This window comes from Ranitomeya variabilis, chromosome 5, assembly GCF_051348905.1.
Source record: "Ranitomeya variabilis isolate aRanVar5 chromosome 5, aRanVar5.hap1, whole genome shotgun sequence".
Taxonomy (NCBI): Eukaryota; Metazoa; Chordata; class Amphibia; order Anura; family Dendrobatidae; genus Ranitomeya; species Ranitomeya variabilis.
This window is the reverse complement of record NC_135236.1, coordinates 244273246-244561603: the sequence shown is the minus strand read 5'-3', so window position 1 is coordinate 244561603 and position 288358 is coordinate 244273246. Positions and strand designations below refer to the sequence as shown.

Genomic DNA, 288358 nt, shown 5'->3' with positions numbered 1-288358 from the left:
CCATAGCCACCTGTTAGGCATTCAAAGCTTCCTCTTTCAGATTCTGCAGCAAACATTTTAATAGATCAGTGGGATGGTTACGCTCATAATAGTGTCATCAGCGCTCACCATCTTGGTGCAGTACTCAAAGTTTTGAAGAACCTCACATAGGTCAGCGATCCACACCCACTTGACAGTTGTTATGCGCAGAAGCTGAGTGTTACCCTGACGAACATTGAAAAGCTGGAATTCAGAGACTACCCCCTACTGCTCACTAAGCTTTGCCAACATATGGAAGGTCGAATTCCTGCATTTGGGCATGTCACAAATCAGTTGGTGATGAGGCAAATTAAAGCACTGCTGCAGCGAAGTTAGACCAGCAAAAGCCTGAGATGACTTTCACAAATGTGCGCTGACACGGCGTACCTTGGCAAGTAGGTCAGGCAACTCAGGGTATGTTTTTAGAAACTGCTGTACAACAAAGTTCAGCATGTGGGTGATGCATGGTACTTGTACCAGCTTGCCAAACTTTAAAGCCACCATCAAGATATGCCCATTATCACATGCACCAGACCTGATTGGAGGTTCAGCGGGGAGAGCCACTGATCGGTCTATTGTCTTATCCCTTTCAACAGCTCAGCTGCATTGTGAGCTTTATCACCTAAACCAGGGGTGGGGAACCTCAGGCCCAAGGGCCATTTATGGCCCTCGATTACCTTTTTTTGAGGCCCCGAGCAGATTCACAGGGACCGCATTCTTGGGCACGAAGGTGTATTTTGATTACAACCAGCTCATTAATTTCTTCTTGCTGTTAGAACACACATGCCATGCAGTGTTCACTACTGAACACTGAAGGGCATGCAATGAAAAATTACGTCCTGAAACTAGTGCCACAGTCATGATGCACTTTTTGGGGGGAGTTTGTACAGCCCCCGAAGGATGGTATAAATATCCAAATGGCCCTTGGCAGAAAAAAGATTCCCCATCCCTGACCTAACCAGATGAGCTTCAGCAGAGCGTACTGCTATTTGCCAAGGCAGGGCTGCAGATTTCCCAGCTGATGAGGCAAATTCTGCTAAGAATGAGGAGGAAGGACAGAAAGTGGAATACAAGGAGTATGAAACCTTGATGGAAGTTGGGAACACTATTCTTGGTGTGGGTAACATGTCTGATGTCCAAGGTTCTATGTCCCAGACTCCACCAGGTTAACCCAGTGTGCCGTCAGGGAAATGTATTGTCTCTGTCCACAATAACTTGTCCATGTGTCTGTGGTTAGCTGGACCTTCCCTATGGTGGAGTTGGCCAGAACACAGCTGATATGGTGTAACGCTTGCTTATGTAACGCGGGGACGGCACACCAGGAAAAAGTATTGGCTGGGAATCGAGAACCGTAGGGCTGCCACTGCAAAGAGGTTGTGGAAAGACTCAGTTCCCACAAGTCGAAATGGCAACATTTCCAGGGCTGGCAATCTGGCAATGTGGATGTTTAGCATTTGGGCCTGTGGGTGGGTAGTTGGATATTTCTGCTTTCTACTAAATGTCTGGAGCAGGGACAAGTAAAGCTGCGCTGAGACAACAAAGTGTATGTGGCTGCCGACTGTTGTGCATATGCAGCCGTTGGTTGTGGGTAGGAGGCATCAGTGCCTGCTTCATGGCCAGCAGATAGGAAAGGCCGTAATACAGGGGAAGGGGCAGTGGTTTCACCCTCAGACACAGATTTGTTACCCAGGTGATCCTCCCACCTACAGGGGTGCTTGACTGCCACGTGCATTTGCATGCTGGTGGGGCTCTGGTTGGCAGTGTTCTTGCTTCTTTTTAGCTTGGTTTGGCAGATGCTGCAAATTACAGTTCTTGTATCTGAAGGACTTTCAGAAAACTGCCATACAGGGGGAACAACGCACCCTTGGCCTGTTATCTAGCCAAGTGGGTGGGGATCTGTGGAACAGTTAACCGAGTTCTACCTCTAGGAAAACCACTACCTCTTCTTGCCTGTTTTCTTGCTATGGATCCATTCCTCTCTGCACTGCTGTGCTCACTAGGCATGCCACCATGTTAGGTTGGATCAGTGGCCTCATCTTCAACCTCATTGGATTCCAATTCTTCAATCTGATCCTCCTTCTGAGATTTGAGGCTGACCTGATGGCAACTGTGCCTCATGATTATCCTCCACTTCTTCAGACATCGATTGACCTTCCCCAATGTGGCTTTCGCCTTTCCGTGGGTGCTCAAATGTTTGGGCATCACTGCACTCCACCTCCTCCTGACCCTCTTTAATGGTGCACGTTGAGAGTCCTGACAAATTACTAGGGAATGTAAACAGTTCCTCAGAGTGGCTAGCGTTGGAGTCATATACTGTACAGACCAAAAGTTTGGACACACCTTCTCATTTAAAGATTTTTCTGTATTTTCATGACTATAAAATTTGTAAATTCATACTGAAGGCATCAAAACTATGAATTAACACAGGTGGAATTATATTCTTAACAAAAAAGTGTGAAACAACTAAAAATATGTCTTATATTCTAGGTTCTTCAAAGTAGCCACCTTTTGCTTTGATGACTGCTTTGCACACTCTTGGCATTCTCTTGATGAGCTTCAAGAGGTAGTCACCGGAAATGGTTTTCACTTCACAGGTGCGCCCTGTCAGGTTTAATAAGTGGGATTTCTTGCCTTATAAATGGGGTTGGGACCATCAGTTGTGTTGAGCAGAAGTCATACTGAATAGACTGTTAGAATTTGTATTATGGCAAGAAAAAAACAGCTAAGTAAAGAAAAACGAGTGGCCATCATTACTTTAAGAAATGAAGGTCAGTCAGTCTGAAAAATTGGGAAAACTTTGAAAGTGTCCCCAAGTCCAGTTGCAAAAACCATCAAACGCTACAAAGAAACTGGCTCACATGAGGACCGCCCCAGGAAAGGAAGACCAGGAGTCACCTCTGCTTCTGAGGATAAGTTTATCCGAGTCACCAGTCTCAGAAATCACAGGTTAACAGCAGCTCAGATTAGAGACCAGGTCAATGCCACACAGAGTTCTAGCAGCAGACTCATCTCTACAACAACTGTTAAGAGGAGACTTTGTGCAGCAGGCCTTCGTGGTAAAATAGCTGCTAGGAAACCACTGCTAAAGACAGGCAACAAGCAGAAGAGACTTGTTTGGGCTAAAGAACACAAGGAATGGACATTAGACCAGTGGAAATCTGTGCTTTGGTCTGACGAGTCCAAATTTGAGATCTTTGGTACCTACCACCGTGTCTTTGTGCGACGCAGAAAAGGTGAACGGATGGACTCTACATGCCTGGTTCTCGCCGTGAAGCATGGAGGAGGAGGTGTGATGGTGTGGGGGTGCTTTGCTGGTGACACTGTTGGGGATTTATACAAAATTGAAGGCATACTAAACCAGCACCACAGCATCTTGCAGCAGCATGCTATTCCATCCGTTTTGCGTTTAGTTGGACCATTATTTATTTTTCAACAGGACAATGACCCCAAACACACCTGCAGGCTGTGTTAGGGCTATTTGACCAAGAACAAGAGTGATGGGGTGCTCAAACTATGCTCTCCCTAAGCTATTTCTGGCTGCAATGTGCATATGATGGTGCCGGCAGCCTTTAAAGGGAACCTGTCACCTGAATTTGGCAATATTGCCTTGCGCTGGCGTGTACTCCGGAGGACAGAGAATGAACTTCAATCTAATATTGCGGCCAGCATGCAGCCAGCGGGTAAGGAAAGGGTGAATCAAACACCCGAAAACGCCGCCCATATGACCCAAAACAGGTCCTGCCAAATTCAGGTGACAGGTTCCCTTTAAATAGTCCCTATGATGCAGGAAGGCCAGCCAATTACAGTAATGCCACACCAAAGATGATGCAGGCATTACTGTGATTAGCAAGCCAGCCCAGCATGTTAATTGGCTGCAAATAAAGCGCCAAACATGCAGGGCAGGTCACTCGAATATACCGAGGTGAAAACCAAATTACTCAACAAGAAACGAATAGCCCTAATACCATACTATTCGTGCGAGTAACAAATAGTGCCGAATGTATTCGGTCATCACTAATAAAAAAACGAATATAAATCTGGCATCGCTGTAATTGCACCGACCTGAAGAATAAAGTCACCTAATCACTTATACTACACGAGGAATGGCATAAAAAATAAATTAAGCAAATTCTTCACCTGCTATTGATTTTTCATTCTGCCTCCAAGAGATCACAGTAAGGCTCAGCGCACATTTATCTTGCACATTGCGCTGAGCGCTAACACCAGGATTTCCATGTATATCTCTGAAATGCATGATTCAGATGGAGCCTCTAGCGGAATAGTCCCTATAATGAGGCAGATCGAGGCACTGTAGACGCCATCTGACCGGTGATCCGGCGGTGATAGTCTTTTTAGGATTGCAAAAAAGTGCCATCGGCCACAGTTTTGTGCACTTCTGAAAAGCACAACACCGCTGAACAGAGGCCAGTTCAAAGTAACTCTGCTGCCTCATTATAGTAAAATGATCCCTTGGGGGTTTCATCTGAATCACATCACACAGAGATTTAGATGGAAACCCCAAAGAAAGTGGTCAGCGTAGAACGCCGGATATCTGTGGTCCAACACGTTATGTAAAATTTTCCCACTGAAAGCTTCAACTCAATTCACAAAAAAATCAAGTCCCCTCTCAGGTCTGTCATCTGTTAACAGAAATATAGGGGGCTTCCATGTTATTGGTAGTACAAAGGCTCTGGAAAAGCAAAATGGCTCCTCACCCGCCAAAAGAAGTTCAGCAATTTCTCCGCTCTCAAATACAAATGCCCCATCCCTTCAGTGTACCTAAAACATATATTGCATCCACATTTGGCATTTCTGAAGCAATGAGAATCTAACTTACGGGTGTCTCCAGAAGAACAGGCTTGGGCTAATGTACATCGTACTGGTCACTACAGCGTACTGGTCACTACAACTGCAGTTTGCAATTTTCACTCAGCAACATTCGTTGCTGCTTGTTTCTGGTAAATATCCATGGAGTCAAAATCGTCACTACACATGTAGATAAATTCCCCAAGGGGTACACTTTATAAAATGGGGTCACTTGAGGGGGGATTCTGCTCTTTTAGTAATTAGGGGCTCTGTATATGGAGTCTGCAAACTGTTCTAGGAAAATATGTGCTCCAGGAGGCAAGTAGCGCTCTATTCCTCCTGAGTCTCTTCATTTGGCTAGGTAGTACTATACAGCCACATATGGGGTATTGCCACATTCAGTAGAAATTATGGGACTCATTTTGGTGCCATTTTTACACACTTCTTGTGTGAAAATGTAAAAATCTGGGGCTGAAACAAATTTTGTTGGTAAAAATGTAGTTATTTTTTCTTCACTGCCCAATGGTGTACAACTCTGTGACACACCCGTGGTGTCAATATGATCACTGCACCCCTAAATGAATTCATTGAGAGCGGTGCTTTGTAAAATGGGGTCACTTATGGGGAGTTCTTCTGTTCTGGCTCCTCATGGGCTCGCTCAGTCGGCCATGGCACCTGCAAACCATAACAGTAAAATCTGGTGCTCCTTGCCTTCTGAGCTATCCTCTTTGCCTGAAAAATATTTCCCGATTACACCAAGCTGTATGGTGCCATTTATGAAAATACAAAATTTGGGGCCAAAACATTTTTGTAGGGAAAATGTGATTTTTTTATTTTGACGGTTCAACGTTACAAACCTCTGTGAAGCACTTGGGGGTTCAAAGTGCTCGCCACGCATCAAAATACATTCCTTGAGGGGTCTAAGTTTCAAAATGGGGTCAGTAGTTGGTGTTTCCACTGTTTAGGCACATAACAAGCTCTCCAAATGGGACATGATGTCTGCTAACGATTCCAGGACATTTTACATTCAAAAAATCAAATGACGTTCTTTCCTTTCTGAGCCCTGCCGTATGCCCAAACAGTAGTTTTCACCCTTATATTGGGTATCAGCGCACTCAGGAGAAATTGCACTACAAATTGTATGGTACAATTTCTCCTGTTACCCTTATGAAAATGCAATATTTTGTGCTAAAAACATATTTGTGGGGAAATTTTTTATTTTTATGGTTCAACGTTATAAATTTCTGTGAAGTACCTGAGGGCTCAAGGTGCTCACCACACATCCAGATCAGTTTCCTGAGTGGTCTAGTTTCCAAAATGGTGTCACTTGTGGGGGATTTTCACTGTTTAGACACATCAGATGCTCTCCAAATGCGACATGGCATCTGCCAATTGTTGCAGCAAACTTTGCATTCAAAAAGTCAAATGGCGCCCCTTCCCTTCTGAGCTCTGCCGTGTGCCCAAATAGTGGTTTTCTCCCTCACATTGTGTATCAGCATGCTCAAAATAAATTCTGAGGTCTATTTTTTCATGTTACCCTTGTCAAAATAAAAAGAAATGGATCTGAAGTAATTTTTTTGTGAAAAAAAAAGTTGAATGTTCATTTTGTTTTTCAGCTTCAAAAAATTCCTGTGAAGCACCTGAAGTGTTATCTTCTTGAATGTGGTTTTGAGCACCTTGAGTGGTGCAGTTTTTAGAATGATGTCACTTTTGGGTATCTTCAAATGTGATGTGGTCCCTAAAAAATGGTTTTGTACATTTTGTTGGAAAAATGAGAAATCGCTGGTCAACTTTTAACATTTTTTTCACAAATAAACGCAAGTCACAGCAAAGAAATTTTACCACTATCAGGAATCACACTATCTCACGAAATAACAACCTCTAAATTACCAGGATCCATTGAAGCGTTCCAGATTTATTACCTCATAAAGTGACAGTGGTCAGAATTGTAAAAATTGGCCCCGGTCATTAATGTGCAAACCACATTCGGGGGTTAAATGATAAAAAGGTGCTAAGAGCTTGAAAAAGTAGGAATTAGTCTTACCGGTAATGGTGTTTCCAGGAGTCCATCATGACAGCACCACCAGGAGGTTGTCCTTCTTATCCTTGATAGGGACAGGAACACAGAAGAGGTTAAATAGTCCTTCACCACCACCACCCTTCAGTGATTTTCCAAAGTAGCACACCAGGATGTATGCAACACTATTTTTATTGAACTTCCTCTCTACACATGTTCATATCACATATCAGACAGGAAATCCAAGGGAGGGTATATAAGGGGTGCTGTCATGATGGACTCCTGGAAACACCATTACCTGTAGGACTAATTCCTACTTTCTAGGACATTCCTCCTGACAGCACAAGGAGAATTACCAAATAAATCCTATTAGGGGGGATTATTGCTTGGAGGACTTTCCTCCCAAAGGCTGCCTGTTGATTTGACAGAATGTCCAACTCATAATGTCTGCAAAAGGTTTTTAAATTAGATGAAGTCACAGCCCTGCATATCTGGTCCATGGGTACCTCAGCACTCTCTGCCCACGAAGCCGTGATTTCTCTCAGCGAAGGAGCCTTGAGGTTTTCCGGTGGAGTCTTTCCTGCCGAGACATATGCTGCTCTAATGGTTGATTTTATCCATCTGGCTATAGTAGCTTTTGAAGCTTTCTTTCCCTTGTTCTTCCCGGCCATCTGGACTAAGAGATTTGAGTCCACTCTCCAGCCCTCTGTGAGCTTTAAATATTGCAGAACTGTCCTTTTTACATCCAAGGAGTGAAGAGAGAGTTCTTTCTCATTGTTGTAGTTTTGACAAAGTGGGTATCACGATCTCTTGAATTCTGTGAAAGTCAGTAACTACCTTGGGAAGAAATGCAGGATCCAATTTTAAGATGATACAGTCCTCCTGGATCTTTAAATATGAGTCTCTTATGGAAAGGCCTATACGCCTTGCCGAAGTTATTGCAACTAGGAAGACTGCTATGAATGTTACCGACCTTAGGTCTGACTGGTCTAGAGGCTCGTATGGATTCTTCCATAGTTCGTTTAGAACTAAGTCGAGGTCCCGGGGGGGGGGGGGGGGGCACTGAACTATGTATTGGGGGCCTAATACACTGAGTAGTAGCTTTAATGAATCTTACCACCCAGGGATGATCGGCCAGTGGATAGTCAAAAAAGGAACCCAGGCCTGAAATCTGTACCTTTAACATACTAGGCCTCAGACCCCTATCGAAGCCTGTCTGAAAGAAATCTAGGATCTGAGGAATATTTGGACCCTGAGTGATGGATACTGGACTCGTGCTTTGTGAGCAGAATTTCTTCCAGACCTTCAGATATATGGCTGAGGTCACCGCTTCCTGCTTTTTTGCATGGTAGAGATGACTGGTTCTGACAAACCCTTTGACCTCAGGATCTCCTTTTCAGGATCCAAGCTGACAGCTGTAAGATCTCTAGATTCTGATGAACCAGAGGTCCCTGCATAAGAAGATTCCATCTTGATGGTAGGAGAATTGGGTCTTCCAATGCCATCCACTTTAATAGGGAGAACTAGCTCCTTTTGGGTCAGTATGGGACTATCAGGATTACCGAAGAGTGACTCTCCTGGATCTCCCACAGAACTCTTGGTATTAGAGCGAGTGGTGGAAAAGTGTAAGCGAGCTATATATCCCAGGTCTGCGCCAAGGCGTCTACCCCAGTTGGATTGTCTCCTGGATTTAACGAGAATTCTTTTTTCTTTGTATTCCTCCTTGAAGCGAATAAGTCTATTTCTGGTGTTCCACAGTGCCGGGTTAGCTGAAAAAGCCTTCTTCGTTTAGAGACCATTCTGAGGGTTTCACCTTTTCCATGCTGAAAAGGTCTGCTACCTGATTTTTTGAGCCTTTCAGATGTACTGCTGTGATGGATCTTACCGTGAGTACTGCCCAGGAAAATATTGTCTCTGCTATGTCCTGCAAGTGACGGTGCCTCAGACCTCCCTGATGTAGTAGGAAGGATTCTGTGGTCGAGTTGTCGGAGAAGATCCTGACGTGACGCTCATGTTACTCCTCTTGGCATCTTCTCAGTGCTTCCCAAACTGCTCTGAGTACCCTGTGGTTTGAGGAACTGTTGCACAGAGATGTGGGCTATGTTCCCTGGAGGTAACGTCCTTCTATGTGAGCTCCCCAGCCCCTGAGGCTTGCATCCGTAGTGATGTTTACACATTGGAGCGCTCTCCAGGGTCTTCCTTCCTCGAGTTTTGCTATACTGGTCACCATGACATACACTGTTATACCTCTCCAGATAGTAACATCCTGTTGCCCAACAAAGCATCCTTGCTGTCCCATACCAAAAGGATCTCCCATTGTAGATTCCTTGAATGAAACTGACTCCATTGGATGCTGAGAATACACAAAGTCATTGGACCTAGAACCCTCATGGCTTTCCTGTTAGATATGTATTTTCGCTTTTGTAGCGCCTGTACCTCTTGCCTGATTGTTTGTTATTTTTGCACTGGAAGGAATGAGTACTCTTGTTCGGAATCTAGAAGTACCCCCAGAAAGGTTTTCTTTCTTTCTGGTCTGAAGCTTGATTTCTTTAAGTTTATTACCCATACCAGCCTCTGCAGGAGTGACATGGTTGCTGTTAAAGATTCCTCCATCTGTTGTGGTGAGTCTGACACTAGCAGAAGGTCATCCAGGTACGGGACGATGAGAATGTTCTTTTCTCTCAAGAAAGCCATAACTTCTGCCATAAGTTTTGTGAATATTCAGTGAGCGGAGGAGAGACCGAATGGCAGTCACCGGAACTGGAAATGATGTATCCTCCCTTGGTCTTTTATCACAAACCCAAGGTACTTTTGATGTGAGGCATGGATGGGTACATAGTAATAAGCACTTTTGAGATCTAGCATGCTCATTACTGAGTCATTCGTTATCAATGGTATGATTGATCTGAGAGACACCATTTTGAACAGCTTGTAAGTTACCAACCGGTTTAATGGTTTTAGGTTTATTATTGTTCGGTATTCCCCTCCATTTTTTATGGAAACAGACTGGAATAATGTCCATGGAGTTGTAGGGAATGGGGCACCTGAACTATGACCCACAATTCTGTAAGCTCCTGTATATCTTTTAAAAGCCTTTGATGGACCGCTGGAGACTGGGTATGTGTTAGGCAGTATTTCTTGAGCTCTATCCTGTATCCCTGAGCCACTGTCTGCAGGATCCACGGATTCTGGGTGATCTCCTGCCAACCTTTCAGGACGTACTGCAGTCTCCCCCCGATACCCCTGGCATCATTGTCTGCCGGGTCTTGACCCCTGGTCTCAAAAGGAGCCTCTACCCTTGCCACCCTTGGGGTAGCTCGATCTGCGGGAATTCCCCTTTCCTTTATAGTCCTGCCTAGGGTGGGAGCGAGTCCTCCGAAAAGATGGCATTTTCCTTAGTTTCTCTTTGGGAAAGCCATTCTTTTTATCCAATGCTTTCTCAAGCAACTCATCTACAACTGGTCCAAATACATTTAAGCCTGAGAATGGTATTAAGCTAAGTTTGTTCTTTGACTGAGTATACCCCGTCCATGATATTAGCCACAGAGCCCACCTTGCTGCGTTTGATAGCAAATTATTTGTCTGCAAAATGGACTGACTCTGCTGATACATTGGCCATAAAGTCAGTCGCCATTCTTAACAATAGTAGTGATTTTACGATTTCCTCCCCGGGAGTCTTTAATGTGGTTTACTAGCTCATCTACCCAAACACTCATGGATCTGGCCACCAAGGTGGCGGATATGTTCGCCAACATGATGGCAGCAGATGACTCCCAGGCTTTTTTAAGGAGGTCTTCCGATCTTTTGTCCATCGGATCTTTAAGGCCAGATGAGTCTTCAAAAGGGATGGCTGTTTTCTAGACTCTAGCCACCGGAATGTCGATCTTTGGTATGGTCCCCCAAACCTTAGTCTCTTCCGGATCGAAGGGAAGGCGGTATCCAAAATCCCTTAGGACTACTAGCTGCTTTCTTACGTCTTCTCATTCTTCCAGAATCATTGCCGCTATGTGGTTATTAACGGGGAATACTTTATTCCTACGAGCTTTCAGGCCGCCAAATATTTAATTTTGAATAGACAATGGTTCTGTGGAGTCCTTAACCTTCATGGTACTCCCAACAGTCTGCAGGAGCATGTCAGTGTTTTCGGGCAAAAATAGATATCTTTTCCGTTCTTCCGGAAGTAATACCGAGGAACGTTCGCCTTCACCAGTCCGGATCAGAATATCTCGATACTTCTCCTTCCTCTGAACTTGGATCCATGTCCCATCTGGGCCTTTTAGTACAGGAAGATTGGGATGGCACCAACGCTGAGACAGTAGCCTGAACCTCATCTCTGATCATGGTCTTTATATTGGTCAGTAAGGAGGTCTGCTCGTCCTTAATTTAGCAATCCATGCTTCGCATAGCTTTTTCTCATGTCCCTCTGGGAGTCTGGCAGTACATAATGGACATCTGCTAGCCTTCTTTTTGGCAGTTGAAGTGGACCGCTTAACAATCTCCTTGCCCTAAAAGACAATATAGAATAGAAGGTCCTGTAGCTATTGGATCTAAAGCCCAGCCAAGAGACCCTTACTACACTTTACTCACATGATCCAGGGATGGCTCTAAGGACTGGATGTCAGGATGGCTAGCATTCTCCATCTTACTAAGTCAGATATGCTGTAAGTTATCCATTATTAAGTAGTCTGCCTTTCCCGGCTTCAAGACATCTGATTCGTCCTCCTCCCAAAGCCCAGCTGCTGTCAGTCTTGGTGTTGCAGGTACTCAACCGAACTGCGCATGCCCCATGTGGAACGCACGCCGACAGCATAAAAGCAACTGCACCATGTTCTCCTATGGATCCCATAGACAAGCCCCCAGGTCCTGACCCATCACGCCCCTGCCAATATGGAGCACCAGAAGACGTGCTCCCTGACTAGACCTGGGATTCAGGTCACGCCCCTGGATGTCTCCGGAGCATCGGAAGTCCAGGAGACGCCGGCCGGTAATCCTGTCTCTCCGGCCCCGACCCGGTATCCTGAGGCAATGCCCCCGGAACTCGTCAAAGGCATGCCTCTTGACCCGGAAGTCCCAGCCTGAGAAGCCAGCAGCTTGGGACACCGCAACAGCAGCCACTACCCAGAGCCCCCTGGGGAGAGATGTGGCAGATACCGGGAGCACACAGCTCGACCAGACGCTGAGGGACCTCCACCGGTATAAGCGACGCTGTGGAGTTTACCAATCCGACCAAGACTCTACCAGCCTAGAGCCCCCTAGGGAGGGATATGGCTGCTCCCGGGAGCCTCCCGCTCGACCGGACCCCGATACCCATCAGCTCCATGTACTTTAGGTCTTCGCATCTTGCACTCCTCTCCTGGGTTTGTCCCTGATAGGGAGAAGAAAAACACTGAAGGGTGGTGGTGGGGAGGAGCTATTTAACCTCTTCTGTGTTCCTGTCCCTATCAAGGATAAAATGGATAACCTCCTGGTGGTGCTGGCAGGAGGGACGTCATGGAAACAAAATTTGGCAATTTACCACGTATTAAAAGCACATTCAGGAGGGATTTTTAATTCTATAGTTTACTGCTTGTCCCCTAGGTTACTGGCCAGCTCTGCAGTCTATTAGCAATGGCTCGTTTTCTAGGAGTGGAGCGCACCTGCAAGCAGCTGTTTGCTATACAGCACTGCAAGCACTACTCTGAAGATGGCTAATGGCGGGATCAACCATTTTAGTGCTCCTGTGCTACGCTGAAGTTGCAGAGGCAAAGCTACCTCTGCTACCAGCATCAAAAAGTGCACTGTTCAGACCAGCCGCACAACCACGCCATTGTTCTGAAATGTTGCTTTTGTGCCTCTAGGTTTCCTGTTTGTCAGGGGGTGGTGAGAGCCTATCCATTTTGGTATAAATATAATTTTTGCATTTTGGTTTAATTACACATTTTGCTCACTTGCTTTTACAGGCTCTTTGTTCCCCGGCACGTTTAGTTTCAAAGTAGTCTGTGGTTACAAATCAGCTGACGTAAGCTCAGAAAGACAAAAAGTTACAAACTTTCCTAGGCCATGTGCACACGCTCAGTATTTGGTGAGTTTTTTTTACCTCCGTATATGTATGCCGAAATCAGGAGTGAGTGAATAATGCAGAAATGGTGACGTGTTTCCATTATACTTTTTCTCTGACTGCTCTACTTATTTGGCTGACAAATACTGATGTAAGAAATTCACCAAATACTGAAGGTGTGCATGAGGCCTTAGACTGTCAGAGTGAGCTCACTGACAAACTCTCAGGCAAGGAGGTCGGCCACTTTATCTTGTTAGTAAAGCTTTCCTCACAAACTGACCAGCACTTCTGTCCATAAAACGGCTGCTGGTGGAGGATTATGTGACCAAGCCGGTCCATTAGTCTCCTCCAATAGAAAAGCAGCTTTCCCATGTGAGGCGTTCTATAACTGGAGGAGGCTGATGGACAGGTCTGGTCACTGCTCCTCCACCAGCAGCCATTGTATGATCAGAAGTGATGGTCAGTTTGTGAAGAAAGCTGCACTGACAAGAGACAAGTGGTTAATCTTCTTTAAAGGGAATCTGTCGCTTCATCTGAGAGAAGCATGATGTAGGGATAGAGGCCCTGATTCCACAATTGTATCACTAACTTTGCAGCTTGGTGCAATTTTGATAAAACTGATAAAAAAAAGTTTTATCTCCTGCAGCTCTACTAGTTCTCTGAACGCTGTAACACTACAGATCGACAGCTTTCTGTGTACACTGTGCATAGGCAGAAAACAATGTGCACAGGCAGAAAGCAAATGAACAAAGGATCAGCGGTTGTACAAAGAACAGTGCAAATGGTTAGAAGATGAATAAATCACTCTCAGACACTTCACTGCAAATCAATTTCATATCTAACCAAGCTTTATTGAAATTAAACTTTTAATAGGAATATTTCATTGAAAAATAATCCGTAATGACAGATAAAATACTTGCAAAAATGGAAAGAAAAGGTAATTTTTACATCATGACCCTTGTAAAAATTAAACTTGACTGAAACAAATGCGTTACAATAGAGTGGAGGTGTATTAGAAAGTACACACTGTATATGAAGCCGTAGAAATGGCGTTCAGCTTTGCAAAGACGAGAGGTTTTTCCAGGGCAAGCCGGCTCCAGCTCTGCTGAGATATCCTAGAGGCAGGAACATACAGTAGATCTTGGTACTCAACAGCAACTACACCTCTTATGTCTTACTATTCATAAATTCGCCTTGGTTCACCTAACACAATTCCACCCTCAGTCATAGCATTTCGAAATCTCTGCACCTATAAAACAAAAAAGGGTTAGTTTTTTGTTTTCTTTTTACAAAACAAATAGATAAATTAGGTCTTGATTGGGTACGTAAAATCATGGTGTATGTATTTCCAGTGATATGTGTGTAAAATATAAAGTCAATGTGTTTATCTGTACACCTTGGGTTACATGCACACATCCACGCCCTACTGCTGTTTTTTCTCAGACATCACACTGATCTATAGAGTTTCATTGAGCCATATGTACATCAATTTTAAAAATGGATGTGTGTCTGGCCCGGGAGACTCAGAGCATGTCCTATTCTGATCAGAAGTCAATGAGACAGGTGAAACTAAGAAGACAAGCTTTGTACAGTGGGTACAGAAAGTATTCAGACCTTTAAATTTTTCACTATTTGTTTCATGACAGCCATTTGGTAAATTCAAAAGGGTTCATTTTTTTTTCACATTAATGTACACTCTGCACCCCATCTTGACTGAAAAAAAACAGAAATGTAGACATTTTTGCATATTTATTTAAAAAGAAAAACTGAGTGATGTGCCACATGCACAGCTTGTTATTGTTGTTAAAAAACGTTTTGATTTTTCTTTCTTTTTGGAAAAATAAATACAAATCTATTGTAAAAAAAGAAAAAGAAAAAATGAAATATCACATGGTCATAAGTATTCAGACCCTTTGCTCAGACACTCATATTTACGGTAAGTCACTTGCTGTCCATTTCCTCGTGATCTTCCTTGAGATGGTTCTACTCCTTCATTGGAGGCCAGCTGTGTTAATTAAACTGATAGGACTTGAATTGGAAAGGCACACACCTGTCTATATAAGACCTCACAGTGCATGTCACACCAAATGAGAATCATGAGGTCAAAGGATCTGGCCAAAGAGCTCAGAGACAGAATTGTGTTAACGCACAGATCTGGCCAAGGTTACAAAATAATTTCTGCAGTACTCAAGGTTCCTAAGAGCACAGTGGCCTCTATAATCCTTAAATGGAAGACGTTTGGGACCACCAGAAGTCTTCCTAGACCTGGCCATCCAGCCAAACTGAGCAAACGCGGGAGAAGAGCCTTGGTGAGAGAGGTAAAGAAGAACCCCAAGATCATTGTGGCTGAGCTCCAGAGATGCAGTAGAGAGATGGGAAAAAGTTTCACAAAGTCAACCATCACTGCAGCCCTCCACCAGTCAGGCCTTTATGGCAGAGTGGCCCGACAGAAGCCTCTCCTCAGTGCAACATATGAAAGCCTGCATAGAGTTTGCTAAAAAACACATGAGCACCCAGACTATGAGAAAGAAGATTATTCTCTGATCTGATGAGACGAAGATAGACCTTTTTGGTGATAATTCTAAGCGGTATGTCTGCAGAAAACCAGGCACTGCTCATCACCTGCCCAATACAATCCCAACAGTGAAACATGGTGGTGGCAGCATCATGCTATGGGGGTGTTTTTCAACTGCAGGGACAGGACGACTGGTTCCCATTGAAGGATACATGAATGAGGCCAAGTACAGAGATATCCTGGATGAAAACCTCTTCCAGAGTGCTCTGGACCGCAGACTTGGCCAAAGGTTCACTTTCCAACAAGACAATGACCCTAAGCACACAACTAAAATGACAAAGGAGTGGCTTCAGAAAAACTTTGTGACCATTCTTGACTGGCTCAGCCAGAGCCCTGACCTAAACCCAACTGAGCATCTCTGGAGAGACCTAAAAATGGCGGTCCACCAACATTCACCATCCAACCTGACAGAACTGGAGAGGATCTGCAAGGAAGAATGGCAGAGGATCCCTAAATCCAGGTGTGAAAAACGTCATCATTCCCAAGAAGACTCATGGCTGTACTAGCTCAAAAGGGTGCTTCTACTCAATACTGAGCAAAGGGTCTGAGTACTTACGACCATGTGATATTTAAGCTTTACTTTTTTAATAAATTTGCAAACATTTCTACACTTCCGGTTTTTTTCAGTCAAGATGGGGTGCAGAGTATACATTAATGAGAAAAAAATAGTGTAGTTACTTACCGATAATGGTATTTCTCAGAGCCCATGACAGCACTACCAGAGAGAGGGAATCCGCCCTTCAGGGACAGGAAACCTACAGGATAAAAAGGGCGGTACCTCTCTCCTGCCTCAGTTTGGTTTACAGAGCATCAGAGGTCCTCCAGGTTAGTGACAACAAGAATATACATATTTTTAGCAAAATACTTATGAAGATTACACCGTGTCTAAATCAAACACACATTTCGTTTAATAAGGTGCTCACCGCACACGTGATAAGGGGGGGAATAAGCAGGTGCTGTCATGGGCTCTGAGAAATAACGTTATCGGTAAGTAACTACACTATTCTCAGTCGCCCATGACAGCACTACCAGAGAGAATTGCAGAGATTATTGCTTTAGGGAGGGACCACAGCCTGCAAGACCCTTCTTCCGAAGGTTAAGTCCGACGAAGAGGCCAAGTCTAAGCGATAGTGCCTAAAGAAGGTTGAAGGTGTTGACCAGGTGGCCGCTTTACAAATTTTATCTATTGGTACCTCCGACCTTTCGGCCCAGGAGGTCGCCATAGCCCTTGTAGAGTGTGCCTTGAGTCCTTCAGGCACTGCGTTTCCCGTGGACGAGTATGCCAGGGCTATCGCATCAGTAACCCAGCGAGCTATAGTGCTTTTGGAGGCTTTGAGTCCTTTCCTAGGTCCCTGAAAACAGACAAAAAGAGAGCCTTCCTTCCTACACTGTCGGGAGGATTCTAGGTAGTGTATTAGACACCTTCTCACATCTAAGGTGTGGAATTTTTCCTCTTTTTGATTTTTCGGCTTTGGACAGAAGTAAGGAAGGATTATTTCCTGGGATCTATGGAAATTGGAAGCAACTTTGGGTAGATAAGCAGGGTCTGTTCTCAAAACTACCCTATCCTCCATGATTTGTGTGAAGGGAGGGTTCGCAGATAGAGCCTGGAGGTCACTAATTCTACGGGCAGATGTTAGGGCTGTAAGAAGGGCCGTTTTGAGAGATAAGATTTTAAGTGGTATCGAATCTATGGGTTCAAACGGGGGTTCTGTCAGAGCTGAAAGTACTAAATTTAAGTCCCAAGATGGAGGACTTTTGATTTTTATTGGCCTAGAACGTACAGCGGCTTTAATGAATCTTGTTACCCATGGGTTAGTGGCAATACTATCATTGTATAACGGCCCTAAGGCCGCTACTTGAACCTTTAAGGTGCTCACCGATAGGCCCATATCCAAGCCTTTCCGTAGGAACTCTAATATTTTGACTACTGGAACCCCATCTTGTAGTTTTACCCCGGAGGTGCACAGAAACTTTTTCCAGGTTTTACCATAGATTTTAGTTGTTATTGTCTTCCTACTTTTTAATAGTGTGGACACTAAACTATCTGAGAAGCCCCTTGCCCTCAGCAGTGACCTCTCAAGTTCCACGCTGTCAAGTGTAGATTTGCCGACTGAGGGTGGAGCACCGGTCCCTGTGATAAGAGTGTGATAAGAGGTCCGGAAGATCCGGAAGGACCCAGGGATCGGTGACCGATAGAATTCTCAGCCAGGAAAACCAGGCCCTTTTGGGCCAGAAGGGGGCTATTAGGATGATTCTCGCCCTGTCCTGTCTTATCTTCCGTAGAACTGCCGGAATAAGTATATGAGGGGGAAAGGCATATGCCAGACCGTGAGTCCAGGGAATCGAGAATGCATCCAGTGCCCGGGGGTTCCCTCTGTGGTTCAGAAAGCAAAATTCCTTTACTTTTCTGTTTTCTATACTGGCAAATAGGTCTATTACTGGGACCCCCCCAGACTTTGGTGATCTGATCGAAGACTCTTTGGTTCAGAGCCCATTCCCCCTGTTTTAGCTGGGTACGACTTAGGAAGTCTGCTTTTTTGTTCACTACGCCCCTTATATGTAACGCCGAGAGGGATAGGAAGTGATGTTCGGCTAAGGCGAAGATTTGGGAAGTAGTTTTCATCAGGGCTTGGGATCTGGTCCCGCCCTGGTGGTTCAGGTAGGCTACTACTACCTGATTGTCCGAAAAAACCCGGACATGATGACCCCGTAGTTTGGGAAGAAAAATTGACAGGGCATGGCTCACTGCGCAAAGTTCCTTTTGATTTGAGGATACCTGGTATTCTTGATCTGTCCATACCCCCTGAGTAACACTGTTTCCCAGGTGAGCTCCCCACCCCATGGGACTGGCGTCCGTGGTAACTACTCGATGTGCATCTATCACCCACGGAACTCCCTTTGATAGATTGTTGGGATCTAGCCACCAGTCTAGGGAACGAATAGTGTCTGAACTTAGAGTCATGCGACCTTCTAGGTGTCCCCTCAGTGTAACCTGATTTTTCAGGACATCCCACTGGAGGTCTCTCGTGTGGATTTGAGCCCACTGTACTGCCGGGAGACAAGCAGAAAGGGACCCCAGCAGTGACATCACTCCTCTCAAGGTCATATGAGGGTCTGAGCGAGCTCCGGACACAATACTTAATATTTTTTGTTTCTTCTGGTCTGGAAGGCGACATTCCTGTAAAACCGAGTCCAGAGTTAGGCCCAGAAACTCTTGCACCATGGTCGGTTCCAGTTTTGACTTTTGGAGATTTAGGAGCCAACCTAATTCCATTAGAGTTTTTATTACTCTGCTGCATTGTTGATGGCAGTGTTGGGCTGAGTTGCTGACAATTAGGAAGTCGTCTAGATATGGTATTATAATAACGTCTTTTTCCCTTATGTAGGCCATCATTTCTGCTATCACCTTGGTAAAAACACGGGGCGCTACTGAAATGCAAATGGGAGGGCCTTGTACTGGTATTCTTTTACTACTCCCTCCATGACTACTGCTAGTCTGAGGTATTTCTGTGAGTTTTTGTGGATGGGGACGTGATAGTACGCGTCGCTGAGATCCAACACTACCATGAAACAATTTGGAAACAGGTTTTTTATTGTTGATTTTATCGATTCCATTTTGAAGGTTTGATTCTTTACATAACTGTTTAATTTCCGTAAATTTATTATTGTGCGGAAGGAACCGTCCGGCTTTGGAATCAGAAAAAGTGGGGAAAAGAATCCTTTCCCCCTTTCCATTAAGGGAACTTCTCGGATCACATCTTTGGCTATGAGTTTTGAGATCTCTAGTTCCAAGGCCTGTTGTTGCCGCCATGAGGGTTTCAATGGAGTGACCACATAGTGTTGGGGAGGAAGGGTGGTAAAGTTTATCTGAAGTCCCATCTTTATCAGGTTTAAAATCCAAGTACTGGAAGAGATTTTTTCCCAGGCCGGAAGGTATTGAGACAGTCTCTCTCCCACCCTGGGGGAGGTGTCACTTAGGGTTTTTTTTATTTCTTGGGGAATTGCCAAAGAGGAAGCCCCTATCCCTATTTCTCCCATCCTCCCACCTGTTCTGTTCTCTAGGGGGGCGTCTGCGGAAAAACTTCCTGTTCTGAAAGGGCCGCCTAACGTATGGCGTGGCCAGGTTAGGGAATCCCTTCTTTTTATCCCCTGCTTTTTGTAGAATGTCATCTAGGGTTTCTCCAAATAGAAATTTTCCCTCACATGGGATTGAACAGAGTTTTTGTTTTGTCTGTAGGTCGCCTGGCCAGTTTTTCAGCCATAGCGTTCTACAAGCTGCATTAGACAGGGCTGCCGATTTTGAAGTGAGTTTGATAGAATCCGCCGAAGAGTCGGCCAAGAAAGCTGCCGCCCCCCTAATCATGGGAATTGATTCCATTATTTTTTGTCTGGATACTCCATCTCTTAACTGTTTCTCTAAATTGTCTATCCAAATCATTAGAGATCTAGAAGTACAAGCGGCTGCTATTGTGGGCCTTAAACATCCCCCTGATGACTCCCAGGCCCCTTTTAGGAAGGTGTCGGCTCTTTTATCGAGGGGGTCTTTCAGTGTTCCCATGTCCTCAAAGGGCAGTGCAAACTTATTTGACGCTTTAGCTACTGCCACGTCAAGTTTAGGGGCTTTGTCCCATGCTGTAGAATCATCTTCCGCAAAAGGATATTTCCTTTTAAGAGAGGGTACAGATGAATTTTTTCTTTCTGGTTTCTCCCACTCCTTTTTAATTAAGGCCTGCACGTTTTCGTTAAGTGGAAAAACTCTACGTTTTTTCTGGCCCAGACCTCCAAACATAATATCCTGTACCGTTTTGTCAGGACGTGGGTCTAGGACACCCATTGTAGATCTTACGGTCTTTACAAGGGCATCTATTTCGTCTAAGGGGAAGCAGTGACGGCCTCCACTCTCAGAGTCTGAGGAGGAAGAGGAACCTTTCCTGTCTGATATATCCTCATCAGAACTAGAAGGATCGGAGTGAGAAAGGGGGACAGGTGTTCTCTCCTTAACCCCCTCCCCTTTAAGGGATTTGAACACTGTTTCTACCTCTGATGTTATTACTGAACGTAATTCAGAGGCAAAACTAGGGGTTTCTTCACAAAGGACTTGTCCTATACAGGAACCGCACAATTTCTTATCCCAGTTCTGTAACAGGGGTTCTCCACATAAGGGACAGTCTCTATGTTTAGTTTTCTCCATTTTTTTTCTTGCCTAAAAAATAAACGGAAAAGGGGACCCTAATTATTTGGTGAACTTTCACGAAGATCACTCACCCATCTTGCGCAACTACAGGTACCAGTTCTGGAGGAGGTACGGGATCTTGTATGAGACCCGAAGTAGAAGGTGTCGGCTGGCTGGACATATTGGAGGCTTTGCTCTGCGGCGTGGAATGGCTCCTGGAGCGGGTACTTCGGGTGCCTGCAGAGGTCCTTCTCTTTGTCTCGCCTGACTTGCGCTGGTGGTGTCGCTGCTGTTGCTGCGGCGATGGCTGTAAGGGCTGCGCCGGCTGGAGCTGCTGATCGCTGTCCGCCATATTGAGACTACATGCAGCAAAGGGCGCTCTCACAGCGGTCTTTTAAATAGTGCGCCGATCACCCCTCCTCCAGGGCTGCGTTGCAGGGAAGCGCTGGTCCTCAGTGCGCACGCGAGCTCCCCGGGACCCGGAAGTAGACAACGTCTATATCCGGTGCGGCGGCCATCTTGGTGCTCTCACACACCAAGCCGCCGCTCTGGACCAGGCCTCTGCTGCAAAGGCACGCCGGGTCCCTGAAGCCCCTACCCCAATCCGGGGAGGCAGCCGCGCTCCCCTCCGCACGCTCTGCAGCCCCATCGGACCCAGAAGCGGCGGCGTCGGACACCGTACCAGCGGTGACAGGGGCCTCCCCCCCGTCATACCCCCACTGGTCGGCTCCGGATCACAGGTACCGATCCTGAGGGTTCCCCTGTCAGGGACAGGAAACAAAACTGAGGCAGGAGAGAGGTACCGCCCTTTTTATCCTGTAGGTTTCCTGTCCCTGAAGGGCGGATTCCCTCTCTCTGGTAGTGCTGTCATGGGCGACTGAGAAAATGAACTTTTTTTAATTTACCAAATGTCTGCAATGAAACAAAGAGTGAAAAATTTAAAGGGGTCTGAATACTTTGCGTACCCACTGCACGTCTATAAGATTTCAGAAATCTCACACACACAGCTTGTTTTTTTCCTCATCAGTATTTTGGGCTTCGCGGTGTTTTTTGGACATAGAGCATGTCACTTCTTTCAGTGTTTTTCACCCATTGAATTGAAAAAATGCATGATAAAAAAAAAAAAAAAAATGCACCAAGACCGCACCAAAAGTGCTGCAAAAAAACTCAGCAAAACCTGCGTGATAGCAATACGAAAAGATAGGGATATCCAAAAAAAACGGCTGGATATCCCCATGTATGAGTAAACATGTAGGAAAAGCCCTCACATTTATTTTTTGTGTAGTACTGGGAATGTTCTGTCTTTATTCATCTCAATTATAAAAAGTTACCTTTTTTTTTTTTTTTTAATTAAAAAAGGCCAAACTAAACAGCAGGACCCATGTAAATGTAATGGAAAAGAAGTGTACAGAAAACTGATGGAGTAATGCAAAACGCGTAGTGTGTTGATGTTTTCATGGCACATGTTGAAGAGATCTGTAGATTTTAAATGGACATAATAAAGAAAAGTTTTATCATTGGATATCTGTTGCTAGATCTCTTTTTTGCACAAAAAAAGTTAGGACCATTCTCTGCATAGAGCAATTATTAGACAACTCTCTAAACAGTATAATATTTTTCCATTATAGTTTTATGTCACTATTGCAAAATGAATTGATACATGTATTTCATCTCAAATTGTGGATGTTTTTTAGTGAAAGCTGAGAGCTGCTATTCATATCCAGCACTCAATTACCTAATCAGAAGATAGGAACAAACACAGACCACGCCAGAGCCAAATGCACAGATGAGCTCTGAAAATGACCACACTATTTAGATATCCTTCATCAACAGCACAAGCTAAGCCCGAGCGACTGATGAATACATTTATGAACTGCTTCTCTACTTCCAAGATAAATAAGGATGCTTTTAAGCTCAAACAGAGCAAATAAAAAAGACAGAGAAATCAAGGAGAACCTGATAAAACAACGTGGGCACTCCTGAGTATATATTGACATGGTAATGTCCTTTACTTGTTTGTGCATCCAAAATAAATGTGAATCCAGAAAACCACGGGGTTTGCATGCAAATAACCAGGAGATTAAATAGATTAATCAACCACACTAAATACACAAGGAACACGGCTGCTTGACCTGTGCAACTAAAGGTACCGTCACATTAAGCGACGCTGCAGCGATAGCGACAACGATGCCGATCGCTGCAGCGTCGCTGTTTGATCGCTGGAGAGCTGTCATACAGACCGCTCTCCAGCGACCAACGATGCCGAGGTCCCCGGGTAACCAGGGTAAACATCGGGTTGCTAAGCGCAGGGCCGCGCTTAGTAACCCGATGTTTACCCTGGTTACCAGCGTAAAAGTAAAAAAAACAAACAGTACATACTCACCCAGCGTCCCCCAGCTTCTGCTTCCTGACACTGACTGAGCTCCGGTCCTAACAGCACAGCGGCTTTCACTTTCACTTTAGGGCCGGCGCTCAGTCAGTGTCAGGAAGCAGACGCTGGGGGAGGTATGACGCTGGGTGAGTATGTACTGTTTGTTTTTTTTACTTTTACGCTGGTAACCAGGGTAAACATCGGGTTACTAAGCGCGGCCCTGCGCTTGATAACCCGATGTTTACCCTGGTTACCAGTGTAAAACATCGCTGGTATCGTTGCTTTTGGTGTCAAACACAACGATACACGGCGATCGGACGACCAAATAAAGTTCTGGACTTTATTCAGCGACTAGCGACATCACAGCAGGATCCTGATCGCTGCTGCGTGTCAAACTAAACGATATCGCTAGCGAGGACGCTGCAACGTCACGGATCGCTAGCGATATCGTTTAGTGTGACGGTACCTTAATTCAGGCGATTTTAGGTTGTTCCTGAAGACATAAAGGTAGTCAACACTTTCAAGAGGTTTCCATCTCCACATTAATTAGAAAGCTTATTAGCACAAATCAGCAATGGCCAGGACACGCTGTAAAATACACTTGTCTGTAGGTACATATTAAATAAAGAGGTGACGAGTAGGTCTATTGGCAAAATGTACTTAGTTCGGTTTCTATTTGATATATCTATTAACTGTTCAACACACAGCGCAATAATGGGGCGCCTTGTAAAAATGTTATCAGAAAACTGTTGTAAAACTCTTTTTTGTTTGTGCAATAGGAAGTGGTGCACAAATGTTGCGACTTTGGCATTCTAGCGCCAGTTCAAGCAGATCTGCTACAATGGGTTGAGCAGGGGAAGGCCTGAAGCGGTACGGAGTGTGGCTATGTCAGCCTGTCAAATTCTACAAAAATGTTGGCGTCTCATTATCCAGAAAGGCTGCTCCAGTCCTTGACTGAACACAGTGTAAGGTCGGGGTCACACTTGCGAGTGTGATGAGAGTGGGAGATGTACATAATGGGAACAAATTTCTAACTTTTCAGGAGATCAGGACTAAGTTTGGCATTCCATCCTCTGAACTGATGTCTTTTTTCATGTTAAAAGAGAGCATTACCAAAATTATAAAAGGGAAGTTTCTAGATCTTGAAACTCTTTCTTCACTGCTGTGCAATCCTAAAAATAAAAATATCTGGAGCATGCGTCATTTGTGTGGGCTTGTGATCAGGGATCTTAACAATGTAAAAAACACCTATATGAGAAAATGGGAGTCAGATTTGGGGGTGACTATCCGGGTGGAACATTGGGACGATGCCATCAGAAGCACGTATAAATCTAACATATCAATGTCTCTTCACGAATGTTACTTCAAAGTTTTGTCGAGATGGTATTATACTCCGGTTCGACTGTCGCATATTAATTCGGAGCATTCTTCTTTGTGTTGGAGAGATTGTGGTCAACAGGGGAACCTTCTTCATTTGTTTTGGAGCTGCCCGAAAATTAAGAGACTATGGTCTCAGGTGTCGCAACATATTAATCATTTATCTAGTGATTTTCGGATCACTCCAGGGATAGCACTCTTATCACTGGACATGGAAACACTCGATAGTTCAGTTAGGTATGTCATTATACATGTCCTCCTGGTGGTTAAGGTGACTCTAGCTTATTGGTGGAAAAAAACTGATGTTCCCAAATTCTCGGATATCCTTGATAGGATAAGACAGCATAGTGACTTAGAGTGGAGATTCGCGGTGGCTAACAACAATATTCATAAATATACCAAAAAGTGGAAAATTTGGAATAATAAGTTTCACATTGAGTAGGTGTGTTGAGGTGCGTTGTGTTCGGTATCTCTCCATTGAGCTCCTTGCAATAGGTATGGCAAGTCTTTGCTGTGTACCTAAATTTTATGTTGAATTTTATTGTATTTTATTTATTTTTTTCCTCTTTATGTATTAAGTTTATTATCATTTTTCAGAAATTGTACAAGGGTTCTCTATTTTTACTGTTTCCCTTGTGTATCCCATACCTTCCCTTTCCTCCTTTCCTATGACCATTCCTATCCCTGTTTAAATGTAAAATTCAATAAAAACACTTAAAACACACTTGCGAGTGTGATGCGAGAAACTCGCACGAGTCTCTCCCATCAATACCGGCACTGCCGCTGGCACTCGGGACCGGAGTGTACGGCTGTATAGAAATACATGCAGCCGCACGCTCCGGTCACGAATGCCGGTGGCAGTGTCGGGGATTGATGCGAGAGACTCGTGCGAGTTTCTCATATCACACTGTCAAGCTTGACACCGGCCTAAGAGGAATAATACATTAAAATCCCCATTTCCACTAGTTCTCACAATGCCAATGAGGCAATGCAAGGACTTGTTTCCACCAGTTCTCAAAACTGAAGGTCCAATTTAATGGAGTTCTACTATCATATCTGACAGAGCCTCTTCTGCTGCACTTTCGTATGGTGGATTCTACCTTTGCCACACACCTCGCCCCAGCAGAAAGCATGGTGGAGGAGTTGGTTTTCTCCTGTCAGATAACTGCTCCTTCACCCTAATCCAATTACCACCCTCTATTACCCTCCCTTCCTTTGAGGTGCACTCTGTGCGCATCTACTCCCCCTCCAACTGGCTGTCATTTACCGCCCCCCAGGGCCAGCCACCACCTTCTTTGACCACCTCACAACCTGGCTACTTAATTTCCTCTCCGCTGACATCCCCACTATCATCATGGGTGACTTCAACGTCCCCATTGACACTTCCCTCTCAGCTGCCGCTAAGCTTCTATCGCTCACTTCCTCCTTCGGCCTCACTCGACGGTCTTCTACAGCCACTCACAAAGATGGCCACACACTGGATGTCATCTTCACCCGCCTCTGCTCCCTATCTAACCTAACTCACCTCTTCCTCTTTCTGACCACAACCTACTCACATGCTCTTCCCTCTCCACTCCTTGTCTACAATCCCCAACCCACAAACTTGCACACCCTCGCAGAAATCTTAAACACCTCAATCTACACTCATTCTCTGAATCCCTTCTCCCTCTTACAGAAATAAGTTCCCTTCACAGTGCGGATGATGCTCTATATAACACCACAATAGCTGTAGCTTTGGAATCTGTTGCCCCTCTCACACATACCAAAGCTCACAAAATCAACAGACAGCCCTGGCACACCAGCCTGACCAAAGAACTGAGGCTAGCCTCCAGGGCTGCTGGGCAGAGATGGAAAAGATTCCACTCCAACGAGCAATTCATCGCATTCAAACAGTCCCTCACTACTTTCAAGGCCACACTCGCCACAGCTAAACAAACCTACTTCTCATCTCTCATATCCTCCCTGTCTCACAACCCTAAACAGTTATTCAACACCTTCAATACTCTCCTCCGCCTCCCTGCACCTCCTCTCTCCCAACTCATCTCAGCTGAAGACTTACTGGGACCGGAGCGTCGCGAGGAGCGGGAAAGCTGCGCGGGACGCCGGAAGGTGAGAATATCAAGATTTTTTATTTTAATTCTTTTTTTTAACAATTGTATGGTACACAGGGCCTGGAGGAGAGTCTCCTCTCCTCCACCCTGGGTACCATCCGCACATGATCTGCCTACTTCCCGCATAGTGTGCACAGCCCCATGCGGGAAGTAAGCAGATCAATGCATTCCTATGTGTGCGGAATCCCCGCGATTCTGCACTTTAATGAACATGCTGCCTTTTTTTGGAATGCGATTCCGCCGCGGAAAAAACATGCAGCATGTGCACAAAAAATGCGGAATGCATTCTAAAAATAGGATGCTTAATGTATGCGTTTTTTTTCACAGTTTTATCGCATTTTTATAGTGAAAAAACGTGAAAATTCCTAAACGTGTGCACATAGCCTTAATCCGCAGCTTTTCCGTGCGGAATTTTCTGCACCATTAGCGCAGCAATTTTTTTTCCATTGATTTACAATGTACTGTAAATCACTTACGGATCTGCAGCGTTTCTGCACGGTACAAAACGCTGCGGATCCGCAGTAAATCCTCAACGTGTGCACATAGCCGAAGACCCACCAATTCCGACAAGCCTACAACCTGCAGTAACCAAAGATCAACCAAACCGCTGCACGACCAGCGCTGCCCTCACCTATTGTATCCTCACCCATCGCATGTAGATTGTGAGCCCTCGCGGGCAGGGTCCTCTCTCCTCCTGCACCAGTTGTGACTTGTATTGTCCAAGATTACTGTACTTGTTTTTATTATGTATACCCCTCCTCACATGTAAAGCGCCATGGAATAAATGGCGCTATAATAAATAATAATAATAATAATAATAATAAATCACTAGGAGAAATACAAAAACATAGTTTATCAGGCTCTTGTGCCTGTGTGAAAAAACCATAGTAGGAGACAAAAAAAACGCACAAAAACATTGGAGCTCCATTTGTGTCACCGCACTCAACGGCTCCGTCAGAGGTCTCATCTGAACCCCTGAAAACTGATGGCGGAGATGCAGATGTGCTACATAAACATGTGAACAGAGTCATCTGTAAATGAATTCGCCAGGAACCAATTACAATATGTTTTCCCAAGCTAAAAAAAATACAAAATAAAAATAGTGGGCTAGTAGGGAAAAGATGATAAATAAAAGAGGTGTTGCTTACTTGTCGAATCCCTGTGTCCTTGAAGCAGTACCCCTCATAAGTTGCCCACCAGTGTTTTCTTACTTGTTTCCTGTAGCAATGATGTGACCGCTGCAGCCAGTCTCTGTCCTTAGTGATATAAGGTACATGATTGTTGAGGTTGGATGCAGCGGTCACGGGTGGTATATGGCTCATTATCATTGCAGCCAACCACACAAAGACACACAGACACAGGAGGGGCAGTACTGAAAGGTCTGGGATTTAATAGGCAAGTAAAGCTTGCTTTTTACATAACATGGAAAATCCCAATTATCCCACATATAATCATGATGATCACGCTGCTATAGCAGTTCTTCATAACCAAGTCCATTCACAGAAAAAAAATACACCTGTACACCAGAAGAAAAAGGGGAAAATGTATCAATACTGAGGTTTTATATAACAGTTTAAAAAAATAGCACCAAATGGAAAACACTGGCCATAATCTATACATTCGAACGGTCCTGGTAAAGAAGAAGCTCATGGTAAAGTGCAGAATTCTATTTTCCTCATATTCAAGTTCTTTCCTACTTTAAGTCACATATTTAAATCAAAAGTTTGGCCATTAACACTTTAAATGAACATTACAACTCTGTTTGCACAGCATCATTACTCCAAACTAATAATTGATAAAGATCAACTTTTCTTCTTACCGATTCACTACGGAACACCCATGGAATCTCTCGAAAAACCGTGAAATGTATTCCAGCCTCTAAACAGCGCTGGGATAAAATGCGACCAATATTTTCACATGCCATGGCATCTTTTGTACTGTAAAGATGTTTCTTCACGGCCCATTCTCGGGTGGAGGCGGAGACTACGACATTGCCGCTACAATGTTCCACAGTTGCGGTCACGTGATGCGCAGTGCGTTCTAGACGTACCCTTGAAAAGAAAACGACTTGTGCTATTTAGATAGAACGTTATCTCTTGGAATAACTTTCTCATATCTCATAGTGGCCAAAATATGTTGGCTCAATTAACAAAATTTGTTTTAGCAAAAATATGGTTAACAAAACAGTTAAAGGGCCACTGTCACCCCCCCCCCCCAGCCGTTATAAACTAAAAGAGCCACCTTGTGCAGCAGTAATGCTGCAGTCTAACAAGGTGGCTCTTTTAGTTTTTGATTCATTTATTACCTCAATAAAGCGTTTTAAAAATTGGCCACAAATACCAGATATTGTATCTGGAGGCGGTCCGAATCGTCCTCTATCAATCTCCCAACTGCCGTCACTCTTCTCTTCAGGGGCGATGGTCGCCGCCCCCTGAGCGCTGTTGCTTCTTAAATCCGGCGCCTGCGCTGTGCGTGCCTGCCTGGGGCCCGCACTGTGTTATTCATTATGCACAGTGCGGGCCCCAGGCAGGCACGCACAGCGCAGGCGCCGGATTTAAGAAGCAACAGCGCTCAGGGGGCGGCGACCATCGCCCCTGAAGAGAAGAGTGACGGCAGTTGGGAGATTGATAGAGGACGATTCGGACCGCCTCCAGATACAATATCTGGTATTTGTGGCCAATTTTTAAAACGCTTTATTGAGGTAATAAATGAATCAAAAACTAAAAGAGCCACCTTGTTAGACTGCAGCATTACTGCTGCACAAGGTGGCTCTTTTAGTTTATAACGGCTGGGGGGGGGGGGGTGACAGTGGCCCTTTAAGGTCCTGTTGAAGACACTGTGGGATGTAGGTGCAACCAGAATATTAGGAAACTGTCAGCCAAAGCAACAGGCTCCAAACCATCTGATTGTCAGCAACAGTACATGGCGAAATGGTGGCAGTTTGTAGCCTTGTATGGCCGAAAAGCCGCCTTTCTATGCATCTGGAACATTAGTTGGAAATGAAACTTTGATGCTGCAATTAGAAGAGTGAAGTTCAGGGCCATGCCTTTTCTTTGACAATTGGTTCAAAAATAAAAGATATTGGGACTGATATGTAAAATGCTGACCAAATGTTGAATGCGTTGTTTATGTAAGTCTATGAGATCCTAGTTGTGAGTGTCATAGATTTCCATTGAGAAGTGAAATCCGTTCCGCCCAACACTGAAGCGATTAGAAGAAGGTCACAACTCCAGTCACGTGGTGTAGAAAACTGAAGCAGCGCTGGGGACAGCAGAAGACTGAGGCTACCAAGCACTTTACTACATAAAGGGAACATCAACATGCGATAGCGCTCTGATGGTGAAATAAAAAAATACCCTGAAGTGGTACTTGGCAAACATTTTGAGCCCGATTCATAATGTTCATTTCAATACATGGTGTGTATATAACCACATTCTCTCCTGCCATTTCTCACCTATGCCAATACTGCCGGGTTGGCCACACTGTGCCCCATCCTCGATCTTTAACAGCCAGTGCAAGTCGCTCCAGGTTTCGAGGATTCCTATTGGTGAAATCTGGGTTTACGATCTCATTCTCGTTGGTATCCACTTCACCCACCTCTGAGGTTTGGACTCTCGAAGATGTACTAGCTGGACGGATTGCTTATAAAAGGGAAGGAAATATATCAGTTAGGCATAAGACAATGACAAGAATATCATGATAAACTTACTAAAATGTGAAGAAGTAGCAAAAGATTTTACTAATCTATTCAAAGCTTAATTCTGTAAAGCGACATGAAAGTCAAAGGTATCCGAGTGGCCATCACTGTAGTCGGTGGATGACATGAAAAGGCTTTATAATTGCTTGCACCTAATGTAATTAATCTATTTCACACAGAAGTCAGACCTGGAAGTAGCTACAATGAATAAACTGTAGATTAACCTTTGGAGGGCATACATAACTCTTGGTTAAGTGTAAATGGTGACTTAAAACACCACTTCAGCAGTTTTCTTTTCTTCAGCGCTGGAGAGGCATTTTAAATGTAAGCCCCCTGCCCTGTTCTTATACTCATCTTCTGGCGGCTTCATCTTTTACCGACGCTGCTCCAGTCCTGTGGCACCATCTTGTGCCAGTAAGTTCTGACTGGCCTGAAATCATAAGTTATGTCACAAGAGCTCAATGCAAGTCTATGAGACGAGGACAAGGCACTCATAGACTTGTGTGGAAAAGTGACCTCTGGCACACTCCACAAAACACTGGAGACCAATGGAAGCAACCCTGGAAAAGTATGAAGGCAGCGGCAGGCGAGTATGAGACATGTGAATTACATGTAAAGCATCACGCCAGTGGTGCAATAAAAACAAAAAACACTGAAGTGGTGCTTTAACGTTGTGTATGAGAATCGTATACACAAAACAACTCCAATAGTCTCAACAGGCCTTACTACTATTACAAAATACCCAACCATGACTGGTGTCCCTCATTTACCCACTGATCTAAGAAAAGGGCATCATGTAGTGATTGTGGACATCGGCGGCCACGAGTGAGTTCATACAGTACATAGAAGAGAAGTAAGGACAGCCTGAAGCAAACACCTCCCTCTCTTGGGCAGTACAGTATTTGCATGAAATGGTCCATGTGCATATTTCAGAATCCGCAACATAGTACAGCAAAGTATATGTGGATAATGTGATACAAAGCCCAATTACATCATGGCAGGAGAAAAAAATGCATTGATGCTCTGGGATTATAACACTCTGGGAAGTGACGGGCTGGAGTAGAGTCCTAAATCAATTAGATACATGTATAAAGAGTCCCCATACGATTGCAAAAAGGGGCTAGGTTTTAGATTGCACCCATGCAATCCACAACATTCCTCACCTATCCACTGGTCATGTGATACATGTCCAATCTCTTGGGGTTCCACTGCTAAGACCCTCTTCAATTCCAAGAACTGGGGTCCTGTGAAGCCCATGTGAATGTAGTAGAACAGTGTCCATGTGTGAACTCATCTCCATTCACTGTTTATGGGAATGGTGGAACTCTACAGGTTCATTCACATGGGGGTACGGGAGCCCTGTTCTTGTGATCAGTGGAAGTAGTAGTCATATCCCCAAAAGATCATACATTATCCTGTGGATAGGAAATAAATGTTGCTTGTGAGATAACCCCTTTATATATCAGGTCACATTTTACAGCCCTTTATCACAGAAAAAAATTCCAAGTTCTGTCAATCTTTCCTCCCCTTCTTTCACGAGCCAAAAGTTTTCTATTTTTCTATCAATATAACTAAGACATTTTGTTTTCCTGCAGGAAGAGCTGTAATGTGGAATGTCACCATTCATTTCACCATATAATGTACTGAAGTATTGGAAAATAATTCAAAGTGGGACGAAATGGTGGAGAAAAAAAAAAAAACAATACAAAACACAATTCAGCTATTATCTTTTCATGTTCTGTTTTTACTGTGTTCAATGTGCAGTAAAAATTATCTGACAATAGTATTCTCCGGGTCAGTGGGTTTATGGCAATACCAAACTTAGAATATATTTTTATATTTCAGTGATTAAAAAAAATATGAACTTAGCAGAAAAAAAAATGGTTTGTGTCACCATTTTCTCAGATCTGAAACTTATTTATTTTTCTGTTGATAAAGATATATACGGACTTGTTTTCTTGCACACCAAGATGTAGTTTTCACAGATACCATTTTGGGGTACATACGGTGCTTTTTTTAATTTCATTATTTTGATAGAATTTGCAACTAAAACAGCAACTCGGGGTTTCAAGCTTTTTTTTTTCTTTTCTTTTCAGTGTTTACCATACTGATTAAATAATTTTTGTTTTTTGTAGATCAAACTTTCAAAGAGGGAAAAGGTGGGTGTTTTAAATATATTATCGTTACAGTTTTTTTATTTAATGTGACCCTGTAGTTGTTTGACTGCTCAAAACATATTCTCCCGTACCACAATATAATAGCCCAACGACTTCCCATGGTTGCATCACAAGGGGACAGATGGGAGCTGGTGCACTTACACCTGCTAATAGGCCATGTAAATGGTTCCGGCAGTGATTATCAGTTGCATTAAAATAGTTAAATGCAGTAACAGAAGGAAGCTTTGGTTGCTGCAGTTACGGTGAGTAGTGCCGCGGTAGCACACTTAGGGTATGTGTCCACGTTCAGGAAACGCTGCGTTTGACGCAGCGCTGAGCCGCAGCATCAAAAACGCAACGTCCAGATGTTACAGCATAGTGGAGGGGATTTAATGAAATCCCGTCTCCACTGTGCATTAAAAAACGCATGCGTTTTTCCTGCAAAAACGCACATGCGTTGCGTTTTTTCAGAACGCAGCATGTTGCTACAATGAGCAAAACACGCAGGTACACCGCAGGTGACCTGCCAGTGACCTCAGGTGCATTTTTGGTCAGGATTTTACCTACATAAAATCCTGACCAAAGCCTGAAGCAAACCTGAACGTGGACACATACCCTTAGGCAGTGAGGAAGCTGTGAACCAGTAAAGTTCCAACACAAAGTCTCTTTAATGAATTACTTCACAGCATTAATATCCAATTCACAGCACTATATAGTACCCGGTATCGTCCTGATCACTGCTGGGAACCATATCCTCTGGATTACAGTCACTAAACATGCCAGTCCTCCTTCGGGCACAGGACAGTCCACCTCCGAGACCGGTTGCCGTGGGCGACTGCACCACCGAGTTAATGTGTCTTTACCTACAGCTCTCCACACTACACGATATCCTTCAGTTTACAATCACTAAACACGCCAGTCCTCCTCTGACCAGTTACGTGGGTGACTGCACCGCTGTGTACGTTGTGGGTGCCAGGCGTCTCAGGTCCCCTGGCTATTTGGTTCCACTTGCCTGTGTTGCCTCAAACAGGAGCTCTGCTGAGCCCATTGCTCTGACCTCTAGCATACACCAGACTGATACTGACTCTTTCCCTGACACACATAACCCTTTACTGCAGAGCTTTTTACAACAATGAAATGGACTGCATGACTACCATCCTGCAGTCTGTTTCAAAATACAAAAAACCTAGAGCAGGTTTTCCCAACTCTGTCTTAGACACTAACATGCCCAAGACTAACACGTATTTTAGTCTGCATTGCAATCACAGCTATGCCTGTGACTGCAATGCACTCTCATGGCCTCCATACGCCTCCGTGCACATCCTGGGGAGAACAAACAGTAACCCCTACCTGTGACAACGGTTACTGCCTCACAATTGCAATCACAGCTAAGCCTGTGACTGCAATGCACCCACATGGCCTCAACACGCCTCCGTGCACATCCTGGGGAGGACATACAGCGACCCCTACGTGTGACACCGTTCTCTGCCTCACAGGTGCTTTCAAACTGCGTTCTGGCACCCATTCAGTGGCACCGTCTGGGCTTATGTCCGAATCCCACCCCCGTAAAACAAGATTCGTATGTATGCGCCAAGAGAGCCATAGTCTATAATGGTACCAAAAGAGTAAATGTGCGCTCTGACATGCGCCAGTTTTGGGTGTATACGAGAGTCTGCCTCCAATAGGTATACATGGCTGAAAATAATGAAGAACTGAGCACACAGTCACTCTGTCGGCACCATTATAGTATATGGCCTCGTTGGCGCATATGTCCGTATCCCATTTTTTCGGGTGGTTCGGACGTAAGCCCTGACGGGGCCACTGAACGAGTGCAAAGTGCAATGTGAAAGCACCTTAAAAGGCTGATGCTGGCTGTGTAACACAGCCGACATTTGCCAAGACCAGAGCAGGCTGAAATCCTCAACCCACTTCATAAATCCTGCACACGACCTATGATGAAAATATATGTCATAGATCATTAAGAGGTTAAAGGTAACGGGTCAGCTGGTTTATGCTGCCTGAACCACATTCAGCATGAATTAGGCACTGGCTATATTATTGCAGTATCCATTTATGTTTCAGGGTATGTGAAAAACACTTCAATACATGTCAGAAGTCTTATCCTGTAGTGTCTTTTTTACATCCTTTTTTTAATCATTTTTTGAGCACTTGGATCTTCATTTTTTATTGCCAAGCATTTTTCGTTCGTCTTTTCCACTGGAAATTTCCGATGCTTCTTTTCCCATTCAACAATGAAGAAATAGTGGTTTCTGAGGTGAAAACACTCAAAAAGATGATGTAGAGTACAGAGCGTCTTCCCTGTGGAAAATACTTAGAAGTAGAGTCACTTCTTAGCCACTTGGCGTCATTTGAAACATAACATAGCTAAAAAATGTTCAAAAGCCTGAACATGTGAACAGCAAATTTTTTTTTTTATTTTTTACATAAAATATACAGATGTTCATTATTTTTAACATTTTCTATGCACTTTTTCAGATGGGTGTCAGGATGAACCCTGAAACAGAGGTGCACATACCCCTTCTGTGAAACCCCGCAGTGTTTCAGAGAAAAAAATAGCTTTTAAAAAAACTGACCAGGCACTAGGCGTCCTAAATGACTGGGGCTACCCCAATCTCTACGACTGACCTATCTATCCTTGAGTGTGTATAGGAAAAAACAAAAAACCTCAGCCTGGTCTGCATGGCCTCCACATCCCCAGCCTGGTCTGCATGGCCTCCACATCCCCAGCCTGGTCTGCATGGCCTCCACATCCCCAGCCTGGTCTGCATGGCCTCCACATCCCCAGCCTGGTCTGCATGGCCTCCACATCCCCAGCCTGGTCTGCATGGCCTCCACATCAGGGCTGTGGAGTCGGTAAGCCAAACCTCGATCTCCTCAATTTCCAAGACACCGACTCCAAATCCACAGCCCTGCTCCACAGCCCTAACCTGGCATGCACGGCTTCTCATCCCCACCATGGTCTGCGTGACTCCTTATCGCTATACTGGTCTGCATGGCTCCCTCATCAGTACCTGGTCTGCATGGCTCCCTGATCACTATCCTTGTATGCATAGCTCCTCATCCTCATCGAGGTCTGCATGGCTCCTCATTCCCATCCTGGTCTGCATGGCCCCCTCATCTCCATCCTGGTCTGCATGGCCCCCTCATCTCCATCCTGGTCTGCATGGCCCCCTCATTCCCATCCTGGTCTGCATGCCCCCCCCCCCATCCTGGTATGCATGGCCCCTTTATCCCTATCCTGGTATACATGGCCCCCTCATCTCTATCCTGGTCTGCCTGGCCCCCTCATCCCTATCCTGGTATGCATGGCCCCCTCATCCCTATCCTGGTATGCATGGCCCCCTCATCCCTATCCTGGTATGCATGGCCCCCCATCCCTATCCTGGTATGCATGGCCCCCTCATCCCTATCCTGGTATGCATGGCCCCCTCATCCCTATCCTGGTCTGCATGGCCCCCTCATCCCTATCCTGGTCTGCATGGCCCCCTCATCCCTATCCTGGTCTGCATGGCCCCCTCATCCCTATCCTGGTCTGCATGGCCCCCTCATCCCTATCCTGGTCTGCATGGCCCCCTCATCCCTATCCTGGTATGCATGGCCCCCTCATCCCTATCCTGGTCTGCATGGCCCCTCATCCCTATCCTTGTCTGAATGGCTCTTCAGGCCCATCCTGGTGGTTTGCATGGCTCCTTATCCCTAGCCTTGTTTACATGGCCCCCATCAAAAAACATAAAAAAATATATATTAACCATTATACTTACGTTCCTGCGCTCCCTCGCAATGTCCTGTTCCGATGAAAACAGCTGATTTATGCTTGTAAGCAGTGCACAGCTGCCGTAATACTCACTGCTCTGCACTCCGGGACTGTGTGTGTGGAGGGCAGTGAGTATTCATTGCTATTAAAGCACGCACAGTGTCAGCTGCAGCCGCCGTGCGGTCATTTGTGCCCGCTTATTAAGAGAAATAACTATTCACTTCTCTTAAGTAGCAGGCACAGGTGACTGACCAGCTGCTGCAGGAAGTGGCTGCGACTACTGTACTCACTATTACAGAGAAATGAATATTCATTGCCAGCGCAGTGAATATTCATTTCTGTTTAGCAGCGGGCACAGGCTTTAGCCGCAGCAGCCGGCTCCTGCCTCCTGCAACCCGCTGCTCCCCCTCCATCTACTGGACCCTCACTCGAGTACAAGATGAGAGGGGCGTTTTCAGCAAGAAAAAAAATGTGCTGAAAAAAATCGGCTTATACTCGACTATATTTGGTATATTTGGTGTTTCTCAGAAACACTGCAGCAATACAAGGCTGCAATAAGACAGTGAGTATCTGATTCATGCAGTCCGTGGTTCAGGCAGCCTGAATCAGCCGACAGGCTCCCTTTAAGACACTAGTATGGTAGCAGTGGTGAAAAGAAACCCATGCAGATTTCAGGGCAAGTTACTGCCGGCATGACTACCGTACATGTGGAAAGTTTGCTCAAAATGTTTACATTGATTTCAGTATTCAGAGAGCAGAAATGTGGAAAGTCTATGTAGCTGTGCGCGCCACTGAAGGAGTTGTCCACCTCTGAGGACAGGTTGGTTGGTTTGTTCTTTTTTACTTGAAGCACCACTCCAGTGTTTTTTTATATTATTTCAGCACTGTAGCAGTACCAGTAATGTAAGTTCCCTGACCCTAGAATTATACTAGTAACATAGTTATTAAGGTTGAAGGAAGACTAAGTCCATCTTGTTCAACCCATAGCCTAACCTAACATGCCCTAACATGTTGATCCAGAGGAAGGCAAAAAAACCTGTGTGGCAAAGAGTAACTCCACCATGGGGAAAAAAATTCCTTCCCGACTCCACATACGGCAGTCAGACTAGTTCCCTGGATCAACGCCCTATCCAGGAATCTAATATATATACTTTTCAAGAAAGGCATCCAGTCCCCTCTTAAATTTAAGTAGGGAATCACTCATTACAACATCATACGGCAGAGAGTTCCATAGTCTCACTGCTCTTACAGTAAAGAATCCGCGTCTGTTATTATGCTTAAACCTTCTTTTCTCCAGACGTAGAGGATGCCCCCTTGTCCCTGTCTCAGGTCTATGATTAAAAAGATCATCAGAAAGGTCTTTGTACTGTACCCTCATATATTTATACATTAACATAAGATCACCCCTTAGTCTTCGTTTTTCCAAACTAAATAGCCCCAAGTGTAATAACCTATCTTGGTATTGCTGACCCCCCAGTCCTCTAATAACCTTGGTCGCTCTTCTCTGCACCCGCTCTAGTTCAGCTATGTCTTTCTTATACACCGGAGACCAGAACTGTGCACAGTATTCTAAGTGTGGTCGCACTAGTGACTAGTATAGAGGTAAAATTATGTTCTCCTCATGAGCATCTATGCCTCTTTTAATACATCCCATTATTTTATTTGCCTTTGTAGCAGCTGCCTGACACTGGCCACTGAATACGAGTTTGTCATCCGCCCATACACCCAGGTCATTTTCATTGACAGTTTTGCCCAGAGTTTTAGAATTAAGCACATAGTTATACATCTTATTACTTCTACCCAAGTGCATGACCTTACATTTATCCCCATTAAAGCTCATTTGCCATTTATCAGCCCAAGCTTCTAGTTTACATAAATCCTCCTGTAATATAAAATTGTCCTCCTCTGTATTGATTACCCTGCAGAGTTTAGTGTCATCTGCAAATATTGAAATTCTAATCTGAATGCCCCCTACAAGGTCATTAATATGTTAAAAAGAAGAGGGCCCAATACTGACCCCTGTGGTACCCCACTGCTAACCGCGACCCAGTCTGAGTGTGCTCCATTAATAACCACCCTTTGTTTCCTATCCCTGAGCCAACTCTCAACCCACTTACACATATTTTCCCCTATCCCCAATATTCTCATTTTATGTATCAACCTTTTGTGTGGCACCGTATCAAAAGTTTTGAAAAGTCCATATACAGTACGTCTACTGGGTTCCCTTGGTCCAGTCCGGAACTTACCTCTTCATAGAAGCTGATCAAATTAGTCTGACATGATCGGTCCCTAGTAAACCCGTGCTGATACTGGGTCATGAGGTTATTCCTCTTCAGATACTCCAGCATAGCATCCCTTAGAATGCCCTCCAGGATTTTACCCACAGTAGAGGTTAAGCTTTCTGGCCTATAATTACCGAGTTCAGTTTTTGTCCCCTTTTTGAATATTGGCACCACATTTGCTACACGCCAGTCCTGTGGTACAGACCCTGTTCTTATGGAGTCTTTAAAGATTAAAAATAATGGTCTATCAATGACTGTACTTAATTCCTGCAGTACTCGGGGGTGTATCCCATCCGGGCCCGGAGATTTGTCAATTTTAGTGATTTTTAGACGCCGCCGTACTTCCTGCTGGGTTAAGCATGGGACACTTAATGGGGAATTTTTGTTATCACTGATCATATTGTCTGCCATGGGATTTTTCTTGTGTAAATACTGATGAAAAAAAGTCATTTAGCAGATTGGCTTTTTCCTCATCCACCATTTCACCCAGACTATTTTCAAGTCGCCATCTTCAGCTCATCCTGGCACCGCTCTCGTCCCGTGCTGCCTCCTTCTAACTGACTGGAAGTCTGTGGTAATGGTCACAAGGTCTCGATGCAAGTCTATGAGAGCCTGGAGCAATCCGGCAAGTCACAACCTGCAGAAAATGACCAGAGCGGTGGCGAGAATAGAAGATGACGGCTGGTGAGTATAAGACTTGGGGCAGGAAAAATAGGTAGCTGCACCACTCCAGCGCTGAACTAAAAAACAGTAAAACACGGAGTGGTGTTTTAATCCATTACCGACATATGACATACTGGTACGTCATATGCCGGCTCCCTGACTTTTTTTGGACGCAGGCTCACACACTGAGCCTGCATCTTTCCCGGGCTCATGACGCTGTTGGCTGATTTAATCAACCATCATGTGCCTCTCTGACAGCAACATTTAACAAGAGCACTCAGGGAGGCGCGTTATTCCACCCTTCCATTGGTGTGCCCGTGACGTATTCACAGGGTGCCGATGGTTGTCACGACTGACAAAAGTCTACTGAAGATCCCCGTGCCTGTCATTACGATCCTTTTATGTATCAGACTATCGCAGCTTCAAGTCTCCTAAGGCTGCTTTCACACTAGTGTCGGTACGGGGCCGTCACGCTGCGTCGGGCCGACGTACCGACGCACACTGTAAAAAAAATGCCCGACGTGGGCAGCGGAAGCAGTCTTACGATGCTTCCGCTGCCCCATTGCAAGGTCCGGGGAGGAGGGGGCGGAGTTTCGGCCGCGCATGCGCGGTCGGAAATGGCGGACACGACGTGCAAAAAATGTTAAATGTAACTTTTTTGTGCCGACGGTCCGCCATAACACGACGGTTGCGACGTGTGGCAATGCGTCGCTAATAAAAGTCTATGGAGAAAAAACGCATCCTGCGGGCAACTTTGCAGGATGCGTTTTTTCTCCACAACGACGTATAGCGACGTACAGTGCCCGACGCTAGTGTGAAAGTAGCCTAAGGGAACTATAAAATACAGTAAGAAATAAAAATAGTTCAAATCACCCCCCTAAAACAATTTGAAAAAACTAAAAAAAAAATTTAAAAAAAAAAAAAAAGCACATATTTGGTATTGCTGCATTCGTAATATCAAAATATAAAATAAATTAATGCGATCGGTAAACGGCATAACAAGAAAAATAAATTGAAAAGTAAGTGATATTTTTGGGGCCGAAGCAACATTGCAATAAAAGTGGTCAAAACAACATAACATGGTATCGGTAAAACCATCAGCCCTCACACAGCCCCATATCACAAAAAATGAGAACGCTATGGGCCTCAGAAGATGACTGGTGACACAAGAAAAGTTTTTATTAAATTATTTTTTCATCACCACTCGTACTGACCTAGAGAATGATATTGCCCGGTCAGTGTTACAGTAAAGTGAACATGGTAGATAAAAAACCTAAAAAACTATTGTCGCGTTGCACTTTCTTTGGCAATTTCAACGCACTGGGAATTTAGTTCCCACTTTTCAGTGCATCGGATCATAAAATCAATAAAGTTATTGAAAAGTACAACTGATCCCGCAAAAAAACAAGCCCTTATATTCACAGAAATATGTTAAAAAAAAAGCCTTATGGCTCTTGGAAGAACGGAAGGGAGAAAAAAAACAAAAAGGAAATAACGGAAATGGCCATGGCGTGAAGAGGTAAGAGGTACCAGCCATGTCCCTCAACATTAACCTGTAGAGAGTTAATCGGAGGGTAATGCTGTCCAGGCGTGGGACTGAATGTGCAGCTGGCGGGAGGAAATGAACGTTCTTCCTCCCTCTCAGACACAGAGGTGATGCCGCGATGCCGGGAGCGCTCCAGGCTGGCTGGGATTCCTTGCTTTGTGTCGATGCGCTGCACAGCCAGCCGTCAGAGTGCTGGTGTGAGACTGTAGGCGCTCTGTGGTCAGAAATCCCATGTGAGGAGCGAAGGGAAGAGCCACGGTGCACCATCACAATGAGCTCGCCGGTCAACCCTCAGTTACCTCATTCTGCAGCCACCAATGCACAGTGCAATACAAAGGAGATTTAAGTCCAAAAAATATATATATATATATATATATATATATATATATATATATATATATATATATATATATATATATATATATATATATATATATATATATATTGCAAAAATGGCTTATCCAAAAAAATTATATTCAAGATAAGAAAAAAAAAAAAAAACTGTCATGAAAACTGATGATGCTGAAGTTAGTTTCTTATTCATCCAGTTTCTCATTTGGTAAATTTCTATTTTTATTTGTTTTTGTTTTTTTAAATGTTTAATGACAAAAATAAAACATTCCATTGTACTTTGCTTTGTTTTTTTTCTGTTGCGAAACCTGTAAAAAAAACCTGAAAAATAGAAATCGGTGACTTAGTAACCAACTTCAGCATTGTTGAAAGCTGGACAACCCCTGTAAGCCCCACACAGTCTATCTGCCACGATCGTATCTGTGAGAAATGGGGGCATGAGCCCGGTTTGTAGGTAGGCGGGCACCAGAACACTGCCATGAATACAGACCTATAGTATACACAGATCACAGCTGTACAGGGCAGGCGCAGGCAGTAAGAGCAGGCGCAGGCAGTAAGAGCAGGCGCAGGCAGTAAGAGCAGGCGCAGCCTCACCTTGCAGGAGACCTCTGCTCCCCCTGAGCACGGACATGGCGGCAGGAAGCTCAGGGTGACATGTGCGGTGCGGGCGCTGGATGCCAATAGTGTAGGTTCCAGGTCACAGGGACAGGGAAGAAGGTGCCAGATACTAGTGGCCTGAAGGGCCTTTAATGACGTCACGAGAAGGAGGAGCCAGGCTCTGTGACTGGAGGAAGAGTATAAGCAGAAAGTAGAGACAGGCTGACTCCTGCACGTGACTGATCACATGGCCGTGACATCATTAAAGGTCCTGAAGCCACCCACCAAGTGTCTGTCCAGTGTACATGCGTATAATAGGACGAGCTGCAGCGCTGTATCATGGCTTCTACCTACGCTGCAGTGTAAGAGCTGAGAATGGGAGAGTCTAGCTGCTGCAGAACCTCTTTCTGAAGAGGAAGTGAGACATCACTGATAATATCAATGAGTGATATGTGGGGTGTGAAGTAGCTTAGTCCAGGTTATAAGGTCTCTACTAGGGATGAGCGAACCCGAACTAGAACGTTGGAGGTTCGTACCGAACTTCTAGTGTCCGAACCCAACCAGAGCGCGGACTAGTTACTGTAGGTCTGGTTTTCTGTTCGGGTTTGTCATCCTATTAACATACCTCCCAACTTTAGGGGAAGGGAAAGAGGGACAAAGTCAGCGGCGCGCGTAGCGCGCCGCGGCAAATTTTAGGCCACACCCATTTCACAACTAGCCACGCCCCAACCACACCCATTTAGCACTTCTGATCACAATGTTTCGTTAACAATAATTATGAACAAAAAAATATGGCCACACACGACGCTCCATACTGTACAATGCAGCACAGCCCCATAGAATATAATGCAGCACAGCCCCATAGAATATAATGCCGCACAGCCCCATAGAATATAATGCAGCACAGCCCCATAGAATATAATGCAGCACAGGCCCATAGAATGGAATGCAGCACAGCCCCATAGAATATAATGCAGTACAGCCCCATAGAATATAATGCAGCACAGCCCCATAGAAAATCTCGCAGTACGGATGCCATACGGATTACATACGGAGGATGCCATGCGCAAAATACGCTGACACACCCTGACTACGGATCAATATTTTGGGGACATTTCTCCGTATTACGCCCGTAGTACGGCCGTATAATACGTGGCGTATTGTCTTACGCCGAGTGTGACGCCGGCCTTAGGCTGGTATAATTATTATAGGGGCCAAGTCCCTTTTGTATATATATGCAGCACTCATGTTACTTCGACAGCGCTGCAGCCAATCAGCGACTCATGCCGTCAACTCTGGGTGAGAAACTGAGTTAAGTGATTGGCTGCAGACAATAACAGACACTAGGAGCAGCGGCGGCAACTCAGAGGTGGACCTGGGGAGAGGGAGTAAGGCTACGTTCACATTTGCGGTGTGCGCCGCAGCGTCGCCGCCGCAACGCACAGCGCAAATGTGAACACATGCACAACGCTGCTTTTTGCGCCGCATGCGTCCTTTTTTCCATTGATTTTGGACGCAGCAAAAATGCAACTTGCTGCGTCCTCTGCGCCCCGACGCGGGCGCCGCAGGGACGCATGCGGCGCAAAAAGCAAGTGCACCGCATGTCCATGCGCCCCCATGTTAAATATAGGGGCGCATGATGCATGCGGCGCCGCTGCGGTGCCCGACGCTGCGGCGCTAGCCGCGAATGTGAACGTAGCCTAACACACACAGTGAGGCCGGGGGACGGGCGAGGGCCCCTTTTATCATAGTGGAGCGACAGCTCGTACACGGTCGGCTGCAGGTCTTTTCTACCGTCCAGACCTCCACTTGCTGTCAGTGAAGACTGATTTCCCTTTTAATCATCCAGAAGCTGAAAACAGCAGCGGTTCCGTTACAACTGCATCCAGTGCGATCATTTCCCCTGCACTGACACATTGTAGCAAACAGTCAGCCTGCTACAGCTGGAGGAGATTCAGGTCTCCAGTCACTGACAGCAAGCAGAGTGGTGAACAACACGTGCAGACATGATGCGGCAGCATCCCAGATCTCCGGGCCTGCTGGCACCTGTAGTCCCACCAGAGCCACGCATGCCCAGCCCTGAGCCTCACCTCCCGGCCGTTCTCCTGCCCCACCAGCCCGGCCGCCGCCTGCTTGGCCATCCCGCTCTCATCCAGGCCGAGGCCCTTGACATGGCTGTGGGTGGCGATGCGCTGAGTCTTCGTGGTGCTCTTCACCTCCTCGATCTTCATGGTGCCGGGAGCGGACGGCGGAGCTGGGGTCAGTGCGTGCGGCTCCTCACAGCGTGCGCGGGAATGTGCGCCCGCCCCGTACAGCGGGTTACCATGATGCGGTTACCAAGGCCGCAGCAAGAAACGCCCACCGAACCGACATGCTGCGTCCTGATTGGTTGCTATGGCTTGGATTCCGCACACTGAGATTGGACAATTAAAATGCCAATCTGTAATTTCAGTCAGCAACTTCCGCTTCCCGAGTGGGCGGGGCTGCTTCACCGGCGGCCGCAAATTCGGGATTTTAAATGCCCGAAGCGGGACAGCGGGACCCCGGTGCCAAAGCGGGACTGTCCCGCTGAAATCGGGACGGTTGGGAGGTATGTATTAAAGCTTGTTGTGCTGTGTGACTGTAAAATAAATAATAAAAAAAAGCAAAGTGCGGTCTCCGTCTTTTCTAAAACCAGCTAAGGGAAAACAGATAGCAGTGAGCTGGTGTTATTAATCTGGGAAATGGCCCACCTAGTTTACGGGGCGCGTGTCTCCGGAAGCATGAGCTGGCAGATTTTGCAATTTTCACTTAGCAACATGCACTGCTGCTTTTTATCTGAAAAACACCTATTATTATTATTTATTATTATAGCGCCATTTATTCCACGGCGCTTTACATGTGGGGACGGGTATACATAATAAAAAACAAGTACATTAATCTTAAACAATACGAGTCACGACTGGTACAGGAGGAGAGAGGACCCTGCCTGCGAGGGCTCACAATCTACAAGGGATGGAGTCAAAATCTTCACTACACCTGGAGATAAATTCCTAAAGGGGTATAATTTCCAAAATATGGTCACTAAAGGGGATTCTGCTGTTCTGGCGCTTAGTGGCTCTGTATATGGAGTCCGCAAACTATTCTATGAAATTTGTTCTCCAAGAGAAAAATGTCTCTCTTTGTCTTCCAAGCCGTCCTGTGCAGCCAAACATTAGTTTCCCCCCACATATTAGGTATCGGTGTACTTAGGAGAAATTGCACAACAGATTGTATGGTCCTTTTCTCCTGTTAGCCTTGTAAACATGAAAAAGATGGGGCTAAAGCAACATTTTGTGGGAAAAATGTTATTTTCTATTTTCACAGCTTATTGTTTTACAATTCTGTGAAGCATCTGTGAGTTCAAGGGGCTCAGTACTCATCTATATAAATTCCTCAATGGTACAGAGGTCACTTCTGAGGCGTTTACACTGTTTCGGGACATCAGGGGCTCTCCAAACGCGACATGGCATTAGCTATCGATTCCAGCCAATTTTGCATACCATAAGTCAAATAATGCTCCTTCCCTTCCGAGCTCTGCCGTACGCCCAAATAGTTGTTTTCTAACACGTTTGGAGTATCAGTGTACTCAGGAAAAATTGCACAACAAATTCGGGGTCCATTTTTTCTTGCTACCCTTGTGAAAATGAAAAAAATTGTGGCTAAAATATCATTTTTGTGGGAAAAAGTAAACCTTTCATTTTTTCCTTCAACATTGCTTTAGTTTCCTGTGAAGGACCTGAAGGGTTAATATACTTTTTGGATGTGGTTTTGATCTGTTTGAGGGGTGCAGTTTATTAGCATGGTGTCGCTTTTGAGTATTTTCTGTCATGTAGGCCTGTCAAAATCACTTAAAATGTGATGAGCTCTAGAGATGAGCGAGCATCATCAGATGAAGTGTTATCTGCGCATGCTCAAGTGTTAATCGAGCATTTTTGGTGTGCTCGAATATTATGCTCGAGTCACAGCAGCTGCATGTTACATGGCTGTTTGACAGCCGTTACATATGCAGGGATTGCCTAACAGCCGTGGCGACTCGAGCATAATGTTCTAGCACGCCGAAAATACTCGATTAACCCCTTTACCCCAAAGGGTGGTTTGCACGTTAATGACCAGGCCAATTTTTACAATTCTGACCACTGTCCCTTTATGAGGTTATAACTCTGGAACGCTTCAACGGATCCCGGTGATTCTGTCATTGTTTTCTCATGACATATTGTACTTCATGGTAGTGGTAAAATTTCTTTAATATTACCTGCGTTTATTTGTGAAAAAAACGGAAATTTGGTGAAAATTTTGCAATTTTCCAACTTTGAATTTTTATGCAATTAAATCACAGAGATTTCCCACATGTCTACTTTACATCAGCACAATTTTGGAACCAACATTTTTTTTGGTTAGGGAGTTATAAGGGTTAAAAGTTGACCAGCAATTTCTCATTTTTACAACACCATTTTTTTAGGGACCACATCACATTTGAAGTCATTTTGAGGGGTCTATATGATAGAAAATAACCAAGTGTGACACCATTCTAAAAACTGCACCCCTCAAGGTGCTCAAAACCACATTCAAGAAGTTTATTAACCCTTCAGGTGTTTCACAGGAATTTTTGGAATGTTTATATAAAAATGAACATTTAACTTTTTTTCACAAAAAAATTACTTCAACTCCAATTTGTTTTATTTTACCAATGGTAACAGGAGAAAATGGACCCCAAAATTTGTTGTACAATTTGTCCTGAGTACTCCGATACCCCATATGTGGGGGTAAACCACTGTTTGGGCGCATGGCAGAGCTCGGAAGCAAAGGAGCGCCATTTGACTTTTCAATGCAAAATTGACAGGAATTGAGATGGGACGCCATGTTGCGTTTGGAGAGCCACTGATGTGCCTAAACTGTTATGACCCCAATGGCAGAGGGTCTCAGAAATAAATACAAAGTCTGCAAACACAAAAAACCAGCTCATAGGGCAGTGGTAACTGGGCTGACCGTATATCTAATCCTAGCACCACAAATAGCAGCAGCCGGGAAACGTGCCTACGTTGGTTCTAGATGTCTCGCGCCAGCCGGAGAACTAACTAACCCTAGAAGGGAAAAGATAGACCTTTCTTACCTCCAGAGAAAAGACCCCAAAAGTTGGATACAAGTCCCCAACAAATAATAACGGTGAGGTAAGAAGAAAAGACAAACGTAAGAATGAACTAGGTATTTAGCAAAGAGAGGCCCACTGACTAATAGCAGAATATAGTAAGATGACTTATACGGTCAGCAAAAACCCTATCAAAATTTCCACGCTGGATATTCAAGAACCCCCGAACCGTCTAACGGCCCGGGGGGAGAATACCAGCCCCCTAGAGCTTCCAGCAAAATCAGGAATCACATTTAGTACAAGCTGGACAAAAAATAAGAGCAATGCAAATAACCAAAAAACAAGGAAGCAAGACTTAGCTTAATTTTGCTAGAACCAGGACCAGCAGACAGGAGCAAACAGAAAGGACTGATTACAACGATGCCAGGCACCAGACTGAGAATTCAGGAAGTTCATATAGCAACACCCCTGGACTAACGACCCAGGTGGGTGCCAAACTGAGGAAAGACAATCCCAGAGTCATATCACTAGTGACCACAAGAGGGAGCCAAAAAAGTCTAATTCACAACACTAAACATTGAAACCCCCCACAAGTGACACCATTTTGGAAAGTAGACCCCCTAAGGAACTTATCTAGATGTGTGGTGAGCACTTTGACCCATTAAATCATTCACAGAAGTTTATAATACAGAACCGTACAAATAAAAAATCAAATTTTTTAACAAAAATGATCTTTTCGCCCCAATTTTTTATTTTCCCAAGGGTAAGAGAAGAAATTGGACCCCAAAAGTTGTTGTACAATTTGTCCTGAGTACGCTGATACCCCATGTGTGGGGGTAAACCACTGGGTGCATGGGAGAGCTCGGAAGGGAAGGAGCGCCGTTTGACTTTTCAATGCAAAATTGACAGGAATTGAGATGGGATGCCATGTTGCGTTTGGAGAGCCACTGATGTGCCTAAACAGTAGAAACCCCCCACAAGTGACCCCATATTGGAAACTAGACCCCCCAAGGAACTTATCTAGATGTATTGTGAGAACTTTGAACCCCCAAGTGTTTCACTACAGTTTATAACGCAGAGCCGTGAAAATAAAAAATCCTTTTTTTTCCACAAAAATTATTTTTTAGCCCTCGCTTTTGTATTTTTTCAAGGGTAACAGGAGAAATTGGACCCCAAAAGTTGTTGTCCAATGTGTCCTGAGTACGCTGATACCCAATATGTTGGGGTAAACCCCTGTTTGGGCGCAAGGGAGAGCTCGGATGGGAAGGAGCACTGTTTTACTTTTCAATAGAGAATTGGCTGGAATTGAGATCGGACGCCATGTCGCGATTGGAGAGCCCCTGATGTGCCTAAACAGTGGAAACCCCCCAATTATAACTTCCCTAACCCTAATCCCAACAGTAACCCTAACCACACCCCTAACCCTGACACTCCCCTAATCCCAACCGTAAATGTAATCCAAACCCTAACTTTAGCCTCAACCCTAACCCTAACTTTAGCCCCAACCCTAACTGTAGCCTTAACCCTAGCCCCAACCCTAACCTTTGCCCTAACCCTAACCCTCGTCCTAACCCTAGCCCTAACCCTTGCCCTAACCCTAACCCTAATGGGAAAATGGAAATAAATACATTTTTTTAATTTTTCGCTAACTAAGGGGGTGATGAAGGGGGTTTGATTTACTTTTATAGCGGGTTTTTTTAGCGGATTTATATGATTGGCAGCCGTCACACACTGAAAGACGCTTTTTATTGCAAAAAATATTTTTTGCGTTACCACATTTTGAGAGCTATAATTTTTCCATATTTTGGTCCACAGAGTCATGTGAGGTCTTGTTTTTTGCGGGACGAGTTGACATTTTTATTGGTAACATTTTCGGGCACGTGACATTTTTTGATCGCTTTTTATTCCGATTTTTGTGAGGCAGAATGACCAAAAACCAGCTGTTCATGAAATTCTTTTGGGGAAGGTGTTTATACCGTTCCGTGTTTGGTAAAATGGATAAAGCAGTTTTATTCCTCAGGTCAGTACGATTACAGCGATACCTCATTTATATCATTTTTTATGTTTTGGCGCTTTTATACGATAAAAACTATTTTATAAAAAAAAGAATTATTTTTGCATCGCTTTATTCTGAGGACTATAACTTTTTTATTTTTTCTTTGATGGCGCTGTATGGCAGCTCGTTTTTTGCGGGACAAAATGACGTTTTCAGCGGTACCATGGTTATTGATACCCGTCTTTTTGATCGTGTGTTATTCCACTTTTTGTTTGGCGGTATGATAATAAAGCGTTTTTTGCCTCGATTTTTTTTTTTTTTTTTTTTTTTTTTTACGGTGTTCACTGAAGGGGTTAACTAGTGGGACAGTTTTATAGGTCGGGTAGTTACGGACGCGGCAATACTAAATATGTGTACTTTTATTGTTTTTTTATTTAGATAAAGAAATGTATTTATAGGAACAATATATTTTCTTTTTTTGAATTTTTTTGGGGATTTTTTTTATATTTTTTTTACGCATTTGAATATTTTTTTTTTACACTATAATATTGCCCCGGGGGAGGGGCATCATGTTATAGTGTAAGATCGCTGATCTGACAGTTTGCACAGCACTCTGTCAGATCGGCGATCTGACGTGCACAGCTCCTCCAGGCTTCCCGGCACCTGCTCTGAGCAGGCGCTGTGAAGCCACCTCCCTGCAGGACCCGGATGCCGTGGCCATTTTGGATCCGGGCCTGCTGCAGGGAGGAGGAGGTAAGAGACCCTCGGAGCAACGCGATCACATCGCGTTGCTCCGGGGGTCTCAGGGAAGCACGCAGGGAGCCCCCTCCCTGCGCAATGCTTCCCTATACTGCCGGAACACTGCGATCATGTTTGATCTTAATGTGTCGGGGGCGGTCCGTGACCGCTCCTGGCACATAGTGCCGGATGTCAGCTGCGATAGTCAGCTGACACCCGGCCGCGATCGGCCGCGCTCCCCCCGTGAGCGCGGCCGATCGCATATGACGTACTATCCCGTCGGTGGTCATACGGGCCCACCCCACCCCGACGGGATAGTACGTCTAATGTCAGAAAGGGGTTAAGCACTAATGAGCTCCCTAAAAAAATTGGTTTTCTAAATTTTGTAAAAAAAAAAAAAGAGAAATTGCTTATCAACTTTCACCCTTCTAACAAAAAAATAATAATTTTTCAAAATTTGTGCTCATGTAAAGTAGACATACGGAAGGAAATGTTATTTATTAACTATTTGTGTGATACCACTCTGGTTTAAGGGCATAAAAATGAAGAGTTAGGAAATTGCTAAATTCTTACCAAATTTTCGCCATTTTCAGCAATAAATGCAAGTTGTATCGAACAAAGTTTACCACAAACATGAAGTACAAAATGTCATGAAAAAAACAATCTCATAATCAGTGGGATCCATTGAAGTGTTCAAGCTTTATTACTTCATAAAGTGACAGTGGTCAGAACTGTATAAATTGACCTGGTCAGGAACGTAAAAACAGGCTCTGGCGCGAAAGGGGCTGAGAACTTGACTCGTGTGGGTGCTCTGGGGAACAGTTGCCTTCCTTCTCCCTCTGGCCACCCCACTGCCTCTTTCTAGCTGTTTTGATGCTGCAGATCCCTTCCTCTGTGCTCTACTGGCCTCGCTTTGCATGGCACCTTCCCAAGTTTGATCAGTAACTTCATCGTCCAACATTTTGACTTCCACTTCTGCACCCTGTTCCTCCTGACTTGTTGACTTAACAACATCACTTTTTGGCAACTGTGGGCTATAATCATTTACCTCTTGAGACAGTAATTGCTGTTCACCACTGTCATCTGCTGACCATGGCTGCTCAAATATTTGGGCATCAGTGCGCATGAGCTCTTCATGTCCCTCTTGAAATGTGCAGGGTGAGAGGCCAGAATCAATAAAAATGGAAATGTAAAGAGCTCCTTGCAATGTCTAAGTGTGGGATCACTCGTCTCCTAGGACTGACCATGGTGGGAACAAAGAGGATCAGGGTTAGGATTATGTTGTCCTGAATCTTGCCTAGTGAGATTGGACCATGTGGAAGACAGGGTGCTGCTCGGAAACATTCTGGAAGCATTGTCTGCTTTCCAACTTACCACCTGCTTGCACTGTTCTCGCTTCAAGAGTGGTGTCTCACGCCCCCCTGCAAAGTGGGACAGGGAGCTCATGATGAGAAACCCATTCAATATGTCATCGTCCTCTCATCTTTGGAGAATCCAACACTACGAAGAGCTGCTGTTCATCCTACTCTCCAGGGGATAGCCTATGTAAATTTGGCCAATATTGTCCAATAATTGTGTAGCTACCAGATTCTTAAGTAACCTACAATATGCTAAACGTACGATCGTTATCTTAGGATGTTGTTTCCACTGCATTTAAGTGGAACTATGCACCAGTGTGTTTTATTGACTAAACTGACTTACTTGGCTCGCTCATCATATTGAGAAATCACTTAGTACTTGTCACGGGAGACCTAGGTATGCAAGAGCTAATGACCCTGGCCCCTGCGATTTCCCTCAGACTAGGGAAACCCTGACTGACCCTCTCCCAGAGTTTTCACTGATGGTGTGCATGTCTGGGCCTCCATCCTCACCCTGTCTCCTGTTTCAACCCTAGGCTGAAACCACCACCCAGTGATGAGACCACACACCAATACCCACAGTTAGCACAGACAAGGATAACGGAAAAATATGCAACACGCCGCAGTCACTCAGGAATACACTATAAGTGCACAGGGAAAAATAAATACAAATATAGGAAGGAGAAAATAAGACAAAGGGAAATACACCACCAGCAACGATACTCCAACTCCTAGCTCACCACTCCAGACCGAGATAACCAAGCACAAGACAGAAGCTATAATCGGCGACGCCCAATGTTCAGAAGAACTATTTAAAGGCAGTGGGCGTGGCCCAGCTTCCAATCCGAGCACCAGCTAAATTAACCCCGGACCAGCTAGATAAAATCTAGCCGACGCCACTGAGCACGTAGTGGACAAAAGCGGAATTACCGCTGTCTGTCGAACGCCCTGGTATGAACAGCATCCGACATGACAGTAGCCCGCCTTCTACGAGGGACCCCAGGGCCCTCACGGCTTATAGGACCCGGCTTGTCCGGATGACGGCGGTGAAACATACTGACCAGCCGATCCGCATGAACATCCGAGGCTGGTACCCAGGACCTTTCCTCAGGCCCATAACCACGCCAGTGTACCAAGTACTGTAAAGTGCGGCGCACTACACGAGAGTCAACCACCTTGGAGACTTCGAATTCCAAATTACCATCCACCAAGACTGGAGAAGGCATTGGTGTCGCGTCCACAAGACCAACCACCTTTTTTAGCAACGATCTGTGGAACACATTGTGTATCTTATACACCGTAGGAAGCTCCAACCGGTATGCTACTGGGTTAATGATGGTGGCGACCCTAAATGGACCAATAAACCTTGGACCCAATTTAAGGGATGGTATTTTGAGTCTTATGTTTTTTGTGGATAACCACACCTAGTCATCCACACTCAGGTCCGGACCTGGCACACGCCTACTGTCAGCCACACGTTTGTACCTAGCACCCACACTCAACAGGCACTGTTTAACTCTCCTCCAGACTGATGATAATTGTGCTCCTAACTGGTCTTCCTCCGGGACGCCGGAAGAGCCCCCCTGACTCAAAGTACAAAATTGAGGATGTAGCCCGTAAACACAAAAAAACGGAGACTCCCCAGACGACTCCTGGCAGTGATTATTGATGGCAAACTCAGCCAAAGGAAGGAACGTCGACCAATCCTCCTGGTTATCAGAAACAAAGCAGCGTAAGTACTGTTCCAAATTTTGGTTCATACGCTCGGTCTGACCATTTGACTGAGGATGAAACGCCGAAGAATGAGACAACTTGATCCCCAGCTGTGAGCAAAATGCTTTCCAAAATTTTGCCACAAACTGAGACCCCTGAAACTGAGACTGAGATCAGAAACGATGTCAGACGGAACCCCATGAAGTCTGACCACCTCCTGCACAAATACCTGAGCGATAGTCTTAGCGTTAGGCAACGAAGGCAAAGACACAAAGTGTGACATTTTTGAGAACCAATCAACAATCACCAAGATGACCGTGTTCCCAGCTGAGGAGGGCAAGTCAGTGATAAAATCCATGGAGATTTCCGTCCATGGCTTACTAGGTACCTTGAGAGGAAGTAGTGTGCCAACAGGACGGGAGCGGGGCGTCTTAACCCTAGCGCACGTGGTGCAAGCTGACACGTATGAGACCACGTCCTGTCAGATCTTGGGCCACCAAAACCGATGTGACACCAACTCCAAGGTACCCCTAACCCCTGGGTGGCCAGCCAGGACAGCATCATGATGCTCCGCCAAAACCTTTAAGCGGAGATGAAGCGGTACAAATGTTTTGTTGATGGGAAGCTCAGATGGTACCTCCTCCTGGGCCTCGGCAATCTCAGCCTCAACCTCAGTAGTGAGAGCCGAAACCACAACACCCTTTTGGAGGATGGGTACTGGATCTTCCTGAGGTTCTCCCCCCGGAAAACACCTGGACAGAGCATCCGCCTTAGTGTTTTTAGACCCAGGTCTGTAAGTGACAACAAAGTTGAACCGCGTGAAAAACAATGCCCAGCGAGCCTGCCTGGGAGACAGACACTTGGTAGACTCCAAATAAAGCAAATTCTTATGGTCAGTAATAACAGTAACCTGATGAACTGACCCCTCCAAGAAGTGTCACCATTCCTCAAAGGCCAATTTGATTGCCAACAACTCCCTGTTGCCGATATCGTAGTTACGTTCGGCGGGCGACAGTTTCTTGGAAAAATATGTGCATGGTCGCAAACCGCTCAAGGATGAGCCTTGTGACAGCACCGCCCCCACACCAACCTCCGACTCATCGACGTCCACAACAAAAGGTTTCGATACGTCTGGCTGCACAAGAATGGGGGCCGAAACAAAACTGTTTTTAAGAAATTCAAATGCCGCAGCCTCAGGCCAAACGGAGAAATTGGTACCCTTTTTAGTCATGTCAGTTAGCGGTTTAGTAATGATGGAAAAATCTTTGATAAACTTCCTATAGTAGTTAGAAAACCCAAGGAACCGCTGAAGAGCTTTTAGGTTATCAGGCCGTTCCCAATGCAACAGCGCTTGCACCTTAGCGGCGTCCATTTTGAAACCAGAAGCAGACACAATATAACCCAAGAAAGGCAACTCCTGAACTGAAAAAACACATTTCTCAAGTTTTGCATATAGCTTATTCTCTCTGAGAAGCTGTAACACCTGCCTGACATTATCTAAATGAGTATCACGGTCGCAAGAATATATGAGAATGTCATCTAGGTACACAATAACGAATTTCCCCAAAACATGCAAGAACACATCATTTATGAAATGTTGAAACACTGCAGGTGCGTTTGTCAACCCAAATGGCATCACCAAATTTTCAAAATGACCCTCAGGGGTATTAAAAGCCATCTTCCACTCATCACCTTGTTGGACTCTTATAAGGTTGTACGCCCCCCTGAGGTCAAGCTTGGTAAACCACTTAGCACCTGCCACCTGGTTGAACAAATCCAGTATCAATGGCATAGGGTATGGATCACGAACCGTAATCTGGTTTAACTCCCTGAAATCCAGACAGGGGCGTAGTCCGCCATCTTTCTTCTTAACAAAGAAGAACCCTGCTGCCACTGGCGAGGATGAAGGCCTGATGTGCCTTTTGCTCAAACTTTCAGCAATGTAATCCTTTAGCGCTTGTTTCTCCGGACCGGAGATGTTAAACATCCTTGCTTTAGGCAATTTGGCCCCTGGTTTAAACCTGACAGTACAGTCACAGGGGCGATGTGGTGGCAGCTCTGAACAACCCTTCTCAGAGAACACATCCACAAAATCCAGAAGTGACTCAGGAACGCTTGAAGTCACAGCAGAAACACATGTGGCCAAGCAATTCTCCTGGCAGAATTCGCTCCACTGAATTATGTCCTGAGTTTTCCAGTCAATAACCGGGTTGTGCATAGACAACAATGGAAAGCCCAGAACCAATTATGCTGGAAGACTCTTGAGCACCTTACATGTAACCTGCTCGAAATGAAGAACCCCAATGTGGAGTTTCACCTCAGCCACAAACTTAGTAATCTCCCCCTGTGGGAGAGGAGCAGCATTGATGGTGACCACGTGGATAGGATGAGGCAGTTTTTCGACCCTAAAACCGGCTGTGCGAGCAAACTTCTCATGAATGAGATTTGTGGCAGAACCACTATCCACAAAAACCGTGATTGGCAGCTCTCTGCCAGCGACAATAACTTTGGCAGGGAGCATGCATTGAGAAACCACCATGGAGGATATACATAAGCTCAGATTGGACTCCTCCACACCCTCTGAGCTTAGAAGTTTTCCGCCGTTGCGTTTTTCTTTGACAGCAGAGGACAAATATTAACAAAATGACCAGTTTTACCGCAGCAAAAACAGGCTCCCTGTTTCCTGAGCACAGGGGCTCGATGCTTAACATGTGACACCCCTGCGATTTGCGTAGGTTCCGTGGGCTCACCAGCAGCAACCTCACGTGAACCTAAACCTTCACCCACAGGCGGCGTATCATGCTCCCCCTGACGCAAACGGCGATCAATGCGGACGACAAGACTCATAGCGGAATCTAGTGAAGCAGGAGTCTCGTACATCAGGAGGGCTTTTTTAACCCTTCCTGAAACCCCATGAATAAACTGACACCGCAGCGCGGGATCATTCCACTGAGTGTCGACCGCCCAGCGGCGAAATTCAGAACAGTAATCCTCTGCAACACGCTCCCCCTGGCGAATAGTGCATATCTTAGATTCTGCTAGAGTCATTCTGTCAGGATCATCATAAATGTGTTCAAGAACAGAAAAAAACTCTCCATAGAGTTAAATGCAGCAGAATCAGATGGCAAAGAAAACGCCCATGCTTGAGGATCCCCGTTTAATAATGACAACACCAGGCCCGCACGCTAAGTCTCATTACCTGAGGAGATCGGACGCATCCGAAAATACAGTTTGCAAGCTTCACGAAAAGTAACAAATTTACTGCGTTCCCCAGTAAACTTTTCAGGCAAAGGAAACAGGCTCAGCAACTCTACCTGTCACTCCGGCTTGCACATTAGATACTGCTAGTCCCTGTTACTGCACTGCCCCCCTCAACTCAGTGACCTGTGTTATGGACCTGGTGGTTAGGAGCACCCGGAATGACCTGATGAGTAAACTCAAAATCGGGACTAGCTCTGGGGAAGTGGGAACTCTGCTGACCGCAAACCCTACTCCTATCGCACACACTAGAAATAGCCGTGGAGCGTACCTAACTCTCCCTAGACGCCTCTTCACAGCCTAAGAGCTAACTACACCTAAAGATAGAAATAGAAGCCTTACCTTGCCTCAGAGAAATTCCCCAAAGGTAAAGGCAGACCCCCACATATATTGACTGTGAGTTAAGAGGAAAGTCACAAACACAGGAATGAAACAGGTTTTAGCAAAGGAGGCCAGATTTCACTAAATAGTCAGAGGATAGAAAAGGGAACTATGCGGTCAGCACAAAAGACTACAAAAAACCACGCAGAGTAAGCAAAAAGACTCCCCACACCGACTCACGGTGTGGAGGTGCCACTCTGCACCCCCAGAGCTTCCAGCTAGCAAGGGAATATCATGAAAGCAGGCTGGACTAGAAATTAGCAGTACTAAGAAATATATTCAGGAAGCAGTAACAACAAATGAACTAGCAAAGACTTAGCTTCTGCTGGAGTAGACAGGTCCTCAGAGAAGTCCAAGAGAGATCTGAACCAATACTGAGACATTGACAGCTGGCATGAAGTAACGATCTGAGTGGAGTTAAATAGGGAAGCCAGCATAACAATAAACGAGAGCAGCTGATAAAGCCAACCTCAGTGACCAGCAGTTCCGTTCGAAGCCACCAGAGGGAGTCTAAGAGCAGAACTAACCAAAGTACCATTCATGACCACAGGAGGGAGTCCGAGAACGGAATTCACAACAGTACCCCCCCCTTGAGGAGGGGTCACCGAACCCTCACCAGGGCCCCCAGGCCGATCAGGACGAGCCAAATGAAAGGCACAAACTAAATCGGCAGCATGGACATCGGAGGCAACAACCCAGGAATTATCCTCCTGACCATAGCCCTTCCACTTAACCAGGTACTGAAGCTTCCGTCTCGAAATACGAGAATCCAAAATTTTTTCCACCACATACTCCAACTCCCCCTCAACCAACACCGGAGCAGGAGGATCAACGGAGGGAACCATAGGCGCCACGTACCTCCGCAACAACGACCTACGGAACACATTATGGATGGCAAAAGAAGCTGGAAGGACCAAACGAAATGACACAGGGTTGAGAATTTCAGAAATCTTATAAGGACAAATGAAACGAGGCTTAAACTTAGGAGAAGAAACCTTCATAGGAACATAACGAGAAGACAACCAAACCAAATCCCCAACACGAAGTCGGGGACCAACACAACGACGGCGGTTAGCGAAACGTTGAGCCTTCTCCTGGGACAACGTCAGATTTTCCACTACGTGAGTCCAAATTTGCTGCAACCTGTCCACCACAGAATCCACACCAGGACAGTCAGAAGGCTCAACCTGCCCCGAAGAAAAACGAGGATGAAAACCAGAATTGCAAAAAAAAGGCGAAACCAAAGTAGCCGAACTAGCCCGATTATTATGGGCGAACTCAGCCAATGGCAAGAAGGTCACCCAATCATCCTGATCAGCAGAAACAAAGCATCTCAGATAGGTTTCCAAAGTCTGGTTGGTTCGTTCGGTTTGGCCATTTGTTTGAGGATGGAAAGCCGAAGAAAAAGACAAATCAATGCCCATCTTAGCACAAAAGGATCACCAAAACCTAGAGACAAACTGGGAACCTCTGTCCGACACAATGTTCTCCGGAATGCCATGAAAACGAACCACATGTTGAAAAAATAATGGCACCAAATCAGAGGAGGAAGGTAACTTAGGCAAGGGTACCAAATGGACCATCTTAGAAAAGCGATCACAAACCACCCAGATGACAGAAATCCTTTGAGAGACAGGAAGATCTGAAATAAAATCCATGGAAACATGCGTCCAAGGCCTTTTCGGGACTGGCAAGGGCAAAAGCAACCCACTGGCACGAGAACAGCAGGGCTTAGGCCGAGCACAAGTCCCACAGGACTGCACAAAAGAACGCACATCCCGTGACAGGGAAGGCCACCAAAAGGACCTAGCCACCAAATCTCTGGTACCAAAAATCCCAGGATGACCAGCCAACACCGAGCAATGAACCTCAGAAATAACTCTGCTAGTCCATCTATCAGGGACAAACAGTTTCTCCGCTGGACAATGGTCAGGTCTATCAGCCTGAAACTCCTGCAGCACCCGCCGCAAATTAGGGGAGATGGCAGACAGAATTACCCCCTCTTTGAGAATACCAGCCGGCTCAGGGACTCCTGGAGAATCAGGCACAAAACTCCTAGAAAGGGCATCCGCCTTCACATTCTTAGAACCTGGAAGGTATGAGACCACAAAATCAAAACGGGAGAAAAACAGCGACCATCGAGCCTGCCTAGGATTCAACCGCTTGGCAGACTCGAGATAAGTCAGATTTTTGTGATCCGTCAAAACCACCACGCGGTGCTTGGCTCCCTCAAGCCAATGTCGCCACTCCTCGAATGCCCACTTCATAGCTAGCAGCTCCCGATTGCCAACATCATAATTACGCTCAGCAGGCGAAAACTTTCTAGAAAAGAAGGCACATGGCTTCATCACAGAGCCATCAGAACTTCTTTGAGACAAAACAGCCCCTGCTCCAATCTCAGAAGCATCAACCTCGACCTGAAAAGGGAGGGAAACATCTGGCTGACGCAACACAGGGGCCGAAGAAAAATGACGTTTCAGCTCCTGAAAAGCTTCAACGGCCGCAGAGGAACAATTCACCACATCAGCACCTTTCTTTGTCACATCAGTCAAAGGTTTAACCACACTAGAAAAATTAGCGATGAAGCGACGGTAAAAATTAGCAAAGCCCAGGAATTTCTGGAGGCTCTTCACAGATGTAGGTTGAGTCCAATCATAAATGGCCTGAACTTTAACAGGATCCATCTCGATAGTAGAGGGGGAAAAAATGAAGCCCAAAAAGGAAACCTTCTGAACTCCGAAGAGACATTTAGACCCCTTCACAAACAAGGAATTAGCACGAAGGACCTGGAATACCATTCTGACCTGTTTCACATGAGACTCCCAATCATCCGAGAAGACCAAAATATCATCCAAATATACAATCATGAATCTATCCAGATACTTTCGGAAGATGTCATGCATAAAGGACTGAAACACAGATGGAGCATTTGAAAGCCCGAATGGCATTACCAGGTACTCAAAATGGCCCTCGGGCGTATTAAATGCTGTTTTCCATTCATCGCCCTGTTTAATACGCACAAGGTTATACGGCCCTCGAAGATCTATCTTGGTGAACCAACTAGCCCCCTTAATCCGAGCAAACAAATCAGACGGCAGAGGCAAAGGGTACTATAATTTGACCGTGATTTTATTGAGAAGGCGGTAATCTATACAGGGTCTCAGAGAACCATCCTTCTTAGCCACAAAAAAGAACCCTGCTCCCAACTGTGATGAAGACGGGCGAATATGCCCTTTCTCCAAGGACTCCTTTATATAACTCCGCATAGCGGCGTGCTCTGGCACAGATAAATTGAAAAGTCGGCCCTTAGGAAACTTACTACCAGGAATCAAATCTATAGCACAATCACAATCCCTATGAGGGGGTAGGACACTGGATTTGGGCTCATCAAATACATCCTGGTAATCCGACAGAAACTCAGGGACTTCAGAAGGAGTGGAAGCAGAAATTGACACCAACGGAACATCGCCATGTACCCCTTGACAACCCCAACTAGACACAGACATTGATTTCCAAGCCAATACTGGATTATGAACCTGTAGCCATGGCAAACCCAACACGACCACATCATGCAAATTATGCAACACCAAAAAGCGAATATCTTCCTGATGTGCAGGCGCCATGCACATGGTCAACTGAGTGCAGTACTGAGGTTTATTCTTGGCCAATGGCATGGCATCAATTCCCCTTAATGGAATAGGATACTGCAAAGGCTCCAAGAAAAAACCACAGCGCCTGGCAAACTCCAAATCCATCAAATTCAGGGCAGCGCCTGAATCCACAAATGCCATAACCGAGTAGGATGACAAAGAGCAAATCAGAGTAACAGACAAAAGAAATTTAGGCTGTACAGTACCAATGGTGACAGACCTAGCGAACCGCTTAGTACGCTTAGGACAATCAGCTCAGAGGACACCGCCAAATGGTGCACAATTTTGCGCTCGCGCAAACGCCGATCAATTTGCATGGCCAAGGACATTGATTCATTCAGACCAGCAGGCGTGGGGAATCCCACCATAACATCCTTAAGGGCTTCAGAAAGACCCTTTCTAAAAATTGCTGCCAGGGCACACTCATTCCATTGAGTAAGCACAGACCATTTTCTAAACTTCTGACAATATATCTCCGCTTCATCCTGACCCTGACACAAAGCCAGCAAGGTTTTCTCTGCCTGATCCACTGAATTCGGTTCGTCATAAAGCAATCCAAGCACCAGAAAAAACGCATGTACATTAAGCAATGCAGGATCTCCTGGCGCAAGGGAGAATGCCCAGTCTTGAGGGTCGCCACGCAACAAAGAAATAATAATTTTTACTTGCTGAATGGGGTCTCCAGAGGAGCGGGGTTTCAAAGCAAGAAACAGTTTACAATTATTTTTGAAATTCAGAAACTTAGATCTATCCCCAGAAAACAAATCAGGAATTGGAATTCTAGGCTCTAACATCGGATTCTGAACTACATAATTTTGAATGCTTTGTACCCTTGCAGTGAGATGATCCACACAAGAGGACAGATCTTGAATATCCATATCTACACCTGAGTCCTGAACCACCCAGAGGTTAAGGGGAAAAGAGAGACCAAACACACTGCAAAGAAAAAAAAAATGGGTTCAGAACTTCTCTTATCCCTCTTTTGAGATGCATTAACACTTTCTGGACAGCTGTACTGTTATGGACCATGGGGGTTAGGAGCACCTGGAATGACCTGATGAGTAAACTCAAAATCGGGACTAGCTCTGGGGAAGTGGGAACTCTGCTGACCGCAAACCTTACTCCTATCGCACACACTAGAAATAGCCATGGAGCGTACCTAACTCTCCCTAGACGCCTCTTCACAGCCTAAGAGCTAACTACACCTAAAGATAGAAATAGAAGCCTTACCTTGCCTCAGAGAAATTCCCCAAAGGTAAAGGCAGACCCCCACATATATTGACTGTGAGTTAAGAGGAAAGTCACAAACACAGGAATGAAACAGGTTTTAGCAAAGGAGGCCAGATTTCACTAAATAGTCAGAGGATAGAAAAGGGAACTATGCGGTCAGCACAAAAGACTACAAAAAACCACGCAGAGTAAGCAAAAAGACTCCCTACACCGACTTACGGTGTGGAGGTGCCACTCTGCACCCCCAGAGCTTCCAGCTAGCAAGGGAATATCATGATAGCAGGCTGGACTAGAAATTAGCAGTACTAAGAAATATATTCAGGAAGCAGTAACAACAAATGAACTAGCAAAGACTTAGCTTCTGCTGGAGTAGACAGGTCCTCAGAGAAGTCCAAGTGAGATCTGAACCAATACTGAGACATTGACAGCTGGCATGAAGTAACGATCTGAGTGGAGTTAAATAGGGAAGCCAGCATAACAATAAACGAGAGCAGCTGATAAAGCCAACCTCAGTGACCAGCAGTTCCGCTCGAAGCCACCAGAGGGAGTCCAAGAGCAGAACTAACCAAAGTACCATTCATGACCACAGGAGGGAGTCCGAGAACGTTTCACAACAGACCTGTAGGGACAGCACCTCCAACTGGCGGGTTATGGAATTCATGGGATCCATGGAATTTCAAATAATGTTGGCCGATTATAATGTCACGGGAGACCTAGGTATGCAAGAGCTAATGACCCAGGCCCCTGCGATTTCCCTCAGACTAGGGAAACCCTGACTGACCCTCTCCCAGAGTTTACACTGATGGTGTGCATGTCTGGGCCTCCATCCTCACCCTGTCTCCTGTTTCAACCCTAGGCTGAAACCACCACCCAATGATGAGACCACACACCAATACCCACAGTTAGCACAGACAAGGATAATAGAAAAATATGCAACACGCCACAGTCACTCAGGAATACACTATAAGTGCACAGGGCAAAATAAATACAAATATAGGAAGGAGAAAATAAGTCAAAGGGAAATACACCACCAGCAACGATACTCCAACTCCTAGCTCACCACTCCAGACCGAGATAACCAAGCACAAGACAGAAGCTCTAATCGGCGACGCCCAATGTTCAGAAGAACTATTTAAAGGCAGTGGGCGTGGCCCAGCTTCCAATCCGAGCACCAGCTAAATTAACCCCGGACCAGCTAGATAAAATCTAGCCAACGCCACTGAGCACATAGTGGACAAAAGCGGAATTACCGCTGTCTGTCGAACGCCCTGGTATGAACAGCATCCGACATGACAGTACTATAACTACAGCTCCTAGTACTAAAGCCACGGCTTCTGGTACATGTTCTTATCCCCCTTGTCTAATTGTGGAAGTGGACCATAGGGTAAATAAGCACATTAAACCTTTATTTTATAATTGAGACTACTGTGGTAGTGGTCCTATTTTGCAGCTGGTCCTTCCTCTCTATACCAGCGCCACTGTTTGAAAAAAGCTTGTACTACTTAACAACCACCTTAAAGTAGGCAGCGTTATAAGCTTGACAACTATGGGGGATCAGATAGATAGGAAAGACCTAACATTCATAAATATTTTAATTTGGCTCATAAACAAGCTCCGCCTCCTACCCATTCTAATACCAAAAATGTCAGCATGGTTAAAGAATCCTTGATAACACTAGAACAACTATTGTTGAAGGAAATGCGAGACCTTTGAGAAGTTGCCACCCTAGAACACTATTTAGCATACGATTGTTTTCCAAAAGGTCTAACTGTATGCAAACCCCTATCAGGCGACATAGGAGATGAAACCATTTTATCTGAATGGGACTCTATATTTAAGACCTTCTCAAAACAGGCTGTATCTTTTAGTATTGACCAAAGATAAAAAACAACCATTGGAAAGTAAAAACAAGATATCAACTATTTAATGAGGTGAAACCGTGTAAACATCATCCTGAAATTATGAACCTATCAAGTAGAATTAGAAGCAGGATACAGAGCAAAGAGAAAGATATAAGTAAAAGCGAAAAAAATTTGGACAAGTTGTCATACCGGAATGTGGGTTTCATAATATATCCAGTCCAGAACCAACGTTTGAGGTGATAAGACGAGACTGAAAGTAGTGCCCTAAAGACTACTCCTTCAGAGGACAGATTTTTCACATATTACACCCCAGAAATGGATAACCCCCACCTCGATACCAAGAATCTTGTAGATCTAAAAGCCACCGACTAGTAACACCTCATATTTTTTGTCTCCCGATACCGGTTCACATGGCCGAAAAAGTTCTTTAGCATCTCCACCTACCAATACTCAAAACCGTTTTGAAATATTGTAAACTATGAATGAACCACCTTTGAATAGCAATATGCCAGAAATACAGGATGTTCCAACACATGGAGAAGAGTCTCCATCTGAGGGTAATACCGTGAGTCACCAACAATCACACAAAAAGGTGACCAACACATCTTTTTTCCAATTAGGTCCAAAAAGACATAAAGAAGTGCAGCGCCCCAGAGTCCTGGTGGTTGCAGTACTGTGGCTCCGCCACTATGGGGAGCCATGGTGCGTTCGATGGCACTGAAGGAGTTCATCTGATCAGGTATCACAGACACCAATACATTTCACAGCCGGGCCTCCGGGGGGAGCTAAGGGTTCTATTCATTAGGCCACTCCCCACCATAGTGGGTAAACTGGGGGTCAGGCAGGAAGTTAGATCAGAAAGCTGACTGGATTGGACGAAGCAACACCTAGTGGCAGAGGGTGTTGTGGAGGAAGAGACAGTAGGGTCTCTGTCAGGGGTGGGATCCTGACAGAGGCTTGGCATTGAAAAGAACGTAACGGGTCCGCGCCAGCTCCGGGAAGCGGCGGGACCCAAGAAAGGACTAGAAGCGAGATAGATTGTGCTGAGTGAGAAACGAGATCAAGCAATAGGAGAATTCCAGTAGGGGTCGTGCTGTAAGACCGGAGCAACACCCTACTGAGGCGCACTACCGGTGGCCGGAACGCCGAGGGAGTATTATAACATTCAGCTTCAAGCAATACTCTAAACAGCGGCAGGACAGTCAGTTTAAGGCAGGCTGTCTAACACATATCACCTATGAAGTCTTGGGAGGCAATTGCGGGAGAGGGGCGTCTCTAGGGTCCCGGAAGAACTCCAGGCCTATCCGACAAACGGGTGCCGTTCTAACTGTAACATCAGGAAGGGACGGAAGATTAGAAGAACATCATTTAATCGAGTTGTGAGGGAACTTAAGAAACAGACACAACGGTTGTGGGGTACTTTCCGTAAGCACAGCAGGGAAGGACTACAACACATAGCGCTAAGAAGGAAGGCACCGATTTCCACCTGTGAAGTGAACTCTGGAGGTGCCATTGGACCGGCCGGACTTGCGCAGCCTGGTGAACCGTATTCTGGACTGAGGACTCAGAGATCTCCAGTAAAGAGGTAAAGAGACTGCAACCTGGTGTCCTCGTTATTTACCGCGACCTGCACCCCACAACTGCACCGTTACAACACCACTTATTGCACTGGACGTCCCCCACTGACAGACAGGGCCACGGACCGGGTCTAGCCACCGTGACAACTCCAGAGCAGAGACCCAGAGGCCCGGCTCCGGGTACCCCTCGGCCCTGCGGCGGTGTGGGGGCGCTCCAAACTTGGCGTCACGAACAGGATCTACTTAAGCCTGAAGAATCAGGTCATGTGTGCCTTGGAACTGTGATTTATTGTGCTTGGACTGTACTTTATTGCAAAGACTGTGGATTGTCACTTGCCGCCAAAAGTTCGCGCCAAAACCGCCGCCATTACAGCGCTAAGGAGAGCGCAGGAGAAGAAGAAGGGCGTGGAAGTGGGCGTGAACAAGCTGAAGAGCGCGAAAGACAATGGCCGCCCAGTCTAAATATCTCGGCCCCTTGAGGACGTGTCCGTCAGCAGCCGAGATCCGCCTCCTGATCCTCAATGGTGGGCAGAGACAGAGAAAACGAAACCGCCCACGAAGGAGAGAGCGGGAAAAGGATCAGGAAGAAGAATTCAGCGACATGGAGGACGCCATGGCGAGCCGCCCGGAGCCGGAGCGTGGGGTCGGAGCAGAGGACTTCCCCAGCCACCCGGAGGGGCACCGCAACCAGGCCTCCACCGCTGATGCTGAATTCCTGCAGGCCGGAGTGGACAAGCTCAGCGACCGACCCCGGCGGACGCAGCTGAGCACTGAGGCCGGGTGGAAGAAGGCCATCATCAGGAGCCTCACCGGACATCTGTCGGCAGCCTCATCTGGTCCGGAGCAGGGAAGAAGTCCCAGCGCCCCGAAGCTGGAAGGCAAGGCCCTGCCGGAAAGGGGTATGCTGCAAGCAGAGATGACAATGTCGCAGCACAAGGCCCTGCAACCAGCGTTCCAGACCCCAGCGGAGGCAGAGCAGACCGGCACCGGAGGGACCGCATCTGAAGCAGATATGAAAGACGACCCTGCCCTGACGACTGACACCCCTCCAGTGACTGCTAGTGCCACAGCTGCTGACTCCGTTCCAGTGACTGATCTTGTAGCGGCCGCTACCTCTGCTGCAGCAAATGCCCATACTCAAGCTGCGCAGACCTCCATCGCTGCGCATGATTTTACCGTACATGAAAGACGGATTAACGGCGTTTGTCCAGCACTGGGTGTAACCCTGGACCTCACTTTTCCCAGATCAAGAAGGGTTAAGTGCCAGGTGCAGCCCTGGAAGCCGTCCAACTAAGCCTCGGAAACCTGAAACTGTAAATAGTTAACTGTTTATTTCCTTGCTGTTTTGCTGCTAAAACCCGTCCTGGGTTAACTCTTAAAGGGATCCCTTTGTTTACCCGGGATCCCTATTGCTTTTTATTTTTGCTTTCACTTTCATTTTTGCTTTTTTTGTTCCACAATGTTATAAAAACTGCTGAATCATGAACAGTGCATGATACAAACTGCTTGTAAATAGTTTGCACCTTCTTAAAGGAGCTCCCTGCTGGTTATACTTAAAGAAGGACTCTTTGCAAAGATACCGCACCGGAGCCTTGCTGAGTACGGACCGGTAGCTTGAGAAGATACGCTACCTCATAAAGACTTGGTCCCCTCTTAAAGGGGATGTTCATTGATGGTACTTAGAGAATGATGATGCTCTAAAAGGAGAAGTAATAATGCTGCTATATGAAAGTTAACTGTGACAAGCTAGTTAAAAGAAAGAAATGTTTAATGATGTGTTTTGAAGGAAGATAACTATTGGAAAGGTGCAGTAGACCCGTAGGGGTAGACATGAAGTCCTGCACAAGTGAAAGTTAGAAGAAAGATGCAGCAGACCCGTAGGGGTAGACATAGCGTCCTGCATAGTTGCTAGTAAGAAAGTAATGATGGAAGTTAAGAAATGTTTTGATAATGCTGATAGATAGTTAGGATAGAAGGTAAACCCTGAGTCCTCATAGGAGTCAAGTAGAGATGACTCAGTGCTCTTAAACTGAAAGCAATGTTATGTTCTATACTGTGTATAGTAGTTGAAAAGGCAGTAGGCCCTGGCTGAACGGGGCGGTCCTGTAACAGAAAGGAGAGGCAGTAGGTCTGGTGCCGATAGGACAGGCGGTCCTGCAGATCCAAAGTAGGAGAATGAAAAAGTTAAAGTGCCTTATAATGTGATTATAGGAAGGTCTTTAGTGGATTTAGAGTGTGAGTCCTTAAAGGCAATGTTAAATTATTGTTCAACAATTTTGCACTTAAGTAGAATGCCCGGTTGGGTAACAGAAGTAAATTATAGCATGTAGCTATGATATTTTTGCCATGTTTGTAACGTTCAAGTGTCCTTACCTCCCATAAAGGGAAGCCTGTTCAAGTATACTTATTGTCATTGCACTCAACAAAATTGTATGTCTTTTTGCTAACTTGTATTGTTGTTTTCTTCCCAGTCCCGGAGTACTGTGTTTAACCAGGGGGGAGTGCAGCGCCCCAGAGGCCTGGTGGTTGCAGTACTGTGGCTCCGCCACTATGGGGAGCCATGGTGCGTCCGATGGCACTGAAGGAGTTCATCTGATCAGGTATCACAGACACCAATACATTTCACAGCCGGGCCTCCGGGGGGAGCTAAGGGTTCTATTCATTAGGCCACTCCCCACCATAGTGGGTAAACTGGGGGTCAGGCAGGAAGTTAGATCAGAAAGCTGACTGGATTGGACGAAGCAACACCTAGTGGCAGAGGGTGTTGTGGAGGAAGAGACAGTAGGGTCTCTGTCAGGGGTGGGATCCTGACAGAGGCTTGGCATTGAAAAGAACGTAACGGGTCCACGCCAGCTCCGGGAAGCGGCGGGACCCAAGAAAGGACTAGAAGCGAGATAGATTGTGCTGAGTGAGAAACGAGATCAAGCAATAGGAGAATTCCAGTAGGGGTCGTGCTGTAAGACCGGAGCAACACCCTACTGAGGCGCACTACCGGTGGCCGGAACGCCGAGGGAGTATTATAACATTCAGCTTCAAGCAATACTCTAAACAGCGGCAGGACAGTCAGTTTAAGGCGGGCTGTCTAACACATATCCCCTATGAAGTCTTGGGAGGCAATTGCGGGAGAGGGGCGTCTCTAGGGTCCCGGAAGAACTCCAGGCCTATCCGACAAACGGGTGCCGTTCTAACTGTAACATCAGGAAGGGACGGAAGATTAGAAGAACATCATTTAATCGAGTTGTGAGGGAACTTAAGAAACAGACACAACGGTTGTGGGGTACTTTCCGTAAGCACAGCAGGGAAGGACTACAACACATAGCGCTAAGAAGGAAGGCACCGATTTCCACCTGTGAAGTGAACTCTGGAGGTGCCATTGGACCGGCCGGACTTGCGCAGCCTGGTGAACCGTATTCTGGACTGAGGACTCAGAGATCTCCAGTAAAGAGGTAAAGAGACTGCAACCTGGTGTCCTCGTTATTTACCGCGACCTGCACCCCACAACTGCACCGTTACAACACCACTTATTGCACTGGACGTCCCCCACTGACAGACAGGGCCACGGACCGGGTCTAGCCACCGTGACAACTCCAGAGCAGAGACCCAGAGGCCCGGCTCCGGGTACCCCTCGGCCCTGCGGCGGTGTGGGGGCGCTCCAGAAGCAGCTGCAGAGTGAGGGGGAATCTCACCAAAAAGAAACCCCAAAAAGAATATTAATGACCAAACGATTGTCAACCCGAGTTGCCATTTTCTACAACAGAATGAAATTGCATTATTAAATAAAGGCCTTAAATATGCTCCTGCGGCTAAATGTGATACATTTTAAGCATCTATTAGGCTAACACAATTTATGAGAAAACTACCCATAAAAAAATTCTTAAAAAAAGAACCCAGTAATGCTAGCTCTGTCAAAAAATAAAATAAAGATCCTAAATTAGCATACACTCTTATGAAATAAATCAAACTTTAACCCTATAAGTGAGTACCACTGAGACTCCCAGCTTACCGCTGTGCTCTGCTTTCACTTTACGGCCGGCACTCAGTCAGTGCGGGAAGCAGACGGCTAGGGACCTGACGGACACCGGAATGTGAGTATGTACTGTTTTTTTTTTTTTACATTTACGATGGTAACCAGGGTAAACATCGGGTTACTAAGCGCGGCCCTGTGCTTAGTAACCCGATGTTTACCCTGGTTACCCGGGGACTTCGGCATCGTTGGTCGCTGGAGAGCTGTCTGTGTGACAGCTCTCCAGCGACCACACAACGACTTACCAACGATCACGGCCAGGTCGTATCGCTGGTCGTGATCGTTGGTAAATCGTTTTGTGTAACGGTACCCTAACACTGTTACTGCAGGGTTGTACTTACCTACTCAATGAGACTCACGTTGATTAGAATCAGTACCATAAAATGTAAATGAAGGTTGGGAGATGAACCAACGTACTTCAGTAATTAAAGTGTAACTGAACTGTCTTTTTAATGTTTATTTCATAAATCAATAGTACAAATGAAAATTAGAACCTTTTACATATGTTCTCAGAGGGATCTGCTTCTTTCTCTTCCAGAGCTGATTTTTTGTTTTCAAAATTCTCATTTCCTAGGTAAAATCTGTATTCAGTGAAGACAGAATGTCCCGTTACTGAGATAGAATCTTATCAGTAGCAACTACCATCTCCTATATAGATAGGTGAAAGGGAGATGGAGGAGCTCTAGCTCTGACCTTCTCTCCCCCTTCCCTCTCTTCTACAGCAAGCCTTATCAGCAGTAATGGAACATTCTATCTTCACTGAATACATATTTTACCTGTAAATTGAGAATTTTGAAAATGAATGATCGGTAATGGCGGAGAAAGAAGCAGATTGCTCTGATAAGATATATTATGAAGTTACCTATTTTCATGTGTACTATTGATTTATGAAATAAAAGTTTAAGTGGCGGTTATGCTTTAACCCCTTCGCTCCAAAGCCTGTTTTCACCTTCATGACCAGGTCAAATTTTACAATTCTGACCAGTGTCTGTTTATATGGTAATAAATCTGTAATTCTTCAATGGATCCCACTAATTCTGAGATATTTTTCTCGTGACATGTTGTACTTCATGAGAGTGTTAAAATTTGTCCCATATGACTTGCTTTTATTTGTGAAAAATTTGAAAATTTGGCAAAAATGTTGAAAATTTCGCAATTTGCAAACATTCAAATTTTATGCACTTGAAACAAGGGAAATATGTCACAGAATATAGTTATTAAATAACATTTCCCACATCTCTACTTTACGTCAGCACAATTTTTGAAACATAATTTGTTTTCTTAGGAAGTTAGAATGGTTAAAAGTTGACCTGCAATTTCTAATTTTTCCAACAAAATTTACTAAACAATTCTTTTGGGGACCACATCACGTTTGAAGTGACTTTTAGTGGTCTATATGACAGAAGATACCCCAAATTTCTGCTTTTCAAAAAAACTGCACCCCCCTCGTGCTCAAGACAACATTCAAGAAGTTTATTAACCCTTCATGTGCTTCACAGGAATTCAACAAATGTGGAAGGAAAAAATGAACATTTAACTTATTTTCCACAAAAATTTAACTTTAGACCAACATTTTATAATTTTCATAAGGGTAACATGAGAGAAAATGTGTTGTACATTTTCTCCTGAGTTCTCTGATACACCATATGCAGGGCTTAGAAGGGAAGGAACCCTGTATGACTTTTTGAACGCAAAATTGCCTGGAATCGAGAGCTGACACCATGTCATATTTGGAGAGTTACTGATGTACCTAAGCAATGGAAACTCCCCACAAGTTACTGCATTTTGGAAGCAAGACTCCTCAAGCAATTTAACTAGATGAGAGGAGAGCACCTTTATCCCACAGGTGCTTCACAGAATTTTCCAACGAACTGTGAAAATGAAATAATGAAAATTTTTTTTTACAAAAATTTAGTTTTGGCCCCATTTTTTTTAATTATACAAGGATAGCAGGGAAAAATGGACAACAAAGTTTGTTGTGAAATTTCTCCTGAGTACACCGATACCCCCATGTGTGGGGAAAAACTACTGTTTGGCTACATGGCAGGTCTTGAAAAGGAAGGAGTGACAGTTTGAGACGCAGACATTAATGGTCTAAGCGCGTCATATTGTGTTTGGAGAGGCCCTGATATGCCTCATCAGTCGAAACCCCCCCACAAGTGACCCTATATTGGAATTGATCTAGTGTTTTCCTGGTATGTGAATTCTATAATGTGGTGGCATACATAGTGTAGAGTGCACCAGGTTAGCATATGTGAATAGTGTAGAGTGCATCAGGATTGCATATGTGAGTTGTATAGCATGCATAAGTTTGGCATACGTGAGTTGTGTAGAGTGCATCAGGTTGTCATAAGTGAGTTGGGAGGTGTACGTCAGGTTGGCTTACTTGAGTTGTATAGGCCAGAAATTCATTTAGTAGTTCATAGATGTGTGGTATATTTTGACCTGTGGCAGGTGTCGCATTGCCAAATGGTGTCCTTTTTTTATTCCCCTTCTGTAACATACTCTGCACCTTTTTTACGACCATACTTTATTTGAGGTTTGAAGGACTTCACTTGACAAATGTTGTCTTGGTACGATACAAGCACCTTCAGTTCCAAAAGTACTGGGGCCTGCTCCTTCCTGACTGCCAAATATTAGAGCTTTGATCACAACCTCCTGGAACTGAAGGTACAATGTTTCGGTCTGGCCTGTATATCATGATATCACAAAAGCGTTGTACATTGTCATCTATATGATGTGCATGGCCAGCTTCTTGTACCACACCTTGGCTTTTCTTATGGCACTTTACGGCTGGAGGACTTGATCAGAGAGATCAACTCTCCCTATTTTCTTGTTATACCCCAGTACACAGTTTGTTTTTATACCTGTGTAGAGGTACCTCGTACAGTTGTGTGGTGCTGCCATCACCATGCATGGTGGTTAAGAAAAGGACATCCCTCTTGTATTTGACCACCAGAATTTTGTCGCTAGGGATGCCTTTCTGTTGTGAATCCGCTTTTTGGGCTCCCCTGGTGGTTGCTGGTGGTACTGGTGACTTGTGTGTGCTTTGCTGTCTCAGTTCACCTGCTCCCATCAGTGTTTGGGAATTTCCTATTTAGCCTTGCTCTCCAGTCATTTCCTTGCCGGTCATCATTGTAACTAGAGCCTTCGGTTGCATGTTCCTGCTACTAGTCTGCTGATCAGCTAAGTGGACTTTGTCCTTTTGTTTTGTATCTTTTGTCCAGTTTGCAGTTTTTGTTATTCTCTGTAGCTGGAAGCTCTTGCGGGCTGAAATTGCCACTCCTGTGTCATGAGTTGACACAGGAGTTTTAAAGTAATTTCAGGATGGTTTTTTGAAAGGGTTTTCAGTTGACCGTGAAGTCCTCTTTTGTATCCTTCTGCTATCTAGTAAGTGGACCTCTCTTTGCTAAATCTACTTTCATACTGTGTATGTCTTTTCCTCTTAACTCACCGTCATTACATGTGGGGGGCTGCTATCATCTTTTGGGGTATTTCCCTAGAGGTAAGCCAGGTCTGTTCCTTCCTCTACCAGGCGTAGTTAGTCCTCCGGCTGGCGCGTGGCATCTAGGAAGTCGTAGGTATGCTCCCTGGCTACTATCAGTTGTGTGGTAGATTTAGCTCACGGTCAGCTCGAGATTCCATCACCCAGAGCTCGTCCGTTATTTTTGTGTTCTGATGTTTCCCTGCCATTGGGAATCATGACAGTATGACCGGCCCATGTTAAAGTTATTGGCAGAAGAAAGGAGAGAAAAAAGAAGTCTGTAGATTTTTTTTTTTTTTTTGTTTCCCCCCTATGCTTGCTCCATAGTTGGATCAGTTGTATTTCAGCTCTAATTACAGCCTTTGCCTTTCTCTCCTTCTAATCCTTGAATGGCTCTTATCTCACCTGTTTAAAGATGGACCCTCAGAGTTTGGCTGTAGGTTTAAATAATCTTGCTACCAAGGTTCAAAATTTACAAGATTTTGTTATACATACTCCGATGTCTGAACCTAAAATTCCTACACCAGATGTGTTTTCCGGAGATAGATCTCGGTTCCTGAATTTCAAATATAATTGTAAATTGTTCCTTTCTCTCAGACCTCACTCCTCTGGAGATCCTGTCCAGCAGGTTAAGATTGTAATCTCTTTGCTGCGAGGTGACCCTCAAAATTGGGCATTTTCATTGACACCAGGGGATCCTGCGTTGCTCAATGTGGATGCGTTTTTTCTGGCTTTAGGGTTGCTTTATGAGGAACCTAATTTGGAGATTCAAGCTGAAAAAGCTTTGATAGCCCTATCTCAAGGGCAAGATGAAGCTGAGATATACTGCCAAAAATTTCGTAGATGGTCTGTGCTTACTCAGTGGAATGAGTGCGCCCTAGCGGCAAATTTCAGAGAGGGCCTTTCTGATGCCGTTAAAGATGTTATGGTTGGGTTCCCTGCGCCCACAGGTCTGAATGAGTCCATGACAATGGCTATTCAGATTGATCGGCGTTTGCGGGAGCGCAAACCCGTGCACCATTTGGCGGTATCTTCTGAAGAGACGCCAGAGAAAATGCAATGTGACAGAATTCTGTCCAGAAGCGAGTGGCAGAATTATAGGCGTAAAAATGGGTTATGCTTTTATTGTGGTGATTCTGCTCATGTTATATCAGCATGCTCTAAACGTACAAGGAAGGTTGACAAGTCTATTTCAATTGGCACTTTACAGTCTAAATTTATTCTGTCTGTAACCTTGATTTGTTCATTATCAGTTATTACCGTGGATGCCTATGTGGACTCTGGCGCCGCTCTGAGTCTTATGGATTGGTCCTTTGCCAGGCGCTGTGGGTTTGATTTAGAGCCTCTGGAAGTCCCTATACCTCTGAAGGGTATTGATTCTACGCCTTTGGCTTGTAATAAACCACAATTCTGGACGCAAGTGACTATGCGTATGACTCCAGACCATCAGGAGGTGATTCGCTTCCTTGTGTTGTACAATTTGCATGATGTTTTGGTGCTTGGATTACCATGGTTACAATCTCATAACCCAGTCCTTGACTGGAAAACAATGTCTGTGTTAAGCTGGGGATGTCGGGGGGCTCATGGGGACATACCTTTGGTTTCCATTTTGTCATCTATTCCCTCTGAGATTCCGGCATTTTTGTCTGATTATCGTGATATTTTTGAGGAGCCAAAAATTGGTTCACTCCCTCCCCACAGAGATTGTGATTGCGCCATAGATCTGATTCCTGGCAGTAAATTTCCAAAGGGTCGTTTGTTTAACTTATCTGTACCTGAACATGCTGCTATGCGAGAGTATATTAAGGAGTCCCTGGAAAATGGACATATTCGTCCTTCTTCATCTCCTTTAGGAGCTGTTTTTTTCTTTGTATCTAAGAAGGATGGCTCTCTGAGGCCTTGTATTGATTATCGACTCCTGAATAAAATTACAGTCAAATATCAGTATCCGTTGCCTTTGCTGACTGATTTGTTTGCTCGCATAAGGGGGGCTAAGTGGTTCTCTAAGATTGATCTTCGTGGGGCGTATAATTTGGTGCGAATTAAGCAGGAGGATGAGTGGAAAACCGCATTTAATATGCCTGAGGGCCATTTTGAGTATTTAGTAATGCCTTTCGTCCTTTCTAATGCACCTTCAGTCTTTCAGTCCTTAATGCATGATATTTTCCGTGAATATTTGGATAAATTTATGATTGTGTATTTGGATGATATTTTGATTTTTTCTGATGACTGGGAGTCTCATGTTCAACAGGTCAGGAGGGTTTTTCAGGTTTTGCGGGAGAATTCTTTGTGTGTAAAGGGTTCAAAGTGTGTTTTTGGGGTTCAAAAGATTTCCTTTTTGGGGTACATTTTTTCCCCTTCTTCTATTGAGATGGACCCTGTCAAGGTTCGGGCTATTTGTGACTGGACGCAGCCTACTTCTCTTAAGAGTCTTCAGAAATTCTTGGGCTTTGCTAATTTTTATCGTCGATTTATAACTGGTTTTTCTGGCGTTGCTAAACCTCTGACGGATTTGACCAAAAAGGGTGCTGATGTTGCCAATTGGTCCCCTGCTGCTGTGGAGGCCTTTCGGGAGCTTAAGCGCCGCTTTTTGTCTGCCCCTGTGTTGCGCCAGCCTGATGTTTCTCTTCCCTTTCAGGTTGAGGTCGATGCTTCCGAGATCGGAGCGGGGGCGGTTTTGTCGCAGAAAAGTTCCGACTGCTCAGTGATGAGACCTTGTGCGTTCTTTTCTCGAAAATTTTCGGCCGCCGAGCGAAACTATGATGTTGGTAATCGGGAGCTTTTGGCCATGAAGTGGGCATTTGAGGAGTGGCGTCATTGGCTTGAGGGTGCCAGACATCAGGTGGTAGTTTTGACTGATCACAAGAATCTGATTTATCTAGAGTCTGCCAGGCGCCTGAATCCTAGACAGGCACGATGGTCGTTGTTTTTTTCTCGGTTTAATTTTGTGGTTTCATACTTACCGGGTTCTAAAAATGTTAAGGCAGATGCTCTTTCTAGGAGTTTTGAGCCTGACTCTCCTGGGGATTCTGAACCTGCTGGTGTCCTTAAGGATGGGGTGGTTTTGTCTGCTGTCTCCCCAGATCTGCGACGTGCTTTGCAGGAGTTTCAGGCGGATAGACCTGATCGTTGTCCGCCTGGTAGACTGTTTGTTCCTGATGATTGGACCAGTAGAGTCATCTCGGAAGTTCATTCTTCTTCGCTGGCAGGTCATCCTGGAATTTTTGGTACCAGAGATTTGGTGGCTAGATCCTTCTGGTGGCCTTCCCTGTCTCGGGATGTGCGTGTTTTTGTGCAGTCTTGTGATGTGTGTGCTCGGGCCAAGCCTTGTTGTTCTAGGGCTAGTGGGTTATTGTTGCCCTTGCCTGTTCCGAAGAGGCCTTGGATGCACATCTCTATGGACTTTATTTCTGATCTCCCTGTTTCTCAGAAGATGTCTGTCATCTGGGTGGTGTGTGACCGTTTTTCTAAAATGGTTCATTTGGTACCATTGCCTAAGTTGCCTTCCTCATCTGAGTTGGTCCCTCTATTTTTTCAAAATGTGGTTCGCTTGCATGGTATTCCGGAAAACATCGTTTCTGACAGGGGAACCCAGTTCGTGTCTAGATTTTGGCGGGCATTCTGTGCCAGGTTGGGCATTGATTTGTCTTTTTCATCTGCATTCCATCCTCAGACTAATGGCCAGATGGAGCGAACTAATCAAACTTTGGAGACTTATTTGAGGTGTTTTGTGTCTGCGGATCAGGATGACTGGGTTGCCTTTTTGCCGTTGGCAGAATTTGCTCTTAATAATCGGGCTAGTTCTGCTACTTTGGTTTCTCCTTTCTTTTGCAATTCAGGGTTTCATCCTCGTTTTTCATCTGGTCAGGTGGAATCTTCGGATTGTCCTGGAGTGGATGCGGTGGTGGATCGGTTGCATCAGATTTGGGGACAAGTGGTGGACAATTTGAAGTTGTCCCAGGAGAGGACTCAGCAGTTTGCTAACCGCCGTCGTCGTGTTGGTCCTCGCCTTCGTGTTGGGGACTTGGTGTGGTTGTCTTCCCGTTTTGTCCCGTTTTGAGGGTTTCTTCTCCTAAGTTTAAGCCTCGGTTCATCGGTCCTTATAGGATTTTGGAGATACTCAACCCTGTGTCCTTTCGTTTGGACCTCCCGGCATCTTTCGCTATCCATAATGTATTCCATCGGTCGTTGTTGCGGAGATATGAGGTACCGGTGGTTCCTTCTACTGAACCTCCTGCTCCTGTGCTGGTGGAGGGTGAATTGGAGTACGTTGTAGAGAAGATCTTGGATTCCCGTATTTCCAGACGGAGACTTCAATATCTGGTTAAATGGAAGGGCTATGGTCAGGAAGATAATTCTTGGGTAACTGCCTCTGATGTTCATGCCTCGGATTTGGTCCGTGCCTTTCATAGGGCTCATCCAGATCGCCCTGGCGGTTCTCGTGAGGGTTCGGTGCCCCCTCCTTAAAGGGGGGGTACTGTTGTGAATCCGCTTTTTGGGCTCCCCTGGTGGTTGCTGGTGGTACTGGTGACTTGTGTGTGCTTTGCTGTCTCAGTTCACCTGCTCCCATCAGTGTTTGGGAGTTTCCTATTTAGCCTTGCTCTCCAGTCATTTCCTTGCCGGTCATCATTGTAACTAGAGCCTTCGGTTGCATGTTCCTGCTACTAGTCTGCTGATCAGCTAAGTGGACTTTGTCCTTTTGTTTTGTATCTTTTGTCCAGTTTGCAGTTTTTGTTATTCTCTGTAGCTGGAAGCTCTTGCGGGCTGAAATTGCCACTCCTGTGTCATGAGTTGACACTGGAGTTTTAAAGTAATTTCAGGATGGTTTTTTGAAAGGGTTTTCAGTTGACCGTGAAGTCCTCTTTTGTATCCTTCTGCTATCTAGTAAGTGGACCTCTCTTTGCTAAATCTACTTTCATACTGTGTATGTCTTTTCCTCTTAACTCACCGTTATTACATGTGGGGGGCTGCTATCATCTTTTGGGGTATTTCCCTAGAGGTAAGCCAGGTCTGTTCCTTCCTCTACCAGGCGTAGTTAGTCCTCCGGCTGGCGCGTGGCATCTAGGAAGTCGTAGGTATGCTCCCTGGCTACTATCAGTTGTGTGGTAGATTTAGCTCACGGTCAGCTCGAGATTCCATCACCCAGAGCTCGTCCGTTATTTTTGTGTTCTGATGTTTCCCTGCCATTGGGAATCATGACACCTTTCTGATTTTTACAGACAGTGCCGCAGGTTGTGGTGGCTCGTGCAGAGAGGGACTTGAAGAGTGGAATGCTGGTATAAAAGTTATGTACTGTGGTAGATTGGCTCACTTGGTTGCTCATTGCAGGAGTAACAGGAACATGTCTTTTTAAAATTTCCACAGGTTTTTTTTAGGTAAAGCATAGACCAGAGCTGGGGTTGCAACATAAACAAGTCCTTTCTGGCCTAATGGGAAAACAAAAAAAAAACATACAAATGACATAGTCTGTGTTGCTGTGGGGATCTGCCCACTCATAAATCAAACATAGGAAAAAAAGGTCCAACTTTCCTTTATATTCACAAACAGCTTTGGAGTTCACATCTTCAGGCACACCCAACACTGAATGACCCAGAAGGCTGACTATTTACCTCCTAAACCACACCCAGGAGTGGAAATATGGTGAACAGCCTCTCACCCACTCTTCAGATGTTTACTAAACCTAGCCCTTAACATGGACGATTAACCCCTTAGAATGCTAGAGCTTTATTCTAGGTTCATATCACTGAAGCTAACAACCTCAGTGATACATATCATCTGCCCTCCAGTAATTTGCCAGTGGCTTTGTCACGCTACATAGAGATGATAACCTTGATCCAGCAGTGGTTCATCAAGTTCCACACAATTTTCCCACTCACTCCCAGGAAAGGTAGGCATTCAGGATGTTGAATCCGGGGGTCTTTCCCTTCATAAACTCTAAACCTGTGAGTGTACCCAGAAATAATCTCGCACAGCTTGTAGAGTTTAATTCCATACCTAGCCATCTTACTGTGCAGGTATTGTCGAAATTTGAGCCTCCTCTTGAAATTTATTAGGGACTCATCCATGCAGATGTCCCTTTGGGGAACATACACCTCAGCAAACTTATTGCTGAAATGCTCAATGAATGGCCAAACTTTGAAAAGTCAGCCAAGGTTGGGGTCATGTCGTGGAGGCCACAATGCATTATCATTGTAATGCAAAAATTTGTGGATGGCCTCAAAACATTTACGGGTTCATAGCCATGTGGAACAGAGGAGTACTGTATTAAACATCAACATTCCAATATCGCCGAAGTTCTTGTTTATTCACTAACCCCATGCAAAGAACAAGGCCCCAAAATGTCTTCAATTCTTTTGCGTCTACAGGCGTCCAGTTTGAAAATGAAGTACTGGTGTTTTGAGGCAAAAATTCCTGGGCATACAAATTTGTCTTGGTCACGATGAGATTTACAAAATCCTCAGAGAAAAAGACTTTGAAAAAGTCATTTCTGTGAGGCCGGTGGTGTCATATTGGATTCCTGATTGCGCTACAAAATAAGGAATTTGTGTCTCATATTCTTTTGGGGGGTGAGGTCTATACGGGTTCACTAATGGTGAGTGCTGGTTCATTTTCTGTCCTGGAGTGTCTGCGTAGTGGTTCGGTATCACTTGAGGAAGAGGTGGAGGTGGTAAGGAAAGCATATGCCTCTTCTACAGTGATTGCGATGAGCGAGCTATTTTTTCACATGTGCGGTGTTTGTCTGTACCAAATTTATTCAGGTGTGTGTGTTGTAAACTTTTTATTATGATGAGAGAAAAAAAAGAAAAGAATCTAGTAAGAAAAAGATAAAAATAAAATAAAAAGAATATAAAAATTTGGTAAAATAAAAAACAAACTAACTAAAAGGACATTAGTAAAAACAAAATTACTGAGCGCGCGCAACTATCTGACACTAACCCTGACTACTGACTACATTCAGTAAAAAATGTTGTAGTAGTCACCGATTACTGCAGTATATTCTTACTGTCACTAATCTAGTCCTATGAACCATTCTAACTTTTTTAAATTCTTTTTTCACATACAAAAAAAAGCAAAAAATGGATTCTGATCAGTGATGTGTTGCTGATCAGCGTTTGACAGCATTAGGACACACTCTTTTTTCCCCTGTTGTATCTGACACTAACCCTGAATAAATTCAGTAAAAAATACTGTAGTATTCATAAATTACTACCGTATATTTTTACTGTCCCTAATCTAGTCCTATTAACTAATCTAAATTATTATTTTTTTATTCTTTTTTCACACACAAAAAAATAACAACCGGATGCAACTCAGTGTGCCGCTAATCATCACTCAACATCTGTATGATGCATGCACTGATGTGTTTCTTTTTTTCTGTGCTATCTGACACTAACCCTGAATAAATTCAGTAAAAAATACTGTAATATACTCTGATTACTATGGTATATCTTTACTGTCCCTTATCTAGTCCTATCATCAAATCTAAATTATTATTTTTTGCTTCTTTTTTCCGCTTTACTATCTGACAATAAAACTGACTAAATTCAGTAAAAAATACTGTATTAGAGACAGATTACAACAGTACATTTTTACTGTTCCTATTCTAATCCTATCAACTAATTTTAAATTATTTTTATTCAATTCTTTTTTCACACACACAAAAGAAGCAACCGGAAGCTGATCAGCGATGTTCACCACCAATCAACACTCGACAGCTGTAGGATGCACACATGGATGTGGTTCAAAAAGGGTATAAGAAAAAGACAAAAAAATAAGTCCTGGCCAAAAGCGAGTATGGATGCCAATCAGTGATGTGTGTCTGATCAACGGCTTGGCGGCTGTAGGACGCACGCATGGAGTGGTGCTAAGGGGGAATTTCTTAGGGAATAACAAGAGTTCTAGAAAACAGCGAGCACAAGTGCCAATCAGTGATTTATGTCACTGATCAGCGCTCAGTGGCAGTAGGACACATGCATGGAGGTGATGCAAAGTAGGGAACAGGGCAAAAATAGGGTAAAAAAATGTTCTGAAAAACAATGAGCATGGACCCTGATCAGTGATTTGTGTCACTGCTCTGTGTTCGGCAGCTGCAGGATGCATGCACAGAAGTGATGCCAAGGGGGATGAAATTGAGGCAAAAAAAAATCCTGGAAAACAGCAAGCATGAATGCCGATCAGTGATTTGTGTAACTGATCAGCACTTGGCAGCTGCAGGAAACACTAAAATTAAAAGAAACTGCCAAAAATCACTCGACAGCAGAAAGGGGTGTGGGGAGAGGAAGAAAGGTGGGAGATGGGGACTACGGTTGTTAGCAGCATTCCGGATCCCTGTTCTGACATGCAGGATCTCCGGCATGTCACTTCTCTCACCCGCGCTGACGTCGGTGCTTCCCTTCCCCATGCTCTGCATGCTTCCAGCAGAGCTTCCAGCCGGGCCTCCAGCCATGTCCTTAGAGAACGTGCGCACACACTCCCACCCTCTTAAAGGGTCAGCACGTACACTTGCTATGTCCTCCCCAGCCCAGTTGTAAGTTTCTGTGAAGCCTCTATGGGGGGATTAAAGGTGTTCTCCACAAAACTAGACACATTCCTTCAGGGGTCTAGTTTCCAAAATGTTGTCACTTTTGTTTTTTTTTACTGTTTAGGTATATCATAGGCTCTCCAAACTCGGCAAGACACCTGCACATCATTCCATCAAAGTCTGCATTCCAAAATGTCACTCCTTCTTATGTGAGCCCTGCCGTGCGCCCAAACATTTGTTTTCCCCTACCTAATGGGTATTTGTGTACTCAAGAGAAATTGCTCAACAAATTGTATAGGGAGTTTCCAATGTTTAGGCACATCAAGGGCTCTCAAAATGCAGCATTGTATCCTCTAATGATTCCAGACAATTTTGAGTTCGAACAGCCACACTGTGCTCCATTCATGCCAAGCCCTGCCGTGTGTCAAAGCAGTAGTGTTCCCCCACATATGGGGTATCTGCATGTTCAAGAGAAATTGCACAACAAATATTGTTGTCCATTTTCTCTTGTTACCTTTGTGAAAATTAAAAATAGGGTCTAAAATAAAATGTTTGTGAAAAAAAGTTATATGTTCTTTGATGGGATTGCTTCTTTGTTGTAAAGAAGAGTAGCCCCAAATTCTTCCCAAATGATGTGAGAGATTGACTATGTCATAAAGAAAACTATTACTTCAAATTGCTGCTACAAAAAATTCTACAAGGCATTGATGGGTGTACTTAATTTTTCACAGACAACATTTTTGTCTTATTTTCGTTAACTAATGACACAGTGTAATTGGCATGTGTTGTTGTGCATCTGGGGTTGTATTTACCTAATTATAAAACCACCTAAGGACCAGATGTTTTTAAAGTCCTAATACATAAAACCACAGAAATCAAAAGAAGGTTTACTTTGTTTTTGTCATGACTGTAATTTGTATAATCAGTTTTGTAGTCATGGATAATTATATGTTATATGAAGGAGAAAAATCCTTCTCGTGATTTCTATCATGTTTTGTTACAAAGTAGGCAACATTTCAGAATTAACAATATTGTGACTTATCCTTAATATAGATCATTGATATCAGATTGACAGTGGCCCAAATGTCATTCATTTGAACATGACTTTAACAGCTGCTGCTATTAGTGTTGCGCTCTGGAGTGCAGAACATTGTACAGTAAACAGAGTCTCAGTTCTCTAACAAGTGCTGTGGCTTGTTCCAACTGCTGATGGCTGTCAGGACAATTTACTATCTGTGTTCAAAAGGTAAAAGCCCATATTATGTCATAAATGTAAATCTGTCGGTTAATTAGTTTGGATACTGAAGCAATATTTAGAGGCAAAATGGTTTCCTGGATTGACTGGCTGTTTATTTATGTGTGTAAACAGCTTCTAGACTTCAGTGAGAAAGAGAAACCCTTGGGACATGGCCTCTCAACCTCTTAAAAGTGCAGACAATTTTTTATTTTTGCATATTAATTTTTTTCTTCTCCTCTTCCAAGAGCCATAACTTTTTATTGTTCCATCAACATAACCATGTAAGTTGAACAGTTTGAAATTCAAATTTGAAAATTTGCAAAGCCGCTGATTGAATTTATACTAGGTATCTCAGTCTCGGAGGTCTCATATGACAGTATTGAAGTCCAATCGAAGCGTCATCACACAGGAAGTAGGGAAACAAATAGAATAGATGTTAGATAGTATAGTTTGTGAATTTTAAATACAAGTATTTTAGAAAATATCTTAGATTTCTGTACTAAATAGATAGGGATTTAGAATGAAATTTTAGATTGGCTTCGAACCACCCCTTTAAAATAACCAAATGGACAGGATGACAAAAGGGTACAAGGTGATTTTGAAGAATTAACACTATTCATGCGAATTTATGGTCTGTAAATCCAGGATACTAGTCAGAGTTGCACAAAACAATCACTTTACAGAAAAAAATAATTCTAGTTATTTTTTTTTCTTCTATTATGCTACCATGGAGGAAAAGGGGATGGTTGGAGCCTACCACACTTGTAAAATTAGAGTCCATGAGAGACAAAACCGGTGGATGCCATGTCTCCATCTGGTGCAGCACAGCAACAATAGAAGGAAAAAAGAGGGAGAGTGGCACTTCCAGCAGCTCAAAAAATCAGGGATTTTATTTATCAAGTCATAAAAAAGACAAACAGGGTTAAAAAACTATGTGTTTCTGGCATCCAGGAGAATCTTAATCATCACGATGATTAAGGGCATCCATGATGCCAGAAATGCATCTGCCGCTCTCCCTCTTTTTTCCTTCTATGCTACCATAGACTTGTGTTAATGTGGAGTTGATTTTTATTTAGTTTTTGGCAGATGTAATCGAATACACATATGTTCATACACATGCACACTAACATCTGATTCACACATATATGAATTTACGCAACTAGAACACATGATACAAAACCTATAACATTTTCAAGTACAAGACATGCTGCAATGGTGGATGCCTACACCGGGAAGCCGCAACACTATACCCAATCATGGATTATGCTCATACGGTAACAGTATTGATGGGAAGGTGCATCATCTTACTCTACAGTCATAATTGAAAATGTATTGTAGACTTCTGTATGTGGTAAATGGCTCAGGTAACCTTCCCATCCTCTCGGTTTAGGTAATTATGAAACGCTGATTCGATGAGGTTTACTGATATTTTATTTCCATAAATGAAAACCCCAAAGTAAGTGCTCAGCATAGAGCACAGTTCAAATGTAATCCCAATTGTTATGTACAGTGGTGTGAAAGTGTTTGCCCCTTTCTAATTTACTATTCTTTTGCATGTTTTAGACAATTAAATGTTTCAGATCACTAAACAAATTTAAATACTAGACCAAGATAACACAAGTAAACACAAAATGCAGTTTGTAAAAGAAGGTCTTTATTATTAAAGGAAAAATAAATCCAAACTTACAGAGCCCTTTAAAACATAAATTAACTGAGGTTTATCACTTTTTTGAGAAGCTTTCAAATTCCCCAGCCACACCCAGACCTGATTCCTACCACATCTTTATCTCAATCAAGAAATCAGTTAAATGGGACCTGCCTGACAAAGTAAAGTAGACCAAATGATCCTCAAAAGCAAGTCATCATGCCGCGATCCAAATAAATTCTAGAGCAAATGAGAAGCAAAGTCATTGAGATCTTTCAGTCTGGAAAAGGTTATAAAGCCATTTCTAAAGCTTTTGGACTCCAGAAAACCACAGTGAGAGCCATTATCCACAAATCGTGAAAATATGGAACAGTGGTGAACCTTCTCAGGAGTGACCGGCCAACCAAAATTAACTTAAGAGCACAGCGACAACTCATCCAAGAGGTTGCAAAAGACCCAACAACAACAATCAAAGAACTGCATGCCTCTTTTGCCTCAGGTCAGTGTTCATGACTATACCATAAGAAAGAGACTGGACAAAAATTAGCTGCACTATACAGTTGTTTTAAGGCCACAGAATCCATGTACCTGCCTAGTGCGTTAATGAAGAGCTGGCAAACCACTGCACACAACAATGTCACCATCTGACCTTCGCTGATACGATAGTGAATATTATAGCCCTGGGAACCATGTGCTATATCCGGGTGAGGGAGACATCAGCAGTGTGATCAGGTCAACTGGGAAAGCAGTGGGAAGACACAGGAAGTAGGGAACAATGCTGATATATTTCTGTACTGATGATGGTTCTGGTGATGTATTTGTGTACTGATGGTGGTTCTGGTTATGTATTTCTGTACTAATGTTGGTTCGAATGAGGTATTTCTGCGCTGATGGTTCTGGTGAGGTATTTCTGTACTGATGGGAGTTTTAATGATATATTTATGTACTGTTTGTGGTTCTGGTGATGTATTCATATACTGACTGTGGTTCTGGTTATGTTCTTTTGTACTGATGGGGGTTGTGATGCTATATTTCTATACTGATAAGAGTTTTAATGATGTATTTCTGGTGTTCTGGTGATGTATTTCTGTACTGATGATGGTTCTGGTCATGAACTTCTGTGATTTTATTGGTTCTGATCCTGTGCACATATAACAATCCATAAATTGTAAAATTACAAGGCTATATTTATGTTGGGAGCATTAAAAGAGTTGTCCAGGTTTGTGATGAATGTCTGCAGTCATTCTATGTTACTGCAGACTTCTAAATGCTCACAGCACATTGTCAGGATAATTTGGAAAGTGGGAGGTCACATAACTGCAAGCAATTTGCACTCATGCGACCATCCGCCAACTAGATGTACTCTGCCTTGCTCAATTTACTTGTAATTTGAAAGGCCGACCATGTCTAGTCGTAATGTGCCTGGGAGTATGCAAATTGCATACTTGTGGTCACATGACTGCCCACTATGTCGACCAGCATCAGAGAATTGTGGCAGGATGTGGTGCGCACACTGTGAGGATTCAAAAGTTGGGAGCTAGATAGAGGAACTGTAGAATTTCATCCCAAGCCTGGACAACCCCTTTAATTATAAACATAAGTACTGTACCATACCCTATCTTAAACACCTGTATTATACTCACTGTCAGGATTCGGCTCTGCTTGTCAGTTCCAGCAATCATCATGTGACCACTCATTTGTGATTTTCATAAATAGTCACTAGCATCTCTTTCTGCTTCTCTCAATGGAGAAGGAGCTGTAATATTTTACTAATCAACTAATCATTGAGAGAATTATGGAGAGCAACTAGTCGGCATGTGACTATAAGTGTGCAAATCTATATATATAATTGTCTAAGGGGTACTTCCGTCTGTCTGTCTTTCTGTTTGTCCCTGAAATCCCGCGTCGCTGATTTGTCTCGCCAGCTGCGTGTCCTGGCTGCCGTGACCAATCAGCGACGGGCACAGCCCGGCCGAGAATTAGTCCCTCCCTACTCCCCTGCAGTCAGTGCCCAGCGCCCGCATACTCCCCCTCTAGTCAGCGCCCACACAGGGTTAATGCCAGTGTTAACGGACCGCGTTATGCCACGGGTAATGCACTCCGTTAATGCTGCTATTAACCCTGTGTGTCCCCAACTTTTTACTATTGATGCTGCCTATGCAGCATCAATAGTAAAAAAAAGTCATGTTAAAAATAATAAAAAAAACCAAAACCTGCTATTCTTGCATTCCGTAGTCCGCCGAGGCACGCGCGGCTGCCGCCATCTTCCGTTCCCAGAGATGCGCATTGGCACAGCTTCGCTGGATCCCCGCGGGTGAGTATATAACTATTTTTTATTTTAATTATTTTTTTTTAACAGGGATATGGTACCCACACTGCTATATACTACGTGGGCTGTGTTATATACCGCTTGGCTGCTATATACTACCTGGCCAGTGTTAGATACTATGTGGGCTGTGTTATATACTGCATGGCTGCTATATACTATGTGGCCAGTGTTAGATACAGCTTGGGCTGTGTTATATACTGCGTGAGCTGTGCTATATATTATGTGGCCAGTGTTATATACTGCGTGGGCTGTGTTATATACTATTTGGGCTATGTTATATACTGCGTGGCCAGTGTTATATACTGCGTTGCCTGTATTAACGCATCGGGTATTTTACAATATGTTTGTATGTATATAGCAGCCACATAGTATATAGCACAGGCCACGTAGTATTTGTCTGCTATATACTACATGGCTCCTATATACTACATGGCCTTTGCTATATACTATGTGGCTGCTATATACATACATACATACATATTCTAGAATACCTGATGCGTTAGAATCGTGCCACCATCTAGTAGCATATAATCGGTTACTTGACAACTAATCAAACTGCTTATGCTGTGTATAGGAGGGGAGCATCAAACTGAATTCCTGACTCGAGACTGGAGAATCTATATCCGCCTCTGGCTTAATAGTGCTAGAAGCCTGAGGAAAGTTCAGTAGCTGCTATATGAGATGGTGAATACTAGCATAAGGAAAATTTGTCTTTAGGAAATAGCAATGTAAGACTAGGTTCACATGTTGCGTTTTTCATGCTTTTTTCCCCACAGGTAAAACCTGCTCTATTGGTAGTAAGAAACTTGCTTCAAAAAAGCAGGTTTTGCTTAGTTTTTGGTGGTTTTTTTCTGCATTTTTGTCACGGTTCATTTGTCTCTTGTGCATGCTGATATAGTTCAGTGCATAAAACAAAATCTGATTCTATTTAATCAGGTTTTGGCACAAAAAATGCAGAAAAAACTGATACTTGCATTTTTTCAGCATTTTTTGCACCAGGCATTACTTTAAATTGGTGAAAAACACTGAAAAAACACTGAAAGAAGTGACATACTGCATTTTGCAAAAACCAACGTATTGCTCAAAATACTGAGAACAAAAAAAACAAGCTGTGCGCATGAGATTTTTGAAATCTGACACTTGATACTGTAAAACACAGCTGAAAAACTTCATGAAAAAAATGCATTAAAAATAGCTGAAAAAAAGGAAAGTATGAACACAGCCTTGCAGTAGAGTATGATTGACCTTGATTAAAATCCAAGTAGTGTAACCTCAAGTGTATTTTATGCTTTAGAATATTATCTCTGGGATTTCGTCATCATTCAATTCCAAATCTGTTTCCAAATTTTCTATATTATTCTTGTACTGAGGTTCTTCATTTTCTTTGTAACCTTCCGGTGTCTTTATTTTCTCCTGGATCAATTTCGGAGGCTTGTTTTGAGCTCCCACCATTTCTCGTAGGATGAATTTTCCCTCACTTTTTTTGTTATTTTCTTCTATTTTGATGAGTTCTTTTGATGTATCGGTAAGACCTTCTTTTGCAAAGATTGCTTTGTCTTCTGTGTCTTCCATTTTGTTGTTTTGATTTGTTAGTAGTAGATTTTTGTTTTTTGGTGGTAACATTGGCTTTTGAGCATCGACTTTTTTAATCTTAGTTTGGTTAAGATTAACAGATTCTGAAGCCTTTAGATCAGAACCGTTTTCACTACGTTTTGTTTCCTGTTCAGTGCTTAGTTCTGATGTGGTGGATTGAGTTTCTTTTATTGTTACACTTTTATGTTGGTCTTTCTCTTCAGATATTGATTTGGACATGTTTTCTGTTAAATACTGTATATTCTCCAAATTCATAATCCCATCTTCATTATCTTTTAGTTCTAAAAACATTTCTTGTAACTTCTGCATGGCCTTCAGCGTACTTAGTTTAGCATTATCTAGAAAAATACAAAAAACTAATTGTCATAACATAACAGTCTATGTATTGATTGCTATATGCAGATGATTTCTTCTTAGTGGCCTCTCTAAAATAATAGCTTAATCTATTGAATAAGAAACTGTCTGTTTCCCACTGTACTGCAGATTACTACTAACTCACTATTTATTCTTACTAACAACAAAAAACACCTTAGTCAATTACTTTATTGATGGCAGGTAAGAAGAATTTGAAGTACTGAAATTGAGAATTATTGCATGATACCAATGGGATGCATTAAACATTTTTGTAGGCTCCTCTTTTTGATTCTCCATCCATTTAACGTAAAAACTAATATTTCATTTAAATATTCCCTATCCTCCCCTTTCTACTTTAACTACCTATCTGTGTTTTTTTCTCACTTCCAAATACATTTCATTTGAGTCTCTCAGCATGCACTGGGGATTCTCAAGCAAGATGACATCAAGGAGCTGCTGTCACCATTTTGAAGTGGATCGTCATCAGGGACGATGCTTAAAGGGGATAGTTTATTTTCTGCTACACTGAGAATGTGCTTGCTGTCCATTAAAACATATGCTCAGTATGTTTTCCCTGCTCACAGCTATGTTACTTTAATTGTACACTGACAGTGCGCTCCCTCGCTGACTCTGAAGATAATTGAGCACTCTCTTGCCAGCTCATCACTGTTCTCTCCTGCCGGTTGTCACTTATTTTTGGAGCCGATGTGGGAACTCATTCTCAGTAACGGACCCGGCAAGAGAGTGCTCTCCTGCCAGTTTGTCACTTTTCTTTAGAATCTGTGAGGGAGTGCACTGTCAGTGATGAGCCGGCAAGAGAGCATTCTTCTACCAGCTTGTCACGTCTCTTTAGGGCTGACAAGGGAAAGCAGTGTCAGTGACGAACTGACAAGAGAGCACTCACGCTGACTAGACATTTCTCTTTAGCATGAGCAAGTGAGCCCACTGTCAGTGACAACATTACAAGAGAGAATTCTCCTGCCAGTTTGTCACTTCTCTTTAGAGTTAGAGAGAGAGTGCACTGTCAGTGCACAAAGAAATTATTCAGTGGGGAGCAGGGACAGGATAATTAGCATATGTCAATATTGTAACTGGAACATGTACAATAAAGCAAAGATCAACCCAGCACCTGAGATCATCGTTCTTGATTACAATCCATTTTAGGGTATGTGCACACGTTGCGGATTTCCTGTGGATCTGCAGCGTTTTTTTACGTGCAGAAACGCTGCAGATCCGCAAGTGATTTACAGTATAATGTAAATCAATGTGAAAAAAAAAACGCTGTGCTAATGGTGTGGAAAACTCCGTGCGGAAACGCTGCGGATTAAAAGAAGGAGCATGTCACTTCTTTTTTGCAGATCTGCAGCGTTTTTGTACCCGTTCCAATATAGAAATCCGCAGGGGTAAAAAACGCAAGAAATCCGCACAAAATTCACACAAAGAAAGCAACAAATTCGCACAAAGAAAGCAACAAATCCGCACCTGCGTTTTCTGCCAAGAGATGCAGAATCCGCACCAGAAATTCCTAAGCCTAATCTGCAACATGTGCACATAGCCTAAGGGTGGGGAAAAAAATCTTTGGCAGTGATCGTGACGTCATCCCCATGATGTTATCTTGTTTGAGAATCCCCAGTGCATGCTGGGAGATGCAAACAAAATGTCATCGCAAGTAAGAAAATAAAACACAGATAGGAAGTTAGAGTAGAGAGGGTAGGGATTTTTTAAATTAAATATGTTAGAAAATATGCTCCATTTTTCTTTACATTACATAGAAAAAGAATCTGATTAAATTTAGCTTGGTTTTGGACAACCTCTTTAACAAGAACAAACATCGCAATACGGTACTATTTTATATATATGCAGGGGCAATTTTAACTGGAAGTTTTATGCGCATTGACAGACATATGCATAATGAATCTACTAATGAATAGTAATTGAAATGACACACTGCCATCTAGAGGTAGATTACAGGATGGAAAAACACAAGACTATATTTCCACACAAAACATGCATACTCTGTACTTATCTTTAAGGTTTTTGCACGGTATTTTTAATAAAGTTATGTAGCTGTTTCCCTGCCCTCCCCTTATTGATTCTTCTTAGTGAATGTATTACCTTTTTTATGACAAGTACAGTTGTGTAAAGTAATAGTGTAAGTTGTTTAAATATGACATTTGTATTTTCTTTTGAGAGTAAAAGCAAATGGCAGCATAAAAATATTAAAAAAATTACAGTTGCAGTAACTTGGTGTGACAGTTGAGTCCATATGCTTGCGGATGTTGAAAATGTTAAGTACAGCAATATTCGTCATCCCCTGCTTCTGGTGACTTTTTACCAGCTGCAGCCGTGATATTTATTTATGTTATTTGCTTCTATATATTGTCATCAATTCCACAGTGATGTATACACATAATCACTATCCGCATTGTGTCTCACAATCTAAATTCCCTATCAGTATGTCATTGGAGTGTAGGAGGAAACCGGAGCAATCTTACGCAAGCCCAGAGAGAACTCCTTGCAGATGTTGTCCTTGGTGGGGTTTGAACCCAGGACCCCAGCATTGCAAGGCAACAGTGCTAACCACAAAAGCCACTGTGTTTTCCATGATGTCATTTCTTCACATGACACTTCACTTAATTTCCACTACACTTAATTACTTGTCTCAGAGGCTCACACCATCTATATCGGAAAGTCATTGCTCAAGACGGGGAGAGAGTATTACTATACGACCTGATTAAAGGTCTGTAGCCTTGCACTGCTTGGTTTCTAGGCTTATATACCACCAAGAACAATATCTGTAAGGAGTTTGTTTGTTCTCCCCGTGTTTGCTCCAGGTAGTCTGATTTTCTCTCACACCTCAAAGACATAAAAATAGGAAATATAGATCCTGAATCCCAGTGGTGATGATGTTGTCTGTAAAAGTGTTGTGGAAATTACACTAAGATCACTGAATAAGTGAGCAAAATGAATAAAACTGTCCAGGATGTAAAGCAATTTGTAAAGACAGGGAATGCTTTTATAAAAACAAACAAAACCCAAACATGATTTCTCATTTTGCAAATACACTGATGACCTCATGTGGTCTCTGCCTACTTTCCAGTAGCTCAGGCTGGGGAGACTCGAGCCCTGGGACATATTAATGGGGGGGGTTCAGTGCTTGGGTTGCTAGCCCTTTAACTGTTCTTCAAAGTGTGCACACATGAGAGTTCACTAGTGAACGTGGCCCATACAACGGTGGATTGCTTCCTGATCATGAAAGGACATACTTTGTGGGCGGAGTTAGCATGCTCTATGCACCCATCTTGATTCTTGTTTCACCTTCTACCTCAGACTCCTGTGGGATGCATATGCAGTGTATCCTATGTGATGTATGTACACCTTCCTCAGTGTCTCCTATGTGATATATGTATACCTGTGTCATTGTCTCCTGTGTGATGTGTATATACCAGGCTCGGTGACTGTAGTGTATATAGAGCAATCGCAGTGTATCTTTTGTGATGTATATACAGAAGTCTCAGAGTCTCCTGTGTGATGTATGCATAGCAATCACAGTCTACCCTATGTGATGTATTTACATATTTACACCAGTTTCAGGGTATCCTATGGGATGTATAAAGCAGCCTCAGTGTATCATATGTGATATACACTACCGTTCAAACGTTTAGGGTCACTTAGAAATGTCCTTATTTTTGAAAGAAAAGCACAGTTTTTTCCAATGAAGCTGACATTAAATGATTCAGAAATACACTCTATACATTGTTAATGTGGTAAATGACTATTCTAGCTGCAAACGTCTGGTTTGTAATGCAATATCTTCATAGGTGTATAAAGGCCCATTTCCAACAACCATCACTCCAGTGTTCTTATGGTACTTTGTGCTTGCTAACTGTGTAAGAAGGCTAATGGATGGTTAGAATACCATTGAAAACCCTTGAGCAAGTATGTTAGCACAGCTGAAAACAGTTTGGCTGATTAGAGAACCTATAAACCTGACCTTCCCTTGAGCTAGTTGAGAATCTGGAGCATTACTTTTATTGGTTCCATTAAACTCTCAAAATGGCCAGAAAAAAAGAGCTTTCATGTAAAACTCAACAGTCTTTCTTGTTCTTAGAAATGAAGGCTATTCCATGCGAGAAATTGCCAAGAAACTGAAGATTTCCTACAACGGGGTGTACTACTCCCTTCAGAGGAGAGCACAAACGGGCTCTAACCAGAGTAGAAAGAGAAGTGGAAGGCCCCGCTGCACAACTGAGCAACAAGACAAGTACATTAGAGTCTGTAGTTTGAGAAATCGATGCCTCACAGGTCCTCACTGGCAGCTTCATTAAATAGTAAACGCAAAACACCAGTGTCAATGTCTACAGTGAATAGGCGACTCCAAGATGCTTCAGGGCAGAGTGGCAAAGAAAAAAGCCATATGCTAGCCTCTCAATGTCTCCTATGTGATATCTGTACAGCAGTCTTAGGGTATCCTATGTGATGTGTACAGCAGACCTTGCACTACGTGAGTTCTACAAACATTATGTGAGTGATGAATTTCCCTCTTTGCGGAGACGTGCAGTGAAATATGAAACATATGAATTCTGAACAACTTACTGCTACAAGCAGTTCTTAGCAAAACTTATCATCACAAAGTGTCAACTGCTCTCCAGACTCCAGACTGACACAAATTTGGAAAAGCAGTTGCAAGTAGCAATATCATCACTAAGACCTAACTTTAGAAAATAGTACTATTTATCACACTAAAGGGTAGTCACATATTTGACCACATATAGCAGGCTAATTTTAAGTTGGTAATTTTGAATGGCCTGGGAATGATGTTATAAATATCAAAATGACCTTTGGTAGAAAGCAGGTTTCTCACTTCTGCAATAGCTGATCACATGCCATTTAACAACATGACCTCTATAGCTAATTACTGGCCCGCATGCCTGTTTGGATGGCACAAGACCAGTAAGGCCAGCAGCAATTATGCGGGTAGATGGAATGTGATCAGCTACTATAAAGTAAATGGTGGTTAGCAGGCCACAAGAGCAGGGGTATAGCTGATTGAATAATATGATTTTATTTCAGAATTTTATTATTTTTTTTTAGCATACTCTGCCTATAAAAATATACCCTGAAAAACCCATTTATAGTACAACAAAACTAAGAACTTTGTCAAGCAAATACTAAATTCTTTCTTTTTGACCATAGACGTCTATAACAGTTAGGAATCCAGGAAGATGGACTATATTTATTTGGGAACATTCCTGAAATAGCTTGTACCTTCATACACCATAACCCTAAACATCACCTGCCATTGAGTAAGAGCTGAAAAAGTTGGATGCAGAAGAAGTTTCATGTGGCTCTTAACAGATCTGGTTCACTTTTAGTATTTTTAATTATATTCCCATGTGTGGTGTTGTTAGGACAATACTTTATTTTAAAAGGTGTCCTGCAAATTATATTACTGCACATTTTCTCATGTTTTTCTCATTCTTTATTTACCCTTAGTTATTTTTGTTATGCTGAACCTATTTGAAGCATGACCATTCAAGCTTCTTTAGGGTTTTCTCCGGTCTTCTGATAATTGTCTTAAAAAAATGCTGATATTGTCGGCAAGAGCGGGCGGTCCTGTGAGCGCATGAATATGATTTGCATACTTCAAGCCACATTTCAACTAGACATACTCAGCCTGACCTTAAAGAAGGCTTTGCAATTTCTTTTTCGAAAGAGCCATTTATAATAAATACCCCTGCTATGTTAATAATATAATGTAATTCAACAAGGCCTTACCTGAGTCCGTGTCCTTTATAGGTGGACGTTTACTAGAGACTTCTATACTCTGTTTGCCTTTAGCTTTATAAAAATATTGAGGTGTTGACCCCAATAAGGAGCTCACTGTTGCATTCACTGAAGTACTTGATTGTGTTGTAGCTCTTTTAGAGAAAGTTTCATTTTGTTTTGTTACTTGTGCTATTTTTTCAATCACGTTCCCGTTACGTTTATTGCAAAGTTTACTCAGCATACTGATGACATTCATGCATTGAGTCCTACAGGGAAATAAAACATATTTTTATTACAGCAAATCAAAATGTCCCTAGAGTTTAAAGGGAATCTGTCACAACCAGAGGCGTACCCTCTTTACCCTTTGTTAAAGCGAGCACGCGAAACGCGCGTCAGGGGTTGTGGGAAGGTTGCTCCAGGTCCGGACTAATGATGGGTAAACGTTTACCTTATTGCAGTAGTATACATGTGGGCAGCACATGGGCACACTGCATTACTTCATAGGATAGCTACTCAGTGATACTATTTGAGCTTGGGTTTTGAGCACCTGGATATGACTGCCTATTCTTTCTGCTTTCCCAAGTCTTACTGTGGACCTGCAACCTTCCCTTAGTGTACCTATCGGTTTCCTCCATTCCCCAACTTATTTCTGGATATGTTTCATTGTTTCTGTACTTAATTTGATCAATTAATAAAGGATATTTATTTATTTAATTATTTAGTGGTTTTCTCGTTACTCCTTGTCTTTTGTTGTTTATGATATTGTTGGAGTACTCCACTTTGGCAAATATATTACTACCATTTCAGGAGAGTTTAAACTGTATCATGCTCTCGGCCTTTATATATGGAACATGTTTTTTGATTATTGTATCAGAGTGTAACTGTATGTGCGGGCTGTGCATGCCAATAAAGTTACAGTAGCGTAACGCTTGGTGGGCACCTCAGAGCGCAGGGCCCGGAGCGACCACCCCCTCTGCCCTCCAGTAGCTACACTACTGGTCATCACAGTTGACCTATCTAAACTATTAACAACATGGGAATACAGGATATAGAATGCTGAAAACAGTCCTACCTGTATGTCTCATATCAGACGTCTTGTTGTTAAGTTTATCACTTTATGTAAATGACCTGTTCCAGACTCTGGGAAGGTTGCTGCCTGGAAAACAACTCTGCCTCCGGAGATTTTACATGCAGGTGGAGTTACCAGTGTATCGGCCATTCTCTGCTCTCCTAATCTCACTGCAGAGCTGTGCGTAATTATAATCCCACGTTTACATGTTCAGTATTTGGTTAGTATTTTACATCAATATTTTTAAGCCAAAGTCATAAGTGGAACAATCAGAGGATAAGGTTTTGGCACAAAAATGGTGCAAAGCATGATATCTGCATTTTTGGTCTGGTTTTTAAATTTTTTATGCCAATTTTCAGCTGAGTTTTACAGTACTAGCAAAGCCTGTGAGATTTCAGAAATCCCATGCACACACATTGTTTTTTTAGTTGTCAGTATTTTGTGCTTTGCATTTTTTTTGCACAATAGAGCATGTCACTTCTTTCAACGTTTTTTCAGCGTTGACTTGAATGAGTGGTGAAAAAACGCTGAAAAATGCACCGAAGATGCAGGTACCATGTTTTGCTGCATTTTTTTGTGCCAAAACCTGATTCTATGGGATAGGACTTTTTTTTTCAATACTAAACTTTATCAGCATGCACAAGAGACAAATCTAGCATGCCAAAACCACCACAAAAAATCTTCAAAAAGTCCACAAAAAACGCAAGAAAAAACAAAGAAAACGTGCTTTTTTACGCAACTTCTTTCCTACCAAGAGATCAGGTTATGCTGCAGAAAAAAAAATGCTGAAAAACCGCCTAGTGGTTTTCGCTTACACATACTGTTGTAAAATACTGTCCAAATACTGAACGTATGAATATGGCCTAACTGACACATCTGCAGGTTCCTCTCAGGGCTTCCATCTCTCAGGCAGACAGGGTTGCAATATTGTTGCCAGTGGCATAACTTGAAATTCATGGGCTCCGATGCGAAAGCTCCAACGGGGCCCCCATATATTTTAAAACTTTAATAGCAATAGTCTTTTTCTGTATGCCAAAAGGACTTTTAGAGCCCCCTAGGCTCCATGGCCCAGTTGCCATTGCAAACCCTGCACCTGTTGTAGTTACACCCCTGATTGTTGCTATACAGCAGAGCTCAGAGAGAGAAGATTCAAAAGTATGCTGTCACACGGTGACTGTAGACTTTTCATTTTTGAGTGGACAACACCTTTAAGTAGATGGATTAGTTCTGATTACTTACCACGTGACAAGAACCACTTTCTCATTTGCTTTTTTACACATATATACTTTTGTTAAGGAAATCAACGGCAATATATTATTGATAAATACATTTCTAAAAAGTGCTACGTGGCAGTTTAAAAGCACTAGCGACCTGACAGGCTTGCTTGAAATGTAGAATGCTCCTTAATATTCAGTCATAGAATTATGTTATCCAGTCATGGTTTAGTATCACAGGATTGCAAACATAATAGTGGTATGCAAATAATGGAAAAATTAAACATTTTCTAAACATCTCAAATTTTTTAAGTAGTATGAGCGCCACACACAGAAACAGATGCACTTACCAGCCTCGGCATGGTTGTCTTAGGAAAGTTCTGCAATGCTGCATGCACTTGTGCAAGCAAATCATCAAGATCTTCTGCTAGAAGTTCCCTTGGCCAATGTGGTCCCAGATGTGCTTGATGGGAGACAAGTCTGGAGACTCTGCAGTCTGTGGTACCACGTTTAAGCCACACAATCTGGTCAGAGTAGCATGAGCAACATGCGGCCTGGTGTGGCATTGAGAAACAGATGCTGGGATGCATATAAGGTCTTTTGTTGCTTGTGCTACTGTGAGTGGTCTACATGGTCTAAACCTGCTACCATAGCCTCCAGCACCTCCAGACATGTCTCCCATCTTATACATCTGGTATGTTATTGATCTGGTATTGCAGAGGGAGCTGCCAGCAGTGGACCTTGATGGTTTATGAGTCCAAGTGCAGTCAGTGTGGCAGTACGTTTTTCAGACAACCATTAACCCCTTCCTGATCTGTGACGCAGCGTATGCATCATGAAAGTCGGTGCCAATCCGACCTGTGACGTATATGCTGTGTCACAGAATGATCGCGTCCCTGCAGGCCGGGTGAAAGGGTTAACTCCAATTTCACCCGATCTGCAGGGACAGGGGGAGAGGTACTTCAGCCCAGGGGGGGTGGCTTCACCCCCCCGTTGCTGCGATCGCTCTGATTGGCTGTTGAAAGTGAAACAGCCAATCAGAGCGATTTGTAAAATTTCACCTAAGAAAACTGGTGAAATATTACAATCCAGCCATGGCCGATGCTGCAATATCATCGTCCATGGCTGGAAACTCTGATGTGCCCCCCACCGCCACCAATCTCCTCCCCAGTCCTCCGTCCGCCTGTTAGCTCCCCATCCTCCTGTTCACTCCCCCCGTGCTCCAATCCCACCCCCGTGCTCTGATCCCACCCCCCGTGCTCCGATCCCCCCGTGCGCTGCTCTCCCCCTCATACTTACTGAGCCTCCCGGTGTCCGTCCGTCTGCTCCATGGGCACCGCCATCTTCCAAAATGGCGGGCGCATGCGCAGTGCGCCCGCCGAATCCGCCGAATCTGCCGGCCGGCAGATTTGTTCCAGGTACATTTTGATCACTGTGATAAAACCTATCACAGTGATCAAAATAAAAAAAATAGTAAATGAACCCCCCCTTTATCACCCCCATAGGTAGGGTCAATAATAAAATAAAGAAAATAGATTTTTTTCTTTTTTCTCCACTAGGGTTAGAATTAGGGTTAGGGTTAGAGTTAGTGCTAGGGTTAGGGCTAAGGTTAGGGTTAGGGCTAGGGTTAGGGCTAGGGTTAGGGCTACGGTTAGAAATAGGGTTAGAACTAGGGTTAGGATTAGAATTGGGCTATGTGCACACGGCGCGGACTTGGCTGCGGATCCGCAGCGGATTGCCCGCTGCAGATTCGTAGCAGTTTTCCATCAGGTTTTCAGTACCATGTAAACCTATGGAAAACCAAATCGGCTGTGCCCATGGTGCGGAAAATACCGCGCGGAAATGCTGTGTTGTATTTTCTGCACATGTCAATTCTTTGTGCTCATTCCGCAGCATTTTACACCTGTTCTTTAATAGGAATCCGCAGGTGAAATCCGTACAAAAAACACTGGAAATCCGCGGTAAATCCGCAGGTAAAACGCAGTGCCTTTTACCTGCGGATTTTTCAAAAATGGTGCAGAAAAATCTCACACGAATCCACAACGTGGGCACATAGCCTTAGGGTTAGGGTTGGAATTAGAGTTAGGGTTGGAATTAGGGCTAGGGTTGGAAATAGGGTTAAGATTAGGCTTGTGGTTAGGGTTATGGTTAGGGTTAGGGGTGTGTTGGGGTTAAGATTGTGGTTAGGGTTGGGATTAGGGTTAGGATTAGGGTTAGGGTTGGGATTAGGGTTAGGGGTGTATTGGGGTTAGGGTTGTGGTTAGGGGTGTGTTGGGGTTAGGGTTCTGATTACGGTTATGGCTAGAGTTGGGATTAGGGTAAGGGGTGTGTTGGGGTTAGTGTTGGAGTTAGACTTGAGGGGTTTCCACTTTTTAGGCACATCAGGGGTCTCCAAACGCAACATGGCGCCACCATTGATTTCAGCCAATCTTGCGTTCAAAAAGTCAAATGGTGCTCCCTCCCTTCCGAGCCCCGACATGCACCCAAACAGTGGTTTACCCCCACATATGGGGTACCAGCATACTCAGGACAAACTGGTCAACAATTATTGCGGTCCAATTTCTCCTGTTACCCTTTCGAAAATAAAAAATTGCTTGCTAAAACATAATTTTTGAGGAATGAAAATTATTTTTTTATTTTCACGGCTCTGCGTTATAAACTTTTGTGAAGCACTTGGGGGTTCAAAGTGTTTACCACACATCTAGATATGTTCCTTGGGGATCTAGTTTCCAAATTGGGGTCACTTCTGGGGGTTTCCACTGTTTAGGCACTTCAGGGGCTCTGTAAATGCAACGTGACGCCCACAGACCATTCCATTAAAGTCTGCATTTCAAAAGTCACTACTTCCCTACTTCCCTTCCGAGCCCCGACGTGTGCCGAAACAGTGGTTTACCCCCACATATGGGGTATCAGCGTACTCAGGGCAAACTGGGCAACAAATATTGTGGTCCAATTTCTCCTGTTACCTTTGTGAAAATAAAAAATAGCTTGCTAAAACATCATTTTTGAAGAAAGAAAAATGATTTTTTATTTTCATGGCTCTGCGATGTAAACTTCTGTGAAGCACTTGGGGGTTGAAAGTGCTCACCACATATCTAGATAAGTTCCTTCGGTGGACTAGTTTAAAAAAAGGGGTCACTTGTGGGGAGTTTCTACTGTTTAAACACATCAGGGGCTCTGCAAACGCAACGTAACGCCCGCAGACCATTCCATCAATGTCTGAATTCCAAAACGTCACTACTTCCCTTCCAAGCCCCGACGTGTGCCCAAACAGTGGTTCCCCCTGACATATGGGGTATCAGCATACTCAGGACAATCTGGACAACAACTTTTGGGGTCCAATTTCTCCTGCTACCCTTGTGAAACTAAAAAATTGCTTGCTAAAACATCATTTTTGAGGAAAGAAATATGATTTTTTTATTTTCATGGCTCTGCGTTGTAAACTTCTGTGAAGCACTTGGGGGTTCAAAGTGCTCACCACATATCTAGATAAGTTCCTTAGGGGATCTAGTTTCCAAAATGGGGTAACTTGTGGGGGGTTTCTACTGTTTAGGCACATCAGGGGCTCTGCCAACGCAACGTGACGCCCGCAGACCATTCAATCAAAGTCTGCATTTTAAAAGTCACTACTTCGCTTCCGAGCCCTGACGTGTGCCCAAACAGTAGTTTAGCCCCACATATGGGGTATCAGTGTACTCAGGACAAACTGGGCAACAACTTTTGGTGTCCAATTTCTCCTGTTACTCTTGTGAAAATAAAGAATTGCGGGCTAAAATATAATTTTTGAGGAAGGAAAAATGATTTTTTATTTTCACAGCAGTGCGTTATTAACTTCTGTGAAGCACTTGGGGGTTTAAAGTGGTCGCCGCACATCTAGATTAGTTCCATGGGAGGTCTAGTTTCCAAAATGGGGTTACATCTGGGGGAGCTCCAATGTTTAGGCACACAGGGGCTCTCCAAACGCGACATGGTGTCCGCTAACGATTGGAGCTAATTTTTCATTCAAAAGTCAAATGGCGCTCCTTCCTTTCTGAGCCTTGCCGTGTGCACAAACAGTGGTTTGCTACCACATATGAGGTATCAGTGTACTCAGGAGCAATTGTACAACACATTTTAGAATCCATGTTATCCTGTTGCCCATGTGAAAATGAAAAAATTGAGGATAAAATAAATTTTTTGTGAAAAAAAAGTACTTTTTCATTTTTACAGATCAATTTGTGAAGCACCTGGGGGTTCAAAGTGCACACTATGCATCTAGATAAGTTCCTTGGGGGGTCTAGTTTCCAAAATGGGGTCACTTGTGGGGGAGCTGCAATGTTTAGGCACACAGGGGCTCTCCAAACGCGATATGGTGTCTGCTAAAGATTGGAGCCAATTTTTCATTGAAAAAGTCAAATGGCGCTCCTTCCCTTTCCGAGCCCTGTCCATCGCCCAAACAGTGGTCCCCCCCCACATATGGGGTATCGGGAAATGGGATTTACATACAGAAAAGCTGAATGAAAGCCATCATTAACACCTAAACAGAAAAAAACAAGGTTACAATGGGCTAAGGAAACGCAATCGTGGACTGTGAATGACTGGATGAAAGTCATACTCAGTGATGAATTGCGAATCTGCATTGGGCCAGGTGATGATGCTGGAACTTTTGTTTGGTGCCATTCCAATTAGATTTATAAAGATGACTGCCTGAAGAGAACATGCAGATTTCTACAGTTATTGCTGATATGGGACTGCATGTCAGGTAAAGGCACTGGGGAGATGGCTGTCATTACATCTTCAATAAATGCACAAGCTTATGTTGATATTTTGGACTATTTTCTTATCCCATCAATTGAAAGGATGTTTGGGGATGATGAAATCATTTTTCAAGATGATAATGCATCCTGCCATAGAGCAAAAACTGTGAAAACATTCCTTGAAAAAAGACACTTAAGGTCAATGTCATTGCCTGCAAATAGTCCCGATCTCAATCCAATTGAAAATCTTTGGTGGAAGCTCAAAAAAACTGGTCCATGACAAGACTCCAACCTGCAAAGCTGATCTGGCAACAGCAATCAGAGAAAGTTGGAGCCAGATTGATGAAGAGTACTGTTTGACACTCATTAAGTCCATGCCTCAGAGACTGCAAGCCAGAGGTGGTGCAACCAAATACTAGTGATGTGTTGGAGTGTTTTTCTGTTTGTTTTTTATGATTCCATAATTTTTTTCTCAGAATTGAGTGATTCCATATTTTTTTCCCTATGCTTGTTATAAAAAGTGACCATTACTGACTACCACATTATTTGTTCTTGATTTCTTTTAGTGTTTCTTAAAGCCAGAAAGTTGCCATTTGAAATGACTTTAGTCTTGTGCCATGTCTGTGATCTGCTTTTTTTTCTACAAAATTAAACAACTGAATGAACATCCTCCAAGGCCGGTGATTCCATAATTATTGCCAGGGGTTGTAGAATGTATGTTAGAGCATTCAGCAACTCTTGGGCGATTTTCTACAAATATGAGTGAGTTTTAATCTAAAAAAATCTTTGTCTAACTCCTCTATAAAAATAACAGTCTTTGCTTATTTTTAATGTATATCTGCAGTTGGGGATTATATTAGGCTACGTTCACATTTGCGTTGTTGGGCGCAGCGTCGTCGACGCATACCGATGCATGAGTCATGCGCCCCTATCTTTAACATGGGGGGCACATGGACATGCCCCGGTATGCGTTGTCCTGTTTTTTACGACGCATGCGTCATATAGACGCACAAGACAGGGCGCAGGGGATGCTACTTGTAGCGTTTTCCATGCGCCGAAAGTCCCGATCTGTAGGATCATATGACAACGCATGCGTCGCAAAACGCTGTGTTGTGTACATGCGTTGTTGGTTGCGTCGCGTCGCCGACGCTGCGCCCAACAACGCTAATGTGAACGTAGCCTTATGCTGTTGATGCCATTGATGAGAGAATTATCATTTTTTAGGAATGATATTATACTTACGACTGAGTAGAAAATTTTTCCAGAAGTCTTGATTGATTTTTTTCAAACTGCTCCAGTACAGACCGAAGATGCTCAAAACGTTGCTTCAAACTTTCATATTCACCTGGAGTGATAGAAAAAGAAGCATTACAAATATAATTTCTGAGAACGCAAGATTATATATTTAACACTTTTCCTGATATATTCAGATTTCAGATGTTGTTTAGATGTCTTAAATAGGCTAAAGAATATTGTAAATACTGAGGGGAAGGGACAATATCCATCAATTTCAACCAAGGAATGGGAAAAGATAAAGGGAATGGGGAATACATACAACAATAATACACGTACAACCATAATACATGAACCAGTCCACTCCAAAAGAGCAAATTTTTCCCTTTTGATTTCAATTGTTGATCCATTGGCCCAAACATTCAGAAAAAACTTTACACATTATCAAAATTATTTATGTCACTTTCTTTTAACCCTTTCCAACAGTCAGTAATAATACGTCCATGCGTCCTGGTACTTAATGACGCAGGATAGATTATTACGTCCTCGCGATCGTGCGTGCACCCAGGCTGTGTGTGCTCAATCGCCGCTGGGTGTCAGCTCAATCTGACAGCTGACATCCGGCACTAAGTGCCAAGAGCGGTCCCGCATCGATCCAGGCATTTTAGCACCCTAAATACTGCAATTGAACATGATTGCAGCATTCCAGGAGCAGGCTGAGGGATGATAGTGCCTCAGGCCTTGGATTGGAGACCCCGTGGCGTGACGCGGGGTACCGATCATTGCCATGGTGACCCAATGTCATCCTGATGACATCCGGGTCACCAGAGCTAGTGAAGTTGCTAGATCATGTACATAGCATGATCAGCAACTTTATCTGTCAATGCAGAGCTGAGAGTTTGCATGGCATATGGATGCTGCTACATCCCCATGCTATACAAGCGAACAACCAGCAAAAAATGATAGTCCCATAGTGGGACAAAGTAAAAAAGTTAAAACATTGTTTTTTATTTTGTAATCTAATATACCGTATTTTTCGGACTATAGGACGCACCGGACTATAAGGCGCACCCAGGTTTTAGAGGTGGAAAATAGGGAAAAAAATATTTGAAGCAAAAAAAATGTGGTAAAATATTTAATAACATAAATAACATACTATTATATGTGGTGTTATTATATATAATAGTACGTTATTATGTTGGAAGCTGCGGGACCAGTGTGGTGTCTGTAAAGTACTATATGAAGACACTGGAGGGTGAGTATAAGAATGGGGGCACAGGGCTTATAGTGAAAGCACCACTCCAGCACTGCAAAATAACACTGGAGTGCTGCTTTAAAATCCCATGGGAGAACTATAACTCCCAGCATGTCCTGCAGATCCTATGACATGCTGGGAGTTATAGTTCACCAAAGGAGTGGCAGAGTGCTTTATTGTGTTTTGTAAAGACTAACCTCTTAATTGTGGGAGCCAGCCTGTGGTGAGGTAAAAGCTGGAGCATCCCATGGCTGCACACACAGAGCCCTCTCTCTTGTTGCCTCTCCACAGCGCACGGAAGCTGAAGATTCTAGGTGGGAGTCTGAAGGACCTATGATGATGTCAGAAGAGGGAGGGCTCTGAGCTGCCATGTGATGCTCCAGCCCGCCCACTTCTGACATCACACAGGTCCTGCTTGTGCACCACAGACAGCTCAGCGTCCAGCACAGGCAGGTATACAGCGATCTCCTGGCCCCTGCTGCTGCCTCCTCCTCCCCCGGACACACAGATTCTCCCCAGAATCAGTGCTGGGGAAACTGTGTGTCGCTGCTTAAGTGCAGTATTCATTTGCTGCTCCCCGCTCACGGCTCAGCTGATCGGTGGGCGGGGAGCAGCTAATGAATATTCACTGCACTTAATCAGCGGGGCCATGTGGTTTTCCCAGCGCTGATTCCCGGCAGCGGGGACATCCTGAAGTGGGATATCATTGCGATCCCACTCGCTGCTGCCCCCCTCCCCACATGCTATATCCGTACTATAAGACGCACCCACACTTTCCTCCCAAATTTGAAGGAAAAAAAGTGCGTCTTATAGTCGGAAAAATACGGTATAAAGCTGAATGTGTGTATGTGTGTATGTCCGGGATTGGCATCTGAACCGTCGCAGCTACAGCCACAAAATTTTGCACAGTCACACGTCTGGACCCCGAGAGCGTCATAGGCTATGTTGTGAGGTGAAATTTTAACCCCGCGCTTTCCAATTCACCAAACAATTTTGCCCCTATCTACATAATGAGGAAAAAATGAAAGGAAAAGTGTTGGAGGCAAATTAACAGCTGCCAGATGTGAACAAGGGGGACTTAAGGAATGAGAGCGATGGCGCCAAAGAGTATATACTGTACAGTTGCTAAGGTGGGGCCCCGACATGGGATAATCACCACACCACCACGGGGATATGAACACACACACAAAATGCGCCACACACTACCACGTGCTCGAACACATATACCACCCTCAGCGCACATTTCACCACACATACACCAACCTCGCCACATAAAAGTCGAAACACAAAAGTCGCCGCTCAAAACTCGCCACGCGCAAAACTCTCCACATGCAAAACTCGCCACTCGTGCAAAACTCACCTCATGGAAAACTCACCACACGCAAAACTTGCACACGCGGAAAAATTGCCACATGCAAAAAGTTGCAACACATGCAAAAGTTGCCTCACCCAAAAATCCCATAGTCCCATGCCCATATACCCATCATACATATCCTCCATCCCATAGTTACGTGCCCATATACCCATTATGACATCATCTTTGCCATGGCAACCATTCTGACATCAACATTGCCATGGCAACTTAGTATGACAACATCGTCACCATGGCAACCATTATGGCATAACCGTCACCATTACAACCTATTATGACATCATCGTCACCCTAGCGACCATTATGACATAACCGTTACCATTGCAACCTATTTTGACATCATCGTCACCATGGCAACCATTATGACATCTTCACCATGGCAACCTTTATGACATCATCATTGATACACACACACATACACTCGTTATTATATATATATACTGTATATATATATATATATATATATATATATATATATATATATATATATATATATAAAGATATTGTACTTATAAATAAATATTTGTATGAAAAAATAAAAAAATAAACCGACAGACTTTGGAGGACACACTGCGCATGCGCCCACCATTTTCTCCTGGAAAAAGACGTTGGTGGCCCGGGGAACTGCAGGGAGGAAAAAGAAAAAGGAAAATAACTAAACATGGTACCGCTGAAAGTGTCATGTTGTTCCACAACAACAAGCCACAATACAGGTCCATCAGCGGAAAATTAAAGTTTTAGCTCTCAGAATAAAGCAATGCAGAAATAATAATAATTTTATTTTCTATAAAATAGTTTTTATTGTGTAAAATTGCCAAAATATAAAAAATATAAAAAAGAGGCATTGTTGTAATAGTACGGACCCAAAGAATAAAGCTGCCTTATCAAGTTGCCACATGCAGAGTGATATAAACTCCCCACAAAAAAAAATCCTGAATTGCTGGTTTCGCACCAACCCGAATAATAAAGTTGTCTAATCTCTTACACCACATGAGGAACGGAGTAAAAAAATAAATAAAACCAATTCTTCACCGCTGTTGATTTTTTCATCCTGCTTCCCAAAGATCACAGTAAGGCTCGGCACACATTTATGCTGCACTCTGCGCTGAGCGCTTATACCGGGGTTTCCGTATAAATCTCTGAAATACATGATTCAGATGGAACCCGCGATGGAAGATTCCCTATAATGAGGCAATGGAGGCACTGTGGATGCCATCTAACCTGTGATGCGGCAGTGTCCGTCTTATTAGGATGTCATAAATGTACCATTGGCCACAGTTTTGAGCACTTCTGAAAAGAAGGACACTGCTGAACAGAGGCCGGATGGAGTCTAGGATAACTCTGCTGCCTCATTACAGTGAATGCATCCATCTGGGCTTTTATCTGAATCACCTCACTCAAAGATGTAGATAGAAGTAAGTGCTCAGAGTAGAGCGGCGGATAAATGTGATTCCGAACGATAAGTTAAATGTTCCCAATAAAAGTTTCAACTCAATCCACAAAAAAGCAAGTCCCCATTGAGGTGTTAATGGAAATATAGAGGGCTTTCACGTTACTGGTAGTAAAAAGGCTCTGGAAAAGCAAAATGAATCCTCACTCTCCAAAAAAATTCATCAAATTCTCAACTCCCAAATCCAAATGCCCCCTCCCTTCTGAGCCCCACAGTACACCTAAACAACATATAGTATCAACATGTTTGGCATTTCTGAAGTGATGTGCCTCAAAAGTAGTATTCCCCCACACAAGGGGTATCGGTGTACTCAGGAGAAATTTCATAACAAATTGTATGTTACAATTTCTCCAGTCACCCTTATGAAAATGCTAAATTTGGGGCCAAAATAACATTTTTGTGGGGATTTTTTTTTCACGGCTCAACGTTAATATATCTGTGAAGCACCTGTGGGTTCAAAGTGCTCACGACACATCTAAATACATTCCTTAAGAGGTCTGGTTTCCAAAATGGGGTGACTTGTGGGGGATTTCCACTGTTTAGGCACATTAGAGGCTCTCCAAAAGAGACGTGACATCCGCTAATGTTTCCAAGAAATTTTACATTCAAAAAGTCAAATGGCGCTCCTTCCCTTCTGAGCCCTGTCGTGTACCCAAACAGTAGTTTTCCCCCTCATATGGGATATCGGCGTACTCAGGAGAAAATGCACTACAAATTATATGGTACAATTTCTCTTGTTACCCCTATGAGAATGCAACATTTGGGGCTAAAAACATATTTGTGGGGAAATTGTGATTTTTTTTTTTATTTTCATGGCTCAATGTTGTAAACTTCTGTGAAGCACCTGAGGGTTCAATATGCTCACCCCACATCTAGATCAGTTCCTTGAGTGGTCTAATTTCCAAAATCTTGTAACCTGTGGGGGATTTTCACTGTTTAGAAACATCACAAGCTCTCCAATTGCAACATGGCATCCGCCAATTGTTCCAGCATATTTTGCATTCAAAAAGTCAAATGGTGCTCTTTCCCTTCCGAGCTTTGCCATACACTCAAACAGTGGTTTTCTCCTTCATGTGGGGTATCGTTATGCTCAGGAGAAATTGCGCAACAAACTTTGGGGTCCATTTTTTCCCATTACCTTTGTTAAAATAAAAAAAGTTACACCTGAAGTAAAAAATTTTGTTAAAAAAAGTTAAATGTTCATTTTTTTTCCATGTGAAGCACTTGAAGGGTTAATAAACTACTTCAATGTGGTTTTGAGAACCTTGAGGGGTGCAGCTTTCAAAATAGTGTCACTTTGGTTTTTTTTCTGTCATATAGACCCCTCAAAGTGACTTCAAATGTGATGTGGTCCCTAAAAAATGGTTTTGTAAATTTTGTTGGAAAAGTGAAAAATTGCTTGTCAACTTTTAACGCTTATAACGTCCTAGCAAAAACAATGCTAGTTCAAAAATTGTGCTGATTTAAAGTAGTCATGTAGGAAATGTTATTTATTAACTATTTTGTGTGACATATCTCTGTAAATTAAGGGCATGAAAAATAAAAGTTTGAAAACAACTATTATGAAGTACAATTTATCACAAAAAACTATCACAGAATCACCGGGATCCAGAGTTATAGCCACATCAAGTGACAGTGGTGAATTGTAAAAATTGGCCTGGTCATAAAGGGAACCTGTCACCCCCAAAATCGACGGTGAGCTAAGCCCACTGGCATCAGGGGCTTATCTACTGCATTCTGGAATGCTGTAGATAAACCCCCGATGTATCCTGAAAGATGAGAAAAAGATGTTAAATTATACTCACCTGGGCAGGCGGTCCGATCCGATGGGCGTCGCAGTCCGGGGCCTCCCATCTTCATACTATGACATTCTCTTCTGGTCTTCACGCTGTGGCTCCAGCGCAGGTGTACTTTTTCTGCCCTGTTGAGGGCAGAGCAAAGTACTGCAGTGCACAGGCATCGGGAAAGGTCAGACAGGGCAGACAAAGTACGCCTGCGCTGGAGCCACAGTGTAAAGACAAGAAGAGGACATCATCTGATGACGATAGGAGGCGCCGGACCGGACCGTGACACCCATCGGACCGGATCGGGACTGGGACTGCCCCTGGGTGAGTATAATATAACCTTTTTCTCATATTTTAGGATACATCGTGGGTTTATCTACAGCATTCCAGAATGCTGTAGATAAGCCCCTGATGCTGGTGGGCTTAGCTCACCCTCTATTTTGGGGGTGACAGTTTCCCTTTAACATGCAAACAACCTTCGGGGGTATAGGGGTTAAAGAAGCTGTGAAGACACAGCATCAATCTGGATACTGGTGTGGCTGTGAATTATTCTTAATTATACCTGACATACTGTTCCTTTATTCAGTAGGTCAAGGGAGATGATACATTGTTTCATGTGAGACTGTCTGTTGACACTTTTTTGTTAAAGGGAACCTGTCACCAGAAAAAAACACTATAACCTGCAGAAGTTAATCTGTAGGTTTGAGAATGCAGAGCAGCAGCTGTATCTGCTCTCCCGGCCCTGACTTACAGCCGGTTCAAATCCAGAGGGAGTATCATTCAGAGACAGGGGCACCGTTACAGCAGCAGCTCTGTATTCTCAGAGCTGTGACTGAACCAGCACCACCATTGCTCCCGTGACTAAAACTGTGCTCCCAACCCTGACTGACATTGGCTCTATATTGGGGCTGGCTGTCAATCAGGCTTGGGTCACGGTTTCAGTCACAGTAGCAGTGCCGATTTGAGTTCATTCACCACTCTGACTATGCGGGTGGCGACTGTAACCGCGCCCCCGACCATGACTGACGCTGGCTCCGCATTGAAGCTGACTGTTAGTCATGAACAGGGTCGCAGTTACAGCTGCTGCTCTGTACAGTGGGTTCGGAAAATATTCAGACCCCTTAAAATTTTTCACTCTTTCTTTCATTGCAGCCATTTGGTAAATTCAAAAAAGTTCATTTTTTATCATTAATGTACACTATGCACACCATCTTGACTGAAAAAAACAAATGTAGTAATTTTTGAACATCTATTAAAAAAGAAAAACTGAAATATCACATGGTCATAAGTATTCAGACCCTTTGCTCAGTATTGGGTAGAAGCACCCTTTTGCGCTAGTACAGTCATGAGTTTTCTTGGGAATGATGCAACAAGTTTTTCACACCTGGATTTCTGGATTTGGGGATCCTCAGCCATTCTTCCTTGCAGATCCTCTCCAGTTCCATCAGGTTGGATGGTGAACATTGGTTGACAGCCATTTTCAGGTCTCTCCAGAGATGCTCAATTAGGGCAGGACTGGCAGTAGTTAACAATCTCTCTATTACAACCAGGTCAGTAGAACCTTTGAAGGATCTGCTCTTGAGTTTTGTCTACTCCCAGATGCCCACACAAGACATGGGAATGGGTCAGGTGCACAAGAGGAAGGCTGGAAGGCTGAAAGCACTTTCTAAGTGTGGACGCCTGTTCAGACTCCAAGGAACCCACTTGAAAAAGCAACAACATCAAATAGAAAAAGAACAACATCCAGTCCCAGGTGATGAAATCCAAAGAAATAGTATTTTTTACGCCATCAAAATACAACATTTCGACCTACAACAGGTCTTTGTCAAGTATACAGTTTGCACCAATCACCACAGAAGCCAAACCCACTCATATTAAATACATTATTTAGCCTACCCATATTAAATAGATTAGTTAAACAAATATTCATATAGAGTGCATATATCCTAATTGTGAATAACATAAACATCATCATAAAGATAATAAGGATAAAAAAAAGAAATATTTGTTTAACTAATCTATTTAATATGAGTAGGCTTTGCTTCTGTGATGATTAGTGCAAACTTGGTCTCCACGCTAAATATGCCAGCACTGCAAATGTTGTATTTTGATGGCGGAATAAATACTATTTCTTTGGATTTCATCACCTGGGACTGGACTCTGTTCTTTTCTATTTGATGAGAATGGGTCAGGTCTAGTGCCCTATGCCTATAGGGACTCGGTACTAACAAATGCTCTATGACTTCCACTCTCAGTTTAGTGACCCAATATAACAACTCTTCATTTAAATCGAAATGTTGAAGCCTGGTGTCAGCCCCTGGCTCTTGAATGACTCCATTTATCACAATCACTTTGTCAAATGCACCTTTTAAAGTAAGATCCTGCATTTGAGTAGTCCCAAAATTCTCCCCAGAAACCCCCAATTCAGGAACCTCAGCCTCATTGGTCACCATCTTGTCCTCATCACTAGTAAGGACACACACGCGACAGAGATGGGGATTTATCATGGTTGAACATGCTCCTTTCTGAGTCACTTGGCACCCCTGTCTTCCTCCTTAAGTCCCAGAACAAGCTAAAGTCCCGCACTATTATCACCGGGTGAAGCAGGTCCTTAACCACTCTGACCTCATGAGACTCAGCACCGCAGTTCATTTTTATAGTCACTTTGGCAACGGGACACAGTGGATGCCCACGTATTTTTTGGGAATCAAACTGGAGGGGGGTGTGGCCCTTACCAGGGTCACCAAACTCCCCAAGCCCAAGAGTCCCATCACCAGTCCCACATTTATTGTTACTGGCCATGCCTGCTGCCCCTCACTTGACTGATAGTCCACACTCAGCTGGGATATGAGTAGTGGCTCTACTACCTCTCGTTGGATAATTGGGCTTCTTCTGGGTACCCAAGTATGGGGATGCAACACTGCTTCCTTAGGGAACTCTTGACCATCTGGTACCTTTCCACTAGACCAACCAGATCATCTGTATTTCATGGGTCCCCCCTGGCAACCCAGGTATGCACTGGCCTTGAAAGGGAGTGGATACACCTGCTCATTATGACCCACTCTACCATCTGGGCTGGGGTGGAGAACTCCAGCTCCAACCACTTCTGTACCAGTTGTAGCAGATCGCATATTTGGGAGCGAGGGAGTTTATCACTGCAATATGCCCAGTGGTGGACCCTTTGAGCTAGGACAGACATAGTCATACTAGTACCTCAGTTTTTAGTTTGGTATATTCCCAGGCATCTTGAAAGGCCAAGTCATAATAAGCCTTCTGGGGCTCGCCAGTTACATATGGGGCCAGCACCTTCGCCTACTGCTCCGGCAGCAACTTCTCCCACTCTGGTACCCTTTCACACACAGTCAAAAAGGCTTCCACATCATCGCTTGGGGTCACTTTTTGCATTGCTCATCTTACCTACTTCCGAATGTACAACCCCTGGCAAAAATTATGGAATCACCAGCCTTGGAGGATGTTCATTCAGTTGTTTAATTTTGTAGAAAAAAAAGCAGATCACAGACATGGCACAAAACTGAAGTCATTTCAAATGGCAACATTCTGGCTTTAAGAAACACTAAAAGAAATCAAGAACAAAAAATGTGATAGTCAGTAACGGTTACTTTTTTTTAACCAGGCATAGGGAAAAAAATATGGAATCACTCAGTTCTGAGGAAAAAAATATGGAATCATGAAAAACAAACAAACAAAAAAACACTCCAAAACATCACTAGTATTTTGTTGCACCACCTCTGGCTTTTATAACAGCTTGCAGTCTCTGAGGCATGGACTTAATGAGTGTCAAACAGTACTCTTCATCAATCTGGCTCCAATTTTCTCTGATTACTGTTGCCAGATCAGCTTTGTAGGTTGGAGCCTTGTCATGGACCATTTTCTTCAACTTTCACCAAAGATTTTCAATTGGATTGAGATCCAGACTATTTGCAGGCCATGATATTGACCTTGTGTGTCTTTTTTCAAGGAATGTTTTCACAGTTTTTGCTCTATGGCAGGATGCATTATCATCTTGAAAAATTATATCATCCCCAAACATCCTTTCAATTGATGGGATAAGAAAAGTGTCCAAAATATCAACATAAACGTGTGCATTTATTGAAGATGTAATGACAGCCATCTTCCCAGTGCCTTTACCTGACATGCAGCCCATATCATCAATGACTGTGGAAATTTGCATGTTCTCTTCAGGCAATCATCTTTATAAATCTCATTGGAACAGCACCAAACAAAAGGTCCAGCATCATCACCTTGCCCAATGCAGATTCGCGATTCATCACTGAATATGACTTTCATCCAGTCATCCACAGTCCCTGATTGCTTTTCATTAGCCCATTGTAACCTTGTTTTTTCTGTTTAGGTGTGTTAATGATGGCTTTCGTTTAGCTTTTCTGTATGTAAATCCCATTTCCTTTAGGCGGTTTCTTACAGTTCGGTCACAGACGTTGACTCCAGTTTCCACCCATTTGTTCCTCATTTGTTTTGTTGTGCATTATCTGTTTTGGAAACATATTGCTTGCTTTAAGGTTCCGATCTTGACGCTTTGATGTCTTCCTTGGTCTACCAGTTTGTTTGTCTTTAACAACCTTCCCATGTTGTTTGTATTTGGTCCAGATTTTATAAACAGCTGACTGTGAACAACCAACATCTTTTGCAACATTGCATGATGATTTACCCTCTTTTAAGAGTTGAATAATCTTCTCCTTTATTTCAATTGACATCTCTCGTGTTGGAGCCATGATTCATGTCAGTCCACTTGGTGCAACAGCTCTCCAAGGTGTGATCACTCCTTTTCAGATGCAAACTAACGAGCAGATCTAATTTGATGCAGGTGTTATTTTTGGGTATAAAAATTTACAGGGTGATTCCATAGTTTTTTCCTCAGAATTGAGCGATTAAACAACTGAATGAACATCCTCCAAGGCCGGTGATTCCATAATTTTTGCCAGGGGTTCTATGTGTCGTCACCTAGTCTTGGGGAAGGGGCCTTTGGCCTCCCATAAATGGCCTCTGTGATAAGTTCCATCTGCCTTATAAGTACCTTTTGTTGCTGTCACTGCTGCTGCTGTTGGAACTTGTGCACCAACAGTTTGTCTCTTGCTGTGCCAGCTGCTGTTTTTGATGCTGCTGTTGCTGTTGGACCAGTTGTTAGGTGAGCTCCTCCATGCTGTCTGACTTCGATCCTGACTTATGGCCAGCTTCATCCAGGACATGCGGTTTGTCCACAGCCGCCACACATGTTTCCTGTTGAAATGGCCCTCATTTCTAACACCAACTGTGGTGGATCAGCTCACTCAGCTGCACATGGAGGTAGACACAGGTTACAATGTTTCTTTAAATATTCCTTTGGTTTATTATATACTTGCAGCATAAACCAGAGCGAAGTGAACATAAATATGGACCTTAGGGCAAAACAGGAAAACAAAACAGTAAATGGTATACAGTCTCTGCCTCTCAGGATAAAACAACCAGGTTCAGTTCGGTTTAAAACAAACACTTCTCTGGAGTTGCTGGCTCCAGACACACCAAACACCAAATTAATTTACCTGCTAATCCCCACCTTGGGGAGAAAGTATGGTGAACAGTCTCCCACTCATTCTTCAGCTGTTCACTAAAAAGTCTATCCTTTAAAATGGTCGATTAACCCCTCTCAGCACTTAGTATGCTGGAGCAAACTTCTTGTTTTCAGATCACTGATGACAATAGCCTCAGTGAAGCATATCTCTCTTCCAGTACTTTGTCAGTGACTTTGTCACGTATTCCCCCCCTCTGCCCAATGCAGGGGGTTTTGGCATCTTCAATCACCAAACAGGGAACTCTAGACAGAGCATCTGCATTAATTTGTATCTTCAAGGGCTTGTGATCCACATGAAAATTAAAGTTCTGGAGCACTAGAAACCACCTAGTCACACAAGCATTCTTACCCTTCCTTTCCCTCATCCACCTCAGGGGCACATGATCTGATACTAGCCTGATCTTCAGGTAAAACAGGTAGAACCTCAGCAAGTCAATTGCCCATTTGATGGCCAAGCAGTCTTTCTCTGTAATGGTGTAGTTATTTTCACAATAGGAAAGTTTCCTATTCAGGTATAGGACTGGATGTTGTTCCTATCTATTTCCTGTGACTTTTTCACAGTAGGTACATATAGGTATGTATGTAGGTATGTATACATATGTGTATAAGGATACAGCTTTTATTAAAAAGTGCTATGTGTGTAATAAATTTATGTTTATCTCCACCGATTGGACTAAGGATGATGTCAATAAAAGGATAATACAAGAAAAGCTAAATACAAATATCTCATTACGTACCATATATTCAGAGAGAGATCAACACAGAAATCCAGGCTAGAGATGAGCGAACTTGTTCTGAAAATGTTCGAGAAATCTGAAATGAGCTCATTCGGATTTGTGTTCGGATTCCCAAGCATTTTCCCTCAAAGTCAAAAGAATTCTGGCATAGTTCATTGGGTTTTCCACTATTGCTTTTGTTAGTACTATGGCTAGGAAAATGTTGCTGTATGATGAGCAGAGGGGACGTGTTTTATGAGGTGAGGGGTTGTGTATAGGTCAAAGAAACATAGGAGTGTAATTTTTTTTAATCAACTTAATGTGTGTACTTTCTTGCAGTCAATCAGGGCACAGAAGCGATCCACAATGTCCAGACACTAGGGCTTCTGTCATTGGCTGCTGAAGTCACATGTCCCTCTTTATCTAAAAAGTGTACATGTTTTACTGGTGCCTTTTTCTAAGCATAACAGCTCAGTGAAGCCTCTCCTGCTGCTGCAATTTGTCATATTGTTAGATAAAATCCTGTCATGTGTGAAATCGGCTTTCCATCTTCTAACTAGTTTATGATAATAGTGTTGTGCAGGTAGGAGTCCACATTTCCTTCTCAAAATCATTTGGGCTAATACTGTGTTGCAGTCAGGCCTGAGGATGTCAAATTTGCTAATCAAAATTGTTAGGGCTAATATTGGGGTGCAGGCACCAGGCCCCATTCCTTAATCCAAATCGATTGGGTTAATACAGTGTTGCAGTCAGGACTCAGGAGATCACTTTTACGAATCAAAATTGTTTGGGTTAATAAGGGGGCGGGAAGGAGTCCACATTTCCTAATTAAAATACTTTGGGCTAACATTGGTGTGCAGGCACCAGACCCCATTTCCTAATCCAAATCCTTTTGGCTAATACTGTGTTGCAGTCAAAATTGAAGAGGTCACATTTGCTATTCAAAACTGTTAGGGCTAATAGTGGGGTGTAGGCACCAGACCCCATTTCCTAATCCAAATTGTTTGGGCTAATACTGTGCTGCAGTCAGGACTCAGGAGGTCACATTTACTAAAACAAATCATTTGGACTAATATTGGGGTGCTGGTAGAAGTCCACATTACCTAATCAAAATTGTTTGGGTTAATACTCTGGTGCAGTCACTATACCTCATTTCATAATCTAAATCTGTTGGGATAATTCTCTGGTGCAGGCACCAGGCCTCATTTCATAATATAAATCCTTTGTGCTAATAATGTGCTACAGGCATCAGGCTTCATTTTATAATCCAAATCGTTTGGGTTAATACTGTTGCAGTCAGGACTCAGGAGGACACATTTACTAATCAAATTGTTTGTGCTAATATTGGAGTCTAAACAGGGGTCCACATTTCCTATTCAAATCGTTTGGGCTACTACTGTGTTGCAGTCAGGACTGAGGAGGTCACAATTGCTATTCAAAATTGTTAGAGTTAATATTGGGTTGCAGGCATCAGGCCTCATTTCATAATCCAAATTGTTTGGGTTAATGTTGTGTTACAGTCAGGACTCAGGAGTTCACATTTACTAAACAAAAATGTTTGGACTAATATTGGGGTGCTAGCAGGAGTCCAAATTTCCTAAGCAAAATTGTTTGCGTTACTACTCTGGTGAAGGCACCAGACATCAGATCATAATCTAAATCTTTTTGGATAATACTCTGGTGCAGGCACCAGGCCTCATTTCATAATATAAATCCTTTGTCCTAATAATGTGTTGCACCAGGTCTCATTTCATAATACTCTGTGCAGGTAGCTGACCTCACTTCATAATCCAAACCATTTGAGATAATAGTCTGGTGGAGGCAAAAGGCCTCATTTTATAATCAAAATTGTTTGGGATAATAGTCTGGTGGATGCACCAAACCTCATTTTATAACCTAAATCATTTGTGATAATAGTCTGGTGTAGGCACCACACCTCGTTTCATAATTCAAATTGTTTGTGATAATAGTCTGGTAGAGTCACTTGACCTCATTTCATAATTCAAATCATTTGGGCTAATAATGTGTTGGTGGCACCAGGCCTCATTTCATAGTCAAAATCTTTTGAGCTAATTCTGTGGCCCCGCCCCAGTATACATTTCAACATATAAATCTTTTGTGCTAATTCTGTGGTCTAACCAATCTATATCATCCAATACTGATTACTAATTTAGTGACAGGTCTGGGCCTAAGGTTGTGAAACAGCTGGTTAAAAGAGGGGAAGGGTACATCCAACATGAGTGGGAAAAAGCAAGGTTGTGGTGGAAGGGGGAATAGGCTGGATATTCCAGGTGTATGTGGGGAAGGTGGTAATGTTACTGAAAGCTCTACTGAACAAACACCAGCTCATCCTATGCTAAGACAACTGACAACTTTTGTTACTGGATAGGCCACTCGACTCCCTTTCTTTGGCAGCCGAATAGCGGTACGCCTTGCAGATGAGGGCCAGAAAGAGCATGTGTTCAATGGATGGCAAGCGCTGCATCAAGTGGCCTCTCCCTCCACCTTAACATCACACACAGTACAGTCCTCAGAGGTGGTACAAGAATTAGCCTTGTTTCTCCCAGCAGCTCAACTCTCCAACCGCCCAACTGAGCCAGAGTACAAATTGTTTAATTGTGCAGCATGGATGCATGGGGCAGGGCCTGTGACATGGCTTGGACCAGAATTTCTAGCTTAAACATTGATCAGTAACAGGTGGATGACTGACAGATGCAGACCTTGTGCTCTAAGAGACCTGCCAAATTCATGAAACAAACATGTTACAGCATGGTTTATGTTCATTTTGCTTCTTTTAGGATTTTTATGCTATATGGCCAATGTGAACATGTGTTTATGTGCTGCATGTATACCAACTTAAGCCATGCTCAGTTTTAGTGTTTTTCCAAGGTGTTTAGTAGTTCAGTTTTCTAACCCCTGTTTTCTAGTAGTTTAGTTCTCCATCTTCTGGTGTATAGTGCTTTATTTATCCAACCCTAGGTATTTAGTAGTTTAGTTGTCCATCCCCAAGGGCCCTGCAAGCCTTGGGCATTCCAAGACTTGTAGAGCAGACCCATCACTGCTTGCCCCCACAGCCACCAAAGTCACCCAGTGCCCAGTCAGCGAGTTGTAACATCCATGGCCATGCTTGCTAGTCCTGGTGTGAGTGGTGAAATGCACCCTGTAAGACATAGATTTTTTCATGGAATGGGTGACGTTGTCTGCAACATGCTGGTGTATTGCAGGCACAGCTTTCTTGAATATGTTATGGCAACTGGGCAACTGGTACTGGGGGACTGCGATAGGCATCATATTTCAGAAATTGCCTGCATACACCAGACGGAAAAGCAGCATTTCCGTGGCCAACAGATTGGAGATGGTGAAGTACAAGCTCTTAGCTTTGCCATGTGAAGGAGGAAACAATGTTTTACCAGAACTGTGGGACCAAGGGTTTGGCTGTTGTGCTGAGAGAGGGTGGAATAGGGTGAACACGACAAACTGCTGGACTGTAAATGAGGTGCAGGAGGAGATGTTTTGGTGGATTTAGAAAGATGTGATGGGCTCGGTGTCTGAGATTGATCAAAAACAGTAACATAGTAACATAGTTATTAAGGTTGAAGGAAGACTTTAAGTCCATCTAGTTCAACCCATAGCCTAACCTAACATACCCTAACATGTTGATCCAGAGGAAGGCAAAAAAAAAACCCATGTGGCAAAAAGTAAGCTCCACATTGGGAAAAAAAAATTCCTTCCCGACTTTACATACGGCAATCAGACTAGTTCCCTGGATCAACGCCCTATCAAGGAATCTAATATACAGTATATAACCTGTAACATTATACTTTTCAAGTAAGGCATCCAGTCCCCTCTTAAATTTAAGTAATGAATCACTCATTACAACATCATACAGCGGAGAGTTCCATAGTCTCACTGCTTTTACAGTAAAGAACCCGCGTCTGTTGTTATGCTTAAACCTTCTTTCCTCCAGACGTAGAGGATGCTTCCTTGTCCCTGTCTCAGGTCTATAATTAAAAAGATCATCAGAAAGGTCGTTGTACTGTCCCCTCATATACTTATACATTAAAATAAGATCACGCCTTAGCCTTCGTTTTTCTACACTAAATAGCCCCAAGTGTAATAACCTATCTTGGTATTGCTGACCCCCCAGTCCTCTAATAACCTTGGTCGCTCTTGTCTGCACCCACTCTAGTTCAGCTATGTCTTTTTTATACACCAGAGACCAGAACTGTACACAGTATTCTAAGTGTGGTCGAACTAGTGACTTGTATAAAGGTAAAATTATGTTCTCCTCATGAGCATCTATGCCTCTTTTAATGCATCCCATTATTTTATTTGCCTTTGTAGCAGCTGCCTGACACTGGCCACTAAATGTGAGATTGCCATACACCCAGGTCCATGTCCATGTAGGCATGTCCATTTCGGTAACAGCTGACAGGCTCTCACTCACCTCGAGTGTAGTGGCAAAAAAAGTAGAGGTTCTGTGGCTGGAGACCTGTGTGAAAACACATACCATGGTGATGGAGGAGGAAGTAGAGCAGTTGTGTTTGATGGGGCGCCTGGTGGTTGGCGAGGTCCGCTAGTCCGCATTTTAGTGCAGTGAGATTCCAAGAGTATTGCATGATGATTGCACATGTGCCAGTTCATGTATGTAGTGGTCAAATTATTGCAATTTTTGCCTGTACTGACTGATTTTTTTACAAGAATGGCAAATAACATGAGTTTGGTCTCAAAAAAGTCTGAGGCTAGGCAACCCTTGCTGTCCATGCAAACTGCAAACCTACTACTGCTGCTGGCCACAGACAGAATTGTGGCTGAGAATGCATTTCTTGTCATGGTTGCATCACTCTGTTTCTGTGTAGCAAGCCACAAAGTAACCTCCTCATCTTCCTCCTCCACCTCCTCTGATGAGCTACTGAGATGCGTGCTCCTGGGTTCACAAGTCAGATCTACAAACTCATTGCCAACTTCTCTGTTCTTCCACTCTTTGCCCTGAGAGTCAACCTTTTCCTCTTCCTGCCCTGAAAGCACAGTACAGTACACGTGAGCCTGTGTCAGGTTTCTGACTTTTATCAGGATCACCTCCACTCCAGAGGGTTGAAGTCTGGTGATGAGAGTCTGAAATCTGCTTGGACCCTACTTCGTCCGGCCCTGGATCCAACTCAAAAATATTCTGGGCATTGGTGCAGATGCTTTCTTCCTCTTGAGTCTGTGAAACTTTGCAGAAGACTTCTGATGTCCATGGAATAGAATGTGTGAACAGCTCTGCAGACTCACACATCTGTGGTTCCCCACAGTCAGTTGATGGTTGGAGAGTTGTGATGCATATCGAAACAAGGGTAATTGGAGTGACACGACACATTTGAGGACTGTATTTTATGTGTGCTGTTAAGATTGATGAAGAGGACTTTTCCCATCCATTTGCAAATTTCACTTCCCCCCAGACCTCTTTGCACAGCTTTCCTATTGACTCTCATTAAACTCATTATTCGAAATGAGCATGTGAGTATTAGGAATTGCTCAGTTCGAGCAAGGAGGACCCGAGCATTTTAGTGCTCGCTCATCCCGACAGCTAAACTTTTAACCCCTCTAACATCCTAACAAAATAAAATGACGCTTGAAAAATGATGCAAATGTAAAGTATACATATGGGAAATGTTATTTATTCATTATTTTGTACAGCATGTGTAACTGGTTTAAGGATATTAACCCCTTAACGACCAGAGGTATTTTTGGTTTTGCATTTTCATTTTTTGCTCCCCTTCTTCCCAGAGCCATAACTTTTTTATATTTTGATCAAAATGGCCATGTGAGGGCTTATTTTTTGCGGGACGAGTTGTACTTTTGAACAACCCCATTGATTTTACCATGTGGCAAACTATAAAATGGGAAAAAATTCCAAGTCCGGTGAAATTGCAAAAAAAGGGCAATCCCACACTTATTTTTTGTTTGGCTTTTTAACTACAGTATGTTCACTAAAACTGACCTGAAATTATGAGGCTCCATGTCATTATGAGGTTCTTTTTTATCTAATACCCGTAGCGTCTCCATTTTTTGTGATCTTGGGCTGGGTGAAGGCTTATATTTTTGCATGCCGAGCTGATGTTTTTATGGATACCATTTAAGGATGCATTATCATGGTGACCAAAATAGTAATTCTGGCGTTTTGATTTTTTTTCTTGCTATGCCATTTAGCAATCAGGTTAATTCTTTGTTATTCTTTTTTTTTATAGATCGGCGATACCAAATATATATGATTGAATTTTTTTTATTGTTTTATTTTAAATGAGGCAAATGGGAGACTAGAAGCTGCCACAACCCGATCGGCTCAGCTACATATAGGCGATGATCAGATCGCCGATATGTAGCTGAATTACTCACCTGCTATGAGCACCGACCACTGGGTTGCGCTCACAGCAAGCTGGCACTGACAACCGTAGAGGTCTCCAGGAGACCTCTGGTTGTCATGCCAATGAACCGATGACCCACGATCATGTGACGGGGTCACCGGGGGGCGGATTTCCAGCCTGATGGCTAGAAGCACTTGTTAAATGCTGCTGTCAGCGTTTGACATTGACATTTAATGGGTTAATAGCCGCGGGTGGATCACGATTCCACCCGTGGCTATTCCGGGCACATGTCAGCTGTTCAAAACAGCTGACATGTCCTGGGAAAGATGTGGGCTGTTGAGCCCACATCAAAGGGAGGGAGTCTGACATTGCCTGACGTCGGAAAGGTGTTAAGATTGAAAGTTTGAAAATTATGATTTTTTTTTTCTAAATTTTCGCCAAAATTGTGATATTTTTTCAAATAAAAGCAAGTGATATTGACTTTTTTTACCACTATCATGAAGTGCAATATGTCACGAAAAAACTGTTTCAGAATCACTGGGGTAGATTGAAGTATTACCACATAAATTAACACTGGTCTGATTTCTAACATTTGGCCTAGTCATTAGTTGGAACCTGTCACCAGAAAAAATGTTACCAACCTGGAGATATGGAAGTAATCTCTAGATTAATAGTGTTATAATGCTGGCCAGCACCTGCATGTAGCTCGTAGCTACACGTAGCGCTGCAAGAAGAAACTTAACTTTATTCTTCCCAGCATAACTTCCATTTAAGTCACAGGGGTGGCGCTGGCACTGGTTCAGTCATCACTCTGAGAGTACAAAACGATGGCTACGACCTCACCCCTGACTCTGACTGGCAGCTGTGCACCAATGCAGGGGAGTGTCAGTCATGGCCAGGGGTGGGGTTTATGCTGCTGCTCTGTATTCTCAGAGTGGTGACTGAACCAGCACCGGCACCACTCACCTTGACTGAAACCATGCCCCCGGCTCTGACTGATGCTGGCTCTGCTAACTTGTCAGTCAGGACCAGGAGGTGATTTCAGTCACAGTGATGGCACCGCCACAGGTTCAGTCACTGCTCTAAGTATATAGAACAGCAATTGTATCCGTACCCCTGGCCCTGACTGACACTCTCTCTGCATTGGGGCTTAGCTGTCAGTCAGATCTGCAGGCGCAGTTACAGCTCTGTATACAAAGAGCAGTGACTGAAGCTCTGCTAGCGACCTCCCCTTTGACTGAAATGGGAATGCTGCTGGGGACAATAAAGTTCATTTTCTCCACACAGCATTAGGCTAAGTGCAGGCGCTGGGCAGCATTATAATGATAATAACCTGCAGATTAACCCCATATCTGATGATTAAAAACATTTTTTCTGGTGACAGGTTCTCTTTAAGGTCAAATTTACTTGGTCACTAAAGGGTTAATCTTTTCTCACAACCAAGATCCTCTATGCCCTCATCATTTTTGTAGTTCTTCCTTGTGCTTTTTCTAACGCCAGGGCATCCTTTCTTCAAAGTGATATTCAGAACTAAACTGCATATTCCAGATGAGGGCTCGCAAACATTTTATAAAGTGGTAGCATTACATCCCTGTCCCTCAAATTCATGCCTCTTTTAATACACAACAAAATTCTGCTCGCTTTTGTAGCTGCTGATTGACATTGCATGCTGTTTTTTAGTCTGTAGTCTACAAGTAAGCCCAGATACACCTCTGTAAGTGACTAGTTTACTCGTTGTAGAACATGATGCTTGCATAATTAGTGCCCATGTGCATAACTTTATATTTTTCAACAATGAACCTAATTTGCCAAGTGGATGTCCAAACATTCAGTTTGTTCATATTAGCATGAAACTTATGAACATCCTTAAAAACTGCACTATACTACATTGTTTGATTGTTTGTCATCTACAAATATAGAAACAACACTATTAATCTTATCTCGTATATCATTAATACATAAATTGAATAATAGCGGAGCCACCACTGAACCTTGAGGAACACCACTTCCATCACTTAGGTTCAGTCTTTAAATCAGTTTTTGCCCAAAGTAAAAAGTTTAGTGGTCTTTATTTATCCTGGAAAATCTTGTGCCTTTTTTAAAAATTAGTACCACATTAGCTTCATGTCGTTTGGTACAGTATCAGTCATAACTACTTTTAGCCAACTTAGTACATTGGTCATCATATTATGTGCACTGGCATTGACCCCATGCACCACAATCTCGTCTTTCGTATATACAGTTAATTTATATATTTAAAGAAATTCTTGGTATTTGTCTAACTTTCTTTGGCTCCCTGCTGTTCTTTTTCTATTTTAGTTGCTTTGATTACTTTTTTTTCACAGATTCTATTCAGATTCTTTTTTTTGTAAATTCTAGATCTGATCTCTCAGAATAATATATTCTGTATACCCTTTGTTATCATTAATTACCCTCCTAATAATAGGTATGCTTGTTAAAGGAATATATTTTGCATTTTGATTGACAAGTATAGATTTATAGTACCCTTATTTATCATTTTTACCAATATCACTATCTGACAGTAGCTGCTCCCAGTCAAAATTGTTCGTGAACAGTGACATTTCCAACAAGTTCTGCATTTCTACAAATGACCATTTCCTACAGAGCATAGACAAGCCTCTTGTTGGGGTCTTTGATGAATTGGCCCATAAAATTATCCTGCAACAAGCTGAGAAATTTTGTCTCTTTTACGGTAAAAGGAGAAACATGAACCCTGTAAATATCTGGGCAATTAAAGTCTCCCATAGTCACTACTTTAGCCACCTGTGCAGCCGGCACCATCTGATCATACAGCCAACCCCCCAACTCCTCAGTGATGTTGTAAGAAGGTTCTCTAAATTACAACTATAATTATTTTGTCATCACTTAGCTCTTTATGTAATTCCACCCACAAGGTTTCAACTTCCCCACAATCTTTCTCTCTTTCACATTACTCCTAACACACGGACATACTCCTCCTCCTTTTTTTTCACCTATCTTTTTGAAAAAGCATGAAACCAGAAAGATTTACAGCCCAATCTTGTGATGAGTCCAACTATACCTCAGCCAGGGTTCTGTTGTAAACTAAAGAATAATCTAAAGTTTATATTTGTGAGCATTAGCCAGCAAAATATTATTCTAAAGCTGCATTAACTGGATGGTCATTTCCTGTTTTATGAGAATCAAATTCTACAGATAACAAGAGTTAAACCACCATGACATAGATTGGATTCATTTATGGTCTAGCAAACACAAATACAGCAGCTGAGTAAACATACAGACAGGTCAGTAAGGACAAACCTTTGGTCTAAAATGGATGTAATTTGCTCTCAAGAAGAAATATCATTACATAAATAGTAATAAATGAAGACTGTCTGCTCAGATTAGATCAATTGAGTCTTAGACTGGACATACTGCTATGGTTCTCCTGAATCTGTAATATGGTTCTAATTACCACAAGTAAAAGTAATTTGGATGACTAGAGTACATAGATGCCTTACTCTCTTCAGAATGAGTTAATTAACTCCAAGTCCCATAAGAATATTTGATTTTCCAACTCACACAGCAGATTTGGTTGTCCGTAAGACAACCTGATATGGCCGACTCATTCATTTGTTTAACATGTTGAACACTTAATTAGTGAAATAAAACAAATGCAGATGTCATCTAGCAGAACCTTCTGATCAATATGGGTCTGGTTCCTGGCTCCCGTAACAAACAGCCAAGATAAGACGTGGACAGTTTGCTGCAGATGAATGTAGTATTATAAGAAAAGGTCATACGACATAAGGACAGAAGTTCTCTTTAACGAACCATTTGACACCGTGACATTGGGTAAATTATGATTGAATGTCTTAGATAAGGTCTGGTATGGGGATCTCTGCTTTACTGTATGCTAAACAAAAGTGACTCTTTTTTTCAAATTTTATTTATTTTGTTTTCCTTATAGTCAGAAGATGACAACACTGTTTTGTCAGTCACATAACATAGAACGGCTGGCGGCATATATTTAGTGAAGCAACCAGAATTTCTACTCTTGACGCCCAATAAAAGCAAAATGTCTCTCAGTTGATTAAATTAGTAAAACAAAAATATACATTTAATCAATTGTGTTCACTTTGTAAGTCATATCGCCTGGTTATTCTCATTAACCCCTTCCCGACATTTGACGTACTATCCCGTCGAGGTGGGGTGGGCCCGTATGACCGCCGACGGGATAGTACGTCATCATCGATCAGCGGCGCTCACGGGGGGAGCGCGGCCGATCGCGGCCGGGTGTCAGCTGCATATCGCAGCTGACATCCGGCACTATGTGCCAGGAGCGGTCACGGACCGCCCCCGGCACATTAACCCCCGGCACACCGCGATCAAACATGATCGCAGTGTACCGGCGGTATAGGGAAGCATCGCGCAGGGAGGGGGCTCCCTGCGGGCTTCCCTGAGACCCCCGGAGCAACGCGATGTGATCGCGTTGCTCTGAGGGTCTCCTACCTCCCTCCTCGCCGCAGGTCCCGGATCCAAGATGGCCGCGGCATCCGGGTCCTGCAGGGAAGGAGGTGGCTTACCGAGTGTCTGCTCAGAGCAGACACTTGGAAAGCCTGCAGCCCTGCACAGCAGATCGTCGATCTGGCAGAGTGCTGTGCACACTGCCAGATCAATGATCTGTGATGTCCCCCCCTGGGACAAAGTAAAAAAGTTAAAAAAAAAATTTTCCACATGTGTAAAAAAAAAAAAAAAAAAAAATTCCTAAATAAATAATAATAAAAAAAATATATTATTCCCATAAATACATTTCTTTATCTAAATAAAAAAAACAAAACAATAAAAGTACACATATTTAGTATCGCCGCGTCCGTAACGACCCAACCTATAAAACTGCCCCACTAGTTAACCCCTTCAGTAAACACCGTAAGAAAAAAAAAAAAAAAACGAGGCAAAAAACAACGCTTTATTACCATACCGCCGAACAAAAAGTGGAATAACACACGATCAAAAAGACGCATATAAATAACCATGGTACCGCTGAAAACGTCATCTTGTCCCGCAAAAAAAAAGCCGCCATACAGCATCATCAGCAAAAAAATAAAAAAGTTATAGTCCTGAGAATAAAGCGATACCAAAATAATTATTTTTTCTATATTTTAGTTTTTATCGTATAAAAGCGCCAAAACATAAAAAAATGATATAAATGAGATATCGCTGTAATCGTACTGACCCGACGAATAAAACTGCTTTATCAATTTTACCAAACGCGGAACGGTATAAACGCCTCTCCCAAAAGAAATTCATGAATAGCAGGTTTTTGGTCATTCTGCCTCACAAAAATCGGAATAAAAAGCGATCAAAAATGGTCACGTGTCCGAAAATGTTACCAATAAAAACGTCAACTCGTCCCGCAAAAAACAAGACCTCACATGACTCTGTGGAGCAAAATGTGGAAAAATTATAGGTCTCAAAATGTGGAGACGCAAAAACTTTTTTGCTATAAAAAGCGTCGCTGGTTTCACACTTGCGTTTTTGTCTGCAGCGTTTTTTGCACAAAAAAACGCATGCGTTTTTTCCCTATATTTGACATTGAAAACGCATGCGGTTTTTTTGTACGCGTTTGGTCGCGTTTTCAAACGCATGCGGTTTTTTTCTGCATGCGTTCATTTTCAGAAATACAACCTGCAGTATTTTCTTGCGTTTTTAAGCACATGCGTTTGTTTGCGTTAAAAACGCATGCATTTTTATCGAAAAAAAACAGAAAACACACTGAAAAGCCACCCACCACCATCAAGGTGATAAAGGGATCCAAACCCTAACCCTAACTCTACCCCTAACCTCACCCCTAACCGTTTAATGAACATTTTCTGACAGTCATAGTGCCACGTATTTCAGTGCCACGTATTTCAGTGCCACGTATTTCAGTGCCACGTATTTCTGTGCCACGTATCACGTATTTCAGTGCCACGTGTTTCAGTGCCACGTATTTCAGTGCCACGTATCACGTATTTCAGTGCCACATATTTTAGTACCACGTATTTCAGTGCCACGTATTTCAGTGCCACGTATTTCAGTGCCACGTATTTCAGTGCCACGTGTTTCAGTGCCACGTGTTTCAGTGCCACGTGTTTCAGTGCCACGTATCACATATTTCAGTGCCACGTATTTAAGTGCCACGTATTTCAGTGCCACGTATTTCAGTGCCACGTATTTCAGTGCCACGTATTTCAGTGCCATGTATCACATATTTCAGTGCCACGTATTTAAGTGCCACGTATTTCAGTGCCACATATTTCAGTGCCACGTATCACGTATTTCAGTGCCACGTGTTTCAGTGCCACGTATTTCAGTGCCACGTATTTCAGTGCCACATATTTCAGTGCCACGTATTTCAGTGCCACGTATTTCAGGGCCACGTATTTCAGTGCCACGTATTTCAGTGCCACGTGTTTCAGTGCCACGTGTTTCAGTGCCACGTGTTTCAGTGCCACGTATTTAAGTGCCACGTATCACATATTTCAGTGCCACGTATTTAAGTGCCACGTATTTCAGTGCCACGTATTTCAGTGCCACGTATTTCAGTGCCACGTATCACGTATTTCAGTGCCACGTGTTTCAGTGCCACGTATTTAAGTGCCACGTATCACGTATTTCAGTGCCACGTATTTCAGTGCCACGTATTTCAGTGCCACGTATTTCAGTGCCACGTATTTTAGTGACACGTATTTTAGTGACACGTATTTCAGTCACGTTTAGGGTTAGGGTGAGGGGTAGGGTTAGGGTTAGGGCTAGGGTTGGAGGTAAAGTTAGGGTTAGGGTTTGGATTACATTTACGTTTGGATTAGGGTTGGGATTAGAATTATGGGTGTGTCAGGGCTAGGGGTGTGGTTAGGGTTACCGTTGGGATTAGGGTTAGGGGTGTGTTTGGGTTAGGGTTTCAGGTAGAATTGGGGAGTTTCCACTGTCCAGGCACATCAGGGGCTCTCCAAGCGCGACATGGCGTCCAATCTCAATTCCAGCCAATTCTGCGTTGAAAAAGTAAAACAGTGCTCCTTCCCTTCCGAGCTCTCCCGTGCGCCCAAAAAGGGGTTTACCCCAACATATGTGTTATCAGCGTACTCGGGACAAATTGAACAACAACTTCTGGGGTCCAAGTTCTCTTGTTATCCTTAGGAAAATAAAAATTTGGGGGGCTAAAAATCATTTTTGTGGGAAAAAAAAGATGTTTTATTTTCACGGCTCTGCGTTATAAACTGTAGTGAAACACTTGGGGGTTCAAAGTTCTCACAACACATCTAGATAAGTTCCTTGGGAGGTCTAGTTTCCAATATGGGGTCACTTGTGGGGGGTTTGTACTGTTTGGGTACATCAGGGGCTCTGCAAATGCAACGTGACGCCTGCAGACCAATCCATTTAAGGCTGCATTCCAAATGGCGCTCCTTCCCTTCCGAGCTCTGTCATGCACCCAAACAGTGGTTCCCCCCCACATATGGGGTATCAGCGTACTCAGGACAAATTGGACAACAACTTTTGGGGTCTAATTTATCCTGTTACCCTTGTAAAAATACAAAACTGGGGGCTAAAAAATCATTTTTGTGAAAAAAAAAAAGAATTTTTATTTTCACGGCTTTGCGCTATAAACTTTAGTGAAACACTTGGGGGTTCAAAGTTCTCAAAACACATCTAGATAAGTTCCTTGGGAGGTCTAGTTTCCAGTATGGGGTCACTTGTGGGGGGTTTGTACTGTTTGGGTACATCAGGGGCTCTGCAAATGCAACGTGACAGCTGCTGACCAATCCATTTAAGTCTGCATTCCAAATGGCGCTCCTTCCCTTCCGAGCTCTGTCATGCGCCCAAACAGTGGTTCCCCCCCACATATGGGGTATCAGCGTACTCAGGACAAATTGGAAAACAAATTTTGGGGTCCAATTTTTTCTGTTACCCTTGTAAAAATACAAAGCTGGGTGCTAAAAAATCATTTTTGAGAAAAAAAATAAAAATTATTTTCACGGCTCTGCGTTATAATCTGTAGTGAAACACTTGGGGGTTCAAAGCTCTCAAAACACATCTAGATAAGATCCTTAGGGGGTCTACTTTCCAAAATGGTGTCACTTGTAGGGAGTTTCAATGTTTAGGCACATCAGGGGCTCTCCAAACGCAACATGGCGTCCCATCTCAATTCCAGTCAATTTTGCATTGAAAAGTCAAATGGCGCTCCTTCCCTTCCAAGCTCTGCCATGCGCCCAAACAATGGTTTACACCCACATATGGGGTATCATCGTACTCAGGACAAATTGGCCAACATTTTTTGGGGTCCAATTTCTTCTCTTACCCTTGGGAAAATAAAAAATTGGGGGCGAAAAGATCATTTTTGTGAAAAAATATGATTTTTTATTTTTACGGCTCTGCATTATAAACTTCTGTGAAGCACTTGGTGGGTCAAAGTGCTCACCACACATCTAGATAAGTTCCTTAGGGGGTCTACTTTCCAAAATGGTGTCACTTGTAGGGAGTTTCAATGTTTAGGCACATCAGGGGCTCTCCAAACGCAACATGGCGTCCCATCTCAATTCCAGTCAATTTTGCATTGAAAAGTCAAATGGCGCTCCTTCCCTTCCAAGCTCTGCCATGCGCCCAAACAATGGTTTACACCCACTTATGGGGTATCATCGTACTCAGGACAAATTGGCCAACATTTTTTGGGGTCCAATTTCTTCTCTTACCCTTGGGAAAATAAAAAATTGGGGGCGAAAAGATCATTTTTGTGAAAAAATATGATATTTTATTTTTACGGCTCTGCATTATAAACTTCTGTGAAGCACTTGGTGGGTCAAAGTGCTCACCACACATCTAGATAAGTTCCTTAGGGGGTCTACTTTCCAAAATGGTGTCACTTGTAGGGAGTTTCAATGTTTAGGCACATCAGGGGCTCTCCAAACGCAACATGGCGTCCCATCTCAATTCCAGTCAATTTTGCATTGAAAAGTCAAATGGCGCTCCTTCCCTTCCAAGCTCTGCCATGCGCCCAAACAATGGTTTACACCCACATATGGGGTATCATCGTACTCAGGACAAATTGCACAACATTTTTTGGGGTCCAATTTCTTCTCTTACCCTTGGGAAAATAAAAAATTGGGGGCGAAAAGATCATTTTTGTGAAACAATATGATTTTTTATTTTTACGGCTCTGCATTATAAACTTCTGTGAAGCACTTGGTGGGTCAAAGTGCTCACCACACATCAAGATAAGTTCCTTAGGGGGTCTACTTTCCAAAATGGTGTCACTTGTAGGGGGTTTCAGTGTTTAGGCACATCAGGGGCTCTCCAAACGCAACATGGCGTCCCATCTCAATTCCAGTCAATTTTGCATTGAAAAGTCAAATGGCGCTCCTTCCCTTCCAAGCTCTGCCATGCGCCCAAACAATGGTTTACACCCACATATGGGGTATCATCGTACTCAGGACAAATTGCACAACATTTTTTGGGGTCCAATTTCTTCTCTTACCCTTGGGAAAATAAAAAATTGGGGGCGAAAAGATCATTTTTGTGAAACAATATGATTTTTTATTTTTACGGCTCTGCATTATAAACTTCTGTGAAGCACTTGGTGGGTCAAAGTGCTCACCACACATCAAGATAAGTTCCTTAGGGGGTCTACTTTCCAAAATGGTGTCACTTGTAGGGGGTTTCAGTGTTTAGGCACATCAGGGGCTCTCCAAACGCAACATGGCGTCCCATCTCAATTCCAGTCAATTTTGCATTGAAAAGTCAAATGGCGCTACTTTCCTTCCGAGCTCTGCCATACGCCCAAACAGTGGTTTACCCCCACATATGGGGTATCAGCGTACTCAGGACAAATTGTACAACAACTTTGGGGGTCCATTTTCTCCTGTTACCCTTGGTAAAATAAAACAAATTGGAGCTGAAATAAATTTTGTGTGAAAAAAAGTTAAATGTTCATTTTTATTTAAACATTCCAAAAATTCCTGTGAAACACCTGAAGGGTTAATAAACTTCTTGAATGTGGTTTTGAGCACCTTGAGGGGTGCAGTTTTTAGAATGGTGTCACACTTGGGTATTTTCTATCATATAGATCCCTCAAAATGACTTCAAATGAGATGTGGTCCCTAAAAAAAAATGGTGTTGTAAAAATGAGAAATTGCTGGTCAACTTTTAACCCTTATAACTCCGTCACAAAAAAAAATTTTGGTTCCAAAATTGTACTGATGTAAAGTAGACATGTGGGAAATGTTACTTATTAAGTATTTTGCGTGACATATGTCTGTGATTTAAGGGCATAAAAATTCAAAGTTGGAAAATTGCAAAATTTTCAAAATTTTCGCCAAATTTCCATTTTTTTCACAAATAAACGCAAGTTATATCGAATAAATTTTACCACTAACATGAAGTACAATATGTCACGAGAAAACAATGTCAGAATCGCCAAGATCCGTCAAAGCGTTCCAGAGTTATAGCCTCATAAAGGGACAGTGGTCAGAATTGTAAAAATTGGCCCGGTCATTAACGTGCAAACCACCCTTGGGGGTGAAGGGGTTAAACAATGAACAATGTAACAGCAAAATCTCTAAAACAATGCAGAGTTGCAAAAAACAAGCTTTCATATAGCTATGTTGACAGAAAAATTAAAAAGTTATCACTCTAGGAAGAAGGGTAGGAAAAATGACTGAAAATGGAAAATTGAAAGGTTAAAGCAGTTGTCTGATCTGGAGCTACAAGTCAGCTGCCACTATATGTGACTCTAGACTTGTGACTCCAGGAACGAGCAGTCATGTGACCATAAGTATGGGATATGCATACTCCCAGTCACATTACAACTAGACTGTTCCTGGCCTTATTCAATACACTTTCATTGAGTGAGGCTGGGAATACTTTCACTGGGGGAATAACTCAGGCCAGAGAGCATTAAAAGATAAATGTGATATCATTATCCAATTATGCCAGATAGGAGGAACAAGATGAAGAGAAAAGTTGGTCAGGAGGTGTTGGGACAGAATTGTGGCTGTTCCCTATGCTGACAGCAGCCAGATGTGATTATTTGTGGAGTTGCATATCACAGCTCCACCAACTTTACAGTGGCTACTGCCAGGTACTGCACAGCCACCACTATTTGCCTGAGTGGAACTGCAGAACCCAGCTGCAGGCACAATACAGAGCTGTACTGTTCCACTCTGTAACTGACCACATCTGGCCGCTGCCAGCATTGAGAAACGCTGTGAGACTGTGAGACGGGGTGCCGGATGTTGCACCCTTATCGATCTAATATTGATGACCTATCCTAAGTATAGGAAAAAAAATCACAGAAAAAAGGCGACCTTACTTACCAACACAGGTTATAATACCAATACACTAACAGGATGGAGCAGATCCCCATGATAAAGGTGTGGGCAGCACAGGTCCAAAATACTAATAAATGAACCACTCACAAACCATGGATGGGCTGGATGTTGAGTATTAAAATTGCACACAGATGGGGCATAGGGCGCCAGTCACACAGATAGGTTTGATGCAGAGTTTTTGGCTTACAGCCTGTTGATGATGCACATACTATTAGATCAGGCAAGCTGCCCAGCACCATATGAGTGCACCTCACAAGGACGGACTTCAACATAAAAGTACTGGACAAACTCTTTAGTTATGAGATGAAAACAGAGGAGACCCACTGATTATAGGGGGGCCTTCTAGCTTCAGCGTTGTGGCACTTTTAAAAAACTAAATTAAAGAGCCCTGTTTGCAGAATCTTTTACTCCAATTTAAAAATTGTCACAAAACTGAACTCACATGGACTCCATAATAATATAATAATCAATTGGGTCCCATAACTGCCTTGCCCCGGGTGCTTGTAACCCATGCTGTGCTATTGTTCTCGCTCTAAGGCGTTAATTCACCAAAGTGTTTGCAAAATTTCAATCATCATAAATTTTTCTTTGTCAAGCATTCACTAATGTGTATCTTTTCAAGCTGTTCTGTAAGAGAAACTGCGCAGGACGGGGAGCAGTGAGCCATACAGTGGCATCAATCATATACCCTTCTTTTCCAGGTGCTAGTACGCGGCCACACAAATCATAAGGTGGCCTACCCTGGTCAGATGTCTTCAATTTATAAGTTGGGAATACACTTTTATTATCCTTCGTATCTTATAGCAAAATCTTTTTCTGCAATTAAATTTCAGAAATCCCACTTTCAGCATCACATAAAATGCACATTATTTTGGCAATGTGCCGACACCTATTTTGGAGTAAGACCATCGGCTTTATATATTGGTGCAGTCATCAGGTATTTATAAATTACATGTACTGGTATATGTGAAAACCATTGTATTTGGCTAGCGGTAACCAATGTTAATAAGAACACATATTTCTGTGTCTAATATTTTGGTAAACTAAAGCTTTTCCCATTACTGCTGCCTTTTTCTTACTGCCTTTATTTCAGCCAATGTTGATTTACTGCCTATTTATATTACAGGTCAAGAAACTATTCATGTTCAGTAATTGAAGTCTGGTGTTTGTTCAGCTTGTATAGCAGAAACAACAATTATGCGAATGTGAAGTAAGCTAAGAAATTGTCGTGAAATATTTATGTCAGTATTTATTACGGTGGCATAGAAGGACCCTCAGGCTTATTTTAAAAGCATCATTATGCAATGAAACTGAAAATGAGGAAAGGACTCACACTGAAATAAAGAGCCAGAAATGGGGGATCACAGTGGATATGATATTAAGGGGTGGGTATTGATGGAAGAGTAAAGCAAGAGAGGTTAAAGGGGTTGTCTGGCCTTAGGCTTCAAGTCTGAAGTCTCCCTATATAATTGCAGACTTGAGAATTTTCACAGCATCTCCACAGCAAGTTGTGAGGATTCTCCGGTATTGGTACGAGAAGCAGCGTGTGTGACAGCAAGGATGTGCTTTGCATACGTGCGGACATGGGCCAACTAGATGTGCACAGCCTCTCTCAATGAAAGTGTCAACAAATGCATTTATTGAGGTCTGACACGTCTAGCCAGAATGTTTCCAGAAGTATATAAAGCACATTCAGCCCATGCAATTTAATTATATATAAATCATACAATATGATTATCTGGTTTTTATTTTAAGATTCTGTCTCTCACAGTTGAAGTGTACCTATGATAAAAATTCCGGACCTCTCCATTCTTTTGTAGGTGGGAAAATTTGCAAAATTGGCAGGGTATCAAATAATTATTATTATACCAGGAGAATCTTCACAGCATGCAGTGTGTATGTACAAGTATGCAGTCACATAGAGAGACTGCAGATTTGTACCCTATGGCCAAACATCACCTTTAAATGTTAAATATAAGGATGCAGCATAAATAATAATGGCAATTATGTGAGAGGAATAAAGTTAGCATTGGTAGTGGGACATATGAAGGTGCTCTCCCTTGAAGCATAGCATTTGGGGCAAGGTCCCATGGCATCTGACTGCTTTTAGTTAATGCCTAAATATATTTCAATAATGCTCATATTCGTCTTGTAGTCACTGCTGAGATACAAGGGTTTGTCCAGACATGGGTTCCAGTCACCTAGTGTCCGGTACTGAACCCTGAACATGGAATTTTAACAGGATGTCTGGTTTGCTGTTCGAGTTCGGATGCCTATTACAGTTAGTTGCAGCATAGCCAATCAACAAGTTTTTAGGCTGTGGAGTGAGGCACAGAATTAGACTGCGCACTTTGCAAAAAAGCCTTTTTGTGTACTCTGCTCATGTCTCAATGGGAGAGCTGTGCCAAAAAGCCACTGTTTGTACTCTGCACCCATATCTGTGGGAGTACTGTGCCAAAAAGCCCCTGTATGTACTTTGCACCCTTGCCTGTGGGAGTACTGTTCCAAAAAACCTCTGTGTACTCTGCAGCCGAGTCTGTACCAGTAGTGTGTCTAAAAAATAATTATACTCTGCAGCCATCTCTTTCTCATTTGTGGTACAAAAAATAATTTTACTCTACTGGGGGAATTGTAGTGCTGTTGCCCCATTTAGCTTCCTTTTGCAGCCACTTAGCCCTTACTATGGCCATATTACTGCCATGTAAAAGCACTGACGTTTGGGCCCCATTGACACTTATTAGGTTCAGGTCTGTGTCAAATTCGGGGTCACATTTGGGTCCCAAGCTGAACTTTTAACACTAGTTTGACAGAACCCAACAAACCCGAATATCCATGGATCTGCTCTTCCCTATCTATAACCAAGTGAAGGTGAAAACAAGAAATCAGGCAAAGACTCCATCAGTTAATGCTCAAATTCAGCCTTAGAGGCATGATGTGGAGGCCGGAGACATGTACTTTGCATGCTGCATTTAGATGTTAGTCTATGTTTTCCCGATGAGTTTTTTTGAGTTTTTGATGTTGCATATATTCTGCACCATTTTGGCAAATATAAAGTAAATTAGGTTACCTGTGTTTTTTTAATGCGTTATTCTGTGTTTTTTCATGTGCATTTTTATTGCGTTTTTTACTTAGCGTTTTTTGATTCTTGTTGGTATGTCATGTTTTAAATAAACTGCTTAGTTTTTTACACTTCTGGTATTTGGCTTTGACGAAATGTAATTGATATAGTCATGTGCAGATTACATGTGTTTTTATGTGTTTGCGCAGCAGATACACACAAAAAACACAAACGCATTTTTTACCTACAGATTTCCCATTTCAAATGCAAGTGTATGTGAAAAATCTGCACATAAAACTCGGCGTACCCATAAGAGAAATTGACACGTTGCGGATTTGAAACATGAAACATTTGAAACCGCATGTCAGTTTACTCTGTGTAAAAAAAGGCATAGTTGGCATGAGATTTCACAAGTTTTGAGAGTAACACAAATTTTGTTTTTCTCATTGTTTCCTGCATCATTTATAGTGGCAATTTTCATTAATGATTGTTATGAAAAAGTATAAATAAATAATTTATTGGGTCACAAAAACTTCAGAAACAGAGATTCAGTAGCTGAGCTGAGAAGAAGGCTCTAGGGCACATAAAGAAGTTCAGCAAGTGTCAGGACTTTCTCCTAAAGAGGAGTGAGCTACTTTATCAGTTTAGCACTAGTGCAGAGCTTGCTCTGGAATGGCAGCAGGCAGGAGTCAGTGCATCTGCACACAGTGAGGCAAAGGCTTTTAAAAACTGGCCAGGTGTCAAAGAGAGCAGAAAAGAAGACACCTCTCTTCAAGAAAAATATTGAGAACAGACTGATATTCTGCTATAAGTACAGGGACTGTACTGCAGAGGACAGGGGTAAAGCACTGATTAGGCAAGAATGGGCTGCCATCAGTCAGTTGGCCCAAAAAGATGATATCCAGTATGTTAGGGCAAAATGAAGACATCTTAAAGAATGTTTGCGTAAACTTAATATTTTTGTCCTGAAAAGTTTAAAAGGATAAGAAATGTTGATAATTGTATGTCAGTAACCATAAAAAATAAGACTAATTGATCTATTAACAATGAAGCAGCAAGCTTTGTGAGAAACAAAATTTGTATCAATCTCAACACTTTTGAACACGACTGTACATTCTCATTTTTTGGAACCATACACATTATTTAATAGCTTATGGTTAATACAACCCCTGTAGCAGATATAGTGTATAGTAATAAGGAATATGTACTGCCTTTTATAAGTATTTCTGAATATTAGATATATGAAATAGAGATGAGCAAGTATACTCGTTGCTCGGGTTTTCCTGAGCACACTCGGGTGGTCTCCGAGTATTTGTAAGTTCTCGGAGATTTAGCTTTTGTTGCCTCAGCTGCATGATTTACAGCTACTAGACAGCTTGAACACATGTGGGGATTCCCTAGTAACCAGGAAACCCCCACATGTACTCAGCCTGGCTAGTAGCCGTAAATCAAGCAGCTGCGTCAACAAAAACTAAATCTCCAAGCAGTTACAAATACTCAGAGACCACCCGAGCATGCTCGGGAAAACCCGAGCAACGAGTACACTCGCTCATCACTAATATGAAAGCACTTGGTTATACATGGTCTAGTAACAAAACCCCTGTGGAATGTGTAATATTTGCATACTGTGCAGTAGAAATGTACATATATGATAATTACATATCAAAATGAATAAATATTAATGTGAATACGCAAAGGTATCACAAATTATTTAGATCACTAAAATCTTCAGTAACTAAGAATAATATATATAAAATTGTACTATGTAACATTTATTCATCTGAATCCATAATGGAAGATATATCGCCCATTATTCTTACTTTGTACACTCGTAATTGTATCTTCATTTGATGAAATTGTGTCTAGTAGATCATTCTGCAAAACAATAATTGCACATTTTACAAAGAAGGAATATACATATCTATAGGTAATTTTTCAATATTTTGTGAACCTATTTTATTCGGTGTCTTGCCTATTTTCTAGATAGTAAATAGCCCAATTACAGTTATTATTTTGGGATATATTAGGTTTCTTGTAAGGAACAGCTAATGACTAGTGTTGAGCGATACCGTCCGATACTTGAAAGTATCGGTATCGGAAAGTATCGGCCGATACCGGCAAAGTATCGGATCCAATCCGATACCGATACCCGATACCAATACAAGTCAATGGGACTCATGTATCGGACGGTATTCCTGATGGTTCCCAGGGTCTGAAGGAGAGGAAACTCTCCTTCAGGCCCTGGGAACCATATTAATGTGTAAAAGAAAGAATTAAAATAAAAAATATTGCTATACTCACCTCTCCGACGCAGCCTGCACCTTACCGAGGGAAGCGGCAGCGTTCTTTGTTTAAAATTCGCGCTTTTCTTTCCTTTACTGAAGTCCCGGCTTGTGATTGGTCGCATGCCGACCATGTGGCCGGGACGCAACCAATCACAGCAAGCCGTGACGTAATTTCAGGTCCTTCAGGATTTTAAAATTACGTTCCGGCGTTGTGATTGGTTGCGTCGCAGTCACATGGGCAACGCAACCAATCACAGCAAGCCGTGACGTAATTTCAGGTCCTTAAGGATTTTAAAATTACGTCCCGGCTTTGTGATTGGTTGCGTCGCAGTCACATGGGAGACGCAACCAATCACAAGCCGTGACGTCACGGGAGGCTGGACACGCGCGCATTTTAAAATGGTCGCGTGTCCAGCCTCCCGTGACGTCCCGGCTTGTGATTGGTTGCGTCGCGATCAACCAATCACAAGCCGGGAGGCTGGACACGCGCGCATTTTAAAATTTTAAAATGCGCGCGTGTCCAGCCTCCCGGCTTGTGATTGGTTGACCGCGCCGCAACCAATCACAAGCCGGGACGTCACGGGAGGCTGGACACGCGCCCATTTTAAAATGCGCGCGTGTCCAGCCTCCCGTGACGTCACGACTTGTGATTGGTTGCGTCTCCCATGTGACTGCGACGCAACCAATCACAAAGCCGGGACGTAATTTTAAAATCCTTAAGGACCTGAAATTACGTCACGGCTTGCTGTGATTGGTTGCGTTGCCCATGTGACTGCGACGCAACCAATCACAACGCCGGAACGTAATTTTAAAATCCTGAAGGACCTGAAATTACGTCACGGCTTGCTGTGATTGGTTGCGTCCCGGCCACATGGTCGGCACGCGACCAATCACAAGCCGGGACTTCAGTAAAGGAAAGAAAAGCGCGAATTTTAAACAAAGAACGCTGCCGCTTCCCTCGGTAAGGTGCAGGCTGCGTCGGAGAGGTGAGTATAGCAATATTTTTTATTTTAATTCTTTCTTTTACACATTTTTACATTAATGTTGTTTCGATACCGATACCCGATACCACAAAAATATCGGATCTCGGTATCGGAATTCCGATACAGCAAGTATCGGCCGATACCCGATACTTGCAGTATCGGAATGCTCAACACTACTAATGACTGTAACTCAGTTTAAAAGTCCCATAATAATCTCTTAATTAGTGCCTAGTTTTGATATTAATGAATGTCAAAAATATTCCTCGCTTTGTAAATGACAATGTACTATAAACAGAATAAATTAGTTAAGTTTAACAACTCTGCTGGCATCACGGCATGGCCTCTCATCTCTCACACTATCTTACCCACTGCTCCAGGTCATGATGGGGTTTCTGTTTCTTGCCAGCTCCATACTCTGTGCCTCTGCTCTCTGCATGCTTCCTGGCTGTGTGCATAGGGGGGCAGCGCCTGAGCTCTCTGGTTCTTATAGGAATCAGGTGCACCTGTCTAATCTGTTCCTGACCAATTACCAAAATGCCTTCAGTCTTTAGTGCAGCTCCACCCAGTGGACTGGGCCTGTGCAATGTGTAAACTCAGTTAGTGTTTAGCTTCTGAGTTTGCCAGGCCTTGCTCTGTGTTACTCCCTCTCTAGAGGCTTTTCTCCTTGCCTTGCCTTGATCTTGTTTGTCCGCCCTCCAGGAGGCAGAATATCCTGGTCCCTGTGTCTTTGTTCTTGTACCTTGTCTTGTTCCATTACCTTGTCTGTACTTAGTCCTATCTCTGTCTCCTTGTCTGTGACTTCCTTCCCTTCTGTGTCTTTCCTTGTGTTCTCAGTCTTCTTATGCTCCGCACTCTTGCGGCTCTGCCTGTTCTGAACCCTTGTGACTTTGCCTGGGCTTTGCTCTCTTGCAGCTTTGCCTCTGCTCCACACTCCTGTGGTTCTGCTCCGTTCTACTCTGCTCTGCTGCTGCAGAGACCTCTTGCTGCAGCTCCTCTCCGCATTCCTTGCGGTTCCGCTCTGCTTAGCTTCTGTTGCTGCTCCATCTCCTGCTGCTCTACCCTTCCTATCCACAGCCTTGTGGTTCTCTCCTGTGTGAACAGGTCCCAACCTGTTCCTTTCCACTCCATTCCTTCCAGCTTGTTTTCCTACCTGCACCTCCTGTGTGAACAGGTCCCCACCTGTTCCTTCATACTACATATCCATACCTGCACCTCCTGTGTGTACAGGTCCCTACCTGTTCCTTCATGCACCACACAAACCTGCCCTGTGTCTCTGCCGTGCCTGCCAGCCCTGTGTCTCTGCCGTGCCTGCCAGCCCTGTGTCTCTGCCATTCCTGCCAGTCCTGTCTCTGCCAGCCTTGTGTCTCAGCCGTGCCAGCCTACTCGTCTGAGTTTCATCCGTGCTCATCTGCTAGTCCTGCCTGATGCCCACACCTGTCCTAGTGTTCCTGTTCTCCAAGTGGGATCAGCAGCCACAGCCAGACACCACCCTGGAGTAGCACCTGGCAGCTGCCTGCCGCACAAGCCTGACCTCACCATCAGAGGCTCCAGTGAAAACCAAGGCAGCTGTCATAGTCACACCCCTTCCAGGATAGTCTGGTTCATGGCACAGTGGGGCCACAAACCCCCTTGGCTCACGCCCATCAGTCAGGACATGAGTGTGACATTAAGACAAGCATCCAGTATTTTAAATGAGTGTATCGAGCACAATTCAGTGTGAACTATGCCTAAAAGATAAAGTTTGGTGTATCGCGTCTTATCTCTCTACTGCTCCTACTATTGGCCCATGATGTGTGAGAATCACAAGATAACACATCTGATCATTATTCATCCTAAGGTTACATTCACACTCTATGGGTACCGTCACACAGTGAAATGTTCATCGCTACGACGGCACGATTCGTGACGTTCTAGCGATATCGTTACGATATCGCTGTGTCTGACACGCTACTGCGATCAGACACCACGCTGAGAATCGTACGTCGTAGCAGATCGTTTGGAACTTTCTTTCGTCGCTTGATCACCCACTGACATCGCTGGATCGTTGTGTGTGACAGCGATCCAGCGATGCGTTCGCTTGTAACCAGGGTAAACATCGGGTAACTAAGCGCAGGACCGCGCTTAGTAACCCGATGTTTACCCTGGTTACCAGCGTAAACGTAAAAAAAACAAACAGTACATACTCACATTCCGGTGTCTGTCCCCCGGCGTCTCAGCTTCTCTGCACTGTGAGCGCCTGCCGGCCGGAAAGCGAGCACAGCGGTGACGTCACCGCTCTGCTTTCCGGCTATGGTGCTTACACAGTGCAGAGAAGCAGAACGCCGGGGACAGACACCGGAATGTAAGTATGTACTGTTTGGTTTTTTTACGTTTACGCTGGTAACCAGGGTAAACATCGGGTTACTAAGCGCGGCCCTGCGCTTAGTTACCCGATGTTTACCCTGGTTACCCGGGGACTTCGGCATCGCTCCAGCGCCGTGATTGCAAAGTGTGACCGCAGTCTACGACGCTGGAGCGATAATCATACGACGCTGCGACGTCACAGATCGTGCCGTCGTAGCGATGAAAATGGCACTGTGTGACGGTACCCTAAATGTGCTTTAGAATTGCATGTTAAAAGCACATGGTTTTACCCCCAAATGACTTTGTTTTTGTGATTTTAATATTCTTTACATGTGCTTAAATTTGGGGTAAAACTAAGACTTATGCAGGAAGAACTGCTTTCACCCATACTATTTGAATATATTCTAAAAATACCCTGGAGATAATATGCCAGCTAATGTAGATGCTTAAAATCAAAGTAAAGTTATGGAGTTCTTTACCCCCCTCTTATAATATTTTTGAATACTTTAAAGGGAATCTATTAGCAGGATTTGACTCCACAAACTGTTTATGCTTGTATGCTGCTCTTTCAAAGACATGTCAAACAATACCGTTTCTTAGAAATCAGCACTTGAATTGATATGCAAGTGAGTCAGTGGTTCACTCCAGCTCTAGTTCTCGCCCATTGCTGCCTCTTTCTGCTTGTCTGACTGCTCATTTGCTTGAAATCATATAGCACAGAGCCTTAAAGGGAACCTGTCACCCCCCTCAGGCGTTTGTAACTAAAAGAGCCACCCTGTGCAGCCCTGATACTGCATTCTGACAAGGTGACTCTTTTAGTTCGGGTCCCTGGCACTGCTGAAAGAATCGTTTTTGAAATTAGTCCCTCATACCTCGAAATCGCTACGGGAGCAGGTCTTTCCCCCCTAACGCCTCCCAACCGTCTCTCATGGCCTCTGCATTGTGGGCGCCGCCTCCTCTTCCTTCATTAGCGTCCCCAGCACCTGCGCTGTAAGTTCGAAAGGCAGCGCAACTGCTCATGCCCGAAAAAAAAATAATAGCGCAGGCGCCGGGAACGCTAATGAAGGAAGAGGAGGCGGCGCCCGGCACGCAGAGGCCATGAGTGATGGCTGGGAGGCGTCTGGATTAGGGGAAAAAGATGTGCCCCTGTGGCGATTTCGAGGTATGAGGGACAAATTTCAAAAACAGGGCCCCGAACTAAAAGAGCCACCTTATCAGAATGCAGCATTAGTGCTGCACAAGGTGGCTCTTTTAGTTACAAACGCCTGGGGGGTGACAGGTTCCCTTGAAAGTCAAGCAGGAGGAGACGGCGCAGTGTGGGGAACATATCGGAAGTGACAGAGGTTTCATATCTACAGTCTCCTTTACATATCAATTCAAATGTGGATTTCTCAGGAAAGAACAATCAAGTTTCAGAATTGCCTCTCCCAGTAATATACTGTAGGTTGTGAAATAGGAGTTTGAAATCCTACTGACTGATTCCCTTTAAAGGCTATGGACATCTTTTACATGGAGAAACCTGATTTTACATATGTTAGTGTTTATTTTAAATTCAATTTCAGACACCTTGATATGTCATTTGCAGCCTGATTCAAGTTTTAGATTTTTCTCTTGAAGGGTTGCCTCTCCCATTAATATAAGTTGGATGTGAACATAACTACTTTCTTTATTTGCTTTCAGAAAACAGCACAACTTTAAAACTCATGCACTTTCATCTCCATGTATCTCCTTGTTTATATATTTTTTGTCTGCTCTACTTAAAACATTAGATATTAAACCCCCTTTTCCACTAAAGACCTGTGTACATACAGAAGAGAATGGAAAAGAGAGTCATCAGTCATCAGAATCAGAACCATCAGCAGGAGCTCTGATGGATTTCTATTACTGGGATGCTTGGGTTCACGGGGTTCACTTTTTAAAAAGTTCAGTTCAGGACTCAAATTTGACACAGGACTACGAACCCCATTAACCCCTTAAACCCAAGGGTGGTTTGCACGTTAATGACTGGGCCAATTTTTACAATTCTGACCACTGTCCCTTTGAGGTTATAACTCTGGAACACTTCAACGGATCCTGATGATTCTGACATTGTTTTCTCGTGACATATTGTACTTCACTTTGTGATAGTGGTAAAAAATTTTCGATAAGACTTGTGTTTATTTGTGAAAAAAATGGAAATTTGGCGAAAATTTTGAAAGTTTCGCAATTTTCCAACTTTGAATTTTTATGCCCTAAAATCACAGAGATATGTCACACAAAATACTTAATAAGTAACATTTCCCACATGTCTACTTTACATCAGCACAATTTTGGAAACAATTTTTTTTTTGTTAGGGAGTTATAAGGGTTAAAAGTTGACCAGCAATTTCTCATTTTTACAACACCATTTTTTTTCTAGGGACCACATCTCATTTGAAATCATTTTGAGGGGTCTATATGATAGAAAATAACCAAGTGTGACACCATTCTAAAAACTGCACCCCTCAAGGTGCTCAAAACCACATTCAAGAAGTTTATTAACCCTTCAGGTGTTTCAAAGGAATTTTTGGAATGTTTAAATAAAAATGAACATTTAACTTTTTTTCACACAAAATTTAATTCAGCTCCAATTTGATTTATTTTACCAAGGGTAACAGGAGAAAATAGACCCCAAAAGTTGTTGTACAATTTGTGCTGAGTACGCTGATACCCCATATGTAAACCACTGTTTGGGTGCATGGCAGAGTTCGGAAGGGAAGGAGCGCTATTTGACTTTTCAATGCAAATTTGACTGGAATTGAGATGGGACACCATGTTGCGTTTGGAGAGCCCCTGATGTGCTTAAACATTGAAACCACCCACAAATGACACCATTTTGGAAAGTAGACCCCCTAAGGAACTTATCTAGATGTGTGGTGAGCACTTTGACCCACGAAGTGCTTCACTGAAGTTTATAATGCAGAGTCGTAAAAATACAAAATCATATTTTTTAACAAAAATGAAGGGTAAGAGAAGAAATTGGACCCCAAAAGTTGTTGTCCAATTTGTCCTGAGTACGATGATACCCCATATGTGGGGGGGGGAACCACCGTTTGAGCGCATGGCAGAGCTTGGAAGGGAAGGAGCGTCATTTGGAATGCAGACTTAGATGGATTGGTCTGCAGGCATCACATTGCGTTTGCAGAGTCCCTAATGTACCTAAACAGTAGAAACCCCCCACAAGTGACCCCATATTGGAAACTAGACCCCCCAAAGAACTTATCTAGATGTGTTGTGTGAACTTTGAACCCCCAAGTGTTTCAATACAGTTTATTACGCAGAGCCGTGAAAATAAAAAATCTTTTATTTTTCCACAAAAATTATTTTTTAGCCCCCAGTTTTGTATTTTCCCAAGGGTAACAGGAGAAATTGGACCCCAAAAGTTGTTGTCCAATGTGTCCTGAGTACGCTGATACCCCATATGTTGGGGTAAACCCCTGTTTGGGTGCACGGGAGAGCTTGGAAGGGAAAGAGCACTGTTTTACTTTTTCAATGCAGAATTGGCTGGAATTGAGATCGGACACCATGTCGCGTTTGGAGAGCCCCTGATGTGCCTAAACAGTGGAAACCCCCCAATTATAACTAAAACCCTAATCCAAACACATCCCTAACCCTAATCCCAACAGTAACCCTAACCACACCCCTAACCCTGACACATCCCTAACCCTATTCCCAACCGTAAATGTAATCCAAACCCTAACCCTAACTTTAGCCCCAACCCTAACCCTAGCCCTAACCCTAACCCTTGCCCTAACCCTAGCCCTAACCCTAGCCCTAACCCTTGCCCTAACCCTAACCCTAGCCCTAACCCTAGCTCTAACCCTAGCCCTAACCCTAATGCTAAACCTAATGGGCAAATGGAAATAAATAATTTTTTTTTTATTATTTTTCACTAACTAAGGGGGTGATGAAGGGTAGTTTAATTTACTTTTATAGCGGGTTTTTTAGCGAATTTTTATGATTGGCAGTCATCACACACTGAAAGACGCTTTTTATTGCAAAAAATATTTTTTACATTACCACATTTTGACGTTTTTATTGGTAACATTTTCGGGCACGTGACATTTTTTGATCGCTATTTATTCTGATTTTTGTGAGGCAGAATGACCAAAAACCAGCTATTCATGAATTTCTTTTGGGGGAGGCGTTTATACCGTTCCGCATTTGGTAAAATGGATAAAGCAGTTTTATTCTTCTTGTCAGTACGATTACACCGATACCTCATTTATATCATTTTTTATATGTTTTGGCACTTTTATAAGATAAAAACTATTTTATAGAAAAAATAATTATTTTTGCATTGCCTTATTCTGAGGACTATAACTTTTTTATTTTTTCTTTGATGATGCTGTATGGCGGCTCCTTTTTTGCGGGACAAGATGACGTTTTCAGCGATACCATGGTTATTTATATCTGTCTTTTTGATCCCGTGTTATTCCACTTTTTGTTTGGTGGTATGATAATAAAGCGTTGTTTTTTGCCTCATTTTTTTTTTTTACGGTGTTCACTGAAGGGGTTAACTAGTGGGACAGTTTTATAGGTCGGGTCGTTACGGATGCGGCGATACTAAATATGTGTACTTTTATTGTTTTTTTTAAATTTAGATAGAGAAATGTATTTATAGGAACAATATATTTTTTGGGGGGGATTTTTTAAAAATTTTTTTACACATGTGAAAATATTTTTTTTTACACTATAACATTGCCTCAGGGGGGCATCATGTTATAGTGTAAGATCACTGATCTGACACTTTGCTGTGCACTGTGTCAGATCGGCGATCTGACGTGCACAGCTCCAGGCTTCCCGGCGCCTGCTCTGAGCAGGCGCTGTGAAGCCACCTCCCTGCAAGACCCGGATGCCGTGGCCATTTTGGATCCGGGCCTGCTGCAGGGAGGAGGAGGTAAGAGACCCTCGGAGCAACATGATCACATCACGCTGCTCCGGGGGTCTCAGAGAATCACGCAGGGAGCCCCCTCCCTGCGCGATGCTTCCCTATACCGCTGGAACACTGCGATCATGTTTGATCGCAGTGTGCCAGGGGTTAACGTGCCGGGGGCAGTCTATGACCGCTCCTGGCACATAGTGCCGGATGTCAGCTGCGATAGTCAGCTGACACTCGGCCGCGATCGGCCGCGCTCCCCCCGTGAGCGTGGCCGATCGCATATGATGTACTATCCCGTCAGTGGTCATACGGGCCCACCCCACCTCGACGGGATAGTACATCTAATGTCAGAAAGGGGTGAAATACCATTCTATTAGTTGCTGCCCATTGTTCAAGCATATCTAGATCCTTTGGAATCCTTTCCCTGTCTTCTCTTGTGTTAGCTATCCCTCCTAGCTTTGCATCATCTTCAAACTTTATTAATTTACCTCAGTTCCTTTATCTATATTATTATTAAAAATGTTGAACAACTCTGGGGCCAGGACAGAGCATTGTGGTACCCCACTTGGAACATTCTTTCAATTGAATGTGCAACCATTTATTACCACACTTTCAGTACAATCACGGAGCCAGTTATGAATCCATCTAACTGTAGCCTTGTCAATTCAATACTTGGTCATTTTTTCAATAAGGATAGTATGAGATACTTTATCAAATTCTTTGCTGAATTTGAGATATATTATATCTATGGCATTTCCCTTATCCACCTAATGAATAATTATATACCATAGAATGTAAGTCCGCAAGGACAGGGTCCTCTCCCCTCTGTACCAGTCTGTCACTGTAAACCTGTTTACTGTAAACGATATCTATAACCCTGTATGTAACCCCTTTCTCATGTACAGCACCATGGAATTAACCCCTCGCGCCACGCGCCGTACTAGTACTGCGCTGCCGGCACTGCATTTGTGCCAGCAGCAGTACTAGTACGGCGCACCGATCAACGCGGTCTCACGCTGAGCGCCGCGTGATCGGGTGCGGGTGTCAGCTGTATATGAGTCCCCGGATCCAAGATGGCTTCCGGGTCATAAAATGACCTGGCTTGCCGGCGCCTGCAAGAGCTGCTGAGAGCAGGCGCCGGAAAGCCTCCTAAGCTTGCCTGTCAGATCGTTGATCTGACAGAGTGCTATGCACACTGTTAGATCAACGATCTGATGTAATACAGTGATGTCCCACCCTGGGACAATAGTAGAAATTTAAAAAAAAAAAAAAATGTATAAAAAAAAAATAATCCCCAAATAAAGGAAAAAAAAAAACATTTCCCAGTAAATCCATTTATTTATGTAAATTAAAAAAAACAATAAAAGTACACATATTTGGTATCGCCGCGTCCGTAACGACCCGCTCTATAAAACTGTCCCACTAGTTAACCCCTTCAGTGAAAACCGCAAAAAAAAAAACAAAACAAGGCAAAAAACAACGCTTTATTATCATACAGGCGAACAAAAAGTGGAATAACACGCGATCAAAAAGAAGAATATAAATAACCATGGTACCGCTGAAAACGTCATCTTGTCCCGCAAAAAAAAAGCTGCCATACAGCATAATCAGCAGAAAAATAAAAAAGTTATAGCTCCCAGAATAAAGCGATGCAAAAACAATTATTTTTTTTATATAAAATAGTTTTTATTGTGTAAAAGCGCCAAAACATAAAAAAATATATATAAATGAGGTATCGCTGTAATCGTACTGACCTGAAAAATAAAGCTGCTTTATCAATTGTACCACACGTGGAACGCTATAAACGCCCCCCCTAAAAGAATTTCAGGAAATGCTGGTTTTTGTTCATTCCGCCTCCCAAAAATCGGAATAAAAAGCGATCAAAAAATGTCATGTGCCCGAAAATGTTACCAATAAAAACGTCAACTCGTCCCACAAAAAACAAGATCTCACATCACTCTGTGGACCAAAATATGGAAAAATTATATCTCTCAAAATGTGGTGATGCAAAAACTATTTTTTCCAATAAAAAGCATCTTTTAGTGTGTGACGGCTGCCAATCATAAAAACCCGCCAAAAAAATGCTATAAAAGTAAATCAAACCCCCCTGTTGTGAACTCTGTTTTCAGGCTCCCTCTTGTGGTCACTGGTGGTATGGTGTGACTTTTGCTTTGGGCTCCCCCTGGTGGCTTTGTTTGTTATCCTGCTGGTCTCTGGCTATCAGCTGGTTCGTTATCATCTGGGAGGTTCCTATATAGCTCTGTTTTGCTTTCACTTGTTGCCGGCTGTCGATGTAATCAGTGCTACTCAGATTCCTTCTGACTACCTTGTTTCCAGTCCATCCAGGACAAGCTAAGTTTTGTTTGCTCTTTTTTTTGATCAGCAGTGTTTATCATGTTTTCTTGTCCAGCTTGCTAAAATGTGATTCCCTCACTTGCTGGATGCTCTAGTGGACTGAGTTTCTCCCCACACACCATTAGTTGGTGCGTGGGTTCTTGAAATGTCAGGATGGATATTTTGTAAGGGTTTTTTATTGATCGCATAGACCCCTGCTCTATTTTCTGCTTTCTAGTACTAGTGGGCCTCTTTTGCTGAATCTGATTTCATCCCTACGTATGTGCCTTCTTCTTACTTCACCATTAATATTTGTTGGGGGCTTCTATATCTTTGGGGATTATTTCTCTGGAGGCAAGCGAGGTCTTTCTTTCTCTTTAGGGGTAGCTAGTTCCTCAGGCTGGCTCGAGACGTCTAGGAATTTTTTAGGCATGTTCACCAGCTACCTCTAGTTGTGTTTGATAGGTTCAGATTTGCGATCAGTCCAGTTACCATCTCCCTAGAGCTTGTCCTTAGTTTATTCACTTGCTGGTCTATTCGTGATCCTCAGCCACTAAGGATCATAACACCCCCCTTCATCACCCCCTTAGTTAGGGAAAAATAATAAAATTTAAAAAAATGTATTTATTTCCATTTTCCCATTAGGGTTAGGGCTAGGGTTAGGGTTGGGGTTAGGGTTAGGGTTGGGGTTAGGGCTAGGGTTAGGGCTGGGGTTAGGGCTAGGGTTAAGGTGGGGGTTTCAGTTAGAATTGGGGGGTTTCCACTGTTTAGGCACATCAGGGGCTCTCCAAACGCGACATGGCGTCCGATCTCGATTCCAGCCAATTCTGCTTTGAACAAGTAAAACAGTGCTCCTTCCCTTCCGAGCTCTGCTGTGCGCCAAACAGTGATTCCCCCCCATATACGGGGTATCAGCGTACTCAGCACAAATTGGACAACAACTTTTGTGGTCCAATTTCTCCTGTTACCCTTGGGAAAAAAAATGTGGGGGCTAAAATATCATTTTCGTGGAAAAAAAATATTTTTTATTTTCACGGCTCTGCGTTATAAACTGTAGTGAAACACTTGTTGGTTCAAAGTTCTCACAACACATCTAGATAAGTTCCTTGGGTGGTCTAGTTTCCAATATGGGGTCATTTGTGGGGGGTTTCTACTGTTTAGGTACATCAGGGACTCTGCAAATGCAACATGACGCCTGCAGACCAATCCATCTAAGTCTGCATTTCAAACAGCGCTCCTTCCCTTCTGAGCTCTGCCGTGTGCCCAAACAGTGGTTTCCCCCCATGTATGGGGTATCAGCGTACTCAGGACAAATTGGAAAATTACTTTTGTGGTCCAATTTCTCCTGTTACCCTTGGAAAAAAAAAATTGAGGGCTAAAACCTCATTTTGAGGAAAGAAAAAATGATTTTTTAATTTTCACGGTGCTACATTCTAAACTTTAGTGAAACAATTGTGGATAAAAGTGCTCACCACACATCTAAATAAGTTCCTTAGGGGGTCTTCTTTCCAAAATGGGGTCACTTGTGGGTGGTTTCTACTCTTTAGGCACGTCAGGGGCTCTCCAAACGCGACATGGGTTCCGATCTCAATTCCAGCCAATTTTGCATTGAAAAGTCAAACGGCACCCCTTCCCTTACGAGCTCTGCCATGCGCTCAAACAGTAGTTTATTCCCATATGTAAAGTATCAGCGTACTCAGGACAAATTGCACAACAACTTTTGGGGTCCAATTTATCCTGTTTCCCTTGGGAAAATAAAAAATTTGGGGCGAAAAGATCATTTTTTGTGAAAATTAATATGAACTTTTTTTACGGCTCTACATTGTACACTTCTGTGAAGCACTTGGAGGTTCAAAGGGCTCACCACACATCTAGATAAGTTCCTTAGGGGGTCTACTTTCCAAAATGGTGTCACTTGTGGGGGTTTCCACTGTTTAGGCACGTCAGGGGCTCTCCAATCGGGACATGGGTTCCGATCTCAATTCCAGCAAATCTTGCATTGAAAAGTCAAATGGCGCTCCTTCTCTTCTGAGCTCTGCCATGTGCCCAAACATTGGTTTACCCCAACATGTGGGGTATCGGCGTACTCAGGACAAATTGTACAACGACTTTTGTGGTCCAATTTCTCCTGTTACCCTTGGTAAGATAAAACAAATTGGATCTGAATTAAAAATGTTGTAAAAAAAAGTTAAATGTTCAATTTTTTTTAAACATTCCAAAAATTCCTGTGAAGCACCTGAAGGGTTAATAAAATTTTTGAATGTGGTTTTGAGTACCTTTTAGAATGGTGTCACTTTTGGGTATTTTCTGTTATATAGACCCCTCAAAGTCACTTCAAGTGTGAGGTGGTCCTTAAAAAAAATGGTTTTGCAAATGTTGTTGCAAAAATGAGAAATCGCTGGTCAACTTTTAACCCTTATAACTCCCTAACAAAAAAAAATATGTTTCCAAAATTATGCTGATGTAAAGCAGACATGTGGGAAATGTTGTTTATTAACTATATTATGTGATATAACTCTCTAATTTAAGGGCATAAAAACGAAAAAATTTGAAAATTGCTAAATTTTCAAAATTTTCAACAAATTTCTGTTTTTTCACAAATAAATGCAAGTCATATCGAAGAAGTTTTATGACTATCATGAAGTACAATATGTCACAAGAAAACTTTGTCAGAATCACCAGGATCCGTTGAAGCGTTTCAGAGTTATGACCTCATAAAGTGACAGTGGTCAGAATTGTAAAAATTGTCCCTGTCACAGGTGAAAACAGGCTTCGGGGTGAAGGGGTTAATGGTGCTATATAAATAAATAATAATAATAATAATATATCAATACATCTTTACTAAATATAAAGAAAAACATAAAGTCATTTTGAAAGAAGATTCCCCACCTAAGGGATGCGGATGTTGCCAAGACAATAGGGTAGTACATTATCAACAGAAATGGATGGTCAAAATAGGGGAAAAATGTGTCAAAAAATAAATATTACATGATGAGCCAAAGGGTAACAATGTTTTGAAATTTTGACTTTTAGGGTATGTGCACATGTTGCGGATTCTTCTGCGGATTTTTCCGCAGCGGTTTTTGAAAATCCGCAGTGAAAAACCGCTGCGGTTTTCACTGCGGATTTTCATGCGGTTTCTTCTGCGGATTCTTCTGCGGGTTTTCAACTGCACTTTCCTATTGGTGCATGTTGAAAACCGCTGCGGAATCCGCAGAAAGAAGTGACATGCTCCTTCTTTTTTTCCGCAGCGGTTCCGCAATGAATTTTCCGCATTGTGGGCACTGCGGTTTTTGTTTTCCATAGGGTAACATTGTACTGTACCCTGCATGGAAAACTGCTGCGGATCCGCAGCGTCAAATCCGCTGCGGATCTGCAGCAAAAACCGCAAAGTGTGCACGAAGCCTTAGGCGCCATATCTCACCATCCATTACTGCTTTGAAAGTGAGACTAACATTTTTTTAAAGACAATCCTCTTGTATCTCTCATACATTTTACTTGCAACTATTTAGCATATGACTAGTTATGCATATTATTGCCATGTCACTGCTTTGTTACTGTTTTGCTCCTGGTTGTGGAAAAATACTTTCCTTTCTCCTTACGACAAAATACAGAACCAAGCACTGCAGGCCTAGATTAGTGGCACTTCCATTACTATATAAAATCTTACACAAGTAGAGAAGTCAAAGCCAATTAATGAATATATATATTAACTTTATTTGATATACAAAACAAGGATTAAAAAGTTGTCAGTAGAGATACACGTGCAAAATATTCTGCAACAAACAGGTTTGTACTGGTCCAATACAGAAAGTTCACATAAATCTCTTATGTCTATTAGGGCTGAAATCCCCTATGATATTGGACAAGTAGTGAGAGTGACACATCACACAAAGTAAATTTACACAAATGCAAGCTCTATAACTGCTGACGTTAAGAGAAAGGTGCTAAAGACTATATATCCACATAGTCATTTTGCTTTTGAAGTGATTAGCAAGTACAAAAAAATTGTTTAGTGCATGACATTATGTTGGTGGATCATATGTATAGCATAGTGCGTAAAATAGAGCTTGTAATTGTGTAAATTTGCTTTGTGTGACATGTGACTAGCTATCCAGCGCTATAGGGAATAGACATAAGGGATTTACATGTGAACTTTCTGTATTGGACCAGTACAAACCTGTATGTTGCAGTATATTTTGCACGTGTATCTCCAGTGACAACTTTTTAAACCTTGTTTTGTATATCAAATAAAGTTAATAAATATTTTCATTAATTAGCATTGACTTCCCTATTTGCGTAGGAATATATACTACAAAATACAACCTGCTCTCACATTTCCTAATAACTCAGTGTATTATTAGATTGATTCCCAAGTGAAAAGTCACTGGTCTGAATTGAGGAGCAGCCATGAAGAAGATTTCCCATGAAAAGAGAAACAGTGTCATCAAAAGCAGTCTCTCAGCCAAGGAAATTGCAAAACTGCATCATGTGAGTGCCATGATAGTTGAAAGGATGCAAAATGAAGTCTATCCATCTATTCAGAAGCCAAGAGGTGAACATCCAGGCAAAATGTCAGAGTCAAAGCAAGGAGTCAGCTGAGACAGTCAGCTTATGGCCGGAGACACACTGGTGCGAGATACGGCCGAGTCTCGCTGGTTAAAAGCAAGCTGTGGCACCTGCACTCTGGAGCGGAGCGTGCGGCTCCATAGCAATACATGGAGCTGCACGCTCAGCTCCGGAATGCAGGTGCCACAGCTTGCTTTTAACCAGCGAGACTCGGCCGTATCTCGCACCAGTGTGTCTCCGGCCTATCACAAAGTCTATCAGTTCTGGCACGACAAACATGGCAGCGGAGGTAACTGGTATGCTCTTTGATATTGAGAACACAGATGTCCATGCAAGCACCGTGCGATGCACATTACACCAGTATGGACTGGTGAGTCAAGAAAAGGTGAAGAAGCATCAACTTCAATATTATTACAAGTAGTGTCACCTCAAGTTTGCGAAAAAGTACAAAAAGTGGAAAATAGAAGATTGGAATGGGTGATATGGAGCAATCAGGTGAAAGTCTATACACTAGACTCTGATGAATGTAAATGGGTCTAAAAGAAATAAGGAAAAAGGGGCTATCGGTTCGAAAAACTGAAGGAACTGTCAAGGTCGATGAAGGAAGTCTGATGATATGAGGTTGTTTCACAGCCAAAGGCTTTGAATATTTAACCATGATTGATGGTGGTCGCAATACTGAGCTATATGTGAGTATACATCAAGTACTATGGGTATGAAAAGGACACCATAGTGTTCCAACAGGACAGCGACCCAAATCATATGTCAAGATTAGCAAAGACAAAGAAATGGTTCAATGACAAAGAATTACAGGTGCCGAAGTGGCCCCCACAGTCCCCAGACCACAACCCAATTGAACACCTGAGGCTAGAGTTGAAGAAAAAACTGTATATATACTGTATAATGGGGTGGGGGGCGGGATTATGTGTGTTGATGTGGTGAGGGGGCAGGATTTTGTGTGGTGATGTGATGGGGGAGCGGGATTATGTGTGGTAATGTGGTGGGGGGCGGGATTATATGTAGTACTATGGTGGGGGCGGGATTATGTGTAGTAATGTGGTGGGGGGCGGGATTATGTGTGGTGATGTGGTGGGGGTGGGATTATGTGTGGTGATGGGGGGCGGGATTATGTGTGGTGATGGGGAGGGGGGTGGGATTATGTGTGGTGATGGGGTGGGGGGGCGGTATTATATGTGGTGATAGGGTGGGGGGACGGGATTATGTGTGGTGATGTGTTGGGGGCGGAATTATGTGTGGTGATGAGTTGGGGGCGTGGGATTATGTGTGGTGATGTGGTGGGGGGGCGGGATTATGTGGTGATGTGGTGGGCGGGCAGGATTATGTGTGGTAATGTGGTTGGGGCATAATTATGCGTGGTAATGTGGTGGGGGTGGGATTATCTGTGGTAATGTGGTGGGGGTGGGATTATCTGTGGTAATGTGGTGGGGGTGGGATTATGTGTGGTAATGTGGGGGGGCAGGATTATGTGTGGTAATGTGGGGGGCAGGATTATCTGAGGTAATGTGTTGGGGGGCGGGATTATGTGTGGTAATGTGGTGGGGGTGAGATTATATGGCAATGTGATGGGGGCGGGATTATGTGTGGTAATGTGGAGGGGGGCTGGATTATCTGTGGTAATGTGGTGGGGGTGGGATTATGTGTGATAATGTGGTGGGGGGTGGGATTATGTGCGGTAATGTGGTGGGGGGCAGGATTATGTGTGGTAATGTGGTGGGGGCGGGATTATCTGTGGTAATGTGGTGGGGGCGGGATTATGTGTGGTAATGTGGTGGGGTGGCGGGATTATGTGTGGTAATGTGATGGGGGGCGGGATTATGTGTGGTAATGTGGGGGGCGGGATTATGTGTGGTAATGTGGTGGGGGGCGGGATTATGTGTGGTAATGTGGTGGGGGTTGGAATTATGTGTGGTAATGTGGGGGGACAGGATTATGTGTGGTGATGTGGTGGGGGTGGGATTATGTGTGGTAATATGGTGGGGGTGGGATTATGTGTGGTAATGTGGTGGGGGGCGTAATTATGTGTGGTAATGTGGTGGGGGGCGGGATTATGTGTGGTAAAGTGGTTGGGGGCGGGATTATTTGTGGTAATGTGGTGGGGGCGGGATTATGTGTGGTAATAGGGTGGGGGGCAGGATTATCTGAGGTAATGTGTTGGGGCGGGATTATGTGTGGTAATGTGGTGGGGGTGTGAGATTATGTGGTAATGTGGTGGGGACGGAATTATGTGTGGTAATGTGGTGGGGGGCGGGATTATCTGTGGTAATGTGGTGGGGGGCGGGATTATGTGTGGTAATGTGGTGGGGGGGCGGTATTATGTGTGGTAATGTGGTGGGGGGTGGGATTATGTGTGGTAATGTGGGGGGCGGGATTATGTGTGATAATATGGTGGGGGGCGGGATTATGTGTGGTAATGTGATGAGGCGGGATTATCTGTGGTAATGTGGTGGGGGCAGGATTATCTGTGGTAATGTGGTGGGGGTGGGATTAAGTGTGGTAATGTGGTGGGGGGCGGGATTATCTGTAGTAATGTGGTGGGGGGGCGGGATTATGTGTGGTAATGTGGGGGGCGGGATTATCTGTGGTAATGTGGTGGGGGGGGATTATGTGGTAATGGGGTGGGGGGCGAAATTATATGTGGTAATGTGGTGGGGAGCGAGATTATGTGTGGTAATGTGGTGAGGGGGCTGGATTATGTGTGGCAATGTGGGGGGCGGGATTATGTGTGGTAATGTGGTGGGGGCGGGATTATCTGTGGTAATGTAGTGGGGGGGGATTATGTGTGGTAATGTGGTGGGTGGTATTATCTGTGGTAATGTGGTGGGGGCGGGATTATGTGTGATAATAGGGTGGGGGGCGGGATTATGTGTGGTATTGGGGTAGGGTGGCGGTATTATGTGTGGTGATGTGTTGGGGGGTGGGATTATGTGTGGTTATATAGTTGGGGGTGGGATTATGTGTGGTAATGTGGTGGGGGCGGAGTTATGTGTGGTAATGTGGTAGGGGGGCGGTATTATGTGTGGTAATGTGGTGGGGGAGCGGGATTATGTGTAGTAATGTGGTGGGAGCGGGATTATCTAGTAATGTGGTGGGGAGCAGGATTATGTGTGGTAATGTGGTGGGGGGCGGGATTATGTGTGGTAATGTGGTGGGGGCGGGATTATGTGCGGTAATGTGGTGGGGGCAGGATTACCTGTGGTAATGTGGTGGGAGCAGGACTATGTGTGGTAATGTGGTGGGGGCGGGATTATATATGGTAAAGTCATTATTATGGGGGACTTCAACTACCCTGAAATAGATTGGGGAACAGAAACCTGCAGTTCCAGTAAAGGTAATCGGTTTTTGACAACTATGAGAGACAATTACCTTTCACAACTGGTTCAGGACCCAACAAGGAGGGGGGCACTGCTAGACCTAATATTAACCAACAGGCCAGACCGCATATCAAATATAAGGGTTGGGGGTCACTTGGGGAATAGTGATCACAAAATAATAAGTTTTCATGTCTCCTTTAATAAGATGTGTAGTAGAAGGGTGACAAGGACACTAAACTTCAGGAGGGCAAATTTCTAACGGATGAGAGAGGATCTTGGTGCAATTAACTGGGACGATATCCTGAGACATAAAAGTATACAAAGAAAATGGGAGACATTTATTAGCATCCTGGATAGGACCTGTGCACAGTATATACCGTATGGGAATAAACATACTAGAAATAGGAGGAAACCAATATGGCTAAATAAAGCTGTAAGGGGCGCAATAAGTGACAAAAAGAAAGCATTTAGAGAATTAAAGGAAGTAGGTAGTGAGGAGGCATTAAATAAATACAAAAAATTAAATAAATTATGTAAAAAGCAAATCAAGGCAGCAAAGATTGAGACAGAGAGACTCATTGCTAGAGAGAGCAAAAATAACCCCAAAATATTCTTTAACTACATAAGTAGTAAGAAACTAAAAAATGATAGTGTTGGCCCCCTTAAAAATAGTCTGGGTGAAATGGTGGATGAGGATGAGGAAAAAGCCAATATGCTAAATGACTTTTTTTCATCAGTATTTACAAAAGAAAATCCCATGGCAGCCAATATGACTAGTGATAATAATTCCCAATTTAATGTTACCTGCTTAACCCAGCAGGAAGTATGGAGGCGTCTAAAAATCACAAAAATTGACAAATCTCCGGGCCCGGATGGGATACACCCCCGAGTACTGCAGGAATTAAGTACAGTCATTGATAGACCATTATTTTTAATCTTTAAAGAGTCCATAATAACAGGGTCTGTACCACAGGACTGGCGTATAGCAAATGTGGTGCCAATATTCAAAAAGGGGACAAAAACTGAACTCGGAAATTATAGGCCAGTAAGTTTAACCTCTACTGTGGGTAAAATCCTGGAGGGCATTCTAATGGATGCTATACTGGAGTATCTGAAGAGGAATAACCTCATGACCCAGTATGAGCACGAATTTACTAGGGACCGATCATGTCAGACTAATTTGATCAGCTTCTATGAAGAGGTAAGTTCCGGTCTGGACCAAGGGAACCCAGTAGATGTAGTGTATATGGACTTTTCAAAAGCCTTTGATACGGTGCCACACAAAAGGTTGATACATAAAATGAGAATAATGGGGATAGGGGAAAATATGTGCAAGTGGGTTGAGAGTTGGCTCAGGGATAGGAAACAAAGGGTGGTTATTAATGGAGCACACTCGGACTGGGTCACGGTTAGTAGTGGGGTACCACAGGGGTCAGTATTGGGCCCTCTTCTTTTTAACATATTTATTAATGACCTTGTAGGGGGCATTCAGAGTAGAATTTCAATATTTGCAGATGACACTAAACTCTGCAGGGTAATCAATACAGGGGAGGACAATTTTATATTACAGGCTGATTTATGTAAGCTAGAAGCTTGGGCTGATAAATGGCAAATGAGCTTTAATGGGGATAAATGTAAGGTCATGCACGTGGGTAGAAGTAATAAGATGTATAACTGTGTGCTTAATTCTAAAACTCTGGGCAAAACCGTCAATGAAAAAGACCGGGGTGTATGGGTGGATGACAAACTCATATTCAGTGGCCAGTGTCAGGCAGCTGCTACAAAGGCAAATAAAATAATGGGATGTATTAAAAGAGGCATAGATGCTCATGAGGAGAACATAATTTTACCTCTATACAAGTCACTAGTTCGACCACACTTAGAATACTGTGCACAGTTCTGGTCTCCGGTGTATAAGAAAGACATAGCTGAACTAGAGCGGGTGCAGAGAAGAGCGACCAAGGTTATTAGAGGACTGGGGGGTCTGCCATACCAAGATAGGTTATTACACTTGGGGCTATTTAGTTTGGAAAAACGAAGGCTAAGGGGTGATCTTATGTTAATGTATAAATATATGAGGGGACAGTACAAAGACCTTTCTGATGATCTTTTTAATCATAGACCTGAGACAGGGACAAGGGGGCATCCTCTACATCTGGAGGAAAGAAGGTTTAAGCATAATAACAGACGGGGACTCTTTACTGTAAGAGCAGTGAGACTATGGAACTCTCTGCCGTATGATGTTGTAATGAGTGACTCATTGCTTCAATTTAAGAGGGGACTGGATACCTTTCTGGAAAAGTATAATATTACAGGGTATATATATTAGATTCCTTGATAAGGCGTTGATCCAGGGAACTAGTCTGTTTGCCGTATGTGGGGTCGGGAAGGAATTTTTTTCCCCATGATGGAGCTTACTCTTACCACATGGGGTTTTTTTTTTTTGCCTTCCCCTGGATCAACATGTTAGGGCATGCTAGGCTATGGGTTGAACTAGATGGACTTAAAGTCTTCCTTCAACCTTAATAACTATGTGGTGGGGGTGGGATTATGTGTGGTAATGTGGTGGGGGGTGGGATTATGTGTGGTAATGTGGTGGGGGCGGGATTATCTGTGGTAATTTGGTCGGGGGCGGGATTATGTGTGGTGATGTGGTGGGGGCAGGATTAAGTGTGCTGATGGGGTGGGGGGCGGGATTATGTGTGGTGATGGGGTGGGGGGCGGGATTGTGTGTGGTAATGTGGTGGGGGCAGGATTATGTGTGGTATTGTGGTGGGGGGTGGGATTATGTGTGGTACTGTGGTGGGGTGCAGGATTATCTGTGGTAATGTGGTGGGGGGTGGGATTATGTGTGGTAATGTGGTGGGGCGGGATTATCTGTAGTAATGTGGTGGGGGTGGGATTATGTGGTAATGTTGTGGGGGGCGGGTTTATGTGTGGTGATGTGTTGGGGGCGGGATTGTGTGGTGATGTGTTTGGGGCAGGATTATGTGTGTTGATGTGGTGGGGATTGTGTGTAGTAATGTGGTGGGGGGTGGGATTGTGTGTGGTGATGTGGTGGGGGGCGGAGCTACTTTGCAGGGGTCGGGATTAGCGAGTAATCACAATGCCTCTTATATATATAGATGGTAGTATAATTTTTGAAGCAGTAGTGGATGGTGAGATATGGATCCTGAAAGTTAAAAGTTCAAAACATTGTTACTAGGGTTGAGCGAAACGGGTCGTTCATTTTCAAAAGTCGCCGACTTTTGGCAAAGTCGGCGTCTCATGAAACCGAGCCGATCCCAGCATTTCATCGGCCATGCGGTACGTGACTTTCGCGCCAAAGTCGCGTTTCAATGACGCGAAAAGCGCCATTTCTCAGCCAATGAAGGTGAACGCAGAGTGTGGGCAGCGTGATGACATAGATCTCAGTCCCCACCATCTTAGAGAAGGGCCCAGCAGTGATTGGCTTGCTTTCTGCGGCGTCACAGGGGCTATAAAGGGGCGTTCCCGCCGACCGCCATCTTACTGCTGCTGATCTGAGCATAGGGAGAGGTTGCTGCCGCTTCTTCAGAAGCAGGGATAGTGATAGGCAGGGTACATAAAGCTGCAAACCGCTTGTGCTGTAGCGATTTCCACTGTCCAACACCACCTTTTGTTTGCAGGGACAGTGGAAGCTACATTTTTTTTTCCTCAGCGCTGTCGCTCATTGGGCTGCCCTAGAAGGCTCCCTGACCCTGATAGCTGCGTTGCTGTGCCTGTGTGTGTACGACGCTGTGCAAACCAACTGCTTTTTTCAAAGCACAAATCCTCTTGTTCCTTCCTTTCTGCACAGCTATCTTTTTTGTTTGTCCACACTTTTTATTTAATTTGTGCATCAGTCCACTCCTTATTGCTGCCTGCCATACCTGGCTGAGATTACTGCAGGGAGATAGTAATTGTAGGACAGTCCCTGTTTTTTTTTTTTTTTTTGTGGGAGATTAAGATTGGCATTTCTGCTAGAGTGCCATCCCTGTGTGTGCCATCTCTCACTCAGTGGGCTATAGAAAGCCTTTTTGTTTTATTATTTGGTTTCTAAAGTCTCCCTGAAAAAAAAAAAAATCAAACAGTAGGAGATTAATATTGCCCTTTCTGCTTGTGTGCCACTCCTGACTCCTGTGTGTGCCATCTCTCACTCAGTGGGCCATAGAAAGCCTTTGTTTTTTTTATTATTTGGTTTCTAAAGTCTCCCTGAAAAAAAAAAAAAAATCAAACAGTAGGAGATTAATATTGCCCTTTCTGCTTGTGTGCCACTCCTGACTCCTGTGTGTGCCATCTCTCACTCAGTGGGCCATAGAAAGCCTTTGTTTTTTTATTATTTGGTTTCTAAAGTCTCCCTGAAAAAAAAATAAAAAATTCAAACAGTAGGAGATTAATATTGCCCTTTCTGCTTGTGTGCCACTCCTGACTCCTGTGTGTGCCATCTCTCACTCAGTGGGCCATAGAAAGCCTTTTTTTATTATTTGGTTTCTAAAGTCTCCCTGAAAAAAAAATCAAACAGTAGGAGATTAATATTGCCCTTTCTGCTTGTGTGCCACTCCTGACTCCTGTGTGTGCCATCTCTCACTCAGTGGGCCATAGAAAGCCTTTGTTTTTTTTATTATTTGGTTTCTAAAGTCTCCCTGAAAAAAAAAAAAAAATTCAAACAGTAGGAGATTAATATTGCTCTTTCTGCTTGTGTGCCACTCCTGACTCCTGTGTGTGCCATCTCTCACTCAGTGGGCCATAGAAAGCCTATTAATTTTTTTGCTTGATTTGGGTTCTAAAATCTACCTGAAAAAAAAACACTACATCAATCGGTGGGAGAAAAATATTGGCCTCAGTCAGGGCTTGTGTGCCACTCCTGACTCCTGTGTGTGCCATCTCTCACTCAGTGGGCCATAGAAAGCCTATTAATTTTTTTGCTTGATTTGGGTTCTAAAATCTACCTGAAAAAAAAACACTACATCAATCGGTGGGAGAAAAATATTGGCCTCAGTCAGGGCTTGTGTGCCACTCCTGACTCCTGTGTGTGCCATCTCTCACTCAGTGGGCCATAGAAAGCCTATTAATTTTTTTGCTTGATTTGGGTTCTAAAATCTACCTGAAAAAAAAACACTACATCAATCAGTGGGAGAAAAATATTGGCCTCAGTCAGGGCTTGTGTGCCACTCCTGACTCCTGTGTGTGCCATCTCTCACTCAGTGGGCCATAGAAAGCCTATTCATTTTTTATTATTTGGTTTCTAAAGTCTCCCTGAAAAAGAAAAAAAAGATAAAACAGTGGGAGATTAATATTGCCCTTTCTGCTTGTGTGCCACTCCTGACTCCTGTGTGTGCCATCTCTCACTCAGTGGGCCATAGAAAGCCTGTTAATTTTTTTGCTTGATTTGGGTTCTAAAATCTACCTGAAAAAAAAACACTACATCAATCAGTGGGAGAACAATATTGGCCTCAGTCAGGGCTTGTGTGCCACTCCTGACTCCTGTGTGTGCCATCTCTCACTCAGTGGGCCATAGAAAGCTTATTAATTTTTTTGCTTGATTTGGGTTCTAAAATCTACCTGAAAAAAAATTACTACATCAATCGGTGGGAGAAAAATATTGGCCTCAGTCAGGGCTTGTGTGCCACTCCTGACTCCTGTGTGTGCCATCTCTCACTCAGTGGGCCATAGAAAGCCTATTAATTTTTTTGCTTGATTTGGGTTCTAAAATCTACCTGAAAAAAAAACACTACATCAATCGGTGGGAGAAAAATATTGGCCTCAGTCAGGGCTTGTGTGCCACTCCTGACTCCTGTGTGTGCCATCTCTCACTCAGTGGGCCATAGAAAGCCTATTAATTTTTTTGCTTGATTTGGGTTCTAAAATCTACCTGAAAAAAAAACACTACATCAATCGGTGGGAGAAAAATATTGGCCTCAGTCAGGGCTTGTGTGCCACTCCTGATTCCTGTGTGTGCCATCTCTCACTCAGTGGGCCATAGAAAGCCTATTAATTTTTTTGCTTGATTTGGGTTCTAAAATCTACCTGAAAAAAAAACACTACATCAATCAGTGGGAGAAAAATATTGGCCTCAGTCAGGGCTTGTGTGCCACTCCTGACTCCTGTGTGTGCCATCTCTCACTCAGTGGGCCATAGAAAGCCTATTAATTTTTTATTATTTGGTTTCTAAAGTCTCGCTGAAAAAGAAAAAAAAGATAAAACAGTGGGAGATTAATATTGCCCTTTCTGCTTGTGTGCCACTCCTGACTCCTGTGTGTGCCATCTCTCACTCAGTGGGCCATAGAAAGCCTATTAATTTTTTTGCTTGATTTGGGTTCTAAAATCCACCTGAAAAAAAAACACTACATCAATCGGTGGGAGAAAAATATTGGCCTCAGTCAGGGCTTGTGTGCCACTCCTGACTCCTGTGTGTGCCATCTCTCACTCAGTGGGCCATAGAAAGCCTATTAATTTTTTTGCTTGATTTGGGTTCTAAAATCTACCTGAAAAAAAAACACTACATCAATCGGTGGGAGAAAAATATTGGCCTCAGTCAGGGCTTGTGTGCCACTCCTGACTCCTGTGTGTGCCATCTCTCACTCAGTGGGCCATAGAAAGCCTATTAATTTTTTTGCTTGATTTGGGTTCTAAAATCTACCTGAAAAAAACACTACATCAATCGGTGGGAGAAAAATATTGGCCTCAGTCAGGGCTTGTGTGCCACTCCTGACTCCTGTGTGTGCCATCTCTCACTCAGTGGGCCATAGAAAGCCTATTAATTTTTTTGCTTGATTTGGGTTCTAAAATCTACCTGAAAAAGAAAAAAAAAATAAAACAGTGGGAGATTAATATTGCCCTTTCTGCTTGTGTGCCACTCCTGACTCCTGTGTGTGCCATCTCTCACTCAGTGGGCCATAGAAAGCCTTTGTTTTTTTATTATTTGGTTTCTAAAGTCTCCCTGAAAAAAAAAAAAAAATTCAAACAGTAGGAGATTAATATTGCCCTTTCTGCTTGTGTGCCACTCCTGACTCCTGTGTGTGATATCTCTCACTCACTGGGCCATAGAAAGCCTATTAATTTTTTATTATTTGGTTTCTAAAGTCTCCCTGAAAAAGAAAAAAAAAAGAAAACAGTGGGAGATTAATATTGCCCTTTCTGCTTGTGTGCCATTCCTGACTCCTGTGTGTGCCATCTCTCACTCAGTGGGCCATAGAAAGCCTATTTATTTTTTATTATTTTGTTTCTAAAGTCTCCCTGAAAAAGAAAAAAAAAAGAAAACAGTGGGAGATTAATATTGACATTTGTGCTTGAGTGACAGTCCTGCGTGTGTGGCATCTCTGTGATTTGGTGCCACAGAAAACAGAGTGTGTAACATTGTGCCTGATTTTCCTTGTGGTCTCACCAACCTGTTAAGGGATATTGAAATCATACTGAAGTTATAGCTCACCGTGTAAGTTGTTTGACAGCAACAAATAAAGTTACTTTGGTTAAGATTTTAAAACAATGAGGAAGTCTGGTGCAAGAGGTCGTCGTGGGCGTTCATTGTCAGCTGGTAATGATGGTAGTGGTAGTGGAGCATCAGGTGGTCGTGGGGATAAAAATATTCCACCTAAGTCTGGAGCTGTGGAGCCAGTTTCGTCGTCTGGCTACACAAGGCCTCGAACGCTCTCTTTTCTGGGAGTACGAAAACCGCTTTTAAAGGCGGAGCAGCAACAGCAAGTTTTGGCTTACATTGCAGACTCAGCCTCTAGCTCTTTTGCCTCCTCTTCTGAAACTGGTAAATGTAAAAGCAGCGCGTCGCTTGTGGATGTTCACGGTCAGGGACAAGTCGCTTCCTTGTCCTCTTCAGCAAAAACTACAACAAGAGAGAAGGATGCAGCAGGCGACACAACGGGTTACTCCATGGAGCTCTTTACACATACCGTCCCTGGCTTAGAAAGTGAAACACTTAACAGGCCATGCCCATTACAAGTAGATTCTGACAGGGAGTGCACTGATGCACAGCCACAGCCAGAGTACTATGCTGTTCCTTTGACACAGACCACCACATTGCCCTCTCAGGGTACTGATCCACAATCAGACCCTGATGAGACTATGTTGCCCCGCCACGAACGCTATACCACCGACCGACACAGTGACACAGACGAAGTTGCACACGAGCTCGAAGAGGAGGTAATAGATGACCCAGTTGTTGACCCCGATTGGCAGCCATTGGGGGAACAGGGTGCAGGCGGCAGTAGTTCAGAAGCGGAGGTGGAGGAGGGGCCGCAGCAGGCATCAACATCGCAACAGGTTCCATCTGCCGGGCCCGTATCTGGCCCAAAACGCGTGTCAAAGCCAAAACCTGTTGGAGGACAGCGTGGCCATCCGGTTAAAGCTCAGTCTGCAATCCCTGAAAAGGGATCCGATGCTAGGAAGAGTGCAGTCTGGCATTTTTTTAAACAACATCCAATTGATCAGCGCAAAGTCATCTGTCAAAAATGTTCAACTAGCTTAAGCAGAGGTCAGAATCTGAAAAGTCTAAATACTAGTTGCATGCATAGACACTTAACCACCATGCATTTTCAAGCCTGGACTAACTACCAAATGTCCCTTAAGGTTGTAGCACCCTCGGCCAATGAAGCTAGTCAGCAACGCAACATCCCTTCCGTCACTGTAAGGCCACCATTTTCCGCACCACCGGCAGTATCTGTGCAGGTTTCTTTGCCAGCCAAAAGCAGTCAGGGTCAGGGAATCACCAGTTTTGTAGGAGGAAATATTGCATCTAGGGCACCGGCGGAAACATTACCGTCTCCAACCGTCTCTCAGTCTGCCATGTACACCGGCACACCCGAAAGTTCCACGATCTCCAGCTCTCCAGTCCAGCTCACCCTACATGAGACTCTGGTTAGAAAAAGGAAGTACTTATCCTCGCATCCGCGTACACAGGGTTTTAACGCCCACATAGCTAGACTAATCTCGTTAGAGATGATGCCCTACCGGTTAGTTGAAAGCGAAGCTTTCAAAGCCCTGATGGAGTACGCTGAACCACGATACAAGCTACCCAGTCGACACTTTTTTTCCAGAAAAGCCATCCCAGCCCTGCACCAGCATGTTAAACAGCGCATCGTCCATGCACTCAGGCAATCTGTGAGTACAAAGGTGCACCTGACTACAGATGCATGGACCAGTAGGCATGGCCAGGGACGTTATGTGTCCATCACGGCACACTGGGTGAATGTGGTGGATGCAGGGTCCACAGGGGACATCAATTTCGGGACAGTTGTGCCTAGCCCACGGTCTAGGAAACAGTTGGCTGTAGGCGTTCGCACCCCCTCCTCCTCCTCCTCCTCGTCCTCCTGCAGAAGCTACAGCTCTTCCACAGACCGCAGTCGGCCAACCACTCCATCGGCAGATGACACTGTTGCACACCAGTTGTCCCATTATGGGCCAGCTACTGGCAAGCGTCAGCAGGCTGTATTGGCTATGAAGTGTTTGGGCGACAACAGACACACCGCGGAAGTTCTGTCCGAGTTCTTGCAACAAGAAACGCAGTCGTGGCTGGGCACAGTAGATCTTGAGGCAGGCAAGGTAGTGAGTGATAACGGAAGGAATTTCATGGCTGCCATCTCCCTTTCCCAACTGAAACACATTCCTTGCCTGGCTCACACCTTAAACCTGGTGGTGCAGTGCTTATTGAAAACTTATCCTGGTTTCTCCGACCTGCTCCTCAAAGTGCGTGGACTTTGCTCACATATCCAACGTTTGCCTGTACACTCCAGCCGTATGCAGACCTATCAGCGGTCTTTGAACCTTCCCCAGCATCGCCTAATCATAGACGTTGCAACAAGGTGGAACTCAACACTGCACATGCTTCAGAGACTGTGCCAACAGAGGCGGGCTGTTATGTTTTTGTGGGAGGATACACATACACGGGCAGGCAGTAGGATGGCAGACATGTTGTCAGGTGTGCAGTGGTCGAAGATACAAGACATGTGTCAAGTCCTTCAGTGTTTTGAGGAATGCACACGGCTGGTTAGTGCAGACAACGCCATAATAAGCATGAGCATCCCCCTAATGCGTCTGCTGATGCAAAGTTTGACGCACATAAAGGATCAGGCGTCTGCACCAGAGGAAGAGGAAAGCCTTGATGACAGTCAGCCATTGTCTGGTCAGAGCAGTGTACAGGACGAGGTAGCGGGCGAAGAGGAGGTGGAGGACGAGGAGGATGATGTGGATGAGTATATTTTTAATGTGGAAGCTTTCCCGGGGGCACTGGAAATTTGTTGCGTAGCAAGGCCGCGTTCTGGTTTTTTGAGGGACACAAGTTACGTAGATTTGCCTGAAACTGCCCCTCAACCAATCACAACCGGAGATTTGACAACTGGAACTTTGGCCCACATGGCGGATTATGCCTTACGTATCCTAAAAAGGGACACACGCATTACGAAAATGATGAACGATGACGATTACTGGTTGGCCTGCCTCCTTGATCCACGCTATAAAGGCAAATTGCAAAATATTATGCCACATGAGAACTTGGAACTAATATTAGCAACCAAACAATCAACTCTTGTTGACCGTTTGCTTCAGGCATTCACAGCACACAGCGCACGTGATCGTTCTCACACGAGCTCCAGGGGGCAGCAGACTAGGAGTGTTAGGGGTGCACACATCAGAAGTGGCGTTGGACAGAGGGGTTTTCTGACCTGGTTGTGGAGTGATTTTGCTATGACCGCAGACAGGACAGGTACTGCTGCATCAATTGAAAGTGACAGGCGACAACATTTGTCCAGTATGGTTACTAACTATTTTTCATCCATTATTGATGTTATCCCTCAACCGTCATTCCCATTTGATTACTGGGCATCAAAATTAGACACCTGGCCAGAATTGGCAGAATATGCATTGCAGGAGCTTGCTTGCCCGGCAGCAAGTGTCCTATCAGAAAGAGTATTCAGTGCTGCAGGTTCAATATTAACCGAAAAAAGGACTCGTCTGGCTACCCAAAATGTTGACGATCTAACATTCATTAAAATGAACCACAACTGGATTTCGAAATCTTTTGCCCCACCTTGCCCGGCCGACACCTAGCTTTCCTATGAAAAGCTCTTGCCTGTGGACTACTGTGAATTACTTTTCTAATGTCTAATTTTCTGCAGCTGATTGTCCAGCATACGACATGTTTACACCTCCCTAAATGGCCAAACTCCCCACACGGGGCCGTGGTATCGCGACTTGGCGCAAGCACCCGTGAGACTGCTGTTTGTCTGAAGAGGTGGGTGTGCTCGCTTTTGGTCGACGGCATTGCTACTGGGTCCCTCATAGTACAATAAAGTGTCTCTGGCGGTGGTGGTGCGCACCCAACGTCAGACACACTGTTGTAACATGAGGGGCCCTGGGCCTGTACCGCCGGCCACAAGAGAGTTCACCCACCCCCAGGTCAAACATTGCTCTACCACTTCCACAGTTATCTCTCACACTTCCACCAATGTTTAGTCTATGCGATGACATCCTTCCACACCTGCCACTGACAATACCATTGTGTTGACATGTATGATGGTACTTAACATAGTCAGGGGCAGTGTCCTCTATTTACCACAGTAAATACTTTGCGCTAAATTAGTAGGTCTGAAACAACGCAGATGATCCCACCCCTGAACCTAATGATTGCACCCTTTAGTGTTTTTGTTTTGTTTTAATGCAAAACATTCACATTTAATTGTTGTTTTTGACTACTAACTGGCAGACACTCATTACAATCGGCCTCCGTTGACCAGACCACTGCTGCCCGTGTACCCCTGGAACCAATTATAAAGTGCCTACAGCCAGCCCATTTTATTGTGTTAGGCCTTCAAAGCCTGTCTGCGGTCCCTCCTTCCACTAGGCCTCCACTGACCAGGCCACTGCTGCCCGTGTAACCCTGGAACCAATTATAAAGTGCCTACAGCCAGCCCATTTTATTGTGTTAGGCCTTTGAAGCCTGTCTGCGGTCCCTCCTTCCACTAGGCCTCCACTGACCAGACCACTGCTGCCCGTGTAACCCTGGAACCAATTATAAAGTGCCTACAGCCAGCCCATTTTATTGTGTTAGGCCTTCGAAGCCTGTCTGCGGTCCCTCCTTCCACTAGGCCTACACTGACCAGACCACTGCTGCCCGTGTAACCCTGGAACCAATTATAAAGTGCCTACAGCCAGCCCATTTTATTGTGTTAGGCCTTCGAAGCCTGTCTGCAGTCCCTCCTTCCACTAGGCCTACACTGACAAAGGTACACCTGACAACAGACACATGGACCTGTAGGCATGGCCACGGAAGGTTACGTGTCCTTTGTGGCTCAATGGGTTAATGTATTGGATGCATGGTCCACACAGGGGACAGCCTGCTAATTCTGTCTGCAGTCCCTAATTCAAGTTGTCCTCAACTGAATAAAGCTGAGCTTCTACCTTCCGGCTCTGATTAACTGCTGTTTTTAAACACATTGGTGGTTCCGGCCTACTAACGGTGTCTGCCCCTGCCTGGTGTTGTCCTCAATTGAATAAAGCTGAGCTTCTACCTTCTGGCTCTGATTAAGCTTTTTTTTTTTTTTTTTTTTTAATTGCTGGATGGGGCCTAATACCTCTGTTTGCTGCTCCCTGGTGTTTGTCCTCAACTGAATAAAGCTGAGCTTCTACCTTCTGCCTTTGATTAACTGCTGTTTTTTTAAAAAAATGGTGGTTCCGGCCTACTAACGGTGTCTGCCCCTGCCTTCTGTTGTCCTCAACTGAATAAAGCTGAACTTCTACCTTCTGGCTCTGATTAACTGCTGTTTTAAAAAAAAATTGGTGGTTCCGGCCTAATAACGGTGTCTGCCCCTGCCTTCTGTTGTCCTCAACTGAATAAAGCTGAGCTTCTACCTTCCGGCTCTGATTAACTGCAGTTTATAAACACATTGGTGGTTCCGGCCTACTAACGGTGTCTGCCCCTGCCTTCTGTTGTCCTCAACTGAATAAAGCTGAGCTTCTACCTTCTGGCTCTGATTAACTGCTGTTTTTAAAAAAAATTGGTGGTTCCGGCCTACTAACGGTGTCTGCCCCTGCCTTCTGTTGTCCTCAACTGAATAAAGCTGAGCTTCTACCTTCCGGCTCTGATTAACTGCAGTTTTTAAACACATTGGTGGTTCCGGCCTACTAACGGTGTCTGCCCCTCCCTGGTATTGTCCTCAACTGAATAAAGCTGAGCTTCTACCTTCTGCCCTTGATTAACTGCTGTTTTTAAAAAAAAATGGTGGTTCCGGCCTACTAACGGTGTCTGCCCCTGCCTTCTGTTGTCCTCAACTGAATAAAGCTGAGCTTCTACCTTCTGCCTTTGATTAACTGCTGTTTTTTAAAAAAAATGGTGGTTCCGGCCTACTAACGGTGTCTGCCCCTGCCTTCTGTTGTCCTCAACTGAATAAAGCTGAGCTTCTACCTTCCGGCTCTGATTAACTGCAGTTTTTAAACACATTGGTGGTTCCGGCCTACTAACGGTGTCTGCCCCTGCCTTCTGTTGTCCTCAACTGAATAAAGCTGAGCTTCTACCTTCTGGCTTTGATTAACTGCTGTTTTTAAAACAAATTGGTGGTTCCGGCCTACTAACGGTGTCTGCCCCTCCCTGGTGTTGTCCTCAACTGAATAAAGCTGAGCTTCTACCTTCTGCCTTTGATTAACTGCTGTTTTTTTAAAAAAATGGTGGTTCCGGCCTACTAACGGTGTCTGCCCCTGCCTTCTGTTGTCCTCAACTGAATAAAGCTGAGCTTCTACCTTCTGGCTCTGATTAACTGCTGTTTAAAAAAAAAAAATGGTGGTTCCGGCCTATTAACGGTGTCTGCCCCTCCCTGGTATTGTCCTCAACTGAATACAGCTGAGCTTCAACCTTCTGCCTCTCATTAACTGCTGTTTTTTTATTTAAAAAAATGGTGTTTAGGGCCTACTAACGGTTTCTGCCCCTCCCTGGTGTTGCCGTCAACTGAATACAGCTGAGCTTCAACCTTCTGCCTCTCATTAACTGCTGTTTTTTTAAAAAACAAAAAGGTGTTTAGGGCCTACTAACGGTTTCTGCCCCTCCCTGGTGTTGCCCTCAACTGAATACAGCTGAGCTTCAACCTTCTGCCTCTCATTAACTGGTGTTTTTTTTAAAAACAAAATGGTGTTTAGGGCCTACGAACGGTTTCTGCCCCTCCCTGGTGTTGTCCTCAACTGAATACAGCTGAGCTTCAACCTTCTGGCTCTCATTAAGTGTTTTTTAAAAAACAAAATGGTGGTTAGGGCCTACTAACGGTTTCTGCCGCTCCCTGGTGTTGTCCTCAACTGTATAAAGCTGAGCTTCAACCTTCTGGCTTTTGGCCTACAGTAGCAGATATTAAACTGCATTTGGCCTATTAGTGTGTTTGGGCCCTTAAAACAGTGTCTGCTGCTCCTGGGTTTGCTACTCCACTGAACAAAGCAATGCCGCCTGTTTAGTCCTGTTACCAATTTTGAACTGCATTTAGCCCACTTTATTCTTTGGGCCCATATCTGTTTCCCCCTCATCCTGCCCATTGCCCAGCCAGTGATAGATGAGTCTGCTGGTACATTGACCCATAATGCAACATTCCCCGTGCACGCTACACTGCAAGATTGTGACCCTGCTGAAAGTCAGGTCCCCCTTCCCGCATAAAATACCACCTTACACGGGGACAAAGAGGAAGGTGCAGATGAAGGTGCAGGTTCCTTCATCAGGTGGGGGGAGGAATACTCGTTGGCGACGTCACTGCCACAGGGCCCCTCATAGTACGCAAAAGTGTTGCTACCGGTGGGAGGCGCCCCCGCCGTGCAAACACACCGCTGTACGTTGATCGGTGACTACCCAGATAACGGTGCAGCTACGACACTTAAGTAAGCCCACCACGAAGTCCATCCCAACCATCTCCCAGGGCCTATCTGCCACTGGCAGGGGGTAAAGTAGCCCAGCAGGCCGTTGCCGAGTAGACCGATTCTTGGCGCAGGAGACACATGCCCGAATATTATCCCCGACGTCACGAGCCATATGCGGCCACCAGTATGTTCTCGCCAGAAGCTCAAATGTCCTCTTGATCCCGAAATGTTTACCCTCCTTGGACAAAGGAGCCCAACAGAGAAACTCCGGTCGCAAATTTGATGGTACAAAAGTCTTGCCCGGGGGAACAGACTCTAGTGAATCCGGAGCCACGGTTCTCAGGCTCTCAGAAGGGACAATAAGCCAAGGCTACTCCTCCTCTGATGACACTACGGAGCGGGAGAGAGCGTCGGCATGAATGTTCTTCAACCTGGAGAAAAAAGTTAGGGTGAAATGGAACCGGGAGAAGAACAGGGACCATCTGGCCTGGCGAGAATTTTGCCGCTGGGCTGTCTGTTAGTACACAAAATTTTTTGGGTCTGTAAAAACTTTAGGAGGTGTCTCCACCCTGAGAAAGCCAACTTCATGGCTAGCAACTCCCTGTCCACGATGGAATAATTCCTCTCCGCTGGTGAGAAGGTCTTGGAGAAGAAGCAAGGATGCTTCCGACCTTGAGCATCCTTTTGGAAGAGGACTGCTCCAGCACCAACGGATGAGGCATCCACCTCTATTATAAATGGCTTATCTACATCGGGGCGATGTAGGATGGGAGCGCTAGCGAAGTGTGACTTAATAGTGAGTAGGGCCTTGGAGACCTCCTCCGACCACAACTTGGGATTTGCTCCCTTCTTGGTGAGGGCAACCAAGGGAGCTACCAAAGATGAGAAGTGTGGGATGAACTGGCGATAATAATTAATGAACCCCATAAAGCGCTGCACTGCTTTAAGAGAATGGGGTTCTTGCCAGTCCATTACAGCCTGTAGCTTGGCAGGATCCATAGCCAATCCCTGGTCAGAGATGATATAGCCAAGGAAAGGCATAGACTCCTGCTCAAACACACACTTCAGTTTGCCCGTAAGAGGTCAAAAACTTTGCAAACATCTCTCTGATTGGAGTCAATATCTGTAGAGTAGATGAGAATATCATCCAGATAGACTACGACCGAGGTGGTGAGCATCACCCGGAAGATGTCGTTCACAAAGTCTTGGAAAACGGCTGGGGCATTACAGAGTCTATCAAAGAGCTCAGATATCAAGGGCAAAGGATACTTATTCTTAAGTGATGGCGTTAAGACCCCAGTAGTCTATGCATGGACGTAGTTCTCCCCATATTGACAGCAGCATCAGAGGGGCTAAACGCCCACGATCAATGCTAGCAGGGCGTCACCTCTCATATTGAGTTGACACCCACATTTGATCGTGACGGTGCTTTGTGTGAGCTCATATGATCCCACAGCACTGTACATATATGGCGCATGTTGGGAAGGGGTTAAGAAAGAAGTGTGTACAGACAGAAGACACAACCTTCAAAGAAATCATGCATTTTGGAAATTAAGAAAAGTAAACACTGAATCAGAAGGCAAACATTTTAATAAAATTCACAATACTAATAACAATACCACACACAATACAATACAACCACTCACCGATTCATCAAACCTACATACTAAAGATGACCTGCTAATAGTTGTTATCACATTTTACTGTCTTTATAAGTATAACAGCAGCTCTAGAATGTTGTCTTTATGTTGTTTTTTATCTATTTTGAAACACTACTGCTTTTGACAGAACAAACTTGACATTTCAGTCTGTCTTAAAATATTGTGCACAGGGCAACAAGCTCAGAGTACAAAACCAGCACTAAAACTACATATAAATTATGCAAAAGGAATCAATGAAGAAAGTAATGCAATAAAAGGAACAAATAATGTCATGTCAAATGCATACAGGTTGCTGGGGAGAGGATGTATGCCTACAAAAAAGTGCTGAATGATTGCCCACTGTCCTTAAAAGGTGATGATACCTATGGTGATAATTACAATCAGTTCCTTCTATAAAATCTTGCAATGGCTTTAAAATATAACACATTAAGTTGCAATGAAGAAAGTGTTTAAGTAGGAAAGATGGATATGCTTCTTAGACCAGCTAATTTTCCTTACTGCTCAGTTCACAGATCTGGGGGTATGACCTAGAATAATGGCCCAACAGACGGAACTTGATAACATTTCACCTGAGAAGAGCTGACAAGTGTCCATTCAGTTTTTATTTTATATATATAACAGTAAAGGCATAACAATCATTTCCAAACCATGAAATCTTTGAGATCTCTTAGAGCCACAATTACAAAAAATATATAATGTGACTCATTAGAAACACGTATATAAGACACTTTATAAGCGTGTCACGAGGAACACTCCGGTATAAAACATCAGAAAATATAAAAATAAGTATTTTGCTTATAAAAAAGAAAATACTGGAGAGACATCAAATGCAGACATTTTAACATTAAAAACAAAAACACATACAACAAAAAACTGGTACAGTACAAAAATTGGCCACCAGCTACAAAAACTTTCTCCTGCAAGTAGTTAACTGAAAGGTTTTTTTCAGTTGAAAACACAGATATGGCATCCACCGAGTGTTGTCCTGTCGCGTCTTCTTTATATTATTGCCAAGAAGCTGCAACTGAATAAAGCTGTGCTTCAACCTTATGGCTTTCGGCCTATAGTATCAGATATTAAACTGCATTTGGCCTTCAACTTTGGTTATGGCCTACTAACGGTGTCTGCCCCTCCCTGGTGTTGTCCTCAACTGAATAAAGCTGTGCTTCAACCTTCTGTTCCAAATTAAGATTTTTTTTTAAAAAAATGGGTGTTTAGGGCCTACTAACGGTGTCTGCCCCTGCCTGGTGTTGTCCTCCACTGAACAAAGCTGTGCTTCAACCTTCTGGCTCTTATTAACTGCTGTTTTTTAAAAGATTGGTGGTTCCGGCCTACTAACGGTGTCTGCCCCTCCCTGGTGTTGTCCTCAACTGAATAAAGCTGTGCTTCAACCTTCTGTTCCAAATTAAGATTTTTAAAAAAGAAATTGGGTGTTTAGGGCCTACTAACGGTGTCTGCCCCTCCCTGGTGTTGTCCTCAACTGAATAAAGCTGTGCTTCAACCTTCTGTTCCAAATTAAGATTTTTAAAAAAGAAATTGGGTGTTTAGGGCCTACTAACGGTGTCTGCCCCTCCCTGGTGTTGTCCTCAACTGAATAAAGCTGTGCTTCAACCTTCTGGCTCTTATTAACTGCTGTTTTTTAAAAGATTGGTGGTTCCGGCCTACTAACGGTGTCTGCCCCTCCCTGGTGTTGTCCTCAACTGAATAAAGCTGTGCTTCAACCTTCTGTTCCAAATTAAGATTTTTTTAAAAAAAATTGGGTGTTTAGGGCCTACTAACGGTGTCTGCCCCTGCCTGGTGTTGTCCTCCACTGAACAAAGCTGTGCTTCAACCTTCTGGCTCTTATTAACTGCTGTTTTTTAAAAAACAAAATGGGGTTTAGGGCCTACTAATGGTTTCTGCCCCTCCCTGGTGTTGTCCTCAACTGAATAAAGCTGTGCTTCAACCTTCTGTTCCAAATTAAGATTTTTAAAAAAGAAATTGGGTGTTTAGGGCCTACTAACGGTGTCTGCCCCTCCCTGGTGTTGTCCTCAACTGAATAAAGCTGTGCTTCAACCTTCTGGCTCTTATTAACTGCTGTTTTTTAAAAGATTGGTGGTTCCGGCCTACTAACGGTGTCTGCCCCTCCCTGGTGTTGTCCTCAACTGAATAAAGCTGTGCTTCAACCTTCTGTTCCAAATTAAGATTTTTAAAAATGAAATTGGGTGTTTAGGGCCTACTAACGGTGTCTGCCCCTCCCTGGTGTTGTCCTCAACTGAATAAAGCTGTGCTTCAACCTTCTGGCTCTTATTAACTGCTGTTTTTTAAAAGATTGGTGGTTCCGGCCTACTAACGGTGTCTGCCCCTCCCTGGTGTTGTCCTCAACTGAATAAAGCTGTGCTTCAACCTTCTGTTCCTGATTAAGATTTAAAAAAAAAATAATAATGTTTAGGGCCTACTAACGGTGTCTGCCCCTGCCTGGTGTTGTCCTCCACTGAACAAAGCTGAGCTTCTACCTTCTGGCTCTTATTAAGATTTAAAAAAAAAAAATGTTTAGGGCCTACTAACGGTGTCTGCCCCTGCCTGGTGTTGTCCTCCACTGAACAAAGCTGAGTTTCCACCTTCTGGCTCTTTTTTTTTTTTTTTTTAATTGCTGGATGGGGCCTAATAGCTCTGTTTGCTCCTCCCTGGTGTTTGTCCTCAACTAAAAAAAGCTGAGCTTCAACCTTCTGGCTTTCGGCCTATAGTATCAGATATTAAACTGCATTTGGCCTTCAACTTTAGTTCCGGCCTACTAACGGTGTCTGCCCCTGCGTGGTGTTTGTCCTCAACTGAATAAAGCTGAGCTTCAACCTTCTGGCTTTTGGCCTACAGTAGCAGATATTAAACTGCATTTGGCCTATTAGTGTGTTTGGGCCCTTAAAACAGTGTCTGCTGCTCCTGGGTTTGCTACTCCACTCAACAAAGCAATGCTGCCTGTTTAGTCCTGTTACCAATTTTGAACTGCATTTAGCCTACTTTATTCTTTGGCCCTATATCTGTTTCCTCCTCATCCTGCCCACTGCCCAGCCACTGCTACATGAGTCTGCTGGTACATTGACCTAGACCACTACATTCCCCTTGCACTCTACACAGCCAGAATCTGACCCTGCTGAAAGTCAGGTTCCCCTTCCCGCATGTTATACCACCTTACACAGGGACAAAGAGGAAGGTGCAGATGAAGGTGCAGGTTCCTTCATCAGGTGGGGGGGGCATACTCGTTGGCGACGTCACTGGCACAGGGCCCCTCAGAGTAGGCAAAAGTGTCGCTGCTGGTGGGAGGCGCCCCCGCCATGCAAACACACATCGCTGTACTTTGAGGGGCCCTGTGCCAGTGCCAATGCGAACGAGTGGCCCCCCCCTGCTTGCTCAGGATCACAGCACTTGCAACGTTGAAATACTTACCTCTCCCTGCTCCACCGCCGTGACGTAGTCCACATTTCCTGGGCCCACTAAAACCTTGAACCAGCCCTACCCCCCTCAACTTTTGCCAAATGACCCCCAATTTCCAGTGCCCAACTATTATTATAAAGTTAATTAAGATTGACAAGCTTCAGAAAACAAGAATGGATGTTTTTGGCATTAAAATGGGCACTGTAGGTGTTTTCCTGGCCTCCACTCACTGCCGACTATGCTTCCCCATTGACTTGCATTGGGTTTCATGTTTCGGTCGATCCCCGACTTTTAGCGATAATCGGCTGACTGCACTCGACTCGACTCTGGACTAAGTCGGGTTTCACAAAACCCGACTCGATCTTAAAAAAATGAAAGTCGCTCAACCCTAATTGTTACCCTTTTGCTGATGAATGCACATGTGTTTCCATCATATGGGATGACCCACTCCATATTAAGTCTGAGTATATATAGTACAGAGCACAATTTGGACACACCTTCTCATTTAAAGATTTTTCTGTATTTTCATGACTATGAAAATTGTAAATTTACAATGAAGGCATCAAAACTATGAATTAACACATGTGGAATTATATACTTAACAAAAAAGTGTGAAACAACTGAAAATATGTCTTATATTCTAGGTTCTTCAAAGTAGCCACCTTTTGCTTTGAGGACTGCTTTGCACACTCTTGGCATTCTCTTGATGAGCTTCAAGAGGTAGTCACCGGAAATGTTTTTCACTTCACAGGTGTGCCCTGTCAGGTTTAATAAGTGGGATTTCTTGCCTTATAAATGGGGTTGGGACCATCAGTTGTGTTGTGCCGAAGTCTGGTGGATACACAGCTGATAGTCCTACTGAATAGACTATTAGAATTTGTATTATGGCAAGAAAAAAGCAGCTAAGTAAAGAAAAACGAGTGGCCATCATTACTTTAAGAAATTAAGGTCAGTCAGTCCGAAAAATTGGGAAAACTTTGAAAGTGTCCCCAAGTGCAGTTGCAAAAACCATCAAGTGCTACAAAGAAACTGGCTCACATGAGGACCACCCCAGGAAAGTAAGACCACGAGCCACCTCTGCTTCTGGAGATAAGTTTATCTGAGTCACCAGCCTCAGAAATTGCAGGTTAACAGCAGCTCAGATTACAGACCAGGTCAATGCCACACAGAGTTCTAGCAGCAGACACATCTCTACAACAACTGCTAAGAGGAGACTTTGTGCAGCAGGCCTTCATGGTAAAATAGCTGCTAGGAAACCACGGCTAAAGACAGGCAACAAGCAGAAGAGACTTGTTTGGGCTAAAGAACACAAGGAATGGACATTAGACCAGTGGAAATCTGTGCTTTGGTCTGATGAGTCCAAATTTGAGATCTTTGGTTCCAACCACCTTGTCTTTGTGCAACGCAGAAAAGGTGAACGGATGGACTCTACATGCCTGGTTTCCACCGTGAAGCATGGAGGATGAGGTGTGATGTTGTGGGGGTGCTTTGCTGGTGACACTGTTGGGGATTTATTCAAAATTGAAGGCATACTGAACCAGCATGGCTACCACAGCATCTTGCAACGGCATGCTATTCCATCCGGCTTGCGTTTAGTTGGACCATCATTTATTTTTCAACAGGACAACGACCCCAAACACACCTCCAGGCTGTGTAAGGGCTATTTGACCAAGAAGGAGAGTGAAGGGGTGCTACGCCACATGACCTGGCCTCCAGTCACCAGACCTGAACACAATTGAGATGGTTTGGGGGTGAACTGGACCGCAGAGTGAAGGCAAAATGGCCAACAAGTGCTAAGCATCTCTGGGAACTCCTTCAAGATTGTTGAAAGACCATTTCCGGTGACTACCTCTTGAAGCTCATCAAGAAAATGCCAAGAGTGTGCATACCAGTCATCAAAGCAAAAGGTGGCTACTTCGAAGAACCTAGAATATAAGACATATTTTCAGTTGTTTCACACTTTTTTGTTAAGTATATAATTCCACATGTGTTAATTTATAGTTTTGATGCCTTCAGTGTGAATTTACCATTTTCATAGTCATGAAAATACAGAAAAATCTTTAAATGAGAAGGTGTGTCCAAACTTTTGCTCTGTACTGTAGGTACAGTACAATCATACATATGCTGATAAACTGTAAATGCCTTTTAAAATATAGACAATCTCTGCATGAGGAGTATCTGGCTCTGTGTCCCTCCACCATGACACACATTTTGTCCACCTTCTTCTGGAGGCATGTTTTTATTTTATTCAAGGAATATAGCAATTGAGAAGAGGATGGCCGAGTAGCGGATAACCCCTTTAAGGGTTAACACTCATTTTTACCCCTTCGTGACCCTGGGTATTTTCATTTTTTCGTTTTCATTTTTTGCTCCCCTCCTTCCCAGAGCCATAACTTTTTATTTTCCCATTAATATGGCCAAGTGAGGGCTTATTTTTTGTGGGACAATTTGTACTTTTGAACAACATCATTGGTTTTAGCATGTCATGTACTAGAAAATGGGAAAAAAATTCCAAGTGCAAAAAAAGTGCAATCCCACACTAGTTTTTTGTTTGGCTTTTTTGCTAGATCTACTAAATGCTAAAACTGACCTGCCATTTTGATTCTCCAGATCATTATGAGTTCATAGACACCAAACATGTGTAGGTTATTTTTTATCTAAGTGGTAAAAAAAAATTCCAAATTTTGCTTTAAAAAAAAAAAAACAATTGTGCCATTTTACGATACTAGTAGCGTCTCCATTTTTTATGATATGGGGTAGGGTGAGGGCTTATTTTTTTTGCGTGCTGAGCTGACGTTTCTAATTATACCATTTTGGTGCAGATACGTTCTTTTGATCGCCTGTTATTGCATTTTAATGCAATGTCGCGGTGACCAAAAAACGTAATTCTGGCGTTTCAATTTTTTTTCACGCTGCGCCATTTAGCGATCAGGTTAATCCTTTTTTACTGATATATCAGGCGATTCTGAACGTGGTGATACAAAACATGTGTATATTTGATTTTTTTTTGTTGGTTTATTTTGAATGGGGCGAAAGGGGGGTGATTTAAACTTTTATTTTTTTTAATTTTTCCATATTTTTTAAAACATTTTGTTTTTTACTGTTGCCATGCTTCAATAGCCTCCATGGCAGGCTAGTAGCTGGCACAACTCGATTGCCACTGCTACATAGAGGTGATGCACAGATGGGGCCTGCCGGACACACATTGGCACCATTAATTCTGGGTAAGAGTGGCAGAGCCTTATGATCTCTCTCATTTATTCCTGACGTGATAATTAGTGACTGATATGGCGGTATTGGGTACATATGCATTCCTTTTGCACTATGCACTTTAATGTTTTACTCAAGATCTAAGGACTGATTAACAAGTCCCGTACTGCTCTTTGGCTCTTGCCTTTCTTGTGCCCTAGGTGTTACTTGCAATGGTTGTCTGCCGCACATGAACTATACGTGTACTTTGTATGTGATGTTTGTTATTTTATATTTCTTGTGATATGAATATAATTAATAAAAGTTGTTACGCTTTTTAGCTTATTATGCTTCATCTGGGTTTATTTATACTCCGTGTTTTTTCTGTAGGATGTACAGATCACCTCTATGCAGCAGAAATACAGCATTGCTATGAGCGCCGTCCACAGGGTGGCGCTCACAGCAATCCAGCATGAAAGCCAGGGTTCTGAGTGATCAGCTTAACAGCAATTACTGTATTTGCAAAGTCAATATTTGCCCAGAAAATGAACTTTAACCCCCAAAACACATTTCAACATCATTGCAGTCCTACCTTTAAAAGGAGCAGCTAACATCGTTTTAGTGATTGATCCATTAACACAGGTGTGGGTGTTGATGAGGACAGGGCTGGCGATCAATCAATCATGATTAAGTAAGAATGACATCACTGGACACTTTAAAAGGAGGCTGGTGCTTGGTATCATTGTTTCTCTTCAGTTAACCATGGTTATCTCTAAAGAAACACGTGCAGCCATCATTGCACTGCACAAAAATGGCCTAACAGGGAAGAGTATCGCAGCTACAAAGATTGCACCTCAGTCAACAATCTATCGCATCATCAAGAATTTCAAGGAGAGAGCTTCCATTGTTGTCAAAAAGACACCAGGGTGCCCAAGAAAGACCAGCAAGCGCCAGGACCGTATTTTAAAACTGTTTCAGCTGCGGGATCGGACTACCAGCAGTGCCGAGCTTGCTCAGGAATGGCAGCAGGCTGGTGTGAGTGCTTCTGCACGCACTGTGAGGCGGAGACACTTTGAGCAAGGCCTTGTTTCAAGGAGGGCAGCAAAGAAGCCACTTCTCTCCAGAAAAAACATCAGGGACCGACTGATATTCTGCAAAAGGTACAGGGAGTGGACTGCTGAGGACTGGGGCAAAGTCATTTTCTCTGAGGAATCCCCTTTTCGATTGTTTGGGACATCTGGAAAACAGCTTATTCGGAGAAGAAGAGGTGAGCGCTACCACCAGTCTTGTCTCATGCCAACTGTAAAGCATCCTGAAACCATTCATGTGTGGGGTTGCTTCTCAGCCAAGGGAATCGGCTCACTCACAGTCTTGCCTAAAAACACAGCCATGAATAAAGAATGGTACCAGAATGTCCTCCAAGAGCAACTTCTCCCAACCGTCCAAGAGCAGTTTGGCGCCCAACAATGCCTTTTCCAGCATGATGGAGCACCTTGCCATAAAGCAAAGGTAATAACTAAATGGCTCATGGAACAAAACATAGAGATTTTCGGTCCATGGCCTGGAAACTCCCCAGATCTTAATCCCATTGAGAACTTGTGGTCAATCATCAAGAGACGGGTGGACAAACAAAAACCAACAAATTCTGGCAAAATGCAAGCATTGATTATGCAAGAATGGACTGTTATCAGTCAGGATTTGGTCCAGAAGTTGATTGAGAGCATGCCAGGGAGAATTGCAGAGGTCTTGAAGAAGAAGGGTCAACACTGCAAATATTGACTTGCTGCATTAACTCATTCTAACTGTCAATATAACCTATTGGTACTCATAATATGATTGCAATTATATTTCTGTATGTGATATAAACATCAGACAAACACTAATAAAAACCAGAGGGCAGCAGATCATGTGAAAATATAATTTTGGTGTCATTCGCAAAGCTTTTGGCCATGACTATAAACTAGGGGGCACCACATGAAGACTCCAGCCCACAGGTCCGCCCCAAAGCTCGAGCATATTATTAACTCAAAACTGAAACTAAAGATTAAACAACAACTAGTGTTGAGCATTCCGATACCGCAAGTATCGGGTATCGGCCGATACTTAGCGGTATCGGAATTCCGATACCGAGATCCGATACTTGCCGCGTATCGGATACCGGAATCGGAAGTTCCCAGATTCAAACTTCACGAATTCAGCCAATGAGAATGATTCCAAGTGTGGGCACATCCTGTTCAGCATGGAGGGCATGAAACTACTGGCATGGCTGTGATTGGCTGCTGAAATGATGTCATGATGCAGTTTAAAAGTCGCTGGCGCCATTTTGCGCTCACTCTGCTGTGAATTCAGTTAGTGACAGGACGCTGTTTGCTGACTGAGGGCCAGTTTAGAGATAGCGATTTGCTTCTTAGTGCTTTTCAAAGGCTAATTTAGCAACCGCTGTGTTCACCTACTATTCACCTTGCTTTTGCCTTGTAGCGCTGTTTTCACAGCGATCTGCAAGGTCTGTGTGTGTGTGTGTGTGAGTGCAGCCCACTCTCTAGTCTGAGTGCAGCCATAGGCCATCCATAGCTGGTTGTATTCAGTTCAGGGAGGGTGGTTCATTGCCTCATACTGTTTTTTTTTTTCAAGTAGTGTAGTCTGCTGCTCATTTTTTCAAAAAATTCCTATTAGTGTCTTTCCACCCGTCTCCAGCTAACTTGTGGAAAAACACTACATAGGATAACGTAGAGGAGGGTTTTTGGGCCTTGCAGCGCCGTTTACGGCTGTCTGCACGGTCTCCGTGTGACTGCAGCTCGCCCTGTAGTCTGTGAGCAGCCATAGCCTGGTTGTCTCCAGCTCAGGGTTCTTCACTGCTTCATACCGTAAAATCAATTTTCCTTTTGTTTTAAGTAGTGCAGGCTGCTGCACATTTTTTCAAAAAATTCCTATTAGTGTCTTTCCACCCGTCTCCAGCTAACTTGTGGAAAAACACTACATAGGATAACGTAGAGGAGGGTTTTTGGGCCTTGCAGCGCCGTTTATGGCTGTCTGCACGGTCTCCGTGTGACTGCAGCTCGCCCTGTAGTCTGTGAGCAGCCATAGCCTGGTTGTCTCCAGGTCAGGGTTCTTCACTGCGTCATACCGTAAAATCAATTTTCCTTTTGTTTTAAGTAGTGCAGGCTGCTGCACATTTTTTCAAAAAATTCCTATTAGTGTCTTTCCACCCGTCTCCAGCTAACTTGTGGAAAAACACTACATAGGATAACGTAGAGGAGGGTTTTTGGGCCTTGCAGCGCCGTTTATGGCTGTCTGCACGGTCTCCGTGTGACTGCAGCTCGCCCTGTAGTCTGTGAGCAGCCATAGCCTGGTTGTCTCCAGCTCAGGGTTCTTCACTGCGTCATACCGTAAAATCAATTTTCCTTTTGTTTTAAGTAGTGCAGGCTGCTGCACATTTTTTCAAAAAATTCCTATTAGTGTCTTTCCACCCGTCTCCAGCTAACTTGTGGAAAAACACTACATAGGATAACGTAGAGGAGGGTTTTTGGGCCTTGCAGCGCCGTTTACGGCTGTCTGCACGGTCTCCGTGTGACTGCAGCTCTCTCTGTTGTCAGTTCAGTCCCCAAAAAATAAATAAATAATAAAGTTCACCAAACACACCAGTGACATCACTTAACATTTGTGTAGGCCACATTAGCTCATATTAAAGTCTAGTCCACACTTTAGAAAATTAGTGTTTCTTATACCTGTTAGGAGTTGTTCAGGAATAAGCACACAAAGCCGTTAGTACTTTTCTGCTTATCTTTATCAGTCAACCAAGATGAAGAAGGCAGTGAGTAAGGCACGTGGGCGTGGGCACAGAGCAGGGAGAGGACGTGGGGATTCTGTGCCTGCTGCGGGCACCGGTGACTCATCAGCACCCACTTTCACCAAGGAACAATCCTTCATGCGCAGCTTTGTCGCAGAGCGCCGTACACCGCTGCTGCGTGAAGAACAAATTGAAGCCGTTGTCGGATGGATGGCAGCTAATGCATCAACTTCAATTAGTGCCACATCCTCTCAGACACAGAGCACTGGAGAGCAGCCATCTGTCTCTTCACCACCTGACAAATTGCCCAGGCAGACAGAGAGCCCAGGACAGGAGCCGTCTCTACTTCTGTTCTCTGAATCTCTTGGCTTGGAAACAGGGGGCCAGCCAAGCAGCATTGGAGAAATGGAAGAAGAGGCAGGGTGCAGTGATGCCCAACAGCTTTTTCTCTCTTCCTCTGAAGAGGTGGGTGGGCCAGTGCTTCCGGTCACCACATCGCAGGCCGCATCCGCTGATGATGACACTCAGGTGCCACTTTCTGGTGCGTGCTCTGCTGCTGAGACTACCCAGGAGGAGCAGTTGGGGGCAGAGGGTAGTGTAGATGATGAGGTCCTTGACCCATCTTGGCGTGAGGGACAGGAAGGTGGTGGGAGCAGCTCTGAGGAAGAGATTCCCCGTACGGCCCAAAGAGGGAGAGGGAGGGGGAAGACTGCGGATCCTGCAGCCTCCGCTTTGGCACCCGTTAGGAGCATGTCTCTTCCAAAAGCCAAAAAGGGCGCTCCCAAGACTTGCAGTGCCTGGTCCTTTTTTGACACAGTTGCAGATGACATTTGCTATGTCAAATGCAAGGTGTGTCATTACAAAGTAAAAAGAGGTCGAAATGTCAGCAACCTCAATACCTCCAACATGTGGAAACATGTGCGCAACAGGCACGCGGCGGAGTTAGAAAAACACACTGAAGAGCTAGGCCAAACAACAGCGGCAGCTACCACCTCTTCAGCTCGTGTTGCCTCTTCCTCCAGCTCACACGCAGCTGGTTCGGCTTCCTCCCAGGATCGCCGTGGAAGAACCTCTGGCCCTGTTGTCCAGAGACCCGCTGTAATTCCACCCGCAGCACCACGTTCCCAGTCATCCACACACTCCCAGCCCAGTGTACAGCCATCGGTAGTACAGGCATGGGAGAAAAGGCAGCCTTTCTCATCAAACCACCCACGAGCACAGGCTCTGACTGCAGGCATTGCCAATCTTCTGTCACTGGAAATGCTGTCATTCAGGCTGGTGGAGACTGACAGCTTCCGTGACTTGATGTCATTGGCAGTCCCACAGTACAATGTGCCCAGCCGCTTTTACTTCAGCAGGCAAGCCGTCCCTGCCCTGCACAAGCATGTGGAGGGACACATAAAACACGCGCTACTGAATGCGGTCAGTAGCAAGGTCCACCTCACCACCGATGCGTGGACCAGTCAACATGGACAGGGGCGATACCTTTCCCTCACTGCCCATTGGGTTAATGTCGTTGAGCCAGGTACAGATCGTGCGAGTGGCACAGGACGTGTCCTGCCCACTCCAAGGATTGCAGGAATCCATTCTGTACGCATTGACTCCTCCTCTTACACCAGTTCCTCAGAATCATCGCTGCAGGAGCCGTCACAGTCCACCTCCACATGGACCCGTGATGAACGTTTACCTGTTACGACCGACATGAGCACAGCCATGGCCAAACGTCAACAGGCCATCTTGAAATTAATTTCTTTGGGGAATCGAAGCCACACAGCGCAGGAGCTCTGGAATGCCATCAAGCAGGAGAGCGATGTGTGGTTTGTGCCAGCGAATCTCCAGCCAGGCATGGTAATGTGTGATAATGGCCGAAATCTGGTGGCAGCTCTGGGCCTCGGCAACCTCACTCACATCCCATGTCTGGCACATGTGCTCAATTTGGTCGTGCAGAGTTTTTTGAGGGACTATCCGGATCTTGATGCACTGCTGCACAAGGTCCGCCTAGAGTGTGCTCACTTGCGGCGTTCCAGCACGGCAAAAGCGCGCATTGCAGCTCTGCAGCGCCGACACCACCTGCCGGAACATCGCATCATATGTGACCTACCTACCAGGTGGAATTCCACGTTACATATGTTGGAGCGGTTGTGTGAGCAGCAGCAAGCTGTAATGGAGTACCAGCTGCATCAGGCGCAAAGAAGTCGCACTCCGCGCCGTTCAGACTTCACAACCACAGAGTGGGCCACTATGAAGGACGTCTGCCAGGTTTTGCGTCCCTTCGATTATTCCACGCGGATGGCGAGTGCAGATGATGCACTAGTCAGCATGACTGTCCCCCTTATCTGCCTGCTTGAAAAATCACTGCAAGCGCTAAGGGGTGATGTTGTGGAAGAGGTGGAGGATGAGGATTCACCATTTCCATCATCTTCTGGACAGTCAGCGCCACGTGGTTCCTCACAAACGCGTAGGCAGGGGACAGTTTGTGAGGAGGATGAGGAGGAGTCAATGGAGGAGGAAGACATCCGTCCAGAGGAGGGAGTTACACAATTGTCCAGTACTCAGTGTGTACAGCGAGGGTGGGGTGATGACGAGCAGGCAGAGATCACGCCTCCAGCAGGGGACAGCGTTTCTTGGGCAGTTGGCAGTCTGCAGCACATGGTGGATTACATGCTGCAGTGCCTGAGAAACGACCGCCGCATCGCCCACATTCTCAACATGTCTGAATATTGGGTGTTCAACCTCCTCGATCCTCGCTACCGGGACAACGTAGAAAGCCTCATCACACCGTTGAACTGGGAGCGAAAAATGCGGGAGTACCAAGACACACTGGTGAATTCCATCATCTTCTCCATTCCAAGTGAGAGAAGTGCTGCTAGTGCATTACAAAGCAGCTCAGTGCATCCAGGCAGTGGTGGAGGCTCTGCACAAAGAGGGAGCAGAAGCAGTGCCTCTGCCCAAGGCAAGAGCAGTATGGCCCAACTGTGGCACAGTTTTCTGTGCCCGCCACAAAAGTCAACACCATCACAGACGGCTCCAGTCAGCAGGAGGCAACGGTTCCGTCAGATGGTGACAGACTACATGTCTTGCCCTCTTGCTGTACTCCCAGACGGCTCTTCAACTTTCAAGTTTTGGGTCTCAAAGCTGGATACATGGCCAGAGCTAAGCCAGTATGCATTGGAGGTGCTGGCTTGCCCTGCGGCTAGTGTATTATCGGAACGCGTCTTTAGTGCTGCAGGTGGTGTACTAACTGACCGTCGCATGCGACTATCCTCCGATAATGTTGACCGGCTTACTTTCCTGAAAATGAACAAGGCCTGGATCTCACAGGAATTTGCCACTCCTCTTCCTGATTAAATAATTAGGTGACTGTCTACGTTATCCAGGTCTCCTGTTGTGTTCATCTTTCTACCACCTGAACTTAAATTCCTGGGCTCCAACACCGCCAGTTGAGGCTCAGAAGTGCCGTCTGCACAGTCAAAACATACGACCCAGTGTTATTGGGTTTCAGTAACGTCAGCTGATCCCCAGCTGTGTAGCTGGCAATGTGTCCTGCGACCGCCACGCTGACACAACAACTGAAATGTAAGGGAACCTGTCCCCCCCCCCCCAGGCGTTTGTTACTGAAAGAGCCACCTTGTGCAGCAGTAATGCTGCACAAGGAAAAGGTAGCTATTTTTGTTTAGCTCCTTGCACACGCAGAACTTAACACTTATAAAATGTGTCCACTGATACCATAAAACCGTCCCGGAGGTGGGACTTTCCTTCGTAATATGATGCAGCACAGCTGTCATTCCTACCCCCTTGGCGCCGTGCCCCGGCTCCTCAGCGTTGTTTGAATCTGTCCCGGAGCCTGCGCTGTTATGTTATCCCTTGGCCAGGCACACTTAGCGCTGCCCATCTTCTGACATCAATTGGTGTCAGGCTGGCTGCGCCTGTGCGGCCGCGCTGGCCGACAGCCCGCCTCGCATTGTCTTCTGATTTCATCCCACTGGGGGCCTGAGATCCATGGACATGCGCAGTGCATATCTGAACCTCCGCCTCTCACTCATCTCCCTACGCCTTCTTCAGACTGTGCGCCGTCAGCTGATCCCTAATAGCATGCCACGGCCGTGACGCCGCACAGTCTGAAGAAGCCGTAGGGAGGGGAGTGAGAGGCGAGGATATGCACTGCGCATGGCCACGGATCCCAGGCCCGCGGTGGGATTACATTAGACGACACTGCGAGGCGGGATCTCGGCCAGCGCGGCCGCACAGGCGCAGCCAGCCTGACACCAAATGATGTCAGAAGATGGGCAGCGCTAAGTGTGCCTGGCCAAGGGATAACATAACAGCGCAGGCTCCGTGACAGATTCAAACAACGCTGAGGAGCCGGGGCACGGCGCCAAGGGGGTAGGAATGACAGCTGTGCTGCGTCATATTACGAAGGAAAGTCCCACCTCCGGGACGGTCTCACGGTTTCAGGGGACACATTTTATAAGTGTTTAGTTCTGTGTTTGCAAGGAGCATAATGAAAAGAGCCACCTTTTCCTTTTGCATCTTTTGTGCTGCACAAGCTGGCTCTTTCAGCTACAAACGCCTTGGGGGGGGGTTAAAGGTTCCCTTTCGACTTTCTCCAATCAGGCTTCGGCCTACATTGTGTCCCTCTGCTTCTCCTGCTGTCCCTGGGCTACAACACCGCTAGTTGTTGCCTGGTAGTGCTGTACGCACAGTCAACAGTCACTCCTCTGTTATTGGGGTTCAGTAACGTCAGCTGTTCCCCAGCTGTGTGTGTGGCAATCCCTCCTATCTCCTCCACCACCTCCTCCTCCTCCTCCTGTCCCTGGGCTCCAACACCGCTAGTTGCTGTCCAGAAGTGCTGTACGCACAGTCAACAGTCACTCCTCTGTTATTGGGGTTCAGTAATGTCAGCTGTTCCCCAGCTGTGTGTGGCAATCCCTCCTATCTCCTCCACCACCTCCTCCTCCTCCTCCTGTCCCTGGGCTCCAACACCGCTAGTTGCTGTCCAGAAGTGCTGTACGCACAGTCAACAGTCACTCCTCTGTTATTGGGGTTCAGTAACGTCAGCTGTTCCCCAGCTGTGTGTGTGGCAATCCCTCCTATCTCCTCCACCACCTCCTCCTCCTCCTGTCCCTGGGCTCCAACACCGCTAGTTGCTGTCCAGAAGTGCTGTACGCACAGTCAACAGTCACTCCTCTGTTATTGGGGTTCAGTAATGTCAGCTGTTCCCCAGCTGTGTGTGTGGCAATCCCTCCTATCTCCTCCACCACCTCCTCCTCCTCCTGTCCCTGGGCTCCAACACCACTAGTTGCTGTCCAGAAGTGCTGTACGCACAGTCAACAGTCACTCCTCTGTTATTGGGGTTCAGTAATGTCAGCTGTTCCCCAGCTGTGTGTGTGGCAATCCCTCCTATCTCCTCCACCACCTCCTCCTCCTCCTGTCCCTGGGCTCCAACACCGCTAGTTCCTGTCCAGAAGTGCTGTACGCACAGTCAACAGTCACTCCTCTGTTATTGGGGTTCAGTAATGTCAGCTGTTCCCCAGCTGTGTGTGTGGCAATCCCTCCTATCTCCTCCACCACCTCCTCCTCCTCCTGTCCCTGGGCTCCAACACCGCTAGTTGCTGTCCAGAAGTGCTGTACGCACAGTCAACAGTCACTCCTCTGTTATTGGGGTTCAGTAACGTCAGCTGTTCCCCAGCTGTGTGTGTGGCAATCCCTCCTATCTCCTCCTCCTGTCCCTGGGCTCCAACACCGCTAGTTGCTGTCCAGAAGTGCTGTACGCACAGTCAACAGTCACTCCTCTGTTATTGGGGTTCAGTAATGTCAGCTGTTCCCCAGCTGTGTGTGTGGCAATCCCTCCTATCTCCTCCACCACGTCCTCCTCCTCCTCCTCCTGTCCCTGGGCTCCAACACCGCTAGTTGCTGTCCAGAAGTGCTGTACGCACAGTCAACAGTCACTCCTCTGTTATTGGGGTTCAGTAACGTCAGCTGTTCCCCAGCTGTGTGTGTGGCAATCCCTCCTATCTCCTCCACCACCTCCTCCTCCTCCTCCTCCTGTCCCTGGGCTCCAACACCGCTAGTTGCTTGTTATGACCCCAATGGCGAGGGTCTCAGAGGTACGTGGAAGTCTGCAGAATACAAAAATCCAGCTCATAGGGCAGTGGTAACTGGGTTGACCATATATCTACTCCTAACGCCAACACTAGAAGTAGCCGGGGATCATTCCTACGTTGATTCTAGATGACACGCTCCAGCCGGAGAATCTAGCTACCAGAGGAAAACAAAAGACCTTTCTTGCCTCCAGAGAAGGGGACCCCAAAGCTGGATAGAAGCCCCCCACAAATAATAACGGTGAGGTAAGAGGAAATGACAAACACAGAAATGAACCAGGTTTAGCACAGAGAGGCCCGCTTACTGATAGCAGAATAAAGAAAGGTAACTTATATGGTCAACAAAAACCCTATCAAAATCCACACTGGAAATTCAAGAACCCCCGAACCGTCTAACGGTCCGGGGGGAGAACACCAGCCCCCTAGAGCTTCCAGCAAAGGTCAGGATATAGATTTGGAACAAGCTGGACAAAAATACAAAACCAAAACAAATAGCAAAAAGCAAAAAGCAGACTTAGCTGATATAACTGGAACCAGGATCAGTAGACAAGAGCACAGCAGACTAGCTCTGATAACTACGTTGCCAGGCATTGAACTGAAGGTCTAGGGAGCTTATATAGCAACACCCCTAACTAACGACCCAGGTGCGGATAAAAGGAATGACAGAAAAACCAGAGTCAAAAAACTAGTAACCACTAGAGGGAGCAAAAAGCAAATTCACAACAGTACCCCCCCCTTAGTGAGGGGTCACCGAACCCTCACCACGACCACCAGGGCGATCAGGATGAGCGGCATGAAAGGCACGAACTAAATCGGCCGCATGAACATCAGAGGCGACCACCCAGGAATTATCCTCCTGACCATAGCCCTTCCACTTGACCAGGTACTGAAGCCTCCGCCTGGAGAGGCGAGAATCCAAGATCTTCTCCACCACGTACTCCAACTCGCCCTCAACCAACACCGGAGCAGGAGGCTCAGCAGAAGGAACTACAGGCACAATGTACCGCCGCAACAAGGACCTATGAAATACATTGTGAATAGCAAACGACACAGGAAGATCCAGACGAAAAGATACAGGATTAAGGATTTCCAATATCTTGTAAGGCCCAATAAAACGAGGTTTAAATTTGGGAGAGGAGACCTTCATAGGAACAAAGCGGGAAGAAAGCCATACCAAATCCCCAACGCGTAGTCGGGGACCCACACCGCGGCGGCGGTTGGCAAAGCGCTGAGCCCTCTCCTGTGACAACTTCAAGTTGTCCACCACATGATTCCAGATCCGCTGCAACCTATCTACCACAGAATCCACCCCAGGACAGTCAGAAGGCTCCACATGACCCGAAGAAAAGCGAGGATGGAAACCAGAGTTGCAGAAAAAAGGCGAAACCAAGGTGGCGGAACTAGCCCGATTATTAAGGGCAAACTCAGCCAACGGCAAGAATGTCACCCAATCGTCCTGATCAGCAGAGACAAAACACCTCAAATAAGCCTCCAAAGTCTGATTGGTTTGCTCCATCTGTCCATTAGTCTGAGGATGGAAAGCAGACGAAAACGACAAATCAATGCCCATCCTACTACAAAAGGATCGCCAGAACCTAGAAACGAACTGGGATCCTCTGTCTGACACAATATTCTCAGGGATGCCGTGCAAACGAACCACGTTCTGGAAAAACACAGGAACCAGATCGGAAGAGGAAGGCAGCTTAGGCAAAGGAACCAAATGGACCATCTTGGAGAAGCGATCACATATCACCCAGATAACGGACATGCCCTGAGATAGCGGAAGATCAGAAATGAAATCCATGGAGATATGTGTCCAAGGTCTCTTCGGGACAGGCAAGGGCAAGAGCAAACCGCTGGCACGAGAACAGCAAGGCTTAGCTCGAGCACAAGTCCCACAGGACTGCACAAATGACCGCACATCCCTTGACAAGGAAGGCCACCAAAAGGACCTGGCCACCAGATCTCTGGTGCCAAAAATTCCCGGGTGACCTGCCAACACCGAGGAATGAACCTCGGAAATGACTCTGCTGGTCCATTTATCCGGGACAAACAGTCTGTCAGGTGGACAAGACTCAGGCCTATCAGCCTGAAATCTCTGCAACACACGTCGCAGATCCGGAGAAATAGCTGACAAGATAACTCCATCTTTAAGAATACCAACAGGATCAGCGACTCCAGGAGCATCAGGCACAAAGCTCCTAGAAAGAGCATCGGCCTTCACATTCTTTGAACCTGGTAAATACGAGACAACAAAATCAAAGCGGGAGAAAAACAATGACCAGCGGGCCTGTCTCGGATTAAGGCGTTTAGCAGACTCGAGATACATCAGATTTTTGTGATCAGTCAAGACCACCACACGATGCTTAGCACCCTCGAGCCAATGACGCCACTCCTCAAATGCCCATTTCATGGCCAACAACTCCCGATTGCCCACATCATAATTTCGCTCGGCAGGCGAAAACTTCCTGGAGAAAAAGGCACAAGGTTTCATAACAGAGCAACCAGGGCCTCTCTGCGACAAAACGGCCCCTGCTCCAATCTCTGAAGCATCCACCTCAACCTGAAAGGGAAGTGAGACATCGGGCTGGCACAAAACAGGCGCCGAAGTAAACCGGCGCTTCAACTCCTGGAAAGCCTCCACGGCAGCAGGAGCCCAGTTAGCTACATCGGAGCCCTTCTTGGTCATATCCGTCAACGGTTTCACAATGCTAGAAAAATTAGCGATAAAACGACGGTAGAAGTTAGCGAAACCCAAGAACTTCTGAAGACTCTTAACCGACGAGGGCTGAGTCCAATCAAGAATAGCTCGGACCTTGACTGGGTCCATCTCCACAGCAGAAGGGGAAAAAATGAACCCCAAAAAGGGAACCTTCTGTACACCAAAGAGACACTTTGAGCCCTTGACAAACAAAGAATTTTCACGCAAAATTTTAAAGACCAACCTGACCTGCTCCACATGCGAATCCCAATCATCGGGAAAAACCAAAATATCATCCAGATAAACAATCAAAAATTTATCCAGATACTTCCGGAAAATGTCATGCATAAAGGACTGAAAAACTGAAGGCGCATTGGAGAGCCCAAAAGGCATCACCAAGTACTCAAAATGACCTTCGGGCGTATTGAACGCGGTTTTCCATTCATCACCTTGCTTAATGCGCACAAGGTTGTACGCACCACGAAGGTCTATCTTGGTGAACCACTTGGCACCTTTAATCCGGGCAAACAAGTCAGACAACAGCGGTAAAGGATACTGAAATTTGACAGTGATCTTATTTAAAAGCCGATAATCAATACAAGGTCTCAAAGATCCGTCCTTTTTTGCCACAAAAAAGAATCCCGCACCAAGGGGGGAAGAAGACGGACGAATATGTCCTTTCTCCAGAGACTCCTTGATATATGAACGCATAGCGGTATGTTCAGGTACCGACAGATTAAACAGTCTTCCCTTAGGAAACTTACTGCCTGGGATCAAATCTATAGCACAGTCACAGTCCCTATGAGGAGGCAGTGCACTGGACTCAGACTCACTGAAGACATCCTGATAATCAGACAAATACTCCGGAACTTCCGAAGGCGTAGAAGAAGCAATAGACACAGGCAGGGAATCCCCATGAATACCACGACAGCCCCAACTTGAGACTGACATAGCCTTCCAGTCCAGGACTGGATTATGGGTCTGTAACCATGGCAGCCCTAAAACAACCAAATCATGCATTTTATGTAAAACCAGGAAACGTATCACCTCGCGGTGTTCAGGAGTCATGCACATGATAACCTGTGTCCAATACTGCGGTTTATTTGCTGCCAATGGCGTAGCATCAATACCCCTAAGAGGAATAGGATTTTCTAATGGTTCAAGAGTAAAACCACAGTGCTTAGCAAATGACAGATCCATAAGACTCAGGGCAGCACCTGAATCTACAAACGCCATGACAGGATAAGACGACAGTGAGCAAATCAAAGTTACAGACAGAATAAATTTAGGTTGCAAATTACCAACGGTGACAGGACTAACAACCTTAGCTATACGTTTAGAGCATGCTGAGATAACATGTGTAGAATCACCACAGTAGTAGCACAAGCCATTCCGGCGTCTATGAATTTTCCGCTCATTTCTAGTCAGGATTCTATCACATTGCATTAAATCAGGTGTCTGTTCAGACAACACCATGAGGGAATTTGCGGTTTTTCTATCACATTGCACCGAATTAGGTGTCTGTTCAGACAACACCATGAGGGAATTTGCGGTTTTGCGCTCCCGCAACCGCCGGTCAATTTGAATAGCCAGTGCCATAGTATCATTGAGACCTGTGGGAATGGGAAAACCCACCATAACATTCTTAATGGCTTCAGATAGGCCATTTCTAAAATTAGCGGCCAGTGCACACTCGTTCCAATGTGTCAGCACGGACCATTTCCGAAATTTTTGGCAATACACTTCAGCCTCGTCCTGCCCCTGAGACATAGACAGCAAGGCCTTTTCTGCCTGAATCTCAAGATTGGGTTCCTCATAAAGTAAACCGAGCGCCAGAAAAAACGCATCAATATCAGCCAATGCCGGATCTCCTGGCGCCAGCGAAAAAGCCCAATCCTGAGGGTCGCCCCGTAAGAACGAAATAACTATTTTTACTTGCTGAGCAGAGTCTCCAGATGAACAGGGTCTCAGGGACAAAAACAATTTACAATTATTCACAAAATTCCTAAACTTAAACCTGTCTCCGGAAAACAGTTCAGGAATCGGTATTTTAGGTTCTGACCTAGGATTTCTGATAACATAGTCTTGTATGCCCTGCACACGAGTAGCCAGCTGGTCCACACTTGTAATCAAGGTCTGGACATTCATGTCTGCAGCAAGCATAGCCACTCTGAGGTAAAGGGGAAGAAGAAAGAGAAAAAAAAAAAAAAAAAACTCAGAATCTTCTTTCTTATAATCCCTCTTCTGCAACGCATTAAACATTTAATACTGGCCTGGCAAACTGTTATGACCCCAATGGCGAGGGTCTCAGAGGTACGTGGAAGTCTGCAGAATACAAAAATCCAGCTCATAGGGCAGTGGTAACTGGGTTGACCATATATCTACTCCTAACGCCAACACTAGAAGTAGCCGGGGATCATTCCTACGTTGATTCTAGATGACACGCTCCAGCCGGAGAATCTAGCTACCCCTAGTAGAGGAAAACAAAAGACCTTTCTTGCCTCCAGAGAAGGGGACCCCAAAGCTGGATAGAAGCCCCCCACAAATAATAACGGTGAGGTAAGAGGAAATGACAAACACAGAAATGAACCAGGTTTAGCACAGAGAGGCCCGCTTACTGATAGCAGAATAAAGAAAGGTAACTTATATGGTCAACAAAAACCCTATCAAAATCCACACTGGAAATTCAAGAACCCCCGAACCGTCTAACGGTCCGGGGGGAGAACACCAGCCCCCTAGAGCTTCCAGCAAAGGTCAGGATATAGATTTGGAACAAGCTGGACAAAAATACAAAACCAAAACAAATAGCAAAAAGCAAAAGGCAGACTTAGCTGATATAACTGGAACCAGGATCAGTAGACAAGAGCACAGCAGACTAGCTCTGATAACTACGTTGCCAGGCATTGAACTGAAGGTCTAGGGAGCTTATATAGCAACACCCCTAACTAACGACCCAGGTGCGGATAAAAGGAATGACAGAAAAACCAGAGTCAAAAAACTAGTAACCACTAGAGGGAGCAAAAAGCAAATTCACAACAGTTGCTGTCCAGAAGTGCTGTACGCACAGAGCCAAATACCTCGCCAATGTGTTAGTGGGGTTCAGCACCGCCAGCTGTTCCCCTGCTGTGTATACGGCAACGTGTCATGCGACCGCCATGCAGGCACAACAACTTAAATTTAAGGGAACCTGTCCCCCCCCCCCAAGGCGTTTGTTACTGAAAGAGCCACCTTGTGCAGCAGTAATGATGCAAATGGAAAAAGTGCCTCTTTTCTTGGTGCTCCTTGCACATGCTGAACCTACCACTTATGAGATGTGTCCCCTCACACCGTTAAACCATCCGGTAGGTGGAACTTTCCTTTGTCATGTGACGCAGCACAGCCGTCATTCTTACCCCCTTGGCGCCGTGCGCCGCCTCCTCAGCGTTGTTTGAATCTGTCCCGGAGCCTGCGCTGTTAGGTTACCCCTTGGCCATGCACACATTTTGCGCTGCCTGTCTTCTGACATCATTTGGTGTCAGGCTGGCTGCGCCTGTGCGGCTGCGCTGGCCGAGATCCCGCCTCGCAGTGTCGTCTAATGTAATCCCACCGCGGGCCTGGGATCCGTGGCCATGCGCAGTGAATATCCTCGCCTCTCACTCCCCTCCCTACGGCTTCTTCAGACTGTGCGGCGTCAGCTGATCCCTAATAGCATGCCACGGCCGTGACGCCGCACAGTCTGAAGAAGCCGTAGAGAGGGGAGTGAGAGGCGAGGATATGCACTGCGCATGGCCACGGATCCCAGGCCCGCGGTGGGATTACATTAGACGACACTGCGAGGCGGGATCTCGGCCAGCGCGGCCGCACAGGCGCAGCCAGCCTGACACCAAATGATGTCAGAAGACGGGCAGCACAAAATGTGTGCATGGCCAAGGGGTAACCTAACAGCGCAGGCTCCGGGACAGATTCAAACAACGCTGAGGAGGCGGCGCACGGCGCCAAGGGGGTAAGAATGACGGCTGTGCTGCGTCACATGACAAAGGAAAGTTCCACCTACCGGACGGTTTAACGGTGTGAGGGGACACATCTCATAAGTGGTAGGTTCAGCATGTGCAAGGACCATAATTAAAAGAGCTAAGTTTACCTTTTCCAGCATTAGTGCTGTACAAGATGGCTCTTTCAGCTACAAACGCCTGGGGGGGGGGTTAAAGGTTCCCTTTCAACTTGCTCCAGTGCAGGCTTCGGCCTACACTCTGTTCCTACTGCTGACCCTGGGCTCTAACACCGCCAGTTGGGGCCCAGAAGTGCTAGCTGCACAGAGCCAAACACCTCGCCAATGTGTCAGTGGGGTTCAGCACCGCCAGCTGTTCCCCTGCTGTGTAGCCGGCAACGTGTCCTGCAACAGCCACGCAGACACAACAGACCCAAAGCTGCCGCCAGTGCAGGCTTCGGCCTACACTCCGCTCCCCCTGCTCCTCCTGCTGACCCTGGGCTCTAACACCTCCAGTTGGGGCCCAGATGTGCTAGCTGCACAGAGAAAAACACCAGCCAATGTGTCAGTGGGGTTCAGCACCGCCAGCTGTTCCCCTGCTGTGTAGCCGGCAACGTGTCCTGCAACAGCCACGCAGACACAAGAACTGAAATTGAAGGGAACCTGTCCCCCCTCCCCAGGCGTTTGTATGTTTTACAGCCACCTTGTACAGCGGTAATGCTGCATGTGTGCAAGGTGGCTCATAAACTTATTCTCCTCGCACATGTGGAACTGAACACGTCAAAAATGTGTCCTCTGTGACCATTTCACCGTCCCGGAGGTGTGACTTTCCTTTGTAATAACACGCTGCAACCCCCTTGGTAGCGCTGCCCGTCTTCTGGCATCATTGTTTGGCTGCCTGCGCCTCTGCGGCCGCCCTGACCCACACAACGCCCCTCGGTGTCTTATTTATTTGGACTGCGAGGGTGTGATTGATGGGCATGAGCAGTGCATATGTTCGCCTGTCCCTCATCTCCTTCCGCCTTCTTCAGACTGTGCGGCTTCATGGCCGTGGCATGCGATAAGGGATCAGCTGACGCCGCACAGTCTGAAGCGGGTGTAAGGACCCGAGTGTGAGAGGCGAACATATGTACTGCGCCAGGCCATGAATCCCAGCCCCGCAGTGTTTTAACTATGTAAAGACACTGCGGGGCTGGGATTCATGGTCATCGCAAACCGCACCGGCCGACATTAAATGATGTCAGAAGATGGGCAGCGCTAACAGCGCAAGGCCAAGGGATAATACGACAGCGCAGACTCCTGTACAGCAAATAACAACGCTCAGGAGGCTGCGCCCAGCACCAAGGTGGGATTCTTGACATCTGTGCTGCGTCTCATTACGAAGGGAACTCTCGCCTCCAACACAGTTTGACTGTATAAAGGGCTAAATGTTATACGTGTTTCATTCAGCGTGTGCAAGGAGAAAAATTAAAAGAGCAACCTTTGACTTGTGCAGCACTACTGCTGCATAAGCTGTGGCTCTTCTAGTTTGTAACACCTGAGGGGGGGTTAAAGGTTACCTTTGAAATTGGTTCAATTAGGCTTCGGCCTACACTCCGCTCCCTCTGCTCCTCCTGCTGACCGACCCTGGGCTCTAACACCACCAGTTGGGGCCCAGATGTGCTAGCTGCACAGAGCCAAACACCTCGCCAATGTGTCAGTGGGGTTCAGCACCGCCAGCTGTTCCCCTGCTGTGTAGCCGGCAACGTGTCCTGCAACAGCCACGCAGACACAACAGACCCAAAGCTGCCGCCAGTGCAGGCTTCGGCCTACACTCCACTCCCCCTGCTCCTCCTGCTGACCCTGGGCTCTAACACCGCCAGTTGGGGCCCAGATGTGCTAGCTGCACAGAGAAAAACACCAGCCAATGTGTCAGTGGGGTTCAGCACCGCCAGCTGTTCCCCTGCTGTGTAGCCGGCAACGTGTCCTGCAACAGCCACGCAAACACAAGAACTGAAATTGAAGGGAACCTGTCCCCCCTCCCCCAGGCGTTTGTATGTTTTACAGCCACCTTGTACAGCGGTAATGCTGCATGTGTGCAAGGTGGCTCATAAACTTATTCTCCTCGCACATGTGGAACTGAACACGTCAAAAATGTGTCCTCTGTGACAAATTTCTCCGTCCCGGAGGTGTGACTTTCCTTTGTAATGACACGCTGCAACCCCCTTGTTAGCGCTGCCCGTCTTCTGGCATCATTGTTTGGCTGCCTGCGCCTCTGCGGCCGCCCTGACCCACACAACGCCCCTCGGTGTCTTATTTATTTGGACTGCGAGGGTGTGATTGATGGGCATGAGCAGTGCATATGTTCGCCTGTCCCTCATCTCCTTCTGCCTTCTTCAGACTGTGCGGCTTCATGGCCGTGGCATGCGATAAGGGATCAGCTGACGCCGCACAGTCTGAAGCGGGTGTAAGGACCCGAGTGTGAGAGGCGAACATATGTACTGCGCCAGGCCATGAATCCCAGCCCCGCAGTGTTTTAACTATGTAAAGACACTGCGGGGCTGGGATTCATGGTCATCGCAAACCGCAACGGCCGACATTAAATGATGTCAGAAGATGGGCAGCGCTAACAGCGCAAGGCCAAGGGATAACACGACAGCGCAGACTCCTGTACAGCAAATAACAACGCTCAGGAGGCTGCGCCCAGCACCAAGGTGGGATTCTTGACATCTGTGCTGCGTCTCATTACGAAGGGAACTCTCGCCTCCAACACAGTTTGACTGTATAAAGGGCTAAATGTTATACGTGTTTCATTCAGCATGTGCAAGGAGAAAAATTAAAAGAGCAACCTTTGACTTGTGCAGCACTACTGCTGCATAAGCTGTCGCTCTTCTAGTTTGTAACACCTGAGGGGGGGTTAAAGGTTACCTTTGAAATTGGTTCAATTAGGCTTCGGCCTACACTCCGCTCCCTCTGCTCCTCCTGCTGACCGACCCTGGGCTCTAACACCGCCAGTTGGGGCCCAGATGTGCTAGCTGCACAGAGCCAAACACCTCGCCAATGTGTCAGTGGGGTTCAGCACCGCCAGCTGTTCCCCTGCTGTGTAGCCGGCAACGTGTCCTGCAACAGCCACGCAGACACAACAGACCCAAAGCTGCCGCCAGTGCAGGCTTCAGCCTACACTCCGCTCCCCCTGCTCCTCCTGCTGACCCTGGGTTCTAACACCGCCAGTTGGGGCCCAGATGTGCTAGCTGCACAGAGAAAAACACCAGCCAATGTGTCAGTGGGGTTCAGCACCGCCAGCTGTTCCCCTGCTGTGTAGCCGGCAACGTATCCTGCAACAGCTACGCAGACACAAGAACTGAAATTGAAGGGAACCTGTCCCCCCTCCCCCAGGCGTTTGTACGTTTTACAGCCACCTTGTACAGTGGTAATGCTGCATGTGTGCAAGGTGGCTCATAAACTTATTCTCCTCGCACATGTGGAACTGAACACGTCAAAAATGTGTCCTCTGTGACCATTTCACCATCCCGGAGGTGTGACTTTCCTTTGTAATGACACGCTGCAACCCCCTTGGTAGCGCTGCCCGTCTTCTGGCATCATTGTTTGGCTGCCTGCGCCTCTGCGGCTGCCCTGACCCACACAATGCCCCTCGGTGTCTTATTTATTTGGACTGCGAGGGTGTGATTGATGGGCATGAGCAGTGCATATGTTCGCCTGTCCCTCATCTCCTTCCGCCTTCTTCAGACTGTGCGGCTTCATGGCCGTGGCATGCGATAAGGGATCAGCTGACCCGGCACAGTCTGAAGCGGGTGTAAGGACCCGAGTGTGAGAGGCGAACACATGTACTGCGCCAGGCCATGAATCCCAGCCCCGCAGTGTTTTAACTATGTAAAGACACTGCGGGGCTGGGATTCATGGTCATCGCAAACCGCAACGGCCGACATTAAATGATGTCAGAAGATGGGCAGCGCTAACAGCGCAAGGCCAAGGGATAACACGACAGCGCAGACTCCTGTACAGCAAATAACAACGCTCAGGAGGCTGCGCCCAGCACCAAGGTGGGATTCTTGACATCTGTGCTGCGTCTCATTACGAAGGGAACTCTCGCCTCCAACACAGTTTGACTGTATAAAGGGCTAAATGTTATACGTGTTTCATTCAGCATGTGCAAGGAGAAAAATTAAAAGAGCAACCTTTGACTTGTGCAGCACTACTGCTGCATAAGCTGTGGCTCTTCTAGTTTGTAACACCTGAGGGGGGGTTAAAGGTTACCTTTGAAATTGGTTCAATTAGGCTTCGGCCTACACTCCGCTCCCTCTGCTCCTCCTGCTGACCGACCCTGGGCTCTAACACCGCCAGTTGGGGCCCAGATGTGCTAGCTGCACAGAGCCAAACACCTCGCCAATGTGTCAGTGGGGTTCAGCACCGCCAGCTGTTCCCCTGCTGTGTAGCCGGCAACGTGTCCTGCAACAGCCACGCAGACACAACAGACCCAAAGCTGCCGCCAGTGCAGGCTTCGGCCTACACTCTGCTCCCCCTGCTGACTCTTTGCTCCAACAACGCTAGTTGGGGCTCTAGGAAGACAAGCTTGAATAGGTCCCCATCCTGGTTCCAGCACCGTCAGCTGGTTCCGGGTAGAGCCTTTGGCTTAGGTGCCTCCCTCTGGGTATCCGAGTTCCACCAACGTCAGGTGGTCCTTGGTAGTGCTTTCAGGCACGGGTACCTCCTGCTTAGTAACTGGGTTCCAGTAACGTCAGCTGGTCCTCGGTAGTTCCATTGGCTCTTGGACCTTCGGCTACCCATCCGGGTTCCAGTACCGTCAGCTGGTTCTCGGCAGTGTCTTTTGCTCTTGTACCTTCTGCTCCCCATCCTGGTTCCAGTACCGTCAGCTGGTTCCGGGCAGAGCCTTTGGCTTAGGTGCCTCCCTCTGGGTATCCGAGTTCCACCAACGTCAGGTGGTCCTTGGTAGTGCTTTCAGGCACGGGTACCTCCTGCTTAGTAACCGGGTTCCAGTAACGTCAGCTGGTCCTCTGTAGTTCCATTGGCTCTTGGACCTTCGGCTACCCATCCGGTTTCCAGTACCGTCAGCTGGTTCTCGGCAGTGTCTTTTGCTCTTGTACCTTCTGCTATCCATCCTGGTTCCAGTACCGTCAGCTGGTTCCGGGCAGAGCCTTTGGCTTAGGTGCCTCCCTCTGGGTATCCGAGTTCCACCAACGTCAGGTGGTCCTTGGTAGTGCTTTCAGGCACGGGTACCTCCTGCTTAGTAACTGGGTTCCAGTAACGTCAGCTGGTCCTCGGTAGTTCCATTGGCTCTTGGACCTTCGGGTAGCCATCCGAGTTCCAGTTCCATCATCTGTTTCTCGGCATTTTCTCAGCCTTCTTGTAACTTCTGCTACATTTCCAAGTTCAAGACCCTAAAGACGACAACCCGGAAAACCACCCCTAAGATGACGACGACACCAGAGACGACAACCACTGAGATGACGACGACCCTGGAGATGATGACCCTGAAGACCACCCCGATGACGTCGACCCCGGAGACGATGACCCTGGAGACGATGACCCTGGAGACGACGACGACATGGGAGACTGAGAAGCAGAAGAACAAGAGGCTGCAGAGCAGAAGAACATTTAGCATAAGACTAAATATCAGAGCAAAAGATATTATCTAAATTATAAGCAGAAGAAGACTAAGCAGTGTATGGGGGTGAGTCCGTTCCTCCTCGTGGTGCCCCTGGATAAAGCCTGATGCTGCAGGCCAAACTGAACGCGGACAAATGTAACTCTTTTGTGACAGGCAGAACGGAAGGTGTAATCTTCAAACTTTTATAGATAACAACTACGGGAATGCCTGTCACAAATAAGAATATGATGAAGAAGTTGAATACGAAGAAGATAATAGTTAAATAAAAAGAATATGAACAATGTAAGAAAAAAATAATAGGTAGAAGATGAAGAAGATGAATAAGGTGAAGAAGTTGATGTCAAAGAAGCTGATGATGAGCATAATGAAGAAGAAAGTGTGGGAGAAGTAAAAAAGAAGGTGAAGGGCGAGGAAGTAGTGAAACATCAATATCTGACAAAATAAAAAAAAAAATAACATAGTCAAAATCTTTCTAACGCCGAACGTCATAAAAAAAATAAAAATCATGCTATTCTATTTGATTGGGCTAAACCTCTGTGCATTTAATGTCTCCGCCACCTCCCCCAATACATCCTACATTATTCTTAGTTGTTTTCCTTCATGTAGAATGAACCTACAAGGAAAGAAAGGGTTTATTTTAATTCCGATATTTTCGTCCCATTGACTTGCATTGGGATCGGGTATCGGTATCGGATTAGATCCGATACTTTGACGGTATCGGCCGATACTTTCCGATACTGATACTTTCCGATATCGGAAAGTATCGCTCAACACTAACAACAACCACAAGAAGGATTTCATCAACCAAGGTATCATTTTATTCACTATAATGGCGCCGACCTGACACTGTCTGTAGCGCGCTCAGCACAATCCTGCTGACAGATTCCTTTAATAATGGCAATGCATCCATAAAAATAAGGTTACTGTGCACAATCCTGCTGACAGGTTCCCTTTATCATAGAAAACTGTTTTAGTCATGTAAATGTTATTCCCTGCAATGAATTAAAGCAAATGCCATACAGATTGCATATAGTTTTAAAGGGAACCTGTCACCCCCCCATCTGGCGGTTTTAACTAAAAGAGCCACCTTGTGCAGCACTAATGCTGCATTCTGTGAAGGTGACTCTTCTTTTTGTGCTCCCTTCCAACGCAGCAATGTTAATTTTTATAATTTTCACGCCATACCTTTAGTCTGTCCTGGGGGCACATCTTTTCCCCTGGACAAAACCACTTCCCAGCCATCAGTCAGCCCCTCCGTGCACCGGGCGCCACCTCCTCTGTCTTCAGTAATGTACCCGGTGCCTGCGCTGTGCTTTTCCTTTTCGGGCATGCGCCGTTTGCACTGCCCTTCGACTCACATCACCTGATGGAATTCATCTCGCGCCTGCGTGTACCCGAGATCCTGCCCCGCAGTGTGAATAAATCAGAACACACTGTGGGGTGGGATCTTAATATTGTTGCGTTAGAAGGGAGCACAAATATAAGAGCCACCTTCACAGAATGCAGCATTAGTGCTGCACACGATGGCTCTTTTAGTTAAAAATACCAGAGGGAGGTGACAGGTTCCCTTTAATACTGTTGAAAAATCTTTTTTTTCTGGATGAAGATTGGACAATTTTTTATACATTCAAGGGAAATATATCTAATAATGATCTGTATGTAAATAGACACTTTCTTACTTACCCTTTCTTTTTCACAGATGGAATTCTGCTGCTCTGATTGGAAAGCGTGCGTATCTTGCAGCCTCTTCATTTCCTTATTGCTGTTTTCTATTTGTGCTTGTAATAGTGATGCCTTGCGTTGTGCAACCAATCTCTCTGCTACAAGATGTTGTGTTTCTCTTTCCATCTCTTCCTGAAAGAAAGTAATGAAAGCAGATTTATGTAGCTTTGCTTATTTAATGCTGGAGCTGCACACAGATTTTTTTTCTTGAAAGCTTTGATATTTACTGAGATTGCCTTAGGCCGGTTTCACACATCAGTGGCTCCGGTACGTGAGGTGACAGTTTCCTCACGTACCGGAGACACTGACACACGTACACCCATAAAAATCAATGCATCTGTGCAGATGTCATTGATTTTTTGCGGACCGTGTCTCCGTGTGCCAAACACGGAGACATGTCAGTGTTCGTGGTAGCGCACGTATTACACGGACCCATTAAAGTCAATGGGTCCGTGTAAAACACGGACCACACACGGACGTTGTCCGTCTGCAGTCCGTGTGCGTGCAGGAGACAGCGCTACAGTAAGCGCTGTCCCCCCCACATGGTGCTGAAGCCGCCATTCATATCTTCTCTGCAGCAGCATTTGCTGCAGAGAAGATATGAATAATAGTGTTTAAAATAAAGATCTATGTGTCCGCCGCCCCCCCCACCCCCTGTGCGCCCCCCCGCTGTTCAGAAAATAGTCACCCGCTTCCTCGTTGGCTGTCGGTGCTTCCTGTGCTGGCCGGCCCTTCTACTGTATGCGGTCACGTGGGGCCGACGATTAGAGTCATGAATATGTGGCTCCACCTCCCATAGGTGGAGCCAACGAGACAGCCAACGAGGGAGCGGGTGAGTATTTTCTGAACAGCGGGGGGGCGCACAGGGGCGCCAGAGTCCGCATCAAAGGGAGAGACACGTCCTATGATGTACCTATACGTCATAGGTCAAATTACAGCCGAGTGTGGCTAAACTAGACTGTATCCATAAGTACAATATAAATGACTAGGACTTACAGACACACAACATAGAATGTAGAGCTACATAATTTCTGTTCCTCCTATTCATTTCCATGGATCTTAATTGTTCTTAGCTGTTTCTGTAGCTCCCGTCTACAATAGTTGAAAGATGGATAGACTTATTCCCATTTCAGCAATGGAAAGTTGAAATGGGAATAACCATTTAAAGGGTATGTTCATTTCGAGTTCTTTTTTCTCTTTCCATATTAATAAGTGTTCAAAGAATATTTGAAGTGTTTTTCTTTTTTTATGTGCTTCAAAATCCATGTCAAAAGCTATGTGTTAACATACCCTGAGATGTCAAAGAATCTGACAGCAATTACTATTAGCCCTACCAGCCTACCAGATCCATCACAATCCACTCAAATGATACCTCTATAATAGATAGAGGCACCAATGGACTCGCGTAGTTCACGGTGGGTGAGGTTACTTGGCACTCCGGACAGCTGGACTCCGGACACATATCACTGTACCTCTGGTCCTCTGCGTAAACCCCAGGTAAAAAAAACGCTGCAGTATGTGCTCCTGCGTCTTTTTGACCCCCAAATGCCTTCCCAGCATGTGAGTCTGAGCCATTTCGAGCACCGCCTGATGGTAGGATTGGGGCACTACCAGTTGTTGCACCACCTCATCCCTGATTTTATCTACCTTAACATCATAACTCATGTCCTTATAAATTGTAAGGAGAAAAAAGGGTACATTGCAAAATGAGTATCTTTTAAAACTTCCAATTTTTAATGAAATGTTTTAATTAAAATATTATTTCAATAAAAATTCAAGCAGAAGGAAATATATTCTAACAGTGTATCAATAATGGTGTGCTATATTAAAGTAAGTAAAATAAATATATCAATACCACATATTAAAGGCAAATTCACATTTGATTTTTATATACATATCAAACCCTTTTACCCTTACAATTTTTAATGAAATGTGTTGTGATGTTAGGTTATTTGGGGTATTTTGCCTCTAAAATGACTTTATGGATTGTGCGGTAAAATTTTTATCCACACTGTTTAACAAATCCTGGTGGATTGCCATGCGGGGGAAAACTGCATTGGAACCCGGTTGCTGAGCCACTCCTGTCATGATCTCAATGGCAAGAGATCATAGCATCAGCATATATAGGAACTAGCTCTTGGAAGATGGAAAACTGAGCTGACCATGAACTAAACCTAACGCACAACTAGCAGTGGCCGGGTAGCATGCCTACGTTGATTCTAGATGCCCAGCACCAGCCGGAGGACTAAATAATGCTAGCAGAGGAAAATATTAGTCCTAGCTCACCTCTAGAGAAATACCCCGAAAGGAGACAGAGGCCCCCCACATGTATTGGCGGTGAATCAAGATGAAATAACAAACGTAGTATGAAAATAGGTTTAGCAAATTTGAGGTCCACTTACTACATAGCAGAAGACAGAAAGGACACTTTCATGGTCAGCTAAAAACCCTATCAAAACACCATCCAGAAATTACTTTAAAACTCTGGCATTAACTCATAACACCAGAGTGGCAATTCCTGTTCACAAGAGCTTTCCAGACACAGTAACGAAACTACAGCTGTGAACTGGAAAAAATGCAAAAACAAACATGGACAAGAGTCCAACTTATCTAGTAGTTGTCTAGGAGCAGGAACAAGCACAGAGAGGCTTCTGATAACATTGTTGACTGGCAAGCAACTAACAGAGCAGCAAGGTTATATAGCGACTCCCACATCTTGATGGGAACAGGTGAACAGAGAAGATGAAGACACCAGTTCAATTCCACCAGTAGCCACCGGGGGAGCCCAGAATCCAAATTCACAACAGTACCCCCCCCTCAAGGAGGGGGCACCGAACCCTCACCAGAACCACCAGGGCGATCAGGATGGGCCCTATGAAAGGCACGAACCAGATCAGAGGCATGAACATCAGATGCATTCACCCAAGAATTATCCTCCTGGCCGTATCCCTTCCACTTGACCAGATACTGGAGTCTCCGTCTGGAAACACGAGAGTCTAAGATTTTCTCAACAACGTACTCCAACTCACCCTCAACCAACACCGGAGCAGGAGGCTCAACGGAAGGCACAACCGGTACCTCATACCTGCGCAATAATGACCGATGAAAAACGTTATGAATAGAAAAGGATGCAGGGAGGTCCAAACGGAAGGAAACAGGGTTAAGAATCTCCAATATCTTATACGGGCCGATGAACCGAGGCTTAAACTTAGGAGAAGAGACCCTCATAGGGACAAAACGAGAAGACAACCACACCAAGTCCCCAACACGAAGACGAGGACCAACACGACGACGGCGGTTAGCAAAAAGCTGAGTCTTCTCCTGGGACAACCTCAAATTGTCCACCACCTGCCCCCAGATCTGATGCAATCTCTCCACCACAGCATCCACTCCAGGACAATCCGAAGATTCCACCTGACCAGAGGAAAATCGAGGATGAAACCCCGAATTACAGAAAAACGGGGACACCAAAGTGGCAGAGCTGGCCCGATTATTGAGAGCGAACTCCGCCAATGGCAAAAAAGCAACCCAATCATCCTGGTCAGCAGACACAAAACACCTCAGATATGTCTCCAGGGTCTGATTAATCCGCTCAGTCTGGCCATTCGTCTGAGGATGGAAAGCGGACGAAAAAGATAAATCTATGCCCATCCTAGCACAGAATGCCCGCCAAAATCTAGACACGAATTGGGTCCCTCTGTCAGAAACGATATTCTCAGGAATACCATGCAAACGAACAACATTTTGAAAAAACAGAGGAACCAACTCGGAAGAAGAAGGCAACTTGGGCAGAGGAACCAAATGGACCATCTTAGAGAAACGGTCACACACCACCCAGATGACAGACATCTTCTGAGAAACAGGCAGATCTGAAATAAAATCCATCGAGATGTGCGTCCAAGGCCTCTTAGGAATAGGCAAGGGCAACAACAATCCACTAGCCCGAGAACAACAAGGCTTGGCCCGAGCACAAACGTCACAAGACTGCACAAAGCCTCGCACATCTCATGACAGGGAAGGCCACCAGAAGGACCTTGCCACCAAATCCCTGGTACCAAAAATGCCAGGATGACCTGCCAACGCAGAAGAATGAACCTCAGAGATGACTCTACTGGTCCAATCATCAGGAACAAACAGTTTATCAGGTGGGCAACGATCAGGTCTATCCGCCTGAAACTCCTGTAAGGCCCGCCGCAGGTCTGGAGAAACGGCAGACAATACCACTCCATCCTTAAGGATACCTGTGGGCTCAGAGTTACCAGGCGAGTCAGGCTCAAAACTCCTAGAAAGGGCATCCGCCTTAACATTCTTAGAACCCGGTAGGTATGACACCACAAAATTAAACCGAGAGAAAAATAATGACCAGCGCGCCTGTCTAGGATTCAGGCGCCTGGCGGTCTCAAGATAAACCAAATTTTTGTGGTCAGTCAATACCACCACCTGATGTCTGGCCCCCTCAAGCCAATGGCGCCACTCCTCAAAAGCCCACTTCATGGCCAAAAGCTCCCGATTCCCAACATCATAATTCCGCTCAGCGGGTGAAAATTTACGGGAAAAGAAGGCACAAGGCCTCATCACGGAGCAGTCAGAACTTTTCTGCGACAACACTGCCCCAGCTCCGATCTCAGAAGCGTCGACCTCAACCTGAAAAGGTAGAGCAACATCAGGCTGACGCAACACAGGGGCAGAAGAAAAACGGCGCTTAAGCTCCCGAAAGGCCTCCACAGCATCAGGGGACCAATCAGCAACATCAGCCCCCTTCTTAGTCAAATCGGTCAATGGCTTAGCAATATCCGAAAAACCAGCAATAAATCGACGATAAAAGTTAGCAAAGCCCAAAAATTTCTGAAGACTCTTAAGAGAAGAGGGCTGCGTCCAATCACAAATAGCTTGAACCTTGACAGGATCCATTTCAATGGAAGAGGGGGAAAAAATATATCCCAAAAAGGAAATCCTCTGTACCCCAAAAACACACTTAGAACCCTTCACACACAAAGAATTAGACCGCAAAACCTGAAAAACCCTCCTGACTTGCTGGACATGAGAGTCCCAGTCATCTGAAAAAATCAGAATATCATCCAGATACACAATCATAAATTTATCCAAATAATCGCGAAAAATATCATGCATAAAGGACTGGAAAACTGACGGAGCATTTGAAAGACCAAAAGGCATCACTAAATACTCAAAGTGGCCCTCGGGCGTATTAAATGCGGTTTTCCACTCATCCCCCTGCCTGATTCGCACCAAATTATACGCCCCACGAAGGTCAATCTTAGAGAACCACTTGGCCCCCTTTATGCGAGCAAACAAATCAGTCAGCAACGGCAATGGGTATTGATATTTAACAGTGATTTTATTCAAAAGCCGATAATCAATACATGGTCTCAAAGAGCCGTCTTTTTTTGACACAAAGAAAAAACCGGCTCCTAAGGGAGATGACGATGGACGAATATGTCCCTTTTCCAAGGACTCCTTTATATATTCACGCATAGCAGCATGTTCAGGCACAGACAGATTAAATAAACGACCCTTTGGGTATTTACTACCCGGGATTAAATCTATGGCACAATCGCACTCTCGGTGCGGAGGTAACGAACCAAGCTTGGATTCTTCAAAGACGTCACGATAGTCAGACAGGAACTCAGGAATTTCAGAGGGAATAGATGATGAAATGGAAACCACAGGTACATCCCCATGAGCCCCCTTACATCCCCAGCTCAACACAGACATAGCTTTCCAGTCGAGGACTGGGTTGTGGGATTGCAGCCAAGGCAATCCTAGCACCAAATCATCATGTAGATTATACAGCACCAGAAAGCGAATAATCTCCTGGTGATCCGGATTAATACGCATAGTTACTTGTGTCCAGTATTGTGGTTTATTATTAGCCAATGGGGTGGAGTCAATCCCCTTCAGAGGAATAGGAGTCTCCAAAGGCTCTAAATCATACCCACAGCGTTTGGCAAAGGACCAATCCATAAGACTCAAAGCGGCGCCAGAGTCGACATAGGCGTCCGTGGTAATAGATGACAAAGAGCAAATCAGGGTCACAGATAGAATAAACTTAGACGGTAAGGTGCAAATGGAAACAGATTTACCAAGCTTTTTAGTGCGCTTAGAGCATGCTGATATAACATGAGTAGAATCACCACAATAGAAACACAACCCATTTTTCCGTCTAAAATTCTGCCGCTCGCTTCGGGACAGAATTCTATCACACTGCATACTCTCTGGCGATTTCTCAGTGGACACCGCCAGATGGTGCACTGGTTTGCGCTCCCGCAAACGCCTATCGATCTGAATAGCCATTGTCATGGACTCATTCAGACCCGCAGGCACAGGGAACCCCACCATAACATCCTTAATGGCATCAGAGAGACCCTCTCTGAAAGTAGCCGCCAGGGCGCACTCATTCCACTGAGTAAGCACAGACCATTTACGGAATCTTTGGCAGTAAATTTCCGCTTCATCTTGCCCCTGAGATAGGGACATCAAAGTTTTTTCTGCCTGAAGCTCCAAATGAGGTTCGTCATAAAGCAACCCCAAGGCCAGAAAAAACGCATCCACATTGAGCAACGCAGGATCCCCTGGTGTCAATGAAAAAGCCCAGTCTTGAGGGTCGCCCCGGAGCAAGGAAATCACAATCCTGACCTGCTGTGCAGGATCTCCGGCAGAGCGAGATTTCAGGGACAAAAATAATTTGCAATTATTTCGAAAATTCTGAAACCCAGATCTATTTCCCGAGAAAAATTCCGGCAAAGGAATTCTCGGCTCAGATACAGGTGCATGACAAACAAAATCTTGCAAATTTTGTACCTTCGTGGCGAGATTATTCAAACCTGCAGTTACACTCTGAAGATCCATTGCAAACAGGATAACACAGAGCCATTCAAAGGAGAGAAAAAAAAAAAAAAAAAAAAAAAATTTCAGCAGACTACTTATTTCTCTCCTTTCTCAGCCAAGGATTTTAACCCTTTAGTGGGCCGGTCAAACTGTCATGATCTCAATGGCAAGAGATCATAGCATCAGCATATATAGGAACGAGCTCTTGGAAGATGGAAAACTGAGCTGACCATGAACTAAACCTAACGCACAACTAGCAGTGGCCGGGTAGCATGCCTACGTTGATTCTAGATGCCCAGCACCAGCCGGAGGACTAAATAATGCTAGCAGAGGAAAATATTAGTCCTAGCTCACCTCTAGAGAAATACCCCGAAAGGAGACAGAGGCCCCCCACATGTATTGGCGGTGAATCAAGATGAAATAACAAACGTAGTATGAAAATAGGTTTAGCAAATTTGAGGTCCACTTACTACATAGCAGAAGACAGAAAGGACACTTTCATGGTCAGCTAAAAACCCTATCAAAACACCATCCAGAAATTACTTTAAAACTCTGGCATTAACTCATAACACCAGAGTGGCAATTCCTGTTCACAAGAGCTTTCCAGACACAGTAACGAAACTACAGCTGTGAACTGGAAAAAATGCAAAAACAAACATGGACAAGAGTCCAACTTATCTAGTAGTTGTCTAGGAGCAGGAACAAGCACAGAGAGGCTTCTGATAACATTGTTGACCGGCAAGCAACTAACAGAGCAGCAAGGTTATATAGCGACTCCTGTTGTGAATTTGGATTCTGGGCTCCCCCGGTGGCTACTGGTGGAATTGAACTTGTGACATCATCTTCCCTGTTCACCTGTTCTGATTAGATCTGGGTGTCGCTATATAACCTGGCTTCTCTGTTAGATGCTTGCCGGTCAACAATGTTATCAGAAGCCTCTCTGTGCTTGTTCCTGCTCCCAGACATCTACTAGATAAGTTGGACATTCGTCCATGTTTTGTTTTTGTATTTTGGTTCCAGTTCCCAGCTGCAGTTTCGTTACTGTGTCTGGAAAGCTCTTGTTGATCAGGAATTGCCACTCTGGTATTATGAGTTAATGCCAGAGTCCTAAAGTAATTTCTGGATGTGTTTTGTTAGGGTTTTCTACTGACCATGAAAGTATGCTTTCTGTCTTCTGCTATCTAGAAAGCGGACCTCAAATTTGCTAAAACTATTTTCCTGCTGCGTTTGTTATTTCTTCTAAAATCACCGCCAATATATGTGGGGGGCCTCTGTCTCCTTTTTTTGGGCATTTCTCTAGAGGTGAGTCAGGTCTTATATTTCCCTCTGCTAGCATTATTTAGTTCTCCGGCCGGCGCTGGGCATATAGGGATAAAAAGTAGGACATGCTACCTGGCTACTTCTAGATGATGCGGTAGGTTTAGTTCATGGTCAGTATAGTTACATCTTCCAAGAGCTTGTTCCTATTGAGGCTTATGCTAGTTCTCTGGCCATGGAGATCATGACAGTTTGACCGGCCCACTAAAGGGTTAAAATCCTTGGCTGAGAAAGGAGAGAAATAAGAAGTCTGCTGAGAGTTTTTTTTTTTTTTTTTTTCTCTGTGCTCTTAATTGGATCACTTGCCAGTCTGTCTATGCTGCAGTCTTTCTTTTTTTTCTCTCTCCTTATAATCTTTGAATGGCTTTGTGTTCACCTGTTAATAATGGATCTTCAGAGTGTAACTGCAGGTTTGAATAATCTCACCACGAAAGTACAAAATTTGCAAGATTTTATTATTCATGCTCCGGTATCTGAGCCGAGAATTCCTTTGCCGGAATTCTTCTCAGGGAATAGATCTAGCTTTCAGAATTTTAGAAATAATTGTAAGCTATTTTTGTCCCTGAAATCTCGTTCTGCTGGAGACCCTGCACAGCAGGTTGGGATTGTGATTTCCTTGCTCCGCGGCGACCCTCAAGACTGGGCTTTTGCATTGGCACCAGGGGATCCTGCGTTGCGCAATGTGGATGCGTTTTTTTTGGCCTTGGGCTTGCTGTATGAGGAACCTCATTTGGAACTTCAGGCAGAAAAAACTTTGATGTCCCTATCGCAGGGGCAAGATGAAGCTGAAATTTACTGCCAAAGATTCCGTAAATGGTCTGTGCTTACTCAGTGGAATGAGTGCGCCCTGGCGGCTACTTTCAGAGAGGGTCTCTCTGATGCCATTAAGGATGTTATGGTGGGGTTCCCTGTGCCTGCGGGTCTGAATGAGTCCATGACAATGGCCATTCAGATCGATAGGCGTCTGCGGGAGCGCAAACCAGTGCACCATCTGGCGGTGTCCACTGAGAAGACGCCAGAAAGCATGCAGTGTGATAGAATTCTGTCCAGAAGCGAGCGGCAGAATTTTAGACGGAAAAATGGGTTGTGTTTCTATTGTGGGGATTCTACTCATGTTATATCAGCATGCTCTAAGCGTACTAAAAAGCTTGATAAATCCGTTTCCATTGGCACTTTACAGTCTAAATTTATTTTGTCTGTGACCCTGATTTGCTCTTTGTCATCTATTACTACTGACGCCTATATCGACTCTGGCGCCGCTTTGAGTCTTATGGATTGGTCCTTTGCCAATCGTTGTGGGTATGATTTAGAGCCTTTGGAAACTCTTATTCCTCTGAAGGGGATTGACTCCACCCCATTGGCTAATAATAAACCACAATACTGGACACAAGTGACTATGTGTATTAATCCGGATCACCAGGAGACTATTCGTTTTCTGGTGCTGTATAATCTACATGATGATTTGGTGCTGGGATTGCCATGGCTGCAGTCTCACAACCCAGTCCTTGACTGGAGAGCTATGTCTGTGTTGAGCTGGGGATGTAAGGGGACTCATGGGGACGTACCTTTGGTGTCCATTTCATCATCTATTCCCTCTGAAATCCCTGAGTTCCTGTCTGATTATCGTGACGTCTTTGAAGAACCCAAGCTGGGTTCACTACCTCCGCACCGTGAGTGCGATTGTGCTATAGATTTAATTCCGGGTAGTAAATACCCAAAGGGTCGTTTATTTAATCTGTCTGTGCCTGAACATACTGCTATGCGAGAATATATAAAGGAGTCCTTGGAAAGGGGACATATTCGTCCATCGTCATCTCCCTTAGGAGCCGGTTTTTTCTTTGTGTCAAAAAAAGACGGCTCTTTGAGACCATGTATTGATTATCGGCTTTTGAATAAAATCACGGTTAAATATCAATACCCATTGCCGTTGCTGACTGATTTGTTTGCTCGCATAAAGGGGGCCAAGTGGTTCTCTAAGATTGATCTCCGTGGGGCGTATAATTTGGTGCGGATCAGGCAGGGGGATGAGTGGAAAACCGCATTTAATACGCCCGAGGGCCACTTTGAGTATTTGGTGATGCCTTTTGGTCTTTCTAATGCCCCTTCAGTCTTCCAGTCCTTTATGCATGATATTTTCCGCGATTTTTTGGATAAATTTATGATTGTGTATCTGGATGATATTCTGATTTTTTCGGATGACTGGGACTCTCATGTCCGGCAAGTTAAGAGGGTTTTTCAGGTTTTGCGGTCTAATTCTCTGTGTGTCAAGGGTTCTAAGTGCGTTTTTGGGGTTCAGAGAATTTCCTTTTTGGGATATATTTTTTCTCCCTCTTCCATTGAGATGGATCCTGTCAAGGTTCAAGCTATTTGTGATTGGACGCAGCCCTCTTCTCTTAAAAGTCTTCAGAAATTTTTGGGCTTTGCCAACTTTTATCGTCGATTTATTTCTGGTTTTTCGGATGTCGTTAAGCCATTGACCGATTTGACTAGACAGGGTGCTGATGTTGCTAATTGGTCCCCTGATGCTGTGGAGGCCTTTCAGGAGCTTAAGCGCTGTTTTTCTTCTGCCCCTGTGTTGCGTCAGCCTGATGTGACTCTTCCTTTTCAGGTTGAGGTCGACGCTTCTGAGATCGGAGCTGGGGCAGTGTTGTCGCAGAAAAGTTCTGACTGCGCCGTGATGAGGCCTTGTGCCTTCTTTTCCCGTAAATTTTCGCCCGCTGAGCGGAATTATGATGTTGGGAATCGGGAGCTTTTGGCCATGAAGTGGGCGTTTGAGGAGTGGCGCCATTGGCTCGAGGGGGCCAGACATCAGGTGGTGGTATTGACTGACCACAAAAATTTGATTTATCTTGAGACCGCCAGGCGCCTGAATCCTAGACAGGCGCGCTGGTCATTATTTTTTTCTCGGTTTAATTTTGTGGTATCGTACCTACCAGGTTCTAAGAATGTTAAGGCGGATGCCCTTTCTAGGAGTTTTGAGCCTGATTCACCTGGCAACTCTGACCCCACAGGTATTCTTAAGGAGGGAGTTATCTTGTCAGCCATTTCTCCAGACCTGCGGCGGGCCTTGCAGGAGTTTCAGGCGGATAGACCGGATCGTTGTCCGCCTGATAGGCTGTTTGTTCCTGATGATTGGACCAGTAAAGTCATCTCTGAGGTGCATTCTTCTGCGTTGGCAGGTCATCCTGGAATTTTTGGTACCAGGGATTTGGTGGCAAGATCCTTCTGGTGGCCTTCCCTGTCACGAGATGTGCGAGGCTTTGTGCAGTCTTGTGACGTTTGTGCTCGGGCCAAGCCTTGTTGTTCTCGGGCTAGTGGATTATTGTTGCCCTTGCCTATTCCTAAGAGGCCTTGGACACACATCTCGATGGATTTTATTTCAGATCTGCCTGTTTCTCAGAAGATGTCTGTCATCTGGGTGGTGTGTGACCGTTTTTCTAAGATGGTTCATTTGGTTCCCCTGCCCAAATTGCCTTCTTCTTCCGAGTTGGTGCCCTTGTTTTTTCAAAATGTTGTTCGTTTGCATGGTATTCCTGAGAATATCGTTTCTGACAGAGGAACCCAATTTGTGTCTAGATTTTGGCGGGCATTTTGTGCTAGGATGGGCATAGATTTGTCTTTTTCGTCTGCTTTTCACCCTCAGACTAATGGCCAGACCGAGCGGACTAATCAGACCCTGGAGACATATCTGAGGTGTTTTGTGTCTGCTGACCAGGATGATTGGGTTGCTTTTTTGCCATTGGCGGAGTTCGCCCTCAATAATCGGGCCAGCTCTGCCACCTTGGTTTCCCCGTTTTTCTGTAATTCGGGGTTCCATCCTCGATTTTCCTCCGGTCAGATGGAATCCTCGGATTGTCCTGGAGTGGATGCGGTGGTGGAGAGATTGCATCATATCTGGGGGCAGGTGATGGACAATTTAAAGTTGTCCCAGGAGAAGACTCAGCTTTTTGCCAACCGTCACCGTCGTGTTGGTCCTCGGCTTTGTGTTGGAGATTTGGTGTGGTTGTCTTCTCGTTTTGTCCCTATGAGGGTCTCATCTCCTAAGTTTAAGCCTCGGTTCATCGGTCCGTATAAAATATTGGAGATTCTTAACCCTGTTTCCTTCCGTTTGGACCTCCCTGCATCCTTTTCTATTCATAACGTTTTTCATCGGTCGTTATTGCGCAGGTATGAGGCACCGGTTGTGCCTTCCGTTGAGCCTCCTGCTCCGGTGTTGGTTGAGGGTGAGTTGGAGTACGTTGTGGAAAAAATCCTAGACTCCCGCGTTTCCAGACGGAGACTCCAGTATCTGGTCAAGTGGAAGGGATATGGCCAGGAGGATAATTCTTGGGTCACTGCATCTGATGTTCATGCCTCTGATCTGGTTCGTGCCTTTCATAGGGCCCATCCTGATCGCCCTGGTGGTTCTGGTGAGGGTTCGGTGCCCCCTCCTTGAGGGGGGGGTACTGTTGTGAATTTGGATTCTGGGCTCCCCCGGTGGCTACTGGTGGAATTGAACTTGTGACATCATCTTCCCTGTTCACCTGTTCTGATTAGATCTGGGTGTCGCTATATAACCTGGCTTCTCTGTTAGATGCTTGCCGGTCAACAATGTTATCAGAAGCCTCTCTGTGCTTGTTCCTGCTCCCAGACATCTACTAGATAAGTTGGACATTCGTCCATGTTTTGTTTTTGTATTTTGGTTCCAGTTCCCAGCTGCAGTTTCGTTACTGTGTCTGGAAAGCTCTTGTTGATCAGGAATTGCCACTCTGGTATTATGAGTTAATGCCAGAGTCCTAAAGTAATTTCTGGATGTGTTTTGTTAGGGTTTTCTACTGACCATGAAAGTATGCTTTCTGTCTTCTGCTATCTAGAAAGCGGACCTCAAATTTGCTAAAACTATTTTCCTGCTGCGTTTGTTATTTCTTCTAAAATCACCGCCAATATATGTGGGGGGCCTCTGTCTCCTTTTTTTGGGCATTTCTCTAGAGGTGAGTCAGGTCTTATATTTCCCTCTGCTAGCATTATTTAGTTCTCCGGCCGGCGCTGGGCATATAGGGATAAAAAGTAGGACATGCTACCTGGCTACTTCTAGATGATGCGGTAGGTTTAGTTCATGGTCAGTATAGTTACATCTTCCAAGAGCTTGTTCCTATTGAGGCTTATGCTAGTTCTCTGGCCATGGAGATCATGACAGACTCCCACATCTTGATGGGAACAGGTGAACAGAGAAGATGAAGACACCAGTTCAATTCCACCAGTAGCCACCGGGGGAGCCCAGAATCCAAATTCACAACACACTCCATTTATTTCTATCACCCTTTCTCTTGCCTGGGCCAGAGTTGGACCCTGGAGCTGAGCTGTCCCGAATGTATCAGGAGACACTTCCAGCTCGGGGATCGGTGGGATCTCCTCGACCTCCCCTGCCAATACCTCTAGGGGAAACCTATCGGGGTTACACTCTGTCCCTAGGTTTGCGACCCCTATGGCAGGTATCTCTGACTCAGGATCTTCGGGTTCCATGCCCGGAATAACATTTACCCTGGGAGGGTTATCCTTGGTCTCCCACAGGATCCAGAATAAAGGCAAGCCTCTTCCTAACACAGTTCCATATGGAAAGGTCTTCACTAGGGTTGAGCGAAACGGATCGTTCATTTTCATAAGTCGCCGACTTTTGGCAAAGTCGGCGTCTCATGAAACCGACCCGATCCCTGTGTGGGGTCGGCCATGTGGTACGCGACTTTCGCGCCAAAGTCGCGTTTCAATGACGCTAAAAGCGCCATTTCTCAGCCAATGAAGGTGGACGCAGAGTGTGGGCAGCGTGATGACATAGGTCTCGGTCCCCACCATCTTAGAGAAGGGCATTGCAGTGATTGGCTTGCTTTTTGCCGCGTCACAGGGGCTATAAAGGGGCATTCCCGCCGACCGCCATCTTACTGCTGCTGATCTGAGCGTAGGGAGAGGCTGCTGCCGCTTCTTCAGAAGCAGGGATAGTGATAGGCAGGGTACATAAAGCCACAAACCGCTTGTGCTGTAGCGATTTCCACTGTCCAACACCACCTTTTATAGCTGCCTGCCATACTTTCCTGAGATTACTGCAGGGAGATAATGATTGGCAAGTCTGCCTCTGTGCCAGTCCTGTGTGTGGCATCTTTCTCTCATTGTGTGCCACTGAAAACCACTGTGTAATACTGGGCCTTTTTTTTTTTTTTCTAAATTCTCCCTTTAAAAAAAAATATAATAATTAGTGGGAGATAAAGATTGGCAAGTCTGCCTCTGTGCCAGTCCTGTGTGTGGCATCTGTCTCTCATTGTGTGCCACCGAAAACCACTGTGTAATACTTGGCCATTTATTTTTTGGGGGTAAATTCTCCCTGTAAAAAAAAAAAATAATTAGTGGGAGATAAAGATTGGCAAGTCTGCCTCTGTGCCAGTCCTGTGTGTGGCATCTGTCTCTCATTGTGTGCCACCGAAAACCACTGTGTAATGCTGGGCTTTTTTTTTTTTTCTAAATTCTCCCTTTTAAAAAAATAATAATTAGTGGGAGATAAAGATTGGCAAGTCTGCCTCTGTGCCAGTCCTGTGTGTGGCATCTGTCTCTCATTGTGTGCCACCGAAAACCACTGTGTAATACTTGGCCATTTATTTTTTGGGGGTAAATTCTCCCTGTAAAAAAAAGATAATTAGTGGGAGATAAAGATTGGCAAGTCTGCCTGTGTGCCAGTCTTGTGTGTGGCATCTGTCTCTCATTGTGTACCACCGAAAACCACTGTGTAATACTTGGCCATTTATTTTTTGGGGGTAAATTCTCCCTGTAAAAAAAAAAAAATTAGTGAGAGATAAAGATTGGCAAGTCTGCCACTGTGCCAGTCCTGTGTGTGGCATCTGTCTCTCATTGTGTGCCACCGAAAACCACTGTGTAATACTGGAAAATAATTAGTGGGAGATAAAGATTGGCAAGTCTGCCTCTGTGCCAGTCCTGTGTGTGGCATCTGTCTCTCATTGTGTGCCACCGAAAACCACTGTGTAATACTTGGCCATTTATTTTTTTGGGGTAAATTCTCCCTGTAACACAGAAAACCTAGTGTGTAACATTGGGCCTGATTTTCCTTTCCGTGTCAGGCACCTATAAAGGTATGTATAAATCCTACAGCAGTTTGAGTTCACCTTATAAGTTGTTTTACAGTAACAAATACCGTTACTTTGGTTACGCTTTGCAAACAATGAGGAAGTCTAGTGGAAGAGGTCGTGGCCGTGGGCGGTCATTGTCAGCTGGTAATGATGGTAGTGGTGGTGGAGCATCAGGTGGTCGTGGTAAAAGCTGTACAGCTACAGCACCTAAGTCTCGAGTTGTTGAGCCAGGTTCGTTGTCTGGCTACACAAGGCCTCCAACGCTCTCTTTTCTGGGAGTAGGAAAACCACTTTTGAAGCCGGAGCAGGAGGAACAAGTATTGGCTTTCATTGCTGACTCTGCCTCCAGCTCTTTCGCCTCATCCTCGGAAAGTGCCAAATGTCAGAGCAGTGCATCGTCAGTGGATGCTCCCGGTCAGGAACAAGTCGCTTCCTTGTGTCCTTCACCCAGAACAACAGTGAAGGATGCGTCAGTCGACACAACAGGTTACTCCATGGAGCTCTTTACACATACCGTTCCTGGGTTAGACAGTGAAACCGTTAACAGGCCATGCCCATTAGAAGTTGAATCGGACATGGAGTGCACAGATGCCCAGCCACAGCCAGATTACTATGCTGTTCCTTTGACTCAGACCAGAACATTGCCCTCGCAGTGTACTCAAGCAGAATCAAACCCAGCGGAGACTATGGTGCCCCATCACGAACGCAATACCACCGGCTTACACGGTGACACAGACGAAGTTGCACACGACATAGAAGAGGAGGTCATAGATGACCCAGTTATTGTCCCCGATTGGCAGCCATTGGGGGAACAGGGTGCAGGCGGCAGTAGTTCTGAAGCGGAGGAGGAGGAGCCACAGCAGGTATCAACATCACAACAGGTTCCATCTGCAGGGCCCATATCTGGCCAAAAACGCGTGGCAAAACCAAAACCAGTTAGAGGACAGCGTGGCCATCCGGTTAAAGAAGCTCAGTCTGCAATGCCTGAAAAGGTATCCGATAGTAGAAAGAGTACAGTCTGGCATTTTTTAAAACAACATCCAAATGATCAGCGCAAAGTCATCTGTCAAAAATGTTCAACTACCTTAAGCAGAGGTCAGAATCTTAAAAGTCTAAATACAAGTTGCATGCATAGGCATTTATCCACCATGCATTTGCTAGCCTGGACTAACTACCAAACGTCTCTAAAGGTTGCAGCACCCTCGGCCAATTAAGCTAGTCAGCAACGCTACATCCCTTCCCTCCCTGTAAGCCCACCATTTCCCGCACCACCCGCAGTATCTGTGCAGCTTTCGTCGCCAGGCCAAAGCAGTCAGGGAATCACCAGGTTAGTAGTAGGAAACACTGCATGTAGGGCACCAGCAAGAATACCATCTCCAACCCTATCTCAGTCACCCATGTCCACCGGCACCACCGCTAGTTCCACGATCTCCAGCTCTCCAGTCCAGCTCACCCTACATGAGACTCTTGTTAGGAAAAGGAAGTATTCATCCTCGCATCCGCGTACACATGGTTTGAACGCCCACATTGCTAGACTAATCTCATTAGAGATGATGCCCTACCGGTTAGTTGAAAGCGAAGCTTTCAAAGCGCTGATGGACTAGGCTGTACCACGCTACGAGCTACCCAGTCGGCACTTCTTTTCTAGAAAAGCCATCCCAGCCCTCCAACAGCATGTTAAAGACCGCATCGTCCATGCACTCAGGCAGTCTGTGACTACAAAGGTGCACCTGACAACAGATGCATGGACCAGTAGGCATGGCCAGGGACGTTACGTGTCCATCACGGCACACTGGGTGAATGTGGTGGATGCAGGGTCCACAGGGGACAGCAATATTGGGACAGTTCTGCCTAGCCCACGGTCAAGGAAAGAGTTGGCTGTAGGCGTTCGCCCCCCCTATTCCTCTTCCTCCTCCTCCTGCAGAAGCGAGAGCTCGTCCACAGACTGCAGTCGCACATCCACTCCATCCACAGCTGCCCCTGTTGCACACCAGGTGTGCCATTATGGGACAGCTAGTGGCAAGCGTCAGCAGGCTGTATTGGCCATGAAGTGTTTGGGCGACAACAGACACACCGCGGAAGTTCTGTCCGAGTTCTTGCAGAAAGAAAATCAGTCATGGCTGGGCACTGTACATCTTGAGGCAGGCAAGGTAGTGAGTGATAACGGAAGGAATTTCATGGCTGCCATAGCCCTTTCCCAACTGAAACACATTCCTTGCCTGGCTCACACCTTAAACCTGGTGGTGCAGTGCTTCCTGAAAAGTTATCCGGGGTTACCCGACCTGCTCCTCAAAGTGCGCAGACTTTGCTCGCATATCCGCCGTTCGCCCATACACTCCAGCCGTATGCAGAACTATCAGCGTTCTTTGAACCTTCCTCAGCATCGCCTAATCATCGACGTTGCAACAAGGTGGAACTCCACACTGCACATGCTTCAGAGACTGTGCGAACAGAGGCATGCTGTTATGTATTTGTGGGAGGATACACAGGCAGGCAGTTGGATGGCAGACATGGAGTTGTCAGGTGTGCAGTGGTCGAAGCTACAAGACCTGTGTCAAGTCCTTCAGTGTTTTGAGGAATGCACACAGCTGGTTAGTGCAGACAACGCCATAGTAAGCATGAGCATCCCCTAATGCGTCTGCTGATGCAAAGTTTGACGCACATAAAGGAGCAGGCGTCTGCAGCCGAGGAAGAGGAAAGCCTTGATGACAGTCAGCCATTGTCTGGTCAGGGCCGTGTAGAGGACACGGTAGCGGGCGAAGAGGAGGAGGAGGACGAGGAGGATGATGGGGATGAGTACTTTTTTAATGAGGAAGCTTCTCCTGGGCCAACAGAAATTAGTGGCGTTGCAAGGCCGGGTTCTGTTTTTTTAAGGGAGACAAGTGACTTAGATTTGCCTGTAACTGCCCCTCAAACCAGCACAACCGCAGATTTGACAACTGGAACTTTGGCCCACATGGCGGATTATGCCTTACGTATCCTCAAAAGGGACCCACGCATTATTAAAATAATGAGCGATGATGATTACTGGTTGGCCTGCATCCTTGACCCTCGCTATAAAGGCAAATTGCAAAATATTATGCCACATGAGAACCTCGAACAAATATTAGCAACCAAACAAGCTACTCTTGTAGACCGTTTGATTCAGGCATTCCCAGCACACAGCGCCGGTGATGGTTCTCACACAAGTTGCAGGGGGCTACAGGGCAGAGGAGTTAGAGGTGCACAGATCAGAAGTGGCGTTGGACAGAGGGGTTTTCTGACCAGGTTGTGGAGTGATTTCGCAATGACCGCAGACAGGACAGGTACTGCAGCATCTATTCAAAGTGACAGGAGACAACATTTGTTCAGTATGGTTACTAACTATTTTTCATCCCTTATCGATGTTCTCCCTCAACCGTCATTCCCATTTGATTACTGGGCATCCAAATTAGACACCTGGCCTGAATTGGCAGAATATGCATTGCAGGAGCTTGCTTGCCCAGCAGCTAGTGTGCTATCAGAAAGAGTATTCAGTGCTGCTGGTTCAATATTAACCGAAAAAAGGACTCGTCTGGCTACCCAAAATGTGGATGATCTAACCTTCATTAAAATGAACCACTCCTGGATTTCAAATTATTTTGCCCCACCTTTCCCGGCTGACACCTAGCTTTCCTATAAAAAGGTCTTGCTTGTGGACTGGTCTTACTGAGTGTTCCAATCTCTTAATTTGCAGCAGCTGTTTGTCCAGCATACGACATGTTTACACCTCCCTCAATGGGAAAACTCCCCCCACGGGGCCGTGGTCTCGCCACTTGGCGCAAGCACCCGTTACAGTGCTGTTTGTCTGAAGAGGTGGGTGTGCCCGCTTTTGGTCGACGGCACTGCCACTGGGTCCCTCATAGTACAATGAAGTGTCTCTGGCGGTGGTGGTGCGCACCCAACGTCAGACACACCGTTGTAACATGAGGGGCCCTGGGACGGTACCGCCGGCCACAAGAGAGTTCCCCCCCAGCTCAAACTGTGCTCTACCACGTGCAAAATTATCTCGCACAGCTCCACCAATGTTTAGTCTATGCGCTGACATCATTCAATGCCTGGCACTGACAATACCAATTTGTTGACATCTATGATGCTAGTTAAAGTAGCCTGGGTCAGTGTCCTATATTGACACCAGTAAATACTTACTGCCAAATTACTTTGTAAGAAACTCAGCAGATGAGCCCACCCCTGTACCTAAGTATGCCACACTTTTTTTTGTTGTGGTTGTTTTGCGAGACATTAACATCTATTTATTTTTTGTGAGTACTAACTGTGTCAGACACTCCTTGCAATACTCCTCCACTGACCACAATGCTGCCTGTGTATCCATGTAACCGATTTAAAACTGCCATGAGCCTATCTTTTGTTATTTTAGGCCTTTGTTAGCCTGTCTGCGGGCCTTCATTAGCCTGTCTGCGGTCCCTCCTTGCAATACTCCTCCACTGACCACAATGCTGCCTGTGTATCCATGTAACCGATTTAAAACTGCCATGAGCCAATCTTTTGTTATTTTAGGCCTTCATTAGCCTGTCTGCGGTCCCTCCTTGCAATACTCCTCCACTGACCACAATGCTGCCTGTGTATCCATGTAACCGATTTAAAACTGCCATGAGCCTATCTTTTGTTATTTTAGGCCTTCGTTAGCCTGTCTGCGGTCCCTCCTTGCAATACTCCTCCACTGACCACAATGCTGCCTGTGTATCCATGTAACCGATTTAAAACTGCCATGAGCCTATCTTTTGTTATTTTAGGCCTTTGTTAGCCTGTCTGCGGGCCTTCATTAGCCTGTCTGCGGTCCCTCCTTGCAATACTCCTCCACTGACCACAATGCTGCCTGTGTATCCATGTAACGGATTTAAAACTGCCATGAGCCAATCTTTTGTTATTTTAGGCCTTCATTAGCCTGTCTGCGGTCCCTCCTAGCAATACTCCTCCACTGACCACAATGCTGCCTGTGTATCCATGTAACCGATTTAAAACTGCCATGAGCCTATCTTTTGTTATTTTAGGCCTTCGTTAGCCTGTCTGCGGGCCTTCATTAGCCTGTCTGCGGTCCCTCCTTGCAATTCTCCTCCACTGACCACAATGCTGCCTGTGTATCCATGTAACTGATTTAAAACTGCCATGAGCCAATCTTTTGTTAATTTAGGCCTTCATTAGCCTGTCTGCGGTCCCTCATTGCAATACTCCTCCACTGACCACAATGCTGCCTGTGTATCCATGTAACCGATTTAAAACTGCCATGAGCCTATCTTTTGTTATTTTAGGCCTTCGTTAGCCTGTCTGCGGTCCCTCCTTGAAATACTCCTCCACTGATCACAATGCTGCCTGTGTATCCATGTAACCGATTTAAAACTGCCTTGAGCCTATCTTTTGTTATTTTAGGCCTTTGTTAGCCTGTCTGCGGGCCTTCATTAGCCTGTCTGCGGTCCCTCCTTGCAATACTCCTCCACTGACCACAATGCTGCCTGTGTATCCATGTAACCGATTTAAAACTGCCATGAGCCAATCTTTTGTTATTTTAGGCCTTCATTAGCCTGTCTGCGGTCCCTCCTTGCAATACTCCTCCACTGACCACAATGCTGCCTGTGTATCCATGTAACCGATTTAAAACTGCCATGAGCCTATCTTTTGTTATTTTAGGCCTTCGTTAGCCTGTCTGCGGTCCCTCCTTGCAATACTCCTCCACTGACCACAATGCTGCCTGTGTATCCATGTAACCGATTTAAAACTGCCATGAGCCTAACTTTTGTTATTTTAGGCCTTCATTAGCCTGTCTGCGGTCCCTCCTTGCAATACTCCTCCACTGACCACAATGCTGCCTGTATATCCATGTAACCGATTTAAAACTGCCATGAGCCAATCTTTTGTTATTTTAGGCCTTCATTAGCCTGTCTGCGGTCCCTCCTTGCAATACTCCTCCACTGACCACAATGCTGCCTGTGTATCCTTGTAACCGTTTTAAAACTGCCATGAGCCTATCTTTTGTTATTTTAGGCCTTCAGTAGCCTGTCTGCGGTCCCTCCTTGCAATACTCCTCCACTGACCACAATGCTGCCTGTGTATCCATGTAACCGATTTAAAACTGCCATGAGCCTATCTTTTGTTATTTTAGGCCTTCGTTAGCCTGTCTGCGGGCCTTCATTAGCCTGTCTGCGGTCCCTCCTTGCAATACTCCTCCACTGACCACAATGCTGCCTGTGTATCCATGTAACCGATTTAAAACTGCCATGAGCCTATCTTTTGTTATTTTAGGCCTTCGTTAGCCTGTCTGCGGTCCCTCCTTGCAATCCTCCTCCGCTGACCACACCAATGCTGCCCGTGTACCCCTGGAACCTATTTAAAAGTTCATAGAGCCTATTTATATATTTTATTTAATATTAATAAAGCCATGATGGACTACGCTGTACCACGCTACAAGCTAACCAGTCGACACTTCTTTTGCGAGAAAAGCCATCCCAAACCCTCGACCAGCATGTAAAAGACCGCATTGTCCATGCACTCTGGCAATCTGTGAGTACAAAGGTGCACCTGACAACAGACGCATGGACCTGTAGGCATGGCCACGGAAGGTTATGTGTCCATTGCGGTGCAATGGGTTAATGTGGTGGATGCATGGTCCACAGGGGACAGCCTACTAAGTCTGTCTGCAGTCCCTAATTCAAATTGTCCTCCACTGTCTAAATCTGAGCTTCAACCTTCAGGCTCTCACTAAGTGCTTTTTTAACCAAAAATTGGTGGTTGGGGCCTAATAACTCTGTTTGTCGCTCCCTGGTGTTGTCCTCAACTGTATAAAGCTGAGCTTCAGTCTTTTGGCTCTTGGCCTAAAGTATCAGATATTAAACTGCATTTGGCCTTCAACTTTGGTTACGGCCTACTAACGGTGTCTGCCGCTCCCTGGTGTCGTCCTCAAGTGAATAAATCTGAGCTTCAACCTTCTGGCTCTCAATTTTTTTTTTATTTTTTTTTTTAAATTGGTGGTTGAGGCCTAATACCTCTGTTTTCCGCTCCCTGGTGTTCTCCTCAACTGAATACATCTGAGCTTCAACCTTCTGGCTCTCACTTTTTTTTTTTTTTAAATTGGTGGTTGGGGCCTAATACCTCTGTTTGCCGCTCCCTGGTGTTCTCCTCAACTGAATACATCTGAGCTTCAACCTTCTGGCTCTCATTTTTTTTTTTTTTTAAATTGGTGGTTGAGGCCTAATACCTCTGTTTGCCGCTCCCTGGTGTTCTTCTCAACTGAATAAATCTGAGCTTCAACCTTCTGGCTCTCATTAAGTGCTGTTTTTTTAAAAATTGGTGGTTAGGGCCTACTAACGATGTCTGCCCCTCCCTGGTGTTTGTCCTCAACTGTATAAAGCTGAGCTTCAACCTTCTGGCTTTCGGCCTATAGTATCAGATATTAAACTGCATTTGGCCTTCAACTTTGGTTACGGCCTACTAACGGTGTCTGCCGCTCCCAGGTGTTTGTCCTCAACTGTATAAAGCTGAGCTGCAACCTTCTGGCTCTCATTAAGTGCTGTTTTTTAAAAAATTGGTGGTTAGGGCCTACTAACTGTGTCTGCCCCTCCCTGGTGTTTGTCCTCAACTGTATAAAGCTGAGCTTCAACCTTCTGGCTTTCAGCCTATAGTATCAGATATTAAACTGCATTTGGCCTTCAACTTTGGTTAGGGCCTACTAACGGTGTCTGCCCCTCCCTGGTGTTTGTCCTCAACTGTATAAAGCTGAGCTTCAACCTTCTGGCTCTCATTAAGTGCTGTTTTTTTAAAAATTGGTGGTTAGGGCCTACTAACGGTGTCTGCCCCTCCCTGGTGTTTGTCCTCATCTGTATAAAGCTGAGCTTCAGTCTTTAGGCTTTTGGCCTATAGTAGCAGATATTAAACTGCATTTGGCCTACTAGTGTGGTTGGGCCCTTAAAACAGTGTCTGCTGCTCCTGGGTTTGCTACTCCACTGAACAAAGCAATGCCGCCTGTTTAGTCCTGTTACCAATTTTGAACTGCATTTAGCCTACTTTATTCTTTGGCCCTATATCTGTGTTTCCTCCTCATCCTGCCCATTGCCCAGCCACTGCTAGATGAGTCTGCTGGTACATTGACCTAGACCACTACATTCCCCTTGCACTCTACACAGCCAGAATCTGACCCTGCTGAAAGTAAGGTTCCCCTTCCCGCATGTTATACCACCTTACACAGGGACAAAGAGGAAGGTGCAGATGAAAGTGCAGGTTCCGTCATCAGGTGAGGGGGCATACTCGTTGGCGACGTCACTGGCACAAGGCCCCTCAGAGTACGCAAAAGTGTCGCTGCTGGTGGGAGGCGCCCCCGCCGTGCAAACACACCGCTGTACTTTGAGGGGCCCTGTGCCAGTGCCAATGCCAACGAGTGGGCCCCCCCTGCTTGCTTAGGATCACAGCACTTGCAAACTTGACATACTTACCTCTCACTGCTCCACCGCCGTGACGTAGTCCACGTTTCCTGGGCCCACTAAAACCTTGAACCAGCCCTACCCCCCACAACTGTTGCCAAATGACCCCCAATTTCCAATGTCCAGCTATTATTATAAAGTTAATTAAGATTGACAAGCTTCAGAAACAAGAATGGATGTTTTTGGCATTAAAATGGGCACTGTAGGCGTTTTCCTGGCCTCCACTCACTGCCGACTATGCTTCCCCATTGACTTGCATTGGGTTTCGTGTTTCGGTCGATCCCCGACTTTTAGCGATAATCGGCCGACTGCACTCGACTCGACTCTGGACAAAGTCGGGTTTCACAAAACCCGACTCGATCTTAAAAAAATGAAAGTCGCTCAACCCTAGTCTTCACCACTCCCACTGCATGTTTTATTTCTTCACACGGTGTGGAAAAATTAACCTCCGTGATTCGGTACTCTCGGAGTTGCCCATATATACACACCACCCCATTTTCCATCCATTGGGGCTGTCCCCAGCAACAAGTGACTTATGGACCAGAGTCACTAAGCTTCCCGAGTCCAAGAGAGCCTCCATTTGACACCCGTTGACGAGTGCCTGGAACAGTTGGGGTTCGGTACCAGAAGTGCCTGTAGTTGCGGTGCAGACTAGCTGGGTGTACATAGAGACTCTGCACTTAAACCCGCAGTCCATCTGTTCAGCTGTCAGGAGTCAATTGGCAGCCACATGTCCGGGCCCTTGGCACCAACAACTAATAGCGGCGGCACAACTGGACCTCGGGACCAGTTTAGGGGAAATGGGAGTTTTGTCATTCTCACTTCGGAGTACCCCCTCAGTACGGGCTCAGTTCTGATTAGCCCCTACAGAGAGTCATGGACTTTTCCCTGGCTCCTGGGCTGGCAGTGTCTGATGTGACAGCTAAAGTGGAACAGTGTCCTGAATAAAGTCCTGAGTGGTCATATACCAATCAACTAGTCCAACTGACTGGTCCAGAGTGCCCAGATCCCCTTGCCCCACCCAACGCTGTATAGCTGCTTGCAGAGCCCTTACCAGCTGGAAGACCACCACCCTATCTGGAAAGCTGGAAAGGGGTTAAGGTCTTTACCAGCTGCAGCAAGTTATATGCTGGAGACTTAGCGGGACGAGACTCCACAAAAGACCATTGGCATACCCGCTGTGCACGTACATATGTGTTAACCTCCAGTAGAGCAAGGATCTCAACTTTCAGTTTGCCATAGTCCTGGGCATCGTCCCGACTGAGGTCCAAGTAGGCTTTCTGGGCATCAACCATCAGGAAAGGGTCACCACTTCAGCCCACTGGGAAAACGCCAAGCTCTCCCGCTCTGCAGTGCCCTGAAACACGATGAGGAAGGCCTCCATATTGTCCTCAGGACCCATCTTCATCAGCGCTGACCAGACTTTGTACCAGTCAAAATAGTAGAAAGACAGCGCTCCATCCGGGTGTAGTAATTTAAGAAAAGAAGTTTATTCTGCCATAGTGAAGCAACGTTTCGACCATAAATAAGTCTTTTTCAAGCTATTATTATTATTATTATTATTTCAAGCTATTTATGGTCAAAACGTTGCTTCACTATGGCAGAATAAACTTCTTTTCTTAAATTACTACACCCGGATGGAGCGCTGTCTTTTCTACTATTTTGACTGCTTGGACTATCCAGGAAGGTTCCCTGGATTTGGAAAGGGCGCCCCAATAAGTGAGTGTTGTCAGCCTCCCTCTTCGTTTTATGTACAGACTTTGTACCAGGTCTCCAAACGGATTGAGGTCACTGGTGGGGCCACCTCTCACATAGCTGCGATCTACTGCATCAACAGGTCTGCTGCTGTTGCTGGTGCTCCTGATGCCACTGCTCTTGTTGTTGCCAACTGATTCAAAAGCTCCTCCATCTTGTTGGCAGGCTTGGGCTGCAGCGTTGCAGGCCTAATAACCGACATGCAGCGGGCTTTGGGTATGCCTCAGTTCACACTGCCCGCATTCTCCAATCATATGTAGTGCAGCGGGGTTGGTGCAATGTGACAGATAGGCAGGGACCACAGGAAAGTTCAAAGCAAATGTCTTTTGATGTCCAAAAAACTCACAAAAGAAACAGCTCACTGAATCCTCCGGATCACAGCCAAGCATCAAAACAGTCCTAATCAAAGACAGGTTGCTGTGGACGATTGCACCACCATGTCATGCTAAGGGGTGCCAGGCCTTTTGGCCCAATGTGGGCGGGCGCTAGCGACGCATTCACCATTACAGGCTATGGCGGCGTTAACGGACTACGTTAACACCGCGTTATGCCGCGGTGTAATGTAGTCCGTTAAACGCGGTCACATAACGCAATGTGACCCTAGCCTTACTGCAGGGTTTTTAACTGGAATCTGTGGCCATGGGCCACTTGTAAGACCCGGCCTTGAGGGAGCGAATTTCCCCACTGCCATCCTGTAGTGCGCTCCAAAAATAAAAGGCCATACCGGGTTTTCTTAAATCTGCCTTGCCCAAGACCAAACTTACTTTTATTTTGCAGTGTAATCACAGCTATGCCTGTGACTGCAATGCACTCCAGCGGCCTCAATACGCTTCTATGCGTATCCTGGTGGTCACATAGCGACCCTCGCATATAACACCTGTCACTGCCTCACATGATGGGTGACCAAGATTTTTTGAAATGTGGAGATTCCAAGTTTGGTCTCCATCTAGTGTGTCGCTTGTAGTGGAAGGGGTGTCAGAGGCCCATTATACAATTTCTACTCTGGGGAAATTGATGCCACATGTGTGTTGCATGTAGCAGTAGAGTTCCCAGGTTGGCGGGCCTGCATTTACTTTCAATCAAATACCTGTGTTACTATCCTTACATTCTTCTACCAACAGTGCTCTACCAAAATTATGTTTGTGCCACCCAGAGTATGGCTGGGAAAAAAACAGTTTGAGCTGTTGGATGAGCTATCAGAGCTCCCAGTAAAGAAGGCTTACACCACTTTCGCACCCACCTTGTCTTCATTGAAACTTCAATTCAAAGCTCTAAATGCAAGGCCCCTGGCTGGCTGCCTCTATGCCATTATAAAATGTTCTACTGTGGGATAATTGATGTTACTTTTCCTGGTGTCTGCTTCTAATTTTTGAAAATGTTTGGATTCCAAGTTGGGTCTATATGCATTTGTGTTGCCTAAATTTGGCAGACCTGTCAGAGCAGCAAGCCTACAGCGTCACTCCTCCACCTGTTACTGATCAATGTTTCACCTGGAAATGCTGGTCCAGGCCCTGTCCCATTCATCCATGTTGCGCAATTATACTATTTGTACTCTGGGTCAATTGATGACACGTTTCCTCGTGTCTGTCCTAATTTGAGCTGTTTGGGAAGCTTTTTGTACCCCTTTAAGGTGTTGTCTATGCGATTGGTTTTGCCTTGTCATTTGCCTAACTGAACCAAACCTTGAAAGGTTCACTCATCTCTATATAACACTTCATTTTTGTAGCATTGTCAACAATAGATAATTGAAAATACGACAAAAAATTGTACAATTGATGTTTTTTTTCTATGCATTCCCATAAAGAGTTGATAAAAGTTGGTTAATAAGTTACAGGTTTCCCAAAATGGTGCAACTCATAAATACAGTTCATCCAATTAAAAAACAAGCCCTCATCTGGTTATGTTGAAGGAAACAAAAAAAGCTGCATCCTGAAGTTCCAAAATTTGAGAGGCCTGGATGGGTTATTTTATCTTGTACGTCACACCATATACACAGTTAAAAGACAAATCACACAGGTTATAGGTAGAAGCAGAAGAAAGAGGAAAGTCTACTTCATCTGTGAGATCCAGTCATACTGTACCAGAGAACCCACCCAGAAGTGTCAGTTGGCAAAAACTCACGAAAGTGTTATCCACACCAGAAGATAGTGTTATATTGCACATTAATGGCCTGTGTTACAATGTGGCTCCATAAAAGCTGCTATAGCTTCTTCATCTATAGTTAAATCAATGGCTACCTCATTCATGACTCTCCAGGAAAATCCTTCTACCAATCCACCATTAATTTGAGATATTTATAAGGGACAGCATATCCCTCACTTGATCCCTCACTATGATCTCATACATACTGAGCCTTTACATTTTTAGGCTCTACCTCTCTACTGCTCAGGTTGCACATATTGCATGCCAGCCCTTACATCTATGTATGTCCATGCATATTGTATTTGCTTATCAACTAGCTTATATTATATAACACATATTACAAATATGAAAACCCTTTTGAACCCTGTACTCCGCAATTTACCTGAAGTTGGATTCTTTGATACATCTCATTCAGGTAACTAAACCCAAGTATCACTGCACTAGTCACCAGAATCAAAAAGATGACTTGCCCGGATCGGAGAGCGTAGTCTGTCCCAAGTATCCCCATATTAAACCAGACACTCTGAAAATAGAAAAATGGCTTGTATGAATTCAATTAGTGCTTTTATTACATCCATTATTTAATTTTCACTCTTCTAAAAAAGCCTACATTTTAATACATGTATATACTATACATATATGATAATTAAGTAGTGGTATGGCTGTGTAGACACTTGTCCCAAAATATAAATGAAGCTTTTTTTTGTAGAGATCTAATGTGCCAGTCATGAGAAAACTAGCACAAAAACCATATGCTAATCAGACTGCAAGTGTACTGGGGGCGTGCCAATGCATTTGGAAGAAGCAGCCCATGTGCACTAATATGCATATTGCATATGGCATCTACGGTACTTTTCTCTTGACTGGCACATCGCATCTTTCCATAACAGGTATTATTTTTTATAGTGGGACAAGCGCCTACGCAGTCATACCAATATTTCCAAATGTAAAAAGGTCTTGACAAATTTCCTTGAAATATGGCATCCTAAACACACAACATTTTTTAACAGGTGAAATTTTAAGCCGGGGCTTAGATATTATTCACATAAAACAGAATACATCATCATTTACATAAATGCACACTAAATCTCAGCATAAATGAAACTGATGTTAAAGTATAATCTTTTAGCTGTAGCATAAAAAAACTGAATAAAAAGATATTGTATATCTATACAAATATTTTATACATTTTCATCATATGCTAACAAATAATCCCGAATGTATTTACTATATAAATGTTACGATACTAATAATGGTGACAATATTCCTAATATTTTATCACACTATATTTATTGAAGCACTGCTCACATCAAAATTTGTATCCTATTAATTGTCATCATATCATATGGCACTGTGTATTTGCAATTGCTCATTTTACCCTTCTACCTAGTTAATTCTTCTCTTTTTCCATTAGGTCTACGGCATCACGTGATTAAAAACTGATTTGCTGAATCCTTCTTGGCTCTATGTAGAAACAGGAGGTCAATTTTCCCTGCATGAGTCATAAGTCCCTGCAAAAGTTCCTGGAAGGGGGGAGGAGGAGCGGAGCAGCTGGGTCAGGAGTTGAAGAAGGGAATGATTTCTGCAGGAACAAGAGATTTCCTGTTTCTACACAGAGCAAAGGAAAGAGAAGAATGAACTTTGTAGAAAGGCAAAATGAGCAATTGTAAGTACACAGTGCTATATAATATGATAGCTACAATATATTAAGATGATAATAACTTTGATGGGAGCAGTGCTTCTTTAATAGCTTTGTTCAGTGACCTTGAACTCATGACTTACCCATTATCTTTGCAGTAGTCAGAGTCTCACACCTTGTATGGTGTCGCTAGCATTTCCTTATCTGTAGCTATGTTTAACAGCTCATAAATGAATTACCACAATATTTTACCTGTATTTAAGGAAGAAAAGTGAAAAATTCATACCATAAAGGATTCTAGATGTGCTCCTCTCTCCTTCACATGATTCTATAATATGAACCATTGTTTTTTTTACTGGCAGGTATAACCAGTTAGTTGAAATATAAAACAATACATATGCTAGGGCAGGTTCTGCAGGTTTGTTATCTGTAAATTCTGAAAATAGCATGTCAGACTGCCCTATGAAAATACAGGATGTGGCATTGCATTTAATGAATAGCATTATCTTCTAATTCAATAGAACAATAAGCCACAAGGCTCGTCAGCGCAGGCTATTGTGAAAAGAAGTATTTATAGAAATGTGCAGTATTTTGTATCTTGATAATGCATACATTTTAATAATAGAGTTTTAAGAAGAGGCGGCCATGTGATTCTTTTTTTTGTGAAGAAGAGCAAAGCACAAAGTGAAAGTCTTGCAATTTGTTTATGAACTTGATGGAATTTTAGCCAAAGCCAGAAGTAGATGCAACAAGAAGAAGTATATATCTTGTATTCTTTCTGAATCTTCTCTTTGCAATGGATCAAAAAACTGTACCCAGGATACCTCAAACATTACCTGTGTGATTCCAAGCATATACTTGTCTGATTAATGATAATGTGTGTCTTGTGTTTGTGAAGTGGTTGAAGGGACCAAGAACAAAGAGGAAGGTAGAAGAACATAGCTCAATCAGCCTGGAAGGTGTCATTGTGTAAGTTACAAATACAAGGAATATCTTTGTATGAATGACAGGTAAAGGTTGTGGCGGTGGACACTTAGTAAACTGCATGCTATGTCTCTGCTAACATTACAAATCATGCTGCAAGTTTGAGAAAGTTTTTTTCCACGCACTTGGGGTGAATATATATATATATATATATATATATATATATATATATATATATATATATATAAAATTGCTTGAATTGCGTTATCTTTTGCCATGTTGAAAATGTGAATACTATACAACCTACATTTAAATAATATGTCATCTTGTTGTAATATGTTATGCAATTGTTGAAATTTTAAATCTCTGGAAATAATAATAATAATAATAATAATCTTTATTTATATAGCGCCAACATATTCCGCAGCGCTTTACAGTTTAACAGTTTCAAACACAACAGTCATAGGTAACAACGTTAACAATACAGCAATAAAGCAAAATAAGACGACCCTGCTCGTGAGAGCTTACAATCTACAATGAGGTGGGGGAGATACAAAGCACAGGTGTGTATTTACAATGATGTATTTACAATGATGGTCCAGCCATCTTCAGGGGGTGGGGGGTAGGTGAGATAGTGAATGGGCTACACACACACAAACATAAAATGACTGATTAGGGAACGCGATAGGCCGCTCTGAACAAATGAGTTTTGAGTGAGCGCCTAAAGCTATGCAAGTTGTGGATGGTCCTAATATCTTGGGGTAGAGCATTCCAGAGGATTGGCGCAGCACGGGAGAAGTCTTGGAGTCGGGAGTGGGAGGTACGGATTAGTGCAGAGGTTAGTCGAAAGTCGTTTGCAGAGCGCAGAGGTCGGTTAGGCCGATAGACAGAAATGAGGGAGGAGATGTAAGGGGGTGCCGCACTGTGGAGAGCTTTGTGGGTGAGAACAAGTACTTTGAATTGTATCCTGTAATGAATGGGCAGCCAGTGTAATGACTGGCGAAGAGCGGACACGTCCGAGTAACGATTAGCCAGATGGACGACCCTGGCTGCTGCATTAAGGATAGACTGGAGAGGGGAAAGTCGCGTGAGGGGGAGGCCAATTAAAAGAGAGTTACAGTAGTCCAGACGGGAGTGGATTAGGGCGACAGTGAGAGTTTTTGTTGTCTCCATGGTGAGAAAAGGGCGGATTCTAGAGATGTTCTTTAGGTGTAAGCGGCACGAGCGGGCAAGAGATTGTATGTGGGAGGTGAAGGAGAGATCGGAGTCAAACATGACACCCAGACAGCGTGCCTGCTGCCGGGGTGTTATTATGGTGCCACCCACGGAGAGGGAAATGTCAGATTTAGGGAGGTTAGTAGAAGGCGGGAGCAGAAGAAGTTCAGTTTTGGAGAGGTTGAGCTTCAGATAGAGAGCGGACATGATGTTAGAGACTGCAGACAGACAGTCAGTGGCGTTCTGTAGTACAGCGGGGGTAAGGTCAGGGGCTGATGTGTATAGTTGTGTGTCATCAGCATAAAGATGGTACTGAAAGCCAAATCTGCTGATGGTCTGTCCAATTGGGGCCGTGTAGAGGGAGAAGAGAAGGGGGCCAAGGACTGAGCCCTGAGGTACCCCGACAGTGAGAGGAAGAGGAGATGAAGTGGAGCCGGAGAACAGAACACTGAAGGAGCGTTCAGAAAGATAGGAAGAGAACCAGGAGAGAGCAGTGTTCTTAATGCCTAGTGACTGGAGCCTAGAGAGTAGGAGAGGGTGGTCAACAGTGTCGAAAGCTGCAGAAAGATCGAGGAGAATGAGCAGAGAGTGGTCACCGGAAAGCTGGAAAGCTTGAGCATACATGCTGCTGTTTAAGTGATGGAGCAAGAACATCTATATTCATCTCTAGAGATGAGCGAATCCCCTGAAATTCATTTCAGGCAAATTCGCTTGAATTATGTGACAGATTCAATTCAGTTCAAACAAATCTGGTAAAAAAATAGGTAGAAAGGTAAAAAATATATAAAATATACTCACTAGTAAATATGTGCCGATTGATTCTCGGGACTTCAGTCCTTCGGCCAAGTTAGTAGTCTCTGGCCACTATTCGGGAGACTTGTGAATATCTTACCTTCAAGGATCCTCTGTGTGTATTTTGATTAGCCAGGCTAGCACAATATCATCACAGTAGCATGATGTACAGCCAAAGCGGTACCGGTTACTGGGATCCTGGTAGGTAAGAAATTTGCAAACCTCCTGTTGAGGGGCAAGAACCTATTGACCGGGCCAATTGACCAAAGTCCTGTCAATCCATCTTTCATCTCTACTTACCAATACACATCCCCAGCATATAACTGAAGGGAGTACATGGAGGACTGTCAGGGAGGTGCAATGGCAGGGCAGGTAAAGCCTAGGACATGTGAGCATAAAATGTTATAGTTTTTTAACTCCTTCCTAGGTATGAAAAGAATCCAGCAAAATTACATCCGTCTGGTCATCATTTTGCTGGATTCCTGTAAAATATGTCAAGAAAATTTTGGATTCTGTTAAATCGTTGCCCAAAAGGAGAGACTGTGCACTTACATCACAATACTTCAGTAATCATAAATCTATCCCTGTGTATGAACATTATTTACAGTCATGGTCAAAAGTGTTGGTACACTTAAAATTGTTCCAGAAAAATAAGTTTTTCTCCCAGAGCATTATTGCAATTACACATGTTTTGTTATACACATGTCTCTTTTCTTTCTGTGTACTGAGCGACACAAAAAAACGGAGAAAAAAGACACAATTTCACACAAAACCTCTAAAATGGGCTGGGTAAAATTGTTTGCACCCACAACTAAATATTTGGTTACACACCCTTTGGAATAAATAACTGCAATCAGTCACTTCCTATAACCATCAACAAGCTTCTTTCACCTCTCAACTGGAATTTTTGGACCACTTTTTGTTTTCAAACTGCAGCAAATACTCATATTTGAAGGGTGCCTTCTCACAAAAACAATTATCTCTCCACAAGTGTTCAATGGAATTTAGATCTGGACTTATTGCTGGCCACTTCAGAACTCTAAAGCTATTTGTTTCCATCCATGTCTGAGTGCTTCTTGAAGTAAAATTAAGGCCATTGTGCTGCTGAAAGACCCATGACCTAGGACGCAAACCTAGCTTTCTGACATTGCAAAACAACATCCTTTGGTATTCTTCAGATTTCATGATATCTTGCCCACAGTGAAGAAAAAAGTGCCAAAGGTAGCAAAACAACCCCAAAACATATTTAAACCTCCACTATATTTGACTGAAGGTACTGTGATCTTTTCTTTCCTCGTTCCGTTTTTGGTAAACGGTAGAATGATGTTCCTTACCAAAAAGCTCTATCTTCGAGTTATCTGTCCACAAGATGCTTTGCCATAATGATTTTTGGCTTACTCACAAATATTTTGGCAAACTGCAGTCTAACTTTTTTTGTCTCTGTGTCAGCAGTGGGGTTCTTGGTCTCCTGCCATAGCATTTTACTTCATTCAAATGTTGACGGATAGTTGCACTGACAATGGTGCAACCTAAGCATGCAGGACAGATTGAATTTCTTTGGAACGCACTGGACTATGCTGCGTTACAACCTTTCATCAATTTTAGCCTGCCGTCCACATCCAGGGACATTAGCTACAGTATCATTGATTGTACACTTCTTGATTTTGTTGTGCACTGTGGACAAAGCAGCATCAAGATCTCTAGAGACGAACTTGTAACCTTTAGATTGCTGATATTTTTCAACAATTTTGGTTCTTAACTCCTCAGACAGTTCTCTTCTTTTCTTTATGTTCTCATGCTTAATGTGGCACACACGGACATACACAATACAAAGATTCAGCCAACTTCTCCCCTTTTTTCCTGATTTCAGGTGTGATTTTCATAGTGCTAACACAAGTTACTTGCCACAGGTGAGTTTGAACAAGCATCACATCAAAGTTGTTTACCCACAATTTTGGAAAGGCGCCAACAACTTTGTCCGGTCCATTTTGGGGGATTTGTGTGAAATGATGTCCCGTTTGCCTTTTTTTAAACTCTTTAGTTTTATGTTGTTCCAATAAACACACAGGAAATAAACGTGTATAACAAAACATGTGTAACTGCAATAATTTTCTGGGAGAAATGCCTCATTTTCTCGAACAGTTTCAAGAGTGACAACACTTTTGGCCATGACTGTATAAAAAAATGACAATGGGTGTAATAATTATAGGGGATAACTCAGGAGACTCTTTGTGTGGAACAAGACAACTACAGGACACAGTTTTATAAGTGGTAAAGTCTATATTATCACACAGTGATTCAAACAGGTGCAGAGAGAAACTCAAGTCCACAACACTTGTCAGCCACTGGCGGTGGATACCGCGTCGCCTGGACCTGCTCACACACCGCTCTCTCCTTCTAAGGTTACTCAAACTACACACTATTGAGCCGGATGCAGCAAGTTCGCTTGTAGTGACATTACAGGATTTATACCAGTGGCAATACTTATTGCCCCATTCTCTTCTAGCCTTCTAGGCTACACGTTGACTGAAGAAGGCCAGATAGGCCGAAACGTTTCTTTATTAAATCCTATGAAATTCACCCTAAGTTGAGTGCCGGGTTTATTTTTACTGTTAATACTGACATTACAGCAGGAGATCACAGAGGATATATTTTGTGAGGTAAAATATTTTAAAAAAGTCAGTGAAATATTTAACCTCACAAAATGAATCCACTGTGATCCCCTGCTGTAATGTCAGTATTGTCTTTTGCTTCCTCCCCTGCCCAGGAGATGTGGTATGCTCCATACACAGTCAGACACACTCACCCCTGTGTCTGACTGTGTACAGAACATGCTACAGCTCCTGAGCAGTGGAGGAAGCAAAAGACAATGCTGACATTATAGCATGAGATCGCAGAGGATACATTTTGTGAGGTAAAATATTTTTTAAAAACAGTCAGTGAAATATTTTACCTTACAAAATGAATCCACTGTGATCCCCTGCTGTAATGTCCGTATTGTCTTTTGCTTCCTCCCCTGCCCAGGAGATGTGGTATGCTCTGTACACGGTCAGACACTGTCAATTTTTAAAATGAACTTTCATTCTTGGGAAAACCCCTTTAATGTGACCACCTTGTTCTGCCTGTAGACACGTCATGCATCTGCAGCCGGGATCAGCCGAATAATTCACTGCACCTGCGCTCCTCCTGTACAAAGATGGCGGCAGTCAGTGAATCATTCGGCTGATCACGGTGGCGTGTTCGTGATGGTGTTCCGCTAGTGGTACTGCGCAAAAGGCTGTGTGAGTGTGTGAGTGTGTAAGTGTGAGTGTGAGTGTGTGAGTGTGTGTGTGTGGTGCGTACGGCGTATAGAGTGTGTGTTTGTGGTGGGATGGTTTTCCACTGTGGGTACCATGCAATAGGTTGGTACCAGCAGCAGTTTCCATATTGAGAACTTCCTCCGCTTGGAATTCTGGGATACGGTGACATCTGGACAGAACAGGAAATGAAAACATTATAAGGCAATTATACAGGTCCTTCTCAAAAAATTAGCATATAGTGTAAAATTTCATTATTTACCATAATGTAATGATTACAATTAAACTTTCATATATTATAGATTCATTATCCACCAACTGAAATTTGTCAGGTCTTTTATTGTTTCAATACTGATGATTTTGGCATACAACTCCTGATAACCCAAAAAACCTGTCTCAATAAATTAGCATATTTCACCCGTCCAATCAAATAAAAGTGTTTTTTAATAACAAACAAAAAAACCATCAAATAATAATGTTCAGTTATGCACTCAATACTTGGTCGGGAATCCTTTGGCAGAAATGACTGCTTCAATGTGGCGTGGCATGGAGGCAATCAGCCTGTGACACTGCTGAGATGTTATGGAGGCCCAGGATGCTTCAATAGCGGCCTTAAGCTCATCCAGAGTGTTGGGTCTTGCGTCTCTCAACTTTCTCTTCACAATATCCCACAGATTCTCTATGGGGTTCAGGTCAGGAGAGTTGGCAGGCCAATTGAGCACAGTAATACCATGGTCAGTAAACCATTTACCAGTGGTTTTGGCACTGTGAGCAGGTACCAGGTCATGCTGAAAAATGAAATCTTCATCTCCATAAAGCATTTCAGCCAATGGAAGCATGAAGTGCTCCAAAATCTCCTGATAGCTAGCTGCATTGACCCTGCCCTTGATGAAACACAGTGGACCAACACCAGCAGCTGACATGGCACCCCACACCATCACTGACTGTGGGTACTTGACACTGGACTTCAGGCATTTTGGCATTTCCTTCTCCCCAGTCTTCCTCCAGACTCTGGCACCTTGATTTCCGAATGACATGCAAAATTTGCTTTCATCAGAAAAAAGTACTTGGGACCACTTAGCAACAGTCCAGTGCTGCTTCTCTGTAGCCCAGGTCAGGCGCTTCTGCCGCTGTTTATGGTTCAAAAGTGGCTTTACCTGGGGAATGCGGCACCTGTAGCCCATTTCCTGCACACGCCTGTGCACGGTGGCTCTGGATGTTTCCACACCAGACTCAGTCCACTGCTTCCTCAGGTTCCCCAAGGTCTGGAATCGGTCCTTCTCCACAATCTTCCTCAGGGTCCGGTCACCTCTTCTCGTTGTACAGCGTTTTCTGCCACATTGTTTCCTTCCAACAGACTTACCATTGAGGTGCCTTGATACAGCACTCTGGGAACAGCCTATTTGTTGAGAAATTTCTTTCTGGGTCTTACCCTCTTGCTTGAGGGTGTCAATGATGGCCTTCTTGACATCTGTCAGGTCGCTAGTCTTACCCATGATGGGGGTTTTGAGTAATGAACCAGGCAGGGAGTTTTTAAAAGCCTCAGGTATCTTTAGCATATGTTTAGAGTTAATTAGTTGATTCAGAAGATTAGGGTAATAGGTCGTTTAGAGAACCTTTTCTTGATATGCTAATTTATTGAGACAGGTTTTTTGGGTTATCAGGAGTTGTATGCCAAAATCATCAGTATTAAAACAATAAAAGACCTGACAAATTTCAGTTGGTGGATAATGAATCTATAATATATGAAAGTTTAATTGTAATCATTACATTATGGTAAATAATGAAATTTTACACTATATGCTAATTTTTTGAGAAGGACCTGTATAAATAGATGTATTGAACATTCATTCTGCAATTTTATTGGAAATTATTTTTTTTTGCTTTTCATTTTCTCTTCAAACCTTCTCTTGATATCTTCTCTTTGTGGATCTTCTCTGTAAAGCATCCTGCAGTAGTGCCCCATCATGATCACTTTCCATCTAACTTGGTATCGTCATGCCATCTCCTTGATATCTTGATGAAATCCTTCTCCTGGCTCTTTGCTAATAGCACCAACATTTTTAAGAAAGTAATGTAAAAAATGTAACTTCAAATTCATCAGACAACCCAAGAATTTGAAACATTTCAGCATGTTCTCCACAATGGACTTAAATTTTGGATCTTTGTTGTTACCTAGAAATTTCTTCATGTCTTTTTAAAAAAAATCCCAAGCACTTTTCTCAACAGCTGTCATTATTCTTTCGAACAAGTCAACCTTCTTCAGTTTCCGAACATCCATACCTACAAAAATGTCTTCCTTCAGTTTTGCTTTAGACAGTCCCTGAAACTTAGTACACAGGTACTTGACAGTCTCTCCTTTCGGTAGAGCTTTCACAAACGGCTTCATCAGTCTAAGCTTAATGTGGAGTAGTGGCAGGAGAACTCTAGTGTGATCAACTAAACTTTCTGCAACTATGCTCTTGAGTCCAGGTTGCAAAAATGTTCTTGTTGTCTAACATGTTTGGCTCCAGCAATAAATCCTATCCCAGCTGTCTCATTCACACAAAAAAAAGCTGGATGACAAATATAGAGTGTTACACTACATTTAGAAAGGATAGCAAAAAATGAAAAGATGTACATGGAGACAGCAATAATGGAAAGCTGCTAATATTGGAGTTTGCTACAAGCCTCCTTATATAGCTGGACAGGTAGAGGAGGAAATGCTGCAGCAAATGAAAAAGACAGCAAATAATAATAGAGTCCTTATTATGGGGGATTTTAACTATCCAGATATTTCAATGGGCATGGAATCTTTTAGTTGTGCTAAAATATGCAAATTCTTATCCACAATTCAGGACAATTACTTCTCTTAGCTGGTAGATGAACCAACCAGGGGAGGTAATCTACTGGAACTGGTTCTGTCAAATAAACCAGATACAATTTAAGATCTAGAGGTCAGGGAGCATTTGGGATGCAGTGACCATAATATGGTAAGTTTCAAAATAATTTTCCATCAAACATTCAAAAGGGGAAATGCAAAAACCTGGAACTTTAGGAAAGCTGGTTTCAACAAATTAATGGAAGAGCTTAATCATGTAGACTGGGATCTTCTCATGGTAACTCGGGATAACGACCATAAATGGAGCATATTTAAGGATATACTACTGGAATCCTGTAAAAAACTTATACCCTCTGGTAATAAAATGTCCAGGAATAAAAAGAAACAATTATGGATAAATAAGACACTACAAAGTTTAATCAGACTAAAACAAAAGGGCATTCAAAATCCTAAAGGCCAATAATACAGAAATAGCATTTCAGGAGTATAAAGATTTTAGTAAAAAATGCAAAAAAGAAATTAAGCTAGCAAATTTATCCACAGAAAATCAAATTGCCAGTGATATTAAAATAAACCCCAAAGATGTTTATGCCAAAAGAAAAAAATATGGTATATGCCCCTTAAAAGACTATAATAACAAGATAATAATAGAGGACAAAGAAAAAGCTGAGATTTTAAACAGGCACTTTTCATCCGTGCTCACCAATGAACTAACTGTTCCAGAGATCATTGAACAAGGCACAAAGCAAATTAAACATTGTCAAATTCCCCTGCCCATATGGCATTCATAATAGACAGACCGCTGTATCTCATATTATTAGACTCTCTTGTAACATGGGTAGTTCCATAGGATTGGAGGGTGTCCGATGTGGTACCAATATTTAAGAAAGGTAAGGAGGTGGAGTCAGGCAACTACTGTCCGATAAGCCTGACAACAGTAGTGTGCAACCTTTTGGAGGGCATTAAAAGAGATGATCTGAAGAAATATATTGCAGAGAATAATATAATAACTGACAACCAGCATGGATTAATGAAAGATAGGTCATGTCTAACTAACATGTTGGGTTTCTATGAGGAGTTAAGTGCAAGTTTGGTTCTTGGTAATGCGGCTGGGATTTATCTGGACTTTGCAAAGGCATTTGATACTGTACCACATAACAGCCTTATACTGAAACTCTTTACGTAGGGACTGGGGGAACCTATATGCGGATGGGTAAGGAATTGGCTAAATGACAGGAAGCAAAGAGTTGTCATAAATGGTACATTATCTAAAAGGGATATAGTCAGCAGTGGAGTACCACAGGGATCTGTACTAGGACTGATTATTTTTAACCTCTTTATTAATGACTTTTTGGATGGGATTAAGAGTAAAATGTCAGTCTTTGCTGACTACACCATACTATGTAGGATACTAAAATCTGACCCTGATATTACAATTTTGCAAAACGATCTGGATAAGATGTCTGAATGGGCAAACACTTGGCAAATGAGGTTTAATGTAGAGTAATGCACCTGGGACAAAGTAATCCTTTTGCTGCATATGTATTAAATGGGACCATACTTGGGACTACAGAACAGGAGAAGAACTTGGGTATTCTGGTTACAAGTAAGCTGAGCAGCAGTACTCAATGTCAAGCAGCAGCTGCAAAAGCAAACAAGATTTTAGGATGCATAAAAAGAAATAAAATCCTGCAATCCCAACGTACTATTACTCCTTTAGAAATCACTGGTGAGGCCACATCTAGAATAAGGGTTCCAGTTTTGGGCCTCACATTTAAAAAAGGACATTCAGAAATTGGTCAGTTCAAAGGCAGGCAACTAGTTTATTACAAGGGATGGAAGACATCTCATATGATGAGAGGTTGAAAAAGTTGGGCTTGTTTAGCTTAGAAAAAAGATGCCTCAGGGGGATCCTTCAGACGGAACCTGAAAACCCATCTCTTCAGGAAAGCCTACAGCCTACAATAACCGAGCCACCGCCTCACCACCGCCAGAGCCGCCGCCCCCTCACCCCTACCTTCTGTCTCTTCCCCACTATCCCATAGAATGTAAGTCCGCAAGGACAGGGTCCTCTCCCCTCTGTACCAGTGTGTCACTGTAAACCTGTTTACTGTAAATGATATCTATAACCCTGTATGTAACCCCTTTCTCATGTACAGCACCATGGAATTAATGGTGCTATATAAATAAATAATAATAATAATAATAATCTCATTTATATGTATAAATATATGTGTGGTTAGTACAAAGGAATGGCGTATGACTTATTCCTTCGAAGGACCATACTAAGCTCCAGGTGGCACTCATTAGGGGTAGAGGAAAGGCAATTCCGACAACTAAATAGGAAAAGGTTCTTTACAGTTAGAGCAGTCAGAATGTGGAATGCCCTACCACAAGAGGTAGTAATGGCAGACACTATAACAGCTTTTTAAAAAGAGTTGGATGATTTCCTCAACACACGTAACATTAATTTAGTAACAAAAAACAATTGGTGGAGAAAGGTTAAACTTGATGAATCTAGGTCTTTTGTCAACTTATGTAACTATTTGTAACATCGTCTATTCTCCTTGCTGCCCAAGGAGCAATAGAGAACTTTCAAGTCACCACATATTAACTATTCTTACTCCTTTTAAGTAAGTTTCTTGGGAATAAAGTGCAAATTCTTATAGCTTTTCTGCAAGCGCACAGAATTCCATACAGGCACTGAAGTGTACTTGCTGCCAATATGTAGTAGTACAGCTTTCAGACATTTTTGGATGAATAAATAAAGAGTCTCCACTTTCTCGCATTGTACTCAATGTTACATTTTTCTATTAGCCCAGGAACATCACTGCAATACACTAGAGCACCGTCTTAAGAAAAGTTTGGAAGGAATTCCTTTTCTCTCCTTCTGTACCATGAAAAACAGGTATTATAAATTAGCAGGTTCTATTCTATTAGTCTTGATCCTAAAACTTCTGCAGGATGTTTAGGAAGGTCCAAGTCCCTGATGAAATCATTTAATGTGAAAAGTTGTGGCATGTTGAGATTCGCTTGAAAGTCTTCCTCAGAATTCTGCTCTTCATGTTCTGACCTTCTGAATCAGATGTATCTTCACGTTTCTCCGGAGGTGAAGGGACACATATTTCTGGATAGTAAGGCACAGGGCAAATCATTGACTGGAGGTCTGGGTGGATCATTTTCTTCTTATTTTTAAGGTTGAGTCCCTCCACGATCAACGTACAAAAGTATCAGTCATCACCATGATTTTGCGGTTCCCTCCAGATCATAGGCAAACTAAAACAAAAGATCTCTTTCTTCCCTTTAGACCACTGTCATAGTTCTTCTGCACAAATAGAACACACTACATGTGGAGCCCACGACTTGTCCTTATTACTTAGTTTTACACCAAAGTATGCATAATACACTTTTCTAACAAATTCCGTAATGTTCCTTTGTTGTTTCTTCACTACAAAACAACCACAAATGTTACAAAACTTGTCTGGGGAATTATGACAGACCTTTGTAGCCATTTTGAGCATGCTGTTAGAAACAAAATCTTACGTAATCAACCATAACCACTAAATACTGAAAGGAATCGTGGTAAGGACACCACCCCACTCTTATGAACTCTGTCTAAAAGAAAATCTGCCTTTGCTCACCATATCAACCAATCACAGTGCAGCTTTCAGTTCTTATACTGCTTAGGTAAAATGAAAGCTGTGCTATGATTGGTTACTCTGGATACCACCACACTGTTATGAACTGTGACTGAAAGAAAAAATCTGTCTTTACTGCCCATAACAACCAAACACAGCACAGCTTTCATTTCTTATACTGCTGAGGAAAAATGAAAGATATGCCATGATTGGATACTATGGACACCACCACAATCTTTGGAAGCTGGGTTTAGAAAATCTGTGCTCACAGCAGCCAATTACAGCTCAGCATCTCATTAATTTCTAACCAATCTAATTACACCAAAATCATCCACCAAACGTCACGCAAAGGGGTCAATGTATGGTGCAAGAAAAAGTCTAAGGAGTCAGTGTTTGTGAAAAAACTCTACGTGATGGATTTTTTTCCTATATTTTTACTGACTTCAGCTATAGACAATATGTAGAAATCACCTCTTACTTTTCAAATAATGTTACCCTTGCAGAGCTGTGAATCGTAGTGATCAGAATACAAATACATCTTAACATTGACTGAAGTAGAGGTATGAATTCAATATTATTGTAGCAGCATCTCATTCACTGACTGTAGAGGAAATCCATATTGTAAATTGTCCTGCACTGTTATTTGCAATTGATTTTGTTGCAGATTTTCATCTTTCGCCGTCCTAAGGTGAGATTAGGGTCTGCTTTATTTTAATGAAATGAAAAGTTCATCTTTTTAATTACAAAAAAATGCAATTGAAATTATCGGTTAACACTTTCATTAGCATACTGCATACAGAAATGCTAAGGTTTTTTATTTTATTTTATAGTGCCTGCAACATTATTAGTAAATCTGTTTTAATTTTGACAGAAATGATAATGGTTGATAATAAGATGATTTAAAATAAAGCAAAATTCAAGATCGGTAACATCTCTTTTACCTGTTGACTTGTATTCCAATGCCTCCAGCCTGACTGATGAAGAGAACAAGAATACAACAGCTTTATAGTACACTATAAAAACTGACTTCAGTCAGACATTTCACCTGCATCTGGGTGTGGTGGAAGGATGAGAATAGTACAGATACAAGGAACTGGTTTGTAAGTATATTGTTTCATATAAGAGCATTAAAAGAACTGTTGATATGGTCATAAAGATTTATAGCTAACATTCCTGCTACACATGGTCTATTGTTGTTCATACAAAGAAAAAAGAATATGAAGTTAACCAGTTTATCAGTGGTTATAAATCTCAATATCTTCTGTTGCAAATCAATGCAGGACAGATTTCATCACCTGCAGTTGCATCAGCAGATTCAGTACTGGAGGAAATCAGTGCTGATAAGATGTCATGTCTGGCAGATGTATAAGTTGGATAAAAATGCCTGGAAAATATATTACTGCACTCTGTTTTACAAGTCCATGTTCAAAAAAATATGGAACACTGTGTAAAATGTAAAGCAAACAAGAATGTAATGAGCTGAAAATCTATTATAGTCATATTTTATTCACAACGGAACATAGAGCACATATCAGAACATGAAAGTGACACATTTTGCTTGAAAAAAAAATTAGAAATAAAGAATCCTAAAAAAAGTTGAGACATTTAACAAAGGGCTAGAAAAGTTTGCATAATAATGAAAATCAGTTGGAGGGATAATTTTTATCTAAGTCACATAATTGTATATAAAAAAGCATGTTTCAGAGGCAGAGTCTCTCAGAAGTAAATATGGTCAGAGGTTCATTAATCCGTGAACAATTGGGTCTAAAAACTGAGGAACAATTTCTGAAAAATGCTCCTCAAAATAAAATTGCATAGTCCTTGAATGTTCCATTATTTACAGTACATAAAATCCTCAAAAGATTCAGAGATTCTGGAGAAATCCGTGTGCATAAAGGACAAGGTCGACAGTTAATTTTGGATGCTCGGGATCTATGGACCATCAGCCAGCTCTGCATTATAAATAGGTAGGATTTGAACGTGCAAACCATTGCATAGGCTCAGAAATACATCCAGATATCATTGTCTGTGAAGACAGTTTGCTGTGCAATCCACAAATGCAAGTAGTAATATATCAACATAATGCAAAAACACAATGCAAAAACAGGAGCCTAAGGCTTCTTTCACACTTCCGTCGGCAGGCGGCCATCAAAATGCGTCGATGCGACATATCGACGGATGTCTTAAAAATAGTGAAAACCGGATGTAACGCATCCTGTTTCCTGATGGATGCGTCGAATTAGGCGCTGCCTGAATTTGAATGTATAAAATTTTGGAGAGAGAGAGAGAGATTCTCCTGACTAGAAAATCATTCCAGGCATGCTCAGAATACAAAAACCGGGTGCGTCACTGGATTCCTGTTTTTGACGGTCAGCGACGGATCCTGCGTCCATAGGCTTCCATTATAGCCGACGATGGGCAGCGCAGGACCCGTCGCCCAACGGACAGCAATTTTCCGATGGATCCAGTGCACAACGGATGAAACGGATGGCCATCCGTCACAATCCGTCGCTAATACAAGTCTATGGGAAAAAACAGGAAACAGCAGAAAAATTTGCTGGATCCTGTTTTTTCAAAAATCGACGGATTTCAACGGGAGCTAAAAGACGGAAGTGTGAAAGAGGCCTAAGCTTGTTTAAAATCGATTGAGTCAAATTAAAAAACTGTTCTCTGGACCAAATTTTATTTTTTGTGTGGAAACCAGAGATGCCATATCCTGACTCAAAATGATAGACTTTTCAAGCTTGATATCAGTGCAAAGTTCAAAAGCCTGCATCTTTCATGGTATGGGATTGCATCAGTGCCTATTGCATTAGCTTTTTACACATCTTGAAAGACACTATCAATGCTGAGCATTATATTGAGGTTTAGAACACAATTTCCTCAAATCTAGACAATATTTTGGGGAAGGCCTTGCATATTTCAGCAAGACAATGCCAAACCACATATTACATCCATCACAACAGCATGGCTTCACAGAAGAAGAGCTCTGATGATGATCTTGCTGCCTGCAGTCCAGACCTTTCACCAATAGACAACATTTGCATAATGTGAAACAAAAAAATTGTCCAAAAAGACCCAGGACTGTTGAGCAGTTAGAATCCCACATCAGACAAGTATGGGACAAAATTCTTCTCCCAAAACTCCAACAACTTATCTCATAATTTCCCAAATATTTACAAACTGTTGTAAACAAAATTGAGGAGACTAGAGAATCATAGACTTGACCCTGTCCCAAGTTTTTTGAGATGTGTTGGTGCCATCAATATCTGAAGCAGTTACTTTTTTAAAATGAATGGAAAAATGTCTAACTTTCAAATTCTGATGCTTTCTATGTTCAGTTGTGAATAAAATATGACTATAATAACTATCCTCATCATTGAATTCTTGTTTTCTATATTTTACACAGGGTCTCAACTTTTTGGGAATTGTGGTTATAGACAGTACATGTGAAGTTGTTGTACTCTATAAAAGATATGATATTGCAAAGGGGGAAAAAAGAAATAAAAAAATGATAGAATCCAATATATAGTAGAATATAATAACATCTTTATTAAATAGTACAACAGGCATAGAGAGACATGGGCATGTGACATATGGAAAAACATACATCTGGTGTATGCAAGGGATGCACAGGATCTAGTGAGTTAATGTATTCCCCAGTACAAGACCTTAGATAAGAAAGTGTATGCTAAATGAACATATCCCACAGTATTAGAAATTAGGTAGAAAAGTACACTGCTCAAAAAAATAAAGGGAGCACTTAAACAACAGAATATAACTCCAAGTAAATCAAACTTCTGTTTAATCAATCTGTCCACTTAGGAAGCAACACTGTTTGACAATCAGTTTCACATGGTGTTGTGCAAATGGAATAGACAACAGATGGAAATTATTGGCAATTATCAAGACACACTCAATAAAGGAGTAGTTCTTCAGGTGGGGACCACAGACCACATCTCAGTACCAATGCTTTCTGGCTGATGTTTTGGTCACTTTTGAATGTTGGTTGTGCTTTCACACTCATGGTAGCATGAGACAAACTCTACAACCCACACAAGTGGCTCAGGTAGTGCAGCTCATCCAGGATGTCACATCAATGCCAGCTGTGGCAAGAAGATTTGCTGTGTCTGTCAGCGTAGTGTCCAGAGGCTGGAGGTGTTACCAGTAGACAGGCCAGTACACCACGGGACATGGAGGGGGCCATAAGAGGGCAAAAACCCAGCAAAAGGACCACTACTTCAGCCTTTGTGCAAGGAGAAACAGGAGGAGCACTGCCAGATCCCTGCAAAATGACCTCCAGCAGGCCACAAATTTGCATGTGTCTGCACAAACGGTTAGAAACCGACTCCATGAGGATGGTCTCAGTGCCCAACATCCACAGAAGGGGGTTGTGCTCACAGCCCAACTTTGTGCAGGATGCTTGGCATTTGCCACAGAACACCAGGATTGGCAAATTCACCACTGGCGCCCTGTTCACAGATGAAAGCAGGTTCACACTGAGAACATGTGACAGACGTGACAGAGTCTGGAGACGCCATGGAGACCGATCTGCTGCCTGCAACATACTTCAGCTTGACCGTATGGTAATGGTGTGGGGTGGCATTTCTTTGGAGGGCCACACAGCCCTCCATGTGCTCGCCAGAGGTAGCCTGACTGCCATTAGGTACCAAGATGAGATCCTCAGACCCCTTGTGAGACCATATGGTGCAGTTGGCCCTGGGTTCCTTCTAATGCAGGACAATGCCAGACCTCATGTGGCTGGAGTGTGTCAGCAGTTCCTGCAAGATGAAACAGTGGGAAAATGTAAAAGCCTGCGGTATAGTGTCAGGTGCAAGGTATGGAAATGTAAATGTTGTTAACTCCAGCAAATATCAGGGACTGGATAGTAGGATGGAGAAATGCATAAGCCACTAAACAAGCATTATTTCCAGGGTGATGCTGAAGGTGATATTATAATGCCCCCCTGATTAAGGTTTGAATCCGAAACACAGGAGGACACATGGATTCCGTGAGCCCCTGCTGGTGTTAATTTTCAGGTACTAAGATCTATCCTCGTTATATTATCATCTTCAATATCACCCTGATATTATATTTTACTATGTATTGGACTCTATGATTGCTTTTTGTTCCCCCCGTGTTATAGTTGATGATTGGTCCTGTTCTAGTCCAGCCCTTATATTAGCAGCCTCTATGATGCAATACTATCATATATATATATATATATATATATCTACCTGTATTAAAATATGATATTGGTGCATTGTTTTTGCTTCTGTATTTCTGGTTGTATACAACATATATAAAGTGAATATGTTGCTCAATGAAGTATGCACAATTATCTTAACATGTGCAGACAGCGCAGCACAGGTCACTGAAAAGATATGGAATATAGGAGGAAGAGCTACAGGGTGAACAGCTAAGAGCTGCATAAATATGAGCAAATGAAGATAGACTACAAGAAAACATCTGAGAAGATAGTCTATAGAAATTGAGGAGATACCCCTGAGAGGAGAGTGTAGAGATTGGAAAGAGGAAAAAAACTCCGGAGAAGAGATATGTAGAGATTGGAAAGAGACTCCAGATAGGAGATATTTAGAAACTGGAGAGTGACCCTTAAGAGGAAAGTCTGTAAAGATTGGAGAAAGACCCCTGAGTGAACAGTGTGTAGAGATTTGAGAGAGATACTCATGAGAGTAGAGTCAGTCGAAATTATAGAGAAACCCCTGAGAGGAGAGTCTGTAGAGATTGGAGAAAGACCCCTGGGAAGAGAGTTTTTAGAGATAAGAAAGATACTCCTGGGAAGAGAGATTAAAGAAACTGGAAAAGGCCCTTCACAGAAGTGTTTTTAGTATTTGGATAGAGACAACTGAGTGGAGAGTCTGTAGAGATGGGAGGACTCCTTAAGCGAGGTTTCTTTATAGTTTGTAGAGAGACCCTTGAGAAGAGAATCTTCAAGGAGAGCAGCATTTAGAGATAGCTGTCAAGACAATAGAGAGGTCAAGAGCTGCTGGAACTATTTTTATTGATATATGTCTGATAGGAGCAGAAGAAAATCCTGTGACTAATCTTGGATTACTGCATAATCCATCCAATTCCATTTTTGAATTAAAAGTGTATGATTGTATGTTATCTGCAACCTGTCTGATTTGTGTGCTATTACATTACACTAAGCCTATCACACAAGATGTTTCAATTATAATAATAATAATGATATTTCTTTCTTTAGTGCCAATATATTCCACAGCACTTTCCAATTTAATTACACTTTTGCACAAATATTTTTGTACAAACTAGATAAGACGTTACAGAGTCATGTATCAACGAGGATTGGGGGCCTTGCTCACAAGCTCACAATCTATGAGGAAATAGGGATAACACAAAATGTAAAAATGAAGAGCTTGTCGTGAAAGGACCAGCCATTAATATTAGGGTTGAGCGACTTTCATTTTTTTAAGATCGAGTAGGGTTTTGGGAAACCCGATTTTGTCCAGAGTCGAGTCGAGTGCAGTCGGCCGATTATCGCTAAAAGTCGGGGATCGACCGAAACACGAAACCCAATGCAAGTCAATGGGGAAGCATAGTCGGCAGTGAGTGGAGGCCAGGAAAACACCTACAGTGCCCATTTTAATGCCAAAAACATCCATTCTTGTTTCTGAAGCTTGCCAATCTTAATTAACTGTATAATAATAGTTGGGCATAGGGAATTGGGGGAAAGTTGTGGGGGGAGTAGGGCTGGCTCAAGTTTTTCGTGGGCCCAGGAAATGCGGACTACGTCACGGCGGTGTTGCAGGGAAAGGTAAGTATTTAAAAGTTGCAAGTGCTGTGATCCTGAGCAAGCAGGGGGGGCCCACTCGTTCGCATTGCCACTGGCACAGGGCCCCTCAAAGTACGGCGGTGTGTTTGCATGGCGGGGGCGCCTCCCACCAGCAGCGACACTTTTGCGTACTCTGAGGGGCCCTGTGCCAGTGACGTCGCCAACGAGTATGCCCCCCCACCTGATGAAGGAACCTGCACTTTCATCTGCACCTTCCTCTTTGTCCCTGTGTAAGGTGGTATAACATGCGGGAAGGGGAACCTTACTTTCAGCAGGGACAGATTCTGGCTGTGTAGAGTACAAGGGGAATGTAGTGGTCTAGGTCAATGTACCAGCAGACTCATTTAGCAGTGGCTGGGCAATGGGCAGGATGAGGAGGAAACAGATATAGGGCCAAAGAATAAAGTAGGCTACATGCAGTTCAAAATTGGTAACAGGACTAAACAGGCGGCATTGCTTTGTTCAGTGGAGTAGCAAACCCAAGAGCAGCAGACACTGTTTCAAGGGCCTAACCACACTAGTAGGCCAAATGCAGTTTAATATCTGATAGTATAGGGCGAAAGCCAGAATGTGGAAGCTCAGCTTTGTTCAGTTGAGGACAACACCAGGGAGGGGCAGACACCTTTAGTAGGCCGGAAAAGCCTATTGCATTTTTTAAAATGGTAATTTGGAGCAGAAGGTTGAAGCTCAGCTTTATTTAGTTGAGGGCAACACCAGGGAGGGGCAGAAGCCGTTAGTAGGCCCTAACCACCATTTTTTTTTTTAAAACCACATAATGAGAGCCGGAAGGTTGAAGCTCAGCTTTATTTAGTTGAGGGCAACACCAGGGAGGGGCAGAAGCCGTTAGTAGGCCCTAACCAAAGTTGAAGGCCAAATGCAGTTTAATTTCTGATACTATAGGCCGAAAGCCAGAAGGTGGAAGTTCCGATTTAGACAGTGGAGGACAATTTGAATTAGGGACTGCAGACAGACTTAGTAGGCTGTCCCCTGTGGACCATGCATCCACCACATTAACCCATTGCGCCGTAATGGACACGTAATCTTCCGTGGCCATGCCTACAGGTCCATGCGTCTGTTGTCAGGTGCACCTTTGTACTCACAGATTGCCAGAGTGCATGGACAATGCGGTCTTCTACATGCTGGTGGAGGGTTGGGATGGCTTTTCTCGCAAAAGAAGTGTCGACTGGTTAGCTTGTAGCGTGGTACAGCGTAGTCCATCATGGCCTTATTAATAGTAAATAAAATATATAACTAGGCTCTATGAACTTTTAAATAGGTTCCAGGGGTACACGGGCAGCATTGGTGTGGTCAGTGGAGGAGTATTGCAAGTAGGGGCTGCAGACAGGCTATCAAAGGCCTAAAATAACAAACAGTAGGCAGTCATGGCAGTTTTACATCGGTTACATGGATACACAGGCAGGCACTCCAGGCAGCATTGTGCTCAGTGGAGGAGTATTGCAAGTAGGGGCCGCAGACAGGCTATCAAAGGCCTAAAATAACAAACAGTAGGCAGTCATGGCAGTTTTACATCGGTTACATGGATACACAGGCAGGCACTCCAGGCAGCATTGTGGTCAGTGGAGGAGTATTGCAAGTAGGGGCCGCAGACAGGCTATCAAAGGCCTAAAATAACAAACAGTAGGCAGTCATGGCAGTTTTACATCGGTTACATGGATACACAGGCAGCTAGGTGGTGAGTGGAGGAGTATTTAAAGTAAGGACCGCAGACAGGCTATCAAAGGCCTAACATAACAAACAATAGGCTCATGGCAGTTTTACAGCGGTTACATGGATACACGGGCAGGCAGCTTGGTGGTGAGTGGAGGAGTATTTAAAGTATGGACCGCAGACAGGCTTCGAAGGCCTAACACAATAAAATGGGCTGGCTGTAGGCACTTTAAAATTGGTTCCAGGGGTACACGGGCAGCAGTGGTCTGGTCAGTGGAGGCCTAGTGGAAGTATGGACCGCAGACAGGCTTCGAAGGCCTAACACAATAAAATGGGCTGGCTGTAGGCACTTTAAAATTGGTTCCAGGGGTACACGGGCAGCAGTGGTCTGGTCAGTGGAGGACTAGTGGAAGGAGGGAGCGCAGAAAGGCTTCAAAGGCCTAACATAACAAACAATAGGCTCATGGCAGTTTTACAGCGGTTACATGGATACACGGGCAGGCAGCTTGGTGGTGGTGAGTGGAGGAGTATTTAAAGTAGGGACCGCAGACAGGCTATCAAAGGCCTAACATAAAAAAACAATAGGCTCATGGCAGTTTCACAGCGGTTACATGGATACACGGGCAGGCAGCTTGGTGGTGGTGAGTGGAGGAGTATTTAAAGTAGGGACCGCAGACAGGCTATCAAAGGCCTAACATAACAAACAATAGGCTCATGGCAGTTTTACAGCGGTTACATGGATACACGGGCAGGCAGCTTGGTGCTGAGTGGAGGAGTATTTAAAGTATGGACCGCAGACAGGCTTCGAAGGCCTAACACAATAAAATGGGCTGGCTGTAGGCACTTTAAAATTGGTTCCAGGGGTACACGGGCAGCAGTGGTCTGGTCAGTGGAGGCCTAGTGGAAGGAGGGACCGCAGACAGGCTTCGAAGGCCTAACACAATAAAATGGGCTGGCTGTAGGCACTTTAAAATTGGTTCCAGGGGTACACGGGCAGCAGTGGTCTGGTCAGTGGAGGCCTAGTGGAAGTATGGACCGCAGACAGGCTTCGAAGGCCTAACACAATAAAATGGGCTGGCTGTAGGCACTTTAAAATTGGTTCCAGGGGTACACGGGCAGCAGTGGTCTGGTCAGTGGAGGACTAGTGGAAGTATGGACCGCAGACAGGCTTCGAAGGCCTAACACAATAAAATGGGCTGGCTGTAGGCACTTTAAAATTGGTTCCAGGGGTACACGGGCAGCAGTGGTCTGGTCAGTGGAGGCCTAGTGGAAGTATGGACCGCAGACAGGCTTCGAAGGCCTAACACAATAAAATGGGCTGGCTGTAGGCACTTTAAAATTGGTTCCAGGGGTACACGGGCAGCAGTGGTCTGGTCAGTGGAGGACTAGTGGAAGTATGGACCGCAGACAGGCTTCGAAGGCCTAACACAATAAAATGGGCTGGCTGTAGGCACTTTAAAATTGGTTCCAGGGGTACACGGGCAGCAGTGGTCTGGTCAGTGGAGGCCTAGTGGAAGGAGGGACCGCAGACAGGCTTCGAAGGCCTAACACAATAAAATGGGCTGGCTGTAGGCACTTTAAAATTGGTTCCAGGGGTACACGGGCAGCAGTGGTCTGGTCAGTGGAGGCCTAGTGGAAGTATGGACCGCAGACAGGCTTCGAAGGCCTAACACAATAAAATGGGCTGGCTGTAGGCACTTTAAAATTGGTTCCAGGGGTACACGGGCAGCAGTGGTCTGGTCAGTGGAGGACTAGTGGAAGTATGGACCGCAGACAGGCTTCGAAGGCCTAACACAATAAAATGGGCTGGCTGTAGGCACTTTAAAATTGGTTCCAGGGGTACACGGGCAGCAGTGGTCTGGTCAGTGGAGGCCTAGTGGAAGTATGGACCGCAGACAGGCTTCGAAGGCCTAACACAATAAAATGGGCTGGCTGTAGGCACTTTAAAATTGGTTCCAGGGGTACACGGGCAGCAGTGGTCTGGTCAGTGGAGGACTAGTGGAAGTATGGACCGCAGACAGGCTTCGAAGGCCTAACACAATAAAATGGGCTGGCTGTAGGCACTTTAAAATTGGTTCCAGGGGTACACGGGCAGCAGTGGTCTGGTCAGTGGAGGCCTAGTGGAAGTATGGACCGCAGACAGGCTTCGAAGGCCTAACACAATAAAATGGGCTGGCTGTAGGCACTTTAAAATTGGTTCCAGGGGTACACGGGCAGCAGTGGTCTGGTCAGTGGAGGACTAGTGGAAGTATGGACCGCAGACAGGCTTCGAAGGCCTAACACAATAAAATGGGCTGGCTGTAGGCACTTTAAAATTGGTTCCAGGGGTACACGGGCAGCAGTGGTCTGGTCAGTGGAGGACTAGTGGAAGGAGGGAGCGCAGAAAGGCTTCAAAGGCCTAACATAACAAACAATAGGCTCATGGCAGTTTTACAGCGGTTACATGGATACACGGGCAGGCAGCTTGGTGGTGGTGAGTGGAGGAGTATTTAAAGTAGGGACCGCAGACAGGCTATCAAAGGCCTAACATAAAAAAACAATAGGCTCATGGCAGTTTCACAGCGGTTACATGGATACACGGGCAGGCAGCTTGGTGGTGGTGAGTGGAGGAGTATTTAAAGTAGGGACCGCAGACAGGCTATCAAAGGCCTAACATAACAAACAATAGGCTCATGGCAGTTTTACAGCGGTTACATGGATACACGGGCAGGCAGCTTGGTGCTGAGTGGAGGAGTATTTAAAGTATGGACCGCAGACAGGCTTCGAAGGCCTAACACAATAAAATGGGCTGGCTGTAGGCACTTTAAAATTGGTTCCAGGGGTACACGGGCAGCAGTGGTCTGGTCAGTGGAGGCCTAGTGGAAGGAGGGACCGCAGACAGGCTTCGAAGGCCTAACACAATAAAATGGGCTGGCTGTAGGCACTTTAAAATTGGTTCCAGGGGTACACGGGCAGCAGTGGTCTGGTCAGTGGAGGCCTAGTGGAAGTATGGACCGCAGACAGGCTTCGAAGGCCTAACACAATAAAATGGGCTGGCTGTAGGCACTTTAAAATTGGTTCCAGGGGTACACGGGCAGCAGTGGTCTGGTCAGTGGAGGACTAGTGGAAGTATGGACCGCAGACAGGCTTCGAAGGCCTAACACAATAAAATGGGCTGGCTGTAGGCACTTTAAAATTGGTTCCAGGGGTACACGGGCAGCAGTGGTCTGGTCAGTGGAGGCCTAGTGGAAGGAGGGACCGCAGACAGGCTTCGAAGGCCTAACACAATAAAATGGGCTGGCTGTAGGCACTTTAAAATTGGTTCCAGGGGTACACGGGCAGCAGTGGTCTGGTCAGTGGAGGACTAGTGGAAGGAGGGAGCGCAGAAAGGCTTCAAAGGCCTAAAATAACAAACAATAGGCTCATGGCAGTTTTACAGCGGTTACATGGATACACGGGCAGGCAGCTTGGTGGTCAGTGGAGGAGTAGGGACCGCAGACAGGCTATCAAAGGCCTAAAATAACAAACAATAGGCTCATGGCAGTTTTACAGCGGTTACATGGATACACGGGCAGGCAGCTTGGTGCTGAGTGGAGGAGTAGTGCAAGGAGTGTCTGTCCCAGTACTCCCAAAATATAAATAGATGTTAATGTCTCGCAAAACAACCAAAACAAAAAAAAAGATGGCATACTTAGGTACAGGGGTGGGCTCATCTGCTGTGTTTCTGACATAGTAATTTGGCAGTAACTATTTAATGGTGCCAATATAGGACACAGACACAGACTACTTTAAGTTGCATCATAGATGTCTACAAATTTGTATTGTCAGTGCCAGACATTGAATGATGTCAGCGAATAGACTAAAGATTGGTGGAGCTGTGCGACATAATTTTGCACGTAGTAGAGCCCAGTTTGAGCTGGGGTAGGGGGGAACTCTCTTGAGGCCGGCGGGACCGCCCCAGGGCCACTCATGTTACAACGGTGTGTCTGACGTTGGGTGCGCACCACCACCGCCAGAGACACTACATTGTACTATGAGGGACCCAGTAGCAATGCCGTCAACCAAAAGCGAGCACACCCACCTCTTCAGACAAACAGCAGTCTCACGGGTGCTTGCGCCAAGTCGCGATACCACGGCCCCGTGTGGGGAGTTTGGCCATTTAGGGAGGTGTAAACATGTCGTATGCTGTACAATCTGCAGCAGCAAATTAGACATTAGAAAAGTAATTCACAGGCAAGAGCTTTTCATAGGAAAGCTAGGTGTCGGCCGGGCAAGGTGGGGCAAAAGATTTTGAAATCCAGTTGTGGTTCATTTTAATGAATGTTAGATCGTCAACATTTTGGGTAGCCAGACGAGTCCTTTTTTCGGTTAATATTGACCCTGCAGCACTGAATACTCTTTCTGATAGGACACTTGCTGCCGGGCAAGCAAGCTCCTGCAATGCATATTCTGCCAATTCTGGCCAGGTGTCTAATTTGGAGGCCCAGTAATCAAATGGGAATGACGGTTGAGGGAGAACATCGATAAGGGATGAAAAATAGTTAGTAACCATACTGGACAAATGTTGTCTCCTGTCACTTTCAATTGATGCAGCAGTACCTGTCCTGTCTGCGGTCATAGCAAAATCACTCCACAACCTGGTCAGAAAACCCCTCTGTCCAACGCCACTTCTGATGTGTGCACCCCTAACACTCCTAGTCTGCTGCCCCCTGGAGCTCGTGTGAGAACGATCACGTGCGCTGTGTGCTGGGAATGCCTGAAGCAAACGGTCAACAAGAGTTGATTGTTTGGTTGCTAATATTAGTTCCAAGTTCTCATGTGGCATAATATTTTGCAATTTGCCTTTATAGCGTGGATCAAGGAGGCAGGCCAACCAGTAATCGTCATCGTTCATCATTTTCGTAATGCGTGTGTCCCTTTGTAGGATACGTAAGGCATAATCCGCCATGTGGGCCAAAGTTCCACTTGTCAAATCTCCGGTTGTGATTGGTTGAGGGGCAGTTGCAGGCAAATCTACGTCACTTGTGTCCCTCAAAAAACCAGAACCCGGCCGTGACACGCAACCAATTTCCTGTGCCCCCGTGAAAGTTTCCGCATTAAAAATATACTCATCCCCATCATCCTCCTCGTCCTCCACCTCCTCTTCGCCCGCTACCTCGTCCTGTACACTGCCCTGACCAGACAATGGCTGACTGTCATCAAGGCTTCCCTCTTCCTCTGGTGCAGACGCCTGCTCCTTTATGTGCGTCAAACTTTGCATCAGCAGACGCATTAGGGGGATGCTCATGCTTATTACGGCGTTGTCTGCACTAACCAGCCGTGTGCATTCCTCAAAACACTGAAGGACTTGACACATGTCTTGTATCTTCGACCACTGCACACCTGACAACTCCATGTCTGCCATCCTACTGCCTGCCCGTGTATCCTCCCACAAATAAATAACAGCACGCCTCTGTTCGCACAGTCTCTGAAGCATGTGCAGTGTTGAGTTCCACCTTGTTGCAACGTCTATGATTAGGCGATGCTGGGGAAGGTTCAAAGACCGCTGATAGGTCTGCATACGGCTGGCGTGTACAGGCGAACGTCGGATATGTGAGCAAAGTGCACGCACTTTGAGGAGCAGGTCGGAGAACCCAGGATAAGTTTTCAATAAGCACTGCACCACCAGGTTTAAGGTGTGAGCCAGGCAAGGAATGTGTTTCAGTTGGGAAAGGGAGATGGCAGCCATGAAATTCCTTCCGTTATCACTCACTACCTTGCCTGCCTCAAGATCTACTGTGCCCAGCCACGACTGCGTTTCTTGTTGCAAGAACTCGGACAGAACTTCCGCGGTGTGTCTGTTGTCGCCCAAACACTTCATAGCCAATACAGCCTGCTGACGCTTGGCAGTAGCTGGCCCATAATGGGACAACTGGTGTGCAACAGTGTCATCTGCCGATGGAGTGGTTGGCCGACTGCGTTCTGTGGAAGAGCTGTAGCTTCTGCAGGAGGACGAGGAGGAGGAGGAGGGGGTGCGAACGCCTACAGCCAACTGTTTCCTAGACCGTGGGCTAGGCACAACTGTCCCTAAATTGATGTCGCCTGTGGACCCTGCATCCACCACATTCACCCAGTGTGCCGTGATGGACACATAACGTCCCTGGCCATGCCTACTGGTCCATGCATCTGTAGTCAGGTGCACCTTTGTACTCACAGATTGCCTGAGTGCATGGACGATGCGCTGTTTAACATGCTGGTGCAGGGCTGGGATGGCTTTTCTGGAAAAAAAGTGTCGACTGGGTAGCTCGTATCGTGGTTCAGCGTACTCCATCAGGGCTTTGAAAGCTTCGCTTTCAACTAACCGGTAGGGCATCATCTCTAACGAGATTAGTCTAGCTATGTGGGCGTTAAAACCCTGTGTACGCGGATGCGAGGATAAGTACTTCCTTTTTCTAACCAGAGTCTCATGTAGGGTGAGCTGGACTGGAGAGCTGTAGATCGTGGAACTTTCGGGTGTGCCGGTGGACATGGCAGACTGAGAGACGGTTGGAGACGGTATTGTTTCCGCCGGTGCCCTACATGCAATATTTCCTCCTACAAAACTGGTGATTCCCTGACCCTGACTGCTTTTGGCTGGCAAAGAAACCTGCACAGATACTGCCGGTGGTGCGGAAAATGGTGGCCTTACAGTGACGGAAGGGATGTTGCGTTGCTGACTAGCTTCATTGGCCGAGGGTGCTACAACCTTGAGGGACGTTTGGTAGTTAGTCCAGGCTTGAGAATGCATGGTGGTTAAGTGTCTATGCATGCAACTAGTATTTAGACTTTTCAGATTCTGACCTCTGCTTAAGCTAGTTGAACATTTTTGACAGATGACTTTGCGCTGATCAGTTGGATGTTGTTTAAAAAAATGCCAGACTGCACTCTTCCTAGACTCTGATCCCTTTTCCGGGATTGCAGACTGAGCTTTAACCGGATGGCAACGCTGTGCTCCAACAGGTTTTGGCTTTGACACGCGTTTTGGTCCAGATACGGGCCCGGCAGATGGAACCTGTTGCGATGTTGATGCCTGCTGCGGCCCCTCCTCCACCTCCGCTTCTGAACTACTGCCGCCTGCACCCTGTTCCCCCAATGGCTGCCAATCGGGGTCAATAACTGGGTCATCTATTACCTCCTCTTCGAGCTCGTGTGCAACTTCGTCTGTGTCACTGTGTCGGTCGGTGGTATAGCGTTCGTGGCGGGGCAACATAGTCTCATCAGGGTCTGATTGTGGATCTGTACCCTGAGAGGGCAATGTGGTGGTCTGAGTCAAAGGAGCAGCATAGTACTCTGGCTGTGGCTGTGCATCAGTGCACTCCATGTCAGAATATACTTGTAATGGGCATGGCCTGTTAAATGTTTCACTTTCTAAGCCAGGGACGGTATGTGTAAAGAGCTCCATGGAGTGACCCGTTGTGTCGCCTGCTGCATCCTTCTCTCTTGTTGTAGTTTTTGCTGAGGAGGACAAGGAAGCGACTTGTCCCTGACCGTGAACATCCACAAGCGACGCGCTGCTTTTACATTTACCAGTTTCGGAAGAGGAGGCAAAAGAGCTAGAGGCTGAGTCTGCAATGTAAGCCAAAACTTGCTGTTGCTGCTCCGCCTTTAAAAGCGGTTTTCCTACTCCCAGAAAAGAGAGCGTTCGAGGCCTTGTGTAGCCTGACGACGAAACTGGCTCCACAGCTCCAGACTTAGGTGGAATATTTTTATCCCCACGACCACCTGATGCTCCACTACCACTACCATCATTACCAGCTGACAATGAACGCCCACGACGACCTCTTGCACCAGACTTCCTCATTGTTTTAAAATCTTAACCAAAGTAACTTTATTTGTTGCTATCAAACAACTTACACGGTGAGCTATAACTTCAGTATGATTTCAATATCCCTTAACAGGTTGGTGAGACCACAAGGAAAATCAGGCACAATGTTACACACTCTGTTTTCTGTGGCACAAAATCACAGAGATGACACACACGCAGGACTGTCACTCAAGCACTAATGTCAATATTAATCTCCCACCTAATTTATTTATTTTTTTTTCTCAGGGAGACTTTAGAAACCAAATAATATTAAAAAAAAAAAAAAAAAAGGCTTTCTATGGCCCACAATTAGAGAGAGAGAGGTGGCACAACCAGGAGTCAAGACTGGCGCACAAGCTGAAAGGGCAATATTACTCTCCCACTGTTTTTTATGTTTTTTTTGTTTTTTTCAGGGAGACTTTAGAAACCAAATAATATTAAAAAAACCAAAAAAAAAAAAGGCTTTCTATGGCCCACTGAATGAGAGGGAGAGAGGTGGCACACCCAGGAGTCAAGACTGGCACACAAGCTGAAAGGGCAATATTACTCTCCCACTGTTTTTTTATGTATTTTTTGTTTTTTCAGGGAGACTTTAGAAACCCAATAATATTTAAAAAAAAAAAAAAGGCTTTCTATGGCCCACAATTAGAGAGAGAGAGGTGGCACAACCAGGAGTCAAGACTGGCGCACAAGCTGAAAGGGCAATATTACTCTCCCACTGTTTTTTATGTTTTTTTTGTTTTTTTCAGGGAGACTTTAGAAACCAAATAATATTAAAAAAACCAAAAAAAAAAAAGGCTTTCTATGGCCCACTGAATGAGAGGGAGAGAGGTGGCACACCCAGGAGTCAAGACTGGCACACAAGCTGAAAGGGCAATATTACTCTCCCACTGTTTTTTTATGTATTTTTTGTTTTTTTCAGGGAGACTTTAGAAACCCAATAATATTTAAAAAAAAAAATAAATAGGCTTTCTATGGCCCACTGAATGAGAGGGAGAGAGGTGGCACACCCAGGAGTCAAGACTGGCACACAAGCTGAAAGGGCAATATTACTCTCCCACTGTTTTTTTAGGTTTTTTTTGTTTTTTCAGGGAGACTTTAGAAACCCAATAATATTTAAAAAAAAAAATAAATAGGCTTTCTATGGCCCACTGAATGAAAGGGAGAGAGGTGGCACACCCAGGAGTCAAGACTGGCACACAAGCTGAAAGGGCAATATTACTCTCCCACTGTTTTTTTATGTATTTTTTGTTTTTTTCAGGGAGACTTTAGAAACCCAATAATATTTTAAAAAAAAAATAAATAGGCTTTCTATGGCCCACTGAATGAGAGGGAGAGAGGTGGCACACCCAGGAGTCAAGACTGGCACACAAGCTGAAAGGGCAATATTACTCTCCCACTGTTTTTTTAGGTTTTTTTTTTTTTTTCAGGGAGAATTAGAAACCAAATAATATTAAAAAAAAAAAAAATAGGCTTTCTATGGCCCACTGAATGAAAGGGAGAGAGGTGGCACACCCAGGAGTCAAGACTGGCACACAAGCTGAAAGGGCAATATTACTCTCCCACTGTTTTTTTATGTATTTTTTGTTTTTTCAGGGAGACTTTAGAAACCCAATAATATTTAAAAAAAAAAATAAATAGGCTTTCTATGGCCCACTGAATGAGAGGGAGAGAGGTGGCACACCCAGGAGTCAAGACTGGCACACAAGCTGAAAGGGCAATATTACTCTCCCACTGTTTTTTTAGGTTTTTTTTTTTTTTCAGGGAGACTTTAGAAACCAAATAATATTAAAAAAAAAAAAAAAAAAAAAAAAAATAGGCTTGCTATAGCCCACTGAATGAGAGATAGCACACACAGCAGTGGCACACAAGCCCTGACTGAGGCCAATATTTTTCTCCCACTGATTGATGTAGTGTTTTTGTGTTGAGGTAGAATTTAGAACACAAATCACGGAAAAAATAAATAGGCTTTCTATGGCCCACTGAATGAAAGGGAGAGAGGTGGCACACCCAGGAGTCAAGACTGGCACACAAGCTGAAAGGGCAATATTACTCTCCCACTGTTTTTTTATGTATTTTTTGTTTTTTCAGGGAGACTTTAGAAACCCAATAATATTTAAAAAAAAAAAAAAGGCTTTCTATGGCCCACAATTAGAGAGAGAGAGGTGGCACAACCAGGAGTCAAGACTGGCGCACAAGCTGAAAGGGCAATATTACTCTCCCACTGTTTTTTATGTTTTTTTTGTTTTTTTCAGGGAGACTTTAGAAACCAAATAATATTAAAAAAAGCAAAAAAAAAAAAGGCTTTCTATGGCCCACTGAATGAGAGGGAGAGAGGTGGCACACCCAGGAGTCAAGACTGGCACACAAGCTGAAAGGGCAATATTACTCTCCCACTGTTTTTTTATGTATTTTTTGTTTTTTTCAGGGAGACTTTAGAAACCCAATAATATTTAAAAAAAAAAATAAATAGGCTTTCTATGGCCCACTGAATGAGAGGGAGAGAGGTGGCACACCCAGGAGTCAAGACTGGCACACAAGCTGAAAGGGCAATATTACTCTCCCACTGTTTTTTTAGGTTTTTTTTTTTTTTCAGGGAGACTTTTGAAACCAAATAATATTAAAAAAAAAAAAAAAAAAAAATATAGGCTTGCTATAGCCCACTGAATGAGAGATAGCGCACACACAGCAGTGGCACACAAGCCCTGACTGAGGCCAATATTTTTCTCCCACTGATTGATGTAGTGTTTCTGTGTTGAGGTAGATTTTAGAACACAAATCACGGAAAAAATAAATAGGCTTTCTATGGCCCACTCAGTGAGAGATGGCACACACAGGGATGGCACTGTAGCAGAAATGCCAATCTTAATCTCCCACAAAAAAAAAACAAAAAAAAAAAAAAAACTGTCCTACAATTACTATCTCCCTGCAGTAATGTAAGCCAGGTATGGCAGGCAGCAATAGGAGTGGACTGATGCACAAATTAAATAAAAAGTGTGGACAAACAAAAAAGATAGCTGTGCAGAAAGGAAGGAACAAGAGGATATGTGCTTTGAAAAAAGCAGTTGGTTTCCACAGTGGCGTACACACAGCAATACAGCTATCACGGAGCCTTCTAGGGCAGCCCAATGAGCTACAGCGCTGAGGGGAAAAAAAAAAAAAAATAGCTTCCACTGTTCCTGCACACCGAAGGTGGTGTTGGACAGTGGAAATCGCTGCAGCACAAGCGGTTTGGTGGTTAGTGGACCCTGCCTAACGCTCTCCCTGCTTCTGATGAAGCGGCAGCAACCTGTCCCTAAGCTCAGATCAGCAGCAGTAAGATGGCGGTCGGCGGGAACGCCCCTTTATAGCCCCTGTGACGCCGCAGACAGCAAGCCAATCACTGCAATGCCCTTCTCTAAGATGGTGGGGACCAGGATCTATGTCATCACGCTGCCCACACTCTGCGTTCACCTTCATTGGCTGAGAAATGGCGCTTTTCGCGTCATTGAAACGCGACTTTGGCGCGAAAGTCGCGTACCGCATGGCCGACAAGCACAGGGGTCGGATCGGGTTTCATGAGACGCCGACTTAGCCAAAAGTCGGCGACTTTTGAAAATGATCGACCCGTTTCGCTCAACCCTAATTAATATAATAAATAAGAACATTCAAATAAAGCTGCGTTAACCAGCCAGTAGCCAGTATCTGTAAAAGTACAGTGCTACTGTGCTACTGCGTATGTGGAAGAGAGAACATGGGAAAATTATTTAGATTAGTGGTATGCTTATCTAAGGATATGTGTTTTAGGTCAGGCTTGAAACTGTGCCTACCAGGATATAACCAGATTGTCTGGGGTAGTGCATTCCTAAAAACTGATTCAGTACAAAATAAGTAATGGAGACAAGAATCAGAGGTTTGGATTATAGAGAATGTTAGTTTTAGGTAATTAGTGGAACAAAGAGGAGTGGTACAGTGGTAGACAGAGATTGGGAAGGAGACGTAGGGTCATGCAGAACTGAGGAAATCTTTGTGTGTAAGAATGATAAGTTTATATTGGATTCTGTAACGTATGGGCAACCTAGGCAGACAACCGCATGGCGCTGACATCAATGTAACGGTCAGAAATATGATCCTAACTGCTACATTCAGGATGGCTGGAGACTTCAATAAGAGGGAGACCGATCAGTAGAGTTTCAATCGTCCAGGCAAGAATGAATCAGAGCAACAGTAAGAGTTTTTTTAGAGTCAAAGGTAAGAAAAGGTAAAATTCTAGAGATGTTTCGAGCAGTAGGTCATACGAGTGAGTGATCAGATATAGGGAGTGAAGGAAAAATCTTAGTCCAAGACAGCGGGCATTCCCACTCACGGAAATGTAAATTTCATGTTTAAGGTATGTGCAAACGTCAAGTATTTGGTGCAGAAATTTCTGCACCATTTCTGCATCTCTTGGCAGGAAAAACACTGCGTAAAATAGGAACGTCTTGACACATTTTTTAATGCATTTTTTACATGCGTTTTTGGTGCAGTTATTTCCTCACTCATTAATATGAGTAAATTATGTGGCATAAATGCTGAACGAGTTGACATGCTGCAGATTTAAATCTGCACCAAATGGTGCAAGTCAAAAATAAGCAACATGTGCATGAGACTTCAGGATTGAGAAGACAATTTCCTGTCCAATGGGATAATTTTTTTCTTTTAAATAATTGGCCAGATCATCAGCAATGAAGTTGGTGATTGTGGTCTGTACTTTAGGACTGAGGGATGAGTGAAGAGTGTTAAATTGTAGCTTAGGATTGAGGAATAGTGAGGTGATATGGGTTGTGAAGTAGGCTGTTTGGAGAGGTGAAGGGCAGAGGTGGAGGGGTGAAGGGCAGAGTTATATCTTTTAAGCATAAACTTACAATGGACAAAATTTTCTCACAAAAGAGATTTTCTGCAAAGTTGTTCAGCGCATCTGGAGACCCTGTGTTTGCAGCTTTTGGGAATAGTCCATGACCCTCCACTGGGGCCAATCCGGACCAAGCCCGTACTGAGGGGGTATCTCAAAAGGAGAGTTACAACAGACCCATGTCCCCTAAATCGGCCCCAAGGTTTCCTCATGTCACAATTATTAAGTGTTGGCGGTGCCAAGGGCCCGGACATGTGGCTGCCAACTGCCCTCTAACAACTCAACCCATGGACTGTGGTTATCCTCACCAAGTGACTATGTACGCCCAGCCCGTCTGCACCTCCACCACAGGCACCGCCAGCAGCGAGCCCCAACTGTGCCAGGTACCCATCAACGGGTACCAGACGGAGGCTCTCTTGAACTCGGGGAGCTTAGTGACTTTGGTTCATGGGTCCAATGGATGTAAAGTGGGGGTGGTATGTATCCATGCGGAATGCCGAGATTACCTGACCGCAGAGGTTTCTTTCTCCACACCGTGTGAAGAAATCACACATGTGGTGGGAATGGTGAAGATCCTTCTATATGGGACTGTGTTGTGAAGAGACTTGCCCCTATTCTGGTCCCTGTGGGAGACCAGGGTTAACCCTCCCAAGGTAAATGTTATTCCGGGCATGGAACCCAAAGATCCCGAGTCAGGGATACCTGCCATAGGGGTCGTCAACTTAGTGACAAAGTGTAACCCCGATAGGCTTCCCTATGAATTGGCAGGAGAGGTCGAGGAGACCCTACCGATCCCCGAGCTGGAGGTGTCCCCTGGTAAGTTCAGGACAGCTCAGCTCCAGGATCCCACCCTGGCCAGGCCTGAGAATGGGTGGAAGAGATTAATGGAGTGGCTTAGCAACCGGGTGTTGGAACAGTGGTTTATATACTTTATACCATGTGATTTTCTGGATTTTATTTTTGATATTCTATCTCTCAATGTTAAAATTAGCCTACCCTTAAAATTATAGACTGTTCATGTCTTTGTCAGTGGGCAAAGTTAGAAAATCAGGAAGGGATCAAATACTTATTTCCCCCACTGTATACTATTCCTGTACTGTGACATCCCCATGTATACTACAGGTGAACTGTGACATCACTGTGTATATTACCTATATAGTGTGACATTACTGAGTACATCACCTCTGTACTGCTACTTCACTATGTATATTACCCCTGTACTGTGTCATCATTATGTATACTATGCTATGATTAAGGGCATCTGGGATGCCAGAAATGTGTCAGTTTTTTATCTTTGTATGTCGGTTTTTACAATTTAAAGAAATAAAATAGTGCTTTTATTTCACCTGTGGAAGTGCAGCTTTCTTCACTTTTTGCACTTTAATATTGTGCAGCAGCTAAACTGTTCTGTTTTGCACACGGTATTGCAGAGACGGACTGGGACTGAAATTCAGACCTGGCCTTTGAAATCATACAGGCCCATGCTGTCCCCTTTCCCGAGCCGCAGATGGGGATATACAGTGGCGACAAAAAGTTTTGCATTTCGTTTTTAAAGTGTGACTACTTCTGTCTGGTTGTTTTGATGCCAGTTTTCTGGTGATGAATTGAAAGTGTATGAAGTAGTCATCATGCAAGACCTTAACTTTAACCAAAATGCTTTAGGATATAGGTATGGGCATTTAATTAAAGTGCTCCATACTGTATAATGGCTCCACATGATTTGCAATACTGTATAATGGCCACACAGTGCTCCATACTGTATAATGGCCACACATGACAATGCCAGTGTACTGTCGGGGCTGTAGATGTGTCACAGCAGCTCTGCTTTCAATGCAGGCAAAGATTTCACCACCTGTCGCTGTCCACACTGCTGCCTCACAGATCCTGCACATTGCAATGTAGCCCAGCTCTGCAAACTCTGTGTGCACTCAGACAACACCACTATCTCTGGCTTGACTCAATAACTGCTGTAGTATATAAAGGATGTATATATATATATATATATATATATATATATATATATATACTGTGCCTAAGACTAACAGGCTGCACTGGATTGCTCTAACTGCTGCCACTACTCCTGGTTATAATGCCTTGTACTGTAAGCAGAGCAGAGCAGGGCCAGCTGCATGTATGTGTGCAATACACACACACACATACCTCAGAATGTCCTCTCTCCATCTTTGAGCCACAGCATCGGAAGAAGACACAGAGGGGGCGTGACCTAATACAAGAGGGCGTGTCGGCTGCTTCTACTGCTGACTGTGCGGGAGAAAGAGTCGTGTGCGGGACAGTCCCGCAGTATGATTGACGGTTGGGAGCTATGCAGTGATAGTTCCAGTCTCTGGCTTGAGCAGCTGACCCGTATACCCTAGTGATACTTGGATTCATGTGACCACAACACCTTAGACCAGTCTGTCCTTTAATTAACCTACAAACAGACGGAAGCATCTGCCAAGTAGTTAAAAAGATAATAGTTTTTATTAAACAATTTTAAAAAACATATATTGCATTCAGTGGGTGAATACACATAAATGGACCTGACAACACAGGTGTGATTACTTTATATATTTGGTTAGGACTGAAATCAATAACAGAGCAAATATCCTTCAACAATATTTCTATTTAAATAGACCTTGGAGAGGGTACAGTTAGTGCTTATAAGGCTCTATATGTAAGTGAGTTACATCCTATTTACTCAAAGTGCAGTATGTGTTAATGGTAATTTTAGTTGGTATCAGTATAAGAGAGCAAATTAGGGTAAATAATTAACACATAGAGCCTTTAGAAGAATACTCTCAAGTGAACTCCAATAGATACACTCTAACCAAATTCAGTACACAAGAGCTCATCAGTAGGGTTGAGCGACTTTCATTTTTTTAAGATCGAGTCTGGTTTTGTGAAACCCGATTTAGTCCAAAGTCGAGTCGAGTGAAGTCGGCCGATTATCGCTAAAAGTCGGGGATCGACCGAAACACGAAACCCAATGCAAGTCAATGGGGAAGCATAGCCGGCAGTGAGTGGAGACCAGGAAAACACCTACAGTGCACATTTTACTGCCAAAAACATCCATTCTTGTTTTCTGAAGCTTGTCAATCTTAATTAACTTTATAATAATAGTTGGGCACTGGAAATTGGTGGTCATTTGGCAAAAGTTGTGGGGGTAGGGCTGGTTCAAGGTTTTAGTGGGCCCAGGAAACATGGACTACGTCATGGCGGTGGAGCAGGGAGAGGTAAGTATTTCAACGTTGCAAGTGCTGTGATCTTGAGCAAGCAGGGGGGGCCCACTCGTTCGCATTGGCACTGGCACAGGGCCCCTCAAAGTACGGCGGTGTGTTTGCACGGCGGGGGCGCCTCCCACCAGCAGCGACACTTTTGCGTACTCTGAGTGGCCCTGTGCCAGTGACGTCGCCAACGAGTATGCCCCCCCACCTGATGAAGGAACCTGCACTTTCATCTGCACCTTCCTCTTTGTCCCTGTGTAAGGTGGTATAATATGCGGGAAGGGGAACCTTACTTTCAGCAGGGTCAGATTCTGGCTGTGTAGAGTACAAGGGGAATGTAGTGGTCTAGGTCAATGTACCAGCAGACTCATCTAGCAGTGGCTGGGCAATGGGCAGGATGATGAGGAAACAGATATAGGGCCAAAGAATAAAGTAGGCTAAATGCAGATCAAAATTGGTAACAGGACTAAACAGGCGGCATTGCTTTGTTCAGTGGAGTAGCAAACCCAAGAGCAGCAGACACTGTTTCAAGGGCCTAACCACACTAGTAGGCCAAATGCAGTTTAATATCTGATAGTATAGGCCGAAAGCCAGAATGTGGAAGCTCAGCTTTGTTCAGTTGAGGACAACATCAGGGAGGGGCAGACACCGTTAGTAGGCCCTAACCACCATTTTGTTTTTTAAAAAACACTTAATGAGAGCCAGAAGGTTGAAGCTCAGCTTTATTCAGTTGAGGGCAACACCAGGGAGGGGCAGACACCGTTAGTAGGCCCTAACCACCATTTTGTTTTTTAAAAAACACTTAATGAGAGCCAGAAGGTTGAAGCTCAGCTTTATTCAGTTGAGGGCAACACCAGGCAGGGGCAGACACCGTTAGTAGGCCGGAACCAGCAATGTGTTTAAAAACAGCAGTTAATCAGAGCCGGAAGGTAGAAGCTCAGCTTTATTCAGTTGAGGGCAACACCAGGGAGGGGCAGAAGCCGTTAGTAGGCCCTAACCACCATTTTGTTTTTTAAAAAACACTTAATGAGAGCCAGAAGGTTGAAGCTCAGCTTTATTCAGTTGAGGGCAACACCAGGCAGGGGCAGACACCGTTAGTAGGCCGGAACCACCATTTTGTTTTTTAAAAAACACTTAATGAGAGCCAGAAGGTTGAAGCTCAGCTTTATTCAGTTGAGGACAACTTGAATTAGGGACTGCATACAGACTTAGCAGGCTGTCCCCTGTGTGGACCATGCATCCAATACATTAACCCATTGAGCCACAAAGGACACGTAACCTTCCGTGGCCATGCCTACAGGTCCATGTGTCTGTTGTCAGGTGTACCTTTGTCAGTGTAGGCCTATTGGAAGGAGGGACCGCAGACAGGCTTCGAAGGCCTAACACAATAAAATGGGCTGGCTGTAGGCACTTTAAAATTGGTTCCAGGGGTACACGGGCAGCAGTGGTCTGGTCAGTGGAGGCCTAGTGGAAGGAGGGACCGCAGACAGGCTTCGAAGGCCTAACACAATAAAATGGGCTGGCTGTAGGCACTTTAAAATTGGTTCCAGGGGTACACGGGCAGCAGTGGTCTGGTCAGTGGAGGCCTAGTGGAAGGAGGGACCGCAGACAGGCTTCGAAGGCCTAACACAATAAAATGGGCTGGCTGTAGGCACTTTAAAATTGGTTCCAGGGGTACACGGGCAGCAGTGGTCTGGTCAGTGGAGGCCTAGTGGAAGGAGGGACCGCAGACAGGCTTCGAAGGCCTAACACAATAAAATGGGCTGGCTGTAGGCACTTTAAAATTGGTTCCAGGGGTACACGGGCAGCAGTGGTCTGGTCAGTGGAGGCCTAGTGGAAGGAGGGACCGCAGACAGGCTTCGAAGGCCTAACACAATAAAATGGGCTGGCTGTAGGCACTTTAAAATTGGTTCCAGGGGTACATGGGCAGCAGTGGTCTGGTCAGTGGAGGCCTAGTGTAAGGAGGGACCGCAGACAGGCTTCGAAGGCCTAAAATAACAAACAATAGGCTCATGGCAGTTTTACAGCGGTTACATGGATACACAGGCAGCTTGGTGGTGAGTGGAGGAGTATTTAAAGTAGGGACCGCAGACAGGCTATCAAAGGCCTAAAATAACAAACAATAGGCTCATGGCAGTTTTACAGCGGTTACATGGATACACGGGCAGGCAGCTTGGTGGTGAGTGGAGGAGTATTTAAAGTAGGGACCGCAGACAGGCTATCAAAGGCCTAAAATAACAAATAATAGGCTCATGGCAGTTTTACAGCGGGGACATGGATACACGGGCAGGCAGCTTGGTGGTGAGTGGAGGAGTATTTAAAGTAGGGACCGCAGACAGGCTATCAAAGGCCTAAAATAACAAACAATAGGCTCATGGCAGTTTTACAGCGGTTACATGGATACACGGGCAGGCAGCTGGTGATGAGTGGAGGAGTATTTAAAGTAGGGACCGCAGACAGGCTATCAAAGGCCTAAAATAACAAACAATAGGCTCATGGCAGTTTTACAGCGGTTACATGGATACACAGGCAGCTTGGTGGTGAGTGGAGGAGTATTTAAAGTAGGGACCGCAGACAGGCTATCAAAGGCCTAAAATAACAAACAATAGGCTCATGGCAGTTTTACAGCGGTTACATGGATACACAGGCAGCTTGGTGGTGAGTGGAGGAGTATTTAAAGTAGGGACCGCAGACAGGCTATCAAAGGCCTAAAATAACAAACAATAGGCTCATGGCAGTTTTCCAGCGGTTACATGGATACACGGGCAGGCAGCTGGTGATGAGTGGAGGAGTATTTAAAGTAGGGACCGCAGACAGGCTATCAAAGGCCTAAAATAACAAACAATAGGCTCATGGCAGTTTTACAGCGGTTACATGGATACACGGGCAGGCAGCTGGTGATGAGTGGAGGAGTATTTAAAGTAGGGACCGCAGACAGGCTATCAAAGGCCTAAAATAACAAACAATAGGCTCATGGCAGCTTTACAGCGGTTACATGGATACACAGGCAGGTTGGTGGTGAGTGGAGGAGTAGTGCAAGGAGTGTCTGTCCCAGTACTCCCAAAATATAAATAGATGTTAATGTCTCGCAAAACAACCAAAACAAAAAAAAAGGTGGCATACTTAGGTACAGGGGTGGGCTCATCTACTGAGTTTCTGACATAGTAATTTGGCAGTAACTATTTAATGGTGCCAATATAGGACACAGACACAGACTACTTTAAGTTGCATCATAGATGTCTACAAATTTGTATTGTCAGTGCCAGACATTGAATGATGTCAGCGAATAGACTAAAGATTGGTGGAGCTGTGCGACATAATTTTGCACGTGGTAGAGCACATTTTGAGCTGGGGTAGGGGGGAACTCTCTTGAGGCCGGCGGGACCGCCCCAGGGCCCCTCATGTTACAACGGTGTGTCTGACGTTGGGTGCGCACCACCACCGCCAGAGACACTACATTGTACTATGAGGGACCCAGTAGCAATGCCGTCAACCAAAAGCGAGCACACCCACCTCTTCAGACAAACAGCAGTCTCACGGGTGCTTGCGCCAAGTCGCGATACCACGGCCCCGTGTGGGGAGTTTGGCCATTTAGGGAGGTGTAAACATGTCGTATGCTGTACAATCAGCTGCAGCAAATTAGACATTAGAAAAGTAATTCACAGGCAAGAGCTTTTCATAGGAAAGCTAGGTGTTGGCCGGGCAAGGTGGGGCAAAAGATTTCGAAATCCAGTTGTGGTTCATTTTAATGAATGTTAGATCGTCAACATTTTGGGTAGCCAGACGAGTCCTTTTTTCGGTTAATATTGAACCTGCAGCACTGAATACTCTTTCTGATAGGACACTTGCTGCCGGGCAAGCAAGCTCCTGCAATGCATATTCTGCCAATTCTGGCCAGGTGTCTAATTTGGAGGCCCAGTAATCAAATGGGAATGACGGTTGAGGGAGAACATCGATAAGGGATGAAAAATAGTTAGTAACCATACTGGACAAATGTTGTCTCCTGTCACTTTCAATTGATGCAGCAGTACCTGTCCTGTCTGCGGTCATAGCAAAATCACTCCACAACCTGGTCAGAAAACCCCTCTGTCCAACGCCACTTCTGATGTGTGCACCCCTAACACTCCTAGTCTGCTGCCCCCTGGAGCTCGTGTGAGAACGATCACGTGCGCTGTGTGCTGGGAATGCCTGAAGCAAACGGTCAACAAGAGTTGATTGTTTGGTTGCTAATATTAGTTCCAAGTTCTCATGTGGCATAATATTTTGCAATTTGCCTTTATAGCGTGGATCAAGGAGGCAGGCCAACCAGTAATCGTCATCGTTCATCATTTTCGTAATGCGTGTGTCCCTTTTTAGGATACGTAAGGCATAATCCGCCATGTGGGCCAAAGTTCCAGTTGTCAAATCTCCGGTTGTGATTGGTTGAGGGGCAGTTGCAGGCAAATCTACGTCACTTGTGTCCCTCAAAAAACCAGAACCCGGCCGTGACACGCAACCAATTTCCTGTGCCCCCGGGAAAGGTTCGGCATTAAAAATATACTCATCCCCATCATCATCCTCGTCCTCCACCTCCTCTTCGCCCGCTACCTCGTCCTGTACACTGCCCTGACCAGACAATGGCTGACTGTCATCAAGGCTTTCCTCTTCCTCTGGTGCAGACGCCTGCTCCTTTATGTGCGTCAAACTTTGCATCAGCAGACGCATTAGGGGGATGCTCATGCTTATTACGGCGTTGTCTGCACTAACCAGCCGTGTGCATTCCTCAAAACACTGAAGGACTTGACACATGTCTTGTATCTTAGACCACTGCACACCTGACAACTCCATGTCTGCCATCCTACTGCCTGCCCGTGTATCCTCCCACAAATAAATAACAGCACGCCTCTGTTCGCACAGTCTCTGAAGCATGTGCAGTGTTGAGTTCCACCTTGTTGCAACGTCTATGATTAGGCGATGCTGGGGAAGGTTCAAAGACCGCTGATAGGTCTGCATACGGCTGGCGTGTACAGGCGAACGTCGGATATGTGAGCAAAGTGCACGCACTTTGAGGAGCAGGTCGGAGAACCCAGGATAAGTTTTCAATAAGCACTGCACCACCAGGTTTAAGGTGTGAGCCAGGCAAGGAATGTGTTTCAGTTGGGAAAGGGAGATGGCAGCCATGAAATTCCTTCCGTTATCACTCACTACCTTGCCTGCCTCAAGATCTACTGTGCCCAGCCACGACTGCGTTTCTTGTTGCAAGAACTCGGACAGAACTTCCGTGGTGTGTCTGTTGTCGCCCAAACACTTCATAGCCAATACAGCCTGCTGACGCTTGGCAGTAGCTGGCCCATAATGGGACAACTGGTGTGCAACAGTGTCATCTGCCGATGGAGTGGTTGGCAGACTGCGTTCTGTGGAAGAGCTGTAGCTTCTGCAGGAGGACGAGGAGGAGGAGGAGGAGGGGGTGCGAACGCCTACAGCCAACTGTTTCCTAGACCGCGGGCTAGGCACAACTGTCCCTAAATTGATGTCGCCTGTGGACCCTGCATCCACCACATTCACCCAGTGTGCCGTGATGGACACATAACGTCCCTGGCCATGCCTACTGGTCCATGCATCTGTAGTCAGGTGCACCTTTGTACTCACAGATTGCCTGAGTGCATGGACGATGCGCTGTTTAACATGCTGGTGCAGGGCTGGGATGGCTTTTCTGGAAAAAAAGTGTCGACTGGGTAGCTCGTATCGTGGTTCAGCGTACTCCATCAGGGCTTTGAAAGCTTCGCTTTCAACTAACCGGTAGGGCATCATCTCTAACGAGATTACTCTAGCTATGTGGGCGTTAAAACCCTGTGTACGCGGATGCGAGGATAAGTACTTCCTTTTTCTAACCAGAGTCTCATGTAGGGTGAGCTGGACTGGAGAGCTGGAGATCGTGGAACTTTCGGGTGTGCCGGTGTACATGGCAGACTGAGAGACGGTTGGAGACGGTATTGTTTCCGCCGGTGCCCTAGATGCAATATTTCCTCCTACAAAACTGGTGGTTCCCTGACCCTGACTGCTTTTGGCTGGCAAAGAAACCTGCACAGATACTGCCGGTGGTGCGGAAAATGGTGGCCTTACAGTGACGGAAGGGATGTTGCGTTGCTGACTAGCTTCATTGGCCGAGGGTGCTACAACCTTAAGGGACGTTTGGTAGTTAGTCCAGGCTTGCAAATGCATGGTGGTTAAGTGTCTATGCATGCAACTAGTATTTAGACTTTTCAGATTCTGACCTCTGCTTAAGCTAGTTGAACATTTTTGACAGATGACTTTGCGCTGATCAGTTGGATGTTGTTTAAAAAAATGCCAGACTGCACTCTTCCTAGACTCGGATCCCTTTTCAGGGATTGCAGACTGAGCTGTAACCGGATGGCCACGCTGTCCTCCAACAGGTTTTGGCTTTGACACGCGTTTTGGGCCAGATACGGGCCCGGCAGATGGAACCTGTTGCGATGTTGATGCCTGCTGCGGCCCCTCCTCCACCTCCGCTTCTGAACTACTGCCGCCTGCACCCTGTTCCCCCAATGGCTGCCAATCGGGGTCAATAACTGGGTCATCTATTACCTCCTCTTCGAGCTCGTGTGCAACTTCGTCTGTGTCACTGTGTCGGTCGGTGGTATAGCGTTCGTGGCGGGGCAACATAGTCTCATCAGGGTCTGATTGTGGATCTGTACCCTGAGAGGGCAATGTGGTGGTCTGAGTCAAAGGAGCAGCATAGTACTCTGGCTGTGGCTGTGCATCAGTGCACTCCATGTCAGAATCTACTTGTAATGGGCATGGCCTGTTAAATGTTTCACTTTCTAAGCCAGGGACGGTATGTGTAAAGAGCTCCATGGAGTGACCCGTTGTGTCGCCTGCTGCATCCTTCTCTCTTGTTGTAGTTTTTGCTGAGGAGGACAAGGAAGCGACTTGTCCCTGACCGTGAACATCCACAAGCGACGCGCTGCTTTTACATTTACCAGTTTCGGAAGAGGAGGCAAAAGAGCTAGAGGCTGAGTCTGCAATGTAAGCCAAAACTTGCTGTTGCTGCTCCGCCTTTAAAAGCGGTTTTCCTACTCCCAGAAAAGAGAGCGTTCGAGGCCTTGTGTAGCCTGACGACGAAACTGGCTCCACAGCTCCAGACTTAGGTGGAATATTTTTATCCCCACGACCACCTGATGCTCCACTACCACTACCATCATTACCAGCTGACAATGAACACCCACGACGACCTCTTGCACCAGACTTCCTCATTGTTTTAAAATCTTAACCAAAGTAACTTTATTTGTTGCTGTCAAACAACTTACACGGTGAGCTATAACTTCAGTATGATTTCAATATCCCTTAACAGGTTGGTGAGACCACAAGGAAAATCAGGCACAATGTTACACACTCTGTTTTCTGTGGCACAAAATCACAGAGATGACACACACGCAGGACTGTCACTCAAGCACTAATGTCAATATTAATCTCCCACCTAATTTATTTATTTTTTTTCTCAGGGAGACTTTAGAAACCAAATAATATTAAAAAAACCAAAAAAATAAATAGCCTTTCTATGGCCCACTGAATGAGAGAGAGAGGTGGCACACCCAGGAGTCAAGACTGGCACACAAGCTGAAAGGGCAATATTACTCTCCCACTGTTTTTTTAGGTATTTTTTGTTTTTTCAGGGAGACTTTAGAAACCAAATAATATTTAAAAAAAAACAAACAAAAAAAAGGCTTTCTATGGCCCACAATTAGAGAGAGAGAGGTGGCACACCCAGGAGTCAAGACTGGCGCACAAGCTGAAAGGGCAATATTACTCTCCCACTGTTTTTTTAAGTTTTTTTTTTTATTATTTTCAGGGAGACTTTAGAAACCAAATAATATTAAAAAAAAACAAAAAAATAAATAGCCTTTCTATGGCCCACTGAATGAGAGAGAGAGGTGGCACACCCAGGAGTCAAGACTGGCACACAAGCTGAAAGGGCAATATTACTCTCCCACTGTTTTTTTATGTATTTTTTGTTTTTTAAGGGAGACTTTAGAAACCAAATAATATTAAAAAAACCAAAAAAATAAATAGCCTTTCTATGGCCCACTGAATGAGAGAGAGAGGTGGCACACCCAGGAGTCAAGACTGGCACACAAGCTGAAAGGGCAATATTACTCTCCCACTGTTTTTTTATGTTTTTTTTTTTTTTTCAGGGAGACTTTAGAAACCAAATAATATTAAAAAAACCAAAAAAATAAATAGCCTTTCTATGGCCCACTGAATGAGAGAGAGAGGTGGCACACCCAGGAGTCAAGACTGGCACACAAGCTGAAAGGGCAATATTACTCTCCCACTGTTTTTTTAGGTATTTTTTGTTTTTTAAGGGAGACTTTAGAAACCAAATAATATTAAAAAAAAAAACAAAAAAAAAAAGGCTTTCTATGGCCCACAATTAGAGAGAGAGAGGTGGCACACCCAGGAGTCAAGACTGGCGCACAAGCTGAAAGGGCAATATTACTCTCCCACTGTTTTTTTAAGTTTTTTTTTTTTATTTTCAGGGAGACTTTAGAAACCAAATAATATTAAAAAAACCAAAAAAATAAATAGCCTTTCTATGGCCCACTGAATGAGAGAGAGAGGTGGCACACCCAGGAGTCAAGACTGGCACACAAGCTGAAAGGGCAATATTACTCTCCCACTGTTTTTTTAGGTATTTTTTGTTTTTTAAGGGAGACTTTAGAAACCAAATAATATTAAAAAAAAAAAAAAAAAAAAGGCTTTCTATGGCCCACAATTAGAGAGAGAGAGGTGGCACACCCAGGAGTCAAGACTGGCGCACAAGCTGAAAGGGCAATATTACTCTCCCACTGTTTTTTTATGTTTTTTTTTTTTCAGGGAGACTTTAGAAACCAAATAATATTAAAAAAACCAAAAAAATAAATAGCCTTTCTATGGCCCACTGAATGAGAGAGAGAGGTGGCACACCCAGGAGTCAAGACTGGCACACAAGCTGAAAGGGCAATATTACTCTCCCACTGTTTTTTTTATGTATTTTTTGTTTTTTAAGGGAGACTTTAGAAACCAAATAATATTAAAAAAAACAAAAAAATAAATAGCCTTTCTATGGCCCACTGAATGAGAGAGAGAGGTGGCACACCCAGGAGTCAAGACTGGCACACAAGCTGAAAGGGCAATATTACTCTCCCACTGTTTTTTTAAGTTTTTTTTTTTTATTTTCAGGGAGACTTTAGAAACCAAATAATATTAAAAAAACCAAAAAAATAAATAGCCTTTCTATGGCCCACTGAATGAGAGAGAGAGGTGGCACACCCAGGAGTCAAGACTGGCACACAAGCTGAAAGGGCAATATTACTCTCCCACTGTTTTTTTTTATGTATTTTTTGTTTTTTAAGGGAGACTTTAGAAACCAAATAATATTAAAAAAAACAAAAAAATAAATAGCCTTTCTATGGCCCACTGAATGAGAGAGAGAGGTGGCACACCCAGGAGTCAAGACTGGCACACAAGCTGAAAGGGCAATATTACTCTCCCACTGTTTTTTTATGTATTTTTTGTTTTTTAAGGGAGACTTTAGAAACCCAATAATATTAAAAAAAAAAAAAAAAAAAAAAAAGGCTTTCTATGGCCCACAATTAGAGAGAGAGGTGGCACACCCAGGAGTCAAGACTGGCACACAAGCTGAAAGGGCAATATTACTCTCCCACTGTTTTTTTATTTATTTTTTTTTTTTTCAGGGAGACTTTAGAAACCAAATAATAAGAAAAAAAAAAAATAAATAAATAGGCTTTCTATAGCCCACTGAATAAGAGATAGCACACACAGCAGTGGCACACAAGCCCTGACTGAGGCCAATATTTTTCTACCACTGATTGATGTAGTGTTTTTGTGTTGAGGTAGAATTTAGAACACAAATCACGGAAAAAATAAATAGGCTTTCTATGGCCCACTCAGTGAGAGATGGCACACACAGGGATGGCACTGTAGCAGAAATGCCAATCTTAATCTCCCACAAAAAAAAAAAAAAAAAAAAAACAGGGACTGTCCTACAATTACTATCTCCCTGCAGTAATCTAAGCCAGGTATGGCAGGCAGCAATAGGAGTGGACTGATGCACAAATTAAATAAAAAGTGTGGACAAACAAAAAAGATAGCTGTGCAGAAAGGAACAAGAGGATATGTGCTTTGAAAAAAGCAGTTGGTTTCCACAGTGGCGTACACACAGCAATACAGCTATCACGGAGCCTTCTAGGGCAGCCCAATGAGCTACAGCGCTGAGGGGAAAAAAAAAAAAAAATAGCTTCCACTGTTCCTGCACACCGAAGGTGGTGTTGGACAGTGGAAATCGCTACAGCACAAGCGGTTTGGTGGTTAGTGGACCCTGCCTAACGCTCTCCCTGCTTCTGACGAAGCGGCAGCAACCTCTCCCTAAGCTCAGATCAGCAGCAGTAAGATGGCGGTCGGCGGGAACGCCCCTTTATAGCCCCTGTGACGCCGCAGACAGCAAGCCAATCACTGCAATGCCCTTCTCTAAGATGGTGGGGACCAGGATCTATGTCATCACGCTGCCCACACTCTGCGTTCACCTTCATTGGCTGAGAAATGGCGCTTTTCGCGTCATTGAAACGCGACTTTGGCGCGAAAGTCGCGTACCGCATGGCCGACAAGCACAGGGGTCGGATCGGGTTTCATGAGACGCCGACTTAGCCAAAAGTCGGCGACTTTTGAAAATGATCGACCCGTTTCGCTCAACCCTACTCATCAGTCCTCATATACTGTAGATATAAATTTAAAGTGCATAGGCTGCTGTTTTTCTCCACCTATTAATAAGGTGCTTAGTGCTCATAAGTATTAAAATATATTTTTTGGCACAAAAATTTAAAGCCTAAAGTCATTTCCATGACACCAAGGGATCAAGATTAATAAAATGCAGATATATTGTTACTTACAGCAGTGGTAAATGCATAGTAAGAAGTAAAAGTAAGAGGTAACGGATTAATGCTCAATTACGGGTGTGCATGAACTGGTTAATGAGGACCCTTGACGTTGGGTTGCGAGCTTATCCATTTTGGCCAAAATAGTAACCAATACCTCATTTAGGCTGGTTTCACACTGGCGTTTTTGTCTGCAGCGTTTTTTGCACAAAAAACGCATGCGTTTTTTTTCCCTATATTTAACATTGAAAACGCATGCGTTTTTTTTGCACATGCGTTTGGTCGCGTTTTCAAACGCATGCGTTTTTTGTCTGCATGCGTTCATTTTCAAAAATGCTACCTGCAGTATTTTCTTGCGCGTTTTTTTGCCGCAAAAAAACGCATGCGTTTTACCGCGTTTACATGCGTTTTTCACACATGCGTTTTTTTTAAAAAACGCATGCAGATAAAAACGCAAGTGTGAAACCAGCCTTAATGTATTAATTATATGCATTAATTTTTTCATCTTTTTTATTGCACTTTTTATCATTTTTTGCAGGATGCAGCTGGGCCCCTTTATGTTAGCTTGGTGTTTCTGTGTGGTGCATATATATATAGTGCTGGACAGCCCGCCTGCTAATACTATGGGCGTGATCAATAGGCTGTTATCCAGACACTGTGCATCACACTTACCTGTGTGAATAGCGTCCTATGTTAACTCGGCCTGTAACTCTGTCACCTTTTGCTTTCATGAGACAACTCTTTGGCGAGATCCTGGACCTCCTGTGCTTCCTGCTCTCCGAGCTGAGCGTTGACTACCGAGAGCTCAGACTCCAGGTGACGCATCTGGTCCAGTTGTGCGGAATTGGTGGCTTCCATAGTCGACACCTTCAACCTCTCATTCGCCAGCTATTGACAGACATCCTCAAGTTGTCGGGGGACAGCGATCGAATTCTCCTCTTTATCAATCTTCTCAGAGGTTGCAATTTGTTCAGCCCCTTTGCCTCTTTTACGTCTCCGGCGACAGGAGGAAGACTTGCACCCGAGTCAGCTTTACTGCATTCTTTTACGCTTTCGTCACTGTCTGAATGGGAGTCACCACCACCCGATCAGTCATCCTGGAACCAGCGGTCCCCATTTCTAACGGTGTCGGACCCCATTCCTGGAGCTTCCCTGTCTTCAACAGTCACACCTTTGGTCACCTCTGCCAAGTCCCAGAGTTGGTCAGACCCACACTTCTGTCCAGTCATATGTTCTGCTATGGCTTCCATTGCCATCCTGAGTTCTCCTTGTGTAGCACTGTTGTTCCACTGTGTCAGTGCTTCTGTCAGCACACCATTGTACTTAGCCCTAATGGTTGCTACTGGCAATGACCCATCACAGTCACCCCCGGAGTCTGTGTCACACCCCACAGTATGGTGAACCCTAAAGTTCCTCTCTATCTGGGTGTCAGCTCCGCTCTTTTTATCTACCACATCATTATCAGTCATCTTGTCATACCCTTCAGGTGACATCATGTCAGTAAGTTGGGCAGACGCACTCTTCCCACTGGTCAACCTGATGTCTGACCCATCAATTTTGCGAGGTATTAGTGCCTTAATGTATGCCTCCTCCCATAAGACTGAGAATAACTTAGAGTCCCGGCCTACTAAGTGGCCTCAAGATTTGTATAGCCCCTAATCATCTCGAGGTGCACCCGGGCCACTGAATAAACCTTAGTGTCCCCATGGATGCAGGTGACCTCGATCTTTTCAGACTTTACAAATTGATCCTCTGCAGACTTTACCAGGGTCACTGAACTCCCTGAATCGACCACACCAAATACATCATCTACCTCTGCGTTTAACTCCAGAACACAAGCACCTAGCCTCTGGCCTGGAGGGTAGTTCATATGGCAGATTGGACATGCATAGTACCATTGTCCCTGGCAACAGTTCGTCTGTTCCACCCCTTTAACTTTAGGAGGCTCTGCCCCTTTTTGGGTAACTACCATTTCCCAGGACTCTTTATTGGTCAAGCAGTCCACAGTACAGCATGGACCTACATAGCATGAACCACGTTGTTCTCGGCTACAGGCCAATGATGCATTCGTTGCCGCCTCTTTTTTTGCCACCACCTCTATTTGGGTTACCGCCCCCTTTTGGGATTCCGCCCCCTTTAGGATCACCACCCCTTTATGGACTCCACGCCATTTTGGGCAACTAATCCCTTTTGGGATACCACTCCCTTTAGGGACTCTGCCCCTTCTTTGGCAGCAATCCATGTTTGGGTAACCACCCCCTTTTTTTGGACACAACTCCTTCCCTGAGGTACACTTTGTGTACTCCCCATGGTATCAGGCACCAGTTCGCACAGTAAAAAAAATGTTTATTTAGGTCAGTACTGGCCCTTTAAAAGTTTTGCACTATCTGGACCAACAATGTTTTTATGACACCTACTCCTACTGGCACTACCACAGCTCCTGCTGCAGTCATGAACCACCGGCACCTCTGGCTGCCGATCACAAGCTGATGCTGCTGCCACTGCAGCTCCGGCTGCTGTGGAACCTCTTGCTGCAACTGCAGCTCCTCTCCACAAGGCTCTGCATGGCTCTGCACCGCAGACTTTGTGGACCCACCGATCCACAGCAACTCTTCGTAAGCCCACCGAGTTACAGCCAGATGCTTGTATTCTTCGTGACCCCACCAAGCCACAGCAAGCTGACTTGAGAAAAAAATTGTGACCCCGCCGAGCCACAGCAAACACCTCACATGTACTTTCTGAACCATTGCCCGCAGTCTCACACCAAATGTGGTGATAGCGCTACCTGAGTGGGTTGGGGAAACTCGCTTGGCATGGGATTAAAGCACTCAGGCACGGTTTCTCCACATAAGCAGTCTATTCCAGTTTATTAAACGTCATAAACCGCATCACAAACAGTTCATTACAGTTCATTATATACATCAACGGAACACATTAACCACCGACAGTCTGTTCCAATGGCAGATATGTCTCTGCCCGTACCCCCTGTTATCTGGAGTTACCTTACAGGAGCTTCGGCTCCACACACTGACTCCTGTCAGTGCTGGTACCCAGGGGAAAGCTGCCTCACTGGGATCACCGTCCTTGTGACCAGAGCACCTCAGATAGTCCAGACCTGCAGTAGGAACTGTAGCTTCCCCAACACAGTAGCCATCACAGGCTCTGTAGATGCAGACTCTCCATGCGCTTTTCAGGAAGTCCAGTCCCAGGCACTTCCAACACACAGGCCATCAGTCTATGGTCTCACCAGGTGCTTCCAGGAATCCAGTCCACTCCAGGAGAATCCAACAAACTGACCATTCCAGGACTCACACTCTCAGCAGGTGCTTTCAAGAATCCAGTCCATCCCAGGACTTTCCAACACACTGACCATTCAGTCCATAGCCTTATCAGGTGCTTTCAGGAATCCAGTCCATCCGAGGACATTCCAACACACAGGCTATTCCAGGACTCACACTCTGAACCTTCCAGGTCCATACACTCGCAACCATGTGACCAAACCCTGGTCACATCATGTGGCTGTAACCACTCCCATAGGTGGGAGGTGTATGTTTGTGGCTAGTTCGACCCACCCAGCTCTTCAAACTAGCCCTATAAGCCCTCACTTATAAGTAAACACAACAAACACTTGTGGACCTATAAGTCCCAGCATAACCATATCATTTTGGGCTTACAGCGCACAGCACCTCTGCGACACATACCGGCCATTTACAATAATGCCAGTCCCTAATTCACCATCATAATTATGCCTCCAAGTGCATCCTGAAGCACACACACAGCGCCCCCTGGCTGCAACATGGGCCACTGCACCACAGTGGGTATCTTCTGGTAGCCCTTTTAGTTAATGGTATTGTTTCTATTCTTTTTTCCTCTTCTCTCTTCAAAGGGTGGGTATGGGTAGTATGGACTAATTACACCTATTATTTTAATAAGATTTTTAAAGGAATATTTACCATATTTTGCGGATTATAAGACGCTCCGGATTATAAGTTGCACCCCAAATTTTGAGGAGAAAAATAGGAGAAAAACTTTTTTTTTAATTAAGTGGTCGTGCTTCTTATAATCCATGTGTCGTACTGCTTACCGGATGTGGTGGCTGGTGCCGAGATCTCCCAACAGCCATTTTTCTGGAGTCCACCGCATAGGAAACCATAGAACTGTGGGGGCTATGTCCTTTCATAAAATGTCGGCAGAGCCCCAGCACCACCGGAGACACCCGCGCAGCACTGGACACCTGCAGCGGCGCGCCGCACATCGGAACACCCTCTCATTACAGCCTGCTGCCTGCAGCAATGCTCCACTCTTTCCTCCTCCCGCAGAGACACTAGGACCATGCTCCACCACTGGCGGTAAGGTATATCCGAATTGTAAGATTCACCCCCATTTTCCCCCCAAATTTGGGGGAAAAAGGTGCATCTTATAACCCAAAAAATACAGTACCTTATTTTAAGTAATTGAATTACAAAGTAGACATAAAACATAAGCTTAATATTACTTCACAATGAAATTCATTAGATGAGATGCCATAGAATATATTTACAATGTGCATATAGCCTGTCTAGCATAACCAGGGATCTGAGATAATTTTACAAAGCGAAAGTTTCCAAAAATAATACATATGACCTCATATAACAGCTAACTTGTTGTTTTATCATTTCACAGAACATGGTACTATTTTCCTCTTTTGACAAGGATCATCAAATTAATCTGCTTGATGAAAATACCTCTGTTACATTTTGCAACATGTTGTTTTCATTGAGATTATTGCTCCATTGTGGCTCCTTCTGTTCAGACACAGGTCATTTAATTTAATAAATCTCTTGATAACAAATTAAGAACTCTCAGCTCACAGCAGCAGCAGCAGCGCTGTCCTTGGAGGCATATTTAGAGTACATCTGTGTGCCTGTGTCACACAGAATTTATGTAATACTAATTGATGAAAATCAGAGAACATCTCTGTGGATTCATTATAAAGACGTTACTGGGCTATGCAAACAAAACAAGTAGAACCTGAACATTGCTTAAGACTGAACAACGCTAATCTACTACTTAACTGAATGTTACTGCCTTTTTAGAAGCAGATGGGATGGATCCCATATAAATCAGTGGGGCCCCTCTCCTTCTATATGAAGCAGGAGTGCACAGAATTCTAATTCTGTATCTTTTCCATTTTCAGTTCTAAAATGGAAACACACAAATGGAAAAAATAAATGACTATGTGAACAGAATCTTAAGTCAACATACATTATAGATAACTGAGGGCCAAAAGATGGTTCGACTGGCAGCTACATGGCTCGGTTGTCCCATGCATTCTTTAGGCTCTAACAAGAACTCCTCTGCTCTCCTTGAGAGAGTTGACATCAGACATTTCTGGTACTGCATGATCTCTCCAAGTACAAATGGATCAACAGTCTGAAATCTGACATGTCGGATCCTTATCTCCAAATATCTCCACTCAACATCATGTATTGGTGTAGAGTTGTGGGCCCCAATACACTTTAGACTGTAGGACAAAACCTGTCGATATGGGCAGGTTCCAGTGATGGAAGCCTATCTATTGTGTATAGTGACCTTAAGTTACCGATACTTCTCTTAGTGATGATTATTTTTATGTTTGAAACTATATAGAGAAAATAAATATGCCAGAAACCAGGAATCATCATACAAAATATCAATGTGTTATTGGTACATATACTGTAAAACCACATGCAAAAAAAATAATTTTAAAGACATTTAAAAATGAAGAAAACATATATCAACCCACAATTGGGTTGTGTCTAGTCTCTCACTATCCCACAAAAAAGAACGATATAATATAAAAGAGCATATTAGCACAGGACTGATACAGTGGCTGTTTGACCAGCAAAAATATACAGACTTAGTTTACAACCTCTGGCAAAAATTATGTAACCACCGGCCTTGGAAGATGTTCATTCAGTTGTTTAATTTTTTAGAAAAAAAGCAGATCACAGATGGCACAAAACTAAAGTCATTTCAAATGGCAGCTTTCTGGCTTTAAGAAACACTAAAAGAAATCAAGAACAAAAAATGTGGTAGTAGTCAGTAATGGTTACTTCTTTTAACCAAGCAGAGGGGAAAAAATATGGAATCACTCAATTCTGAGGAAAAAATTAAGGAATTACTCTGTAAATTTCCGTTCCCAAAACTAGCACCTGCATCAAATTAGATCTGCTCGTTAGTCTGCAACTAAAAAGGAGTGATCACACCTTGGAGAGCTGTTGTACCAAGTGGACTGACATGAATCATGGCTCCAACACAAGATATGTCAATTGAAACAAAGGAGAGGATTATCAAACTCTTAAAAGAGGGTAGCTCATCTTGCAATGTTGCAAAAGATGTTGGTTGTTCACAGTCAGCTGTGTATAAAATCTGAACCAAGTAGAAGCAACATAGGAAGGTTGTTAAAGGCAAACATACTGGTAGACCAAGGAAGACATCAAAGCGTCAAGACCAGAAACTTAAAGCAATATGTCTCCAAAACAGGAAATGCAGAACAAAACAAAACAAATGAGGAATGAATGGGTGGAAACTGGAGTCAACATCTGTGACCGAACTGTAAGAAACAAAAGCCATCATTAACACCTAAACAGAAAAAAACAAGGTTAAAATGGGCTAAGGAAAAGCAATCGTGGACTGTGGATGACTGGATGAAAGTCATATTCAGTGATGAATCGCGAATCTGCATTGGGCAAGGTGATGATGCTGGAACTTTTGTTTAGTGCCGTTCCAATGAGATTTATAAAGATGACTGCCTGAAGAGAACATGCAAATTTCCACAGTCATTGATGATATGGGGCTGCATGTCAGGTAAAGACACTTGGGAGATGGCTGTCATTACATCTTCAATAAATGCACAAGTTTATCTTGATATTTTGGACACTTTTCTTATTCCATCAATTGAAAGGATGTTTGGGGATGATAATGATAATAAATTCACCAAAAACAAAGCACCATATGCAAAGAATATTAAAACTTAACATTTAATAATATATCTAAAAAATTCAAACCACACACGACCTTGGACTAATAGCAGTTGTTTGACTAAAAGATACAGGGTGCACAGTATCCCTGAATAATAAACTATCTATGCCCTGCCTTGCTGCGGAGGTTGGCACCCTAAATCCTGCACAATGATGCCCCCGCTCAACGCAGGTTCTCCCTAAGTAGCCCTAGTGGGCCCTACCGTGAAGGAAAAAAAAGAGCAAACAACAGATCATTGATTCTAGATAAATTCAAGAATAGTCCTAATTAGTGATTAGTGGCCCATGCTATAATATTGCACAAGCCCTGGTGCACTAATATTTTGTGATATATTGATCCCATATTATCGCAGTCTGTGTCACCTGTGTCATTGCTTCTGTTGCTACTGCTGCTGATGATGATACTATTTCTATTCTGGGGAAATTGATGCCACTTTAGTGGTGTCTGACCCTAATTTCATGTGTGTTGCCTGTAGAAGTAGGGCTCCCAGACTGGCAGGCCTGCACTTACTTTCAGTCAACAACCAGTGTTACAATCCTTAATCCTTAAATATTTGTAACAATAGTAGTCTACAAAGCTGATATTTGTGCCACCTGAGTGTGGCAGAGCAGGAAAGCAGTTTGAGCTATTGCATAAGGCGTCTCTGATAAACACACATCTCTGATAAAGATGTCTACATATATTAGAAAGGTTGTCCAGGTTTAGGAAAAAAGTCTGTAGTCTCATAAAGCATATGGTGTGCACACTTTCATAAATACTTGGAATTCCCCCTTGTTAGCCGACATTCACATGATCGCAGGTATGTGATTTGCATACTCTTTGACAGTGCCAATTAGACCTATTTGGCTTCCCTCAATAGAAGTGAATTGAGAAAAACCAGATGAGTCTAGTCCTCACATGATCACATACATACAGGTGCATCTCACAAAATTAGAATATCATCAAAAAGTTAATTTATTTCAGTTCTTCAATACAAATAGTGAAACTCATATATTATATAGAGTCATTACAAACAGAGCGATCTATTTCACTTGTTTATTTCTGTTAATGTTAATGATTATATGTTACAGACAATGAAAACTCAAATGTCATTATCTCAGTAAATTAGAATACTTTATAACAGCAGCTTGAAAAAATGATTTTAAAATCCGAAATGTTGGCCTACCGAAATGTGTATTCAGTAAATGCAATCAATATTAGGCCACAGCTCTTTTGGCATCAATTAGTCTACGTTCACATTAGCGTTCTGCGCCGCAGCGTCGGGCGCCGCAGCGTCGCCGCATGCGTCATGTGCCCCTATATTTAACATGGGGGTGCATGGACATGCGTTGTGCTGCGTTTTGCGACGCATGGCCGCAAGCGTTGGGCGCAGAGAACGCAACAAGTTGCATTTTTTTTGCGTCCAACTTTCGGCGAAAAAGGACGCATGAGTCGCAAAACGCAGCGTTTTAGCGTGCGTTTTGTTGCGTTTTTGTTTGCATTGTGCGTTGCATCGCCGACGCAGCGGCGCACAACGCAAATGTGAACGTAGCCTTACTGCGTCTATGTGGCATGGCATTGAGGCGATCAGCCTGTGGCACTGCTGAGGTGTTATGGAAGCCCAAGTTGCTCTGATAGCAGCCTTCAGCTCATCTGCATTGTTGTGTTTGGTGTCTCTCATCTTCCTCTTGACAATACCCCATAGATTCTCTATGGGGTTAAGGTCAGGCGAGTTTGCTGGCCAATCAACAACAGTGATACTGTTGTTTTTAAAACAGGTATTGGTACTTTTGGCAGTGTGGACAAGTGGCAAGTCCTGCTGGAGAATTAAATTTCCA

The 288358-nt window shown here is 44.4% G+C and overlaps 2 protein-coding genes across 2 annotated transcripts; both read right to left on the bottom strand.

The window, feature by feature from the left end:
- Positions 1-13698: 13698 nt before the first annotated feature.
- On the bottom strand, positions 13699-41719 carry MRPL18 (mitochondrial ribosomal protein L18). Its single transcript, XM_077263953.1, has 4 exons — positions 41553-41719; positions 29943-30129; positions 28308-28539; positions 13699-14127 (listed from the first exon to the last, which is right to left on the bottom strand). The coding sequence occupies exons 1-4, from the start codon at positions 41587-41589 to the stop codon at positions 14056-14058; spliced, it is 528 nt and encodes a 175-aa protein (XP_077120068.1). The 5' UTR covers positions 41590-41719; the 3' UTR covers positions 13699-14055.
- Positions 41720-83328: 41609 nt separating this feature from the next.
- LOC143775610 (uncharacterized) lies at positions 83329-231869 on the bottom strand. The gene is made up of 7 exons (XM_077263952.1): positions 231829-231869; positions 230286-230426; positions 202249-202419; positions 136365-136419; positions 101643-101745; positions 93391-93647; positions 83329-87596 (listed from the first exon to the last, which is right to left on the bottom strand). Exons 1-7 carry the CDS (start codon positions 231829-231831, stop codon positions 86956-86958), a joined length of 1371 nt encoding a protein of 456 aa, XP_077120067.1. The 5' UTR covers positions 231832-231869; the 3' UTR covers positions 83329-86955.
- Between the last annotated feature and the right edge of the window lie 56489 nt (positions 231870-288358).

Excerpts from the sequence above, each read along its gene's own strand:
- MRPL18 (XM_077263953.1), bottom strand. The coding sequence starts at position 41,589 with ATGTCCGTGCTCAGGGGGAGCAGAGGTCTCCTGCAAG. Across the intron at positions 28,540-29,942 it reads ACCCGGCAGTATTGGCATAG|GGTACGTCTAGAACGCACTG; the intron begins GTGAGAAATGGC and ends TTTCTTTTCAAG. Across the intron at positions 14,128-28,307 it reads GGGTGTTCCGTAGTGAATCG|GTGCAGAGATTTCGAAATGC; the intron begins GTAAGAAGAAAA and ends TTTGTTTTATAG.
- LOC143775610 (XM_077263952.1), bottom strand. Across the intron at positions 101,746-136,364 it reads TACAATTACGAGTGTACAAA|GTGAATATGAAAGTTTGAAG; the intron begins GTAAGAATAATG and ends CTATCACTCCAG. Across the intron at positions 93,648-101,642 it reads GAAAAATTTTCTACTCAGTC|GACTCAATGCATGAATGTCA; the intron begins GTAAGTATAATA and ends ATTTCCCTGTAG.